General features: G+C 39.3%; 1 protein-coding gene across 1 annotated transcript; it reads right to left on the bottom strand.

The window, feature by feature from the left end:
• Positions 1 to 93043: 93043 nt before the first annotated feature.
• Positions 93044 to 215441, bottom strand: TAFA4 (TAFA chemokine like family member 4). The gene is made up of 5 exons (XM_059940603.1): positions 215428 to 215441; positions 210084 to 210199; positions 114051 to 114206; positions 97734 to 97858; positions 93044 to 93097 (listed from the first exon to the last, which is right to left on the bottom strand). Exons 1-5 carry the CDS (start codon positions 215439 to 215441, stop codon positions 93044 to 93046), a joined length of 465 nt encoding a protein of 154 aa, XP_059796586.1.
• Positions 215442 to 217945: the final 2504 nt, after the last annotated feature.

The raw sequence follows: 217945 nt of genomic DNA on the forward strand, positions 1-217945 counted from the left end.
AAGAAAGGGACGCACTGATGACGTAAGAGGGAGAGAGAGGTGAGTTGCAGGGGTGGTGTTTTCAAGCAGGAGAGCGAGGGCCGGCTCTTGTGCAAGAGGGAAGGTGTTGCCTTTGCAGAGGAGCGTGGCCAGTTTACCTACAGCGGCGAGAAGGAAGACAAGGAAGGTGAGTCAGTGCTGCGGTGGGACTTTGTGGAAGTTCTCTTGTTATTGCTTTAATCTTCTCAAAGAAAGAAGCAGCAAGGTTGTCAGCTAAGAACGATGAGCAGGAGACGTTAGCATTTTGAGAAGGGAGGAGATGTCAGAAGAAGAGTGGGATAGGGATGCGGTGTGGTACTAATGCCAGGAGCGTGGCTTTATACCCAAAGATGGGTCAAGGAATACGAAAGTGATGGAGTCACTTTCTTCTGTGTTGTTGGAAGGAGGGTGGGGACAGGATAACGTCTTCAGCACCGGGCATGGGTTTGAGGAATGCGTTCGGGACACACCGAGTTATTCAGTGAGTCTTAGCAAACTATGGTGGAGAGGGCAAACCCTGGCAGGCAGAATTGGAATTGGGAGGCACGTGAAAAAAATGTCTTGCTGTACTGTTCGGTCTAAGTTTGATATTGGCCTTGGACTAGTTAATCTGCTGGAATATACGTGTTTGCCTTCTTGACCTCACATCACCAGGATTTTCTCAGGGTTGGAGGTGGGGAGAAACTGTGAGAAGGTATTTGAAAGCCGTTGAACCTCTTCAGAGAACAGCTGCTATAAATCACCAGGTAGTGTTCCAGAATTAATACCAGTAGGGCTGGGGAAACACGTCTTTTAAAGTGAGGGTGCTTGTAATCTCGTGGTCACCGTGTGTTGAACAATAGATAGGTGTCTATCCCTTCAGCAAAGAAAATGAGATGAAAATGCTTTTTTCCAAAGTTACGCGTTTTCAGAAGAGGACTGAGCCATCACCCCCTCACCATCCTTGCATAAAGGAAGGCTCAACAGGATCAATTAAGCTCACCTGTTGACTCATCCTATTAAAATGCCTCTAGGCCTCTAGGAAAAACTGAGCCCAAAATGCACCGTCGTCAAAGAGAAAATTGACGGATGTAAATAGACCAGCCAACCAAATTGGGTCTGAGAGGCAAGACTAGAGATTGGAAGGACTTATTTGAAAATTATATAAAACTGATGCTAAAAAGGGACTGACTGCATCTTTCTGTGTGTTCCCTTATGTCCTTTAAAAACAAAAGTGCTTTTCTTACCTCACACCTTATAATGTATGTATCCGAATAAGCTTTGTTTCCTTCATGGTAGTTGCCTTTGAAGCTTAGCATGTATCTATCCTAGTGATGTTCACATGAGATGCTGTCATAACGTATATGGCATCCTTTTGCACCTGCCAGCTTCCCAGTACATCTCCTTCTAGGGGGATTTAATTTCAAGGAGAAGCTACCAGTTGTTCTGAGTCAAAGCTAACAAATAACATGGCTGATCAGATAGAGGATGTGAAATTTTAAAAAGAAGGGGCCTGGGCTTCCCTGGTGGCGCAGTGGTTAAGAATCCGCCTGCCAATGCTGGGGATAGGGGTTTGAGCCCTGGTCGGGGAGGATCCCACATGCCATGGAGCAACTAAGCCCGTGCACCACAACTACTGAGCCTGCGCTCTAGAGCCCACAAGCCACAACTACTGAAGCCCCCGCACCTACAGCCCATGCTCCACAATAAGAGAAGCCACTGCAATGAGAAGCCTGAACACCACAAGGAAGAGTAGCCTCCGCTCGCTGCAACTAGAGAAAGCCTGCGCGCAGCAACAAAGACCCAATGCAGCCAAAAATAAGTAAATAAAATAAATAAATTTTTTAAAAAAGAAGAGGGCTGATTTTCTAATACAGAACGTAAATTAAATCTACAGTTTGCAAAGTTGACTCGAGATGGGAAATCGGCTCTAGAATATAATTGTAGCCTCCTACATCTAGATTTCCCCCTTTATATCATTTCTTCTGCTTATTATTTAAACTTTATACAGAAAACACAGATCAAGTGTAATCTCACTGCCAAGAGGTACCTGTGATTTATAGTTTTGTGTATATCTTTCTAAATTTTTCCTTGTTCCAATAGAGTTCAAAATGAGGAATTTTCTTTTGTAAATGGGATTATTATAATTTATCTTGTCATTTATGTAAAATGAGTGCCATTCTGTGTCAAATGTAGAACTAGACATCATTTTTAATGGCAGCACAGTATTGTGCTGTAGAGCGGATTCGTAATTTACCCAGCCCGCTCCTGATGGGCGCTTAAGTGGTATCCAAAATGTTGCTACTATAAATATTACTAGGAACATTGCTGTCCTTCCTAATTCTGTTATTTACAAAAAGACCTTAACCTGTTCTTCCTCCTCACTAATCCTCCCTCAGGCTTTCTTCTTGAGGTAACATGTTTTTGAAGGATGTCTAACTTACAGGGTTTCCATAGTCATCATTTTTTTTTAAATAGATTTATTTTATTTAATTATTTATTTATTTATTTTTGGCTGTGCTGCGTCTTCGTTGCTGCGCGCAAGCTTTCTCTAGTTGCGGCGAGCAGGGGCTACTCTTCGTTGCGGTGCATGGGCTTCTCATTGTGGTGGCTTCTCTTGTTGCGGAGCACGGGCTCTAGGCACGCAGGCTCAGTAGTTGTGGCACATGGGCTCAGTCGTTGTGGCTCGCGGGCTGTAAAGCGCAGGCTCAGTAGTTGTGGTGCACGGGCTTAGTTGCCCCATGGCATGTGGGATCTTCCCGGACCAGGGCTTGAACCCGTGTCCCCTGCCTTGGCAGACGGATTCTTAACCACTGTGCCACCAGGGAAGCCATAGTCATCATTTTATAATACCAAAGTTCAAATAGAAATGACCTGTTCTGTGGCCAGCCTTGGTGTGGACGCTGGGGATTCTTATCTCAATGTCGTCCTCTTGGCCAGGAGAGGACAAATTCTGTCATCACCTAAGTCACAGTTCTAGCCAGCTGTCCCCATGGGAAGCCCGGGGGACACACTTGAACATGTGTCACTGCGTAATGCTGTGCTCTCTGGGCTCACATGATAGGGTGATACACTTAGTCTGAGAAAAAATAGAGGAACTGCTTACACATCGTCTAATCCATCCTCTGCATTCTGTAAACAAGATGACCAAGTTCCAGGAAGGTGAAGTCATACCACCACGGTGTGTAGCAGTACCTCATTGAACTGGAGATCCAGGTTCACACCTTGATTGGATTCCCTGGAACCCTGGTTAATAGCATTCTGTGAGTGCATTAGTCAAACTCTAAGACTCAGTTTTGGAATATGGAGTTCCAATACTTAACTCATAGGATTATTTCAAGACCATGGACTATAGTGACTTCTCAATAGATTTTTTTCCAGCAATAGTGGGACAGTAGTAGTTGTTGACATCACAGTTGCTGTTGATATTGTTGTTGATATAGAAGTAGCTGCTGTTGGGGTAGAATTTGGGCAGAATTCAGGCTAGATTCCCTATTGAGTATTTCTTTCATTTTACCTGTCTTACTAAAGTTCCCAATTCATTATTTTGAACCCTACATACAAGGCAGAATTCTCTCTGAGATCTGTGTGTGTGCTTCTATGGGGATAGTAATCCTCATTTTTTTCTATGATGGAGGAGAGCAAAATCACACCTACTTATAGTTCAAATCACATCCTTGGTTGTCAGTTTCCCCCAACCCCAGGGAAACTCATGTTTGGTTGAAGCTATTGGAGTGGCCATATGTTTAAAGAAGGAAGTGAAAATTATGTTTAGGACACTAATTTTTTCTATTTCATTTTTCTGTTTGCTTTTCTTGACAACGTGAGTTCCTTTGGCAAAGTGTGTGTGGCTTTAAATTTTTAAAAGGAAGGGAGGAGAAAAAAGTGTCCATAAGCAGGCAATCAATTATAATTCTCACGAATATAACAAGTGGATCACATCTGAGGTTACATTTTCAAGTCTTGTGTATGGATTTATTCATTGACTCCCCACTGACTTAATAAGTATCACACCGATAAATTACAACACATAACATTTTTTTTTAATTAAGGGCTAGACATCCACTAGGGATGCTCAAAATCAAATTATTTTTTTTCTTATGACCATATTCAGATAACCATTCTGAAGGAGAAAATAATTACCTAACCTTATAAGAAGGCTTGCAGAACTACCCTACAACTATTTTCATTTGGAATGTTCGTGTCCGAGCTTCCTCGAATTCATCTGCAGTGATTCAGCATCCAAAATGGTTATAAGCAGTGGCACCAGTGTTTGTTTAATGTTCATTATGTGCTGCACATTGTGCTAGGTTTTCCCTTATGCTCTGCGTCAGTCTGGAACAGTGGTTTTAAGCTGGGCATGATTTGACCCCCAGGAGGTACATGGTGATATTTTTGGTTGTCACAACTGGATTGAGTGCTCCGGCATCTGGTGGGTAGAGGTCAGGGATGCTCCTGAACATTCTATCAACAAAAAATTGCACTCACTTTTTCCCATTTAAAAAAAAATTTTTTTAAGCTTTTAAAATACAATACATCTTTGGCATGTCATATAAACATTTTTAATGATACAATGAAATATAAAAATATATGGAATATTTGAAAATTTAAAAAGAAACTAAATAAACAAATCTATTTGACTTTCATTCCACTGAGCTTCCTAGATGTTATTTTTTAATTAATTTTTTTATTAGAGTATGGTTGATTTACAGTGTTGTGTTAGTTTCTGCTGTACAGCAAAGTGAGTCAGTGAGTCAGTTATACAATATCCACTCATTTTTAGATTCTGTACCCACATAGGTCATTACAGAGTACTGAATAGAGTTCCCTGTGCTATGCAGTAGGTTCTTATTAGTTATCTATTTTATATGTAGTAGTGTGTATATGTCAATCCCAATCTCCCAATTTATCCCTCTCCCGCTTCCCCCTTGGTAACCGTAAGTTTGTTTTCTATATCTGTGACTCAATTTCTGTTTTGTAAATAAGTTCATTTGTACCATTTTTTTTAGATTCCACATATAAGCAATATCATATGATATATGTCTTTGTCTGACTTACTTATATGACAGTCTCTAGGTCCATCCATGTCACTGCAAATGGCATTATTTCATTCTTTCTTATGGCTGAGTAATATTCCATTGTATATATGTACCACATCTTCTTTATCCATTCCTCTGTCAATGGACATTTAGGTTGCTTCCATGACCTGGCTATTGTAAATAGTGCTGCAGTGAACATTGGGGTGCATGTGTCTTTTTGAATTATGGCTTTCTCAGGGTATATGCCCAGTAGTGGGATTGCTGGGTCATATGGTAGTTCTATTTTTAGTTTTTAAAGGAACCTCCATACTGTTCTCTATAGTGACTGTACCAATTTACATTCCCACCAACAGTGTAGGAGGGTTCCTTTTTCTCCACACCCTCTACAGCATTTATTGTTTGTAGATTTTTTGATGATGGCCATTCTAAAAGTGTGAGGTGATACCTCAATGTAGTTTTAATTTGCATTTCTCTAATAATTAGTGATGTTGAGCATCTTTTCATGTGCCTTTTGGCCGTCTGTATGTCTTCTTTGGAAAAATGTCTCTTTAGATCTTCCGCCCCTAGATGTTAAATTATTTAACACACACAACAACCCTTTTGAGGAAATGTTGCTCATATGAATACTAATGTCAGAAAAGCAGCAATGAAATCCAGTTATCTAGGGAACTGCCATCCAGAAAAGCTGAGGAGCTTGCACAGGGTCTCATGGCTAGGAAGTGGCAGAGGCAGGACTCACACAGAGAACTGAGTATTCACACATCCCAATATAAATGTATCCCACCAGATTCCCTTGGCCTCTGCCTTTCTCTCCCTGATCCAGATGTTCACATCTCCTCTCTCTCTCAGCAACAACCCATCCAGAGTTCCCTGCCCAGCCTTGAACCAGCTACCCAAGATGAACAACCCAGAGTCAGAATCTTTATCTGAATAATAGACTTCCAATCCATTTGTTGCAGTTGGAGATAAATTACCATTTCTAACTTTTTGTAGGAGGAGATACTGCTACTATTTACAATTCCTGACTATCTTCTTAGAGGGCATAACTCAAGGAAAGCCTCTGAGCTAGTTCTGAATGTAAGAAAGCACATAAATATCAGAGAGAGTGCCCAAAACTATACTTCTAATACCTTCCCCAGATGATTCTATTACTCACAAAGTTTGAGGCTCACTTTCCAGGAGGAGAGAGGAACATGTATCCTGGTAAATTATGGTGTAACCAGGTAAATTACTGTGTAACCAGCCAAATGTTAAAATAGAGAAAATGCCTATCTAAATTCTATTTAGCTTTCAAAGCTGAATTCCTTGTGCTCTATGAAGGGTTTTTTGGCTGCCCAAAATACACTGACCTCCAAAAATACTCATGTAAACATAATTGCCTCTAACTGTTTCTGAGTATAATGTTTCTCTTTTTCCATCTCGATGGAATCCCTTTGAGGAGCATGATCTTGTATTCCCCAGAGTAAATAGGCTAATCTACTGAAAGCTCAGTCAGCTGAGCTAATAAGCTGAGCTAATCGTGGGCTGAGTGGCTATTGAATGGAATAAGTTGTATTCCTCTGTCAAGGTCCAGGGAGGGGAAATCAAGATAGAACCTAACTGAAAGAAAAATAAAAACTACTTCCTAAACACTGAGATTTGTTTCCATCCAAAATATGAGTTCACCTGGCCCAATCCCCTCAAGGTGATTAGCCCAATCCTAATATTTTTGAAGTTCTTTTACTAGGGTAGATTCTTCTCCTTTTGAGGGTTTGCCAAAGAAAAATTAGCAGAACCAATCACCAACTTCTTGCAGATTTGCTGACATGACAATCAAAATAGAAACTGCTGAGGTGTCATGGGTTCGAGGACAAGGAACGGAGACCATGAGAGAACACATCCATGTCCTGAGATTCTCCATAATCACTTGGAATTTATCAGAGATATTGTAGTAACTACAGGCCCACTTACTAGGACATAAGTCGGGGTAAACACTCCATGTAGGGTCTTTAGGACAGCTAATGCCAAAGCTTGTTTGGATATGTGTGTGTTTATTATTTTAGCAGTCTTCAAGGCCTATCTCACATAGGAGGTAGTGCAGATATCAAGATGATTGTCTGCCATCCTATAGAAAACTCCTCACCAAGAAAAAAACATACCTTGTGTTAAGAGAGAGTTGTGCACGTCCTCGTGGCTACTACCTGTCTGGTTAGATCTCTGACACAGGAGGGAAAAATTGACTTATTTAGAGTTACCACCATGATTTGCACAGAGCAATTTGACCATGATCAAATTTTTTTCTACACTAACACTTCAAATAGGCAGTTAAGCAATTATTCCCTTATCTGATCCATTCAGGGAGATAATCCACTCAGTACAGCCCAAAAATGAATTTTGGAAGGTAGAATATAAATACCAATGATTTTAAAAAAGGACATGTAAGATACTATTTCAGAATAATACAGCATTTTGCTATGTTTTAATTTTTTGCCTATTGCATAAGCAACCCCAAATTAATCTTCAAACCATATTAAAACAATCCTTCCATCACTACCAACCAATCCCACCCCCCAGCCCAGTACACATGTATAAGATTTGAGCACAAAGTATGCAAATTGTATGCACATTTTAAAATTGTGGGTGTGTTACACTTGCGAATAAGGAATCCAACAAGTTACCAATTTGCATTTTGTGAACTGCCTACAGCTACAGTTCCCAGAACTGATGAGATGTTCAGACCCTAATACACTTTTTTTCATAATAAGGAGGTAAAAAATGGGAAAAAATACAAAAGGAAAGCTTTTATTACATATTTCTTTCCAGCAGTTTGGTCAGGTTTAGAAATGTGTTATTGAAAGATAGGCAGCCAGAGTCTGGGATAGAGAAAAGGGTGGATAATTTTTCCAAGGCAAATGTATTCTACTTTTTCCCCTTCTTGTTCACTGTAGCACCCAAATACCAACACTTTTATCAGTATGTGGCTGGTAAATCCAACAGGAATGTCAAATTGAGAAAATTACTCTGTTCAATATTTTGTTATTGGCAGTGATCCTTAGGATCAAATACATGAGTGATGTTAGGAGTAATTCTTTAGTTGGCTGAAATAAATGTTAACTCAGGGCGAACAGTTAGGAGAGAGCATGACCCATCAGGCAAAGCCACAAGAGAGAAGTTGACTTGGACCTTATCTAGGGTCCCTAGACATGACCTCAAAGTAGAGATTTTACTAGAAATGAGATAATACCAAAAAAAAAAAGGTAGTCCTTTTGGGCACACTTCGGGTTTTGCTGACAAATGTTTATTTCAGTTTTCCAAGCACTGCCCAGATGTCTGCGCTGGTATATTGGGTAATATCTGGCTCGAAACTCACAGGCAGACAAATATGTCTTCTTGAGGTTCCTTCTAGGCCAGTGAGAGTTCAGGGTGACATAACCAAGCCACAGGAGAAGGACTTAGTCCTTCCATGCCGAAAGGAGAACTGCACTATTTCTCTCAAGCTTATAAAGAAAAATCCCCTCTCTTCATCTTTGACCTCGTGATGTTCCTCAGTTTTACCGCATTTCCTTATTTGCTGTTTATACTCATGAAATTCCAAGCAGTCACTGAATAGCTGTCCAATAAGAGGAGATAAAACCTTTGAAATTACTATCTAAGGGCTAAAATATAGGAATGGCATTTCTGAACAAACTGTGAGAAACTTGCATACAGGTGGAACATTACTTTTTATGCATGGAGACATCAGGCAAACCAGGATCAAGTGAAAGGAAATGTCTTGAAGTAACAGTGTTTGTGATTTATGCTTATCTCCTGCATTTCAAGCTAATTATCTTTGAGGTGAAAAACTAGAAAGACTTAATCTGTTTTTGAAGTTCAGCCCCATCAAATTAGGCAGAATATATATATGGAGCTTCTTGCTGATGGAACTAGGATCCAGCAATTATTTAAAAATTAATAGCAACTACCTTTGTAATATTTAACTCTTTGGCAAATTTCATTTATTGATTCCTTAGAGGCTTATAATTGTTCTAACTCTCTAGGGAACCAGCTTTGTGTGCCACTGAACTAGCAGCTTCAATTTAAGAGCAGGAAAGGAAAATGGAGACTTTATTTTAATGGTGTCATTTTTAGGTAAAATGTGTAATATATGCAAAAATCTTATATATATAGTTATTAAGGCATTAAATGGTAGTGACTAAAAGTTGAAGTCTGGGATAAGTTAGACATGGAATACAATAGAAGTTCTGGGCTTCTGTTTACTGTTTGAGCAAGTTTCTTATCCCCTCCAGCCTGTATTGTGATCAGTAAAATGGGAATGATACAAACATTCTAATAGGGTTGTTGCAGGTAATAAGTGCCTGGCATACAAATAAGCAAGCATGTATGAGTAATGTTCTCTTATTTCAAGAGTATTTACCTTCCGATAAAGGAGAGGGAGACTAAATTATTGAACACCTAACTCTATGTAACAATAAAATAGGGGTTATGGCCCTCTTTGCAAATAAGAATAACGAAAAGCAAAGAGATCAATTATATGGCTGCCCTTGGTCTCACAGCTACCCTTTGGTCAAATCGGAATTTGAACTAAAGTTGTTGGACACCAAACCCCTGGGCTCTTATCCAGTGCCATGCACTGATGGGTGCTCCGTGGTCCTTTGGGGGGTTTTTGGAAAACAAACAATGACAAGGATTCAGGAAACCAGGGCCCTGAAAGAAAGGCTACTTCACTTTCTCAGGGCCACCCAGTGACAATACCAAAACTGAGACCAACTTTCTGATTCCTGCCCATGGGGCTTTCAAATCTCCCTGGCTAGGTCTCGGAGCTTGCAGTCCCCATAATACAAAACTTTTTAGGTCCTTAAAATCAATGCCCTTTCTCATTTATATAAGCCTACTTATGCACTTAATTGTCATTCCTATAGTTAGGAATGATCTTTATTCTTTAAAGTATAAGCCATGATTTTCTAAGTGATGATCCCATCTATGTGAACTCAACATAACAGCTCTCTGTATTTTTTTAAAAATCTCTCTGAGAAGTTCACATCTCTACAAGAGATAGAAGCTACTTCCCCTCAAACAGCTGTTGCATTGAAAAGCACTAGAATTTGAGGAGGGTTGTCTGAAAATTCATCCTTGGATTTTTTACCTAGCCATTTCAAAAACACCTGCTCTTTGGTCTCAAGAGTCTGAAATAGCAAGCCCCATCTAGACATTCTCTTCATTTATTGCTATTTTAAATTTATTTATTTATTTATTTATTTTTAGCTGTGTTGGGTCTTCGTTTCTGTGCGAGGGCTTTCTCTAGTTGCGGCGAGCGGGGGCCACTCTTCATCACGGTGCGCGGGCCTCTCACCATCGCGGCCGCTCTTGTTACGGAGCACAGGCTCCAGACGCGCAGGCTCAGTAGTTGTGGCTCACGGGCCCAGTTGCTCCGCTGCATGTGGGATCTTCCCAGACCAGGGCTCGAACCCGTGTCCCCTGCATTGGCAGGCAGATTCTCAACCACTGCGCCACCAGGGAAGCCCCATTTATTGCTATTTTAAATGTACAATTCTCTGTGTCATTCTTTTGTAGTTATGAGACACTAGACACACCCTTTATGTGAGTTGACCTCGGAAGAGAAACCAGTATCAGCTAACCAAAGAACACTTTGTCTTCTACTTCTTTTTTCCTATTGGACCTTTCACTGTTAAGGAACCATGATTGAGTATTTAAGATCGTTTCCATCATTTGTGATTGGTGAAAATCCCTGTATTCTCAACTCAATAAGTCTGCTGGAAAAACTATAGTCCAATATACTCTAATTACTAATGGGAGGAGAAATATAAATATTATTCCATTTGGTTAGATTAAATCTATAGTGTAGTCACAGGTGTTTAGAAAGCTTCTGGAAAATGAGTTATTGACTAAAATATAATTGATATACAGTATTATGTTAGTTTCACATGTACAATGTCTAAATACATTATGAAATGATCACCACAATAAGTCTAATAACCATCTGTCCCCATACAAAGTTATTACAGTTTTATTGACCATATTCTTTTTGCTGTATATTATATCCCTATGACTTATTTATTCTATAACTGGAAGCTTGTACCTCTTAATTCCCTTCACCTATTTCACCCATCCTCACCCCACTCCCCTCTGGCAACCGCCCATTTGTTCTCTATATCCATGAGTCTGTTTTCATTTTGTTTTGTCGGTTTGTTTGTTTTGTTTTTTAGATTTCATGTATAAGTGAGGTCATATGATATTTGTCTTTCTCTGACTTATTTCTCTTCGCATAATACCCTTTACATCCATCCATGTTGTTGCAAACGGCAAGATTTCATTCTTTTAAATGGCTGAGTAATATTCCATTATATATATACATGTTATCCATTCATCCATCATTGAACACTTAGGTTGCTTCCATATCTTGGCTCTTCTAAATAATGCTGCAGTGAACATTCTATCTTAAGGCCTAATGTGGGGAGCTTCCCTGGTGGTCTGGTGGTAAAGAATCCACCTTCCAATGCAGGGGACACAGGTTCAATCCCTGGTCAGGGAACTAAGATCCCACATGCCACGGGGCAACTAAGCCCATGCGCCACAACTACTGAGCTCGCGCGCCTCAACTAGAGAAGCTGTGTGCCACAAACTACAGAGCCCATGCGCTCTGGAACCCGCACACACAACTAGAGAAGAGAAAACCCACATGCCACAACCAGAGAGAATCCCGCCCGCTGCAATGAAAGATCCCACGTGCCTCAACGATGATCCCGCATGCCACAACTAAGACCTGACGCAGCCAAAAATAAATAAATAAATAATAAATAAATCTTTAAAAAAAAAAAAAAAGGCCTAATATGAATTCTTCATTCTTCTGCCCTGCCTCCTGACTAATGGTTACTTTTAACATTAAAAAAAAAAAAGAATTAACCTGTTGTTATGAATTTTTCAATATTGAAAATGAAAAAAAAATCTGGCTCTATGTAGATGAGTCCTTAAGCATACTTCTGTATCTTCTCTTTACCTACTGCCTACTAGATTGATTTTTTTTAATATTATAAATTTTCTCTTTCAAGATTTGTTTAACTTTGTGTTGTTTTGTGACCACATTAACATTAGTTGTATAGAATTTCTGTTTTATTTCAGTGCTAATTATTCCTATTATGCCACAAGTAATTCATTTCAAGTTTTCATATATATATGTAAATTTTACATATATATCTAAATTTAAATGTGTATCTATATATATTCTATATATACATACATAATTGTTTTAAGGAAAGATATATGTGTGATACACTTTCTGAGCCATTAAATGTCTAAGACCACCTTGCTGTTGTCTTCAGAGATGAAAAATTATTTAGGCAGAAGTAGATTTCTTGAATTGTGTTTTTCTCAAGTGTTGGTGATTCACTTATTTCCTAGCTTTAGTATTATAGAGTCTACATACAGCTGGAGTTTTGTTCCTTTGTAAGTGACATTTTTCCTGGTAATTTATAAGATGCGTTTTTAAATCTGTAAAATTCAAAAGATGTCATACGATAAGCCTACAATTTTGCTCTTTTCATTAATTTTTCTTTGGGCTTTTTTTTAAAGACAGAAAAATTGCCTGCTGTTGTTTTCTTTGTTATTCATTCTGCTCCATCAATTCTGTTGTCTTTCAGGGATTCCTCATATGTATTTCTTCATGTTTCTAACCTTTTCTCCCATTAATTTTATCTACTTTGCTTGAATTTGGAGTGTATTTTACAAGGTTGCTATTTTCTGCAATAATCGATTTGCTAGGCTATTTTATCATCTTTCACTGCCTTTTTTACTGTTTTATACATTTTATATAAAATAATATTTATGAATGCTACATATTTTATTAAAGAATAATCAGAAAATACAAGAAAAGAAAAAGGAAACAGTACAGTGCCATAAAAATAATTGCTGCTGTTAATATTTATTTTTCCCAACTCCAAATATTTCCTATATTTAAGAAATATCCCCTTTTAGATTTTATATACATATGTAATGTATGTTTCATAAATGTGTTCATACTACTTGTTAACCTGGTTTTTTTTAACTTAGGAACAATTTCCCTGATGATGTATATAGATTTAGTTCAACATTGATAATAACTTCACATAAATCTAATTAGATGAATGCTCTATAATTTAATGATCCATTACCTAATTGATAGACATCTAGGAATTTTACAGATTTTTTTCTTTTTTATTGAAGTATAGTTGCTGTACAATATTATATAAGTTACAGGTGTACAATATAGTGTCACAATTTTTAAAGGTTATTTAGACTTACTATAAAATATTGGCTATGCTCCCCATGTCACACAGTATATCCTTGTAGCTTATTTTATACCTAATAGTCTATACCTCTTAATCCCCTACCCCTAAATACCCTCTCCCCAATTCCTTTTCCCCAGTGGTAACCACTAGTTTGTTCTCTATACCTTTGAGTCTGCTTCTTTTTTTGTTATATTCACTAATTTGTGGTATTTTTTAGATTCCACATATAAGTGACATCATAGAGTATTTGTCTTTACCTGTCTGACTTATTTCACTTAGCATAATGTCCTCCAAGTCCATCCATGTTGCAGCAAATGGCAAAATTTCCTTCTTTTTCATGGCTGAGTGGTGTTTCATTGTATACCACATGTTCTTTATCCATTCTTCTGTTGATCCCTGATGATTAGTGATGTTGAGTATCTTTTCATGTGCCATTTGGCCATCTGCATTTCCTCTTTGGAAAAATGTCTATTTAGTTCTTCTGCCCATTTTTTAATTGAGTTGTTGGTTTCTTTGATGTTGAGTTGTATGAGTCTATTTATATATGTTAGGTATTAACCCCTTATCAGTCATATCATTTACAAATAGTTTGCCCCATTCAGTAGGTTGTCTTTTTGTTTTGTCAGTTGTTTCCTTTGCTGTACAAAAGCTTTTAAGTTTAACTAGGTCCCATTTGTTTATTTTTGCTTTTGTTTCCATTACTCTAGGAAATGGATCCAAAAAGAATATTGCCACAATTGATGTCAAAGAGTGTTCTGCCTATGTTTTCCTCTAAGAGTTTTACTGTATCCAGTCTTACATTAAAGTCTTTAATCCAGTTTGAGTTTATTTTTGTATATGGTGTTAGGGTATGTTCTAATTTCATTCTTTTACATGTAGCTGCTCAGTTTTCCTAGCAGCAGTTATCAAAGAGACTGTCTTCTCTCCATTGTGTATTCTTGCTTCCTTTGTCATATATTAATTGACCATAAGTGTGTGGATTTATTTTTGGACTCTCTATCTTGTTCTATTGATCTATGTATGTTTTTTGTGCCAGTGTCATACTGTTTTGATAACTGTAGCTTTGTAGTATACTCAGAAGGCAGGGAGTGTGATTCCTCCAGCTGTGTTCTTTCTCAAGATTGTTTTGGCTGTTTGGGGTCTTTGTGTTTACATACAAATTTTAAAATTATTTGTTCTAGTTCTGTGAAAAATGCCATTGGTATTTTGATAGAGATTGCATTGAATCTGTAGATTGCCTCAGGTAGTACAGTCATTTTAACAATATTATTCTGCCAATCCAAGAACACAGTATATCTTTCTATCTGCTTGTGTCAGATTTAGTTTGTTCTTCTTTTTCTGGTTCCTTAAGATGTACAGTTAGGTTATTGATTTGAGACAAATGAAAATGAACACACAACATATTAAAACTAATGGAATGCAGCAAAGCAGTGCTAAGAGGGAAATTTATAGCTATAAATATGTTGTGTGTTCATTTTCATTTGTCTGTAAGTATTTTCTGATTTCTCTTGTGATTTCTTCTTTGATCCATTGGTTTTGTAAGAGCTAGGCTTTTTCATGTTGCCCTTTATCAAACTGAAAGAATTAGCTTCAATTGCTGGTTTTCTTAGAGTTTTTATAATAAATGGATGTTGACTTTTTTATTATGAATAGGCATTAAATTTTGTCCAAAACTATTTATGCATATACTGAGATGATCGTGTGTCTTTTCTCCTTTATTCTACTAATACAGTGGATTGCCTTTATGACTTTCAAATGTTAAACTAAACTTGAGTTCCTCTGATAAACCCCACTTGGCCATAATATGTGATTCTTTTTTATGTGTGGCTGTATTTAATTTAATAATGTTGAAGATTTTTGTGTTTTTTCTCTTAAGTGGTATGACTGTAGTTTTCTTTTTTAATGTCTTTGTCTGGTTTGGGTATTAGAATATTCCTGACCTGAAGAAGTTGGGGGGTGTTCAGTACTCCTTTATTTTCTGAGGAAGTCTGTGTAGAGTTGGTTTTATTTCTTCTTTAATTGTTTGATAACACTAACCACTGATACTATCTGGACCTGGAGTATAATTTGTAGAATTCCTTTAATTCCTTTAAGAGACCTATTCCGGTTATCTATTTCTTAAGTGAGCTTTGGTAGTTTGCATCTTTCAAATAACTTCTCCAGGTTTTCTATGTTATCAAATTTATTGAAATGAAGTTATTTATAATACTGCTTTATTATCCCTTTAATAATGTAGGGTTTGTAGCGCTGTCTTTCCTTTCATTCTTGCTATGGGTAATTTGTGCTTTCTCTTTTGAGGGTCATTCTGACAAGAGGTTTGTCAATCTTATTGTTCTATTCAAAGATAGGCCTTTTTTTTTTTTTTTTTAGCTTTCTGAATTCTTGCATGCTTGAACATGACTTAATTCACCCCCAGACGTGATTACGTAATATATGTATAGTTTCTAAGTTGTTTAACATTGCTTTTCTTCAGAAATAGGAAGATTCTGTTGTCTTCTCTCATCCAGTACTGCTGGAAGTTGCATTCCAGTCTGATTCTTGGTAGGTGACATTTTTTTTCTCTGCAAGTAGAGGGAATGGTCAGTATGACAATTCCTTTCTTTGTTGACCAGAAGGTTTCTGAATTGGCATCAATTCCTTTACATTTTATACTCTTAGGTCCTTCAAAATAGAGAGAGAGCATAGAGCAGTGGTTGAGAACACAGTTTATGGAGCCAAACTACCGAGATATGAATACCAGCTCCATCATTTACTTGGTTCTGTGACCTTGGGCAACTTCTGTACCTCAGTTTCCCCAACTTTAAAATGGAAATGATGGTAATAATAGCACCAACTTCATAGAATCACTAGAATGATTTAATATTTATAGATCCTTAGAATTGTAACAAGTATACACTAACATAGGGGTTAGCAAGCTACAACTCTTGGACCAGATCCAGCATTAGGTCTCTTTCTGTACTGCCTGTGAACTGAAAATGGTTATTACATTTTTTATGTTACATATATTTTATTTGTTTTTTTTAATATCTTTATTGGAGTATAATTGCTTTACAATGTTATGTTACTTTCTGCTGTATAACAAAGTGAAGCAGCTATAGGTATACATATATTCCCATATCCCTCCCTCTTGTATCTCCCTCCCACCCTCGCTATCCCACTCCTCTAGGTGGTCACAAAGCACCAAGCTGATCTCCCCATACAATGTAGCTGCTGGGAAGCTAGCTACCTAATTTACATTTGGTAGTGTATATATGTCAATGCTATTCTCTCACTTCATCCCAGCTTACCCTACCCCCTCCCCATGTCCTTCAGTCCATTCTCTACGTCTACGTCTTTATTCCTGTCCTGCCCCTAGGTTCTTCGGAACCATTTTTTATTTTTTAGATTCCATATATGTGTGTTAGCATACGGTATTTGTTTTTCTCTTTCTGACTTACTTCACTCTGTATTACAAACTCTAGGTCCATCCACCTCACTATAAATAACTCAATTTCATTTCTTTTTATGGCTGAGTAATATTGCATTGTATATATGTGCCACATCTTCTTTATCCATTCATCTGTCGATGGACATGTAGGTTGCTTCCATGTCCTGTATTGTAAATAGTGCTGCAGTGAACATTGTGGTACATGACTCTTTTTGAATTATGGCTTTCTCAGGGTATATGACCAGTAGTGGGATTGCTGGCTCATATGGTAGTTCTACTTTTAGTTTTTTAAGGAACCTCCATACTGTTCTCCATAGTGGCTGTATCAATTTACATTCCCACCAACAGTGCAAGCCAGCATTTATTGTTTGTAGATTTTTTGATGATGGCCATTCTGACTGGTGTGAGGTGATACCTCATTGTAGTTTTGATTTGCATTTCTCTAATGCTTAGTGATGTTGAGCATCCTTTCATGTGTTTGTTGGCAATCTGTATATCTTCTTTGGAAAAATGTCTATTTAGATCGTCTGTCCATTTTGGGATTGGGTTGTTTGTTTTTTTGATATGCAGGAGCATGAGCTGCTTGTAAATTTTGGAGATTAATCCTTTGTCAGTTGCTTCATTTGCAAATATTTTCTCCCATTCTGAGGGTTGTCTTTTCGTCTGTTTATGGTTTCCTTTGCTGTGCAAAAGCTTTTAAGTTTCATTAGGTCCCATCTGTTTATTTTTGTTCTTATTTCCATGTCTCTAGGAGGTGGGTCAAAAAGGATCTTGCTGTGATTTATGTCAGAGTGTTCTTCCTATGTTTTCCTCTAAGAATTTTATAGTGTCTGGCCTTACATTTAGGTCTTCAATCCGTTTTGACTTTATTTTTGTGTATGGTGTTAGGGAGTGTTCTAATTTCATTCTTTTACATGTAGCTGTCCAGTTTTCCCAGCACCACTTATTGAAGAGGCTGTCTTTTCTCCATTGTATATTCTTGCCTCCTTTATCAAAAATAAGGTGACCATATGTGCGTGGGTTTATCTAGGGGCTTTCTATCCTGTTCCATTGATCTATATTTCTGTTTTTGTGCCAGTACCATACTGTCTTGATGACTGTAGCTTTGTAGTATAGTCTGAAGTCCGGGAGCCCAATACCTCCAGCTCCGGTTTTCTTTCTCAAGATTGCTTTGATTATTCAGGGTCTTCTGTGTTTCCATACAAAGTGTGAAATTTTTTGTTCTAGTTCTGTGAAAAATGCCATTGGTAGTTTGATAGGGATTGCATTGAATCTGTAGATTGTTTTGGGTAGTATACTCATTTTCATAATGTTGATTCTTCCAATCCAAGAACATGGTATATCTCTCCATCTGTTTGTATCATCTTTAATTTCTTTCATCAGTGTCTTATAATTTTCTGCATACAGGTCTTTTGTCTCCTTAGGTAGGTTTATTCCTAGGTATTTTTTTCCTTATGTTACAATGGTAAATGGGAGTGTTTCCTTAATTTTACTTTCAGATTTTTCATCATTAGTGTACAAGAATGCAAGAGATTTCTGTGCATTAATTTTGTATCCTGCTACTTTACCAAATTCATTGATTAGCTCTAGTAGTTTTCTAGTAGCATCTTTAGGATTTTCTATGTATAATATCATGTCATCTGCAAACAGTGACAGCTTTACTTCTTCTTTTCCGATTTGTATTCCTTTTATTTCTTTTTCTCCTCTGATTCCTGTGGCTAAAACTTCCAAAACTATGTTGAATAATAGCAGTGAGAGTGGGCAACCTTGTCTTGTTCCTGATCTTAGAGGAAGTGGTTTCAGTTTTTCACCATTGAGAACAATGTTAGCTGTGAGTTTGTCATATATGGCCTTTATTATGTTGAGGTAAGTTCCTTCTATGCCTACTTTCTGGAGAGTTTTTATCATGAACTGATGTTGAAATTTGTTGAAAGCTTTTTCTGCATCTATTGAGATGATCACATGGTTTTTATCCTTCAGTTTGTTAATATGGTCTATCACATTGATTGAATTGTGTATATTGAAGAATCCTTGCATTCCTGGGATAAACCCCACTTGATCATGGTGGATGATCCTTTAATGTGCTGTTGGATTCTGTTTGCTAGTATATTGTGGAGGATTTTTGCATCTAAGTTCATCAGTGATATTGGCCTGTAGTTTTCTTTCTTTGTGACATCTTTGTCTGGTTTTGGTATCAGGGTGATGGTGGCCTCTTAGAAGGAGTTTGGGACTGTTCCTCCCTCTGCTCTATTTTGGAAGAGTTTGAGAAGGATAGGTGTTAGCTCTTCTCTAAATGTTTGATAGAATTCGCCTGTGAAGCCATCTGGTCCTGGGCTTTTGTTTGTTGGAAGACTTTTAATCACAGTTTCAAATTCAGTGCTTGTGATTGGTCAGTTGATGTTTTCTATTTCTTCCTGGTTCAGTCTCAGACGGTTGTGCTTTTCTAAGAATTTGTCCATTTCTTCCAGGTTGGCCATTTTATTGGCATCGAGTTGCTTGTAGTAATCTCTCATGATCCTTTGTATTTCTGCAGTGTCAGTTGTTACTTCTCCTTTTTCATTTCTAATTCTGTTGATTTGAGTCTTCTCCCTTTTTTTCTTGATGAGTCTGGCTAGTGGTTTATCAATTTTGTTTATCTTCTCAAAGAACCAGCTTTTAGTTTTATTGATCTTTGCTGTTGTTTCCTTAATTTCTTTATCATTTATTTCTGATCTGATCTTTATGATTTCTTTCCTTCTGCTAACTTTTGGGTTTTTTTGTTCTTCTTTGTCTAATTGCTTTAGGTGTAAGGTTAGGTTGTTATTTGAGATGTTTTTTGTATCTTGAGGTAGGATATTGCTCTAAACTTCCCTCTTAGAACTGCTTTTGCAGCATCCCATAGGCTTTGGGTCATCCTGTTTTCATTGTCGTTTGTTTCTAGGTGTCTTTTTATTTCCTCTGTGATTTCTTCAGTTATCTCTTCGTTATTTAGTAGCGTATGGTTAACCTCCATGTGTTTGTATTTTTTACAGTATTTTTTCCTGTAATTGATATCTAGTTTCATAGCGTTGTGGTCAGAAAAGATATTTGGGGGGAGGAGAGAAGATGGCGGAAGAGTAAGACGCGGAGATCACCTTCCTTCCCACAGATACAGTAGAAATACATCTACACGTGGAACTGCTCCTACAGAACACCCACTGAACGCTGGCAGAAAACGTCAGACCTCCCAAAAGGCAAGAAACTCCCCCCGTACTTGGGTAGGGCAAAAGAAAAAAGAAATAACAGAGACAAAAGAATAGGGACGGCACCTGCACCAGTGGGAGGGAGCTGTGAAGGAGGAAAGATTTCCACGCACTAGGAGCCCCTTCGCGGGCAGAGACTGCGGGTGGCAGAGGGGGGAAGCTTCGGAGCCACGGAGGAGAGCGCAGCCACAGGGGTGTGGAGGGCAAAGCGGAGAGATTCCCGCACTTCCCACACGGAGGCTCGGCGCTGACCAGCACTCACCAGCCCGAGAGGCTTGTCTGCTCAGCCGCCGGGGCGGGCGGGGGCTGGGAGCTGAGGCTCGGGCTTCGGTCGCAGGGAGAGGACTGGGGTTGGCGGCGTGAACACAGCCTGAAGGGGTTAGTGCACCACAGCTAGCCGGGAAGGAGTCCGGGAAAAAGTCTGCAGCTGCCGAAGAGGCGAGAGACTTTTTCTTCCCTGTTTCCTGGTGCGCAAGGAGAGGGGATTCAGAGCGCCGCCTAAACGAACTTCAGAGACAGGCGCGAGCCGCAGCTAACAGCGCGGATCCCACAGCAACAGGGGCGCAGAGGGAAAAACGGAGAGACTCCCGCACAGAGGCTCGGCGCCGAGCAGCGCTCACCAGCCCGAGAGGCTTGTCTGCTCCCCCGCCGGGGCGGGCGGGGCTGGGAGCGGAGGCTCGGGCTTCGGTCGGATCGCAGGGAGAGGACTGGGGTTGGCGGCGTGAACACAGCCTGAAGGGGTTAGCGCACCACAGCTGGCTGGGAGGGAGACCGGGAAAAAGTCTGCAGCTGCCGAAGAGGCAAGAGACTTTTTCTTGCCTCTTTGTTTCGCGGCGCGCAAGGAGAGGGGATTCAGAGCGCCGCCTAAACGAACTCCAGAGACTGGCGCGAGCCGCGGCTATCAGCGCGGACCCCAGAGACGGGCGTGAGACGCTGGGGCTGCTGCTGCCGCCTCCAAGAAGCCTGTGTGCGAGCACAGGTCACTCTCCACACCGCCCCTCCCGGGAGCCCGTGAAGCCCGCCACTGCCAGCCTCCCGTGAGCCGGGGACAACATCCCCCGGGAGAACGCACTGCGCGCCTCAGGCTGCTGCAACGTCACGACGCCTCTGCCGCCGCAGGCTCGCCCCGCCTCCTCTGTACCCCTCCCTCCCCGCGGCCTGAGTGAGCCAGAGTCCCCGAAGCAGCTGCTCCTTTAACCCCGTCCTGTCTGGGCGGAGAACAGACGCCCTCAGGCGACCTACACGCAGAGGCGGGTCCAAATCCAAAGCTGATCCCCAGGAGCTGTGCGAACAGAGAAGAGGAGGGGAAATCTGTCCCAGCAGCCTCAGAAGAAGCGGATTAAAACTCCACAAACAACTTGATGTGCCTGCATCTGTTGAATACCTGAATAGACAACGAATCATCCCAAATTCAGGAGGTGGACTTTGGGAGCAGGATATATTAATTTTTCCCCTTTTCCTTTTTTTTTTGTGAGTGTATATGTATATGCTTCTGGGGGAGATTTTGTCTGTATAGCTTTGCTTTACAATAGCTTTATTTTACTTCACTATATTATAGCTTCTTTCTTTCTTTCCTTTCTTTCTTTCTTTCTTTCTTTCCTTCCTTCCTTCCTTCCTTCCTTCCTCCTTCCTTCCTTCCTTCCTTCCTTTCTTTCTTTCTTTCTATTTTTTCTCCCTTTTACTCTGAGCCATGTGGACGAAAGGCTCTTGGTGCTTCAGCCAGGCATCAGGGCCGTACCTCGGAGGTGGGAGAGCCAACTTCAGGACACTGGTCCACAAGAGACCTCCCAGCTCCACGTAATACCAAACGGCAAAAATCTCTCAGAGATCTCCATCTCAACATCAAGACCCAGCATCACTCAATGACCAGCAAGCTACAGTGCTGAACACCCTATGCCAAACAACTAGCAAGACAGGAACACAGCCTCATCCATTAGCAGAGAGGCTGCCTAAAATCATAATAAGGCCACAGACACCCCAAAATACACCACCAGACGTGGACGTGCCCACCAGAAAGACAAGATCCAGCCTCATCCACCAGAGCTCAGGCACTAGTTCCCTCCACCAGGAAGCCTACACAACCCACTGAACCAACCTTAGCCACTGGGGACAGATACCAAAAACAACGGGAACTACAAACCTGCAACCTGTGATAAGGAGACCCCAAACACAGTAAGATAAGCAAAATGAGACGACAGAAAAACACACAGCAGATGAAGGAGCAGGGTCAAAACACACTAGACTTAACAAATGAAGAGGAAATAGGTAGGCTACCTGAAAAAGAATTCAGAATAATGATAGTAAGGATGATCCAAAATCTTGGAAATAGAATAGACAAAATGCAAGAAGCATTTAACAAGGACGTAGAAGAACTAAAGAGGAATCAAGCAATGATGAAAAACACAATAAATGAAATTAAAAATACTCTAGATGGGATCAATAGCAGAATAACTGAGGCAGAAGAAAGGATAAGTGACCTGGAAGATAAAATGGTGGAAATAACTACTGCAGAGCAGGATAAAGAAAAAAGAATGAAAAGAACTGAGGACAGTCTCAGAGACCTCTGGGACAGCATTAAACGCACCAACATTCGAATTATAGGGGTCCCAGAAGAAGAAGAGAAAAAGAAAGGGACTGAGAAAATATTTGAAGAGATTATAGTTGAAAACTTCCCTAATATGGGAAAGGAAATAGTTAATCAAGTCCTGGAAGCACAGAGAGTCCCATACAGGATAAACCCAAGGAGAAACACGCCAAGACACATATTAATCAAACTGTCAAAAATTAAATATAAGGAAAACATATTAAAGGCAGCAAGGGAAAAAAAACAAATAACACACAAGGGAATCCCCATAAGGTTAACATCTGATCTTTCAGCAGAAACTCTGCAAGCCAGAAGGGAGTGGCAGGATATACTTAAAGTCATGAAGGAGAAGAACCTACAACCAAGACTACTCTACCCAGCAAGGATCTCATTCAAATGTGATGGAGAAATTAAAACCTTTACAGACAAGCAAAAGCTGAGAGAGTTCAGCACTACCAAACCAGCTTTACAACAAATGCTAAAGGAACTTCTCTAGGCAAGAAACACAAGAGAAGGAAAACACCTACAATAACAAACCCAAAACATTTAAGAAAATGGGAATAGGAACATACATATCGATAATTACCTTGAATGTAAATGGATTAAATGCTCCCACCAAAAGACACAGGCTGGCTGAATGGATACAAAAACAAGACCCATATATATGCTGTCTACAAGAGACCCACTTCAGACCTAGAGACACATACAGACTGAAAGTGAGGGGATGGAAAAAGATATTCCATGCAAATGGAAATCAAAAGAAAGCTGGAGTAGCAATTCTCATATCAGACAAAATAGACTTTAAAATAAAGACTATTACAAGAGACAAAGAAGGACACTATATAATGATCAAGGGATCGATCCAAGAGGAAGGTATAACAATTGTAAATATTTATGCACCCAACATAGGAGCACCTCAATACATAAGGCAAGTACTAACAGCCATAAAAGGGGAAATCGACAGCAACACAATCATAGTAGGGGATTTTAACACCCCACTTTCACCAATGGACAGATCATCCAAAATGAAAATAAATAAGGAAACACAAGCTTTAAATGATACATTAAACAAGATGGACTTAATTGATATTTATAGGACATTCCACCCAGAAAAGATATTTGATACGATTTCAGTTTTCTTAAATTTACCAAGGCTTGATTTGTGACCCAAGATATGATCTATCCTGGAGGATGTTCCGTGAGCACTTGAGAAGAAAGCATATTCTGTTGTTTTTGGATGGAATGTCCTATAAATATCAATTAAGTCCATCTTGTTTAATGTGTCATTTAAAGATTGTGTTTCCTTATTTATTTTCATTTTGGAAGATCTGTCCATTGGTGAAAGTGGGGTGTTAAAGTCCCCTACTATGATTGTGTTACTGTCGATTTCCCCTTTTATGACTGTTAGCATTTGCCTTATGTATTGAGGTGCTCCTATGTTGGGTGCATAAATATTTACAGTTGTTATATCTTCTTCTTGGATTGATCCCTTGATCTTTATGTAGTGTCCTTCTTTGTCTCTCATAATAGTCTTTATTTTAAAGTCTATTTTGTCTGATATGAGAATTGCTACTCCAGCTTTCTTTTGATTTCCACGTGCATGGAATATCTTTTTCCATCCCCTCCCTTTCAATCTGTATGTGTCCCTAGGTCTGAAGTGGGTCTCTTGTAGACAGCATATATACGGGTCTTGTTTCTGTATCCAGTCAGCTAGTCTATGTCTTTTGGTTAGAGCATTTAATCCAATTACATTTAAGGTAATTATTGATATTTATGTTTCTTTTACCATTTTCTTGTTTTGGGTTTGTTTTTTATAGGTCTTTTCCTTCTCTTGTGTTTCCTGCCTAGAAACGTTCCTTTAGCATTTGTTGTAAAGCTTGTTTGGTGGTGCTGAATTCTCTTAACTTTTGCTTGTCTGTAAAGGTTTTAATTTCTCTGTCGAATCTGAATGAGATCCTTGCTGGGTAGAGTAATCTTGGTTGTAGGTTTTTGCCTTTCATCACTCTAAATATGTCCTGCCACTCCCTTCTGGCTTGCAGAGTTTCTGCTAAAAGTTCAGCTGCTAACCTTATGGGGATTCCCTTGTATGTTATTTGTTGCTTTTCCCTTGCTGCTTTTAATATTTTTTCTTTGTATTTAATTTTTATAGTTTGAGTAATATGTGTCTGGCCGTTTTTCTCCTTGGATTTATCCTGTATGGGACTCTCTGTGCTTCCTGGACTTGATTGACTATTTCCTTTCTCATATTAGGGAAGTTGTCAACTATAATCTCTTCAAATATTTTCTGAGACCCTTTTGCTCTTCTTCTTCTGGGATCCCTATAATTCGTATGTTGGTGAGTTTAATGTTGTCGCAGAGGCCTCTGAGACTGTCGCCAATTCTTTTCATTCCTTTTTCTTTATTCTGCTCTGCAGTAGTTATTTCTACTATTTTATCTTCCAGGTCACTTATCCGTTCTTCTGCCTCAGTTATTCTGCTATTGATTCCTTCTAGAGAATTTTTAATTTCATTTATTGTTTTGTTCATCATTGTTTGTTTGCTCTTTAGTTCTTCTAGGTCCTTGTTAAATGTTTCTTGTATTTTCTCCATTCTATTTCCAAGATTTTGGATCATCGTTACTATCATTACTCTGAATTCTTTTTCAGGTAGACTGCCTATTTCCTCTTCATTTGTTTGGTCTGGTGGGTTTTTACCTTGCTCCTTCATCTGCTGCATATTTCTCTGTCTTCCCATTTTGCTTAACTTACTATGTTTGAGGTCTCCTTTTAGCAGGCTGCAGGTTCATAGTTCCTGTTGTTTTCAGTGTCTGCCCCCATTGGGTATTGTTGGTTCAGTGGCTTGTGGAAGGGACTGGTGCCTACGTTCTGGTGGGTAGGGCTGGATCTTGTCTTTCTGGTGGGCAGGGCTGCATCCAGTGGTGTGTTTTGGGGTGTCTGTGAACTTCTGATTTTAGGCAGCCTCTCTGCTAATGGGTGGGGTTGTGTTCCTGTCTTGCTAGATTTTTGGCATGGGACATCAAGCACTGCAGCTTGCTGGCCTTTGGGTGGAGCTGGGTCGTAGTATTGAGATGGAGATCTCTGGGAGAGCTCTTGCCGATTGATATTACATGGGGCTGGGAGGTCTTTGGTGGTCCAAAGTCCTGAACTCGGCTCTCCCACCTCAGAGGCTCAGGCCTGACACCAGGTTGGAGCTCCAAGACCCTGTCAGCCACATGGCAGTTGAGTGGTTTATTACCAAGTATATTACAGCACAGGAACCAACAGCCAGATGAAGAGATTCATAGGGTGAGGTCGAGGACAGAGGAACTTCAGTCCTCTTGGAGTTTGGAGCCCAGCATGGTGGCACGTGGAGGCATTCTGCTTCACCAGCTTGGAAGCTCTCTGAAACCCTTCCTTTTGGATTTTAATGGTGGCTCCACTCCAAAGATAGGCTTTTGATTATATTAGTTTTCTCTATTGTTTTTTGGTTTCCTGATCATTTGTTTTTGTTTTTGTTTGGTTGGGTTTTTTTGTTTGTTTTTTGGGGTTTGTTTTTTTTTTGGTTTTTTGTTTTGTTGTGTTTTGGGGGATTTGGGGTTTTTTTCTTAAACATAGTCTTTATTTATTTGTTTGTTTATTTTTTGGCTGATTCATGCGGCTTGTGGGATCTTAGTTCCCTGACCAGGGATCGAACCCCAGGCCCTTGGCAGTGAAAGCGTGGAGTCCTAACCACTGGACCACAAGGGAATTCCCAGTTTCCTGTATCATTGGTGTCTTTTTTTTCTTAATTACCCTCTTCCTTCTACATATTTGAGTATTATTTAATATCCACTTTACCTTTTCCCTGATTGCGCAGCCCTTTAGAGCTGCAGATTATTGTGGAGAGAGTCTCCTGTTAGAATCACCAATTCCTTGGGCTCTGAATTCTCCTGAGAGCTTTTCAAAGTTGAAGGGCATTGTGTCTGTTATCTGCGTAATTCTCTGCCTTCTCAGTTTTCCTTTCAGTTTTTGCCACCTAATTTCTTACTTTTCTGTTTCTCTTTATTGTTTTAAGAAGTTTATTTTATAATTTATCCTGCATTTTTGGTTGTTTTTCATAGTAGGATTTGTCTAGAAAAGCTAGCCTTCTGTTACTAGCAGTTGGATCCCTAGTAATTTTTCCACTTTGGAGGGCCATTGTCTCAAAAGCATTTGTGGCCCTTTCATTCCCATCTTCTCATATTCCATCAGAACCTTGATGATTGTGCTAGTTTCAGGACAATTAGGTTGAATCCAGTCTTCTGTGTCTCACATTTTTATTTTACATTTTTGGGAAAAAGTAATATTTGTATTTCCTGAGAGACCATACATGAAACTGTGTTTTCCTGATTCTAAACATAATAACTCTTGAACATTTTTTAAAAGAATGAAGAGAAAATGTCTATATCTTTTCATCCTAAAGAAAACTGCCATGAATATAATAGTGCGTTTCCTGCCAACAGGTTTTTTAATGTGTTTAGATAGACAGATGCTCTGGCCACTGACTCTGTGTGTATGTGTGGGTTTTTTTTTTAACATCTTTATTGCAGTATAATTGCTTTACAATGCTGTGTTAGTTTCTGCTGTATAACAAAGTAAATCAGCTATATGTATACATATATCCCCATATCCCCTCCCTCTTGTGCCTCCCTCCCACTCTCCCTATCTCACCCCTCTAGGTGGTCACAAGGCATGGAGCTGACCTCCCTGTGCTATGCAGCTGCTCCGCATGTCCTCAAGTCCATTCTCCATATCTCCATCTTTATTCTTGTCCTGCCCCTAGGTTCATCAGAATTTTTTTTTTTTTTAGATTCCATATATATACATTAGTGTATGGTATTTGTTTTTCTCTTTCTGACTTACTTCACTCTGTATGACAGACTCTAGGTCCAACCACCTCACTATAAATAACTCAATTTCATTTCTTTTTATGGCTGAGTAATATTCCATTGTATATATGTGCCACATCTTCTTTATCCATTCATCTGTCGATGGACACTTAGGTTGCTTCCATGTCCTGGCTATTGTAAATAGTGCTGCAGTGAACATTGTGGTACATGTCTCTTTTTGAATTATGGTTTTCTCAGGGTATATACTCAGTCGTGGGATTGCTGGGTCATATGGTAGTTCTATTTTTAGTTTTTTAAGGAACCTCCATACTGTTCTCCATAGTGGCTGTATTAATTTACATTCCGACCAACAGTGCAAGAGAGTTCCCTTTTCTCCACACCCTCTCCAGCATTTACTGTTTGTAGATTTTTTGATGATGGCCATTCTGACTGGTGTGAGACTGACTGTGTTTAATAGGAATCATACTATTGTACCTGCACTACCGAGTAGGTTAGCCACAAGCCTCATGTTGCTGTTGAGCATCTGAAATGTGGATAGTCTTTTCTGAGATGTGCTTTAAGTGGGAGATATACTCCAGATTTGGAAGTTTTATTATAAAGAAAAATGAGAGTGTAAAATATCTCATCTGTAATTTTTATTTTGATCATGTGTTGAAATAGTATTTTGGCTATATGGGTTAAATAAAATAGATTATGAAAGTTAAGTTCTCTCATTTTGTTTCTTTACTCTTTTATTAAGCATGGCTTCCAGGCATTGACAATTATTTATGTGACTCATATCTGTGTCTCTTATAATTCTTTTGGATGGAATTGATATATACTGTTTTATATTCTTTTTCACTCAGCTTTATAGAACAGGAAGTTTTGCATACCATATGAAATTCTTCAAAATTATCATTTTTAATGATAATTCAATATTTTATCATTTAGGGATACTATATTTATAGTGTAGCATAAAGAAACTTTTAAAAATATTTTTAATTTATTTTATTGAAGTATGGTTAATTTACAGTGTTGTATTAATTTCTGCTGTACAACAAAGTGATTCAGTTATATATATATAAAAATATATTTTTTTCATATTCTTTTCCATTATGGTTTATCAAAGGATATTTAATATACTTCCCTGTGCTACACAGTAGGATCTTGTTGTTTATTCATTCTATGTATAATAGTTTGCATCTGCTAATCCCAAACTCCCAATCCATCATCCCTCCCCCACTCCCCCTCCCACTCGGCAACCACAAGGTGGTTTTCTATGTCTGTGAGTCTGTTTCATAAACAAGATCATTTGTGTCATATTTCAGATGCCACATATAAGTGACATCATATGGGATTTGTCTTTCTCTTTCTGACTTACTTCACTTAGTGTAATCTCTATTTGCATCCATGTTGCTGCAAATGGCATTACTTCATTCTTTTTTATGGCTGAGTAGTATTCCATCATATACATGTACCACGTCTTGTTTATCTATTCATCTGTCAATGTACATTTAGGTTGTTTCCATGTCTTGGCTATTGTGAATAGTGCTGCTGTGAACATAGGGGTGCATGTATCTTTTTGAATTATAGTTTTGTTGAGATATATGCCCAGGAGTGGGATTGTGGGATGATATGGCAACTCTATTTTTAGTTTTTTAAGGAGCCTCCATCCTGTTTTACCTAGTAGCTGCACCTATTTATATTCCCACCAGTAGTGTAGGAGGGTTCCCTTTCCTCCACACCCTCTCCAGCATTTATTATTTGTAGACTTTCTGAGGATGGCCATTCTGATTGGTGTGAGGGGATACCTTGCTGTAGTTTTGATTTGCGTTTCTCTAGTAATTAGAGATGTTGAGCATCGTTTCATGTGCCTATTTGGCCATCTGTATGTCTTCTTTGGAGAAACGTCTATTTAGGTCTTCTGCCCTTTTTTTTTTTTTGTAATTTATGTATTTATTTTTGGCTGTGTTGGATCTTCATTTCTGTGCAAGGGCTTTCTCTAGTTGTGGCGAGCAGGGGCCACTCTTCATCGCAGTGCATGGGCCTCTATCGTGGCCTCTCTTGTTGCGGAGCACAGGCTCCAGACGTGCAGGCTCAGTCGTTGTGGCTCACGGGCCCAGTTGCTCCGCGGCATGTGGGATCTTCCCAGACCAGGGCTCAAACCCATGTCCCCTGCATTGGCAGGCAGATTCTCAACCACTGCACCACCAGGGAAGCCCCTGCCCATTTTTTAATTGGGTTGTTGGGGGTTTTTGTTGACTTGTATGAGCTGTTTGTATATTTGGGAAATTAAGTCCTTGTCAGTCACATCATTTGCAATATTTTTTCCAAGTCCATAAGTTGTCTTTCCATTTTGTTTATAGTTTCCTTTGCTGTACAAAAGCTTGTACGTTTGATTAGGTCCCATTTGTTTACTTTTGCTTTTATCTCTATTGCCTTGGGAGAGTGACCTAAGAAAACATTGGTACGATTTATATCAGATAATGTTTTGCCTATGTTCACTTCTAGGAGTTTTATGGTGTCATGTCTTATATTTAAGTCTTTAAGCCATTTTGAGTTTATTTTTCTGCATGGTGTGAGTATGTATTCTAATTTCACTGTTTTGCATGTGGCTGTCCAACTTTCCCAGCACCATTTGCTGAAGAAACTACCTTTTTTCCGTTGTGTATTCTTGCCTCCTTTGTCAAAGATTAATTGACTGTACGTGTGTGGGTTTATTTCTAGGCTCTCTATTCTATTCCATTGATCCTTATGTCTTTTTTTGTTTTTGTTTTTGTTTTTGTTTTGTTGTTTTTGTGCCAATACCACGTTGGGGTTTTTGGAGTTTTTTTGGTTTTTTTTTACACGCTGTTTTGATTACTGTAGCTTTGTAGTATTGTCTGAAGTCTGGGAGGGTTATGCCTCCGGCTTTTTCTTTTTCCTCAGGATTGCTTTGGTAATTCTGTGTCTTTTATGGTTCCATTAAATATTACTTATGACATATTTTTTCTTGCAGTGGAAATTCTGCTCCTGTTACTCAACAAACATTAATGACTCTGTGGTTCCTGGTCACATACTTCTTTCTTCATTCCTTCATTGTATTTCTTTCATTTTCCCTTCTTGTATTCATTTACCAAATATTGTTGAGGGCCCTCATAGGCAGGATAATGTAATGATGAAGCATAATTGCCTCTGGAGCCAGACTGCATGGGTTCAAATCTTAGCCCTGTCACTTAGTGGCTGGATTACTTTAGGCAAGTGACTTAATTTCTCTGGTCCAGGTTTCTCAATAATAACATGAAGCTTATAGTTGTATTTACCTCATATGTTGTTGTATTAAATAGAATATAATTAATTTTAACAACACATTTTGCACACTGCCTAGCAAATTTTAAGTACCATGTAGGTTATAAGTTATTAACATCGATGTCTGCTACCTTGTAACAGTCTAGCAGGGAAGATGGGCACTAGACAAGTTACTAAAATCATGCTCACTCTTAGGAAATCTCTGAGAGATACCCCAATGAATACGATATATTCATTGCTCTCAAGTAGTTGACAGCCTGTTAGGGGAGAAAGACATGAAGATAAATAGTCCTAGTACCATGGGCTAAATGCTAACAGGAGTTGTATTCAAAATGCTACAGGAGGGAGGAAGGATGAGCTCACTTCCTTTGGTGGTTTGTAGAAACAGTATTTTGGAGCTGAGTCTGGAGGGATGCCTTCGGTTTTTAACTCCAGTCATTTGATCATGTGCAAAGACTCATGGAAGACATTAACATCAGTCAGCAAAATAAAATGCATTTTCACAAGCACGTTAGCAGTTGAATTGGACTAGCCAGTTACATTTTTGTAAACAGAGCAAAGTTCACCAGTACCGGTTTCACACACTGGTACTTGGAATGGAGGAAGGGGAGATACTTCAGCAAACAAGGGATGCTCTTTCATAATAAAAGCATAAACAGATAACCAGTGTGTTGCAGGGATTATTTTCTTCTATTGCTGATGCCTGGTTATCAAGCAAAATACCAAATACCTCATCAGGTAAAGTGGGAAGCTTTTCCCTTACAATGAAAAAGAACTAAAGACTTCAAGTGTGAGCACAAGAGAAGTGTTGGGAGTTTAAGAAAAAATTTAACTTAGATAAAAAATGTCCGTGATTTTAGAATGGGCAAGAACAATGTAATGATTGAAATTGATAGAATTGCTACTTACCCAGTTAAATTATCCAATCTCAGTATAATGTCCAGGTGACTTTGTGTGTTTTTCTTTTTCTTTTTTTTAAGTGATAAGAACTATACTTGAATCAACCCTCATTCAAGCCTTGAATCTGCTAAATTAACAGTCAGTTTACTGGGCAAAAACAATTTGACTAAATACTTGTCTTTGTACTGAAGAAAATATATCAGAACTAGAAAGCTTCCTTAAAGTCATATGTCTCTCTTTGTGCTCTTTTCACATCATGTTTATCTACTAAGTTAATTAATAGCAGCCAACTCTTAAACAAATAGAAGGAATGTCTAATATTGAAAGGTATAAAGATTTTGATTGAAAGCTAGTGATACAGTGTGACCTTAACTTTGCTTTGTCATTCAATTACGACTGATGAGGATTTCATTTATTTTTCTTCACCTTTTCATTAGAAAGTCAAGATGTTTATAAATCCAGATTAACGATAACAGTAATTAGCTACACCTGCTCAGAGATCTATTTGTGTTAGTGTATTTTGACAGGTGGAATGTGTTGTAATCTAACTCCCACTGTACGCATTTCTCTTTTCTTTCCAATTTATAACAATCCCAAAAAGAATGCAGTAAGGGACACACTTATTCTATAATATGTTTCTGTGTTTTCATTTATTTTGTAAACTCATTTCCAATTTAGTTACGGTGCCAGCTTTGCCATGATTTATGGTTATAACTTCTTTGTTTTGGTTATATATTTCTATCTGCATGAAAATGCTCTGACTAATGTAGGCTGATAATGCTTCAAAATTAAGATGCTATGTTCTGTGCAAGTATTTAATACATTAAAGACATTTTTAACACAATAGCTGCTTGGGACAGATAGAAATTTCTCTTAAGGCAGTCCTGAGTGATAAAATACAAGGTACATATATATAATTTATGAAACTATCACCAAGGGATCCTGTGTTGATTTGATGTCTCTCTAACTGTTGGGTGACTAAAAGAGAACCATTGATCCGCTTTTTCCCAACAGGGGTGATTTTTCTCCCCCAGGGAACATTTGGAAACATGTGGAGATGCTTGTGGTTATCACAACTAAGGGACGGGTACTACTGGCATCCAGTGGGTAGAGAGGCCAGAGATACTGTTCAATGTTCTACAATGCACCAGCCAGCTCTCACTCTAACAAAGAATTGTTTGTCCAAAACTGCCAGTAGTGCCAAGGATGAGAAACCCTTATCTGGTCTGAAGAATTTAAATCCCTTCATATCCTTTAAGTGTGGTCATCCATATTTCTGTAGCTATTAGTCCTTGTCAGAGCTACCCAAGCAACATCTCAGCTACATATTTGATGGTGCATACCTCTCTGGCTTGATCTAAATTGGCAAGAGTCCTGAGAAATTGAGGTGGCTGACTGAACTGGTCCCATCTGTACCTTCACTGGTAATACACACACACACACACACACACACACACTCACTCTCTCTCTCTCTCTCTCTCTCATCACTCTTTGAACCCAAACATAGAGCCTATCTGTCTCATCTATATCCAGGCAGCCTGAAAGTTGCCACAGTTATTCTGACTTGCTGATAGCATGCCCCTGCCATGTTGGTTCCTTGTGGTTTTTCAATGAACCCAATGAGAGAAACAGTGGGGAATAAAGAGAGTTAGGTGGCACCGCTGTGAGTAGTCGCTTGCTTTCCAAGGTAGCTGTGATTCTTGCCAAGCCTCAGCTCTTGTCAGCCTGGCTTTTGAACACCCTTTCAGTGTGGTTCCTCTGGAGACGAGTGGCTGTGACTTCCCTTTCAAGAGGTCTACTGTGTCCAGCCTGCCATTCCCAAGGGCTTGCAGGACAGAGAAAATAATACTGAGCTATTCAGAATCAGTAATTCTGTGTTCCGGGAACTAATTCTGCAGAATGTGGCAGACGCATCTTTCTTTCCATGTACAGGGTATATATGAGTGTCTTCCTTTGAAAAGTACCAAGGGAGCTGGTAAGGTTTTATATTCTGGGTGTTGAGAGAAAAAATACTAGAGGAAAGGAAGAAATGTCATGTGGCTGCCTCTACTCAAACACCTTACTCTCTGCTCCTGGGTGTCAATCACTCAGCATATAATTACCAAGTATTTACAGCATGCAAAGCATTCCTGTGGAACTGTTCATACAGGGGAGAAAAAAACTTCTATGAATTCCTCTGAAAGTTTGGGGGATAGGTGAAATGATCTTACACAGGAGTGATCTCAAGGCAGGATGGGATTTATAACCAATTAAGTTGATGATAATGGACGGTAAAATTCACAAGAGGGACAGTAATACATGACAGTCTCACCTCCACTCCCCACTCCCATGCTTGAGGCAGACATAACATGTCATAGTACTCTTGCCTGCTGTACCCAGACATGGACTCAGAAATCTTTTTAACGTAGCAGTGCACGTGGCTATAACCACTCAATGGGAGGAGCTGTCTGAGATGCACTCTATTTGCCATCCATGGAGTGTGGACTGAGAAGTCACAGTGGTTTGGAGAGAATAGACTGGTGGGTAGATGGAGTTTGGGTAGCAAGAAGGATATTTCAGGTCTGAGAGTAACACCTTAAAATCATAGTGTACGGAAAGTATTTGGAGAAGATTTCAAAAGCGTCTGAGCAGGAATCTGGGGCTTTATTAAAATAAGTGGAACAGTCAGAGAAGCTGCGAGTCTGGGGAAAACATCAATATGGAGTCTTAGAATTATGGACCTCTGCTTCTTTTTTCTTATTCCCTCCCTACATTCTGGGATTTCTTCTCCATGTCTTCTCACTTTTTCACCTTTTCTACCTTTCCTTTCTTGCCATTTTTCTTGCCCTCTCTTTCTGACATCACCCATCCCTAATGATAAGAGTGTTGAAAAGAGGAGCATAAGAATAAAGTCAGAGGCCTCTCCTTGTTTTCCTGAACTAGTTTTATAATTACCAATTTCAGCATTCTGCTTATGTAATTTTTTATTAGCTTGAGTGATTTCAGGTCTCAGTTTATTGATAACAACTATAATGATGGTAAATACTCAGAGATAACATTTAGCAAGCACATCCCCTGTGCTAGATATACATGCATAAATTCACTTCATCTTCAGAACAACTCTTTGAGGATAGTTACTATTAACATCCCACTTTTGCAAAAGAGACTTAGTTAGATAACTTGCCCAAGATCATCTACCTAGGAAACCATGGAGATGCCTGGCTCTGAAATCCATGCTATTAATAATGATGGTGTTCATCCTAGTAGAGAAAGGTCATTAAAATAAAAGATTTATCATGATGAGAAATACAGATGTATTTAAGGAACAGTGAGAAATTAAAATCTACTGTGTGTGTATGGGGTGGGTGGAAATGTGTAAGAGTGCGTGTTTTCCTCTTCATGTTCTTCTCAGAGTTCTGAAGGAAGGGGAAAAAGCTATAGATCTGCTGGATGAATGAAACACTCAGGTGTCCCCAAATGGATCCATTTGGGAAAAACCTGAGTGACAATCAGATTAACTAACAATTTGGGGGGAGGTGATCTTGTTTAACCGCAGAGCCTATTCTTCATTTGAGTAAAGTTATTGTTTCTGAGTAATTCTTTGTCCCAGACACGATCTACTTGGCACGGGTACCCGGCCACCCATTATGTTTCTTCCAAAACCTTTGAAAAATACATTCATCTATTCTTGCATCATAGTAGTGGCTCATTAAATGCCTTCTCCCGGAGACATATACACACCTTCATTTGCCTCCATGCAAAAATGTGCAGATGAAATCAAGTCTTTCAACACCGTCCCCAGCAATCATGGAGCTGTTGGTAGATATTGCTTGTTGAGCTTTTCTTAGTCACTGCTAATGGACTCACCGGCACAGTCTGAATTACTCTGTGAGTCCTTTGGATGTCTGGAAGTCAGCCACCCTTACTGTTACAAGAGTTTACTCTGTCAACGGGACAGCTACATTACCAAGTCTAATTATACACATAAAAAAGAAGGGAAATGTCCACATGTCAAGCTGGATATAGAAGTCAAAGTTTAACATAAAAGAGAGGCTTTTAATTCAATATGTAGTTATCTTTTGCTGTCAGCTCATAGTTTAATTCGAGCACTCGCATTGTGAAAACACTGGGTCAAGAATCCTACGAAAAGTTCAATTTTGTTATGGTTTTAACAATATGTTATATGCAATAAGTTTTCTGATCAAACAGAATTTCTGAATTATAATGAAAATATAAATAAAAATAATTTCACATGTGTATTTTTCACTTTAGAAATTACTTTAGGTATCATATATAGAGAAAGAGATCCTGTTGTTATGTCTGATTTTTTTTAATTTTATTAAAAAATAACTAAAAAAAAAAAAAGTCCTTCCTCTGGAGTCCTAGGGAATACAATCATTCTTGTCCAGCTCTAGCCAGATTCTGTTTGGAGGCCATTCCCACTGCTTTAATTAGGGGGGAAAATTTAATGTTGTAAATTCATAACGTGTCACTCCTAATTTCCACACAATCCATCACAGTCTGAGCCTGTGTGTGGCAGCTCTTTTTAATAAAGGATTTTGCAGAGCACCTGCTGGGGCTAAAACACTTTATCATCTTTGCTAGCTCCAGGAGTCCTAGCATTATGTCATGCTTGACTCCAAAAAAATATTATTATAAGCCCTGGAATTAGAAACCCAACAATGGAACTAGCTGATTTCAATTGCCCGTGAAGCTATCATATTCTGAGGAATAAAACTTGATAAGTTTTCATTTTAATCAAGACCTATAACAGGACCTGGGGTTCTTGTCTAAAATGAATAGTTTCCATATTTCTGGATGCTATCAGATAATGGCTCTCTCATCCATGAATTAATTATAAAACTAGAAATACTCTAAGAATATCAAATTGTATCCCCCATACTTTCTTTTAATAATAACTTTGTTTCATCCACTCAGAGCTTAAAGGATGGGAGTGAAGAGCCATCAAGAGACAATTTTTAGAACATCTTTTCAGCTGCAATGCCTGGGAAGATCATCAGGGCTTGCCATGTCTCAAGCATCATCCTAGTGTAAATGGGCTTATTGAGGACTCACAAGTTATTGGGGTAACTTTCAGGGAAAACTTTTTTCCTAATAGTAGCCTTCAAGGAACATATGTAAAACTGCCTCTAGTATTTCCCAGCTGAGTAACATCTCCTTTAGTATCTAAGCCCAATTCCACAAGTTTGAGCTATTTTCTACTTATTCCAATGGTCTCTGCAATTTGTGTTGAGGCACAGTCCTGGTTGGGTTTTTTTTTTTTTGGTTGTTTTTTTTAAAATTTATTTATTTATTTAATTTTTTTTTTTGGCTGTGTTGGGTCTTCGTTTCTGTGCGAGGGCTTTCTCCAGTTGCGGAGAGCGGGGGCCACTCTTCATCGCGGTGCACAGGCCTCTCACTGTCGCGGCCTCTCCCGTTGCGGAGCACAGGCTCCAGACGCGCAGGCTCAGTAGTTGTGGCTCACGGGCTTAGTTGCTCCGCGGCATGTGGGATCTTCCCAGATCAGGGCTCGAACCCGTGTCCCCTGCGTTGGCAGGCAGATTCTCAACCACTGCGCCACCAGGGAAGCCCCGTCCTGGTTGTTTTTAAATCTCATTCTCAGCTTTTCTCTCTGTGCCCCAGACCTGAATCTCACCAACGTTAGGAGAGAACCTTCTGTCTCTAACCTGTCCCCGACCTACAAAGAAAGTAGTTCTGTCACTCACAAGCTTTAAAAGTGACTTTCCTGGAGGACTGTCTCTTGACTCCAAAGAGGGAGAGTATCTCCCAACACAGACCCCCTGGTGAGAAGTAGAGGCAATAGCTCTTTTTTGTTTTGTTTTGTTTTTTTGTTGTTGTTTGGTTTTAAGGTTTGCTTTATTTTGCTTTTCTTATTGAAGTATAGTTGGTTTATGATGTTGTGTTAGTTTCAGGTGTGCAGCAAAATGATTCAGTTGTACATACATAGATATCTATTTTTTTCCAGATTCTTTTCTCTTGTAGGTTATTACAAAATATCGAGTATAGTTCTCTGTGCTATACAGGAGGTCTATGTTGGTTATCTATTTTCTATAGAGTAGTATGTATATGCTAATCCCGCACCCCTAATTTATCCCTCCCCCCCCCCCGCACCAATAGCTCTTCTTGCTGTACTTGTCTTATTAAGGGGGTGGAGGTGAGGTAGAGAAAAGGGGCCAGTTCTACAGTGGTGCCCTTAAGCAAGTGCTTCAAGGGAATAGCTGCCCTCTTCACTCTGACTTCAGTATATAGTATACTTCCAGATTCTTCTTCAGCTGTGGGCTTTAGCCACAATTCTGGGATGACAAGGGCAGTCTCCTGGGTACAAAGGAGACTTTATATACGCTCTCCTCAGCAAATTAATACTGACTTTCTGAAGTAGTTTTGTTACCTTCATTAGAAAGATGTCATGGCTTGGAGAGATAACATACTATAGTGTCTATACTCTAACAGTTAAATGGACAAAGCAGTGTCAGACAGGACTTCAAGTTGTAGGCTCAGTAAATTATAACTGCTTAGTAGATCTAGGAGTTAGATGTGGGTTTGGGGTCTACCCCCTCCTCATTTTCTATGCACTGATTCTTACCATTAGTTTCTCTACTTCTCTCCAGGCCTATTTCTTATCTGAAGCTTCCAGACATAAACCCTGCTGCTCCTAAAGATCCTGTTAATTTCCCAGATCCAAGCCTTTGCTTATGGTGATGACTTACCTTAAAAGTTTTCCCTTCCCTCTTCTTCACCCAAAACCGCCAGAAGAAAAGCAATCATGAAATTATTAAGTGTGGACTTACTTAATGACTACATTTATCAGTTAGGATAAGCTGGGTTTTGCTGCAGTAACAAACAAGCCCAAAATATAAATGGTTGATAACAACACAGATTATTTCATACTCATATAACATGTGTATTAGTGTCAGTTGGTGGCTCTGCTCCAAGGCTTCCTCAGTCAGAAACAGTCTTGAGCATGTATAGAAGCTCTGTCCCAATAGATCTCTCTCTGATGAAGGGAATGGTCTATATCTGCACTGCCTAAAATGGTACCCACTAGTCACAGGCGGCAATTGAGTACTTGAAAAGTGGCTAATGTGACTGAGGATCTGAATTTTTACTTTTATTTAATTTTAATTATTTTAATTTCAGTGGCCACAATTAACCAATGGCTACTATCTTCTAGAGTGTAGGTCCAAATCATCATGCATTGCTAGGGGAGAGCGAAACGTGGACACTGACACACTGGTCCTTAAAAGCTTCTACTCAGAAGTAATAATTGCTACACTGTCTGACATTTACTGCACCAAAGCCCCATGTCCACCTATAGATTCCAGGGATGAGATAGAGCTGTCCCGTCTTGTCCTTAGAGGAGGAGAAACAAAAGTATCAGTGATGAGCACTGATGAATTACACACCACTGCTATTCAGTATTCTGGATGTTAAGTGCAAAATGAAAGAGACATGTGCCTGGCCCTCATGGAACATAGGGTCTAATAGGGGAAGGAGGATGAGATGATCATTTGAAATACACTCCCCCTTTAACCAAGCTTTAAATGTGATTAAGAGATTGCGCTCTAGAGGCAGACACACTTGAGTTCAACCCTGCTTCTGTCTTAAGTAAGTAAAATGACATTCAATGAAATTACATGACATTTATAAGCTATTTCATTACAGTTCCAACAATAAGTTATTATTATTGTTAATTCAGACTATATGATTCTGTGTCCATAAATAAAATTTATCTTTATGTAATAAACTGGGGTTTTTTCCCTGAGTGCAAAACAATTAAAAAATCAATAAAAATTAAAATGCACCAACAAATAACATGGTTACATATCTTTGGGACAAAATAGCTGACTTATAAATAAAGGCTTGTAATTTAGCCAGGGAAGTAGGAAAGTATGAAAAAATGATGTGACTGATGAGTATGAAATGGTTCAGAGTGTGGTAAAGAGTGTTTCAGACGAAGGGAAGAGCCAGTGTGAAGGCTCTGGATTTGGAAAGTACCTGGTGGTGCCTTTTAGGAAGTAAAGGAAGGCCTGGGAGGTTGCAGCATAGGCCCAGGGAGGAAATGGCACTGTGAGGTCTGTGTCATACACTCTGTTGTAATCTGTGGTGGGAGTTGAGAGTTGGCTCTCATTAACAGGAGGCCATTAAAGAGTTTTAAGAGAGACATGATCTCCTGTACAATTTTGAAAGGTCATTCTGGCTGCTGCTTGAACAATGGGTTTGAAGAGGCACAAGAGAGAAGGGAGAAAGCCATTTGTGGTGGTTAATTTTATGTGCCAACATGACTGTGCTAAGAGATGCCAAATAGCTGGTAAAATATTATTTCCAGGTGTCCTCTGTGAAGGTGTTTCCAGGACAGATTAGCACTTGAGTCAATAGACTGGATAAAGATGATTGTCACTAATGTGGGTGGGCATCATCCAATCCATTACGGACCTGAACAGAACAAAAAGGTGGAGGAAAGGCAAACTTGCTCTCTGTTTGAGCTGAGACATTTATCTCTTCCTGCCCTGGGATATCAGCCTTCCTGGTTCTTGGGCCTTCAGATTCAGACTACATTGTACCACCATCTTTCCTGGTTCTCCAGCTTGCATACCACAGATTGTAGGACTTTCTCTGGGGAGCCTTGGTTAATACACCCCTCCTCCAGAAAGGTTTTTGTATTCGTTATCTGTTGCTGCAACAAAAAAGATGCAAACATAGTGATTGTAAACAAGCCTCATTTATGATTTCCCAGTTTGAGTGGGTTAGGAGTCCCAGCATGGCTTATCTGAGTCCTCTGCTCAGGGTCTCTCCAAGCTGCAATCCAGGTGTTGGCAGAGGTACATTCTTTTCTGGAGCTCAGGATATTCTTCAGTTGGTTGTTGCCAGAATTCAGTTTCTTGTGGTTGTAGGACTGAGGTCCCTATTCTCTTAATAGATGTCTGCTGGGGTTCATTCTCAGTGCCTGCAGTTCCTTGTTGTGTGGACTTCTCACAACATGCCAGCTTGCTACTTCAAGGCCAGCAGGAGAATCTATCTTTTCAGAACAGGCCAGTGTCTCTTTCAAGGTCTCTTACCTGATTAAGTCAGGCCCACACAGGATAATATCCCTTTGATTAACTCAAAACCAACTGACTTGGGGCCTTAATTACATCTGTAAAAAGTCTTCTGTTTTGACACATAATCTAATCACAGGAATGATATCCCATTATATTCACAGGTCTTTTTCATATGCAAAGGGAAGAAATTATATAGGGTGTGTGTACCAGGGGCAAGAATCTCAGCTGGGGCCTGGAGGGCCATCTCAGAATTCTGCCTACCATGACTTGGTCTTTTGAGCTTACACAGCATTTGGCCTCTGAGAACCTCCCACAGCAGTTATTGTCTGTATTCGAGGGAAAAGAGAACAAAAATTAGGCAGCTCTTGACCCCTAAGAACTATTTCACTCATGTGGGTCATAAGAAGCCACAGTCTACCATTTTTTATCAACTTAATTTACTCATATATTTAGCTCTGAGAGCCTAATGTAGGCTACCCAGGCTCACAAGAGACTGACCAGTAAGCAAGAATGACATCACTATCTTTTTTTTAAATTATTATTATTTTTTAATTTTTGGCTGCCTTGAGTCTTCGTTGCTGTGTGCAGGCTTTCTCTAGTTGTGGTGAGCGGAGGCCACTCTTCGTTGCAGTGCACGGACTTCTCATTGTGGTGGCTTCTCTTGTTGTGGAGCACGGGCTCTAGGTGCACTGGCTTCAGTAGTTGCAGCACATAGGCTCAGAAGTTGCGCTCACAGGCTCTAGAGTGCAGGCTCAGTAGCTGTGGTGCACGGGCTTAGTTGCTCCATGGCATGTGGGATCTTCCCGGACCAGGGCTCAAACCCGTGTCCCCTGCATTGGCAGGTGGATTCTTAACCACTGTGCCACCAGGGAAGTCCCATAATTAATTATTTTTTTGGAGTATACTTGATTTACAATGTTGTGTTAGTTTCTGCTGTACAGCAAAGTGAGTCAGTTATACATACACATATATCCACTCTTTTTAGATGCTCTTCCCATATAGAATATTCAGTACTCTGAGCTCTATTCAATACTCTGGGAGAAGAGAACAAAAAAATAGGCAGCTATTGAATATTGACTAGAGTTTCCTGTGCTATTCAGTAGGTTCTTATTAGTTATCTGTTCTATATATAGTAGTGTGTATATGTCAATCCAAATCTCCCAATTTATCCCTCCCCCCCTTTCCCCCCTGGTAACCACAAGTTTGTTTTCTACAAATGTGACTCAACTTCTGTTTTGTAAATAGGTTCATTTGTACCATTTCTTTAGATTCCATATATAATCGATATCATATGATATTTGTCTTTCTCTGACTTACTTCACTGAGTATGACAATCTCTAGGTCCATCCATGTCGCTGCAAATGACATTATTTTGTTCTTTTTTATGGCTGAGTAATATTCCATTGTATATATGTATCACATCTTCTTTATCCATTTCTCTGTTGATGGACATTTAGCTTACTTCCATGACCTGGCTATTGTAAATAGTGCTGCAATGAACATTGGGGTGCATGTATCCTTTCGAATTATGGTTTTCTCCAGGTATATGCCCAGGAGTGGGATTGCTGGATTACATGGTAGCTCTATTTTTTAGTTTTTTAAGGAATCTCCATACTGTTCTCCATAGTGGCTGTACCAATTTACATTCCCACCAACAGTGTAGGAGAGTTCCCTTTTCTCCACTCTCTCCAGCACTTATTGTTTATAGATTTTTTTGATAATGGCCATTCTGATGAGTGTGAGATTATACCTCATTGTAGTTTTGATTTGCATTTCTCTAATAATTAGTGATGTTGAGCATCTTTTCATGTGCTTTTTAGCCATCTGTATATGTTCTTTAGAGAAATGTCTTTAGATCTTCTGCCCATTTTTTGATTGGGTTTTTTGTTTTATTGACATTGAGCTGCATGAGCCGTTTGTATATTTTGGCAGTTCATCCCTTGTCAGTCGCTTCATTTGCAAATATCTTCTCCAATTCTGTGGGTTTTCTTTTCATTTTGTTGATGGTTTTCTTTGCTGTGCAAAAACTTTTAAGTTTAATTAAGCCCCATTTGTTTATTTTTGTTTTTATTTTCATTACTCTTGGAGGTGGATCAAAAAAGATCTTGCTGCGATTTATGTCAGAGAGCGTTCTGCCTGTGCTTTCCTCTAAGAGATTTATGGTATCCACTGTTACATTTAGGTCTTTAATCCATTTTGAGTTTATTTTTGCGTATGGTGTTGGAGACTGTTCTAATTTCAAGGAACGACATCATTATCTTCTGGCACAAAGTAATACTGCCAGGAAGACCAAAACACTTGTGTTAGCTAAGGAAACTGCAGAAAGTTTTCAAAGAGTTTTGGAATCAGAGAAGAAGGTTCAACATGGTCAAGTCCTTTAACTGTTCATAGCCTCAGTTTCTTCATCTGTAAAGGGGGGGTCGTTTTAATCACTATGCAGCATTATTTATGGGGAAAATATGAGATAACGTATGTCAAACCCTTAACACAGGGCCTGGCACCAGATTTTAAAAAACTGGTAGCTGCTGTTATCCTCCTTATCCTCCTCACCAGGCACAGCCAAAGCCAGATAAATACATGTTGCTGTAACACAGTGGAAGGCAGGCAGCTTGGGAAGCTGCCAGGTTTTGTCCCAGGAGGGGATCCAGAGTTGAAACGAACAAGCTTACCAGTGTGTCACTAAGCCACTCCGGGCCATCATTTCCAAATCTGTCAAACCAAGATAACCTTTCCCTCCACCTCCTTTGGTTGAGGAAGTTTCTGGCAGCAGATCAACATTTGTAGAAGAAATATGTCATGGGATAATCATATAGTGATAAATACCTTGCTTCCATGTCTCTTGTTTCCTCCCAAAGCATAAAGGTATTCTTGCAGCTCTGACTAACATGGCTTGGTAACAGAACCTTCCTGAGCAATCTATCATTCCATTACTTTATAACTAGAATTTGATTATTTATTCATTTGGACTCTGCTACAGACTGCTTCACACCACTGAACAGCAAGTAATCAATTAGCACTCAATTTTCCTGTTGTCACACATGTATGTTGGAATGGGCACAATTTCCCCACCTTGCACCTCTGAAACCTCAGGAGTATTCTTGGAATCTTGAAGGCTCAATACTTGCCAGATATTTTCTAACACATAGTTTTATGCATTCTCAGCTAAATATGATGCGTCTTAGGATGCTCTTTTGTAATTGATTTGCAGGGATTTGTTCAGAAAACAGATGCGACTCATTCAAATCCACACATAAGGATGTTTTGGTTTGAAATGAGAATATTATGTTTTCTCAGATTCATTATATGTCAGATGTCAATATGCAAGTTTCCAGTAATGTAGACATGGCTGGTAACAAAAATGGAAATGTATTTTCACATCCATGTTTTAGAACTGGAGGCATTGTAGAAGGAAGAATTGTTCTTGTAAATAAACTCATCACAAGTTGGTAGATTAGAATCTCTGTAATTCAGCAAAGTTCACAATCAAAATACTTGCTGGAATTATGCAGAGGAAATAGCCCAAAAGAACACAAAGAATGATATTGATAAAAGAACCCAAGTAATAAATCACACTGCCAAAAACCATTTATCTAGACCAGGGGGTAGTAAATATGGTCCAGCTCACTGCCTGTTTTTGTAAATAAAGTTTTGCTGGAACATAGTCACACTTACTTGCTTTCATGTTATCTATAGCTGTTTCGTCGTTACAGCTGTAGAGTTAAGTAGTTGTGACAGAGGCCATATGGCTTGCAGAACCTAAAATATTATTGTGTCCTTTACTGAAAAAGTTTTCAGGCCCCTGATCTAGAACATCGGTTATTAACTTACTTTTGTAAAGACAATTACATACAAAATTCATTTAGAATATTGCTGTATCTACATTTAACTCACAACAGGGTCCATTATGATAGAAAATGTGTCAAGAGGAGACAGGTGCACCTAACAACACAGTCCCAAAATATATGAAGCAAAAACTGAAGGAAGAAATATACCATATTATTCAATAATGATAGTTAGAGATTCAATATTCTACTTTCAATGATGGATAGAACAACTACACAAAAGATGAACAAGGAAACAGAAGACTGGAGGAATAGTATGAACCGAGTAAGCTAAGAGGCATCATTTATAGAACAGTTCCTCTGAGAATGGTTCCTCATTTTTCTCAAGTGCAGATGAAAATTTCTCCAGTCTGGAGTATATGTTTGGCAATAAAATAAGTCTTAAAAAATGTTTTTAAAGAATTGAAACCATACAAAGTATGATCTTCAACCACAATGGAATGAAATTGGAAATCATTAACAGAAGGAAACTTGGGGCTTCATAAATATGTGGGTAGCATACAGCATACTCCTAAATAACCAAGAGGTCAAAGAAGAAATCACAAGGGAAATCAAAAAATACTTTGAGATGAATGAAAACAAAAGCACAGTGTGCCAAAACTCGTGGGATGCAACTAACATAGTGCATGGAGGGAAATTTATAGCTTTAAACACCTATGTTAAAAAAGAAAAATCTACAGTCAATAACCTACCCTTACACATTAAGATATCAGAAAAAGAAGAGAAAATTATGGCCAACACAAACAGAAGGAAGGAAATAATAAAGATAAGAGCCAAAATAATGGAAATAGAGTAAAGAAGAAAACACAGAGGAAATCAGCAAAAGCAGAAGTTGATTCCTAGAAAAGGTCAGTGAAATGGACAATTCCTTAGCTAGACTGGCCAAGAAAAAAAGACTCAAAATAATAAAATCATGAATAAAAGAGGGGCCATTACTATGAACTTTACAGGAGTAAAAAGGATTATAACAGAATACTATAAATAATTATATGCCAATATATTAGATAATCTATGTGAAATGAAAAAATTCCTACAAAGAAACACACTACTGGAACTGACTCAAGAAGAAATAGAAAATAGACCTGAATATACTTGTAAAAAGTAAGGAGATTGAATTAGTATTCAAAAACTTTCCACAATAAAAAGCCAAAGAGAAAATGGCTTCACTGGTGAATTCTATCAAATATTTAAAGAATAATTAACACTGAAACTTCTCAAACTCTTCCCAAAGATAGAAAAGGTGAGAACACTTCCCAACTCATTCCATGAGTCAGAAGTGTCCTGATACCTGATACTCATTGGTCAAACTCTGAAAACTTTTTCCCTAAGATCAGGAACAAGACATGGATGTCTACTCCTTCCACTTCTATTCAACATTGCCCTGGAGGCTCTAGCCAGAGTAAATAGGCAAGAAAATAAAATAAAAAGCATCCAGATTGTAAAGAAAGAAGTAAAACTCTCTCTGTTTGCAGGCAACATGATCTTGAATGATGAAAATCCTAAGGAATCCACACAAAAAGTATTATAGCTAATAACTAGGTTCAGCAAGTTTGCAGGATACAAGAACATTATTCAAAAATCAGTTGTATTTCTGTACATTAGTCATGAACAATAAAAATAAATTTAAAAATTCCACTTAAATGGCATTAAAATGAATAAAGGCTTAGGAATAAATTTAGCAAAAGAAGTATAAGATTTTTAAAATCTTACAAATCATGATCTTAAAATCATTGAAAGAAATTTTAGAAGACCTAAGCAAATGAAAAATGACCCCATGTTTATGAGTTAGAAGATTTAATATTGTCAACATGGTGATGGTCCCCAAATTGATAGATTGCATGCAGTTTGTATAACAAATCCCAGCTGACTGTTTGACAGAAATTTACAAACAGATCCAAAAATTCAGAAGGGAATGCAAGAGACCTAGAATAGCCAAAAAATCTTGAAAAAGAAGAACACAACTGGAAGATCCACAGTTACAAATTTCAATATTTAATACAAATCTAGACAAGTGTGGTACTGATGTAAGAATAGACATAAACATCAATAAAAGAATTGAGGGATCAGAAAAAATAAACATATATTTATGGTCAGCTGATTGTCAACAAGTGTGACAAAACAATTCAATGAGGGAATTAACAGCTTTTTCAAAAAAAAAAAAAACGCTGAGACAACTGGATAGTCACATGTAAAAACAATGAAGTTGTACCCCTACTGTGGTAAGCTGAATAATGATTCCCAAAGGTATTCCAGTCCTGTTTACAGGAACTTGCAAATGTGACTTTGTTTGGAAAAGGGGTATTTGCAGGTGTGATAAAGGATTTTGAAATGTGGGGATTATCGGTTATTAGGGTGGCCCAAAGTGCAATCACGTGTATCGTTATAAAAAGGAGGAAGATGGAGACTTGACACAGTCAAAAGAGTAGAAGGCATGTGACCATGAAGGTAGAGATTGGAGCGATGGAGTCACAAGCAAGAAATGCCAGAGGTGGAGGTGACAAGAATGGTTCTGTCCTTGAGCTTCCAGTGGGCACACAACATGAGGACACCTTGATTCTGGCCCAGTAAAACTGGTTTCAGGCATCTGGCCTCAAGAACTATGAGAGAATAAATTTCTGTTGTTTTAAGCCACCAAATTTGTGATAACTTGTTACAGAAACCATAGGAAACTAAGAGGCCTATCTTGCATCATGTACAAACAATAGCTCAAAATAGATCAAAGACTAAAATGCAAGAGTCCAAACTATATAACAGGTAAAAAAAAACACTGTCATAACTTTTGGTGACCTTTTATTAGGTAATGGTTTCTTAGATAAGACATCTAAAGCACATGCAGCAAAAGAAAAAATAAATTGAACTTCATCACAGTTAAAGATTTTGTGGATCAAAGGACACTTGAAAGTGTGGAAAGACAACCCACAAAATGGAAAAAAAATTTGCAAATCGTATATTTGATAAGGGTCTAATATCCAGAATATATAAAGAACACTTTCATCTCAACAATAAAATGACAAATAACCAAATTTTAAAATGTGTGATTAAAAAATTGGCAGAAGAGCTGAATAGACAATTTTCCAAAGAGGAAATGCAGATGGCCAACAGGCGTATGAAAAGATGCTCAACATCACTAATCATCAGGGAAATGCAAATCAAAACCACAATGAGATATCACCTCACACCTGTCAGATGGCTATCATCAAAAAGACCACAAATAACAAATGTTGATGAGGATATGAAGAAAAGGGAAACTTTTGTTGGGAATATAAATGGGTGCAGCCACTGGGGAAAACAGTATGGAGATCTCTGAAAAACCTAAAAATGGACCTACTGTATGACCCAGCAATCTTCTTCTGGATATATATCCTAAAAAAAACCCACTAATTTGAAAAGATACATGCACCCAGTGTTCATAGCAGCATTATTTACAATCACCAGGTATGGAAGCAGCCTAAGTGTCTATCAACAGATGAATGGATAAAGAGGTGCTACATATAATATATACAATGGAATACTACTCAGCCATAAAAAATTTTTTCCGTCGGCAGCAACATGGATGGACTTGGAGGGTATCACCATAAGTGAAATAAGTCAGACAGAGAAAGACAAATAATGTATGATGTCACTTATATGTGGGATCTAAAAAATACAACAAACTAGTGAATATAACAAAAAAAGAAACAGACTCAGATATAGAGAACAAACTAGTGGTTACCAATGGGGAGAGGGAAGTGGGGGGTGGGGCAAGATAGGGGTAGGGGATTAAGAGGAACAAATTATAATGTATAAAATAAGGTACAGGGATATATTGTACAGCACAGGGAATATAGCCAGTATTTTATAATAACTATAAATGGAGTATAACCTTTAAAAATTGTGAGTCACTATATTGTACACCTGTAACCTATATAATATTGTACAGCAACTATACTTCAATTAAAAAAAATTTTTTTAGGGACTTCCCTGGTGGTCTAGTGGGTGACTCCGCACTCCCAATGCAGGGGGCCTGGGTTCGATCCCTGGTCAGGGAACTAGATGCCACATACATGCCGCAACTAAGAATTTGCATGCCGCAATTAAGAAGCCCACATGACGCAACTAAAGATCCCGCATGCTGCAACTAAACATGCCACAAGGAAGATCCCGCATGCCACAACTAAGACCCGGTGCAGCCTAAATAAATAAATATTTTTAAAAAAAATTTTTTTAAATGGGCAAAGTATTTGAACTGATATTTTTCCAAAGAAAATATGCAAATGGCCAATAAGCACATGAAAAGATATTCCCATCATTAGTCATTACTGGAATGCAAATGAAACTATTAGATGAAAGCACTTCATATTCACTAGTATGGCTATAATTTAAAAAAGAAAAGAAGAAGAAAATGAGAATGTGAAGAAATTGGACGCCTCATACATTGCTGATGGGAATGTGAAACAGTGCAGTCACTTTATAAAACACTTTGCCAATTCCTCAAAAACTTAAAAACAGAAGTACCATATGATCCAACAGTTCCACTACTAAGTGTATACCCATGAGAATTCAAAACGTATGTCCAAACAAAAACTTGGACACAAATGTTCATAGCACCATTATTCATCATAGGTAAAAAGTAGAAACAACCCAAATATCCATCAACTGAGTGAATAAACAAAATCTGGATAAACAGTATCTATACAATGAAATATTAATCAGTCACAAGAAGAATGAAATATTTATATATGCTACAACATAGATGAACCTCAAAAATTATGCTAAGTGAAAGAACCCTGGCATGCATATATGATTCCACATGTGTGAAATGTCCAGAATAGTCAAATCTATAGACAGAAAGTAACTTAGTGAGGGGTATGGGAAGGAAGGAATGTGGAGTGACCATAATGGGTATGGGTTTTCATTCTGCGGTAACAAAAATGTTCTGAATTAGATAGTGGTGGTGGTTATAGAACTCTTTGGATAAACTAAAAACTCACTGAATTACATACTTTAAAATGGTGCATTTTATGGTATATGAATTATATCTCAGTAGAATAAAAACGAAACAAACACAAAGCAGGTGGTGTAGGTTGTTCACCACTGGACCCAAAGCCTCACATCCACTGATGTCTAAGACAGAACAGTTCACTAGAATTTGCCATTTTTTCCCTTTCTCATAAACACATTTCTTCTTGGATTCCCATAAGGTTAAAATCCTGTGGGAAACTTCAACTTCTGGGAAGATGGATTCTATGTACTTTTCCTTATTTGTCCTAATAAGTACAAATAAAAACTCTGGAAAAATATAACAAAATCTAAAAAGTAGAAAGAAGAAGGCAGACTAGCTAGGGAGTTTGGGATTCAGGGAACGTGATAGTGAGTTCCATGGATTTTCTTTCTGCCTCATATATATCTGAGACTGGGTGCTGGAGAAACCAACAACCTCGAAACACCAGTAGGTACAGGCAGAGACATCTCAAGGCGCACATGGTTGCACTAGAGAGAAGTCTACCAAAATTTTAAAGAATTAGTACCAATTTTAAAAAGTCTCTGACAGAAAACAGAAAGGAACACTTCGCAATTCATTTTATGAAACTAGTATTATTCTAAATCCAAACCAGACCAAGGCAATACAAAGAAAAAGGAAAGCTACACACCAACATCCATCAAGGACATAAACACAAAAATCCTTAACAAAATATTTACAAATAGAATTCAAGAATTTATGAAAACAAATATACACCATGGCCAATTGGGGTTTATTCTGGGGATGCAAGGTTGTCAAGATGTTCAGATATCAATTGATATAACTCACTCTATTAACAGATTAAAGAAGAAACATAATAAGATCATATCAGTCAATGCAGGAAAAAGCATTTGACAACATTCAACACCTATTTGTGAATTTAAAAATCTACCAGGAAAATAAGAATAGAGATAAAAGCTGTCAAACTGATAAAGGGGACCTACAAAAAACCCATGGTTAATATTATACTTTATGGTGAAAGACTAAATGGTTGCCCCCCTAAAATTAGAAACAAAGAAAGGATGACTGCTCTCACCACTCTTATTCAACAAGGTACAAGAAGTTTTATCCAGGGTGATAAGGAAAGAAAAGAAAAGGCACCCATATCAAAAAGGAAGAAGTAAAACTGCCCCTTTTTGCAGATGGTGTGATGTTTGAGAAAGATAATCCCCAAGAATCTACCAAAAAAAACCAACAAAAAACAAAACAAAACTCTCCTAGAATTAATGAGTTCAGTGAGGTATCAGGAAACACAAGCAACTTACAAAAATCAATTGTATTTCTATATAGTACCAGTGAACAAATGGAAAACAAAGTTTAAAATACAATACCGGTTACAATTACTCCAAAAACATGAAATAATTAGGTTTAAATCCATCAAAACCTGCATAAAACTTGTATGCTGAAAACTAATACAATGCTACAAAAGAAATCAAACACAATCTAAATAAATGGAGAGATACTCTACGTTCTTGGACTGGAAGAGTCCAATTAGTAAAAACCAATACTCCTAGAATGAATACACAGGTTTAACACAATCATATTTTTTTGGATATAGGCAAGACTACTCTAAAATTTATATAGAAAGGCAACAGGACTACAATAAGTAAAAAAATAATTAGGATTATATAGTAATCTTGACTTATGTTTGATGGAGGGATGAATGCACAGATAAATGGAACTGAATAGAGAATCCAGAAATAGACTCACACAAGTATGGCCAACTGATATTTTTTAATTAAGTTTTTTCTTTTTTTGTCTGCAGCTAGCATTTATTTCATATTTACTCTCTGCTCCATGAAGTCATGCAGGGACTCAAGGTTCCTTCCACAGAGTGGCTCCATCCATGCAGCAGGCCATACGGCCTTTTATTTTATATTGGAGTATAGTTGATTTCCAGTGCTGTGTTAGTTGCAGGTGTACAGCAAGATGATTCATTTATGCATATAAGTATATCCATTCTTTTTCAGATTCTTTCCCATACAGCTTATTACAAAATATTGAGTAGATTTCCCTATGCTATACACTAGGTCCTTGTTGATTGTCTATTTTATATACATTAGTGTATATATGTAAATAACACCCTCCTAATATATCCTACACCCCAAATTTTCCCCTAAGTTTGTTCTCCAAGTCCCTGAGTCTGTTTCAGTTTTGTAAATTAGTTCATTTGTATCCATTTTTAGATTCCACATAGAAGTTGTATCATATGATATTTGTCCTTCTCTGTCTGACTTCCTTCACTTCGTGTGATCATCTGCAGGTCCTTCCATGTTGCTGCAAATGGCAGTATTTCATTCTTTTTGATGGCTGAGTCATATTCTATTGTATATATGTACCACATTTTCTTTATCCATTCATCTGTTGATGGACATTTTGGTTGCTTCCGTGTCTTGGTTATTGTATACAGGGCTGCACTACACGTTGAGGTGCATGTACTTTTTCGAACTATGGTTTTCTCTGGGTATTTGCCCAGAAGTGGGATTACTGGATCATACGGTAGCTCTGTTTTTCGTTATTGAAGGACCCTCCATATTTTTCTCCCCAGTGGCTGTACCAATTTAGATTACCCCAAACAGTGTAGGAGGGTTCCCTCTTCTCCATGCCCTCTCCAGATTTTATTGTTTGAAGACTTTTTGATGGTCATTCTGACTGGTGTGAGATGATACCTTGGTGCAGTTTTGATTTGCATTTCTCTAATAATTAGGGATCTTGAGCATCTTTCCATGGGCTTTTTTGTAAACACTGTGAGTAAAACTGACCTCTTGAAATTGGCTTCTTGTGTGTCTGCCCTGTTTTCAATTCTTTTTTGACTGAATACCTCAGGGCATTTCTTGAGGATAGCTATTATTTATTTCCATCCCCGTAGGTCTTGTGAATATGAAGTGCCCAAAGCATCGGGTTTCAGGTTGTTGTTATGGGAAACAGCCACAAGGCAGAGGATTTCTTCTTGCCACATTTGGTTCCTTGGGCAACCAGAGCCTTAGCGAAAGAAAGTCCTGATCCTGGGTTGTAACTTAGAGTTGGATGTGCCTGAACAAACACCCAAGGGCTTGTGTCTCATTACTTCTTGCCCTTACCCTTCACTCTCCAGACAAATACTCACCCTGCAAAACTACTATGATGATGGTGCCGAGGGTAATCTTGGTGGGGCAGCTCTAAGGCAGGAGGCTGGAGGTGGGAACCTCACCACCGGGAGACATGGAGGCCAGGTGACTTTTGAAAGCTCTTGCAGCCCAGAGGGTCCACCCTCCTTTGGGTGCAGTAGGCTTGGGTTTGGTGTAGGAAGGGCCCCCTGGATCTGGAGATTGCAGTCCCTTCCAGAGTGGACCAGGCACTACAGGTGCAAGAGGGGCTTATTGGCACATTCTTCCCAGCCCCCTCAGCCCCACGACTGTCCAGTCTTGGGACCCAGCCTGCTCAGACTCTAGGGATGGGACACCAACCCAGTTCCAGAAGGCCTCAGGAAATTATGATGGCCTATTTTTTTTCCTTTAATTAAATATGTATTTTATTTAGGAGTATACTTGATTTACCATTTTGTGTTGTAGGTGTACAGGGATGTGATTCTGACATACATATACATACATCGATATTTTTTCGCCTTCAATTTCCATATGGATTCTGACAGTGTTGAGTAGAGTTCCCTGTGCTGTACATTAGTTCCTTTGGATTATCTATTATATATAGGTTCATGTTACATGGTAGTGCCAACCTCCTAATGTATCCCTCCACCCCACCTTACCCTTTGGTAACCCTAAGTTTCTTTTCGAAGTCTGTTGCTGTTTTGTAAATTAGTTCATTTGTTTCAATTTTTAGATTCCACATAGAAGTGATATCATATGATATTTGTTGTTCTCTGTCTGACATACTTCACTTCCTGTGATCATCTGCAGGTCCTTCCATGTTGCTGCAAATGGCAGTATTTCATTCTTTTTTATGGCAGAGTCATATTCCACTGTATATATTTACCACATCTTCTTTAACCATTCATCTGTCCGTGGACATTTTGGTTGCTTTTGTGTCTTGGTTATTGTATACAGGGCTACAATGAACGTTAGTGTGCATGTACCTTTTAAACTATGGTTTTCTCCAGATATTCACCCAGATGTGGGATTACCAGATCAAATAGTAGCTCTGTTTTTCATTATTGAAGGAACCTCCATACTTTTCTCCCCAGTGGCTGTACCAGTTTACATTACCCCCAACATTGTAGGACAGCTCCATTTTCTCCATGCTCTCTCCAGCTTTTATTGTTTGGAGACTCTTTGATGATGGCCATTTTGACGGGTGTGAGATGATACCTTGGTGCACTTTTGATATGCATTTCTCTAATAATTAGTCATCTTGAGTATCTTTCAATGGGCTTCATCGTAAAGAGTGGGAGTGAAATTGGCCTCTTGAAATGGGCTTCTTGAGTGTCTGCCCTGTTTTCTTTTTTTACACACTTTATTGGACTATAGTTGCTTTACAATGTTGTGTTAGTCTGCTGTATAACAAAGTGAATCTTCTATATGTATACATATATCCCCATATCCCCTCCCTCTTGGGTCTCCCTCCCACCCTCCCTATCCCATCCCTCTAGGTGGTCACAAAGCACCAAGCTGATCTCCTTGTGCTATGCAGCTGCTTCAACTAGCTATCTCTTTTACAGCTGGTAGTGTATATATGTCAATGCCACTCTCTCACTTCGTCCCAGCTGACCCTTCCCCCTCCCCATGTCCTCAAGTCCATTCTCTACGTCTGCGTCTTTATTCCTGTCCTGCCCCTAGGTTCATCACAACCTTTTTTTTTTTTTAGATTCCATATATATGTGTTAGCATACTGTATTTGTTTTTCTCTTTCTGACTTACTTCACTCTGTATGACAGACTCTAGGTCCATCCACCTCACTACAAATAGCTCGATTTTGTTTCTTTTTATGGCTGAGTAATATTCCATTGTATATATGTGCCACATGTTCTTTATCCATTCATCTGTTGATGGCCACTTAGGTTGCTTCCATGTCCTGGCTATTGTAAATGGAGCTGCAATGAACATTGCAGTACATGACTTTTTGAATTATGGTTTTCTCAGGGCATATGGCCAGTAGTGGGATTCCTGGGTCATATGGTAGTTCTATTTTTAGTTAGTTTTTTAAGGAACCTCCATACTGTTCTTCATAGTGGCTGTATCAATTTACATTCCCACCAACAGTGCAAGAGGGTTCCCTTTTCTCCACACCCTCTCCAGCATTTATTGTTTGTAGATTTTTTGATGATGGCCATTCTGACCAGTGTGAGGTGATACCTCATTGTAGTTTTGATTTGCATTTCTCTAATGATTAGTGATGTTGAGCATCACTAATGTAAGTTCCCTCTATGCCTACTTTCTGGAGAGTTTTTATCATAAATGGGTGTTGAATTTTGTCAAAAGCTTTTTCTGCATCTACTGAGATGATCATATGGTTTTTACCCTTCAATTTGTTAATATGCTGTATCACATTGATTGATTTGCATATATTGAAGAATCCTTGCATTCCTGAGATAAACCCCACTTGATCATGGTGTATGATCCATTTAATGTGCTGTTGGATTCTGTTTGCTAGTATTTTGTTGAGGATTTTTTCATCTATATTCATCAGTGATATTGGCCTATAGTTTTCTTTCTTTGTGACATCTTTGTCTGGTTTTGGTATCAGGGTGATGGGGGCCTCGTAGAGTGAGTTTGGGAGTGTTCCTCCCTCTGCTCTATTTTGGAAGAGTTTGAGAAGGATAGGTGTTAGCTCTTCTCTAAATGTTTGATAGAATTCGCCTGTGAAGCTATCTGGTCCTGGCTTTTGTTTCTTGGAAGATTTTTAATCACAGTTTCAATTTCAGTACTTGTGATTGGTCTGTTTATATTTTCTATTTCTTCCTGGTCTAGTCTCGGAACGTTGTGCTTTTCTAAGAATTTGTCCATTTCTTCTAGGTTGGCCATTTTACTGGCATATAGTTGCTTGTAGTAATCTTTCATGATCCTTTGTATTTCTGCAGGGTCAGTTGTTACTCCTCCTTTTTCATTTCTAATTCTGTTGACTTGAGTCTTTTCCCTTATTTTCTTGATGTGTCTGGCTAATGGTTTATCAATTTTGTTTATCTTCTCAAAGAACCAGCTTTTAGTTTTATTGATCTTTGCTACTGTTTCCTTCATTTCTTTTTCATTTAATTCTGATTTGATCTTTATGATTTCTTTCCTTCTGCTAACTTTGGGTTTCTTTTCTGTTCTTTCTCTAATTGCTTTAGGTGTAAGATTAGGTTGTTTATTTGAGATTTTTCTTGTTTCTTGAGGTAGGATTGTATTGCTATAAACTTCCCTCTTAGAACTGCTTTTGCTGCATCCCATAGGTTTTGAGTCATTGTGTTTTCATTGTCATTTGTTTCTAGGTATTTTTTAATTTCCTCAGTGATCTCTTGGTTGTTTAGTAGCATATTGTTTAGCCTCCATGTGTCTGTGTTTTTTGCAGTTTTTTCCTGTGATTGATATCTAGTCTCATAGCATTCTGGTTGGAAAAGATACTTGATACGATTTCAATTGTCTTAAATATACCAAGGCTTGATTTGTGACGCAAGATATGATCTATCCTGGAGAATGTTCCATGAGCACTTGAGAAGAAAGTGTATTCTTTTGTTTTTGGATAGAATGTCCTATAAATATCAATTAAGTCCATCTTGTCTAATGTGTCATTTAAAGCTTGTGTTTCCTTATTTATTTTCATTTTGGATGATCTGTCCACTGGTGAAAGTGGAGTGTTAAAGTCCCCTACCATTATTGTGTTACTCTTTTTTTTTTTTTTTTTTTTTTAAATTTACTTATTTATTTATTTTTGGCTGTGTTGGGTCTTCGTTTCTGTGCGAGGGCTTTCTCTAGTTGTGGCAAGCGGGGGCCACTCTTCATCGCAGTGCGCAGGCCTTTCACTATCACGGCCTCTCTTGTTGCAGAGCACAGGCTCCAGACGCGCAGGCTCAGTAGTTGTGGCTCACGGGCCTAGTTGCTCCGCGGCATGTGGGATCTTCCCAGACCAGGGCTCGAACCCGTGTCCCCTGCATTAGCAGGCAGATTCTCAACCACTGCGCCACCAGGGAAGCCCTATTGTGTTACTCTTGATTTCCCCTTTTATGCCTGTTAGCATTTGCCTTATGTATTGAGGTGCTCCTATGTTGGGTGCATAAATATTTACAATTGTTATATCTTCTTCTTAGATGGATCCCTTGATCATTATGTATAGTGTCCTTCTTTGTCTCTTGTAATAGTCTTTATTTTAAAGTCAGTCTTGTCTGATATGAGATTTGCTACTCCAGCTTTCTTTTGATTTCCATTTGCATGGAATATTTTTGTCCATCCCCTCATTTTCAGTCTGTATGTGTCCCTAGGTCTGAGGTGGATCTCTTGTCGACAGCATATAAGTGGGTCTTGTTTTTGTATCCATTCAGCAAGCCTGTGTCTTTTGGTTGGAGCATTTAATCCATTCATGTTTAAGGTCATCATCGATAAGTATGTTCCTATTACCATTTTCTTAATTGTTATGGGTTTGTTTTTGTAGGTCCTTTTCTTTTGTGTGTTTCCTGCCTAGAGAAGTTCCTTTAGCATTTGTTGTAGAGCTGGTTTGGTGGTGCTGAATTCTCTTAGCTTTTGCTTGCCTGTAAAGCTTTTGATTTCTCCGTTGAATCTGAATGAGATCCTTGCAGGGTAGAGTAATCTTGGTTGTAGGTTTTTCCTTTCATCACTTTAAATATGTCCTGCCACTCCCTTCTGGCTTGCAGAGTTTCTGCTGAAAGATCAACTGTTAACCTTATGGGGATTCCCTTGTATGTTATTTATTGCTTTTCCATTGCTGCTTTTAATATTTTTTCTTTGTATTTAATGTTTGATAGTTTGAGTAATATGTGTCTTGGCGTGTTTCTCCTTGGATTTATCCTGTATGGGACGCTCTGCGCTTCCTGGACTTGATTGACTATTTCCTTTCTCATGTTAGGGAAGTTTTCAACTATTATCTCTTCAAATATTTTCACAGATCCTTTCTCTTTCTCTTTTTCTTCTGGGACCCCTATAATTCGTATGTTGGTGAGTTTACTGTTGTCGCAGAGGTCTCTGAGACTGTCCCCAATTCTTTTCATTCTTTTTTCTTTATTCTGCTCTGTGGTAGTTATTTCTACTATTTTATCTTCCAGGTCACTTATCCGTTCTTCTGCCTCAGTTATTCTGCTATTGATTCCTTCTAGAGAATTGTTAATTTCATTTTGTGTTGTTCATCATTGTTTGTTCGCTCTTTAGTTCTTCTAGGTCCTTGTTAAATGTTTCTTGTATTTTCTCCATTCTATTTCCAAGATTTTGGATCATCGTTACTATCATTACTCTGAATTCTTTTTCAGGTAGACTGCCTATTTCTTCTTCATTTGTTTGGTCTGGTGGGTTTTTACCTTGTTCCTTCATCTGTTGCATATTTCTCTGTCTTCTCTTTTTGCTTAACTTACTGCGTTTGGGGTCTCCTTTTTGCAGGCTGCAGGTTCATAGTTCCCCTTGTTTTTGGTGTCTGCCTGCAGTGGGTAAGGTTGGTTCAGTGGCTTGTGTAGGCTTCCTGGTGGAGGGGACTGGTGCCTGTATTCTGGTGGGTGGGGCTGGATCTTGTCTTTCTGGTGGGCAGGGCCACATCTGGTGGTGTGTTTTGGGGTGTCTGTGACCTTATTATGATTTTAGGCAGCCTCTCTGCTAATGGGTGGGGTGATGGGCCTGTCTTGCTAGTTGTTTGGCATGGGGTGTCCAGCACTGGAGCTTGCTGGCCGTTGGGTGGAGCTGGGTCTTAGTGTTGAGACGGAGATATCTGGGAGAGCTCTCGCCAATTGATATTATGTGGGGCTGGGAGGTCTCTGGTGGTCCAATGTCCTGAACTCAGCTCTCCCACCTCAGAGGCTCAGGCCTGACACCAGGCCGGAGCACCTAGACCCTGTCAGCCACAAGGCTCAGAAGAAAAGGGAGAAAAAAAGAAAGAAAATAAACAATAATAAATTTAACAAAAATTTTTTATTATTAACATAAAATAATAATCTTTTAAAAAAGAGAGCAACCAAACCAATAAACAAATCCACCAATGATAACAAGCGCTAAAAACTAAACTAAGATAAGCGTAAATATCAGAAACAAATCATTCACAGACAGCAAACCCCAAGTCTACAGTTGTTCCTAAAGTCCACTGCCTCAATTTTGGGATGATTCATTGTCTATTCAGGTATTCCACAGATGCAGGGTACATCAAGTTGATTGTGGGGATTTAATCCGCTGCTCCTGAGGCTTTTGGGAAGTCTGAGGTCTTCTGCCAGCGTTCAGTAGGTGTTCTGTAGGAGTTGTTCCACATGTAGATGTATTTTTGATGTATTTTTGGGGAGGAAGGTGATCTCCACAACTTACTCCTCTGCCATCTTGATGGTCTCCATTTTCCCCATATTGTAGCTAGGAAGTTCCATGCCAAAACACTCAGGCCAGGAGAGAGGAGACTAAAAGTCAACACTTCACCCAGACAAACTCTGTTCCTCTGTTTTCATTTCTTTTTTGACTACCTACCTTAGGGCATTCCTTGAGGGCAGGTGTTATTTATTTCCAGCCCCCTAGGCCTTGTGAATATGAAGTGCCTGGAAGCATGGGATTTCAGGTTGTTGTTATGAGAAATGGCGACAAGCTGGCAGGATTTCTTCCTGCCCTGTTTGGTTCCTTGGGCAACCAGAGCCTTAGCAAAAGAAAGTCGTGTTCCTGGGCTGTAACTTAGAGCTGCATGTGCCTGAACAAACACCCAAGGGATGTGTCTCATTACTTCTTGCCCGTTACCCTTCACCCCCTAGACAAATCCCCACCCCTGCAAAGCTGCTATCCTGAGGGTCCTGAAAGTAATCTAAGTGGGGCAATTCTAAGGCAGGAGGCTGGAGGTGGGAACCCCACCACCAGGTGATGTGGAGACTAGGTGACTTTTGAAAGCTCTTGTAGCCCAGACATTCCACCCTCATTTGGGTGCAGTAGGCTTGGTTGAGCTGTAGGAGGGCCCACCTAGATCTGAAGATTGTGGTCCCTTCTGGAGTAAACAAGGCACTCCAGGTCTAAGGGCTGCTGATTTGCTGGCAGCTCCTCCCCAGCAACCTTTTCCCCATGACAGTCCCCACTTGGGACCCAGCCTGCTTGGGTTCCAGAATTGTGATACCAGCCTGGGACCCCAAGGCCTGAGGTAATCATAGTACACATTTCTTTCTTTCTTTACTTTTTTTGTCTTTAATTGAACTTTCCTTTTATTTTGGATTATACTTGATTTACTATATAGTGTTTTTTTGTTGTTGTTGTTAAGTAACGTGATTTCTGTTCTACCTACACATATACCTATTCTTTTTCATATTCTTTTCCCATGTAGATTTTGACAGAGTTGACTACAGTTTCCAGGTTCTAGAGTAGGTCCCTGTGGATTATCTGTTGTATACCAGTTTATTTGTGCATGGTAATGCCAACCTCCTGAAGTATCCATCCATCCCACCGTTTCTTGTTTCTTTTCTAAGTTGTGAGTCTGTTTCAGTTTTGTAAATTAGTTCATTTGCGTCAATTTTTAGATTCCACATATAAGTGATATTATTTGGTATTTGTCATTCTTTGGCTGACTTACTTCACTTCGTGTGATCATATGTAGGCCCTTACATGTAGCTGCAAATGGCTGTGTTTCATTGTTTTTTATTGCTGAGTAATATTGAATTGTATATATGTACTACATCTTCTTCATCTGTTCATCTATTGATTGACATTTTGGTTGTTTCCATGTTTTGGCTATTGTGAATATTACTTCTATGAACATAGGGGTGCCATTACCTTTTTTTTTTTTAACATCTTTATTGGAGTATAATTGCTTTACAATGGTGTGTTAGTTTCTGCTTTATAACAAAGTGAATCAGCTATATTTATACATATATCCTCATCTCCCCTCCCTCTTGCGTCTCCCTCCCACCCTACCCCCATCCCATCCCTCTAGGTGGTCACAAAGCACCAAGCTGATCTTCCCACTAGCTATCTATTTTCCATTTGTTAGTATATAAGCCCATGCCACTCTCTCACTTCATCCCAACTTACCCTTCGCCCCTCCCCCTGTCCTCAAGTCCATTCTCAAGTCTGCGTCTGTATTCCTGTCCTGCCCCTAGGTTCTCGGGAACATTTTTTTTTTTTTAGATTCCATATATATGTGTTAGCATACGGTATTTATTTTTCTTTTTCTTACTTCACTCTGTATGACAGTCTCTAGGTCCATCCACCTCACTACGTTTCTTTTTATGGCTGAGTAATATTCCATTGTATATATGTACCACATCTTCTTTATCCATTCATCTGTTGATGGACACTTAGGTTGCTTCCATGCCCTGGCTATTGTAAATGGAGCTGCAATGAACATTGCAGTACATGACTCTTTTTGAATTATGGTTTTCTCAGGGTATATGCCCAGTAGTGGGATTGCTGGGTCATATGGTCGTTCTATTTTTAGTTTTTTAAGGAAGCTCCATACTGTTCTTCATAGTGGCTGTATCAATTTACATTCCCACCAACAGTGCAAGAGGGTTCCCTTTTCTCCACACCCTCTTCAGCATTTATTGTTTGTAGATTTTTTGATGATGGCCATTCTGACCAGTGTGAGGTGATACCTCACTGTAGTTTTGATTTGCATTTCTCTAATGATTAGTGATGTTGAGCATCTTTTCATGTGTTTTTTTGGCAATTTGTATATCTTTGGAGAAATGCCTATTTAGGTCTTCTGCCCATTTTTGGATTGCGTTGTTTGGTTTTTTTGATATTGAGCTGCATGAGCTGCTTGTAAATCTTGGAGATTAATCCTTTGTCAGTTGCTTCATGTGCAAATATTTTCTCCCATTCTGAGGGTTGTCTTTTCGTCTTGTTTATGGTTTCCTTGGCTGTGCAAAAGCTTTTAAGTTTCATTAGGTCCCATTTGCTTATTTTTGTTTTTATTTCCATTTCCCTAGGAGGTGGGTCAAAAAGGATCTTGCTGTGATTTATGTCATAGAGTGTTCTGCCTATGTTTTCCTCTAAGAGTTTGATAGTGTCTGGCCTTACATTTAGGTCTTTAATCCATTTTGAGTTTATTTTTGTGTATGGTGTTAGGGAGTGTTCTAATTTCATTCTTTTACATGTAGCCGTCCAGTTTTCCCAGCACCACTTATTGAAGAGGCTGTCTTTTCTCCATTGTATATTCTTGCGTCCTTTATCAAAAATAAGGCGATCATATGTGCGTGGGCTTACCTATGGGCTTTCTGTCCTGTTCGTTGATCTATATTTCTGTTTTTGTGCCAGTACCATACTGTCTTGATGACTGTAGCTTTGTAGTATAGTCTGAAGTCCGGGAGCCTGATTCCTCCAGCTCCAGTTTTCTTTCTCAGGATTGCTTTGGCACTTTGGGGTCTTTTGTGTTTCCATACAAATTGTGCAATTTTTTGTTCTAGTTCTGTGAAAAATGCCACTGGTAGTTTAATAGGGATTGCACTGAATCTGTAGATTGCTTTGGGTAGTATAGTCATTTTCACAATGTTTATTCTTCCAATCCAAGAACATGGTATATCTCTCCATCTGTTTGTATCATCTTTAATTTCTTTCATCAGTGTCTTATAGTTTTCTGCATGCAGGTCTTTTGCCTCCTTAGGTAGGTTTATTCCTAGGTATTTTTTTCTTTATGTTACAATGGTAAATGGGAGTGTTTCCTTAATTTCTCTTTCAGATTTTTCATCATTAGTGTATAGGAATGCAAGAGATTTCTGTGCATTAACTTTGCATCCTGCTACTTTACCAAATTCATTGATTAGCTCTAGTAGTTTTCTGGTAGCATCTTTAGGATATTCTATGTATAGTATCATGTCATCTGCAAACAGTGACAGTTTTATTTCTTCTTTTCCAATTTGGATTCCTTTTATTTCTTTTTCTTCTCTGATTGCTGTGGCTAAAACTTGCAAAACTATGTTGAATAATAGTGGTGAGAGTGGGCAACCTTGTCTTGTTCCTGATCTTAGAGGAAATGGTTTCAGTTTTTCACCATTGTGAACAATATTGGCTGTGGGTTTGTTGTATATGGCCTTTATTATGTTAAGGTAGGTTCCCTCTATGCCCACTTTCTGTAGAGTTTTTATCATAAATGGGTGTTGAATTTTGTCAGAAGCTTTTTCTACATCTATTGAGATGATCATATGGTTTTTCTTCTTCAATTTGTTAGTATGTTTTATCACATTGGTTGATTTGCCTATATTGAAGAATCCTTGCATTCCTGGGATAAGCCCCACTTGATCATGGTGTATGATCCTTTTCATGTGCCGTTGGATTCTGTTTGCTAGTATATTGTGGAGAATTTTTGCATCTAAGTTCATCAGTGATATTGGCCTGTATTTTTCTTTCTTTGTAATATCTTTGTCTGATTTTGGTATCAGGGTGATGGTGGCCTCATAGAATGAGTTTGGGACTGTTCCTCCCTCTGCTCTATTTTGGAAGAGTTTGAGAAGGATAGGTGTTAGCTCTTCTCTAAATGTTTGATAGAATTTGCCTGTGAAGCCATCTGGTCCTGGGCTTTTGTTTGTTGGAAGGTTTTTAATCACAGTTTCAATTTCAGTACTTGTGATTGGTCTGTTTATATTTTCTATTTCTTCCTGGTTCAGTCTCAGAAGGTTGTGCTTTTCTAAGAATTTGTCCACTTCTTCCAGGTTGTGCATTTTATTGGCATATAGTTGCTTGTAGTAATCTCTCATGATCCTTTGTATTTCTGCAGTGTCAGTTGTTACTTCTCCTTTTTCATTTCTAATTCTATTGATTTGAGTTTTCTCCCTTTTTGTCTTGATGAATCTGGCTAATGGTTATCCTTTTAATTATAGTATTTTCTGGGTATATGTCCCAAAATGTGATTGCTGGATCATTTTGCAGTTCTATTCTTAGTTTTCTTGGCACCCCCATAGTGTTTTTTACAGTGGCTGTGCCAACTTATATTTCCCCCAACTGTGTCGGGAGGGTCCCTTTTCACCAAACCCTCTGCAGAACTTGTTATTTTTAGACTTTTTAATGATTACTGTTCTGACCTGTTTGAGATGGTACCTCATTGCAGTTTTGATTTGCATTTCATTAATAATTATAATAATAAAGATGTTCAGCATCTTTTCATATGCCCACTGGCCATCTGTATTTCTACTTGGGATAAATGTTTGTTTAGGGCTCTGCCCATTTTTCATTTGGGTTGTTTGTTTTGTTGTTTTTGTGTTGTATGAACTGTTTGTATATTTTGGAGATTAAGCTGTTGTCAGTTGCATCATTTGCAGATATTTTCTTCCATTCTGTAGGTTGTCTTTTCGTCTTGTTTATGGTTTCCTTTGCTATGGAAAAGCTTGTAATTTTATTAGGTCCCATTGTTATTTTTGTTTTTATTTGTATTGCCTTGGGAGAGCAACTGAAGACAACATTGGTATGATTTTTTTCACAGAATGTTTTGCCTATGTTCACTTGTAGGAGTTTTATGGAATCATGTCTTATATTTAAGTGTTTAAGCCATTTTGAGTTTATTTTTGTGTATGGTGTGAGTGTGTGTTCTAACTTTATTGACTTACATGTGGTTGTCCAAGTTTCTCAACACCACTTGCTGAAGAGGCTGACTTTGTTCATTGTATATTTTGTCGAAGATTAACTAACCATACGTGTGTGGGTTTATATTTGGGCTCTCTATTCTCTTCCCTTTATCCTTATGTCTGTTTTTGTACCAATACCACACCATTTTGATTACTGTAGCTTTTTAATGTGAAGTCTGGGAGAGTTTTGCCAACTGCTTTGTTTTTTTTTTTCCTTCTGGATTGCTTTGACAATTCTGGGTCTTTCATAATTCCATATAAATTTTCGGATTATTCTGGTTTTGTGAAAAATGTCATAGGTATTTTGATCTGGTTCACATTAAATCTGTAGATTGCTTCGGGTAGTATTATCAGTTTAACAATATCTGTATTTCCAATCCAAGAGCATGCAATATCTTTCCATTTCTGTCAATCCTCTTTAACTTCCTTATTAAAGTTTTATAGTTCTCAGCATATAAGTCTTTCACCTCCTTCATCAGGTTTATTCCTAGGTGGGTTGTTTTCTTTCTTTTTTTTTTTTTTTTTGGTTTTTTGGGGGTTTGTTTTGGTGCGATTTTAAAAGGTTTTTTTGTTTTGTTTTGTTTTTTCCCTTCCTGATATTTCATTGCTAGTGAGAAATGCAACAGAATTCTGAATGTTAATCTTGTGTCCTGTTACTTTGCTGAATTCATTTATTAGATCTAGTAGTTTTTGTGTGGAGTCCTTAGGGTTTTCTATGTTTAGTATCATATCATCTGCATATAATCACCATTTTACCACTTCCCTTCCAATTTAGATACCTTTTGTTTCTTTTTCTTGTCTGATTTCTGTGGCTGGGACTTCCAATATTATGTTGAATAGAAGAGGTGAGAGTGGCCATCCTTGTCTTGTTCCAGATTTTAGTGGGAAGCCTTTTGGTTTTTCACCATTGAGTATTACTTTGTCTGTGGATTTGTCATAAATAACTTTTACTTTTTGAGATATGTTCCCTCTATACACACTTCAGTAAGAATTTTTATCAGGTATGGATGTTGAATTTTGTCAGATGCTTTTTCTGCATCATCTATTGAGATGATCGTGTGGTTTTTGTCTTGTCTTTTGTTTATGTGGTGCCTCACATTGATTTATTTGCAAATGTTGAACCATATTTGTGAACTTGGGATGCATCCCACTTGGTCATGCTGTATGATCTTTTTTATATATTGTTGGATTCAGTTTGCTAATGTTTTGTTGATAAGTCTTGCATCTATATTCATCAAATATATTGACCTGAAATTTTCTTTTTTGGTGGTATCTTCGACTGGTTTTGGTATCAGGGTGATGGCGTCATAGAATGCCTTTGGGAGTGTTCCCTCCTCTTCAATCTTTTGGAAGAGTTTGAGACGAATTTGTTTAAGTTCTTCTTTGTATGTTTGGTAGAATTCACCTGTGAAGCCATCTGGTCCTGGATTTTTGTTTGTAGGGGTTTTTTAATTACAGATTCTATTTTAGTTCTAGTGATTGTTCTGTTCAGATTATCTTTCTTCTTGATTCAATTTTGGTGAGCTGAGTGTTCCCAGAAACTTGTCCATTTCTTCTAGGTTGTCGAATTTGTTGGAATATCATTGTTCATTTTATTCCCCTATGGCTTTTTGTATTTCTGCAGTATCAGCTCTTATATCTCCTTTTTCATTTCTTAGTTTATTTGGGTTCTCTCTCTTTTCTTCTTAGTGAGCCTGGCCAGAGGTTTGTCAGTCTTGTTTATCTGTTCAAAGAACCAGCTCTTGTTATTTAATCTCTCTTTGATTTATTTCCTCTGTGATCTTTATTATTTCCTTCCTTCTGCTGACTTTAGATTTTGTTTGTTCTTCTTTTTCTAATTCTTTTAAGTGGTAGGTAAGCAAGATTTTTTTTTTGTTTGTTTTCTTAAGAAGTCCTGTATTGCTATAAACTTCACTGTAAGAACTGCTTTTGCTGCATCCCATAGATTATGTATGGTTGTGTTTTCATTGTCATTTGTCTCAATGTATTTTTAAAAACAATTTCCTCTTTGATTTCATCATTGACCCATTGGTTTTTTAGTAGCATGTTGTTTAGTGTCCATGTAATCGTTTTGTTCTCATTTCATTTTCTGTGGTTAATTTCTACTTTCATGCCATTGTGGTCAGAAAAGATGCTAGAGATAATTTCTATACTCTTAAATTTATTGAGGTTTGTTTTGTGCCCTAGTATGTGGTCAATCCTAGAGAATGTCCCGTGTGCACTTGAAAAGTATGTGTATTCTGTTTTTTGTTTGTTTGTTTTTGTGGGGAGGGGATGTAATGTCCTGGAAATATCAATTAAGTCTGTTTTATTGTATCATTTAGTATCACTGTTGTGTTATTGATTCTCTGTCTGTAAGATCTGATCATTGGTGTGAGTGTGGTGTTAAAGTCTCCTATTATTATTGTATTCCTGTCAGTTTCTCCCTGTATGTCTGTCAGTATTTGTTTTATATAGTTGGGTGCTCCTATATTAGGTGCATATATGTTGACGAGTGTAAAATCCTCTTCTTGTACTGATCCTTTTATCATTATATAGTGTCCTTCTTTGTCTTTCTTTATAGCCTTTGCTTTAAAGTCTATTTTGGCTGATAAAAGTATTGCAACTCCTGCTTTCTTGTCATTTCTGTTTGCATGAAATATCTTTATTCCATCCCTTCACTTTCAATCAATGTGTGTCCATTGCCCTAAAGTTGGTCTCTTGTAGGCAGCATATTGTAGGCTCTTGTTTTTTATTTTTTTAATAGATCTTTATTGGAGTATAATTGCTTCACAATACCGTGTTAGTTTCTGTTATACACCAAAGTGAATCAGCTATATGCATACATATGTCCCCATATCCCCTCCCTCTTGAGCCTCCCTTCCATCCTCCCTATCCCACCCCATCTAGGTCATTGCAAAGCACCAAGCTGATCTCCCTGTGCTATGCTGCTGCTTCCCACAAATCTGCCACTCTGTGTCCTTTGATTGGAGCATTTAGTCCATTGACATTTTAGGTTATTATTGATAGATATGTATTTATTGCCATTTTAAACCTTGTTTTCCCACTGATGTTATATTTCTCCTTTGTCCCTTTCTTTATCTTTTTCTTTTTCCTTTTCTGGATTGATGATTTTATTTTGTATGACACTTACGTTCTCTTCTTTTTGGTTTTTGTGCATCTGTTGTATGTTTTTGATTTGTGGTTACCCTGTTTTTCAAGTTTGTTAACCCCTTCCTATATCTACTTGCCTTAGGTTGATAGTCATATAGGCTCAAACACATTCTAGAAAAACAAAATTCTACATTTTCTTACTCTCCCTCCCACCCCATATTTTATGATTTTGATGTCCTCTTTTACATCTTCATATTCATCCTTTTGCTGTTCATTGTTTCACAGAAAATTTTTTGATTTTTTTTTAATCTGTGTACTGGCTTTTTTAAGTGATTTATTTTCCAGTTGTGATTTTCTCTTTCCTATAGATTCTTACTTCTTTTCTACTTAGAGAAGACCTTTCAATATTTATTTTAGGATAGATTTAGTATTGCTGTATTCCTCTAGCTTTTGCGTGTCTGAAAAATTCTTTATTTTTCTCTTATTTTAAATGACAATCTTGCTGGGTATAGTATCCTAGGTTGCAATTTTTTTCCTTTCAGGCCTTTGAGTATATCTTGCCCCTCTTTTCTGGCCTGCAACATTTCTGTAGAGAAATCAACTGATAGCCTTATGTGGGTTCCCTTGTAATTAACTCTTTTGTTTTTCTCTCACTGCCTTTAGAATCCTCTCTTTGTCTTTAACTTTTGCCATTTTTATTATAATATGCCTTGCTGTAGGTCTGTTTGGGTTTATCTTGTCTGGGACTCTCTGTGCTTTCTGTACATGGTTATCTGTTTCCTTCTTTAGGTTTGGGAATTTTTCAACCATAATTTTTTCAAATACATTTTCGATCCCCTTTTCTCTTTCTTCCCCTTCTGGAATCCCTATTATGTGTAGGTTAGCAAGCTTTATATCATCCCATAGGTCTCTTACATTGATTTCACTTTTTTAAATTTGGCTTTCTGTCTGCTGTCCTGATTGGGTGATTTCCATTATTCTATCTTCCAGGTCACTTATTCATTCTTCTGCATTATTCATTCTGCTATTCGTTGCCTTTAGCTCAGCTTTTGTCTCTGCAAATGAGTTTTCTCATATTTCTTGGATCCTCTTTATAGTTTCTAGTTCCTTCTTACAGTACTCTGCATTTCTGATGATAACCTTCCTTAATTCCTTCAATATTTTCATTATCTCCTTTTTGAAATCGGTGTCTGTTAGACTGAAGAGGTCTGCTTTATTGTTTGTTCTTTCAGTGGAATGCTCTTGATCTTTTAACTGGAAATGGTTCCTCTGCTTCTTCATTTTATTTATATTTCTCTTACCCTGTGAGTTTAAGAGAAACAATTATGTACTGTGTTCTGGGAGGGCTCTTTACATGTGGAGTCGTCCCTGTGTAGCTTTAGTGGGTTTAATATATTTGGTGCAAGGGCTGTTTTTAGCATGGAAGCCTGTTGCCTCTTTCCTCAGCATGTGCTGGTTGTTATCCCCTTGATAGCGGTGTGCAGATGTGGTGGCTGGTGCCTGGTCTTGGGGATCTTGGCAGCAGCGGGCAGCTCAGGCACACCTCTGGGGCACAGGATGGGAGCAGAGAAGGCTCACAACCACTCCAGGTGTCTGGGAGGGAGGCAGCGAGGGTCCATTACTGCTCCTGGGGTCTGGGCAAGTGGCAGCAGTGGCCCGCAACTGTTCCCAGGGTCTGGGTGGGCAGCAGTGGAGGCTCTCGGCCACCCCTGGAGCCCACGCAGGCGGTGTCCTGCCCTCTGTGAGCTCACGCACAGGGAAAAAGTCTACAATCTGGGTCTCACACCTCCCCTCGTGCACCCCCCCCCAAACAATGGCCACTGGCCTCTAAGGGGACCCAACCTTCCTCCACATACACCTCCAGCCGAGGTCGCACTGGATTCCAACCCCTACCCCAGTCTGTCTCCACACAGCCAACACCAATCCTCTCCCTGGTTCTGATCTTTGAAGCCTGAGTTCAAGCACCCAGCCCCTGCCAGCACCGAGTGGACACATGTGTCAGTCTAGGGAGTGCAGGGCCATGGCACTTACCTTCTGTGCAGTACTCCCTCTGCTCTGGTTTGCTTCTGGCTGCAGCAATCCAGTTGCTGCACTCTCCTCCCAGGCTCTGAAGCTCCCCTTAGGTCCCAGCCAATCTCCCCGCTGGTGAGGGGGCTTCCCAGGGTGCAGGAACCGTTCCTCTTTCACGGTTCCCTCCCAGTGGCACAGGTCCTATTCCGATTCCTTTCTCACTTTCTTTTAATTTCTTTCCTCCTACCCAGTTACATGGAGATTTTCTTGCCCTTTCAGCAGTCTGAGGTCTTTTGCCAGCAGTCAGTAGATAATTCTGTGAGAATCATTGCATGTGTAGATATATTTTTGTTGTAGTTGTGGGGGAGGTGAGCTTAACATCCAACTACTCCACCATCTTGATCACTCCCCTCGGGTTCTATTTTCATTACTCTAGGAGGTAGATCCAAAAAGATATTGCTACAATTTATGTCAAAGAGCGTTCTGCCTCTCTTTTCCTCTAAGAGTTTTATAGTGTCCAGCCTTACATTTACGTCTTTAATCCATTTTGAGTTTATTTTGGTGTTAGGGAGTGTTATAATTTCATTCTTTTACATGTATCTGTCCAGTTTTCCCAGCACCACTTGTTGAAGAGACTGTCTTGTCTCCACTGTATATTCTTGACTCCTTTGTCATAGATTAGGTGGCCATAAGTGCATGGGTTTATTTCTGGGCTTTCTATACGATTCCATGGATCTATATTTCTGTTTATGTGCTAGTACCATACTGTTTTAATGACTGTAGCTTTGTAGTATAGCCGGAAGTCACAGAGTCTGATTCCTCCAGCTCAGTTTTTCTTTCTCAGGATTGCTTTGGCTCTTCGGGGTCTTTTGCCTTTCTGTACAAATTGTAAAATTTTTTGTTCTAATTCCATGAAAAATGCCATTGGTGATTTGATACAGATTGCACCAAATCTGTAAATTGCCTTGGATAGTATAGTCATTTTCACAATATTCACTCTTCCAATCCAAGAACACGGTATATTTTTCCATCTATTTGTGTCATCTTTGATTTCTTTCATTACTGTCTTATAGTTTTCATAGTACAGGTCTTTTGCCTCCATAGGTAGGTTTATTCCTAGGTATTTTATTCTTTTTGATGCAATGGTAAATGGGATTGTTTCCTTCATTTCTCTTTCTGATCTTTTGTTGTTAGTGTATAGGAATGCAAGTGATTTCTGTGTATTAGTTTTGTATCCTGCAACTTTACCGAATTCACTGATGAGCTCTAGTAGTTTTCTGGTGGCATCTTTAGGATTTTCTATGTATAGTATCATGTCATCTGCAAATACTGACGGTTTTACTTCTTCTTTTACAGTTTGGATTCCTTTTACTTCTTTTTCTTCTCTGATTGCTCTGGCTAGGACTTCCATAACTATGTTGAATAAAAGTGGCAAGAGTGGACATCCTTGTCCTGTTCCTGATCTGAGAGGAAACACTCTCGGCTTTTCACTGCTGAGAATGATGTTAGCTATAGGTTTGCCATATCTGGCCTTTATTATGTTGAGGTAGGTTCCCTCTATGCCCACTTTCTGGAGAGGTTTTATCATAAATGGGTGTTGGATTTTGTCAAAAGCTTTTTCTGCATCTATTGAGATAATCATATGGTTTTTCTCCTTCAATTTGTTAATATGGTGTATCACATTGGTTGATTTGCAGATATTGAAGAATCTTTGCATCCCTGGGATAAATCCCACTTGATCATGGTGTATGATCTTTTTAATGTATTGTTGGATTCTGTTTGCTAGTATTTTGTGGAGGATTTTTGCATCTATGTTCATCAGTGATACTGGCCTGTAATTTTCTTTTTTTGTGGTGTCTTTGTCTGGTTATGGTATCAGGGTGATGGTGGCCTCGTAGAATGAGTTGGGAGTGTTCCTTCCCCTGCAAAGTTTTGGAAGAGTTTGAGAAGGATAGGTGTTAACTCTTCTCTAAATGTTTGACAGAATTCTCCTGTGAAGCCATCTGGTTCTGGACTTTTCTTTGTTGGTAGTTTTTTAATCACAGTTTCAATTTCAGTACTTCTGATTGGTCTGCTCATATTTTTGATTTTTTCTTGGTTCACTCTTGGAAGGTTGTACCTTTCTAAGAATTTGTCCATTTCTTCTAGGTTGTCCATTTTATTGGTATATAATAATCTTTTATGACCCTTTGTATTTCTGTGGTGTCTCTTGTAACTTCTCCATTTTCATTTCTAATTTTACTGATTTAAGCCCTCTCCCTTTTTTTCTTGATGAGTCTGGCTAAAGGTTTATCTATTTTGTTTATCTTTTCAAAGAACCAGCTTTTAGTTTCACTGATCTTTTTGATTGTTTTCTTTGTCTCTATTTCATTTATTTCTGCTCTGACCTTTATGATTTCTTTCCTTCTACTAACTGTGGGTTCTGTTTGTTCTTCTTTCTCTAGTTGCTTTAGGTGTTAGGTTAAGTTGTTTATTTGAGATTTTTCTTGTTTCCTGAGGCAAGATTGTATTGCTATAAACTTCCCTCTTAGAATTGCTTTTGCTGTGTTCTGTAGGTTTTGGATTGTTGTGTTTTCATTGTCATTTTTCTCTAGGTATTTTTTGATTTCCTCTTTGATTTCTTCAGTGATCCATTGGTTGCTTAGTAACATATTGTTTAGCCTCCACGTGTTTGTGTGTTTTGCAGGGTTTTTTTTTTTCTTGTGATTGGTTTCTAATCTCTTGGCACTGTGGTCCGAAAAGATGCTTAATATGATTTTGATTTTCTTAAATGTACCAAGGCTTGACTTGTGACCCAGCATGCGATTGAGCCTGGAGAATGTTCCATGTGCACTTGAGAAGAATGTGTATTCTGCTGCTTTTCAATGGAATGTTGTATAAATATCAGTTAAGTCCATCTGGCCTCATGTGTCATTTAAGGCCTGTGCTTCCTTATTGATTTTCTGTCTGGATGATCTGTCCATTGATCAAAGTGGGGTGTTCAAGTCCCCCACTATTATTGTGTTACTGTCAATTTCTCTTTTTATGGCTGTTAGCATTTGCCTTATATAATGAGGTTCTCCTGTGTTGGGTGCATATATACTTATAACTGTTCTGTCTTCTTCTTGAATTGATCCCTCGATCATTATGTAGTGTCCTTCTTTGTCTCTTATAACACTGTTTATTCTAAAGTCTACCTTGTCTTATATGAGTATTGCTACTTCAGCTTTCTTTTGATTTCCATTTGCATGGAATAACTTCTTCCATCTCCTCACTTTCAGTCTGTATGTGACCCTAGATCTGAAGTGGGTCTCTTGTAGACAGTATACATATGGGTCTTGTTTTCATATCCATTCAGCCAGTTTATGTCTTTTGGTTGGAGCATTTACTCCATTTACGTTTTAAGGTAGTTATCAATATGTATGTTCTTATTGCCATCTTGTTTATTGTTTTGGATTTGTTTTTGTAGGTCTTTTTACTTCCCTTCCTCTTTTGTTCTCTTCTCTTGTGATCTGATGACTCTCTTTAGCATTGTGTTAGGATTGCTTTTCCTTTTGTGTGTGTATATCTATTGTAGATTTTTGGTTTCTCGTTCCCAAGAGGTTTTGATATAGCAGTCTGTATATAAACAAGATTGTTTTAAATTGCTGGTCTCTTAATTACAAATACATTTCCAATATCCTGCATTTTTACTCTCCTCTTCTTATGACTGCTGGCTTTGATATCATATTTGTGTGTGGATGATTTCCTTCCTTTACTATATGTTTGCCTTTACTGGTGAGCTTTCCCATTCATAATTTTCTTGTTGCTAATTGTGGCCTTTTCTTTTCCACCTAGAGAAGTTCCTTTAGCGTTTGTTGTAGAGCTGGTTTGGCGGTGCTGAATTCTCTTAGCTTTTGCTTGTCTGTAAAGCTTTTGATTTATCTGTCAAATCTGAATGAGACCCTTGATGGGTAGAGTATTCTTGCTTGTAGGTGTTTCCCTTTTATCACTTTAAATATATCATACCACTCCCTTCTTGGCCAACTGATTTTTGACAGTGGTGCACAAGCAACTCAATGGAGGAAGTGTAGTCTCTTCAGCACATAGTGCTGGAGCAACTGAACATCCATAGGCAAAAAATGAATCTTGACTTAAATCTCATATATTATAGAAAATTTAACTCAAAATGGATTAGATTCAAATGTACAACTATAAAACTTTAGAAGACAACATGAAAGAAAATCTTAAGGACCTACCAGGGCTTGTTGAAATATTGTTAAACATGACACAAAAAGCATGATTACTGAGAAAAATTGATAAACTGGACTTCATCAAAATGTAAAACTTGGGGCTTCCCTGGTGGTGCAGTGGTTGAGAATCTGCCTGCCAATGCAGGGGACACGGGTTCGAGCCCTGGTCTGGGAAGATCCCACATGCCGTGGAGCATCTAGGCCCGTGAGCCACAGCTACTGAGCCTGTGCCTCTGGAGCCTGTGCTCCACAACAAGAGGCCCGCGCACCGCGATGAAGAGTGGCCCCCACTCGCCACAACTAGAGAAAGCCCTCGCACAGAAACGAAGACCCAACACAGCCAAAAATAAATAAATAAATAAATAAATTTATTTTTTGAAAAACTGTAAAACTTTTACTCTGTGAAAGACCCAGTTAAGAAAAGACAAGCTACAGACTAGGAGAAAATATTTGTATACGTTCCTATCAAAGGATTCATATCTCTAATGCATAAAGAACACTTGAACTCACCATGCAAAATGGTGTAGCCACGCTAGAAAAAAAATTACACATACACTTACCATATGACCCAGGAATTGCACTCCGGGGCATTTGTCCCAGAGAAATAAAAACCTAATATCCACCCAAAAACTTACACAAAATTGTTCACAGCAAACTTAATTGTAATAGCCAGAAACTGGAAACAATCAAAACATGCCTTAATAGGTGAATAGGCTAAACAAACTGTGGTTCATCCATACCATGGAATACTACTCAGCAATAAAAATGAATGAACCAGGTCACCTTATCTTTGATAAAGGAGGCAAGAATATACAATGGAGAAAAGACAGCCTCTTCAATAAGTGGTGCTGGGAAAACTGGACAGCTACATGTAAAAGGATGAAATGAGAACACTCCTTAACACCATACACAAAAATAAACTCAAAATGGATTAAAGACCTAAATGTAAGGGCAGACACTATCAAACTCTTAGAGGAAAATATAGGCAGAACACTCTATGACATAAGTCACAGCAAGATCCTTTTTGACCTACCTCCTAGAGAAATGGAAATAAAAACAAAAATAAACAGATGGGACCTAATGAAACTTAAAAGCTTTTGCACAGCAAAGAAAACCATAAACAAGATGAAAAGACAACCCTCAGAATGGGAGAAAATATTTGCAAATGAAGCAACTGACAAAGGATTAATCTCCAAAATTTACAAGCAGCTCATGCAGTTCAATATCAGAAAAACAAACAACCCAATCCAAAAATGGGCAGAAGACCTAAATAGACATTTCTCCAAAGAAGATATACAGATTGCCAACAAACACATGAAAGAATGCTCAACATCATTAATCATTAGACAAATGCAAATCAAAACTACACTGAGATATCACCTCACACCAGTCAGAATGGCCATCATCAAAAAATCTACAAACAATAAATGCTGGAGAGGGTGTGGAGAAAAGGCAACCCTCTTGCACTGTTGGTGGGAATGTAAATTGATACAGCCACTATGGAGAACAGTATGGAGGTTCCTTAAAAAACTAAAAATAGAACTACCATACGACCCAGCAATCCCACTACTGGGGATATACCCTGAGAAAACCATAATTCAAAAAGAGTCATATACCAACATGTTCACTGCAGCTCTATTTACAAAAGCCAGGACATGGAAGCAACCTAAGTGTCCATCGACACTTGATGCTGAATGGATAAAGAAGATGTGGCACATATATACAATGGAATATTACTCAGCCATAAAAAGAAATGAAATTGAGTTATTTGTAGTGAGGTGGATGGACCTAGAGTCTGTCATACAGAGTGAAGTAACAACGACAAAAACAAATACCATATGCTAACACATATATATGGAATCTAAAAAAAAAAAAAAAATGGCCATGAAGAACCTAGGGGCAAGATGGGAATAAAGACACAGACCTACTAGAGAATGGACCTGAGGATACTGGGAGGGGGAAGGGTAAGCTGGGACAAAGTGAGAGAGTGGCATGGACGTATATACACTACCAAACGTAAAATAGATAGCTAGTGGGAAGCAGCCGCATAGCACAGGGTGATCAGCTCGGTGCTTTATGACCACCTAGAGGGGTGGAATAGGGAGGGTGGGAGGGAGGGAGATGCAAGAGGGAAGAGATATGGGAACATATGTATATGTATAACTGATTCACTTTGTTATAAAGCAGAAACTAACACACCATTGTAAAGCAATTATACTCCAATAAAGATGTTTTTTAAAAAAATGAATGAACTGTTGACACATGATGATTTCAAGGGCAGCAGGCTGAATTTTTATAGAGATAGAATTCAAAGTTAGTAGTTATCAAGGGTTAGGAATGGTGGCTGACAGGGGTAGTGTGACAAAAATGGTTGCTATGAGTGAGCTCTACAGTAATTGAATAGTTTTATATCTAACATTGTGCACACACACACAAACATTGAACCAATGTGAAATTCCTGGTTTTGACACTGTGCTAGGATTATGTCAGATGAAACCAGTGGATGATCTGGGTGAAAGGTACAAGGAACCCATTCTCTGCTATCTTTACAACTCCTATAATTATTTCAAAATAAAAAGTTGAAAAATAAACCCAAGGGAAAACCATTCACCCTGGAGGGGCTCAATTTTCAACATACTATTTTCCTAACAACTGTCACCACTATTTAAAGAGTCAAGTTTCCTGAGATTTATCTGCCTACCCTTCAAAACCTTTCAGATTTTAATGGGCAAATTGACTACATGTCTCCTTCAGTATCTTGGTGCTGTCTGGACAACCACAATTCAGATACAATTGGAAGATGAAAACTGCAGGAAAATTGAAGATGAAGTGCTGTAGTATCTTAACCTCCACGAGATGAGCACAGAATTATTCAGAATGATTAAATCCATGTACCTGTTGAATGTATGTCGCATAGAAAGGCATCTCTAGCGATTGATCTGTACCACATCACAGATGTTCCACAGATCAGAAGAAAACAAAAGGAGACTTTTCTTTGTTTAGTGACTCTTCCTGCTTCTTAACTGTGAACCAGACAGTTACTATTGCTTCTCCATGTCCATTGAAATATTAAAACAGAGCTCACACATTACATATGCTCAAATGTTTAATCATATCATTAGGCACTTTTACCTACAAAGGCTTTACCTTGATTCATTAAATCAACCTCCACTAGGGGTTCTCTCTGGAGGTACCATAAAACAGGGCTTTGTTTTGTAATCTGTCCTTTTGAATATCTACATTTGATTTCAAATGCAGTCATTAGAACTGACTTGATATCAGCCATGATAGCACAATACTTACTAACTTTTTGAAGGGAACTTTTCAGATAAAAAGATAAAGGGAATTCTCCTTTGTTAGGGAAAGATTTTGCGAAAGTACAATGAAGATATTTATTGAAAAATAAATATGGCTTCAAGGCTTCATAGGAGATAAAATGAAAATATGCCTCTTTTTCTCCCATGCCTTTATTTTGTTATTGCTTCTCTGGACCAGTGCTTGGAGCAGTGGCCCAGCTTGAGGGGATACCTTTCTCTAACTGGAAGAAATGTTCAACTGACCAAGGAAATCTTATGTTTGATGTTCAGATCACAAAGCAGGTGGTCATCACTTGCATAGCTGCAAAACCAGAAGAGATTTTTCCCCAGGCCCTACCTGATCCTCCTCTTAGCCTGTGAAAAACAACCTCCTTTTAGTTAATTACATCCTGTTAGCTCCGATTTTCTGCTGAGCCAGGGTCTCAGCAGTCGGGATGACGTTCCATTAAACTCAAAGACACGTACTTTCTCATTTCAGCAGTCTTGCTGACTATACCTCACATAATGTCTTTTTACTAAAACCAATTAGTATCTTATCAAATTTTTAGTTAAGTAATTCTCATCTAAATTTATTTACTTTCTAAGAACTCACATTCCCCATTCTGGACAGTCTTATGTAATTACAAAATTAATTATAGCATTAGGCTCCAAGTCTCTCTCCTTTTGACTTCTATTATCACCACCCTGATGTGGCTTTATTTTTACAGTGCCTTCTCTGGGCGGAGGCGGGTTGCTCAAGCTTTAAGGCATTGAGAATGACTTGAGGTTCCTGACATTACTATTTACTAACATTTTCTCGCAAATTGCAAACCTCTAAGAAAGACTAGGTAGAAACATGACAAAAGGTGTGAATCTTAGCTCTGACACTTTCTGTGTCTTCAGGGTGGCTTTTCATTCTTTCTAAGACTCGGTCTTTTCATCTGGAAAATACTGGTGAGCTACAATGTTGCGCCTTACTCATACTGGATGTTCAATAAATGTCAGTTCCCTTTTTCTCTCTAGTGATTTCTGTACCCTGGAACCAAAGAAGTGTTGGGCTTGCGTCAAAATCTAGAATGTGAGGGATCAGATGGAAAGATAACAGATGAACTCTGATGGCTATACAAATCTCTTTCCAAACATTCTGACACATGACATCTCTAGGTTGGTGAGACTTCTGAGAGATCAAGTTGAAAGTGATCATCTTGGAGAGTTTTAACAGTCAAACAGAATGTCATTTCTAGCTACCTGGATTGTCCTCCCTGCAATGGAATAATAACTCAGTTTAAGTTAGAATGACTAGGTAAACCAAGGGAATATCTGAAGGGAGATCAGTTGGAGATTAAATATATTAGTGAACCTGTCTCAAAGAAAGATTGTGTAAAGAAGGAACTTAAAGCCACCCATCCTCCTTCTGCCTAACATTTTATATGTGAGATCCATGCCTGTATTTTAATAAACTGGGATTATACTAGATAGTTCAATATAAATCAATACCATTTTAATGGCTCTATAATACTTATTGCTTGGAGATACCATATTTAGCCACCCCTTCTTTATAATAACCTTTTACTTTGAAATAGTTTAAGAGTCACAGATAGTTACAAAGACAGTAAAGTTTATGTGTACCTCTTAACCAGATTCTTCTAATAATAATATTTTACATAACTATAGTATCATGTCAAAACCAGAAAGGTGATGGTAGTTTAATCAGTCCTTATTATTCATGGATTCTGAATAGTGAGGTTCTCAAATTTGTGAATTTGTCTACTGGCCAATATTTATTTGTAACCCCAAAATCAATACTCTCAGTGCTTTCATAGTCATTTGGACATGTGTCTGCACAGAGCGGTGAAAAATTTTAGTCACCCAAAGCAAATGTTCACAGTGGAGGTTGAGCATGGGGACACTCTGCCTTCTTGTTTCAGCTCTCGTACTGTAAATGAGTGTCCTTTATGCAGTCTATTTAGCACCGCGTTTTCTTGCCTTCTTGTGCTTTCTTGTTGGTGAACTCACTGTTAAAATGGCCTCCTGGCTAGTGCTTCTACACACAAGAAGGCTGCGATGTGCTTTATGGAGGAAATATGTGTGTTAGATAAGCTTCGTTCCAGCACAAGTTATAGTGCTGTTGGCCATGAGTTCAGCGTTCATCAGTCCACATTCACATATTACATAGGGTGTCCTTAAACAGAAAGATACATTGAAAAAGGTAATGTACTGATTCGTTGATGAAAATGTTGTGACTGGAGGCCCATAGGAAGATAGCCCTGTGTTTGCCATAGAAGCAGTGATTCAGCATCCATTCATTGAGTGGTCCTGGTGATGCTGCAGATCATAACTACCGTGAAAAATCAGAATCACCTGTACGAAGCTGGTGAGGATGTAGAGTAACTAGATTTCTCACACAGTGCTGGTGGAAATGTAGGATGGTACCACAACTCTGTAAAAGTTTGGCAACTTACAAAGTTAAACATACATTTACCATGCAACCCAGTAAGTGTACCCCTGGGTATTTATCCCAGAGAAACAAAAACTTACATTCACATACGTACTGTTGAATCTGTAAGTTTATGTCTGTTGTCAAATTTGGGAAGTTTTCAGCCATTTCTAAAGTATTTTTTGAGCTCCATATTCTTTATACTCTCCTTGTGGGTCTCTGAGGACATGAATGTTAGATCTCTTGTTACTGCATCATGAGTCCCTGGGGCTCAGTTTATTTTATTTCAATTTCCTCTCTGTTGTTCAGATTAGATGATTTCTATTAGCCTATCTTCAAGTTCACTGAGTCTTTTCTTATTTCAATTCTGCCATGAAACCCATCCAGTGAGTTTTTTAAACTTTTTATCTACTGTGTTTTTCAATTCTAAAATTTTAATTTGGTTCTTCTTTATGTCATCTATTTTTTTGTTGAGATAGGCTATTTTTAAATTTGCTTCTTGAGTGTTCATAATTGCCTGTTGCAGCATTTTTATGACAGCTGCTTGAAAAACATTAGAAAATTGCAAAATCTGTGTCTTCTCCGTGTTGGCGTCCGTTGATCACATTTTCTAATTTGAGTTGAGATTTTCCTTTTTCTTGGTATGATCAGTAATTGTGGATGGCATCCTAGGCTTTGGAATATTACATTATTAGAATCTGGTTCCTATTTAAATCTTCTAATCAACCTATTAGGCTCTAAAGACATATCCCAGTTCACTCTTGTGGTTCATGGTTCAAATATCAGTTTAGTTTACAAAACCTGTGCAGTGGTTTTATAAACCTGTTCCCCTCACTTGCGTGTTACTTAGATGATAGGAGTCCACCCTATAGTGTCCCCAGTGGTGGCTGGAGGTGGGAAGGGGAGAGACACATATCATTCCTGCAGGATGGGGAAAGAGGACAGAGTCTTATGCTGTGACAGACCTAGGGCAGGAGGGGTCACCTTGTTCCTGAAGAGAAGATTGAATCAAAATTTTGCCCACAGGCTCCACGGGGCCAAAGTCTCCCCTCATTATCACCGTGGTGGCATGAGGGTACAAGTCAGAGTTCTGCCTACAGAAGAGGAAAATTGCCTTATTATTTTCCACTCCATGGTGAAAACAGGCTCAGATTTTTGCCAGCAGGCTCTATGCGGAAGGAGTGCTGTCTGATTACCAAAGGGAATGCAGGAGACAGGGCTCTGCCCATGGTCTACAAAGGAGGGGGGTACACCGCGTTCCCACCACAAGAAAGTGGAGGAAGTGTGAGTTCATCCCTCAGCCCTGCAGGGAAGGGACACGCTCAACACTGGGAGATGGGGATGAAGGACAGAGTTCCACCCACAGATCCCCCAGCTGCAGTACCCATTTGGGGAGGGAGGGGCTACAGAGGGTTTTCATGGTGTTCACTCAAGAACAGGCAGATACAGCTAATGGTTTCTGCTCTTTTGGATTGCCCTTTTCTCAGTCCTTGGCGTGAAAGAAAGGTTTTTTAGGGGGGCTATGTTTTGTCTGCACCCTTTGGCATTTCTGGGTTGCAGGCTTCTCCAGCACCCAGCTGGGTTACACAGAACACAAGAAATTTAAAAAAAACAACTCCAGAACCTCACTCCTGGGTTATTCCTTGTGTCAACTGAAAAAAAAAAAAAAAAGCACAACGTGCGAGTTGTGAGTTATGTTTTATCTGGGGCAAAATGAGGACTATAGCCTGGGAGATGGCCTCTCAGATAGCTCTGAAGAACGGCTCTAGAGAGGTAGGGGGGAGGTAAGTATACGGTGATTTTGGTGAAGGGGGGTACGTGCAGTCAAGCACACAATTTGGCAGAAGGTTACAAGAAGTTTGCTGCTAGTTCAAAGGAGCATATATCTCCATTAATGATTTTACTGCTTTTCTAGATATGAGAAGATGCAAGAATTTGGGCTCATAGAATCTTCTCCTGAAAAATGTCTTACTATCTGAAGTCCTGTTCTGCCAGTTTTTCCCAGAGCACAGAGCGCCTCCTTCCTGATCTCCACCCTGAACTCCTTTAGGGTGTGTTGAAGGTTAGTGGCTGCAGTGGCCAGTGACTTCATTCTTACACAACCAGATGGCAAGTGACAATTTTTAGTTGGCACTTGAGTCCCAAGGTCCCTAGCTAGTCTGCCTGTCATCCATCTTTGACCCTGCCAGGATTTTAATGTGTTTTGTCCAGAGATTTCTGTTGAGATAAGCAGGACTAAAATGGAAGCACTGTGCCCAGAACCAGAAGTACAGCCCTTTTTGATGATGATGTAGGATTTCTGATTGCTTGCCCTTATGAACAATTCTGGGATTCATATTCTTGCTCGTGCCACTTGGCCTCTTAATTTCTTAAGTTCCTGCAAGTAGAAACCTTGAGTCAGGAAGGTTGACTGCTAAGCCTCTTGATGCAATATGTACAGGGTAACATCACACCCCTGCAACTCCTGTTAGATATTCTTTCTTTTTAATATCGGCCAAACTGACTTGAAAGACTGTTCAATCTCAACTACTCATCAAAAATTGCAAACCATTTGGCCTTTTTGTATTTCTTCTTTTGTGAATTATTACACCTTTTGTTTGCTTTTCTATTGAGGTGCTCATCTTTTGCTTACCAGTTTATAAAAGTTTTACATGTATGGATATTAATATTTGTCTGCCTATAGAAGCTCCAAATACTTTTCCCAGTTTGACTTTTAGTTGGGTTTATGTGGTTTGGTCATGCACAAAGTTTTGCTTTGTATGGAGTCAAATCTATCAATTTCTACAAATCTTTTCCTGTTGAGTAGATCTGCCTTCCAGGTCCTACTCTGAGCCTGAAGAGATTTCCCTTCCCCGTTTTGACCCCTTTTTGCATTTGAAATGGCAGGAGGGAGAAGAGAAACTGACACAGCTCTCTTTAAAGCCCAGGAAGATGAATGGAGTAACAAATGGGAAAGACCTTCTACACCAGTCTTCTATCTAATCAGAAGTCAAATAAGAGCCCTCCAAAAGCACACGCAAACCCCTTTCTACTTTACTCTCTCTGACCACAGCCCGAGTGCCTACATCACCAAGGCAGAGCAATCTGTACTGATTTGACACAGGCAAAGTCCCTTCCCCTCGAGAATATCAGACATAGCATCTTTTAAAGATCCCCTCCTCTATTCCCACTCTTCATCTGTGCTCTAGTAGCGAATCAGAAAAGACAGTGATTGACATAGCATATGGCAGCATTAAATACCAATTTTTCTGACTCTGACAGTTTCAAGAGTTGTCACTAACTTTTTCTCCAGCTGAGACTTAGTAGTTTTACTCCCCTTTCTTTACCGTGGCACTAAGGATCCGTTTCAGCCCTCTGTCCGATATATGGAGCTCATAAATATTTAAATGTTCCAAAGTATTGTCCTGATTCCTATTTCAACCCATGCCCCCACTGAGCTGACCTAAGCAGTCCACTCTATTGATTTGTGTGTGAAGAGAGACAGTATGAATTATTTTTTATGTTTTCTTTTCAGTTATTGCAATGCTGAAATAGTAAGGGCATGATTAAATTTTCTGTGACGTCTGTGAAGGGGCTGTAAAACACTCAATGTTGAGCTTAATAGATGTAACAAAGCAAGGATGAAGATGCAATTCAGAAAGAGGGCAGGCAGGTTGAGAGATGCAGACTGAACTCCTGAGAGTAGGATTTCAGATTTGGAAGTAGAGGACCCAAGTTCATTTGCTTGCTTCCATTCCTTGGTTGTTAATTACAGTTATTCAATTAATAATTCAGTGTCCTGAACTATTGTGATAACTTCTCATTAAGAAAATCAAAGCTGATCATTAAGGGACAGGTCACAGACCCTATCCCCAGAGAGCAAAGGTCCAGGTAATACGAAAGAAATACCACTGCACACTCCTCACATGGAAGCAGGCTATGAATATTGATAGCAACAAAGAGGAGAGGAAAAAATCTCAAGCATGAGGTTGCAGTGCCCTGCTTTGTTCACAGCCCCAAATCAATACTACAAAGACTGTCCAATATGCTTCAGTAACTATTCATCAATTATTTAAGGACCTCTTTTGTTCAAAGTTTCTGTTTACAAGATTACTTTGTAACTTGAAATGATCGTTTCCTTTCATGTAGTTGCTGGATGGGGCTTGAGTTTTTTACATGATGAACCTGAAAGAACGGTGTTCATGTGTATGTCCTACATCTGTCACCTCGGGTTGCAGATTTAAATCAGCATCCCTGTGTAGTACATCTTTCTTTGCAGTGGTGCTCTGACATCTACCAGGTAGGTATTACAGGCTCAAGACATTGACGTGTCCATGCAGAAAGCATAAGCGTCTTCAGTTCTCTGCCAAATAGACAGCCAAGGTTAAGGGGAAGCAGTGTTCCTTGAGTTGTTTGCCGAGTTTGTCCTTGCTCTGCTTTCTCAGAGTTTTTACTGACTTGAAAACAGGGAGAGAACACTTTAAGATCTAGTCTTGTCTGGCCCCAAGTTTCTGTCAGTGGTGTCCACTTAAACCTTACACCCCCGTTTTGAGCCCAGGGCCTGCCATTTCCTTCTCTTTTTTTGTGTGAAGTGACTACTTGGATTATGAATTACTCATAGCAGAGGCAGAACTTTATCAAGAGCCTATTATTTGCTCACCACCACACTAAGAGTTTGTTGATAGAAAATTCTTATCAAAAAACTCCTGCGGGGTGTATATATCATTATCCCGATATCCCCATTTTATAAAGGAACTGCAATTGATGGAGTAGAAAGCTTTGAAAGATGAGTAGCAGAGCCCATATTCATACTTCGATTTGTCTGCCTCCAGAGCCTCAAATCTTTGCCATTCTGTTACCAGGTTCCAGTGAACTCATACAACAACATCATGTTCTTCCACTGTATAGAACACAAATTGGCCAACTTTTCTGTAAAAGAGCAAAGACTAAATATTTTAGAATTTGTGGGTCTCGTGGGCTCTATCACAACTAGTCTTCTCTGCTGTTGTAGTGCAAAACCCCAGATGCTACACAAATGAACGGTATGGCTGTGTTCTAACACACCTTTATTAACAAACCCGGGCAGGCTGGATGTGACCGCAGTTTGCCAACCCCTAGTATAGAAGAACCCACAGGCTTTAGGTACAACTCTTAATAATGCTTTGCCTATTTCAGAGAGACCCAAAATGGTGAAGGTAGTTACCAGACTAGCTGTGGATTAATCCTTGGTCAGTGAGTCTCTAATTGCCCATCACTAGGAATTCTGTGCAGAAACATTTTCCAATCTTGGAGAAATTATCTATGACATAGGCATTTTGATGAGGTTGTTTCCACAGGTATTGGCAGGAGTCAATTCCCGACCTTGTGCACCAACAAATTCTTTCCAAAATTCCATAGTATAAGCAAAAATTCAAGTGAGGGGGGCTGGCCAAGTAGTCATGGCATTGGACCGGGGGGTGGGTTGTGCATACCCATCGAAGGGGCTGCCGTCTCCACTTCACCCAATAGCATTGACGTGGAAGAATATGGGCTCAGTGTCACTGCATCTTCAGGAAACCTTCAAAATCCGTGGAACATACACGTGGGATGCATCTTCCCTTATGCAGCTTCTGACTAAAAATTACGTGGAAAAGGGCTGGTGTTCTGCCAGTGTGCACAGTGGTATATGGAACCTTATAGTTGCTTACAGTCTAAGTCATACTAATGAGCAGTTCAATTTTTTTAGTCATTTTATCCCAGGCCAACAGTATTTTTTTAAATTGTTCTTTGTTTTTTATTTAAAATTTTATTGGAGTATAGTTGACTTACAGTGTCGTTAGTTTCAGGTGTACAGCAAAGTGATTCAGTTATATATATATATATATTCATTCTTTTTTTACATTCTTGTCTCAATACAGGTTATTACAGAATACTGAGTAGAGTTCCCTGTGCTATACAGTAGGTCCCTGTTGGTTATCTATCTTAAGTATAGTAGGGTGTACGTGTTCATCCCAAGCTCCTGATTTATCCCTCCCCCCGCCCCATGTTTCCCCTTTGGTAACTGTAAGTTTGTTTCCAATATCTGCAAGTCTGTTTCTCTTTTGTAACTAAGTTCATTTGTATCACTTGTAAAAAATTAGCTTCCACGTATGAGTGATAGCATATAATATTTGTCTGTCTCTGTCTAACTTAATTCCCTTTGTATGATAATCTCTAGGTCCATCCATGTTGCTGCAAATGACATTATTTCCTTCTTTTTTATGGCTGAGTAGTATTCCATCGTATATATGCACCACATCTTCTTTACCCATTCCTCTGTTGATGGATGTTTAGGTTGCTTCCATTGTCTTGGCTATTGTAAATAGTGCTGCAGTGAACATTGGGGTGCATGTATCTTTTCGAATTATGTTTTTTTTCTGGATATATACCCAGGAGTGGGACTGCTGGATCAAATGGTAGCTCTATTTTTAGTTTTTTAAGGAAACTCCATAGTGGCTGTACCAATTTACATTTTCCCCTACAGTGTAGGAGGGTTCCCTTTTCTCCACACCCTCTCCAGCAGTTATTATTTGTAGACTTTTTGATGATGGCCATTCTGATTTGTAGTTTTGATTTGCATTTCTCTAATAATTAGAGACGTTGAGCATCTTTTCATGTGCTTTTTTTAAAAAAATAGTTTGAGTAAAATTTACCACTTGATATTGGCTTCTTGCAAGTCAGCCCTGTTTTGAATTCTTCTTGGATTACCTACCCCAGGGCATTTCTTGAGCGCAGGTGTCCTTTACAGCCCTGCAGGCCTTGTGACTCTGAAGTGTGAAATTGTTGTTATGGAAAATGGCCACAAGGCGGCAGCATTTCTTCATGCCCAACTCTGGTTACTCAGGCAACCAGAGCCTTAGCGTTCCTGGGTTATAACTTAGAGTTGAAGGTGCCAGCACACACACCCAAGGGCTTGTGTCTCATTACTTCTTTCCCCTTGCCTTTCACCACCCACCCTGCCCCGGGCAAAATCCTAACCCTGCATAACCGCTGTGGCAAAGGTGCTGTCCTGTGCAGGTGAGGGGACTCTAAGGAAGGAAGCTGGAGGGTGGGAACCCCTCCACCAGGAGACATGGAGACCTGGGGACATTTCAAAGCTAATGCAACCCAGAGGCTCCACCATCCTTTGCGTGCACTGGGCTTGCTTTAGCTGTAGGAGGGCCCATCTGGATCTGGAGATTGTGGTACCATCCAGAGGGAAGCAGGCACTCCAGGTCCAAGGGGGGCTCATTTGCTGGCACATCCTCCCCAGTTCCCTTAGAACCAGGACAGTCCTTAGACCCCAAGCCTGCTCAGTCTCCAGGGATGTGACGGCCGCCCAGTTTTTTGAGGCCTGAGGGGAATAGGGTAGGCATGTCTTTATTTTTTTTAATTAACTTGGGGGTGAATAGGGTAGGCATGTCTTTATTTTTTTTAATTAACTTGGGGTTGAATAGGGTAGGCATGTCTTTATTTTTTTAATTAACTTGGGGGTGGGTACTACAGATGATTTGTAACGTTGTGTGTGTTTATGGTGTGCAGCAACATGATCCCATTCTATATGTACAGATATCTGTTCTTATTCGGAATCTTTTCCCGTATAGGTTATTACAGAGTGTTGAGTAGAGTTCCCTGTGCTCTACAGTAGGTCCTTCTTCATTATATATTTTGTATATATTAGTGCATATATGTTAATCCCAATCTCCTAATTTACCCCTCCTCCCACCTTTCCCCTTTGGTAACCATAAGTTTGTTTTCTAAGCCTGTGAGCCTGATTCTCTTTTGCAAATTAGTTCATTGGTACCAATTTTTAAAGTCCACCTATAAGTGATATCATATGATATGTCTTTCTCTGTCTGACTTACTTCACTTAGTACGATCATCTCTAGGTCCTTCCATGTTGCTGCAAATGACAGTATTTCATTCTTTTTTATGACTAATATCCCATTGTATATATGTACCATATCTTCTTTATCTGTTCCTCTGTTGATGGACACTTAGGTTGCTTCCATGTCCTGGCTATTGTAAATAGTGCTGCAATGAACATTGTGGTACATGACTCTTTTTGAATTGTGGTTTTCTCAGGGTATATACCCAGTAGGGGGATTGCTGAATCAATTGGCAACTCTATTTTTAGTTTTTTGAGGAACCTCCATACTGTTCTCCATAGTGGCTGTATCAATTTACATTCCCACCAACAGTGCAAGAGGGTTCCCTTTTCTCCACACCCTCTCCAGCATTTATTGTTTGTAGACTTTTTGATGATGGCCATTCTGACTGGTGTGAGGTGATACTTCATTGTAGCTTTGATTTGCATGTCTCTGATAATTAGTGATGTTGAGCATCTTTTCATGTGCTTTTTGGCCATCTGTATGTCTTCTTTGGAGAAATGTCTGTTTAGATCTTCAGCCCCTTTTTTGATTTTTTTTTTTTTTTTTTTTTTTGACATAGAGCTGCATGAGCTGTTTATATATTTTGGAGATTAATCCCTCGTCAGTCGCTATGTTTGCAAATATTTTCCCTGGGTTGTCTTTTTGTTTTTGTTTATGGTTTCCTTTGCTGTGCAAAAGCTTTTAAGTTTCATTAGGTCCCATTTGTTTATTTTTGTTTTTATTTTCATTACTCTAGGAGGTGGATCAAAAAAGATACTGCTGCAATTTATGTCAAAGGCTGTTCCATCTATGTTTTCCTCTAAGAGTTTTGTAGTGTCTGGCCTTACATTTAGGGCTTTGGTCCATTTACTTTTGTGGATGGTGGTAGAGAATGTTCTAATTTCTTTTACATGTAGCTGTCCCATTTTCCCAGCACCACTTATTGAAGAGACTGTCTTTTCTCCATTGCATAGTCTTGCCTCCTTTGTTGTGGATTAATTGACCATAGGTACATGAGTTTATTTCTGGGATTTCTCATCCTGTTCCATTGATCTATATTTCTGTTTTTGTGCTAATACCATAATGTTTTGATGACTATCGCTTTGTAGTATAGTCAGGGAGTCCAATTCCTCCAGCTCCATTGTTCTTTCTCAGGATTGCCTTGGCTTTTTGGGGTCTTTTGTGTTTCCATACAAATTGTGAAAAATTTTTGTTCTAATTCTGTGAAAAATGCCATTGGTAATTTGATAGGGATTGCACTGAATCTGTCAATCGCTTTGAGTAGTATAGCCATTTTCACAGTATTGATTTTTCCACTCCAAGAACATGGAATATCCTTCCATCTGTTTGTGTCATCTCCAATTTCTTTCATCAGTGTCTTATAACTTTCAGACTAGAGGTCTCTTGTCTCCTTAGGTAGGTTTATTCCTAGGTATTTTATTCTTTTTGATGCAATGGTAAATCAGATTGTTTCTTGAATTTCTCTTTCTGATCTTTCGTTGTCAGTGTACAGAAATGCAACAGATTTCTGTGTATTAATTTTGTATTCTGCAACTTTACTGAATTCATTGATGAGCTCTCGTAGTTTTCTGGTAGCATCTTTAGGGTTTTCTATGTATAGTATCATGTCATCTGCAAACAGTGACACTTTTACTTCTTTTCCGATTTGGATTCCTTTTATTTTTTCTTCTCTGAAAAAGAAGGACTTCCAAAACTATGTTGAATAAAAGTGGTGACAGTGGACATCCTTGCCTTTTTCCTGATCTTAGAGGGAATGCTTTCAGTTTTTCACTGCTGGGAATGATGTTAGCTGTGGGTTTCCAATAGTCTTTTTTAATAAATAAAAAAGAATACAGTTATTCTTTTAAACTCAAGTAGAAATTCAATAGTATAGTACACAAAGGGTCAGATAGATACATTTGTGTGTAAAAGGGTGGACAATTTCCCCAACAACTCCAAGCGGTCTTGGGAAGGTTTATTAAGTGCTGTCGAATTTAAAGTGTGAACAGAGTTCCACTTTTCCAAGGGCGTGTGCTAAAAGGGTTTATATGTTTTAGAGCAGCAGATTGGAACCTGAGAGAGTGCTCTAAAATCAAGGAGGTTGCAGGGTCCTTTGGAGAGACCCTGGCTGAGTCCACAGCCTAGCTGGGCAGCTGAAAGTTCTAAGATATAAGAATTGAATGCCTCTCGGGTATTGAGACCACATGTGCCACAATCAGAGGGCCTGAGCCTGACATGACTGATAATCCTCCTTTGGTATCTTTGCTTTAAATTTTGTAAAAATACAGGAAAGTCTCCTATCTACTCCCCTACAGGAAAAGAAAAGGAATGATAACATTAAAATGCTTCTCAAAGAAAGCCCCATTTCAGGGCTAACTTGTGAACTAGGTAAAAAGAACACTTGGAAGCAATAATGGATGAAATGGCAGCCTTGATACCTGCCATTTTCCCAAATGGACTATTTATTCCCTGGTAGTAGTTTATATCCTAGAAACGAACCTCACGGTGAAGCAGTGTCATTTTTACTTGATCTTATTTGGAGTACAAGATCAGATGTGTGGCTGAAAAACTAAGACATTATTTCATGTGCCATAAAATCTTCTCTTTTTTTTAACTCGCTTTCTTACAGTGGAAGGTCTTATACACTAAAGGCAGCAGAATACACGTAGAACATCATGAATGTGCCTCAACTTAATAAAATCTTCCTACATTTTAAATTCTCCTTACTGCTAGATAGGTTTGGGAGAAGAAACTAAGTAGTAATCTATATATAAATGCCAAGTTTGACATATAGTAAACATCCCCAACATGAAACTTTGTGTAAAGTTGTTTTTCACATTTATAATAAAAATTGGCAAGCCTAAGAATGTTAACACCAAGTCTTAAGGCATAAAATAATCACAGAAACGTATATACGCCATACACCATCAGTAAAATGAATGTTTTACTTACTAACATGAGAGTAACAATTCTGGTAAGCGTCTAGTCAGTCAAATTCAAACAGAATGTAGCAAACAAATAGCTCACCTCATCCCATTCCTTCTGCAAGAATAAAATCAAATAGATGTAATTGTTACTGCTACAAACAATATGATAGTATTATTTTCCCCTGTAACTGTGAAAGGACACGGATAATCAACAGCACAGAAAGTATGTTTTTGGCATTTCTTAGTATATAAAATGTATGCCATATTATTATAATGGTATGTGTTTTAATAACATTATGCATTTAAAATCTGGGTCACTTACTTTTCATCTGTAATATGTTTCTGCATGACAGCATCTGCGAGTATGTGGGGACACGTCTGCTGCAAAATCATTAAACCAAGAAAAAAATGACTCAGGTTTTACTTACATTTAAAGAAAGAAGATGAGTAACACATAAGTAGGGAAGGAGCTAGGAATAAATCACAGTCTAAAAATTCTGCATTTAAAGGCTTCTGTCTTGGAGTTAACAAAATACTGTAATATAATTGCCATAAACTGGATCTAAGAAATCACCCTTGATCTAAACAGAAACTGTTTTATATTTTCAATGATTGATTTACCTCTCTGACTACACTGCAGCCATAAAAATCCCAACAGGTTTTCTTTCTGTTGTGGATATGTCATGATGGATAGAGCTTTGGTTATAAAATATTGGAATTGATACCCTTCCTTCATGCTCGGTAAAACGGCGCACAGAAGTTAAAATGGGAGCATTTTATTTCTGCTAACCTGCCAATAGAACCTCTAATGCAAAGATTTTAGATCGTCAAAAGCAATAATACAACTGCACACACAACAACCCCAGTATAAGTCCTTCTATTCTTCCAGGTTTATAAAATAAATTTTCATCACCAGTTAATCAGAGTTCCTTAATCTATATATGCCAAAATGTTCTGCCAAAATGTTTTGTCATTTGGACCCCTTTCAGACTTCCTTCAGCCCTTGCGTTAAAGTAAAGTTCAAGAGAGGAAGAGAATGAGATCCTCGGAAACAGGTCCGTGCTCCTTTGTAAATGTAGAAAGAAACTGAAGACCCGGTATTCCTTCAGAGGTGATCCATTCTGAAACCTCTGGTTTGCTCCTCCAGAGTTTCTTGGAGGTATGTTCCTTAGTAATCCAGATAGGATGTCAGTTGTGTGTGCGGCAGCCCATAGGTATAATTCACTGTAATAAAATCAGGAAGCAGAGAAGGCTGGGACAGTTAAGTAAATGCCACCCTTCAGAGCACAGATATGCAAATGTGATGTGGGTGAAATCCAAGACAATTTCCTGCAAAGAGTCCAGGACAGCAGTCCAAACAAGAGAGCGCTGCATCCTGTCGCTCCTCCAGGGTTGAAGCACACCTCTCTCTTTGCTACCGTGTTACCTAAAATGAATTTTAAAAGTTAGCATTCGACACCCCATACCCACCAAAGATAACCCTGTTACCGGACCCATAAATCCCTGTCTGTGTCACATGCATAGAATTTAATAGTGGGCATCTTTATCTGTAACCAACTTCGCCAAATCAGCTGTTCAAATCAAATTTTTCTTTACTTGTCTTGCTTTTAGGTTGCAAAGAAAAACACACCCAAAGCCTTCTACAACATGGTATTAGCGCCCTAGCTCTGTATCTTGGTGAGTTATAAAAAATCCCATCAGATTAGGTACATTCATTGCCCATCAAGTTAACTCATGCACGCTAAGCATGCTTTGTTAATGGGGCTAAAAATATGTCCAAATGAATGCTGATTTAAATCAGTGTATGTCAAGATCAGAATGTTGCCTTTCTTCGTTTTTTTTTTTAAGGTTGTTAACTTGCATTAACTTTCTTTTTCAAAAATAGGTTATTTTATTAAACTACTGTATTTACTGGAAACATACATCCATTAAAAAGTGTGTTGTTTCTTCCATTTTTAAGCACCCAGGCTCATCATGGCTTAGGATCTAAGGCAACAGGCCTGCGGTTTCTATAGTTTGATTTCATCATGTAAGAAATTGTACAGGTTAGATCATCAATACACCAGCTGGGAATACATAAACAAAAACATAATACTTTAACCTGTCTACACCATCAAAATACTTTTAAATTATATTATTTGATCACGTAGTCATCATGCCTGGGCTTTAGACCCAATCAGGTATTTATTCAAACCTCAGGTATGTTTTAACTGACAGACGGCCTTGATTTATGTATTCTACACTATAATTGCTCTTTTGTTTGTGCTGGGGAAGACTATATAGCAAACAAAATTAAAATCCCTGTCCTCATAGAACTTAGTTAGAACAGGGATTGGTATACTTTTTCTCTAAAAGACCAAACAGTAAAATATTTTCCATTTTGCAGGCCATATAGTCTCTATCACAACTTCTCAGCTCTGCCTTTATACCACGAAAGCAGCCATAGACAATACATAAATTAATGGGCATTGCTTTATCCCAATAATACTTTACTTATGGATGTCGAAATGTGGATTTCATATAATTCTCATGTGTTATAAAATATATTCCTTTTGCTTTTTTTTCCCAACCATTTAAAATGTAAAGCTCCTTCTTCCTCTGTTTTTTGTTGTTGTTGTTAATGGCCTGTGAGCTAAAGGCTGCATCTGGCTTGCAAGACATCGCTTGCCGATTCCTATTCTAGAGGAAAAGGGCTGGACAAATAGGTAAATAGTATGTCAGCAGGTGATACGAGCTATGGAGGAAAGTAAAGCAATACTCTGGAGACCAGTACTGGGGCAGGGAGGGGAGAAGCCTAGTGTTTCATAGAGGGTTGCCAGGGAAGGAGGTATTTATGGAGGTACTTGATGGAAAGGAGCCAGCCCTGACTCTGGGGGAAGAACTTTCCAGGGAGAGGTAAATGCAAGGGCCAATGCAAGGGCCAATGCAAGGACTTCGGCCTTTTTCTGACTGAGGCGGAAAGATGAGACAAGGGAGGCAGGGCCAGGCTATCCACTTAAAGGGATCCCTTTGGCTGAAGTGATAAAAGAGGAAGGCGGCAGGGTTTGTGACAAATAAAGGGTGTAAGAGAAAGAGGAAGCAAGGACAACTCCAAGGTCTTTGGCCTGAGCGACCAGATGATGAAGCTGGTCCTTTTCTGAGCTGGGAGGGACTCTCTCTCCGCCTAAGCTGCTTCTTCATCTGCTAAGTGGAGGACAGTAGCATCGGCCCCCTTCAGCTGTAGTGAAAAGGGAACGGAAAGCACATGAGGTTAGTGCTCAGGAAATGGTGGCTCTTGTCATGTTAGCTCTTTCTGGATCTTTCTTTCATGCATCTATTTAAAACCCAACCATGTTTATAGCCAGCCAACTATCAATCTACATCTAGGATGTAATTCTCAAAAGCATCTTGTTTGAGAGGAAGCTCATTCTCCATGCCCAGCTTGTTCTGGAGCCTCTCTGCACTGAAGGTCGGATGATAAGCCATTGATACTTTCCGACTTAGTTTCTTTTGAAATACTTGTTGTGCTGATTGTATATGGAAGGTTCGTTGTTATTTTGGTGGATAAACAGTTGCTACTGTGTCGCTCTTAGCTCCAGTCTCATGTGACAGGGTACCCTGAGGAGTTCAGGCTCTGGCTCTAGGGATCAGAGAAGATAAGAGTTCAGGATAAAGGAGTCATCTCGGCTAGACCTTGAAAGACAGGTAAAATTTTAGAAGTGGGAGGAGATGAGGAGGAAGGCCATGGGGTATGGAAATACATGGCCTATTTGGTGAGCGGCCGTGAAAGCCCATCCCAAGATGCTTATACTCTATATTTTCTACCAGTTACCAAGGGGGATCCATCGATGGTCTCTCACCAGGGAGGAACCTGGGCGGGGAGTTTAGCCTAGTGGCACAGAAAGCAGAGTATAGGCCACTTAAAGGCAAGAACAGAGAGCAGGTGGGGAGCTCAGAAAACTAGGGAACCCGGCATACTGCTTGCTCGTCAGAATCACCCTAAGAACAATTTCTTCAAAGTATGGTTTTCTAAGCCCCATCCAGAAACATCCTATAACGAGGCTCAAAATAGTTTGTCTTTGACAAGTTCCCATGATGATTTTCCTGTAGCCACTGATACCATTAAGTAATTTAACATTGTGGTAGAGAGGATGACCCGTCGCAGTAGTCCAAGAGACAGACAGAGGAAAAAGGTATCGATTTGAGTCATGTGAGGAAGATACTAGAAGGACGTTGGTCATCTTAGATGTTGAGGGTGAGGGAGGTTTTGAAGAGAAAGCCTGTTGTTTAATTTCTTACCTCCTACCTCTAGGTTTTCCAGTACGAAATATTGGAAACAAAACAACTGGACACGTAATAGAAAGTTTGAAGAACAAAAGGAAGTAAGAAAGAATCAGGTAGGACGCTTACAAACAGCTACTAAAGAAAACGACCCTATTCTAGAAAGCACAGTTTTTCAACCTCAGCACCACTGCCGTGTGGGGCTATGTAACTCTTTGTTGTGGGCACCGTGCTGTGCATTTTAGGGTGTTGAGCAGTATCTCTGGCCTCTACCCACACAAGATGCCCATGGCAAGCCCCCTCCCCGATGTGTGACAACTAAAAATGTCCTCAGACGTTGCCAAATGTCCCCTTGAGGGCACACTTGCCCCTCATTGAGAATTACTGCTCTAAACACATACCACTTCACTCTTAGTAGACGTTTTAAAATCAGGAACATTTAAAAATCTAAAACTTCTCAAATTTCAGTGTGAATTGCTTACATTTGCAAACGACAAAAAGCCCGGGCAAGTCATTGCCTTTGGTGTTAAGAGGACATTGCACACGTGTTAGGAGCCTTAATACAACTCAAATAGGGAGAAATGATTTAGCACATTTAGCAGGGTGGAGGTAATAAAACTCAGGAGTGAATTAAGGAAAATTGAGGCAGGATGACAGAGAGTCAGTTATATTTTCCCACAAAGCAGTAGCTGCCCCCTCTCTGGGGATACTGAAAACTATACCAGCGGAATGAACTCAATGCCAGCCTTCCTGGTTAGGGAACTGTCTCCTCTCGCATTCCTATCATCTTCATCTAAGGCTATTAATTAATATCTCAAGTTGACTGCTAACTTTGTCACATTTGCACTTAAGTGGAATATAAAATTCGGGCCTAGATGGCTTACTGCAGATAATCTGATTTTTTAGGCTTTCTGTGTTTTGATACTGCTGTGCATCAACTGTTAAAGACAATGGAGACTATTTGGTTATATAGTTAATACCCCCCTCGAGGGAGGTAATTGTTCTACCTTTATAGGACTGCTGTCTCACCTGGGGTGTAAGGTCCAGTGTCGATGTTAAGGTACAGCTTCTGTGAGTACCAAGCTCTTCACTGAAGCCAGTCACGGCTCCACAAATGAAGTCACTCTATGTACAGAAGCTCCATAAAAGACGTAAAATGTTTTATATAGTTCAAGTCACACTGACTTGGATTAATAAAGGAAACAAAGTTTTATGACTTAGAGATTATCCTCCAGTGCTGTATCACTTAAAAAAAAAAAAAGTAGCTACGTATCATGAGGGCTGGGGGAACTGTATTATGCTTCTACAACTTTCCCAAGTGCTAAATGAAACGTCACTACCGTTGAGCATGTAGCTTGAGCAAACTTCTAACCCCCAGCACACAGAGCCAAAATGGCCCTCAAGGTTTGCTTCCTGCAACTGCCCTCGCTCTCGGCACATAAATAGAGAGGGAGCTGCTGGAGCAGGGGACCCCTTAGACACATTCATTTCTGGAACACAGCTGGCTGGTGCTCGTGTTCTTATTTTATATTTATATGTAAGAGTCAATACAAGAATAATCTTGCAAAATGTAATTTCCTAGTTGACAAGAAACACGTTGAAGGACATTTTTTTTTTTTTTATCGTTGATTGATTGATGGATTTAAGACCCTGGCTCCTTGGCCACTCCAAGATTTTGATTTAGGAGGGGGTGAGGGAAGAAGGGCTGAAAGGGGCACATTGGGAAAGGATGGTGGAATCATCTTAAGGCGGGATTTGCTTAACAAGCACACTTGGGTTTACACAGATTGTAAGCGTATGGGGAGTTGGTTAGAAGAAGAGCTGATAAAAAGGATGGCAGTGCTAACCTCCTTCCCCCTCCAGCAAGCTCCACGAGCTTCTACTGCCCTGGACATAAAAGCATAGATCAGGTCATTTAACCCTAGTTATCATGCTATCACTAACAAGGACACGTTACTTGATAATTGCAATTAATGTTAAAATGGTCTTGATTTTGAAATTATTTTACCTAGATAATAAGGAACTAATCAAATCACTTACTATATACTACTGGTAATTTGCGGTATGACAAATATCAGCTAAAATCTACATTTAAAATGTGTGATAAAACCTTGTTTTATAAATCGTATGTTGTAGAGGTAATCTTTTATTAATGACATATTTAAATATTTATTTTATAAAAATCTTGTTTATTATAATACCCCACGTACACACATAGGAGGAGAACTCACCTGCTCTTGACCTCAGGGGTTGAAAATGATTGAGAGCGCAAGTAATTCCAAATACTCATAAAGGGGAAACTGTAAGCAAGATGAGAAACGCTTCAAGAGATGTTATACCTCCTCAGGGGCCAAAGCTGACACAGCAACCAGCACTAAACAGTCATCCCATTCCAGTGTGCCTAGCTCATTAGAATCCTAGAATGACCGGTTTTATTAATATCTCCATTCAAGCAATAGTTGCGGAGACATTCAGCTGGCTCCGGGACGATTTGGGTAAGCAAAACAGCGAGGGACCCTGACTTCACAGCTCTCCTCCTAGACAGAAAGCTGTCAGTATGAAGCAAATAAGTGTAGCACTCCCTGTGAAATGTAACTATAGTACCATGCTCAGAGATACAGGGAGCGTGAATCCTATCAGTGAAGGATTCCCTGAAGAAATAACGGTGAACTAGAAAAGAAAGGCGGAAGGCACATTCCTTTGCAACTGTAAAGGCGCCACAGAAAGAAGGACTAACAGAAGGCCGAGACGGTTGGAGCAGAAAGAATGAAGGGAGGTAGGTAGTTTGCCAGGTTATTTATCTAGGGCAGAGGCTAGCTAAGGAACCCAGAGAAGCCACTGAAAAATGCGGAGGTGACTAGCTTAGTAGATCTGCAATTCGCAAAAACGACTAGAGTCATCCTGTGGAGAACAGACTGGGAGGGAATCAAGAGCGGATGTGAGGCCGCAACCTCAATCATCCAGATGAGACACAATGGCGGACCTCACGGGGTATGTAACTATGGGGACACAGAATCGTGGAGGGATTTGGGAGTAACAATCCCAAAGACAAAAATAATAGACTGGACAGGGGGAGATGAGGAAGAAGTTAAATTTCTGGCTCAAGAACTGGGTGGAAAATGGAGTCTTTCAGAGCCAGAAACAGGATGATTTGGGGAGGAAACTATTGACTCACAAGGTTTGAATTAGAGTCTTCAACCATTAAGTCTCCTCTTAGGTAGTAGGTCTTTCTGTTTCAGTAAATCATCTGGAGGTGGATTCCTGCCATACTGTTTTGAAACACGGGACTGTCAACTCTGAAACCTTTACTTGAAATCGGCCCGTGAAGGAGCTGAACTGAATTCAGTAGCCCTGCCTAAAATAGTGTGTTTCCCCACCAAATCACTGCTCTAGAAAATCTGAAACTAAGGGTGATGCTGAGAAATGGGCTTTTCAAAGGGGCAAGGTCATAGAGGGGCCCTGCCCAAGCAGGTTTATCAACATACAAGAAGCCTGTCCTCTTGACGGCAGGATGAAATGAAGGGGGGGGGGAGACCCCGCAGGTAATGATATACTGAGGTTGTAAATTACAGTTGGGTTTTGTCTATACTTGCCTTTGTAGTTTTGACTTTATTGCCACTGCTACAGGACCAACCTGAGTGATCTGGCAGCACTTTGCAATCCTCTCCTTCCAAACAAGGATTCATGTGGCACCACCATTTCTGAATCACAATGGAAGCTGGAAGACAAAGCCAAATAATATTTGGGACATTGTTTCTTCCTCCAAACACAGATAACATAAAGCTCAACATTGATGAGTACACTGGCTTCCAAGATTGCTTATGGTGAAATCTTGTAAGTAAAGAATCAGCCATATATTATACAGAAAAAAATTATTTCTTTTTATGCAGTTGGCTAACCGATGATGATGTAGTTAGTGAGATCTCACACTGTGCAGTACGCCTGCCCAGGTTTGAATTTGGCTGTGCTACCTTTTTTGAAGGACCTTGGACTAGCTTTTTTACCCTCAGCTTCAGTTTCTTCATCTGTACGATGGGAATAAAAACAGAGCCTTGCCAGAAGATGGCAAGAGGATAAAGCCAATCCATGTGAAAGTCTTGGCTGACTTTGGACCAGTCACTATGTTGTCAGAAAATGTTCACTATTATCATGGTCTGCGTCTCTGGTTGCAGGTTATAATGGTGGACGCGGATACTGCAGTTGTGTTTGATACTCTTTGTTTTCAACAGCAGAGACGAAGAACAGTCAACATTTTCAGCACACAGGGTGCCTCATCTCTCCACGCCATTCCAGGAGGTGAGTAACCACTTGAGTCAACTACTAGACGCAAGTTAAGATGGGAGGGGTGGGCCACCCCCTCACATGCCTACATTCTCGACTAGTCAGTTAGCTTCCCTGTGAATTCCCTTTCCTCTTCATCTCACCATCCCCACAGCAGTCTGCCAATAAAATGATTGATGTTTTAAGCCCCTGAATCAGAAACTAGGACCCCAGATCTCTGGGTTTGCAGGCAGATGAAGAGAAGTTAAGAAAAAACCAACACCTTGATGGTTATTCCCATAGATTTCAAAGGACGAAAAAGATTGTGATTGATTGATTTTTAAAGGTGAACCCACCCTGCAGGCTGGTATAGGACAAAGCTCCAAAGCTGGGGATAGTATGTGTGGATTGGGGGTGGAGGTAGTTGAGCCTTGTTTTTTTCTTTTTTTTGGGTCGAAACAGTAACACGTTGACTAAAAAAAAAAATTATACCCCGATGGATTTTACCACTGCCTCAGAAGTCTGAAACTAAAGTTCAAGAAAAAGCAGGCATCCACAGGCCCACCTTGGAGAAATCCAGACCACTACCATAAAGTAAGTGACACCAATTTTATGACTTCCCAGTGCCTAGAAAAGTTAGGTTGACACTACACTGTAGTCTATTAAAGGTGCAATAGCCTTATATCTAAAAAACAAAAAACAAAAAAAAAAAAACCTCGGTGTACCTACTATAATTAAAAAGTATTTTATTGCTCAAAATTGCTAACCATCACCTGAGCATTTAGTGAGTCATATTCTTTTTGCCAGTAGAGGGTTTGAAATACTGCAGGAACTACCAAAATGTGACACAAATACACAAAGTAAGCAAAGGCGGTTGGAAGAATGGCACTGATAGACCACTGCCTCAAACCATCAGTTTGTAAAAACGCAGTATCTGAAGTACAATGAAATGAGGTATGACTGTAAATCCTAAGAGCTACTTTTTCTTGAATGCAGGACACGTGGCCAAATGTCCTGCCTGCATTTGCTAATTTCAAATTCACTACAACTCTGAGGTTCAAAGTGGTTATTTTTTTTTCTGCATTTTACAGAGAGGAGAAAACTGAGGTCTGGTGGTATTAAGTGAGCTGCCCAGAGTCACCCTTTTTCCAAGTATCCAAGCAGCATTTGAACAGAGGCAATCTAACGCTGCTGCCAACACTTAATACGTACCCACTCCCTCACAGCAGAGATCTCTACTAGAGGCAATGACAAAAGTAGGTAACGGAGGAAGCCAGTGCATTCAAAACTCTTGTCCTGTCAGGCAAATGCGATGAGGCAGGATGAGGGCATAGGATTGTTCCATTATTGGCTGAAGTAACCAGATACTGTATTTTCTCCACATGCAGCCACCGTTCCAGATTCTGGCCAAATACTGAGCTAGGTATCCAATGAGTCCCATCCAAACCAATAGTACATGAGTCAGGCAGATTTGTGATCTAGAATAACCAAGTGCTATTTAAATCAGGAAGTGCCAACACTGAGAAAGGCACGTAGCTAAATGGGTTATTTATTTTGTCAGAGACTGACACTGCACTTGAGTGGACGGACACACTGGGGCCATGTCTGACAAAGTTACATTCTTTTCAGCCCCCGACATCACAACGGTTTCACCTTAAAATTGTACGGAGCTGTGTCATTTTTCAAAGCACTTTTATGTACTAATCCCTTGTGATGGTCCCAAGAACCTTCAGAAGCAAGAAGAGGAGGCAGAGGGTTCCAGATGCAAAAACCAGAGCTTTCCACAAAGTGAGTAATACTTGAATCGAGACTCTGTATCCATCAGTCTTTCTACTTATACCACAATTTGCAGTAATAGTTTAGATTAATAAGTGCTACACAAAACTGACCATCTTCATAGGGCCGACCAGTCATTCATTATTTTCTGAGTACCTTAGTTTGGCCCCAAGTAGATATAAAGATAAACAAGAGGTGGTTCCCAGCCCTCAATTTAAAATGCCATCTGCAGGACTGGAAAAGTTATATAAACGTTGACAGAGCTTAGTTATATTTGCACAGAGGTGAAAGTGAAGCTGAGATACTTTTTAAAAAGTCTTTAAAACGGTTCCTTAGACAAACTTTCTTCCACTCAGCAGTGGAAACCTATGTACTCTTGACAGGTATCAGAGCTACATGGATGATTCAAAAGAAGCTTTGACAGATGGCTAGTGATCTGTCCAGTTGAAGGCAGGAGGGGCAGTGAATGGCCACCTGGAAGCCAGGAGACCCACGTGGCTCAAGTGAGGGGTCAGCAGGGAAACAGCGGACGTTCAGCTGAGAAAGGTGGTCTGGGAAACAAACTTTAGGGACTGTCAAGGACAATTCAGGACTTGATTCTCTAAGCAGTGGGAAGCCATGGAAAGTTTCTGAGCAAGGTAGCGCAACAAGCCAGGAAAACCTATGTCCCTAGAAGGGTGAGTCTGGCAGGGACGATGAAAGAATTTAGAACAAAAAGGTGCCTGACAGGGAAGACCAACTGAGGTGTGAGTGAGCGGAGAAATCTGGGAATAAACTCCCCGCAGAGGAAATAGATTGAATTAGATATTATCTCAGCTTCACAGCAGAGAAACGCTGGTACCTGCTCACTGGACTCAGGGGAATCTGAAATAATCCTGATGCCAAATCTAGAAAAGGAGCTTGAGGTGGGGAAAATGATGGATTCAGGCTTTCATCACAGAAAAATATGCCAATTCTCAACTACAGCATTGCCTAGTATTTTGTTTAAGGATTTAAGTGTAATAATTTATTTAAATAAATACAAGAAGGAAGCATACACAATCAAGCCCTTTGGAAACTATTTACCACTGTCCTTTCATTTCGTTGGGAAATACGGAGTGATAAAGACAGATTCACAATAGACTCCTTAAAATAGCAGGCTGCCCTGGAATTTCAAATATTTCTATTTGTAAAAAAGACATCATGTTCATATCTGATAGAATACATTGAGTGAGGAGCCCTATGAGTAGACACTTTATCCGGATAAAGTTTCTTCGTGAGACTTAATCGCAAATGTTCTTTCAGAAAAGAAAGACATGATAAGAGCCATCCCAGTGGCCAAAATACAGGTTTCAAATTCCTTTATGAGTTAAGGATTGACTAAGGAACTCCCAGCTAAGATGAAAACCAACAGAGGGTTTGACCCGACAATGACTACGGTGATTAAACAGCCCGGAAGTTTCAGCTTTGAGTGCATACGGGGTAGGGCTATGAGCTGAGACAAAAGACTCAGAAGTAGGCTTCTATTAAAATAACTCTTGAGAACATCCGCCCACTTAACTGAGTCTTGCCTCCACAGGAAAATAAGTTTGTAGGAGGCATACATGTTTTTTTTCCTGGTGCCAAATACCATAATATACTTTACGTGAGAAAGTGTCTTGTCACTTCTATTTTTTAAAATGAAATTCTTTAAAAAGCCCCCTGCCTTAGGAAAATACAAAATATCCCTATTTATCTGTCTATCTCCAAGCTGCCGAGCCTCTAACGAATTTCTAGCTTTATGCAGAAACGAACTTAAAAAAAGACAGGCAACTAGTACTTTCTATAATGTTGTTTTTTAGGTGAAAATGTAAGGTGACTAAGTAGCTATTGTGCTCCTGGTGCATTTTCTTTACTCTCTGTTGTATGAAATAGATGGAGGTTTTTTGTTTCTAGCCCTTGTCCCAAATAAATACCACTCTATTAAATAAAACACAATATGTATTTATATAGCTATTTAGATAAGCCCGCCTTCGAATAAGACCAACAGGCTCACTTCTCAACAGCAGGCATCTCCTTTGTGGATTTAGTGTGGTTGTATTTACACAGCGTTAAGGCTTTTCGAAAGAAAAGTGTATTTTTACCCTGAAACTACAGACAGAGAGATTAAGAACACATCTTCTGGGAATATATATCATCTAGAAAATGGGAACAGTCACAAGCATAGGTTCTGAGGTTTTAACGTACTGTATCTTTAGCTATTTTGCTCTCACCACTGTTATTTCAAGACACTCACTGTGTTCTTTAAAAATTAAGCCATTTTTTATTAACTTTTAAGATAGATAGGTAGGTAGGTGGAAAGCCCTGCCAATTTATATTTCTGGTTATTCAAAGAAAAGAAGCCATTCCAACCTGACCCAGGTAACATGCATAAAAGCAGTAGTGAGAAGACTATGACTTTTTTAAGGAACCTTTTCCTTGTTCCCACATTTCACAAATGACACAGTATTGTTATCTGCACAGAGTACGGCGGGAGGCTGAGGATGAGGACGTACAGACTACTCTTCCGTGATCCAGGTTTGTCTTCCCAGCTAAATGCCCTCTCACACAAGCACATGCACATTTGGCAGAGACCGCTAAGGCAGGGTCTCTTGACCCACGTTTGGGACCAGATCATTCTTCATTGGGGGTGTCTATCCTGTGCATTCACCATGGCTATTCAGCAGTATCCCTGGCCTCTACCTGCTAGATGCCATTAGCACCCTCTCCCCCAGCATAACAACCAGAAGTGTCACCAGACATGGTCATATGTCCCCCGGGGTGCGGGGAGAAAATCACCCCCGGCTGAGAAACATTGATCTGTGGTTATCTATGGTGATGATTTAGATGTACTCGGCCCAACATGAGAGGCTATGCTAGTTCATCAGACCTCATCAAAGCTTTGGCTGGTGAAAGTAATACTAATTCATGGTAAATATCATCATGCCACCTCTATTCCATGCCTTCCGTCCTCCCTCCACCGTGGGCGATTCCACAAGTCTAACCTTTGTATCTCTCTTTCACACACACAAATCCTGGCTAATCCTGGGCTCACTACGCTGACAGTCTATGTGACCTGTCAGATTCAGAGATCACATTTTTCCTGCTCAGAAACCTCAGGGTATTTTATATGCACTTTGTTCCTAGCACTTCATACCCTTTCTTATCGGCAGAGTCTGCTTCATCCATTCTCCTTGAATACAAATTCCCAGAAGGCAGGCAGTAAGTCCTAAAATTTGATATGCTCTAAGGCCTTTAATATCCCAGGCTCTGTTTACGTCTCCAGCTTTGTCCTCTACCATTTCTGAGCCAGACGAGCTGATTCCGCTTCCCAAGGTTGTCCCCTTCATTCTCAGGTGCTCTACACGCCTGCCCTCCCTAGCTCCTTCCTACCTGGTAAAGTCAGACCGATGGCTTCTCATGGGCACCACTGCTGACCCCTCATCTGCTTTCTCCATGAGCCCTTCATTTACTAGAGTTTAATTACCAATCTTTCCGAGAAAACTCTGGGTTCCTGGAAAGCAGGACCTGAGTCTAATTATTATGCTACCCTCCAGCATCTAGGACATGCCAGGCACAAATGCACTAAATTAAAACTTGATAAATGAACAAACATACGCAAGGGGCATGTCCTTCCAACTTCCAAAGTACTTTTTGTAAAGGATACTTCATTGTCATTTACCTGACCAACACTGAGAAGAACTCAGAAAACTGCTTCGTCTGTCAGGTGGCACAGAGAACATAACTGGTAACAAAACCTTGTGAACTCACAACTTAAAGACAGACCCTGCCTCTCACCACACAATCCCTAAAGCCATGAAAGATGTCTGCAATACACACAGTAACTCTTGTCCTTAAATAAGCGAAATCTGACATCTCAGAAAAGATATTTGGGCATCATCGAAAGGAAAAGAAAAATAGCTTTAAAAAGTTAACTGTCCTCCATTCCTAGGCTTTCGTCGTAAGTTTTTTTAAAACCGATGTTTAGAAAGCATTCACTTTGACAAAATAAACTAAGTTTCATTGTACTACACATTTATCTCATTTTATCCTAAAACGATTCAGCATTCTCTCTTGATAAATGTGTAGAATACAGTTCCTACCACAAAACAGCCTTGTCTATGCCAGTAGACGAGTCAAAAGCAAGAATGCTTAACAGCTAAATAGTTTCTGTTTTAGGATCCAAGTAATCATAGCTTTAATCAAACAATTCCCCATCCCTTCTCCCAAATCCCAAATGTGTATTACAGACAGACAGACACATTTCAATTTCAATAATTCAGGGGGATTTCATAAGTTAATTATAACAAAAAAGCCTGATGGGAGGGGAAAAAAAGCTATTTTTTTCTCCCTTTTTAACTAGTAAAAGCTATGATTTTATGGAAGAGCAACAAAAAACACCAGATAAGTATCTGTGGTGTGGATTAACAGAAATGCATAAAGATAGTCCAGTGTCTATACCAACATCAATAAGTGCCCCCCCCAATGTCTTCTCGCCTTGGTTTTAATTTAAATGTAAATTCAAGTAAATTTTATATTTTAGATCCTCTATTCTTAGTGACAAATAAGATAAAAGGAACATATCAGCAGAGACTAGGACTTCCCACGTGCCAATTAGCAGCATGATACTGCATAATTATTATGGGATAAAGATTAAGCAGGTAAAGCTAAAAAGCCCTAATCAAAACATATTCAGATAAGGAACAGATGATCAGGGAGATATGAAAACAGACATACATCCTAACTAGAGCCTAAACTACAACTTCCTACACCTCCTCCGTGACTTTGAGCCAATAAACATTGACTGAGCACCGACTATTTGCCATGCAATGCTAGTGCAGGGAACACAAATATGAAGACATAATTACAATCCCATCTTTCAGGGTTTTGGTATGCTTTGGCCACCAAATGTTGCACTAAAGTTAAAGATTTACATAAAGCTTCTCCTGCACTGCCCAATATAGAAGCTTCTAGTCACAAGTTCCCATGTAAATTTACACGAGTTACATCTCAAATGCTCAAGGGCCACCTGTGCTTAGCAGCAACCAATCATACTGGACACATATACATCATGCCATATAGATAAGGAGATGATATACAGAAAGAACATTTGCATCACCACAGAAATTCTACTGTACAGACTCTGCTCCGACACCGAATAATTGGTCTCCATCACTTACTGATCCTCTGCACTAGGGCAATCATGGACCCTGTGAGTGTGTTTCCTTTGCCACAGACACAACCAAAATGTCTTTCAGTAGAAGAACAGCTAAATAAATTATAACCTGTCCAATATAATGGGTGCTGTGGAGCGATTAAAAAAACAGGTCAGTAGGTACTAGCCCACAAAGAGCTCCACAGCCTAATATGAATAGGAATAATGCACATTGGATTAAGAAATATCCAGAGTGATAGCCATTTGTGTAAAACACATTTATACTGAAATCTACCACATTTTCTACAGACCTGTCTTACTTAAATACACAAGTATATGGAAAATATATTGACCACATAGGGTACCCATAGGGTAGAGGCCAAAAGGGATTTTTCCCATATAAAAAATTTAAAACTAGCTAGTTTATGATAAGGTATTAGTATTTCCTTTACTAAGAGACAGATGCTAATAGGAATTATTACCCTATCTGTACTTTCCAGGCATCGATAAAAGTGCTTTGAGTATTGTAAAACATTATTTAGATATGTAAGATTTTTATATCCAAATATTCTAAACTAGACAGTATAAATACAGTTTGTTATGATTCGTGAGCTCCTGTAGAAGTTTAAAATATACAGAGGCGATGTTGGTTCTGGATAAAATGGCAGAATAGGAAGATCCTGAGCTTACCTCCTCCCATGGACACACCAAAACTACAAATACCTATAGAACAACTATTTCTGAGCATGACCTAGAGACTAGGAGAACATATTTTCTACAACTGAGGCTATAAAGAAAAGGCCACATCCAAACAGGTACAAAGGGCAGAGATGTGATCTAGTCAGAACCCACACCCCTGGTGCGGGGACCCACAAGCAGGAGGGCTATCACAACCATGAAGCTCCCTGCCGAGGAGCAAAGGGTCCGAGCCCCACATCAACTGCCCCAGCCCAGGGGTCCTGCACCAGGAAGATGAGCCCTTAGAACATCTGGCCTTGAAAACTAATGGAGCTTGCGTCAAGGAGAGCTGGAGGAATGGAGAAAACTGAGACTCCACTCTTGAAGGATTCACATACAAACTCACTTGCTCCAAGTCCCAGTACGCAGGCACCAGCTTGCAAAGTGCCTGTGTCACGCAAGAAGGAAATTCATCGACTAAATTTAGGACACATGCCAGAGGGGCAGGGAGCCGGTGGAACTTTCTCCAGGGACAGAAGTGCTGTCAGGAACCGTTGTTGTTTTTTTAGCGCTCCTTTTACCTAGCTTGCCCAGCACTGATGTGCACCATTTCCGTAACTCTCCATCTACCTAGCTAACACTGTGTGCCCCACTCCAGCATTCCCCTAAGACCCTACCGCGCTGTGATCAGTCCCACCAAAGTAGCTCCTGTCCTACCTGATGGGCCACCTCAGCCATTACCAGTGCCCCTCCAAAATGGTTCTTGCCCCCTACCCCACCCAGCAGCTTGGCTGGCACTGGTGTCCCTCTAAAGCAGCTCCCATTAGGAGAGCTCCGCACACCAGCAGTCCCACAAGAGTCATGATCAGGCCTCACAGCCAGTTGTGCCAGAGGAGAGTTCTACACATCAACGTGCCCCATAACAGTCCTGGCCAACCCATGCAACCAGCCAGCCTGGGGGTCAGCCCTGCCCACCAACCAGTGTGTCTGTAGCAATTAAGACTCAACCATAAAAGGAGGGTGCATACAGCCCATGCCGGTGATACCTCTGGAGCACCTGGCTCTGGTGACCAAGGGTGACTGTGCCACTGGGCCCCACAGGGCACCTTGTACATAAGGCCACTCTTTCAAGACTGGGAGACATAGCTGACATACCTCATATATGTAGTTAGCCAAAATGAGGAGACAAACACCTTCCAAATGGAAATAAACAGTAAAAAAAAAAAAACAGAAAAAGAACTAAATGAAATGGAGGTAACCGATTTACCAGCTAAAGAGTTTAAAGTAATAGTCACAAAGTAATAGTCACAAAGACACTCACTGAACAAAGGAGAAGAATGAATGAACTCAGTGAGAACTTCAAAAAAGGGATAGAACTTCAAAAATAAAATCAACTAAAGAATACAGTAACTTCTACTCGGTACTCTGTAATGGCCTGTATGGGAAAAGAATCTAAAAAAGAGTGGATGTATGTATATGTATAACTGATTCACTTTGCTGTACACCTGAAACTAACACAACATTGTAAATCAACTATACTCTGATTAAAAAAAAAATACAGTAACTTAAATGAAAAATACACTAAAGGGAATCAACAGCAGATGTAGCAATACTTAGAATAGACTCTAACACATAAACTGTAAACAGAGACAAAGAAGGACATTACCTAATGATAAAGGGATCAATCCAACAAGGTATAATGCTCATAAATATCTATGCACCCAACAGAGGAGCACCTAAACACATAAAGTAAATATTAACAGATATAAAGGTAGAACTTGACAGGTATAATAGGAGGACGTGAACACCCCACTTACCTCAATGGACAGATCATCCAGACAAAAAATCAATAATGAAACATTGGCCTTAAGTGACACATTAGATCAGATGACCTTAATAGATACAGTCCACCAAAAAAAAAGCACACAAAAAAAGTAAACTCAAGATGGATTAAAGACCTAAATGTAAAACCAGATACTATAAAACTCTTAGAGGAAAACATAGGCAGAACACTCTTTGACACAGATCACAGTAATATCTTTTTCGATCCGTCTCCAAGAGTAATGGAAATAAAAACAAAAATAAACAAATGGGACCTAATTAAACTCAAAAGCTTTTGCACAGTAAAGGAAACCATAAACAAAATGAAAAGAGAACCCACAGAATGGGAGAAAATGTTTGCAAATGATTCGACCAACAAGGGATTAGTCTCCAAAATTTACAAACAGCTCATGTGACTCAGTATCAAAAAAACAAACAACCCAATCAAAAGATGGGCAGAAGACCTAAATAGACATTTCTCCAAAGAAGACATACAGAAGGCCAAGAGGCACATGAAAAGATGCTCAACATCACTAATTACTAGAGAAATGCAAATCAAAATTATGAGATATCACCTCACACCAGTCAGAATGGCCATCATCAAAATATCTGCAAACAATAAATGCTGTAGAGGGGGTGGAGAAAAGGGAACCCTCCTACACTGTTTGTGGGAATGTAAATTGGTAGAGCCACTATGGAAAACCATATTGAGGTTCCTTACAAATGGAAAAATAGAGCTACCATATGTTCCGGCTCTCCCACTCCTGGGCATATATCCAGAGAAAACCATGGTTCAAAAGGATACGGCACCCAGTGTTCATTGCAGCACTGTAGCCAAGACATGGAAGCAAACCTAAATGTCCATCAACAGATGAATGGATAAAGAAGATGTGGTACATATAGACAATGGAATATTACTCAGCCATTAAAATGAATGAAATAATGCCATTTGCAGCAACATGGATGGACCTAGAGATCATCAATATTAAGTGAAGTAAGTCAGAAAGAGAAAGACAAATATCATATAATATCGTTTATATATGGAATCTAAGAAAACGGATACAAATGAACTTATTTACAAAACAGAAACAGAATCACAGACTTAGAGAAGGAACTTATAGATACTGGGGGGAAGGGTGGGGGGAGGGATAGATTGGAAGTTTAGGCTTGACATGTACACATCTCTATATTTAAAATAGATAACCAACAAGGCTACTGTATAGCAGCAGGGAACTCTGCTCCATACTCTGTAATAAGCCAAATGGGAAAAGAATTTGAAAAAGAGTAGAAACATGTATATATATAACTGAATCACTTTGCTATACACCTGAAACTAACACAACACTGTTAATCAACTGTACTCCAGTATAAAATAAAGTTTCCTATAAAAGCAGAAAAAACACATACATTTCAAGAGCACATGGAACATTCTCCAGGATAGGTCACATTGTTCCATAACACAAGTCTCAATAAATTTAAGACAACTGAAATCAAGCACTTTCAACCACCCACAGAGGTATGAAACAAGAAATCAAATTACAAAAAGAAACCTGGATAAAACACAAATGCGTGGAGACTAAACAATATATTACCAAAAAACCAATTCGTCAATGAAGAAATCAAAGAGGAAATCAGAAAATATCTCGAAACAAATAAAACTAACATACAATTTTCCAGAATCTATAGGACGCAGCGAATGTAGTTCTAAGAGGGAAATTTAGTGATACAGGCCTACCTCAAGAAACAAGAAAAATCTCAAATAAACAACCTAACTTACCATCTAAAGGAATTAGAAGAAGAGGAACAAAGAAAGCCCAAAGTCAGCAGAAGGAAGGAAATAATAAATATTAGAGCAGAAATAAATGAAATAGAGACTAAAAAGAAAATAGACAAGGTCAATGAAACTGAGAGCTTGTTCTTTGAAAATATAAACAAAATTGATTAACGTTTAGCCATACTCATCAAGCAAAAAAAAAGGGCCCAAATAAATAAAATCAGAAATGAAAGAGAAGTTACAACCAACACCACAGAAATACAAAGAATCATAAGAGGTTAGTAGAAATAATTATATACCAACAAACTGAACAACCTCAAAGAAATAGATAAACTCCTAGAAACATACATTCTTCTAAGACAATCAGGAAGAAATAGAAAATCTGAACAAATTGATTACTAGTATTGAAATTGAATCAATAATCCAAAAACTCACAACAGGATACCAAGGGGGAAGGGGGTGTTGGGATGAATTGGGAGATTGGGATTGATAATATATACACTATCAATACCAAGTATAAAATAGATAACTAATGAGACCCTACTATATGGCACAGGGAACTCTACCTTCGTGCTCTGCGGTGGCCTAAATGGGAAGGAAATCCACAAATCAGGGGATATGTGTATACATATGGCTGATTCACTTTGCTGTACAGCAGAAACTGACACAGCAGTGTAAAGCAAGTATACTCCAAAAAACAAAACAAAAAAACCCCTCACAACAAAGTCCAGGACCAGATGTCTTCAGAGATGAATTCTATAAAACATTTAAAGAAGAGTCAATACTTATCCTTTTCAAATTATTCCAAAAAGTTAAAGAGGAAGGAATGCTTCCAAACTCATTATCCTTATACTAAAACTATAGACAAAGACTCTACACCAAAAAAAGAAAAAAGAAAGACAGTTACTGGCCAACATCCCTGATGAAGATAGAAGCAAAAAACCTCAACAAAATATTAGCAAACCTAATTCAACAGTACATTAAAAAGACCATATGCCATGATCAAGTGGGATTTATTCCAGGAATTCAAGGATGGTTCAATATCTGCAAATCAATCAATGTGATGCACCACATTTACAAAATAAAGGAGAAAATCATACAGTCATCTCAATAGATAAAGAAAAAGCACTTGGCAAAATTCAACATCCAGTTATGATTAAAAACTCTCAACAAAGTGAGTATAGAGGGAATGTACCTCAACATAATAAAGGCCATATACAATAAACCCACAGTTAACATCACACTCAATGGTGAAATGCTGAAAGCTTTTCCTCTAAGATAAGGAACAAGACAAGGATCCCTACTATCACGACTTTTACTCAACACAGTGTGGGAAGTCCTAGCCACAACAATCAGACAAGAAAAAGAAATAAAAGTTATCCAAATTAGAAAACAAGAAGTAAAACTGTCACTGTTTGCAGATGACATGATAGTATATATTAAAAAAACCTTAAAGACTCCACCAAAAAACTATTAAAACTGATAAGTGGATTCAGTGAAGTTGCAGGATACAAAAATCAATATACATAAATCTATTGTATTTCCATAAACTAATAACAAACTAAGAAAAATTAAGAAAACAATCACGTGTGGGATAAGCAAACCCTTATACACTGTTGTTGGGAATTTAAATTGGTGCAGCCACTATGGAAGACAGTATGGAGATTCCTCAAAATACTCGGAATAGAACTACCATATGATCCAGCAGCTACCCCACTTCTGGCTATCTACCCAAAGAATACAAAAACACTAACTGGAAAAGAAATATGCACCTCTATGTTCACTGCAGCATTATTTACAATAGCCAATGTATGGAAACAATCTAACTGCCCATCAACAGATGAATGGATAAAGAAGATGTGGTGTATATATATACAATGGAATATTACTCAAATATAAAAAAAGAAGAAAATTCTGTCGTTTGCAACAATGTGAATGTATCTAGAGAGTATTATGCTAAGTGAAATAAGTCAGACAAAGAAAGACAAATAACATATTATTTCACTTATATGTGGAATCTAAAAAACAAACAAACAAAAAGAACAACAAACAAAACCAAACAGAAACAGACTCACAGATGCAGAAAAAAAAAACTGGTGGTCTCCAGAGGGGAGAAGTGTGGGAGGTTGGACAAAATAGGTGAAGAGAATTAAGAGGTACAAACTCCCAGTTATAAAATAAGCCATGGGGATGTAATATACAGCACAGGGAATATAGTCAATAATATTGTAATAATTTTGTATGGCAACAGATGGTTGACTCATCCTGGTGATCAGTATGTAATGTTTATCAATGTCAAACCACTATGTTGTACACCTAAAACTACCATAATATTGTATGTCAACTATACTTCAATAAAAACATTAAAAATCTTTACAACTGTTAATTAAAAATTAAATAAAATCTACAGAGGCAAGCAACCATTGTTGTTACCTTTTGAAATGAATCTGTGCTTAGTGAAGATGAAATCACTCTCTCCTGTGCTAAAACTCATCATGCACCAGCCACTGCGGGGAGATGTAAATAAGAGACCCAGTTCCCATCCTCAAGCAACTTGCAGACTAATGGGAAGCATACATTCGACAAGTTTTTACAACAAAACAAGATGCACGTCATGAACTGGAAGTATGGGGAGATACAAGAACATATAGAAGACTTGAAAGGAGACTAGGCATTAAGTGGACAAATGTGTGTTGGGGGGATGAAGGCAACGATTCAGGCAATGGATATAGACAGGTGAAGTGCAGAGATGAAAGGGAACAGAAAAGACTCCAGTTTGCCTGGGGTACAGTAGTTCAAAGAAAAAAGTAAGACAGAACGAGATTACGCAGGGCTTCATCAGCCAAGCCGTGGTAAGGAATTTGGATTTCATTTTAAAGACGGTGGAAAGTCACTGAAGTGTGGCTTTAAATATGGGAGTGACGTAATGAGTTCTGTTTCTGTAGAAGGATCATTCTGGCTACAGCGTGAAAACTGGAAGACGAAGAGTAGTAGGCTCAGCAAAATGTAATTAGGCCCTTAGACTGTGGAGGTGACAGTGGGGTAGAGAAGAGTGGACTGATTTGAGAGAGAGCAAGGAGACAAAATGAGTATGATCCGGATTCAGTAATGGAGCAAATATATACACTAAACTGTCCCAGCTGGGGAGACAAACTTAGCAATTTTTTTTTGAATGTTAAAGATCCTTACCTTTTTTTTTTATAGGCCTACAATCCTTTATCTTTAAGCCCCAAATCCAAAAAGCTCTGAAAATGGCAAGAATTTCTTTAGAATGGCAGCAATACCTGACTTGAATTAACATGAGGTTCTTCATCTTGCCTTATCCCATCCTGCATGAATATTCATATATTTGACTGTATAAATATTAATATCTGTGATTATGGGGTGCAACTGCAGAAGACATTAGGTCTGTTAGGTAATAGATGGCATATGCACTGTGTTGCCTTAACTAAATCTGACAGAATCGGAATTCAGCAACACATTTGGCCCCCGGGGTTTCTGGTGAGGAATTCGAGATGGGACATTTTCCACGTTCACTTTCCAGTTTGAAAGGTGGCTGATGTCATGCTGATACAAAGCACTGGTACGTATGCAATACATGTACACCATGCAGTCTATAAATGTGTGTCTGTTTGGTAGGGCAGGTGGGATGTGGTTAATTATTGTCGACTGTATGATTCTAGAGATAAGAATGTGTGTGTGTGTTAACTGCTGACCTTTAGAAATGCATCAGATAAGACAGGAAGTGTTCGTTTTCAGGGAGGTTTCACACCACTGCAGAGAAACTGCTACAAGACTTAACCTCATGCATCTGTCCCCCTGGGGACTGATACTTGTTTCCAACTAGGTGTCTGCTGGAAGGAGCCAGGGGGTATCAAAAGGAATCAATCCCAGGCCTCCACCCACAACCATCAACATTGATTCATTTTTTTTCTAAACCACTGGCACCGTATTCTGCTAGGGGATAGGGAAACACCAAATGAATGATATCCCAAACTATTCTCAGGGAACTTGCTCCAAAGATGCTGTATAAATAGTAAACTAGAAATAAAGAGAATATTAGCCTAGAACATCAAAAATGAGGTGAGAAAACCAGGTTGCTGACTTTCTGAATAGAGTTTTAGAGGAGGCAGAAGAGCATGTCTAGGGAAGAAACTGCTCCAGTGGGTGATATTTGGAGAGACAGTTGGGCAAGCAGAAATCAAAGCATATCTTCCTGATTGTCCAGTAACAGAACTCCTCATTGGTACCTCTTGGGAGACATCATTAATACCCTACTCATTAAGAAATCTGTGGGGTTTTATTTATGTTCATTTTTTAAATGACACTGACATAGTTGACGTAGGTGCAGCCCTAGTTTTCTTTGAGTTGCAAAGACAACAAAGTAAGGGGGTTCTTTAGTGTTAGGTCCTTTTGCAACATTAGGGAAACTGACCAGAAAGGTCTTACCTTCAACACAAGAAGGCTGAGCCCGAGTTGTGCCAGCAACCTGTCCTGGGAAGCAAGAACACTTGACCGTTTGTGATCGCTCCTCTATGCGGTTCTTGTTACAGCACCTGTGCACTGCGACCACCTCACAGGTCCCTTGCTTGATTTGGTGGTGACCTGGTGGATAACAGGGGAGCAAAACAGACCCAGTGCTGTTAGGAAGAAATGAAAGTACCAAGGCCGTGAATGATGCCATGACATTTCCCAATTCCATGTATACTATGCTTATGAATCCTTTTTGTTTGTTTTGATGTAAATTTAAACTTATACAAAGGTGGCAAGAATAGTGCAAAAAAACTCCTATAAAACTGAGGTAGACAGAAATTTGGCTTCCAGGAACTTTAGCCCCTGGCATCACACCAGTAGCTATGTTAATGTTACTTACATGGCAAAAGAGATTTTGCGGATGTAATTAAGATTATTAATTGGTTAAATTTAAGAGAGGGAGATTATCCTGGATTATCCCTGTAGAGCTAAGGTGATGAGCCCTTCAAAGCAGAGAGATGAAACAGAAGGCGAATTCAGATTTAAACCATGAGGAGGACTCAAAGCACCATTGCTGGCTTGAAAATGGAGGGGCCAAGAGTCAAGGAAATGGAGACTTCAGTCCTACAACAACAAGAGACTGAATTCTGCCAAAAACCAGGATGTGCTTGGAAGCAGATTCTTCCCCAGGGTCCCCATAAAGGAATGCTCTCCTGCGGATACCTTGATTTTAACCCAGAGAAACCAGCCAAACTGTGCCAGACCTCTCACCTACAGAAACAAGCCGCTAAATTTACGGTAATTTGTCACAGCAACAATAGCAAACTGATATAAGACCTTTTACCTAGATTCCCTAATTGTTAACATGTGACCCCAATTTGCTTTATCATTCACTCTCTTTCATATATTTTTCTGAGCCATTTGAGAGTAAGTTGCAGACATGACACTCCTTCACCCCTAAATACTGTGTATTTCCCAAGAATAAAGACTTTCTCTGACATAATTAACGAATTCAGGACATTTAACATTAATACAGTGCTATTATATAACTGACAATCTACAGTCAAATTTTTCCACTTGTCCCAAAAATGTCCTTTAGAGCCATTTCCCCCCCTGCTCAGGATCCAATGCAGAAGCCTACATTATATTTAGTCCACATTTCTTTAGCCTTCTTTAATCAGGAACTATTCCTCAGCCTTTATCTTTCTTGACCTTGACATTTTTAAAGAACACATGTCAGTTATTTTGTAGAATGTTCCTCAGTTTGGATTTGTCTGATGTCTCCTCCTGATTAGAGTCAGGTAATGCACTTTTAGCAGATTACCGCAGAAGTGACACTATGTTCTTCTCAGTGCATCATATCAGGAGGCACATAATGTCATTTATCCAGCTTTTGGTGCTGTTACTTTTAATCACATGCTTAAGGTGGTGGCTGCCAGATTTCTCCATTTCTAAAGGTACGATTTTGCCCTTTGTAATTAATAAGCATTTTAAGGGGAAATATATTCAAACTATGTAAACACTCCACTCTTCAAACTCTGACCCACTATTTTTAGCATCCATTGATGACTTCCACCAGAACCAATTATTAATATTATGGTTGCAAAACTGATTCTATATTAATATTCAAATTATCTCAGATCTAGACAGGAGGAGCCCCTTCATACCGGCAGCTGTGTCATTTTGACATATCCCCATTATTCTTTGAGATCTTAACTAACTTTCTGGCTCAAAAGATGTGCCAGATTTTCCCTGCCCTCATCATTTTTCTCCAAGCAGCCCTGATTGTTTTTAGTGGGGCTTCAGATTTAGAAACCAGGACCTTGGCACAAAGGTTTATTCATTGCTACCAGGGAGTGATTTGGGGCTGAAAGGGCAGATAGACCTAAGAAGTGTGTGTGTGTGTGTGTGTGTGTGTGTGTGTGTGTGTGTGTGTGTGTACAGCGTAAGTCCACACTGGCATCTCCAATTCCATCCTAGCACCACAGGTTCTCACTGCTCTGTCCACAATTCTATACTTCTATCTCCCATCACCAACAATGATAAAACTGACTTCCATAGTCCTGTAACAAACAGAAAATGGTTTACGTTTAATTTACATTGGAGTTCATTTTATCAGTTAGGACTCTTTTAACAATGGAAAGTGATCTAAGCTCACGTAAGCCAAAGAGAATTTATTGGAAAATTATCACGAGATTGTAAAACCAAGAGAGAACTTAGCTTAACACTAAGTGGACCCATTCTCATGGCTGGACCTGAGGGGATGATTCCACTCCATGAGTCTGTCGTTTCGTTCAAGGTCATGTCAGCTGTGGCAGCCACCATCTAAGATGGCCCCTAATGCTCCCTGCCTCCTACTGTCCACACGTTTGTGCAGTCCCTTCCCACATGGTACCACGGTTGGTCTTTATGACCAATAGCGTGCAGAGGAAATGATATGTCACTTCCAAAATTAGGTGGTCACCCTTTCTGTGCCTTTTGGATCACTCACTCAAAGGAAACCATGGGATAAGTGGCCCTATAAAGGGGCCCTTGTGGCAAGGAACTGAAGTCCCCTGCCAACAACCCTGTAAGTGAGCTTCTAGGTATATTCCCTCCTACACCGCACAAGCATTGGTCTGTGTGCCAGTGCCAATAGCATACATCAGAAGTGATGGTTTATCACTTCCACAGTCAGGTTATAAAAGACAGCAGTGCAGTCCCTTGCTTGCTCATCAGTCACTCTGGAGGAAATCATGCTGTGTGCTGCCATGAGTGAGTTTGGAAGTGGATCCTACAGCCCTAGTGAAGGCTTCAAAGACTACAATCCCAGCCAACAGCTCAACTGCAGTCTAACAACCCTGAGTCTGGACCACCCAGCTAAGCCATTCCCAGATTCCTGCTGCTCAAAGACTGTGTAAAATAATATATAGTTGACCTGTGAACGATGCAGGAGTTAGAAGCGCTGACCCCACACACCCAGTCGAAAACCTGAGTATAACTTATGGTTGGCCCTCCTTACTTGTAGTTATGCATCCATGGATTCAGCCAACCACAGGTCGTATGGTACTATAGTACATATTTATTGGAGAAAATCAGAGTAGAGTGGACCTGCACAGTTCAAACCTATGTTCAAGAGCCAACTGTTTGTTGATTGTTTCAAGCATCTAAGATGGGGGCTAATTTGTTACACAGCAATGGATAACTAATACACCAACTCTGGTTATACCAAGATGGAAAGACTTACCTTTGCTCTGATAAAAAAAAAATTGAAACAAGATTGTAGAGGCAATGTTAGAAATTATTAATGAAAGGCAAGCTTTTCAGGCACCCTTGAGCACCCTCATGATTTTCAGATACACCATTTACATATAAATTGTTCTGTGAATTACAAGAAATCTCATCTACTCATTAAAACAGGTTTCCCCAAGGATTCCCACAGGTTAATGCTTTGCTTGGTTTCTGTTGTTTGGTGTATGTGCTTCGAATAACAAAGCTCCTTTTTAAAATTCTGTATTTCAGATTTTTAATCCATAAAGATAGACCTTCTACAAAGTAACCTCTATATCATGGTGAATTTTTTCTGGCCCTTCCCTGTCATACTGTCTTAAATGGTGGAAGCAAAATCCAATTAATGGTGAGAACAAACACTAAGGCAAAGTTTCATTTGTAAAATACATAAAAGCGGAACCAGTACCCAGAGAGTCAAATCGCCAGCATGAGAGAACGTTTTCAATCCACTACAGAGGAAAACATAAATATGAAAGGAGTAATTAAAACTATAAACCTAATTAAATGTTCGAAAGAAGAGTGTTGATTTCCCACAGGTAGTTGTGTACAGTTGTAAATAAGTAAAAAATAAAGAGTAATTACAATGTCAGTAAAGTAGCATGGGACTTTAGCACCAAGTAAGCAGAAAAGTGAGGATTGGGAAGAGTTCATGGGGAGATCCTTTCTGTAGTTTCCAATTGCAAATAAGCACTTCAGATCAAACAGTCCTGGAGAGGTAATGAGTAGCCACGGAGGGGGAAGAGGGGTGGCCGGGATGAATTCATCCTCAGTCTTCTCTCAGTGACCACCCTCCCTGTTGGCCATTGTCTCAGTTTGCTCAGCTGCCACAACAAACTACCACAAACTGGGTGGCTTCAACAACAGACATTTATTTCTCAGAGTTCTGGAAGCCAGAAATCCAAGATCAAGGTGCTGGCCAATTCAATTCCTGGTGAGAGCTCTTTTCCTGGCTTTAAACAGCCTCCTTCTTACCATGTCCTCACATGGCAGAGAGAGAGAGAGAGCACGTGCTCTGGTGTCTCCTCCTTTTTTTCCTAAGGACACCAGCCCTATTAAATTAGGGCCCACCTTATGACCTCATTTAACCTCTATCACCTCCTCACAGACGCTCTTTCCAGATACAGTCACATTTGGGGGTTAGAGCTTCAACATATGAATTTGGTGGGCGGGGGGGGGGGGGGGCGGTGCACAAACACTCAGTCTATAACAGCCATCATGCCTTAATTAGATTTTTAATGGCCCTAGAGAGTCTATAATGAAAGCAGCTCTAAACCTCATTAAGAAAATAAAAGAAATATGCTTTAGTAACTTCCTAGAATAGTCAAGAAGTGATGTGAACATTCATTAATATTATAGTTTGCTTAGAATTTTGTTGCTATTTAGATAACCATCCACAAATGCAAATAGTTTTTTTCTTCTATTCAATCTTGTCTCTGAATAATCAGCTTGCCTGGTCTAGAATTTTATTCATTTATATAGCACCAACTATGGTACTTCATTGATTTTAAGATACATATTTTAACATGTCAGGATGTGTCACAACTGATAGCATCTTACCATTATAATTGGCATTGCTTTTCTTTCTTTGAAATACACAAAACAGCAGTATATTTCACAACTGACAGCATCTTAGATTTGATAAAATATGGTAGGTGGCAGGCACTCTTCTAAACTTTCTACAAATATTCTATGTAATCTTTTAAACTGCTACAATACAGGCACTATTTTTATTCCTATTTTACATTAATAAAATGTCCAGAAATTTATTTGCCCAAGTTAACACAACTAGAAAATAGAAAGAGATTCAAACCCAGGCAGTGTCTATGCTCTCACAGCAGAAAATGTAGTAGCTATGGTAGCTAATATTTCACCAAGTACAGCCAAAATAGTATCTCTACCTCAGCAAGTCACAAGTTTCCCACATAAACATCTTTTCTACTTGCTAACAATGTTTGTGTGGCTCCATTTAGACAGTCTTTCTAGAAATGTGTGTACTGTTGACATGTGACAGTAATCTTTGAATAAGGATGTGCCTCATTTCTTTGTAATCTTTGTTCCTGGCACAGGAGATGGGTTCTCAGAAACAGGTACTTGAAACTGCTGAAGGAATGATGGCAGAAGATAGGGATCCAGTGTGGGCCGATGCACAGAAATCACTGATTATACATGCTTGAGCAGCTCACGTGTCAACATTGTATTAGTCAGAGTTCTCCAAAGAAAGGGAGCCAACAAGATGTGTCCAAGGGTGGACAGATTCATGATGCAGTAAGAGCTGATGTTTCAGTTTGAGTGCAAAAACAGGAAAAGGTACATCCCAATTCAAAGTCTGGAAGAATTCTCTCTTATTCAAGGGGAAGGTTAGGCTTTTTGCTCTATTCAGGCCTTCAGCTGATTGGATGAGGCCCACCCACGCTAGGGAGGGCAATCTGCTTCACTCAGTCTATAGATTCAAATATTAATCTTATCCAAAACACCCTCACAGAAACACCCAGAATAATGTGTGACTGGGCACCCTGCCAGTCAAGTTGAAATATAAATGTAACCATCGTAAACATCATACAGCTATGTAGTATAGTGTTGCTGGATGAAAAAAAAAAAATGCAAGTAGAAAACAGACAAGAAACTAGTGGCTTAGTTCTCTAAAAACATACAAAAGGGATACCTTGTTCAATAAGCTTAGTACCAGAAAGTGGCCACTTCAGGTAAATTCACTTAAAACAAAGATGCATTTTCTCTCTTAAACAGCAGGGAACATTTCAGTTGGGGATCTGTCTTGAAAACGACAGCTAAATACATATACATAAGACCTGTGCAATAAGTGAGAAGTTGTAGCTGAAATCTTTCATTTCTCTTACTTTAGAGCTTCAAGGTGTGAATTGGAGTATATACGAATGAATTATCCAGAAGTGGAGCCAGGTTCACTGGACAGAAACTGGCCAAAGAGGGGGAAAAAAAAACTGTCCTTTTTTTTGCTGTTAACCTTGTCAGTTTCTGGGCCATTTTCCTTCCAGTTTTGTCTGGGCAGGTAGATGGAAGCATATTTATTTCTATTTATTTACCCAACACTTTCATACAGTACGCTATGTGGCAGACACTATTCTCAGTGTTCTTGAGGACATATTTTATAAGTGGGGAAACTTGAAACTTCCTTGATTCTTTTCCACACTTCTGAACTTGCAATCAGGTTGTATATGTTCTTTTCAAAAAGGTGACTCAAAATTAATATTTGCAGAATTGTAAAATTTAAGATGCCTGGTTCCTCACTCACCTGAATAATTGATGTATATAACATTAAAAGAGTTATGACAATCCTTACCAAAAAAATTGATTGCTTTGGGATTGCTATAGAGGATGGATTAACTTTATCTGCTTAAATACATATCTTTTTTTCTTATTAAATATACTTTTAAACTGAAACCATTTCCACTAAGATCAGGAACAAGACAAGGTTGCCCACTCTCACCACTATCATTCAACATAGTTTTGGAAGTTTTAGCCACAGCAGTCAGAAAAGAAAAAGAAATAAAAGGAATCCAAATCAGAAAAGAAGAAGTAAAACTGTCACTGTTTGCAAATGACATGATACTATACATAGAAAATCCTAAAGATGCTACCAGAAAACTACTAGAGCTAATCAATGAATTTAGTAAAGTAGCAGGATGCAAAGTTAATGCACAGAAATCTCTTGCATTCCTATACATTAATGATGAAAAATCTGAAAGAGAAATTATGGAAACACTCCCATTTACCACTGCAACAAAAAGAATAAAATACCTAGGAATAAACCTACCTAAGGAGACAAAAGACCTGTATGCAGAAAAACTATAAGACACTGATGAAAGAAATTAAAGATGATACAAACAGATGGAGAGATATACCATGTTCTTGGATTGGAAGAATCAACATTGTGAAAATGACTATACTACCCAAAGCAATCTACAGATTCAGTGCAATCCCTATCAAACTACCAATGGCATTTTTCACAGAACTAGAACAAAAAATTGCACAATTTGTATGGAAACACAAAAGACCCCGAATAGCCAAAGCAGTCTTGAGAAAGAAAATCAGAGCTGGAGGAATCAGGCTCCCTGACTTCAGACTATACTACAAAGCTACAGCCATCAAGACAGTATGGTACTGGCACAAAAACAGAAATACAAATCAATGAACAGGATACAAAGCCCAGAGATAAACCCACTCACATACGGTCACCTTATCTTTGATAAAGGAGGCAAAAATATACAATGGAGAAAAGACAGCCTCTTCAATAAGTGGTGCTGGGAAAACTGGACAGCTACATGTAAAAGAATGAAATTACAACACTCCCTAACACCATATACAAAAATAAACTCAAAATGGATTAAAGACCTAAATGTAAGGCCAGACACTATCAAACTCTTAGAGGAAAACACAGGCGGAACACTCTATGACATAAATCACAGCAAGATCCTTTTTGACCCACCTCCTAGAGAAATGGAAATAAAAACAAAAATAAACAAACGGGACCTAATGAAACTTAAAAGCTTTTGCACAGCAAAGGAAACCATAAACAAGATGAAAAGACAACCCTCAGAATGGGAGCAAATATTTGCAAATGAAGCAACTGACAAAGGATTAATCTCCAAAATTTACAAGCAGCTCATGCAGCTCAATATCAAAAAAACCAAACAACCCAATCCATAAATGGGCAGAAGACCTAAATCGACATTTCTCCAAAGAAGATATACAGATTGCCAACAAACACATGAAAGGATGCTCAACATCACTAATCATTAGAGAAATTCAAATCAAAACTACAATGAGGTATCGCCTCACACCAGTCAGAATGGCCGTCATCAAAAAATCTAAAACAATAAATGCTGGAGGGGGTGTGGAGAAAAGGGAACCTTCTTGCACTGTTGGTGGGAATGTAAATTGATACAGCCACTATGGAAAACAGTATGGAGCTTCCTTAAAAAACTAAAGATAGAACTACCATATGACCCAGCAATCCCACTACTGGGCATATACCCTGAGAAAGCCATAATTCAGAAAGAGTCATGTACCACATTGTTCACTGCAGCTCTATTTACAACAGCCAGGACATGGAAGCAACCTAAGTGTCCATCAACAGATGAATGGATAAAGAAGATGTGGCACATATATACAGTGGAATATTACTCAGCCATAAAAAGAAATGAAATTGAGTTATTTGTAGTGAGGTGGATGGACCTAGAGTCTGTCATACAGAGTGAAGTAAGTCAGAAAGAGAAAAACAAATACCGTATGCTAACACATATATATGGAATCTAAAAAAAACAAAAAGGGTTCTGAAGAACCTAGGGGCAGGAGAGGAATAAAGACGCAGACGTAGAGAATGGACTTGAGGACATGGGGAGGGGGAAGGGTAAGTTGGGATGAAGTGAGAGAGTGGCATGGACATATATACACTACCAAACGTAAAATAGATAGCTAGTGGGAAGCAGCCGCATAGCACAGGGAGACCAGCAGGGTGCTTTGTGACCACCTAGAGGGGTGGGATAGGGAGGGTGGGAGGGAGACGCAAGAGGGAGGAGATATGGGGATATATGTATACGTATAGCTGATTGACTTTGTTATACAGCAGAAACTAACACAACAATGTAAAGCAATTATACTCCAATAAAGATGTTTTAAAAAAAATTGTTTTTAATAAATAAATAAATAAATATGCTTTTAAGAAAAGTTGCAAACAGCAGAGTAAATAACTATTTGTCCCAGTGCAGTCAGGGCTTTCCCAGTGTAAAGGAGGTAAAATATAAAACCATATTTGCAATAAAAGTTCTTCGGCTGAAACTACTTGAAAGCTGATGGAGAGACAGAAGGCATCAGATTAGGGTGACTTTTTCTTTATCCTATTACTTCCCTTGAATCCTTTTCCTTTTGTTTAAATCCTTTTTTCCCTTCCTCCTCCAGCCCAGCACAAGAAAATACACCCTCAGAGGGAAGCGTCACACTCCAGTGATCTTAGAAGGCATTTATTTGATTTGAGCAAGGTATTCTCTATGGCATTCTCAGCCTCCCCCCTCCATGGAAGCAGAACAGAGGAAACAAAAGGCTGAAAACAAGATTTCATGAAATGAAAGCAGAGAATGAGGCAGTGGCTAGTCACCTGCCTTTGGGAAACATGCCCAGTATTCCTAGTTGTGCTTCCCTTATAATTCTCAACTTTCTTCCCCTATCCCAGCTCCAACTTGGCTTTTTGTCAAAAAGAGAGACATCACAGAAGTTAAGACTATGGTAGCCATGGGACCATCAGCTGGACAAACATGGTAACTTAGCTGTGCAGACAAATATCCTCTGAGCCCCTACTATGAGCCAGGCCCTCTGCTGGGGTTGAGGACACAGTAGTAAAAAAGAGAGATGCTTCTGGCCTCAACAAGTAGAGATACCAAATGGAAATATCTAACGATTCTCCTAAGGTGGAAATGGAATTCTTCCCTGTTGGTAACCAAGGGGAGAGCCCTGGGCTTGGAGTCAGAATTGCTGAAATGGAATGCCAGCTTCCCCACTTGGGGAATTCAACTGAGTAATTCAGTCTCATTTTTCTGATACACAACTAGTACATTATCTATCACACATGATGGTTATGAAGTTTCAATTAAAGTGCTTAATGAATGAAAAGTGTTTAATTGTGAGCTACTTACACCATAGATGTTGAATAAATGACTTTGGGTTTTTTGTTTACATATTTATTCAATAAATATTCGTTGAGCACTTGCTCTGTGCCAGACACATGGAAATGTAACACTGAATAAAACAGGACAAAAAAACCCTCTTCCTCAAGAATCTTTCGTATTTTTGTGATGAAAGAAACACAAAGCATGAAAAATGGAATTTAAAACAGGGAGGGCCTAAGAAACTAACACGTCAGTGTGAAATTAAAGCAGGTGAGAGACTATTACTTGCAGATACCTGAGGGAAAGAGGCCCTTTACCTGGAGCTATGTGAGAGAAGGGAAGATTAGTAGGAGATGATGTCTGAAAGATAATGCAGGGTGAATGGGCAGGTTACCCAGAGCCTCATGGGTCACCGTGAGGCTCACGACCGGATGGGAAGCCCCTGGGAAGTCTGAACTTAGGATGACCGGATATGACAAATATTTGTAAAGGACCTGCTGTAATGAGCACAGACTAACGAGGAACAAGGATGGAAGAAGGGACACAGCTCCTGTCACCATAACCCAGGGAGAGGTGATGATGGCTTGGTTCAGGTGGTAGCAGTGGAGATGTAAGAAAAGGTGGCATTCTGGATATATTTAGAAGGTAGAGGTGACAGGATGTGTTGATGGGTTAAATGTACGATGTGAGAGGAAGAGAGGAGTCGATGCAGACTCTGAGGTTGTTACCTTCAACAACGAGAAGGGTGGGGCTGACTCTTAAATTAAAGAGGGCAAACCAGGAGCTTGCTTGTTAGGTGTTAGGTTCCTAACTGAAGAACGTCAAATAGGCAGTTAGATTAGACGTTTGAGTCTGGAGTTTAAGAGAGAAGGCTGGTTTCAAGCTAGACATCTGTTCATCATTAGAATATGTGGATGGTATTTAAAGCCAACAGACTGGGTAAAAATCCCCAAGGGAATAGCTGTCACTCGAGAATTTTTTAAAAGGTTCATTTCAGTGCTAAGAGTTTGGGAGAAGAGAAGCAGTGGCCAGTGGCCTAAAAAAAGAACCAAGGAGGAATGTGGGGTGCTCTGCAAGCCCAGGGGACAAAGGTTTCAAGGATAAGGGAGTGATCGTGTTAACTGCTGTTCTGAGTTCAAGTAAGATGAGGACCACTGGACATTGCAGTATTAAGGTCAGGGGTGGCCTTCACAAGAAAAGTATCAGAAAAACAGTGGAGGCAAATCATGATTGGAATGGGTTTCAGAGAAAGCATACAGTGAGAAATTGGAGACAATAATTATAGCTAGAAATTGTGTTGTAAAAGGAAGACGAGAAATGAGACTGTATAGGGTATGCAGGTGTTAGCAATTTTTTTTTTAAGATATGAGAATTTACAGCAAACATGTATGCTGTTGGGAAAAATCTGAGAGAGAGGGAAAGCTGCTAGAGGGATGTCTGAGTAGGTAGGAGGTAATGGGTGGAACCTAAATGAAGAGGCAGGCATTTGATAGGAGCACAGACAGTTCATTTATAACCCTCCTCTTCCCAATTTTCTATGTGCCACCCTTGTGCTGGATGGTCTATATGGAAGCTGTGTTAATTGCTATGTGAGTATTCATTAACGTCATCAGAATAAAAAAATATGCCTAGTCACACATAAAACTAGTCCCCACTCAACACCAGGGACTGTCCTGTCAAGGCTGTCAGCGAGCCTCTCGGCGATGGTCCAAAACATCCTATGATGCAAATGTTACAAAGGATGAAGCATTTCATAAGGTCATTGAAAGTGACATAGTAGAGCTGCTTGAATACCACTCAAAGCCATTCACTGAGACTATGGCAGATTTAGCCTAATAATTAAAGAGGAGAAAGTCACCTGGAAAGACTTCACAAAAGAGAATGGCTGAAGTGGCAAAGGGCTAAAGAGCAGCTCATGGGGAAACTGGGGAAGCTCCCGAATGCTTTTGTAGACATTTATGATCATGCGGCAAAAGGCAATGATAAAATAAAAGATGATCCATTACACTATGTTACAATTTTTCCCTGAAAAGCCATATCTAATCCAGTCTAAGAATTATATCCCAAATACCTTTTCCTTTCCTGCCCAAGACCGTCCACCTACGCTCAAAAAATACAACTTTCCTCCAGAAAAATTTCCCATCTACCTGGAATACTGTCTTTGTGGGGAAAACTATTTTTATCCTATTCTTATAGACATTACAAATACAATTTTTCAATAACTGATTAAAAGTCAAAACAATAATATGTTCTAACATTAACACAACCCAGCCACTTACCTTAGTTTTGAGAATATCTAAAAATCTCCCATACTCAGCATTCCTAATTCATCTTAAGAAAATTTTTCTCCTGACATTATTCGAAATAATACACCTATTCTAGGGACAAAACATTCCCAAACGATGTGACTGACAAGGGATTAATCTCCAAAATTTACAAACAGCTCATGCGACTCAATATCAAAACAACAAACAACCCAATCAAAAAATGGGCAGAAGACCTAAATAGACATTCCTCCAAAGAAGACAGACAAATGGCCAAAAGCACATGAAAAGATGCTCAACATCACTAATTATTAGAGAAATGCAAATCAAAACTACAATGAAATATCACCTCACACCAGTCAGAATGGGTATCATCATAAAGTCTACAAACAATAAATGCTGGAGAGGGTGTGGAGAAAAGGGAACACTCCTACACTGTTGGTGGGAATGAAAATTGGTACAGCCCCTATGGAGAACAGTATGGAGGTTCCTTAGAAAGCAAAAAATAGAGCTACCATATGATCCAGCAATCCCACTCCTGGGCATATATCCGGAGAAAAACATGGTTCAAAAGGACACATGCACCCCAATGTTCACTGCAGCACTGTTCACAATAGCCAAGACATGGAAGCAAACTAAATGTCCCTCGACAGATAAATGGATAAAGAAGATGTGGCACATATATACAATGGAATATTACTCAGCCATTAAAATGAATGAAATAATGCCATTTGCAGCAACATGGATGGACCTAGAGATTATCATACTAAGTGAAGTAAGTCAGACAGAAAAAGACAAATATCATATATCGCTTATAAGTGGAATCTAAAAAAAATGATGCAAATGAACTTATTTACAAGACAGAAACAGACTCACAGACTTAGAGAACGAACTTATGGTTACCAGGGGGAAGGCTGGGGAGAGGGATAGATTGGGAGTTTGGGATTGACACGTACACACTGCTATATTTAAAATAGATAACCAACAAGAACCTATTGTAAAAGAAAGAAATTTTTTTAAAAAACACGTATTCTAAAGACTTGCCCTCCACACTTTTCTTAAGCAAATCTACTATCTCTTTGCCATTCTTTGTCAAGAATACCATCAACTAGAAGACACATATAAGAAGATGATAAGATGATAAGCACCATGGAATAAATGCTCTGAGAGGATCTCATCATTAGATGAATATATATCATATTATTTTTATATATATATATATATATATATATATATATATATAGTCTTTCTGATTATTTATATATATAAACTAGAAATAGTTCCCAGTTTAATTATAATATAAAAGCTGTCTGTAATTAATAACATATACTTTCACATGTTACACTGAGATGCTACTTTTTAGTAGACTTAATCTTCCCGTATTTCAGAAGTATTCCTTCAAAACGTCTGTCATAGACTCAATTATACCCCCTCTCCGCAAAATGTATACGTTGAATCCCTAACCCCCAATGTGACAGTACATGGAGATAGGGCCTTTAGGAAGGTAATTCAGGTTAAATGAGGTCTAAAGGGCAGGTCCCTCACAACAGGACTAGTGTTCTTATAAGAAGAGGAGGAGATACCAGAGAGCCTGCCCTTTCCACACACGCACACAGAACAGGCCACGTGAGGACGCAGTGAGAAGGGGGCTGTCTGCAAGCCAGGAAGAGAGCCCACACCAGAAAATGAATGTGCTGGCACCTTGATCTTGGACTTCTAACTTCAAGAACGGTGAGAAAATAAATTTCTGTTGTTTAAGCCACCCAGCCTGTGGTAATTTGTTACCGCAGCCTGAGATGACTCATACATTGTCACTCACTAATTCTAACTTCACGGACTGAAAAAGGTGACATGCTTCACATCAAGGGGTATCACAGTGAAAACATGACTGGGCAAAATAAATCTTTTGGGATCATTCATGTTTCTGAAAAAGTGTCTGTCTGCGTGTGTGTATGGCAAATGGGATTTTTAAACCCAATTCATTATCTGCCTTAGTTTATGGCCACATGGTTTATTACAGTAGCAAACTGTATTGGAGAATGGTCTTGTTCTTGGGAAATATATGCAGTTTGCCACTTACTTTCAAACAATTCAGAAAAAAGAAAAGAATAGCTGCATAGGCATAGGAGTATGTAGTTGGCAGCTCTAATGCGATAGGATCTCATAAGGGATATAAAGATGTACTTTTCATTCAACCTTTCTTTAGATTTGAGAAGTTTCCAAATAAGAAGCTGGGGTTAGCTAACATTGCGAGAAATAACTTAAAGTCATTACAGTCATTAAAGACACCAGGTGCCTCTGTTTCAATAGCTATCCTGCCATCTCTCTACTTCTGGGAGGTTTTCAACAAGTGACTTCACTTCTCTTTGCCTCAGTTTCCATATCTGCAAAATAATAAGCCTTCAGAGGTCTGATGTGAGGATAAATAGTAATATAGATAAAGTGTCAAGAATGCTGCCTGGTGTATAGTAAGTGCTCAATAAATATTGGTAGTGCTAGATGCAAACTAGTTTATATAGGATGGATAAACAACAAGCTCCTACTGTATAGCACAGGGAACTACATTCAATATCCTGTGATAAGCCAGAATGGAAAATATGAAAAAGAATATATATATATATATGTGTATATATATATATATATTCTTAAAACTGAATCCCTTTGCTGTAAGCAGAAACTAACACAACCTTGTAAATCAACTATACTTCAATAAAAATTTTAAAAAGATTTGTGGTGCTAATAATAATAAGTATGACAGTAAAATTACTGCTATTATTATTATAGACTACTTAAATAACTGTTAAACTGGGAAGATGTAGGAAGAAATGCAAAGAACTGAATTCAATTCATTTTTAAAAAATTATGCTTCTCAGAATAAGGAAAAAGTAAGTGCCTCTAAGAGCAAAACATCCACCTTATAATGGTCCCCTTACCCAATGGATATTTATTGAATTAAAGATTTGAAACAGTCAGCAACCTTTGTTTTAATTTTTCCCCACCTGGTGCATGAATTCCTTATTTCCCGAAAAGTTTTCATTTAATGCCTCCTTAAACCCTTAGCTCTCCCATTAAAAGCCTGTTGCTGCCAAATTTAGGGCATCTCCAACGATGTGAATCATGACTCCCATCTCCACTGCACTGGACTACACTGGGCCCTCCAGTTTCTATCTCTCTGGCCCCCGGTTTCATCATTGCCTAGTACTTTTAAAGGTTTTAAACTCAGCAGGATCACTGGGGCACAGGAAATCAAATAAAGTGGCTCCCCATGTTCAGTTGATCAGACTGAGCCCCTTTTTCTTTTGAAAGGAGAACGTAATTGCAGAAAGATAGGAGAGATTGCAAAAAGCCTCTCCCATAGTGGTAACTGATGAAGTAGAGAACTGACATTACGATTTACTGGCACCTTCCCTCCCAGCCCCAGACATGCTCCCCCCGCCCCTTTCCTAGCACTCCCACAAATCAGGGGGATAGCTAAGTATAAGAAAGAAAGAAAGAAAAAGAAGACAGAAGGAGGAATGAAACTGCTGTGTTCAGTTTCAAAGAGGCTGTTACACAACTAGTGTATATATATGCTAAAGTTAGAATAAAGCCAAATGGAGAGTTAAAAGATAAAAATAAACAAGAGGACTTGTTTTAGTCCCTGCAAGTCCCTTCATGCACAGTTGGATAGATTTCTTAACCGTTCTTCTACTAAATTTATATGCAGAACCATCTCAGTGGACAAAAATAAATAAATCTATGTGCATGTAGAACTTGGTGATAAGCTTCCACTTGTACATTTTAAACATAAAAAGTATATATATATATTTTAACATTTTCCCTCAGAAAATTTTGTTCTATTTTACTTCTAACTAAAACAGACTCCAGCAAAATGCTGCATGTTTTTTTTATCATAACCTAAACAATATTTCAGTTGTTATTTAAACTCTTATAAACATTATTTTTGTTCTCATGTTATACATGTCACTAAGTATCTAAGCCCAGAATTATCAATAAAATAGCATTCTGATATGCTACCCTGACATGTCACCATGAACCTTTCCTTAACGGCAACTTAGCAGAACCAGTTTTCAATAGATGTTTTAATTTTTCAATTCCCAAAAAATGGTAAATCACCCACCTATGTTGATGTTCTCTCCTTCCTAAGACCCAACAAATACTACAGTTAAGGAACACAAAAGATTTGAACTCACAAGAGCAAAGAATAAAAGTGGAGATATCAACAAGTGAGAAACATTTAATAGTGTTTTGGGAGATGGAAAGAAGGTGAATTAGGAGTGACTGATTGAGACAGCAGGAGTGGGGGAATGAGACTGATTCACTTCCAAGGACCTCAATAGGTTCTTCAAGGCATGGGGCTCAAAGCAGAAGGCTTGGCTGACCACCAATATACTCAGAAACAAATTCCACGGGTCACCAAGTCCTACACATATTCAGAGATTCCACTCTTCTATAAGGAGGAACGACACTGAGAGAAAGTCTCCAATGTGAAAAAGACTAAAATAAACAAAATAGAAAAAATAAAACTAGAGGACACAGGGTTAATTCAAGGAACAGACAAAGACCTAAGAGTACGAATAGTAGCAGTATGACTCCAAAAGAAAAGGAGGAGGAGGAGGAAATGATTAACATTTAGGATGTGCCAAATAGCCTGTTTATTAATATTTAATATATAATATATACCTCTACTTGTTTTATATATATTATAATATATATAAAATCTCATAGAACATATACATATGTGTATAGATAGATATATAGATATAGAGATAGAGATATATTCTCATTAACTCTTTGACAATAGGTAAGGGAAGGGAATAAAACAAAACTTTACAAAGCCATCTATCAAGTATTCAAAAAACAACAACGAACCACAGCTCAAATCCAGGTAATCTGATACTGCAAAATGCTATGATAACAAAATCAACCTGATAATGAAAAAGCACTCTTGGGAATTTTTTAATAGATGAAACCAATGAAAATCTCTCATAAAATTCAAAAAATGAAGATAAAGAGATGGAAATCATTAATGCAAACAGTAAATGCTTATAAAAACAATCCAAACGTCCCAATATCCTATTCCAGAGATAGAAAACAACAAAAACGAAAAGTGTAATGAGGATATCATCAAAGCAATACATGTCCAAATCAGAAGGACTTGAATCCAGTTAGTGCCCAGAAACACAGAATGAAGAGCAGACCTATGCCAAGATACATCTGCATGAAATTTTAGACTTCTCAGAATAACAACAACAAAAACAAAACAAAAGGGTAATAGCTTTGAAAAGCCAGGGGGAAAATACTAACATGTGGAAAAAGAATAAAACAATTTTATTAGACTTCCCCAAAACAACACTATATGCTAAAAAGCAATTGAGTTATGCTTTCAAAATTCTAAAGGAAAAGATTGCTAAACCCAACAAAACTATCAATAAATTTTCAGACATTGTCTCAAACGTTTTACTTTCATGAACCCAATTGTTTAGGAATTTACTGAAGGATATGCTGCAGCAAAAAAAAAAACAAAAGCGTAAAGCTCAAAAAGAGAGAGACAAGGGAAAAGAAGGAAATCAATCCAAAAGACAGATGAAACAGAAACAAAGCCAGAGGGTCAGTCTTTCAGCTAGGCACAATGGAAGAAGCAGCCAGAATGGAGATGATCTCTGAAACAAAAAGGAATTTGATATGATGCATAAGCTAAAAACATTTATGCATGCAAATAAACAATAAAACTATCCAAGAAGGGACATGTATTCTTTATCTAGAAGTTTAATACATAAGATCTAAAATTGTTGAATCAATAAATCACAGTATATGCATATTGCTTAGAAATGTGATATTAACAAAATCTAAGATGTAAAAAAAGAAAACAGTATTTGCAGCTGTTTTGTAGCCATATTTCTGGAGAAAACCATAATTCAAAAAGATACATGCACCCCAATGTCCACTGCAGCACTATGTACAATAGCCAGGCCACGGAAGCAAACTAAATGTCCCTCGACAGACAAATGGATAAAGAAGATGTGGTACATATATACAATGGAATATTACTCGGCCATAGAAAAGGATGAAATAATGCCATTTGCAGCAACATGGATGGACCTAGAGATTATCATACTAAGTGAAGTAAGTCAGAGAAAGACAAATATCATATGATATCACTTCTATGTGGAATCTAAAAAGTGATACAAATGAACTTATTTACAAAACAGACTCACAGACATAGAAAACAAACTTATGGTTACCAAAGGGGAAAGGTGGGGGTGGGAGGGATAAATTGGGAATTTGGGATTAATGTGTACACACTACTATATATAAAATACATAATCAACAAGGACCTACTGTATAGAACAGGGAACTCGACTCAATATTCTGTAATAACCTATATGGGAAAGGAATCTGAAAAAGAATGGATATATGTATATGTATAACTGAATCACTTTGCTGTACACCTGAAAGTAACACAACATTGTAAATCAAGTATACTCCAATATAAAATAAAAATTTAAAAATAAAATAAAATCTTAAAAAAAAAAGGAAAACAGCATTTGCAGCTGGAGAATGGGACCAGGGACAGAGAGCTGAGGCTGATGCTTTTTCAAATAGACACCAGTATTACTTTGATAAATTTAATCATGTATTTTGAAATTTTAACCAGCCAGATGATTTCCAAAGCCACAGTATCTTACATTCATAGCTAAGTCCTTACATACATCCATGCATACATACATACACGTACATGTGTGCATACATACATACACATACATTAATTGACTCCTTAGCACTTGATAACTATGTCTAAGTGAGCTTTCTATTTTCAGTAAAGGTTTTCTATAATACTAAAGTTATTTTCAGGTAAAAAAAAAAAAATTTATCTTTATGAGCATTTCTCAGATCTACTTAAGCAGTCACACACCCGTGTGCATACACAATTCCTTACGTGAATACTGACTAAAAATTCTTGTTAAAACTTCCAAGACAAAAGAGAAAATCCCAGTGAGTATAAAATAATACTTAATTGACATTAATTTTTTTTCTGGGCACCATCTCTTAGACTATCAGTTTCATCAGGGCAGGGAACACAGCTCCCTTATTCATGATTGGATCCCTATTGTAAGCAGTAAGTTCTTCTTGAATTAAGGAGCTCATCCTTTCAATTTTCTTTTGCATATATGGCTTACACTAATATTGGAAGATAACTGCTACACAAAGCTTCATCAGTGGCCAACAAACCTGAACCAGTAGTATCTTTATATTGTGAAAACCCACGGAAAAGACTGTGTGCCTGTCCTCTAGGCTCATCATGGATTCAGGCTCATTTTTAAAAATCCAAATATAATTACATTCAAATCCCAAACCTTTTATATCCTGGATTTTAATTTGTTAGTTCATTTGGGATCTTTGTTTTGTTTCATTTGCTTTTAATAAAATTCTAGGTAAAAACACTTTGTCAAAAATGGCTCCCACCTAAAAACATGATGGCTTTACAAATGAAGTTCAAAGAGAGGTAAAAGTAGGGTTAACTTGTGGGGATTATACATTTTAAATGCTGTAAGGGTAGAGAAGTTTGTGACCACTCAGGGCAAGTTGATGCTAACATGTTTTGAAATGGTCAGAAAAAATCTAGTACAGTGAACCACTGCTGATAACAATGATTATCTCTGAGGAATGAGACTGAGGAAGAGAAGTTTTAGAATAGGCCAGGATTCATTCTTATAATTAAAGAAAATAAAATCAATTATAAAAATGGAAATCAATAAAGCCGAAGCTCTCTTAAGCAATGTTCTAAAATAGCAGTTTTCAAATGAGGGTATGTGAACCCTTAAAAATACACAGATTTTCCAAGGGGTACCCCCATATTCAGCTTTAAGGGAGTCAATGTCTAGGCTATACTCCAAACATCTTTTTAACCGAAAAATGTAGGATGTACCCATGATGAAGGTACATGCCTGCTCTCCAGACCCACCTCACCTTCTCTAACTTTACAAAGAAAGAATAACTTCTGGGCAGCCCATATCTCACTATGGGATTAGGAATAAACATTTCTGAATTAACACCCAATAAAAGGAGAGTTTGAAATGTGGTGTTATGGACAGTCCCCTCTCCAATATTCATCTCATGAAGAGATGATATTCCAATAAAATTTTACAAACGAGGAAGAATTTTTAGATGTCAACCTAAAGTATGCAGAAAGGTCCCAAGTTGTTCTAAGTGTGATTACTACACTCCCCAATGACTTTCTAGACTTTTCTGATGAATCGCCACGGCACACTGAATGCTCTCACACAGGGGGAGCAACAGCTGAGCTGCCTACTCATCAAAATTAAGAGTGTATTACCAAACACACTGATACCATTTGTAGTGTAACTGGAATTATGTGACTTAATTGAATATTATGTAAGCTGAAAGAGTTATTTCCTCTCCAAAAAGGAAGACAAATGCTTGGAAAGACTCAAAGGCAAATTGTGAAAATGCAATCAAATAACATGTAGGCAATTGGGATTTCCCTGGCGGTCCAGTGGTTAAGACTCCGTGCTCCCAATGCAGGGGGCACAGGTTCAACCCTTGGTCAGAGAACTAAGATCCCGCATGCCACACAGCTCAGCCAAAAAAAAAAAAAAAAAAAAAAAAAAATTGTAGGCAAGGCAAATGTAAGAGAAGGTAACAGAGATTTTTTTTCTTTAATTTTGTAAGGCTTCACGCATATCTTAGGTCCACACTTCATTTTTACAAAGAACCCAGAATTTGGGGATGACACACAGTAAGTGAGCTTTATGGCAACAAGACCATATGGAATTCAGACATTAGATCTGTGCTCAAAGAAAAGATCTTAATCTAACATCAAATGATTGGTAAATGAATGTATACTTACAGGTATTAAGTTCAAATAAAATATTTAAGCATATTTTACTTTTTTAACAATTCCTTCTCTAAGTGACTTTCTCACTTAGCCAATTATTGGTCTCAATCACCTAGATAAGAAAGCATCTACTAAAATAAAAAGTAAGATTTAACTTCAGCTAGAAGTTGAAGAGTCATTCCCAAAAGAGTACATGGTACCCCCTATAACAAGGAGGAGTCCCTTTAAGACCAGAAACTCAATTTTCACCCCAACTGGGTCATACTGTAATACAATTCTGACACAGTCCCACAGGTTAAGGGCAAAATCCTCTACAAGACTGCCCCCACTTCAGACGCCAGGTCACCTGGCACTCTGGACAACTTGGCTACAAATTTGGGGGCTCCCATGAACCCCTTAGCTTTAATAATTCTCCATAACTACTTGGAGAACTCACGAAGCACTATGCTTATAATTACAGTTTTATTATAAAAAATGCACATTGGGTCAAGTCTGGAAGGGTCCTGGACAAGGAGCTTCCAACACCCTCTCCCCTTGGATTCAGGGCACATCTCCCTCGTGGCACATCAGTATGTTCACCAACCAGGAAGCTCCTCTAAACTTGAGGGTCTGAAGTTTTTATTGAGATTTCATTGCACAATCATGATTGATTAAATCTGACCATATAAGTGAACTCAATCTCCAGTTCTCCTCCTCTACCCAGAGGTCAGGAGGCTCAGTCTTCCAACCTTCTGATCACATGCCTGATCTTTCTGGTGACCAGTCTCCATCCTGAAGTTATCTTGGGACCCACAATGAGGCACCTCATTAGGATAACAAACACAGTCCTATCACTCAGGAAATCCCAAGGGTCTCTGAAGCTCTGTGCCAGGAATCAGGGACAAAGACCAGATATATCCTTCCTTATACTACAACAGGTAAATTAATATTGTGTAATAGAGACAATTTCATTAAAATTTTAATGAAATTTGGGGGAGAGGGCAGACTAAGAGTAGGCGAGCTTAAGAAGAGGTAAGGAGGAGAGGAAGCAAGGAAGACTGAGAACAGTGATGAAGGAACACAGAGCCAGTGAGAGAACTGGACCAAGGAGTCAGTGATGGACTAAGATAGAATAGTATTGTCAACATTTTTGCCAAAAAAATAGTGTTTATACAGAAACGAAGCATCTGGAAGGAGAAACCAAACACAAATAGACCTTGCTTCTTCATCTAGGAGATGAACTAGACTGACCACTCTAGACCTAGGGTAGATGTTGGGAAGGCTAGCGACAACAGTAGGAATCTCCCTGCCAAGCTCCCGTCCTAGAAGAGGTGGCAATACTTGGAAAGGAAGCCTCTGGAAGGAGGAGTTCACTCCTAGAATTACCTGTTATGTTCAGTCAGCAACAAAACACTGGAACTCACAAATGATACCTAACACAGTATATTGTTAGCATTACAGAATTCTTTCGTTCTGTCCCAAGGATTAGGTAGGTGGAAATTACCGCTTACTTCAGTAGGAGACTATGCTTTACTGAGTATTTAATACGTATTATCCCATTTGAAATTGTTCTTGAACTGGAAAGAAAGGAAGATAAAACCGTGAACACAGATGCACTGCTTGTGGAGAGGAAAACTCTCTCCATGCTGTGTACTCTCAAGCAACAACATCAGAAAGTAAATAAAGACTATGTGCTTAAATGGGATACCAGTAAACTTTAAGCATGACCTGAATCCTGCCTTCCACGCCTTAATAGCACATGTGTGAGAAGCAGTAGATCAAAGATGAAATCAACAAATGGTATTAGGTCAACTAGACAGCCACTCAGAAAAAATCAATCTGAATTAATATATAATGCTACACACCAATGCACACTGCAGGTGGATGAAAAAATTGAACATAAAATAATAAAATGTAGATGCACTATTAGAAAACATGAGAGGTTTTTTCTCATTTTGTAGTAAGGACACCCTTTCTAGTCAAAACATAAACCTCAGAGGCCTATGGGAGAAAACTTATATGTTTGCGTAAAAAGGAAATCATGTGGCAAAACCAAAAATAAACAGTTGAACACAGGAGGGGGGCTCTGCTTGTGAAAATGACAAAAGAAAGCCACTCCCACCATAAAAAACAAAAAGCCAGATCACCGACAGAGTCACAAGTTTCCTGAGCCTATCAGAGAGTCACAAAGAACCTGGGTGAACTGAATTCCAAAGGATGGCAAGTACCTCTGAGGACATGAATTGTGCGACTTTTGTCAGAAGAGGGGAAAAAAAAGGTGGCTGTCACAAAAGCAGACGAGGAGAAAACAACTGAAATGTTAATCATTTCTTGAAGGCCCAATGTAAGCGGGGAGCGCCAGGCACAAGGGAAATTTGCACTCACTCTTTTCCAAGGTCCTCCACTGGGTGCTCACGAGCAAGACTAGGGACAGGCTAGGACAGAGAGAAACTCCCAAGGCAGTACAGATGTGAGACTGGTGATCAGCAGTCACTGGGGAACACACAAGACTCATTGTTCTAGAACCTTCTCTCATACTATGCAGAAATTATGTGCAGTCCCAGACAAAGGTTGTGATCACCATCAAGGAGGTTGGAAACCTGAGTGCGCTTGCCCACCCTGCCATCAGACGAAAGCCACTTGCCACTGGGGGGAAAAATAGGAAAACCCACTCGTTGCCAGGATCCTATAAAGATCAAAAGCACTGGTCGGAGCGGGCAGAGGAGAAAGGCAGGCGACCTACTCCCTCCCACATAAACTTCCCCCAAAGATACCAGAGTAAGTTCAGCCACCATGGAGCGAGGAGCAGGAGCAAGGGCTTTGACAAAGCCCCACCCTTGGAGCTCAGGCATGCAGGACCTGCCTAAGACTGAAGCTGGAGTAGAAGAGACAAGAAGCCCTGCCCCCCACAGGACATACCATGAATAATGAGCACCATCAGTCTACCACTGGGGAGGGGACAAGAGCAGGGAGGGAGGCTGCCACATGTCACGGGTGTATGGGACCTGCTGGGGCTGAAGCAGAAACAATGGGGGAAAATGCTCTGATAAAACAGGTCCCCAACTAAGCATAAGGTGGCATCGCTCCACTGCTGAAGGGATGGGAAGGTTTGGAGGCACTGAGGGTAATAAGAGCAACAAGAAAAAACAAATCCAACTCAACTCACAGACTAGACTGACTCGACTTACGACCTGATAGAAGAAGAGAAGGGCCTATTTCTAGTCATAAATAGCGTCTATCTTAGTCTCCTGTTCTATACACACTGTCTCATATTCAGTTAAAAAAAAACCAACAACAACAAAAAAGAAAAAATTTATGAGATTCACACAAGAAATCAAGAAAAAATGACCCAGAAGACAATGTAGCAACATGATTAAAGTACAGAGAGAAAAACTGTCAACCCAGAATTCTGTGTTCAAAATCGAAGGCAAAACACAACAGGAAAATTAAAGTAGAATTCCAAAAAATTATTCAAAAATGACAGGAAGGAGGAAATGGAGGGACAGAAAAAGAGAAGGAGCAAGAAAAAACTAAAAATAAACTGGTATACTCAAACCCAAACAGAGCAATACTTAGAGTAAATGGTAGTGGATTATGGAATTCAGTTAAAAGGCAGAGACTCTCAGAAAGGACAGAATAAAAACAAGGCCCAAATATCTGCTATCTACAAGAGTCACCCCTTAAGGAACAGAAAGGTAGGAAGTAACTGAACTGAAAAAAGATATATCATGAAAAGAGTAAGCATAAAAAGATTCAAATCATTTTATTAATAGTAGATAGATTATATTTCTAAACAATATGCATTGCCATGAATAAAGAGGGACATTCATTATTTTTTTAAAAAGGTAAATTTAACAGAGAGAAATAGAAAACATTAAACTGTATACAATACAGCTTAAAAATACACGAAGCAAAGTCATGGAATAAAAGGAAAAATAGATAAATCTAACCTTCAAAGTGAAAATTTTCACCCCTTCTCTCAACAACTATTAGAACAACAAGATGAAATCAACAAAGGCACAGAAAATCAGAACAGCGCTATCAACCAACTTGACTTAATATTTAACGAACACTCTACTCAACAACAGAAAAAACGTACATATGTGTCCAAAGTAATGTATATCAGAATAGACCATATTGTGTGCCATAATTAAGTCTCAATTAATTTAGAATTATTGAAATCATGAAAAGCATGATAACTGAACACAGTTTACTTAAACTGGAAACAAATAATACTAAGATAACCAGGAAAAACATTTGGATATTAAACAACATACTACTAAATAATTATTGAGTCAAGAAGAAATCATGAAAAAAATTAGAATATGTCTTGACCTGAATAGTAAGAAAAAGAGAAGGCAAAATAAAAACTTTCTCAGACAAATAAAAGCCAAGAGAAATTAATGCCAGCAGATCAGCAAAACAGAATAATAAAAGAGTTTCTTTGGGGAGAAGGAATTTAACACTGGATGGAAATATGGATTCATACAGATAAATAAGGTGTGTTGGAAATGGTAGAAATGTAGTTAAATATGAGAGACATTTTTCTTACTTTTAATCTCTTTAAATTATAACTGACCATCTAAGGCAAAAATAGTAATATATTAAAGGGTTTAAACCATAACACAAAAGATGGATGAAATGAAAGCACACTACTGTAAGGCTCTTACACTGTACATGGATTGGTATATTATGTAAAGCTAGACTATGAGAAATTAAAGTTTTCTATGTTAAATGCCAGAGCAGTACTATGTAAGAAAACATTCTTTGATGATGGAAATGTTTCAAATCTGTCCTATCCAATACAATAGCCACTAGCGACATGTGAATACTGCACACGGGAAATGTGGTTAGTCCACCTAAAGATATGAAATGTTAATTATATTTAACTTTAATTAATTAAAAAATTAAATTTAACTGGCCGTACATGGATAGTGCCTACCAATTTGGATAGTGTAGGCCAGGTGAAGAATAACCACTAAAAAATTGTGTAAGAAAAAGGCATAGATAATTACTAATAATGGAGGGAAAAATACAATCATGAAAAATACTCAATTCAAAACAGGCAAGAAAAGAGAAAAAAAGAAAAACATATGAAAGAAGGAGGAAAAAAAATAATGTAATAGATTTAAAACCAAACATGTATATAAATGTTGAATATAAATCATTAAATATACCAATTAAAAGGGATTGTTAGAATGTATATACAACAAAACCCAACTATATGCTGTCTACTTTAAATATAAAGATATAGACTGCTTAAAAGGAAAAGGATGGAAAAAATATACCATGCAAAAATACACCACTAGTGAAAGAAAAGCTGGAGTAGCTATCTTATTATTAGACCACATGAATTTCAGAAAAAGTAATATTACTAGAAGTAAAAATCGGAACTTTGTGGTCATAGAAAGGTTAATATATATCAAGAGGACATAATAATCCTAAATGTGTATGCATCCAATACCAAAGTTTCAAAATACACAAAGCAAAAACTCATGCAACAAAGAGAATAGAAAAATGCACAATTGTAAGAAGAAGCTTCAAACCTCTACTACTAGTAATGAATAAATCAGTAAAAAAAAAAATTAGCATAACTGACATTTATGGAACAATGTCCAGGAAACATCAAAATACACATTTTTAGGTGCACATGGAACATTCACCAAGATAAATTATATTCTAGGCCATTTTAAAAAATCTCTAAAAACTTAAAATGACAGAAATCATGCAAAGTATGTTCTCTGTCCACAAAGGAATTAAACTAGAAATAAGTAACAGAAAAATATTTGGAAAATATTCCAACTGTTGAAATTAAACTACACATTTTTTAATTGGTCAAATAAATCACAAGAGTAAGTCAAAAACATATTGAATTGAATGAAAATGAAAACACAACATGTCAAAAATTCGTGGGACACAGCTAGCTCAAGTAAACTTATATAACTAGGTGCTTGTATTAAGAAAAAAGAAAAGCCTCAAGTTTAAAGTTTATGATTTCATATGAAGAAACTATAAAAAGAAAAGCAGATTAAACCCAAAGCAAGCAAAAGGAAGACAATAACAAGAGCATACAGTAATGAAAGAGATCACAGAAAAATAATAGAGGATAAAAAGTAAAACAAAAGTTTGCTCTTTGAAAAGGCCAATTAACTTCTTAAATTTCCCCAGAATGATCAAGAACAAAAGAGAAAAAAATACATAATACCAATATCAATAACAGAAGAGGAAACATCACTACAGGTCTTACTGACATTAAAAGGATAAGTGAATATTATGAACAACTTTATGCCGGTAAATTTGATAACTTATCAGAAGAATGCCCTGAAAAACACAAACTTACCAAAGCTCATTCAAAAAGATATAGATAACCTGAGTATCCTTATACCTAATTAAGAGAATGAATTTTTATTTTAAAACCTTCCTGCCAAGAAAACCAGATGTTAGATGATTTTACTGCTGAGTTTCTAGAAACATTTAAGGAAGAATTAATACTTATTCTTCATAAACCCTGCCAGGAAACAGAAGATATGGGAACATTTACTAACTACGTCATTTTATGTGACCAGCATTACCCTGATGCCAAAACCAAACAAAAACACTATAATCAAAGAAAATCACAGACCAATATCTCTCATAAACATAGATGTAAATGTGCATTTAAAATCTAGCAAATCAATAAGAGCTAAAACTTTAAAACTTTTATAAGAAAACATAGGAGTTGTGAGGTGGATGGACCTAGAGTCTGTCATACAGAGTGAAGTAAGTCAGAAAGAGAAAAGCAAATACCGTATGCTAACACATATACATGGAATTAAAAAAAAAAAAATGGTTCTGAAGAACCTAGGGGCACAGGACAGGAATAAAGACGCAGACGTAGAGAACGGACTTGAGGACACGGGGAGGGGGAAGGGTAAGCTGGGACGAAGTGAGAGTGTGGCATGGACATATACACTACCAAATGTAAAACAGATAGCTAGTGAGAAGCAGCTGCACAGCACAGGGAGATCAGCTCGGTGCTCTGTGACGACCTAGATGGGTGGGTTAGGGAGGTGGGAGAGAGACGCAAGAGGGAGGAGATATGGGGATATATGTATACATATAGCTGATTCACTTTGATATAAAGCAGAAACTAACACACCATTGTAAAGCAATTATACTCCAATAAAGATGTTAAAAAAAAAATAAAGAGGGCAAAAAAAAAAAAGAAAACATAGGAGTAAATCTTCACAAGGGTGGATTAGAAATGGATTCTTATGACACCAAAATTATATGCCAGGAACCAAAAACAGATAAAACGGACTCCTTGAGAATTAAAAACTCATCAAAAAACATTTAAAAATTAAATTATAAGACACATATTGGGAAAAATAATTTGGAAAACATATCTAATAAATGGCTTTTATCTAGAATATATAAAGAACTCTTCCAACTCAATAATAAGGCAAAAAAATAAACACATCCTCTCACTGAAAAACAGACGCAACATTAAAGAGACATTTCAACAAAAAATTTTATGAATAGACAATTTAACATATGAAAGTATTCACAACACCAACAGTTATCAGAGGAATGCAAATTACAGCCATGGTAAGATACCACTAGGTATCTACTAGAATGGCTAAAATCATAAAAGTGACAAAACCAACTGCTGTTGAGAATAAGGACCAGCTAGAATTCTCATACATTATTGGTGGGAATGCAAAATGGTATAGGCACTATGGGAAGCAAGATTGCAGTTTATTACAAAGTTAGCCATATGATTACCATACAACCCAGCAATCTAATTCCTCAGTATTCGCCCAAGAGAAATGAAAACATATTTCTATACAAAGACATATATGAATGATTACAGCAGTTTTTTTCATAATAGTCAAAAAGTGTAAACATCCCCTATGTCCATCATCTGGTGAATAGTTAAACTGTGGTATATCCATACAATGGAATACTATTACTGAACAATAAAAATGAATTACTGACACACAACAACATGGACGAATGTTAAGTGCATTATGTGAGTGAAAGAAGCCAGACTCTGAAGTCTACACACTGTATGATTCTATCTATATGTCAATCTAGAAATAGCAAAATTATAAGGACAGAAATCAGAGCTGGGTGTTGGGGGACAGGGTAGATGTCATAAGTGCCCAAGGATAATTTTGGGGGTGATGGAAATTTTCTGTATCTCGATTATGATGATTAAACAAACTATATATATTTATCAAAACTCATCAAACTGTACATTGAAAAGGGTAATTGTGTATATGTAAATTATGTCTTAATAAACCTGACTTTTAAAAAAAAATAACAACAATGCAAGCTGAGAGGCAGAGAGTGATCCTAAAGTCTAATAATTATGTCCCCAATAACAAACCAAAACAAAATCAGACAGTCTCAGAATCAGACAAATATAGACAAAGGAGCTCCATCCAGCTTGGGATCTTCAGCGATGTGAGCAAAGATCAAACAGGGAGAGGCCCATTTACACCCTCCCTAGAGAAACAAGAAAAGGATCCTTACAAGCACTGAGGATCTTCCTTTTTAAAGAAAATGGAAAAAGGGAGGTGATACAAACAAGTTAATGGATCTGCTTCAGAGCTTCCCACCTAGTTTTTTGACACTCCAGGTGGCTCCAGAAACTGCAAGATAAAACAAACTTTGAAACACAGTTATCACACACACTCACACATACCAGAAAAAGACTAGAACTTTCAACAAAAAAACAAATGTGGTCACTAAATGACAGAATTATGGTGACTGCCATTTTCTTCTTTTTGCTTTTCAGATTTTCCCAACTTTAATCTTATAATTGAGACGGGCTGGGACCTGGGACCCTTTGCTGCAGCGCTGCAGTGCTTGCACCTGGACACACCTCTCCTCCAGCAACAAAATACAGAGAAAACCGTATGGGACTAAAAATAACTGTGCGCATGCAGTTGGGGCAAATTCTGGACCCAAAAGATACAAAGAGACCTAAAAACCTAACTGCCACTTTTGAAGAGCCTGGAGCAAAATCAGGGTGTCCAGAGCAAAAGCAGGGTACTGCGCATGCCCCCTGCACACAACACCACCTAAGGGGTGGGCAAAACACTTAAGCCACCCCTCTGGCCCGACCCCTGGACACACCCCTACCCTCACCCCATGTAAGGAACAAGCTCGCCTCCCCTCAGTGAGCAAGCAAGCAAGGCCACCTGTTGTTTGCTCTTGTTCCCTGCTGCTGCAGCAGGGGCCCCAATAAAGCCTTGCCCCTATTTCTTGTCTGGCCTCTAGTCAATTTCTATTGATTGGGGAAGACCAAGAACCCTGGTCGGTATCATAACGACCATGTTTACTCTTATAATAAAAATTGGTTTTTTTTTTTAATGAAAAAAGGTCAAAACACAAATGCTACATTGGGGAAAATACTTGCAACAGGACAGATGTGTTCTTCAACACACAGGGTTCTTAAAGTTATTAAGAGAATAAAAAAAACATAAATAACAGAACAGAGAACTGTAAATGAAATATTGATACAAATTGCTTATAACCATATGAAAAGACGATCAACCTCACTAATTAAAGAAATGCAAATTAAAACAACTCAGACTGTCAATTTAAAAAAGCTTTATGATTTAATGTATTAAACTAGTTGTAAGGGAAGGTGTAATCTTTCACGTATACTGTTATACTGTGTAAATATTGTAGTGAAATAATAGGACACCTTTAGAAATATGCATCAAAATTTTAAATGCATCTACCTGATAGCTCAGCAATTCTACTCCTAGGAATTTGCCTATCTGTCTAGAAACAGGCGTATTTCCAATATATATGCAAAGATCATGTACAAGGCTCTTCAGACCAGTACTCTTGTGTAGTTCTAAAAAACTGTAAACAACCTAAATGTCCACCAATAGGGGCTGGTTAAATAAACTATGCTAAGTCCCCACAATGTAGGAGGGAAAGCTGCAGGACCTGTGATCATATATGTTCAATTTCCACCCACACAATTAAGTAAATAAAGCAAGTTGCAGAACTATGGAGAACATTAACTTCTTTGTTAAGGGAAAAGAGAAAAAAAAACAACTATAGACAAGTTTGAACATGCATGGAAAACTACTGGAAGAAATGCATGAAAATGGTTAACTATGTTTACCTCTAGGTAGGGAAACTCTTGTGTATCCTTAGTACTGTTTCAAATTTTACTATTTACATGTATTAGCTTTTATAACCATTTAAACTTGACCATCAATCTTGCTTTTCTACTTTGTAAAGTGGTAATAATACTTGTCGGGCTCACCTCAGAAGATATTTGTGAATACTAAATGAGAAAATGCAGATGCATTGAAAGTGATTTGTAAGGTTTATATAGTAATGCACAAACCGCATAAAAGTTGGGTATTATCGCTAATGATTTTTTTTTAAGCTATAGGAAATCATTTTATGACCCAGGATTTACAACGGATAGGTATGAAGAAAAGTTAATTTAAGGGAAAAGGATAAATGAGAAATAAAGGCTAAGAACATTGCTACAAAATATATGAGTGGAAAAAGGCTTTTGTCTTGTTTGCCTTTAAGGTCAGAGTAGAAAAAATAAAAAGGGTCAAAAAATATACATACAAGTGCTCATGTGAACTTTAAAAATTCTCTGCTAAATAAAAACTTAATCCTGTAAAACATTTTTAAGGTCCTTAAAAATGAAGATAAAAACCTTATGCGAAGTTCCACAGGAGCCTTATAATTAAAGGAGAGTCAGTTGAGACCAAGGTGATCCAAAGAGAAATATGTTCCCTCCATGCAGAGTGAATTTTAAACAGGTGTTTGCAGATATCAATAAAGCTAATGTTAAAGAGAAACAGAAAAACAAGGAGACCTCAGAGTATTCAGTGGAGAGTGAAATTGCAACAAACTAACCCCCTACACTCACTATTAAAAGCTCATTAACTCCCAGCTGTTCATCCATTAGGCTAAGAAGAAGAAAAAATGCATGCCCTTCCTGTCACATATTTATACCAGAGGTTTTCATCTAATAAAAGGGAGAGCAGGAAAGATGAGAAGATAACAATCATACTTATATCACCAGGCTGTAGAGAAAGCTGTGCTAAGTATAATAAACCTCTCGGCAATAAAGTCAGATGAATGTCCAAAATCTGCCACGTAAGGGGGAAAGAAGGGCGGAGTGGACACCCAGAGGCATCACGGGACTCATCCTTGAACCACTTACAAACCGGAGGCCCAGGACCCACCCCGCCAGGGGGTAAACATCTAATCTACACTACAGACAGCCACACCGGCAAAGAAAACATTTTTCACCTTGACTACAACATTAAACAGAAGAGGGCATAGGAGCGCAAATCAGATTTAAAATAATCTATGCACAAACTACTGTTATCTTTAAAGAGTGGTGGAATGGAGCTGCTTATTGTATGACAAAGCTTCCAGGCCAGCACTTATACAAAGGCAGCCCAATTCTGGCCCATGGGTGTTATGTTTGGCTCAGAGCTCCAAAAAATTTGTAATTTTTCGGTTGTCAGTATTTACAAGTCGAGACAAGTAACTGAATGGTCTATCTCCAGCTTGTTCGGCAAAATTGGAAGATTGCAATGCTAGGCCTACACTTACATATTTCAGTAGAAGACAAGACTAGTCTTAGGTATTTGAGTTTTTTGACCCTTATTATAGCCCAAGAAGAGTGAAGTATTAAAAATAAAATACAGCTTTCCCTACATCAGTCTCATGCTGTGGTGTAACAAATGGTTGGTTTTTCTTAAATCTTTTTCACAGTACCATCTCCATGGCCACATCTTCACTTATCTGGCACTATTCCTGCATACCTCACCACCCTTCTTCCTCACTACCAGGGTCACACTGGCCTCCTTGCTGCTCCTCACACATACCAGTCACCCTCTGTCTCAGGACATCTGCACTTGCTGTTCCCTCACCTGGAACATTCTTCCCCCATATATTATCAGGGCTGGTTCCTTCACCTGATTTGAGTCTTTACGCTCACATTCCCTTCTCAGAGAAGTCATCTTTTTGACCAACCTTTTTAAAAGTCCATCTCTGACCCCTGCTCTATTTTTTCACATAGAACTCATGACATCTGACTCACCATGCTTTATTTGCTTATTTGTTGCCTATCTCCCTCCACACATGATGTAAGCCTCAAGAGAGCAAAGTTATTTTTCTGTTTTGTTCACTGTCTGATGAATATCAGTGCTGGGCACACAAGAGGCATGGAAAAAAGAAATTCCCATTGGACAAATTAACTTTGGTTCTCATCAGGAAACAAAAGAAAAGCACACATTCAACACATACTCACACATATCAATGAAACCATGGTGACCACATACCTCTAAAAGGAGAGTACAATTTGTCAGGACAGATTTTCCCTAAAAGAAAAGCTAAAGGATATTCTTCAGGCTAAAGGGAAATCATATCAGAGGGAAATTTGGAACTTCATCACTAAAGGAAGAGCAACAGGTAAGTGGTAAATATCTGAGTAAATAGTCTATTTCTCTCCTCTTCAATTTTTAAAAATGTGGATGACTGCTGAAAGCAAAAAATATAACATTATCTGGTAGGGTTTTCAATGTACATAGATGTAATATATTACATATGTAATATATAAAGTAATATAATATAAATATAATATAAAGTAATATAAAGAAAGGAGGCTAAATGGACCTATATATGCTTGTAAGCCTTCTACGTTTTGCTCATTGTGTCAAAATATTAACTGTAAAGTGACTGTGAAAGATTAGTAGGTACCTTTTAAGCCTTAGAGCAATCCCTTAAAAAATGCAAAGAGATATAGCCAAAAAGCTGATAGATTAAAATAGAATGTATTAAAAATTATTCAAATGACCCCAAAGAAGGCAAGAGAGGGGAACAAAGAAAAACAGACGTTAAAAACAGAAAACAAAGAATAAAATGGTAGGCCTAAGTCCAAATATATCAATAATTACATTAAATGTAAATGATTGAAACACACTAATTAAAAGACAGAGATTATCAGATTAGCTAAAATGAGAATACTTACAATTTAACCAAAGAAGAACCCTTTCTGTGTTGAAGAACAAGGCTGACTATACTCAGGTGACTTGCATTACACAGTAAATTCTCAGATGGAAAGTCAGAGCCACATTTACATAGATATGGGAATACCCTGAATTAATTGTACAAATGACCTCAAATTAGACATAAGTGGAGCAATCAACCAGGAACTATTACAATGGCACAGTAATAAAGCAAAATGGCTGAAACCATTGTATTCAGAAACTTGGGGTCAAATGGGAGAGGATGAACCAGAATCAGTAAAAATATTTAAAAGAATCTCTCCCACCTTTTGTGTCACCGCAACACTAATGAAGGAAGGAAGAAAGCATCAGGAATCCTACTTGGGTAACTTTTGGCTCTGAGGCATCCATGCCCACTCCCTAACAGCATACTGATTTCCTTTTGAAATATTTATGGCAACCCCTCAATATGTGCAGTGGCTTAATGGGAGGATGAGACAGCTGCGTATAGATAGAGACTCTTATAGAGACATGTGATCGAAACAGTAAAGAATATGGTAAAGAACTAAAACAAAGTCACTGGGCTGGAGTCACTCATGCTGGTTCTGCTCTCTGTTCAATGCAAGTGATGTGTGTTGAATTGTGTCCCCCCAAAAGACATGCTGAAATCCTAACCCTCAGCACCTGTAAATGTGACCTTGTTTGGAAATAAGGTTTCAGCAGATGTAACCAAGTTAATATGAGGTCTAATCTAATATGACTGGTGTCCTTATAAATAAAAAGAGGCAAATGCCATGTGAAGAAAAAGGTGCAGAGAGTGTGATGATGGAGGCAGAGACTGAAGTGCTGCAGCATACACCCAAGGACAACCCTTGGAAGAGGCAAGGAAGGACATGCCCCTGGAGCCTTCAAGGGGAGCATGGCACTGTCAACACCTCAATTTCAGACTTTTAGCCTCCAGAAATGATAGAATAAATTTCTGTTGTTTAAAGCTACCCTGTTTGTGGTACTTTGATATGGCAGCCTTAGGAAACTACTACAGCAAAGGATGATATTCCTCTTTGTTGGAACACACCATCATTTGAAGAGGGTAAAGGAGAAGAAAAAATATAGCTTTGTTTCCATCAGAAGAACCGGACACTCAAGGGAAAAAAAAAAACAAACTATATCCTGCCTCACATGAAGCAACAATCTTAAAGACTATAAAGTAAATGAGAGGAACAGCCATATAACCTAATAGGGCACAGAAACAAATGGGAGCATCTCTTGTCTAGGCACAGTTGTTCATAGAAGTCTCTTATGATCTTTTGTATTTCTGTTGTATCAGTCGTAATGTCTCCTCTTCCATTTCTGATTTTATTTGAGTCCCCTCTCTTTTTCTCTTGGTGAGTCTAGCTAAAGGTTTGTCAGTTTTGTTTATCTTTTCAAGAACCAGCACTTATTTTCATTGATCTTTCCCATTGTCTTTGTAATCTTTATTTCATTTATTTCCACTCTAATCTTTATTATTTCCTTTCTTCTACTAACTTTGGGCTTCATTTGTTCTTTGTCTAGTTCCTTGAAGTGTACAGTTGGGTTGTTTATTTGAGATTTTTCTTGTTTCTTGATGTAGGCATTTATCACTATGAACTTTCCCATTAGAACTGCTTTTGCTGCATCTTTTAAGTTTGGTACACTGTATTTCCATTTTCATTTGTCTTAAGGTATTTTTTGATTTCTCTTTTGATTTCTTCTTTGATCCATTGGTTGTTCAGTAGTATGTGATATAACCTCCAGATACTTTTGAATTTTCCAGTTTTCTTCCTGAAATTGATTTCTAGTTTTATATGACTGTGGTTGGAAAAGATGCTTGATATGATTTCAATCTTAAATTTATTATGATTGTTTGGTGGCCTAACATATGAGCTATCCTAGAGAATGTTCCATGTGCACTAGAGAAGAATATGTATTCTGTTGCTTTTGGATGACACGTTCTATGTATATCTGTTAAAACCACCTAATCTAAGAAGATATGCTAATATTTTGATAGAAACTAGAAATCAGGATTTTGACATGATATTCCCACACTGAAACATTGTGCAGGCTGAAAACAGCACATATTTGGGCCAAACATGTCTCACAAGCCACCAGCTTACAATCCCTCCTGTCAATCACACCCCTGCACCCCAACGCAGAGATTCACATTCTAACAAAACCCTTAGACTAGCAGAAAAATCACGGTACTTTCAAAACTCAACAATCTACCAATGGATTTCATTAGTTGTCTAGAATTTCTGAAGTATTAAGCAATCTTAATTGTTCTTAGGAAAATACCTTCAACATCCATCCTTGCAAGCTCATTTCACTTATTCATAAAATGAAATGCTGGTCTGATACCACATTATTAAATAGTACTTATCAAGTTTAGAGGTTCATAGACAAAAAACCCATAACTCATCATCATTAGTAGAAAGAAAACATCAAATATAACCTTATTTCTATTTTTGGTTGAGAACATTAGCTACAACTACCTATGTAGACTCACCCATTCACAGTCATTTTCTTCTTCAATAAGTCAAAGAAATTTTTTGGAAGAGACAGTAATGAAATTTCAATTTTGGTGGCACATTTTCTGATTTCATGGTCTGGGATATGACCTGAGCATCAGGATTTTTTAAAACTTCCCTGATGATCCTAGCATGCAGCAAACTTTGCAAACGTCTACAACAGACAATGGAATGAAGGGCTTTTTCTAACACTGAGATACCATTCTTTATTTAAAATTCAAAATATGATGCACTCATACCCCAAAGATAATCCCTGCAAAGCTTTCAAAGTTTCAGGAAAAAAAAGCAGATTGATTTATGCTGTCTCTTGCCCTGATTTTGGTTAATGAAAATCTTCTAGGTTCCTAAAATGCTCTAAAGTTGCCCATGTCATTTTATAATCATTGTTCTTCATGCAGCAATAATTTTCATCTAAAATGTTTTCAAATTAACTAGATTAAAAGAAATGCCATTTATAATGAACAAAATGTGTCCTGAAGATACAACTTTGCTTCCATTCCTAATGAAACTCAGACCTTTCATCTTAAATTCGAGCAGAATCTCAGACACTAAAATGAAATGAGTTTGATACTTTCATATTTCTATTAAATTGATGGCCATCTACACACAGGTAAAAAGCCTCTTTGGCCTCTTCATTATCCCTGTACAGCTGTGCTACTACTTCTGTGAGATCAATGGGTTATGCTGTCTCTTAATAGTGGGATTACATTTTTCCTATATTTCTGCTTTTATTATTCTGGACCTCGCAAAGCATCTCAACTTTGGCAAGCAAATACAGGCAGTGAATCGCTCTCTGATGTCAGGGAAGTAGAAGCTGACTTATCCAAAACCTCCACTGGGAGACAGATCTTCGGATGAGATCGTTTGAAAAATTCAGAAAAAAGAAGATAGTCCGTGGGCATGACCCCAACATTTGCTAAACAGAAAAGGAGACTGGACTATTGTTTTTAAATTCCACTAAGCAGATTGCATAATTAAGAGAATATAGGCCCAATAAGTGCACTCAGTTGATCATTGCTCTACTGAAAAACGCCCTCTGTTTTCATTGCTTGCTTGTAATTCGTTTCAGGGTTTGGGTTTGCAGCAAACTGTTTCAGATAAGCAATGCTATTTGGTGGTTCAGAGATTGGCAGCCCAATTCGGAAATCCAACTGCCACTTAGGCAATGATTAGTCATAAAGCTAAATGGCAAAAATGGCATTTTAATTTTGAGCAAGAGAACATTAAAAACATTTAGCATGAACCAATGCTCTCCTGCAACAGTTAGATGAACTTCACGGAGAGTAACAATTACGATCTTTTGCAAAAGGAATGAGTGAGACTTTGAGCCAGTTTTTCTAAAAAGGGAGCTGCCATTTTTATTGCTGTGCCTGAGTTACGGATTTTTAAAACTCCATCTCGTATGCAAGTTTAATTCAGTCTATAACAATGAATCAAATGTAAGCACATAAAGAGGGATTCCAAATCAGATAAAGTGAAATTCAGAAAATGCCATCTTTACCTGCCAATCTACATAATAACTCAAGAGGTAGCCTCACTGTATTTAATGGCGTAATCAAAAAAAAAAAAAAAAAAGTCAAGACACTGGAATGGTGAAGCGGCTCCACTTACACCCTGTCCCCGATGAGTCATTTAAAAGTGGGCAGGGAATTCCCTGGTGGTCCGGTGGTTGGGAGTCAGTGCTTCCACTGCAGGGGGCCTGGGTTCGATCCCTGGTCGGGGAACTAAGATCCCGCAAGCCGCGTGGCGCGACCAAAAAAAAAAAAAAAAACTTTAAAAAATAAATAAAAATGGGCGGGTTGTCCCAATCAATGGGACATAAACACCTCTTATTCCCTGAGATGCTGCTAGGATCCTGACCTGTGCAGCCCATTATTTTTTCAAACTCCTCTCTTTCGAATAAAAGGTGCTCTTGAAAATTCTAGGATCTTTTACCAAACATTGGTAGGCATATGGCAATTGATTTTGCCATTGATGAGAATGAGTCATGACAATGACTTCATGTTATAAGGAGTCACTTGTCCATGAATACAAGCTAAGGAAAGACGGCACCAGTTACTTGGTGTCATTTTTTTCCCCTCGACTTACCCCTTCCTGGAGAACTAATCACTAACACGGGGAGGTCTGTCTTCACCCTGGCTGTTTTCCTTTCTTACCTTGTACTTTGAAAAGCTATAAGGTGTATAAAGATCACTGTATTTGACTCATGTTAAATACATGCTGCATTAGTATAAAGTAACACAGGTAACTTTAAAGACCCTCACTCGCAACTAAATAAAAATAACAGGGAAAGATCTGGCCTTCAGATGACTTTCTCTTCTTCGCCCGATTGACCACTGGTCTGCTCTCCCATCTCCTTACATTTCCACTTCTCCCTGCTTTCCATGGCTCCCTCCTTTCTTCACATTTCTTTCAAAATTCCACATTACGTATTGATCTTAGTGAACGGCTTAGGCCTACCTGAAGTTATAAGGGTAACTGAGAGCCAAGAAGGTGCCTTTGTTAATCATTTGGAATCAAGGGGTGGGGAGATATATATATATATATACACATACATACACTCCACCCCTCAGAAAGCATGCTGTAACCCCTTTATTGAATGTGGCCCAACGATTCTGATTCTTTTTTTTATTATTTTTAATGATCATCCACTTAACCCCACTAAGGCAAAGAGTAGTAGGAACTGACCCCATCAAAGGCAAAGAGAAAAAAAAAAAATACAGCTACTGTAGAACCAAGTGTTGATGCAGATGAAAAAACATAGGCTACCAAGAGTTATACAGCCTAAAGTAAGCCTGTGCTTTTGAATCAGCTTTATGCTTCAATAGGGAAATCACAATTAATTTTGAAAAATTAAATTCAGAGTGCTGTAATTGCTTTACTAGCACTCAAAAACATACTTGGATTTTTATTGTGACTTGGACAAGAACTGAAGTTTACAGAAAGAATAAGCATAAAACAGACTTTTCTGGCAGAAGTGTTTCTCCAGATAGGGAAATTCCTGAGGAATTAGAGTGAGGAGCGAAGGAAGTAGCCTTTGAAAGGAAGCTGGTTTTCTGATGTGCTTCCACATGTCTTGCTTAGAGAAGAAAGTCAGATATATGAGTCCATGAACTACAGAATAAATCCCAAGGGCTCCTTCTTTCAACAAATAGGTATTTGAAGGCCACTGTGTATCCAACACGGTGCGAGCACCAGGGATGCAGCTCTGAGTGGAAGAGATCCCATCCCCATGGAGCACACAAGCTTCTCTACTCCATTCACTGGATAAATATGAGATAACAATGGACATCACAACACTGTATATTGTTAGTAGAATTACAAATCATCTTGACCTACACACGTACACACACAAAGGACCGAGGCCAAAGCGCAAGGTCTTAACATACATGATTATCAAATGCGTCACGGCAGGAAGAACCAGGGTGTGTAGATGTTATTCTTCAGGTAGGACTTTCCGGAACAGGGAAGTTCTGAGCAAGGTTTATTTGTAAGGAAATGAAGAACATGGAGTAAGGGTCCATGTGTAGCAAAACTGTTGCTATGACTTGATCAAACTCAGGCAGGTGACAAAATTGAGAACAGGATGATTTTACTTAATTAGACAGCAAATATGTGCCTAAGAGGTAGAATTCACCGTTCAAGGTGTTGGGCAATAGTTTCTTACACTTTATAATGCTCTCTGTCCTATATGTATATTCTGGTTGGGAGCAGATGACATGAACACACAAGTTAACTAATTGTACCTCACTCTTACTTCTCCCTCACCTTCCACATTCAATCACCAATGTCCTGACAACACTGTCTCCTATCTCGTAAATCCATCGTGGTGGATTGCCAACTTGGCCACAAATTCCTCCCCTCCTTTCATCTGTGCCCTTGCGTTGTGACTTGGTAACTTCTCCCATCAAGAGGTGGAGTCTTTTTCTACACCTGTATCAGGGTTAGACTTGTGATTGCTTTGGCCAATGCGACATCAGCAAACATTGAAAAAGCACTTGCCTGTTAAGACTTGCCTTCTTGCTGCTCTTTTAACTCGCTGCCCTGTAAACAAGCCCTGGATAATTCTGGAAGACAAGAGACACGTGGCCCCCTCACCCCCTCACCCAGCCAGCAGCCACCCAACCTCAGACAAGTAAGTGGAACCATCCTGAGCAGTCAGCCCCCAGCTGACCTTCCAAGTGACCTCAGACACACAAGCAAATGCAATCAAACCAATGGCCTGTCACAAACCGAGAGAACTGTCCAGAAGCAGTGTGAGCTGAATAAATGTTAGTCTTAAGCCGTAAGTTTTGAGGCAAAAGCTTATACATCGACTTACTCATCTCTTTCCTCTGCCATCATAATTTCTCACCTAGACTATTACATCTTCCATCTTGCCCTCGCCAATCCACTCGCCACAATGCAGCCAGATGGATCTTTGAAATTATATACATATGAGTCTACATGTATATATATATATATATATAAAATGTATGTACTATATAAATAATATATTTTTATATATTAAATATATATAGGGACTTCTCTGGGGGAGCAGTGGTTAAGACTCTGTGCTCCCAATGCAGGGGGCCTGGGTTCAATCCCTGGTCAGGGAACTAGATCCCACATGCATGCCTTAACTGGGAGTTCGCATGTCACAACTAAGGAGCCCGAGAGCCACAACTAAGGAGACTAACTGCCACAACTAAGGAGCCCACGTACCACAGCTAAGGAGCCGGAAAGCCACAACTAAGGAGCTGGCGAGCTGCAACTAAGACCCGGTGCAACCAAATAAATACTTTTTTTAAGTGCCATCTTTAAAAATCAATATATATATAATATACATATGTACATATAAATACAAACATAGAAATTTGATGAACACACTCAATGGTGTATGGTAAGTATTTAACAACCCTCTCAAGGGCAGGAAGAGTGACTTGTGGCATTTGCCAATTTCCACAGTGTAAACAGTCCCACCATGGCAGATTTCAAGCTACCAATGGTTTAACCAGTTGCTTGCACAAATTTTGAAAAAGGAACAATCAGCTTTCATGAGCCAGTATCAAGCCCACTCTAGCAAAACACCTTTCTCTCCTTAAAACTTTCAATGGTTTCCCATTAAATTCCGGATAAAATCCAAACCTCACACGCCATATCCTATAAGGTCTGTAGGACCAGACTTTGCTTCTCTTTCCTTCCCAAGTTCTACAATCTAGTCCTGTTAAATTTCTTTCATTTCCTTTAAGGGTGTTTCTCAAAGCATGGGCTTAAAAACGTTGGCAAAAGAATCTCATGGAAGGAACACTGGTTAAAAACCGGGATAACAAAGCTTCATCCCGGCGATCTCAAGTTAGAACTTCTTGGGAGTGGAGTCCAGAGATTACAAGTTTTAACTACCTGAACAGATTCAAGTGCAGCAGAGGTAGCAAACCTAGACAAAGGACCACTTTAGCCCACAGAATTTTATTTTGCCCATACAGTGTTTTTAAAATTTTAATCCATTGCCAATATTTTTGAATTGGCAAATGTGAAATAAAGGGCTTCCCTGGTGGCGCAGTGGTTGAGAGTCTGCCTGCCGGTGCAGGGGACACGGGTTCGAGCCCTGGTCTGGGAGGATCCCACATGCCGCGGAGCAACTAGGCCCGTGAGCCACAACTACTGAGCCTGCACTCTAGAGCCCGCGAGCCACAGCTGCTGAGCCTGCGCGTCTGGAGCCTGTGCTCCGCAACAAGAGAGGCCGCGATGGTGAGAGGCCCGCGCACCGCGATGAAGAGTGGCCCCCGCTTGCCGCGGCTGGAGAAAGCCCTCGCGCAGAAACGAAGACCCAACACAGCCAAAAATAAATAAATAAATAAATAAAAGTCTCATTCTAGGGAAAAAAAAAATTGTGGTAAAATACAAATAACATAAACGCACCATCATAACCATTTAAAAAAAAAAAAAAAGATATACGAGATACATGATGATTGTGAGGTAGATTTTGAAAAAAAAAAAAAAAAGTGAAATAAAAACTCTTCAAAAACAGAAGATCTGGCAACCTGGACTGGAGCGGAGAGAACAAAGCTACTTGAAATAGCCTTTTGACTCACAACCCTGCCAACATGCATTGTCCTAATCCTGGCCTGCTTCTTTCAATTATTCATCCTCCCAGACAGAGAGGAGTTTGAGACTCTTGGTGTATGACAGTTTCTGGGCCTTTCTACTTCCTCCCATCTACAATAATCCATTCCCCTTATCCTCAACTATCCTCATCTGCATCGAGGTAATTTTGGGATTCACGTTAAATAACACCTCCCCACGGAAGCCCTCCCAGATCCCCCAGACTAAACGTTCCTGTTAAATTCTCCCACCCCTTCTCCTGCTGTAACACTCATCATACCTATAATTACCTGTGAAATGCCAGTCACCTCCACTACATAGAAAGTCCCTCAGAGGAAATAATCGGCATTTCTGTGCTCAGCACGCAGGGTCTGAGAGATGAACATACTTTAGATGTTTGTTAAATGAATGGATAGAGTCATAAATAATCAGATAAATTTCAGATCATTTTGTGCTGGGAGTCCTGCAGGAAGGACTCTGAGAAGAGGTAAAGTTTTAGCTAGACATTAAAGAACAGGTGCAGATACTAATAACAGAGAAGGCAGAAAGCATTCTAGATGGGCCAATTCCAACATCTGTTAATTTGGGGCCACTCAGCATCCACTGCCTTCAATGCTAGTAAGAGCCTGTTTTTCCTTCAGTAAAAGGCCTTCCCTATTTTCAATCTCATGATTCAGGCGGGGCCCTACCTTCCAGCTCCAGTTACAGATCCTATGAACCAAACCTAAGATGTCAGTGCCTTGCATTTGCCCCCTGTGTCACAATAATTGGTTTAGTAAACAATAAGGTCTTACTGTATAGCACAGGGAACTATATGCAATATCCTGTGATAAACCATAACGGAAAAGAATATGAAAAAGAATATATATGTGTATAACTGAATCACTTTACTGTACAGCAGAAATTAACACAACATTGTAAATCAACTATACTTCAATAACATTAAAAAAAAACAAAAAAATGAAAACAATAATTGGTTTAGTGATGAGTTCAAGTCTACCCAAGCAGGCCCAGTTCGAGCTAACCCAGTCTTATACCCAACTAACAAGTATATTGCTCCATTCCATGACAGTGAAACTTGAATAGATGTAAGGATTGAGCTACTATCTTGCCACCACATGGACCCTAAAAATAAAAATAAAATCCAGAAGAAAGCACAGGCAAAAAGCAGAGAAAAACTGCATCTTGGAGCTATTGTTTGAAGCTCAATCAAGCTATAAACACAGCAGACTCTGCCTTCACAAGCGTCACCATATGCTCCTTTTGCTCAAGACAAACTGGATGAGTTTCTGCCACTTGGAGAGAGACCTAAATAAAACAAGGAATTATACGAACAAATTTACAAAATCTCCATACCCTAAAGAAACCACATGCTGGTTGCAGATTTATAGGCTGGTGACTAGGGGATGGAGCTGAAAAAAAAATTGGTTTTTTTTTGGCCAAACTATAGAGGAGCAAAGGCCTGATTGTAGGGTGCCAATACCTTACTACTTCCAAAAAGAAAATAGGGGGCTTCCCTGGTGGCGCAGTGGTTGAGAATCTGCCTGCCAATGCAGGGGACACGGGTTCGAGCCCTGGTCTGGGAAGATCCCACGTGCCGCGGAGCAACTAGGCCCCTGAGCCACAACTACTGAGCCTGCGCGTCTGGAGCCTGTGCTCCGCAACAAGAGAGGCCGCGATAGTGAGAGGCCCGCGCACCGCGATGAAGAGTGGCCCCCGCTTGCCGCAACTGGAGAAAGCCCTCGCACAGAAACGAAGACCCAACACAGCCAAAAATAAATAAATAAATAAATAAATAAATAGATTCTCAATACAAATTCCATGAGATTAAAAAAAAAAAGAAAATAGGGGTGCTACTCAGTATTTTTAAAATCTATATACAGAAAGGTGATATTGTGATTTATCATAAGAAATATATATATTTGGTCTTTGTTCCCATTTCCGGCACGGAGCTCTCCAAACCTTTGGAATTTCCTAAGTGCTGAGAGTGATAAAGGTGGCCTCTATTATGCTAATAAGGTGACTTGTGGACTGTACATGGGATGGAACTGGTTGGTAGTGGATCCAACCCTATGATCAGAGGGTCAGAATTTCCAGTCACATCCCCTAACCTCTGAGGAGGGGAGAAGGGCTGGAGATCGAGTTCAATCACCAATGGCCAGTGATTTAATCAATCATGGCTACATAATGAAGCCTCCCCAAAACCCCCAAAGGATGGGGTTCAGAGAGCTTCTTGGTTGGTGAACACGTGGAGGGGCTGGGAGCAGCTGGGAGAGGGCAAGGAAGCACCGACCCTTCCCCATACCTAACCCTAACCCTACACATCTCTTCCGCCTGAATGTTCATCTGCATCCTTTATCATACCCTTTAACAAACTAATAAATGTAGGTAAGTGTTTCTCTGAGTTCTGAGAGCTGCTCTAGCAGATGAATCAAACCCAAGGAGAGAGCTGTTAGAACCTCCAATCTCTTGCCAGTTAGTCAAAATAACCTGGGCTTGCAACTGATGTCTGAGGTGTGCATGGGGGCAGCCAGGGGGCAGTCTTGTGGGGCTGAGCCCTTAACTGGTGAGGTCTCACCATACCTCTGGGAAAATTGTGTCAGAATGGCATTAATTTCATATACACACTACTATATATAAAATAGATAATCAACAAGCACCTACTGCATAGCACAGACAACTCTACTCAACACTCGGTAATAACCTATATGGGAAAAGAATCTGAAAAAGAATAGACATGTGTATATGTATAACTGAATCAGGTTGCTGTACACCCCAAACAAACACAACATTGTAAATCAATTATATTCCAATATAAAATAAGAAGAAAAATTTTAAAAGAAAGTTAGGGAGGGACGGAGGGAAGGAGAGAGGGAGGGAGGAAGGAAGGAAGGAAGGAAGGAAGGGAGGGAGGGAAGAAGGAAGGCCTACAGTATTCCCCTCAGGCCTCAGTGACCTGGGCTGGTGTCACATCCCGAAAGCCTGAGCGGGCTTGGGTTCCAAAGCTGGGCTGTCATGGGGCAGAGGGAGCTGGGGAGGATGTGCCAGCAAATGAGCCCCCCTTGGACCTGGAGTGCCTGGTCCCCTGTGGATGAGACCACAATCTCCAGATCCAGGCAGGCCCTCCTACAGCTAAAGCAAGCCTAGGGCACAGAAAGGATGGTGGACCCTCTGGGCTGGAAGAGCTCTGAAAGGTCCCCTGGTCTCCAAGTCTCCCGGTGGTGGGGTTCCCACGGGCAGCCTCCTTCCTCGGAGTCTCCCCACCTAAGTACGACAGCAAGCTCAGCATAGCGGTTTGGGGAGGGGTTGGGATTTGTCTGCCAGGGTGAAGGGTAAGGGGGAAGAAGTAAGGAGACACGAGCCCTGGGTTGTTTCTTCTGACACATTCCACTCAAATCTACAACCCAAGAACAAGACTTTCTCTAAGGCTCTGGTTGCTGGGGTAACCCTAGTGGGGCATGAGGAAATGCTGCCCCCTTGTGGACATTTCCCGTAACAACAACTTTACAACAGGTGCTTATGGACACTTCATATTCGCAAGGCCTGCGGGGCTGTGAAGGACACCTGCCCTCAAGAAATTTCCTGGGGTAGGTAATCAAAAAAGAATTCAAAACAGGGCGGGCCTTCAAGAAGCCAATTTCAAGAGGTAAATTTAATGCACACTGTTTTTGTTTTTTAAAGCACATGAAAAGCTGCTCCCTAACGTTAATTATTAGAGAACTCCAAATCAAAACTACAACGAGGTATCACCTCTCACCAGTCAGAATGGCCATCATCAAAAAGACTACAAACAATAAATGTGGGAGAAGGCATGGAGAAAAGGAACCCTCCTACGCTGTTTTTGGGAATGTAAATTGGTTACAGCCACGCTGGAGAACAGTAAGGAGTCTCCTTAAAAAACTGAAAATAGAACTACCACATGATCCGTAAATCGCACTCCTCGCGTATACCCAGAAAAAATCATTCACGTGGACCTAGGTGTACACCTGAAACTAACACAACATTGTAAATCAACTATACTCCAATACAAAATAAAATTTAAAGAAAAGAATTGCATTAAATTGTAGGACACCCAGCTGGTGTCACAGAGAATTGCTCGATGTGGGGAAAAAACCTCCACACATTTGGTGACCAGAAGTGTCAGAAGTGAAGCATTCTCTTGAAGGTAAAGGAGACACACAGGAAAGAAAGACATAATTGGGAAGAACTGGGGTTTTCCTTAGATAAAAAGATAGAAAACTGTAAACGTATTCATTTACAAGAATAAAATCATCAACCTCTTTCCAAAAAGGCAGAACTAGTAAAATTAAGTCACACAAAATAAAATAGGACCAAGGAAAATAATAAAATATGCAAATTTAAATTTCCACATGGTTATTGCAATTAAGTTTAAACATGTCACTGAGTTTCCTGATAACCAGTTTTCTTGCAGTCTTTGTTTTATTTTTAAAAGAAAGATGCATCTTGAAAATAGTTTACTCTCTGGGCTACAGGGAACGATCGAAGGGTTTTTGAACAGAGACATGTTAGGAGTATGTGGTGGACAGAACAAAGCCATCCCTCCCCCTGTCCCGCCCAACCCCCCAAGATGTCCGCGTCCTAATTCTCAGAACCTGTGAATACGTTACCTTACCTGGCAAAGGGACTTTGCAAGTGTGACCAAGTTAATGATCTTGAAATGGGGAGATTATTCTGGATTCTTCTGGTAATCACAAGGGTCCTTATAAGAGGGAGGCAGGAGCCTCAGAGTCAGAGACAAGGCAATGTGACAAGGGAAGCAGAGAGAGAAAAGGCAAAATGATGGGAGCACACACACCAAGGAATGAGGACAGCCTCTAGTAGCTGGAAAGGGCAAAGAAATAAATTCTCCCCCACAGCATACAGAAGGAACCAGCCCTGCGGACACCTTGATTTTAGGACTTCTCACCTCTAGAGCTATAAAATGATACACTTGTGTTATTTTAGGCACTTAAGTTTGTGGTATAAAGCTCATTTTCTTAGACACACTCTATGTTAGTGTCACTTACAGAATCAAACTTTTAAACAAATGGAAGCATGGCATGGATTTTGTGAAAATCCAGTTTGGCTTATATGGAAAAAAGTGAGTCGGGGAGCGTCTAAGCAACCAGCCAAGCTCAGAAAGTGTGAGTTCTCGGCCTCCCAGTTCATTCATCTCTGTAACAGGTTTGCTCCACAGGTGCTTTGAGTTCTCCAGGGCCTGGCACCAGAACGCAAAGGCTGCTTTTGAAGAATTTCATTAAGGCATGTTTGAAAGACTTGTCACAGCTTAAAGGGAGAAAGAAAAGCAAGTTCTTCTTCCAGGTGCATCTTCCACAAATTTAATGAGAACTGAAGCATGTGAAGAAATGAGTTGGGATCATTATTAACAAGATGCGGAATTGAAAATAAGGCTAAGGGCAGGACAAAGTCATGAGATCAAAATGATGGGACGTCAGCTTTGTCACCAAAGCCATGAGCGTGTGGCAAGTATTGAGGGGAAGAGAGCAGGTGCCACCCCTTCGATAGTTGCAGAGCTAATAGGGCTTGCAAGGGTCAAATGGTCACAGCTGCCTGGTACGAAAGAGCCCCCCATTAACTTGCATGACCTCAAGACCCCAGAGTCTCACAGCCAGATCTGCTCTGGATTTACGTTCCAGGAAAGGTTACTCCCCTACTTTCCAAGGTCATGAGTTTTACTTTTACGGAGTTAGGAGATTTAATAAATACTGTTTTCAGTTACTGTTGCTGGCATGTAGATTTCTAAGTGAAATTCACACCCATATCCTCACTGGCCAAAATATTAACAAAAATTACCATTTTGCTGATGTATCCCTGTTTCATTCTGTCTTTGCCTAATTGACCATCCCTTGTGGCTCTGAATGAGCCCTAATTCCTGTGGATTTTGTGGCAGACTTTAGGGGGAATATGCAGGTTTAGGTTGAGGACCACTCTCATCTCTTTTCCACTGATAGCTGTTCAGTGGCTTATGTGAAAAGCTGGAATTAAGAACCTTCTTAGTTTATAAAGTTTCTCCACTCACAACACCAACTGCAGTGGTGCTTTGATTACTACAGTTATCTGTTGACAGCAGCATGAATGTGGCCCAGAAAGGCATTTTTTACCTGCTACGTATCCATCATGGCAATGCAATTAGGCAGAGTTTTATCACCACTATCTAGATCAGAGGTTGGCAAACTTTTTCTTAAGAGACCAAACGTAAATATGTTAGGCTTTGAGGGCCAAGAAGCAGAATCAAGGCTATCATATCAATGCCTAAATAATCATGTGAAATATGACCATTTAAATATGTAAAGAGGGCTTCCCTGGTGGCGCAGTGGTTGAGAATCTGCCTGCTAATGCAGGGGACACGGGTTCGAGCCCTGGTCTGGGAGGATCCCACATGCCGCGGAGCAACTGGGCCCGTGAGCCACAACTACTGAGCCTGCGCTCTAGAGCCTGTGCCCCGCAACGGGAGGGGCCGCGATAGTGAGAGGCCCGCGCACCGCGATGAAGAGTGGTCCCTGCACCACGATGAAGAGCGGCCCCCGCTTGCCGCAACTAGAGAAAGCCCTCGCACGAAACGAAGACCAAACACAGCTAAAAAATAAAAAATAAAAAAAAAAAATTAAAAAAAATAAAATAAATTAAAAAAAAAAAATGTAAAGAATATTCTTAGCTCATAGACCATACAGAAAGATGTAGTGGGCCAGAGTTAGTGCAAGGGCCATACTTTGCCAACCTCTAATCTAGATAATTAAGAAAGCCTGTTCCTAGGTGGGGGGGGGGGGGGAACCCTGGAATTTGAATTTTGAAGTGTTCCCTTAATCATTCAGATTCTTTACATAAAATCCATGTAGTTTTTTTTTTTCCTGGAGCCCAGAAATCAATGGTGTGTATAAGATGCAAACCAGCCACTGAGAGCTTCAGGGTTTTTTGCAGGTAAATACAGTTAAGGAATATAGATACACACTTAGGTTCACAAGATTTTGCGAACTAACAGGGTAGGGATTACGTTATATTTTTACTCTACTGCAAAATGATAATAGTGGTATTAAGCAACACGGAAAGCTATTCTAATTGATATCGCCAGTTACCTAACTTTTATATGCAGTTTAGCCTCCTCTAATTGACATTTTATAAATGGTATCTGCTTCTAAGCGTTCCATTTTGATTCACACCAATCTGTTGGCATTACACAGGAAATGGAAGAAAATAGGGAGCCTTCTGTTTCAAGTACCCTCATTTACATGCTAAATCAGAAGGTCAAAATGAATCTTTGTCGTATTTAGAGCCCCGTACGTTGGCCCAGAAATAAAAGGCAGCATGTTGATTTTTTTTTTTCTTTTTTTGGTGGCAGGAAGGATAATTCCCCCCAAAAAAGCAGCAAGTCATAACTCAGTGTGAGTTTAGAACAACAAAATCTAGTACACTGGAAGATGAATACTGTGGAAAGTGTTTTGGCATGATGAGTATGGCTCTGCTGAAGTTGAAAATTCTTCTTCATTCTGATAGTAGTTGAGGAACACATGGCCTGAAGTCATCATAAATATGTGAGCCCTAGAAGTGTTCTGCATTGAATAGCAGCCAAAACACAACAGTGTTGAACTACACAGACCACAGAGAAAACCGTCTGACACCTATAGAAGAATGCGAAGCCTTCCCCCATACAGTATGATTTCTAAGCACAGAAGAACATCTGAGACACCACCTAGCCTTCCCACACAGCAGTAGTGCATAGAGCAGCCCCATTTTTGAAAGGCTCCGTGGTGACGAAGTTAGCCTTTCTTTCAATTAAATTACCACATTTTCACGACATGGAACTTGAAATAGAACTTCAAGTGCTTTCTTCTTTGGAAACTTGCTGTCAAAATCGAAGCTTACTAGTACGATGAAGAGCTGTACATTGCAAAGGAGGACTCTAATAGGATGGTTTGCTTCAGCTTAAGTGTAACTTTCCACCCTTCTCTAGGCGCTGTGATTTTTTTCCCCTTGTTCCTGTCTGCCTAACTGAGTACCTGAAATGCCATCCAAAGAGATCTTTATTGAAAATTCCCTTCACTGATGAATTATGAACGTAGCTCACTTTATATCTATGGCAGCTACAGCCATAATATTTTGTAGTTATCAGGCTTCAATAAATAAAGATCCATCCATTTGTTAATGCCTATTATGTGCTATGCTAGATAATGAGAAATACAGAGATGAATAGTTTACAGAGAGCAATACTCCTCTCCCTGTGTTGCTACAGAATTGGTTTGAAACTACTGCCTTCTCACACTCAGTCCTCCAAATGGGAAAAGGAGGAACTGATTTGACTGGTGAAATAATGAGAATCCAAAATCCCTGGTCCATCATTCGGTCCTGGGCAAGGCTGATTTATTCACAATTGCTCTGCTGACCAAGACCATGGTCCACCACGATGCTGCACGTGGGTTGCTGGATAACTGCCTGTTCTGCCTTAACTGACTACAGTACAGTGTAAACATAACTTTTATATGTGCTGGGAAACCAAAAAATTAGTGTGACTCGCTTTATTTCAATATTTTCTTTATTGCGGTGGTCTGGAATCAAACCTACATTATCCCTGAGGTATGCCCGTATTCTGTTCTAATATGATGATCGCAGTGGATCTGAACATTTTAAAGTACAATCAAAACCCTGAAAGCACAGTGGATCAGTATGAATCACAGCCAGTAGTGTCTCTTTTGGATTGCCTGTTTGTGAACTCAGTTTACCAATGCAATGAAATTCTAGTACAACAAAACAATTTGGACATGGATTTAAAGTTCACTAGGACAGTATGGAGTTTAGAGTTATTTATCTAGAAATATAACTTGTTGCCAACATAATTTGGTTGCTTCTTTTTGGCAGTTCTGAAATATACAATTTTGATATAGTAAGATATGAAATATTATTAAAGTTTCACTATATGTACAAAGTTAACCCTTCACAATTAAACAAAAGGTGAAGAATTTCATTTCAAAGTTGTTCAGCCATGGAAACTGTAAACAGTTTGTGCTACGCCATATGAAGGTGCCAATTTAGCTGGTATGCAGATACAGACTTTGTTAGCATTGTGGAAACCAATTCTGCAAATTATTTTACCAACTTTCATGGCTGTTGTTTTAACAGTTAATACTTACAAATTAAATTTTTTTAATCTATAAGAATGTCATCCATACATTCACTGATGCTGAAGAACGCAGCCAAAAATCAATAGCTTTTGAACCACTGCCAACATATACCATGCTGTTAATTTAAGTACAAATTCTGAGCTATTAGAGATAATACTGAGGAAATAAACACAGTATCAAAGCAACAATAAGATATGATGGCTGTAGATTTACGGACCATGAAGACAACCCCATGTGATTTTTTTTTTTTCCCCAGAAGAAAATCAGTCTCAGATGCATTGTGCATTGTGAATTATGTGAGCTCTTCAGGCATCACTCCTCACAATAAACCCCACTGCCACTCAGTTTTAAACCTTGCCACAAATAGTGAATCCATGAGGGCACATTCCCAATAACTATGCTTCATTGGGGTGTTTTGTCCCTATGTAACTTTTTATCCGAAAGACGAATGAGAAAATATTGACTGTTTAAACCATGGTAAGTAACTAAGAACTCTCTGTCTTCTATTTCAAGACATGGCTGTCAAATCCGTCACTTACAAAGACACTTGCGAGTCCTTCCTCCAGTAAATCTGCAATGGAAACTGCCTGCAGAAAAGCTCTACTGGTATTAATTCTGCAATCCTATTGAGTCTCATGTTAACAAAATAAAAATGTATCATGCTCGCTCCTGTTATATGGCAGGTGTGGACAGCTTTGAAAAGCTACGTGTTTACTTGTGGCTGCCATAGCTTTCTAAATTATCCAGTGAAAACAAATATTGACTTTTCAAAAAATGTCATCCAGGTAGTGAATATGGTGTAAAATGTTCTTGAGTCAAACCAATTTGACAACCATGAGCATGCCTACTATGTGCAAAGCCAGGTGCCATATTTAAGCCCAAAACTCTCACCAAATAAGCTATCTGATATGCTAGCTAATGAGTTCCTCTTAGGAACTCTAGTTGAAGCTCACCTGCAGATACTGCTCAGTGACAATGGTCAGCACAATTTAATGGACCTTCTTACTCATTCTTGGTCAAGAAAATTTTCCTGACCACTGTTATTTAACCAAAATTGCCTCTAAGAAGCAACTACACTGAAATTCTTATAACACTATTCATTCCTTTCATTGTGTTTAATGCTTTGCTAACATGGAATTAATTTCACTCTCACTACCCTATCTTACTGTTTATTTGATAGGTCTTCTCTCCTGGTAAGTTAGCTTTATAAATAATGTTTCAAACCATGAAACCCAAATAACATTCAATTGGGTTTACAAGAATGGCTTTGCCCTTTTCCAAATGAAACAGAGCAGTCATTTCCTTGTCCTAACAGACCTACAGTCCCTTCGATCCTCAAGGATTTACAGAATACACACTGACTCTTGATATAAGTATTAAGATCTCAAAGTTTCACTACACTGCCTTGTGGTCTTTCCAAAATGCCCTTCCCAGGGATTCATACCCCAAGGGGGTCCACAGTCAGAAATGGAGTTGGAAGCCACGGCAACTGAACCAGGATGGGGAAAAATTACATTTTCATTCCATAAGCTCAAACTGAACTCTACCAGTTCCTCCAATGATGAGGCAATGAAATGCAATAGTATCAGCAGTACCTGTGGTTTTATCACCAAAAGATATCATGAATATTTTCATCTCACATTTCAGTTTTTGGAGATGTGTTGAAATATCATTTATGCTCATTACAACTTCTAAAGTACAGTAGATTTAAGGTCTGCCACAAGATCTTTTTTAATGTGTTACTAAGGTTCAAACATCACTTTAATGCAACATTTGGGGTTTTTTTTTAGTATTTGCTAAGTGTAATTCAATATAATAGAATATCTGGGTCATAGTACTGATTTTATTAACTAAAAAGAGAGTTATGAGAACAGTCCATAGACTTTACATAATGCACTGCCGAAGGGGTCCATGGCTCAGAAAAAGAACCGAAATAGGTGCAGTACAGTGACGGTACGTGAGTACCAATGAGAACCTAAAGCTTAGAAATTCTGTGAGCTGCCCTCGTTGCTTGGCTCACTGCCCCTTCCATCTTCACAGCCAGCAGTCACATCACTCCAGCCTCTGCTTCTGTCATCCCAGCTCCTGACTCTGACACTCCCACCTCCCTCTTTCACTCACAAGGACTCTTGTGATTACACTGGGCCACCCAAATCACCCAAGACAATCTCCCCACCCCAAAATCCTTAATTTAATCTCATCTGCAAAGTCCCTTTTCCCATGTAAAATAACATTCACACAGGTTCCAGGGATTAGGATGTGGATCTCTTTGGGGAACTATTATTCTACCTACCACCCTGGCCCTATTTCCTTCCAGCCATGCTTTACATGGCATAACAATCCAATGAGTTTGAAAGTATCATCTTCAGTGTAACAGATGAGAAGTCTGAGATTTTAAGTTCAGAGTTCAAAGTCATACAGCCAGCAAAGGGCAGAAACAAGAACCAGTCCTCTTAGACACCAGACATTTTGGGGTGCATTCTATGTATCAGATGTTTATATCCAGGTTCCCTTATCTTTTACCCTCCAGACTTGCTGTCCCATACTCTCTAGACCAACTCTCATTTACACTTGGATGCAAAGTTTAATGCTTTCTTTCATGGCTCTCGGGGGGCTGGTACTTTCACTGACACGTCCCCCCATCTGTCCCTGAATTTTACTTTTACTCATCCATTATCTTACCGCACATACTTCAGCATCGGGGGGAAGCAAAAAGGAGATGCTCACTTAGCAGTGTCTTTATCCTTTGATGAACTTGGTCCTCATAACTCATAAAATGCAGCCTTTGAAGGGACTGACTTTCAGTATCTGTAAGGCCTTCTACAGGGAGTCTCAGGTCAATTCAATGACCATCTCTGCCCTCTGGTGCAAGACTTTATATTGGATTCTATTAGGGACACAGAAAGGTGTTCACCCCTGCTCACAAACTGTTTATAACATAAGGGATGGGAGAGGGATAAGCAGAAATCAACTCGTGCAAACGTGACTATTTGACAGGGAGAGACACAATCAGTGACCCAGGCTACAGCTCAGCATCATGAAGGGGCTTTTAATAAGAGAATAAATCAAACCAGCAGGACCTTCCTGTGGAACAGGCAGGGAGCTCGGCAGAACAAAGAGGGTTTTGCAAGTGAGTGATGGCTGTTGGGTTGAAATCATGGCATAGCTCAGGGAAGAGTGTTATTTGGGCTGAAGAGAGGAGGTGAGACAGGAACAGACCACTGGACCTGGAATCAGAAGGCTGAGGTTTGAGGAGTCAGCTCTGCCATTACCTGTATAACCACAAATACTTGATTATCTCAAGTTTTCTCATCCATAAAAAGGGATAAGAAGGCTAATTCAGAGGGGTGGTATGATTAAAATGAAATGAAATGAAATAAAATAAATAAAATGTAAAGTAAAGTAAAGTAAAATAAGTGAGCCTGTGTAAATGTTCTTCTGAATTTGAGGGTAGAATCCCAATAGAAGAGCATCACCTGGAAACGAAGGAGAAGAGGAGACACAGTATAGTCTGCAGAGACTCAAGAATAAGGAAAACCCACCTTCCTTCTGAAGACTCAATACTTTTCTACTCCAACCTCTTTCTTACTCAGTAATATCACAGCAAACAGGTGTGAGAATAAATAACAGGTCTTGTATTATTTCAGAAGATTTCTATTTTACAGGAAGTCAGCTCTTCTCAAAAGACCATAGAATAATCACAGAATCAGCAGATGTACGCAGAGACAGAGTCTAGAATTTTCCATGACTGAAATCTGACTTCGTATGAAATATGGCACCCACATTTATAGTACCATGTCTTGAATAAGAAGCCCCAATAACAGTGCCAATGTAATAATTATTTTGAATATCTGAAGCATTCAGGTACTTGGGAATAAAAGTGATAGTAAAAAAATAAATAAATTAATTAAAAATTTTTTTAAATACACACACAAAAAAAAAGTGAGAGTAAAGATTGGTTCAACATGGCGGAGTAGAAGGACATGCGCTCACTCCCTCTTGCAAGAACACTGGAATCAAAATTAACTGCTGAATAGTCGTCGACAGGAAGACACTAGAACTCACCAAAAAAGATACCCCACATCCAAAGACAAAGGAGGAGCCACAAAGAGATGGTAGAAGGGGCACAATCACAATAAAGTCAAATCCCATAAATGCTAGGTGGGTGACTCACAAACTGGAGAACACTTATACCACAGAAATCCACCCACTGGAGTAAAGGTTCTGAGCCCCACATCTGGCTTCCCAACCTGGGGGTGAGGCAATGGGAGGAGGAATTCTTAGAGAATCAGACTTTGAAGGCTAGCAGGATTGGATTGCAGAACTTCGACAGGACTGGGGGAAACAGAGACTCCACTCTTGGAGGGCACACACAAAGTAGTGTGCAAATCGGAACACAGGGGAAGAAGCAGTGACCCCATAGGAGACTGAACCAGACCTACCTGATAGTGTTCGAGGGCCTCCTGCAGATGCGGGGGGTGGCTGTGTCTCACCACAGAGACAAGGACACTGGCAGCAGAAGTTCTGGGAAGTACTACTTGGCGTGAGCCCTCCTAGAGTCTGCCATTAGTCCCACCAAAGAGCCGGGTAGGCTCCAGTTCTGGGTCGCCTCAGGCCAAACAACCAACAGGGAGGGAACCCAGCCCCAGCCATCAGCAGATAAGCGGATTAAAGTTTTACTGAGCTCTGCCCACCAGCCCAACACCCAGCTCTACCCACCACCAGTCCCTCCCATCAGGAAGCTTGCACAAGCCTCTTAAATAGCCTCATCTGTCAGAGGGCAGACAGCAGAAGCAAGAAGAACTACAATCCTGCAGCCTGTAGAACAAAAACCACATTCACAGAAAGACAGACAAAATGAAAAGGCAGAGGACTATGTACCAGATGAAGGAACAAGATAAAACCCCAGAAAAACAACTAAATGAAGTGGAGATGGGCAACCTTCCAGAAAAAGGATTCAGAATAATGATACTGAAGATGATCCAGGACCTTGGAAAAAGAATGGAGGCAAAGATAGAGAAGATGCAAGAAATGTTTAACAAAGACCTAGAAGAATTAAAGAACAAACACCTAGCAGAAGTAAAGAACAAACAAACAGAGATGAACAATACAATAACTGAAATGAAAACTACACTAGAAGGAATCAATAGCAGAATAACTGAGGCAGAAGAAAGGATAAGTGACCTGGAAGACAGAATGGTGGAATTCACCGTTGTGGAATAGAATAAAGAAAAAAGAATGAAAAGAAATGAAGACAGCCTAAGAGACCTCTGGGATAACATTAAATGCAACAACATTTGCATTATAGGGGTCCCAGAAGGAGAAGAGAGAGAGAATGGACCCGAGAAAATATTTGAAGAGGTTATAGTCGAAAACTTCCCTAACAAGAGAAAGGAAATAGCCACCCAAGTCCAGGAAGTGCAGAGAGTCCCATACAGGATAAACCCAAGGAGAAACACACTGAGACACATAGTAATCAAACTAACAAAAATTAAAGACAAAGAAAAATTATTGAAAGCAATAAGGGAAAAATGACAACTAACATACAAGGGAATTCTCACAAGGTTAACAGCTGATTTCTCAGCAGAAACTCTGCAAGCCAGAAGGGTGTGGCAGGACATATTTAAAGTGATGAAATGGAAGAACCAACAACCAAGATTACTCTACCCAGCAAGGATCTCATTCAGATTCAACGGAGAAATCAAAAGCTTTACAGACAAGCAAAACCTAAGAGAATTCAGCACCACCAAACCAGCTTTATAACAAATGCTAAAGAAACTTCTCTAAGTGGGAAAAACAAGAGAAGAAAAGGACCTACAAAAACAAACCCATAACAATTAAGGAAATGGTAATAGGTACATATCGATAATTACCTTAAATGTGAATGGATTAAATGCTCCAACCAAAAGACACAGTATTGCAGAATGGATACAAAAAGAAGAACCATATATATGCTGTCTACAAGAGACCCAATTCAGACACATACAGACTGAAAGTGAGGGAATAGAAAAAGATATTCCATGCAAATGGAAATCAAAAGAAAGCTGGAGTAGCAATACTCATATCAGTTAACATAGACTTTAAAACACAGAATGTTACGAGAGACAAGGAAGGACACTACATAATGATCAAGGGATCAATCCAAGAAGAAGATATAACAATTATAAATATATATGCACCCAACATAGGAGCACCTCAGTACATAAGACAACTGCTAACAGCTATAAAAGAGGAAATCAACAGTAACACACTACTAATGGGGGACTTAAACACCTCACTTACACCAATGGACAGATCATCCAGACAGAAAATTAATAAGGAAACACAAGCTTTAAATGACACAACAGACCAGATAGATTTAATTGATATTTATAGGACATTCCATCCAAAAACAGCAGATTACACTTTCTTCTCAAGTTCACACTGTCATTCTCCAGGATAGATCACATCCTGGGTCACAAATCAAGCATCAGTAAATTTAAGAAAACTGAAATCATATCAAGCATCTTTTCTGACCACAACACTATGAGATTAGAAGTCAATTACAAGGAAAAACATGTAAAAAACACAAACACATGGAGGCTAAACAATATGTTACTAAATAACAATGAGATCACTGAAGAAATCAAAGAGGAAATCAAAAAATACCTAGAGACAAATGAAAATGAAAACAGGACAATCCAAAACCTATGGGATGCAGCAAAAGCAGTTCTAAGAGGGAAGTATATAGCAATACAATCTTACCTCAAGAAACAAGAAAAATCTCAAATAAACATTCTAACATTACACCTAAAGGAACTAGAGAAAGAAGAACAACCAAAACCCAAAGTTAGCAGAAGGAAAGAAATCATAACGATCAGAGCAGAAATAAATGAAATAGAAATAAAGAAAACAATAGCAAAGATCAATAAAACTAAAAGCTGGTTCTTTGAGAAGATAAACAAAATTGATAAACCTTTAGTCAGACTCTTCAAGAAAAAGAGAGACGACTCAAATCAATAAAATTAGAAATCAAGAAGGAGAAGTTACAATGGACACCACAGAAATACAAAGCATCATAAGAGACTACTGCAAGCAACTCTATGACAATAAAATGGACAACCTGGAAGAAATGGACAAATTCTTAGAAAGGTATAACCTTCCAAGACTGAACCAGGAAGAAACAGAAAATATGAACAGACCAATCACAAGTAATGAAATTGAAACTGTGATTAACCATCTTCCAACAAACCAAAGTCCAGGACAGATGGCTTCACAGGTGAATTCTATCAAACATTTAGAGAGGAGCTAACACCCATCCTTCTCAATCTCTTCCAAAAAATTGCAGAGGAAGGAACACTCCCAAACTCATTCTATGAGGCCATCATCACGCTGATACCAAAACCAGACAAAGATACTACAAAAAAAGAAAATTACAGACCAATATCACTGATGAATATAGATGCAAAAATCCTCAACAAAATACTAGCAAACAGAATCCAACAACACATTAAAAGGATCATACACCACGATCAAGTGGGATTTATCCCAGGGATGCAAGGATTCTTCAATATACGCAAATCAATCAATGCGATACACCATATTAACAAATTGAAGAAGAAAAACCATATGATCATCTCAATAGACGCAGAAAAAGCTTTTGACAAAATTCAACACCCATTTATGATAAAAACCCTCCAGAAAGTGGGCATAGAGGGAACCTACCTCAACATAATAAAGGCCATATACAACAAACTCACAGCAAACATCATTCTCAATGGTGATAAACTGAAAGCATTTCCTCTAAGATCAGGGACAAGACAATGATGTCCACTCTCGTCACTATGATTCAACATAGTTTTGGAAGTCCTAACCACAGCAATCAGAGAAGAAAAAGAAATAAAAGGAATACAAATTGGAAACCAAGAAGTAAAACTGTCTCTGTCTGCAGATGACATGATACTATACATAGAGAATCCTAAAGATGCCACCAGAAAATTACTAGAGCTAATCAACAAATTTGGTAAAGTTGCAGGATACAAAATTAATACACAGAAATCTCTTGCATTCCTATACACTAACAACAAAAGATCAGAAAGAGAAATGAAGGAAACAATCCCTTCACCATTGCAACACAAAAAATAAAATACCTAGGAATAAACCTACCTAAGAAGGTCAAAGACCTGTACTCAGAAAACTATAAGACACTGATGAAAGAAATCAAAGATAACACAAACAGATGGAGAGATATACTATGTTCTTGGATTGGAAGAATCAATATTGTGAAAATGACTATACTACCCAAAGCAATCTACAGATTCAATGCAATCCCTATCAAATTACCAATGGCATTTTTTACAGAACTAGAACAAAAATCTTAAAATTTGTATGGAGACACAAAAGACCCCTAATATCCAAAGCAGTCTTGAGGGGAAAAAAACGGAGCTGGAGGAATCAGACTCCCTGACTTCAGACTATACTACAAAGCTACAGGAATCAAGACAATATGGTACTGGTGCAAAAACAGAAATATAGATCAAAGGAATAGGATAGAAAGCCCAGAGATAAACCCATGCACCTATGGTCAACTAATCTATGACAAAGGAGGCAAGGATACACAATGGAGAAAAGACAGTCTCTTCAACAAGTGGTGCTGGGAAAACTGGACAGCTACATGTAAAAGAATGAAATTAGAACACTCCCTAGCGCCACACAAAAAAATAAACTCAAAATGGATTAAAGACCTAAATGTAAGGCCAGACACTATCAAACTCTTAGAGAAAAACATAGGCAGAACACGCTATGACATAAATCACAGGAAGATCCTTTTTGACCCACCTCCTAGAGAAATGGAAATAAAAACAAAAATAAACAAATGGGAATGAAACTTAATGAAACTTAAAAGCTTTTGCACAGCAAAGGAAACCATAAAGAAGACGAAAAGACAACCCTCGGAATGGGAGAAAATATTTGCAAACGAAGCAACTGACAAAGGATTAATCTCCAAAATATACAAGCAGCTCACGCAGCTCAATATCAAAAAAACAAACAACCCAATCCAAAAATGGGCAGAAGACCTAAATCGACATTTCTCCAAAGAAGATATACAGACTGCCAACAAACACATGAAAGGATGCTCAACATCACTAATAATTAGAGAAATGCAAATCAAAACTACAGTGAGGTATCACCTCACACCAGTTAGAATGGGCATCATCAGAAAATCTACAAACAATAAATGCTGGAGAGGGTGTGGAGAAAAGGGAACCCTCTTGCACTGTTGGTGGGGATGTAAATTGATACAGCCACTATGGAAAACACTATGGAGGTTCCTTAAAAAACTAAAAATAGAATTACCATATGACCCAGCAATCCCACTACTGGGCATATACCCAGAGAAAACCATAATTCAAAAAGACACATGCACCCCAATATTCACTGCAGCACTACTTACAATAGCCAGGTCATGGAAGCAACCTAAATGCCCATTGATAGACGAATGGATAAAGAAGATGTGGTATATATATACAATGGAATATTACTCAGCCATAAAAAGAACGAAATTGGATCATTTGTAGAGACCTGGATGGACCTAGAGACTGTCCTACAGAGTGAAGTAAGCCAGAAAGAGAAAAAGAAATATCGTATATTAATGCATATATGTGGAATCTAGAAAAACGGTACAGATGAACCAGTTTGCAGGGCAGTAATAGAGACACAGATGTAGAGAACAAAGTATGGACACCACAGCGGGAAAGTGGCAGGGGCGGTGGTGGTGGTCGGATGAACTGGGAGATTGGGATTGACATATATACACTAATATATATAAAATGAATAACTAATAAGAAAAAAAAGTGAGAGTAAAAAGTTTTGCTAAAAATAAGTCCAATGAGAATGAATAGTCCACAGTCTTTTTTATTTAAATTGCATCTAAATATTTAATGTGGTTGGAAAAACAACTTTTCTAAATTCTTTTGTGACTTTGAATAAAAGTTTCCCTTAACTGGTGTCCACCCTAAACACTCCATCAGCAATAACAAAAACCAACGCTTTCATGTCTATAGTTTAAAAAATAATAATAAAATGCTCTCCCCTTCGCTAGTTCATTTCTTTACAAAACATAGCAGAGGAACTAAAGACAAGTGTCCAATCACACAGAGGTCTTCCCATTGCAAACTATACGATCTTAGGTAAACTTGCATCTTTAAGTGTGAGTTGCCTCATCTATAAAATGGTGATAAAAATGTGGAGATTACTTGAAACAATGAGTGTAGAGAATCTAACATTCAATTAGATGGGTACCGGGGAGATAAGTATTCCCTACTCCTGATGCTCCATTAGCTAGAGTTAGTGCTCACTCTGGCTTCTCTCCCCAAACCTCAGGAGCCCCTCTCTAGAGGAAGAAGAACGACTTATGCATTGACTGCTTGGCAAGTTTAAGGAGAAGGAAGTGACTTTCAAGGTCTGTCTGTGATAAGCGCTCATTTAAGATCTGCTTACCTGAGCAGATGCTAACATTCTGATCTGCTCGGTACATCCATGCAGTAAGGGACCCACCCCTGAAAATGTCCACCTCGACCATGCCTGGTAGAAAAGCCTACCTGACTCAAGAGTAAAATATGGGCAAGTCCACTTTGCCATGGACACGTTCTCTAATCCTGTGGTTATCAGCAATAAAGTTGAAATTTCAATTCTCTAACTGTACAGTTTTTGTTTCAATGTATCACTTGGTTCTGAATGCAGACACATGAAACAGAATGTTCTTTATTGTGTTCATACACTCAGGTAATAGGCACTCAATCTTGACAGCTCTCACTACCATCATCTTCCGAATCCTCCATATGACCTCCACCACCACACATCCACGTGGCTTCCTGACCTCTTCATTTGAGTAGCTCATCAGCATTTCAGCTCAACATGCCCCAAATCAAACTCCTGATGTCCATGTCCACCCCCCACCCCTGTTCCTCCCATACACTCCCTCATCTCAGAAATAGCTTCACCTCCCTTCTGGTTGCTCAAGCCCAAAATATTTGCCTCATCCGTGATCCCTCTCTTTCTCTATCTATATTCCATCTGTCAGCAATCATGTTGGCTCCACTTCACAACATTTTCAGAGTCTACTCAGTCCTTGCCATCTCTAGTGCTACTGCCCTCATCCAAGCCACCCATGTTTCTTGCTAGGAATTATTTCAACAGCCTCCTAACTCGTCTCCCTGCTCCAGCTCTCACCCTTCTACTTATCAACACACCACCAGAGTGATGCTTTTAAAGTGCAAGTCAGATACAGTCCTCTCTGCTCAAAACCCTCCAAAGTCTTGCATCTCATTCAGGGTAGAAGCCAATGTCTTCACAATGGCCTATGAGGCCCAATACTATCTATGTTCCCCTGCAGGGGCAGGAAGGGCAGTATTCACTCCATTGAACTCTCTGTTCCTTTCCTTCCTCCCTCACAGCCTTCAATTTGTCATGCACCCCACCTGGAACACTCACTGCCACTCATCCTCAGGACTTCATCTAAATGGTACCCCAGCAAAACCTTCCCTGATGGCCCTATGTGAAATAGCTACCACCTCCCACATCCACCCTGCTCCCCCCAATCCCTTGAACCTGTGTAATTTTTCTCCTTAGAACTCATAACCATCTGATGTTCACTTTTTTCTGTTTGCTGATTACCTATCTCCACTCACTAGCATCAGAAACTCCTTGAAGGCAAAGACTTTGTTTCCCCGGAATGAGAACACTACCTGATACACAGTCAGCATGCAAATATTTGTGGAACGAATGAATCAAAGAATGAATGAATGAGGTCAACGTACATGATAGAAACAAATGTAAATATTTCTTCCTTGCTAGCTGGCTTCTGCAAGGTCTGATAATAATAAATATCATGAATAAATAAACCCCCAGATTGTAATGTCTCGATTTTTCTATCAAAGGTAGTCTAGTCAAGTTAGCTGCTCAAGTACAGTACAAAGAGAACACTCTTGGACTTCCCTGGTGGCGCAGTGGTTAAGAATCCGCCTGCCAATGCAGGGGATACGGGTTCGAGCCCTGGTCCGGGAAGATCCCACATGCCACGGACCAACTGAGCCCGTGCGCCACAACTACTGAGCCTGCACTCTAGAGCCCGCGAGCCACAACTACTGAGCCCACGTGCCACAACTACTGAAGCCCATGCACCACAACTACTGAAGCCCATGCGCTCTAGGGCCTGTGCTCCGCAACAAGAGAAGCCACCCAATGAGAAGCCCGCACACCGCAACGAAGAGTAGCCCCCCGCTCGCCGCAACTAGAGAAAGGCTGCGCGCAGCAACAAAGACCCAACACAGCCAAAAAAAAAAAAAAAATGAGAGAGAGAGAGAGAACACTCTCGTAAGAAATTTCACTACAAAGCCCAGACATCCGTAGCAGTCTTGCATGGACACAAAGTTGGCTTGCAGGTGACATCATTAGGTCACCTGAGGCAAGAAGGCTTAGAAATGCTAAAGAATTTGATACAACTTCTCAAGTTAGTGTCCTTGTAGCTTTAGCAGCTGCGCCTTTCCTCTTGCTTCCTCAGGATCGAAAGCCCAACTCCCAGCCTTCCAGCAGCATCTCTACTTCAGTAAATTCCACTTTAAGCAGCCATTTTGTCTTCTTCACATACCCTTCTTCAAAAATTATATGTGATGCTTTAAACACACCTGCTAAATTGCCCTTCCCTTTGTGTCAGAAGAACCTTGTACAAATTATAGTGTGTTTTCTAGCAATACACAATATGGTTACCAAGAAACGTATTCCAGCAAGGTCTGTGGATTTCATTTTTAGAATCTTACTAAGTGTCCTAAAATGAGAAACTCCAGAGAACAAAGAAGAAAAGGGTGTATTACCCTTGTCCGGCCCCTTATTTCTTCTGATTGGTGATGTGACAATTGACTATTGATTTTGTTTTGGAGGAACTCCCCATGAGAAGATGATAGGAGTTTTGTCTGGGATCTCTTGCCCCAGGAATAATCCTTGATTCATTCCTCCATTCACCAGGAGGTTTGCCAGAAAACAATTTTATTCCCAATGCTGAGAAGGGAGTGAAGGCTTAAAATTAAGAGGGGGTAGTATCTGTTTGAAGCTACACTGTAATGACTTAGGTCCTTGCAAATTATCTTTATCAAACTTAAGTGCACCGCCGAGCATGAAGGAGCCTGAGCATAGAAAAATCTGCTTCCTAGGACTCGCAATGAGGTTCACTAACTGTATTATGGGTTGCCTTGCTTTACCTCAAAAATCCCTTCCCATAAAACACTATTATTAGAAGTGGGAAATCATGAAATAGCCATTCATTCAATAAATGTTTATTGAGCACCTACTGTGTTCCAAGCCCCCTTCTAGGCAGTGAGCATACCGAGAGAACCAAAGATATAAATTCTTGCCCTCATGAAGTGTACATTCCTCCAGCCCTTCAAAAGAAAAGTTATTTCCAAAGCAAGATTTATTGCTAATGTGGAACCCACAGTGTATAATAGAAAAAACACTCAGATTGTAGTCCAGAGGTCAGGGCTCAAATCTCAGCTCTGCCACCTGGTAGCTGTGCATCCTTGAGAATGTTCCTTAATTAACATTGCAGAAGTAGTTTTGCAGGAAAAAAAATTACTTAAGAGTAGTTCCAGGCAAATAATACACTCCCAGTGAATTTTAGCTATTTTCATTTTCTCAGCTTTTGGATTCATCAGTTCAGCTTTTAAAAACATGAAAAACCTGGAATGACCATAAACTATTGATCTTAAAAATAAGGCACTGTGAATTCATTTAAAGTGCATGCACTCATCCCTAAATTACATCACAAAAATAGACTACTTTAGTAATAAACATATAGATCAATGAAACAAAATAGAGGACCCAAAAATGGGCCCACATAAATAAAATTTTAAAAATTAAAAAAAAAAGAAGTAGTTTTGCATATGCTACCAGGATACAAATGAATGAAACCACCTTCCAAATGACCTGTCACATGAAAGGTGCTCAGTAATTCTGAAGAACAGTAATAATAATTGGTATGATTTTCTAACCCAGAGTTGGCAAAGCATGGCCCTCAGGGCCAAATCTGACTGGCCACCTGTTTTTGTAAATAAAGTTTTATTGGGACATAGCCCATTTATAATATATGTATAATCTATGGCTGCCTTGGCGCTACAATGGCAGAGTTGAGTAGTTGAGACAGAAGCTTTATGACCTGCAAAGCCTAATACTTTTACTCTCTCACCCTTTAGGGAAAAAATTTGACAGCTCCTGCTCTAATCCCCTGTTATGCTAAATGAGGTTCAAAAACAGATGCAGGTACCATCACCTGGCAGCTTATGTGAAATGCAGAATCTGAAGCCCCACTCCAGACCTGCATCAGCATCTATTACATTATAACAAGATCCCCACCTGTGATTTGTATGACATGGAAGCCTGGGAAACACTGGCAGGGAGTCTGCCATGATGATGACAGCATCCTTGCCCTACAATGATATGGTAACTTTCACCCTTCCCCTTCTTCCCAATATCTGAATTCGGAACAATGATTTTTCCACCTTAGTAAACATCAGAATCACATATGCAGCTTGTTAGAAATATAAAGTCCTGGGACGCCCCTCCAGTGATTCTGATTCAGTGTGTCTGAGGTGGAGTCAAAGACTCAAAATATTTTTAAACAAGTACCCCCTGAGGAGATTCAGACACAAGTGACCCTGGGACATCACTCTGGAAACACTGCTTGAAAAGAGTAGACTTTTATATCCTGTAGAGTTGGGGCCAAAATCAAGAAGCATCATTTGTGTTCACCACTATTAATGTTTTTCTTTTGGATACTTAAAATACCACCAGGAGATCTGTCAGCTACAGTTTATTGTAAAGTAATGACTCATGGGGCTTCCGTACCTACCAAGGGGGGTCAAGTGCCGTAACTCTGAGCCACAATAAATATTTTACCACAGTTACTGTTTTCAGTGACAGGAATCCAGTTTTATGTCTTCACAGCCTTGTTCAAGACACTTTACTCAACACCAGATGTTTGTGAGACATCATTCTAGGTAGATGGAGAGTCCAAAATTGAGGGACCCAAGTGACATTCCTTCATTGCACAAATATTTGTTGAGGGTTGGCTCAGCAGCCAGGCACTGTTCTAGGTCAGGGGTCAGCACATGTTTTCTCTAAGGGGTCAGCACATGTTTTCTTTAAAGGGTAGATGGTCAATATTTTAGGCTTTGTGGGCCACACAGAGTCTCTGTTGCATACTATTCCTCCTGGTTGTTTTTTTGTTTATTTTTTTTTTTTTACCCCTTTTACAATCCTATAAAAAAGCAAAAATCATTCTTGGTTCTTAGGCAGTACACAAAGACAAAGGGCCAGATGTGGTCTGTGGGTTGTCGTTTATCGATCCCTAGTCCAGGTGATAGGAATACAGGAGTGAATAAAAGTCCCTGCCCTCAAGGAGATTACAATCTAGCATAAGGACATATATAATAAGCCAACAAATACAGTAAAATGACGGTAGCAATTAAGTTCTATGAAGAAAAATGTTAAAGGAATTATAGAGTGACAGCAGAAGAGGGTAGCCAAGGAAGGTGACATTTAAGCAGAGATTTGAATGAAGTGGGGAAATGTGTACTCCTCTTCCAGATATGGCAACACCTGCTCACGTTAAATTATCATCATGGGGAATAATGTTAACACCACTTGGGAAGAGTGGAAACAATGTCCAAAACAAACAGAAGTCATTCATCATGAAATGGGCTTCAGGCCGCAAACATGAACAGTCAAGGTGGAAGTGAAATGTTTCAAACAGGGCCTGGAAAAGTCGCACCAACCAAGCTTCATTAACAGCCAGATGCAATTGACAACCTTTTCATAGTGAGAAATGTTCCCCTGCTTCTTAAAAAAACATTCTAATCCCTCCTTTCCCTGACAAATGGCCTGTTGCTCTGCTTTCCAACCTCTTGTTAATCCATTAGAAGTGTTAACTTTGAGATCAGTGGATCCTCACCACAGAATTTTGTTGCAAAGGAGCTGCTGAGTCTTGGAAGTTACAGTTAAGGGGAAAAATCTAAAGACAGCAACTCCTTAAGCTAGCTGGAAGTTTCATAGGTCAGATAGACCATCAGCTATAGTCACAGAGGCGCTGGGCTGGGATGGGAGGAAAATGGGAGAGACTTTTGATGGGTCCACCATGAAAATGTAGCACTGGCCACAGATTTAACACACAGTTAGAAAGCTTTCTTAGACTCTCTTCACCTCCCTTGGCTTCCAGGTAGAAGCTGTGATATGACACTGTCTTTCCTCCTCAAAGAAGCTTTTGTTCCCTTAGGCTAAAGTCTCAAGAAAAGATGGAGATTGTGAGACAGAGGACCGCATGGAAAATGTGGGCTGCATCAGTAAACCTTCCCTGGCTAGAAATCACGGTCCTGCCACTTAGTGGTTTTAGAAGTACCATCTGTTGGTACAAATGAACTTATTTAAAAAACAGAAACACTCACAGACTTAGAGAACGAACTTATGGTTACCAGGGGGAAAGAGTGGGAGGGAGATAGACTGGGAGTTCAGAACTGACATGTACACACTACTATATTTAAAATAGATAACCAGCAAGGACCTACTGTATAGCACAGGGAACCAGGCTCAATATTCTGTAATAACCTAAATGGGAAAAGAATTTGAAAAAGAATGGATACTTGTATGGGTATGACTGACTAACACATCATTGTTAACTCCAATATAAAATAAAAATTAAAAACAAAAATAAACTGCCAAAAAAAAAAGAAATACCATTTGTACGTCTAGGTCAGCTGTCTCCCCAAGAAACGCTGGAGAGACACAACACACATGACTTTTAAAAATTAAATTCAAACTCTAAAATTCTGTTTCCTTAAATACCCAAAGACAAAAGCTGAGAAGCTGGCAGATGACATTTATGTGTACCCAATATGGTGATGGAGAAGGGAAAATGGAGGCCTAGCCCTTCGCCATGGGGATAAATTATAGTTCTACAGTTGTTTTAGCAGCAGACTCTCTGCCTGGGTGACGAGCCTTTCATAGTTTGTCCGTAGGTGCCACCATGCCTGCCAAACACCACGCTGGGCGTGTTGCCCCTACTATAGCTAGAATGACTCTTGCTTCAGTGACTGTTACTTCCTGAAATACTGAACTAAGTAGTTTCTTTCTAATGCTGGACTTGCCCTGTCTCACATTCCCTACCTCAGCAGTCAAGACAATAACACTGTAATCGGTGCAAAAACCTAACAACACTCAAAGGCTTTCATCCTTTCTTGACAAGTCTAAATGGAAGGTGATCTTCCAAGGGGGGAAAGTGGTGGTGGGGATGGTGGTGGTGGGATGAACTGGGAGATGGGGATTGACATGTATACACTAATATGTATAAAATAGGTAAATAATAAGAACCTGCTGTATAAAAATAAAGTAAAATAAAATTCAAAAATTCAAGAAAAAAAGAGGGAGGGGATATGGGGATATATGTATATGTATAGCTGATTCACTGTTATAAAGCAGAAACTAACACACCATTCTAAAGCAATTATACTCCAATAAAGATGTTTAAAAAAAATAAAATAAAATAAATTGAAGGTGATCTTAAACACACACACACACACATATGCACAGGCATGCGCGCATGCCAAAAAAAACAAAACAAAACAAAAAAAGAAACCTTTTCATTTTCATTGAGTCTCTGTGGTTCCACAACCGTCTGGCACTGTTCTTGCCTTTCTTCCCTGACAGCACAAGGCCACCAGCCCCTGAGCTAAATCACAAGGCGTGACTATCACCCTACACAATTCATGCAATGTCACCTTCAACTGATTGACTAGAGGGGTTTGAGAGGAACTGAGCTTCTCAAAGGCCACAGGTTCCAAATTAGTAGATTTGAGCACAGTAAGGTATAAAATCACTTGGTCATAAAATTCACATTAATTTCCCAGGTGTACAGCATGTTTTGGAAACATTTACTACCTTTGACTGTACTTCCTGCTTTGCCTTGTCCTCCAAAGTGTAAGTGAAACACATGCAGAATTCACTCATCTAACATTCTGAAGTCCCTACTTTGTGCCAAGAATTAATGCTAGGAATTACTCTAGAAAAGATAAACACCACTACTGCTAATAGCTACCGCTTTCATAGCATTCTGTCCACTTTACATGCAACCATGTAGTTAATCTTCACACCTCTACCAAAAGGTGAATGCTGTTGCTAGCCTCATTTTATAGGTGAGGAAACTAAGGCAAAGAAAGATTAAGTAATTAATCTTAGTGCGTACAGCTATTAAATGGCAGAACCAAGACCTGAACACAAGAAGTCTGGCTTCAGGATCTGTGCCATTAACTCCTCCACTATACCACCTTGTGACATCTGTGGAAATGTGTCTTCTCCATATTTAAGTGGAATACACACAAAATTAAACTGTCCAGCATTTTCTGAGCCTCTACCCTCTATATGACTCCATTTCTAGACATGGGACAAGAGACAAGAGATAGGACAGTATCCTCTCTCTACTCCCAGCCATGTTTGAGCAAATAAAAATAATGGTCTCCACTCATATTTTTTGGTTTTTTTAAGCACATGATCTAACTGGTGTTTCCTATCGCTTATATGCCTTTCCCCTACAAAGCAGGTAGCCTAAATCAATAAGGTAGAGACTTTCAACAGCCTTTTCATCCTACTGTCCAGCCTTTCCACGGACCATGGGTGCTCACTGACTTGGTGGCAATGGTACCATGAACTTAGACGAAAGGTAAAAATGGACATGCATATTTAATTACATCACGTCCCCCATGCCCTTCGAACATCTCCCACACCCAGTGCCCATGGCTCAGACAATCATTTCTTTTGGCACCTCCAGAGGAAACGAAGCCTGCACTACACCACTCTCCTCCCCAAGACCAAGGTCCCTAGCTCCTCTGCCACTTTCTCAGGCATGACTGTTTCAGGATGGGAACACACAGTTCATAGTACATGGAATGTGGCAGACTGTCTCCTTTCCACCTCATTAGCTCACCATACAAAAATCAACTTGATTCACTGGAATGGTTTGCCAAGGAGAGTGCCAACTTACAAAGAAATATACCTAGGAAGGAAAATAAAAACACTCCTCTAAAAGTTCTCTCTGCAATAGATTTCCCACCTTTAGCACAAGTTATCCTTCCAGAGAAATGGAGCAATGAAAACTACAGCTGATGAATATAACGCATATATCATTTTTCTATTAAGTATCTTTCCCTGGCTATTCTAGTAGGATTCTTGCTTTCAAACCCCTACTTCCTTCTTCTCAGATCTCTTAAATTCCTTTTGGCCAACAGATGCATCAAAAAGTGGAGGTAAGTCATTGTGGCAGATGAAAGATGGCCAACAATGCTTTGACGCCCCTCTGAGGGAGAAGTGGGGATCTATGTCCCCTCCTTTGAAGATGATGTGCTCTGTGACCACTCTGAATAACAGAATATGGGAGAAATGACACTGTGCCGGTTTCTGGGCCCAGGCCTTAAAAGACTGGCAGCTCCCAATCCTTGGCTTTTGGAAAGTTTGTTCTTGAGTTCTGAACCACTATTGAGAAGTACTATAACCTCCCCCCCGCACCGGGAAGACCACGTGGAGAGACCCTGAGACTCATGCAAAGGGACCCAGCTGACTGCCGTCTCCCAGCTGTCCACCAATGTGGCATTAACATGAGTGAAGGCACGTGAATCCTTCAAACTAGCCAGATGTCATCTGAATATCAGCGAGCTACCCAGTCCATGTGGAGACCACCCTTACCCAAGTGTCCAGAATTCCTGATCTGCCATCACGACATATGATAAAACACTGTTTTAAGTCACAAGTTATGGAGTTGTATCTCACATTGCATTAAATAACTGGAACACCAGTCCTTCCACAAAACCCCAACTTTCATTCATGTTGCCTCACTCGCCTCCTTCTCCAAAGGGATCCGCTACTGAACAGCTCACTCACTGTGTCATGGCCTTATGGTTGTCCAATGCTGCCAGCAACAGGATAGAGAAGTCCTAATTCCAGGCACAAGCATTAGCAAGCTCCCCTGGCTACAGACATGAAGGCACATTCTCCAACCAGCTTGAACAGTGCCCAAGGCGACGTGCTCATCTCCACTTGCCTGACTCTGTAGCTCTCTCTCAACCAGTTCAACCAGTAACCACCCAGGGGGTGCAAGTTCCCAGGCCTCTCAAAACTTTAAAAGTTTTGAGTTGAACTGACCAAGCTTCAGCTTCTGCATAAAAGTCAATACACATTGGTCATCAATTTCCTTTCAGATTTACTAAGCCTGGATCCTTAGTCATTGAAATTCATTAACCAAGTCCCCAAACACTATTAGTCCACCTTCAACTTAGCCTCGTCATCGACTAAACAGAAAGCAAACTAGCAAGACTGAGCTCCTTGGTTCTTGAAGAGCCGGGGGTGCGGGGTTGGGGAGGTGGAGAAAACAAAACAAAAAACGAAAAAACGACTCCCTCATCTCATATTCATGATCGGACTAGATAATCCTTTTGAATCTAAAAACTCTATGTGTTTCCCAACAGTGTTCTGAAATAATTCCTCCTTAATGAACTCTTCTCCTTTCAAAGGAAAACTGATGATTCTTTTTTTCCCCTTTTTCTATGAGTTTATTTGTTTGCTTCTTTTTATCTAATTTTTAACTTTATATACAGTTTTAAAGGTTACAATCCATTTACAGTTATTAGAAAATATTGGCTTTATTCCCGGTGTTGTACAATACATCCTTGAGCCTACCTGACACCCAGCGGTTTGTACCTCTCACTCTCCCACCCGTATATTGCCCACCCCCCCGACTGGTAACCACTAGTTCATTCTCTATATCTGTGAGTCTGCTTCTTCTTTGTTATATTCACTAGCTTGTTGTACTTTTTAGAATCCACAGAAATGCGAAGGTTCGGGTGTGATTCCCTTGAGTCTTTTGCAAGTACATGGTAAGAACGAACAAAGCAATGTGATTTCTGCATAAGTAAATTATACCTGAATTTACAATGTCAAATAGATATAAAGTTGGAGTGTCACAATGTTTATATATCTATTAGCCTTAATTATTATCATTATCTACTACAGAGTTAAGGGGGAAAAAAATTTTCTCCCTTGCCAGTGTTCTAAAAATAAATCTTCAGGTGTTAATAGATATGACCTCGTTGTGTTTTTAAGACAGGAGAGTGTGACTCCGTAACACCCATCTTCCTTCTATTACCTTTAAGTCTATTTTAAATAATGTTTTAAATGCATGATTTATCATTTTTATTAATTTCCTCTGGAAGGCCCACATTTCCCCCTCTCTTAAAATCCTGGTACGCCCCTTCTCCCCTTTGAGGTGGGGTTGGGGTGAGGGAGGTGTTGGGTCATGACCCTTCCTTTCCCCGGATCATACCTTGGCTAATTCCTACCCTACTTCTAATTTATACAGCACAATTATCACCCCTCTACATGCTTCTTTAGTCTCTTACCATCCATTTTCCATAACATGGCCCTTTATTATTCATTCCAATGCAATAAATATTTATTGAATGCCTACTGTAGGCAAAGACAGTGCAGTAAAGTGGTTAAGGGATCACAGAATGCCCAAGTACAAGGATCCTCCACTTACTACCTGCTTGACTTTGGGCTAGCTGGTCAACCTCTGTGCCTCAGCTTCCTTCTTTGTACAAAGAGAGCTAATAGTCTGACCTACCTCAAAGGTTCTTTAAACAAATTAATACTTGCAAAGCACTTGGAACAGGGCTTGGAGTGTAGCAAGCTTCGGTAAACATTAGCTGTTACTGTTATCACTACTGCTAATCATATTCCTGGGCTCAGGGAGTACAGAAATAAACAGGGCATGGTGCCTTTTCATATTTTAGAACTCATTCACTAATTTAGCAAAGATTTACTGAGCACCTACTATGTGCCAGACACTATTCAGGGGATGTGACTGTGAAAATTCTCTGTCTCAGTGAGAGAGAAAAACAATAACCAGTAGAAAAATAACTGAAGATACAATAGGATGTCAGATAATGATGAGTTCCATAAAGAATTATAAAGCAGAGTAAGGGGAGAGAGAGAGATGTAGCAGGAAAGGGGACACCAGAAGAGATGACATTTAAGCAAAGTCCTCAATGAAATGGGACAGTGAACATGCAAGAAGGGTTCAGGGCAGAGGGAACACAAGCCCAAGATGAGAATGTTATGTGAGGAAGGGCAACGAGGCCAGTGTGGCCGGAAAAAGTGAGTAAGAAAGAGAAAGGCAGGAGATGATGCCAGGGATGTAGCCAGGGCCCAGACCAAACAGGGTCTTGGAGGTCACAGGAAAGACTACAGCTTTATTCTAAGGATCACAGGAAGCTGCTAGAGGGTTACATGCAGGGGAGTGACATCATCTGCCATGTGGAGAATATACTAGAATCACATACATACATTTTCACTAATTGTCAAAATGCTGTATGTTCACTAGTTGCTCTTGTGAGCTCTCTGAGCTACTTATAGGCAGGTACCAAGTCTTAAAATTCTGGGACTCTCATACAGTTCACATGCAGCAAAGAACAGACACATGATAAAAACCTTACTGATTGGAAAAATAATCTTCGCCTCTTGTTTGATGCAGTTTTTTAAAAAAAATCAAGTATTTTCTAATATGTTTGTCTCTCTGTTCTGTTTCTTTGTGGGGTTTGCTATGTTTGCCTCTGTTCCTAACCAACTTTCAAAAAAAGTTGAACAACAATTTTACCTTCACAGAAGTCCATTTTCCAACAACCTCAAGCTTCTGGAACAGTCTTGAAAAACCAAACAAGAAACATTCCACTAAGCTCTCCAAGAATCAATCATAACTTCCTAACACACAATCTCTGTATTTTACTTGTAATCATCTGGATACACTCCCATTCACTCTTAGTTAACATACAATTCTAACACCTCTGGTCCCAAACCCCCAACAGAATAAAAATCTTAACAGAGGATAGTGGAGTTCTTAGGCGCCAGAAAACTGACAATGATAAGTAAAAGATAACTCTGTGAAAGCTAAGTAAGAAAGAAAATCTAAATTACAACAGAACTATGCAGGGTGCTCCCACAAAACTCAAAACTAGTTGTTTCTAAAGTTGCTGACACCAAAGCATTCAATTATGTTCTGTATCTTTTCATTTACAAAAGAAAAAACAAAAAAAAGGAAACAGTAAAATATCACCTAGATGGATTTCTATGCAAAATGGTTAAAATCAGCAAAGTTTTGGTATATGACAGGAACGGCTTGATTTACTCTTGTACTTTAGATGTAATGGGAAGAAAATTTGATTTCTATAATGAGGCCCAATAAATTACTAACATAACAAACTGACAAGTAGGGAAAATAAGTTGCAGAACAATATCTAGAATATACATCATTTATGTGTGTGTGAGAGAGAGATTTTATGCATACTTATACAGGAACATAAATTCATTGAAAAAGAATGAATGGATAAGAGACACTGGTAAAACCAACCCAACATCCCTTTGTCCCATATTCCTTACTATGAGAAACATGATTTTTTTCCCAAGTGGTCATGTGACAACATTCTGCCCAATGAATGTAAACAGATTTCACTGGGCATGGTCTCCAGAAAAGCTACTGTTTTCCTAACAAAAAGGACCAGAATCAGTTGCCATGCACCTATTTCTGTTTGCCCTTTCCTGTTTTTCCTGCTCAAAATGCACAAAGGCTATCCAGAACTAGAGCAGTCACCTTGCCACCAGGAGGACAAAAGTCACAACTAAGGATGGTGAGGCAGAAAGAGAAGAGTCAATCTCTGAACAGTTGTACCACCCTGGAGTACACACCCCTAGATTCCTTGTTAGGAGGCAAAAATAAACCGATTTGTTAAGTTTAGTTGATTACATGCAGAGGAAAACAATCCTAACTGATTCATACACCAAACTAATGAAGAAAACTGGGTTAGGGGTACAGTGGGAGAAGAGGATTGGGAGCTCTAAGACCGCTTTATGTGTTTAAATGTTTTAAAATAACAATACTGTATTATTTATGTCATATTTAATTAAAAAATAGATGACAGATGGTGACTATACTTATCATGGTGATCATTTCACAATGTATAAAAATATCGAAGCACTGTGTTGTACACCGGAAATATAATACTATAATACTATATAATACTTTATAATACTATATAATATATATATAATATATATATATAATATATATATATATAATACTATATAATACTTTATAATACTATAAAGTCTATTATACGTCAATAAAAATAAATAATAATAGAACAGAGGATCATTCTGAGAGTCCATGAATAACATGGCACAAATGAGTACGACAGCCACTACGGCTGCTCTACACAGCATCCCCTCTCCAAAGACTGAGATGGTCTCAAACACCTAACTTGTCTGACTAATCCCTCTTGGAACATTCTTCCAGAGTCTTATGGAAACTTCTCTTGACCTGTGTTTTCAACCCAGTAGGCAGCCTTTTGGGGTAACAAACTTCACAAGCTATGGAGCAGTAAACTTCACGTGATTTTCAAATTAACTCCAAAGAGTGGTACTCAGGCAGGAAGCTTAAGCTGGAAAACAGACCCGGTTCCGCTCTCACCTCTAGCACGCCTCGGTACTGGGAAAGTCACTCACCCCAAGTGGAGTTGTCAGCATTCCTATGGATGGAGTAAACGATAACTCCACCTCACCCATCCTCGGGGAGGTGCAGGTGAGAACACAACACAGAAATAAAAATGTGTCACTGAAAAAAAAAAAAAAAATGTGTCACTGGTGAAGCACTGGGGTGTGGAGGGGAAGGATATGGGCTCTGGAGGGGAACTGGTGCCATTCCAGCCTCAGCCCCACCACTGCTGGCTGTGTGATGTCGGGCCAGTCACTGAACGAGTCTGAGCCTCAGTGCAAATATGAGAGGATAACAACGCAGACCTCCAGGACCTCGAGTAAGTCAAACGGGATGCATATAGGGTAGAGGATTTGGCCCCGCGGCTGTTAATAATATCATGATAGGTATTAGCATTAATTAAACGCATCAGCATGTAAATAACATTCTTCCTGAATTAAACTTAAATTGCTGAGTATCCTTATTATCAGCTTCCACGCACCTGTTATACGTTCCAAGTGTGGCAATCAGATTCCCTTTCCCCATGGCGTTGGACGATGCTCCCACTTGGTGCAAACTGTCAAAATGTAGCCACATAGCCATTTCTGAAAACTCAAAGATATATTGGTGGCACAACTGTTAAGTACCACAGCACAGCTAAAGGACAAAGTCCCTCTTAATAAAGGAACATCGTGGCCTGTTGATTCGCTAAGCACCTTATGCATACACAGAGTGTTGGAAGGACGGAAACACAATGCCTGTACCCTAAGGTATGGAACTTATTTGAAAAGAGGATAAACAGGAAATAACGGTAGATGTTAGCTTATTAGAACCCATGGATGTAAACCTTTCATCACGATACCATTCATCATTATATAATGCTCTTAACTGCCATTAAAACAATTTCAAATCATTGAAATTAAAAATGGCTTTTACATACTATGATTGCTTTACTAATTTATCATTACCTAAAAAATACATTATGTAGAAGAGAAATGTAAATTCATATACATATATGTAGTGTATATATATACACACATATACACATACTATAGTTAAATGTTATTAATTTTCCTTGAGTTTTAGAGCTCCAGAGGAAAAAAACCACTCAGAAATGCACTTAGTTTTAGCGCTAAATAGCTTTGGAAGCCAACATCATCTTTTAAAATAAGGAGGGGGTGGGGAAAAGCCATATTAGCTGAAGAAATACAATGTATTAAGCTCTGATTCTAGTCAAGAGAGGACATAATGACTAAAGCAGGCCAATTTATCTCCATCTCATTCCATCATTCAGTAATTTAAATCTGATTTCTGATTCTCCATCTGCTTATCAAACACCAAACACCACCATGAGATGCTATCTCTGAGAGTGATCCTGCTTTCCTTCCCCTGTGGACTGTCAGATCCTGCACACTTTACCCATCAGCCTGGCATTATCTCCACCTCCTCAGGTGGAGCGTGGAAGCCGTCACTTAAAGCCATCTGATTCACATGTAAGGAACAAGGCTCGCGCTTATGAGCAAAATGCTTTGTGAAAACGCTTTGGCATCCTTTCTACACGTACCAGCCCCTCAAGTCTCACTGCTTGGGAGGACAGCAAGAGCAGGATAAGGTCCATCAGCTTTGACGATTTCTTTTTGTAGTTAAGTTAGAATGGAGTTAAAAACAGTATCGGGCTTCCCTGGTGGCGCAGTGGTTGAGAATCTGCCTGCCAATGCAGGGGACACGGGTTCGAGCCCTGGTCTGGGAAGATCCCACATGCCGCGGAGCAGCTGGGCCCGTGAGCCACAACTACTGAGCCTGCGCGTCTGGAGCCTGTGCTCCGCAACAAGAGAGGCCGCAATAGTGAGAGGCCCGCGCACCATGATTAAGAGTGGCCCCCGCTTGTCGCAACTAGAGAAAGCCCTCGCACAGAAACGAAGACCCAACACAGCCAAAAATAAATAAATAAATAAATAAATTTATCCAAAAAAAAACCAGTATCAACCTAGCATACCTGCAAATTTTAAGAAACATCACATGAAGCCAAAAAATATTACTTTTTGCCTTTTTCAGCTGATGAGAAATGGAAGAGAAATTATTCTTTTATTTACCAATTAAATTTTCTTTTTCAACCAAACTGTCTTTTTAAATATTGATTCTAAATATTTGATGAGTTAGCATGAACAAGGCACTATTCTAAGTGGTATTTGTGTGTATATGTGTGTGTGTTAGTATTTAATGGATACGCAACCACACAGATGCCGATGGAATCCTCACAGCAACCTTAGGAGGCAGATACAATTGCTGTCCAATTTAAATGAGAAAACTAGTGTTCAGAGAGGTTAAGTAGACTTTTTAAGGTCACACAGCTAAACTGGAAGAAACCAGCACTTGTTTCAATGCAATTTTGATTCCAGAGCCCAAACTCTTAACCACTGTGCTATAAAATAACAAAGATGCATGAAACCTGAAAGAAAATCTTCTAGTTATTTTTATCTTCATTTTGAAACATGTGAGTCAAGGCTCTCAAACTCAATTGCTTATATTTCAGGGTCAAGGGGGTCAACATAAATGAAGGAAACAGGTGACAAAGATGAAAAATGCCCCATCTGCTGGGAGCGGCCAGCAGTCAGCTACAGCAAACTGTTACAAAGCAGAAAGAAAAACCCAGTGTTGTCCAAAATCTGGATTTATATGTGAAATTCCGTGATTTTCAAACAATGCAACCAATTTTTAAAACACTTTTTAAACATAATCTGAGCCAAACAAAACAAATCTGTGGGCCTAATTTACCTGTGGGCTGCCACGTTGAGACCTCTGCTTCAGACCATAACTTAATCAAATTTTGGGTGGGAAAAAACATATCAAATCACTGGCAATAAATAACTGGTAACATTCACATTTCATTGCAGGTATCTATTTGGTATCTGTTTGATTCTCTTTATTTCTGAATATCTTGAATCCCTCCCTCCCCCCGAGATGTTTAACTCAACCTGTTTCTTCACTCATGTCTTCCTGCTGCAAAGTTTACCTTTGGTCAGGTAGAAAATGACCTCGCTGGTTCTATTTATTATTTCACAGAACTCAGTCTCAAAATCCTTGTCAGAATCCATAATAAAATAGAGAGAGAGCAAAACTTAATCGGCTATAAATGTACAGTAGTTAGCATTCACTGCAAAATGCCAATAATATTTTTCGAGAATGCCATTTCTCTTCTTGGCCTTTGACCAAGTTGGTTAATGGACTGAGACTTGGGAAATAATGGAAATAATTTAGGCAGAGAACTTCCAAACCATGCATCAACCTCGAATTGCATTGCATCCGAGCAGAGAAAGCTGCACCAAGAGGGCCCATCACACAGCTTTGCCAAGAACTCACCAACCAGCGTGAACACTTGTAACTCTGACAAAAGGAGAATCTAATATTTCATTCTCAAGTGGCCAATACCCACGTTTTAAGTATTCCTAGCACCAAATTTTCTTACAATACTATGAATTTAAAATTGAATGCCTATTATGTATGCAGAATGCTTGAATCCTATGGCTGTAAAGAATAGTTTAAGTCCACAAGCACTTATGTAGTACTTAGGACCCTAACCCAGAATGCTAATCACATATGCTAATCAGTGGGCTATGACCCCTATGAAACTGATCAAGCGAAGCATGGAAATTATTTTCTAAAATCTTTGCCTTCAAATTCTTTCCTTTCAAAGAGGACATCTCACACACAGCTTCTGGGACTGTTAAGGAGAGTGGCCACTGTGGCCGGCCACGTGTTAGTATTTTGTAATGTTAAGTACGCACTCCCTTCCTTGGCAACCCAATAATCTCTCCCACCTATCCGTATATCCCCAAAATTCCTGAACAGGTCCACACAGGGGCATTTACATGGGTTGTCACGAGTGCACTTTTCTTGTTGTTTGGTTTGTTTTTGTTTGGGGATAGTGGAGAGCGGGAGCAATCTAACCGTCTGTTATGAAGAGAACGAAGAAATTCATCTGTGATGGACAGTCACGATGGAATATTCCACAGCAGCCGGAATCTTGGTTTGTTCTTCATTCACTCTCAGGAACTAACTCGCGAAAATCTCTCCCACTTGTATCCTGAAAAGCTGAGATGATAGGCCCTGGGAAATTTTACCTTAGGAGAGAAAATATCCTATGATATTCAATACTGACTCACTCTGTTAATTTTTTTTAATCATATCATGCCAGGTACCTTCAGAAACAAAAATAAGATACCTCTGCTTACCCTGTAGGAACTCTTGCCTTGAAAGGGAGACTGACACAAATCATGCTCACACCCAATGATAAAGGCCACCAAAGATGTGTATACCTATGCAGGGAAAGCGCTGAAGGTGCTGGCTCTACCGCAGGACGCCTGCACAGAGTAGGACACGCTGCTGGAACTTGCCATGAGGAGAGCGCGCCCACCTCCCTGGAGCCCAGCTCCACAGCCTCTGAGAAAATCCCACAGCCCTGGAGATGTTCAAGCACTTACTTGCTCCTCTCTCCACGAAGAGAAAAGGGCACAAGGACTCACCAGAAAACCAAGCCACCTGTGACCTGTCATCTGATTCCCACCTGCTGGAAACGCAGATTGAGACGACAAGTGTCAGGAATGGAGATTCAATACTGGACACCTGATGGGGTGGAAGTCCTACAATGACAACTTTACTGATGGCCCCGAATCAGTCACATATAAGCTCCATGTCCCAACATCACAATATGGTGCAATTTATTCCACTTCTGCCTCCTGCTGTTCCCTTTCCCCACTGGCCTGAGGGGAAGCTCATCTTTGTGGATACCTGATGTCATGATAGAGCAGCTTCCCACGTGACCACCAAATCACTTCCCTGTAGGGAAAGAGTTCTCTGATGAAGCCGTAAGATGCCTCTGTTACCAGCAACCCTTACCAACTCAGGGGACTTGTGAAGGGCAGGTAGGCTAAGATGCAGCTGGAAATGCTCACAGCAATTCCTCATCTTTTTTGTGCCATGGTGAGTCTACAAACTTCCTCTCAGAACAAATATTGTAAATGCATAAAATAAAACTCATAGGATGGCAAAGGAAATCAGTTACATTAAAATACTCTAAGCAATCTGTAAATACCATGTATGATGTGTGTGTGTGTGTGTGTGTAAAGACATGTAACTGTTAGTAAAAATAAGCAGAGAACAACATATAGGTCACATGATGTGTCATTTCACCCTAATTAACCTGTTTTTTAAACGTGTGTGTGTGTGTAAAGACATGTAACTGTTAGTAAAAATAAGCAGAGAACAACATATAGGTCACACGATGTGTCATTTCACCCTAATTAACCTGTTTTTTAAACATGTTCCTGAGGGTTTCCAAGCTAGCACATGTTATAGGATATTCACAGAGAGAGTTTCTAACTCTACCCTTCAGCCCGAGCTATGAATATACTCTAATAATGATATACATCACCATACTTACCACCCATGCCACCTTCTGAGCCATAAGCAATGTGGATGGAGCAGAGAGAGGAACACTGTTAGGGGCCAGTGAGGACAGTCGAGACATTTACTAACCTGGGATTGGAACCATTAGAACAAACTGGCATCTCAGCGATGCTAAAACCCACCAGCCACAAATGCTGATCAACTAGGACCTCACAGCCTCATTACATCTCGAAGCTTGAAAGACTCTCAGTAGAAGATCACTTAGATACAGGTTTTCCCATCTAAAATGAGTAAGACTACATTTTACTAGTAAGAATAAAGTTTGTATTTCCAATCAGACAGTGGTTGCACTGCTGTACTCCTTGATTACAAAAATGTAGACCTGACACAGCATTAATAGTAAGTCAAAGCCCTTTTAAGTCAATTTCTATTTTCTTCATCAAATGCCATCAACACATGCTTGAAAAATGAGCTACCCATAGCTGAGGGACATCTAACCAATCTAGTCAATTATTGGTACCAAGACGAATATAAAGACCCATAATAATCTGCCCACCCCTAGTGGGCAGAGCTGCACACTGTGAACATAAAAACTCATCTAACTTCTGTGTATGACAGCTGTAGAAACTGATGCCAAGAGATTAAACAACTTGTCATGGTCTATACAACTGGTTATTGCCCAAGTCTGAAGGACGAGCTGGTCTCCTGGCTTCCATGTTGATGGTCCTCTCACTGTTCAGAGCTTCAGAAATGTGCTCTGTTTCAAATATTCTTATCTGAAGAGCTGTATTGTTTAAATTATTGCACATCTTTATTTTAACTCACTAATTGACACTAATTAGTGTGGGACTAACAGTCTGGCTCATTAAAATGCCTAAGTTGTTGAAAAATAAATCTATGATTTTATTATTTTTGAGTACTCTCAGCAACTTCACCTAGGTAACAGGGAGAATTTATAATGAGCAGTATTTTCTTACCTACGCAAACTGCATTAAAGTACATCATATAGAGAGGGCAGACAGCAGAAGCAAGAAGAACTACAATCCTGCAGCCTGTGGAACAAAAACCACATTCACAGAAAGATAGACAAGACGAAAAGGCAGAAGGCTATGTACCAGATGAAAGAACAAGATAAAACCCCAGAAAAACAACTAAATGAAGCAGAGATAGGCAACCTTCCAGAAAAAGAATTCAGAATAATGATAGTGAAGATGATCCAGGACTTTGGAAAAAGAATGGAGGCAAAGATTGAGAAGATGCAAGAAATGTTTAACAAAGACCTAGAAGAATTAAAGAACAAACACCTAGCAGAAGTAAAGAACAAACAAACAGAGATGAACAATACAATAACTGAAATGAAAACTACACTAGAAGGAATCAACAGCAGAATAACTGAGGCAGAAGAAAGGATAAGTGAACTGGAAGACAGAATGGTGGAAAGTCAAAGTCCCCACCTCATACCCCAATCTCCCAACTCTTCACTCAAAGGCATTTGCTGTTAAGGGTGATATATATCCTTCTATCCATTGTTTGTATATAGAATTGCTTGAGTGAATGAAAAGACAAAGTCCTAGGAGTGGAATTTTGGAGTGAAAGTTTTGTGTATTTCAAATGTTGAAAGAAAATGCCAACTGTATACTAAGCCTTTTAAATGAACATGATCAATCCATATAAACACAGAGGTAGAGTAAAGTGAGAACTCAGTCTGGCCCCATCTCTCCAACTGCGCTGGGCCAGCTCAAAGATGGTAGACCAGTACTGCCCCGCAGGTGCTTTGGAAATTTGTAGGAGAAAGGGTATTCTGTTGTCACAATGATTGGGAGGGTGAAATAAGGGGCTGGGACATTAGACATGTTGAAGTGCATAGGGCAGTCTCACCGAATGAACAACTGTCCTGTGTTCCATACAATCTACAAATGTTTTGGTGGGCATTCATGTTGGTGAAGAATCTTTATTATCCTGGGCCCAGAGCCTGGCTACATTTTACATATAAATTCATCCACAGTTTTTTGTTGTTTTTTTTTCCTTTGTCATGTTTTTAATATACATTGAATTTTCCAGGAATACAGCCACGATGTAAATAGAGAGTTAAACATTTTGGAAAGTTGCATCACTGTGGCATTTTAAGTCCTAAACCAACATATTTTTATTGGTCTCTATTTATAACTAGTGCGTTCACAGTGATTCTATTTGTAATCTGACTATGCTACCACTATACCCAAGCTTATACATAATGATATATATGTTTATTATATAAACTACTTGCCTTTTGGTTTCTTTAAAAAAAAAAAAAAAGCCTGCCACCAGATGCAGCTGTACAATATAAAAAATAAATTTTAAAAATAAATAAAAATAAATAAAGTACATCATATACACAAATTAACTCAAAATTAATCACAGACCTAAATGTAAAGACTAAAATTAAAACATATCATAGAAAACAAGCTTTGTGACCTTAGGTTAGAGGCAAAAAGACACCAAAAGTATGGTACATAAAAGAACAAACTGGTAAGTGGGACTTCATCAAAAAAAAAAATCTGCTTTACAAAAGACACTGTTATGAGAATGAAGAGACTGGGAGAAAATATTTGCAATTCATTTCTCTGATGAAGAAATTATATTGAGAATATAAAAAGAACACTCAAAATTCAATATTAAGAAAACAATCCAACTTTTTAAAAAATGGGCAAATGATTTGAATAGACACTTCACAGATATACAGATAAGCAAATGGTAAGATGTACAACATCATTAGTCAGTAGGGAAATGCAAATTAAAACCACCATGTGGTATCACTACTCACCTAGTGAAAGGGCTAAAATTAGAAATACAGATCATACCAAGTGCTGACAGGAATGTGAAGGAACTAAGACTCTCCTACTCTGTTGGCGGGAGTGTGAGCTGGTACAACCACATTGGAAAACCGTTTGACAGTTTCTTGAAAAGTCAATCATACATCTACCATATGAACCAGCCATTCTGTTCCCTAGGTACTTCCTTAAGAGAAATGAAAGCATATGTTCATACAAGCACTTGTAAGAAATGTTCATAACACCTCTACTTGTAATAGTCAAAACTGGGAACACCCCCAAACGTCCATCAACAGGTGAATGGATACACAGTGTGTGACACAGCATGGTCTACTATTCAGCAATTAAAAGAAATGAGCTACTGATGCACAGGACACCACGGATAAACCATAAAGCAACTATGCAGAAAGAAATCAAACAAAAAAAGAATACATCCTGTATGATTTTACTTAAACACGATTCCAGAAAATGCAAACTCATCTATAATGGCAAAAAGATCAGTAGTTGCCTGGCAACGGTGGAGGTAGGGGCAAGAGGGACTGATTACAAAGGGGCTCAAGAGAACTTTCAGGGGTGATCGGTATATTCATTATTTTGATCATGGAGATGGTTTTCACGGGTGTGTGTATATATATATACACACACATATACATTATATATGTTAAAACTTACCAAATTGTACACTTATAAATATGCAAAGTTTACTGTATGTCAATTACACCTCAATAAAGCTGTTTAAAAAAAACAAAATCAAAATAATGCATTAAGTTCCCAATGTAATCCCTAACTTTTCCTCTGAACTATTTTATTTAAACCTCACGAAAACACTTTGAGATAGAGGGTGCTGTTATACCCATTTCCAGGAAAAGCAAACTGAGCAAAAGTCTCAGAGAGATTGAATAACTGTTAATCAATAACTCACATAGCTAGGACTTCACAGAGCCAAGGCACAAGCATTTTTATTTCATGTTAAATAAATGCTTCCAAAGCACTTGACAATTTTTTAAGATAACTTCAACAGCTCCCAGGCAAACATATTTACACTATTTATTTGCTTAGCAAATCTCCTTTCGTAGACAGCACATGGGTAAATGTCAACCCTATCATTTCAGGATCATCACAAATTCTAAAATTAATAGGGTTCAACTTAAGGTTTCAGTGACTTAGAGAAACAATCCAGGTTCCAACGTGTCACACACCCAAGAGTCACCAAGTCAGCACATTGGAAAACAAACTCAAGATCAGCACAACATACAGTAGAAGAGACAGGCTAATAACCTTTTTGGTACCACTTGGAGAGATCAGACTCCGTAATTTTTCTTCCGGAGTACACGCGCACACACACACACACACACACACACACACACACACACACACCTGGCAACCAAAATGCTGAGTGTGAATGTTTCAAATTTCTAGATGTCCACTAGCTAGAAAAACATTGTTGATTGTTGCTGTCTTGTTTTACATACAGTCATTATTTCCTATCAAATAAGATTGACCAGCAAAAGCTCAAATACATAGAATATCCCCCATTAAAAGTCGCTGGCCTCCCCTGGTCGACAGTTTGGAAGTCTGCTAATGACTGCAGGACATCTGTGGAGGGGGAAAGGCAGAGAAAACTGCAACAAGTTCACTTCTATGGCTCGAATCCAATCAGACTCTCAATGCTCCTCTTGCAAAAAATGACTTCCACAATGCCTTGCAAACGCTTCCCCAATAGCAAAGCGTACAACTGTGTTTGGTTTGGGGGAAGAAGACACACACCTTAACTCTGTGCCAAGTTCAAGCTGTTCAAGTCCCCCACCCCCTCCCTGGATTGCTGGTATTAACTTGCAGCCCTTTAGCAGGTAGCTGTGCAAAGTCAGTGACAAACTACAGAAAAATGACCTGCTGGTAGATTTATTCATTTATTTCATTTTGTGCCCATATTATTTTTTTTCCTGAAACAAAGTTCTCTCCTGTTTCCCTTTCTGACTCTCCACAACAGATAAGAAACAGGAAAAGAAAGCACAGTCCAAGATGCTCCCACCTTCAGGCCCTCCTAGCCTGTTCAAATTGGTTAAAGTTCTTATCTGATTTCAGACATTCCCTAAAACATATGCACTGATGGCACATGGCATAAGGAGTGGAAAAGTTTTTAACTGTTGAACACACAGTCTTCTCAGAGTGAATTAATCTGCTTTAATGGATTTTTGACTATCCCTTCAATAATATTAATATTAATTAATTAATATTAATATTATTAATAATATTATTTGTGCTATTCTGAGACCACCATATGGGCCAAAATATTTCAAGCATCCAAGCTACACCTAGAAAGACACAAAACCTCTTTTTCCTTCCCGTGCCATCTTTACCCCTCCTGATTCTTCTTACCAAATGATTTTATTTTCCTTATATGGGACAAAAGATTCTTATTTCCTCAGATAATGCTGACAGATGACATACTGACCCCTGGCTTTTGAAACCCCAAATTGTAGGCTTTCTTTAGATAAGTTCAAGTGCATGGCTTGAAAGAAGAAAGAGGAACTTTCTTCTCAAGGGTAAGGAGAATCTTTTTCCTAACCACCCAGAGAACTCTTCCAAGGCCGTGGGTTGCCACTTCTGCCTCAAAGACACAAAAAGGGGCAGGAGAAAAAGCCTGCTCTGCCACATAGGGTGGCTCACAAGTTCATTTAAGGAACTGAAATTCTTTACTCTCCTGTCAGTGAAACAACCCTTCCTCCCCACGAAAAAGAATGTGAAGCACACTCATTTGTCAGCTGTTTTGCAAAGCTGACCTTGACGGTGGCACTGGGACTTGAACTTGCAGGCGAGGAGATGAGAAGTCAAATATTAACACCTCACATAATCTGTTCCTCTCCCTTCTTATGAAACATCGAGAATAAGACGAGCCTATCAAGATGGAACTAGAGAAAAATAATGAAGGATCCAAGGGAGGTCAATGGAATCCCTCACAGTACAAGCTTTTAGCATCCAGGAACAGCCCTGCCAGCGCAAAATGACCAAGCATTTTCACAGTCCTTCCCAAGAGGTGGATACAGAGGTCACCGTTAGAGGGAGAATACACACCTCTGCTCAGCTTGGCAACATGCAGTGAGAATGAAATGGAGACTCGTCACCACCGGAATCAAACTGTAGCTTAACAAGAGCTTGAGTCAAACCTGATTTTTTGTTCTTCTGAATCAGTGGTTCTGATACTCACCAGGCAACTATTAAATAATACAGTTGACTGGGCTCCACCTTGCAAGATTCAAATATAACGTAGATATGGTAGGGCCTCCAAGTTTTTTAGTGGAAAAGCTCCCCAGATAGAAAATCAAGTAAGCATCACCACATAGATGCCCTCTTCACTACCAAACCACAGGCTTTTCTCCTGTTCCAAAATCTTTTTCTTGTTTATAAAATAGAGGTTATTCCTGTGGAGTTGCCTACATAAAAATATACCCATACAGTTAAAGAAGTAACCATTTATTGGGGGCAGGGCAGGAAGATGGAAACAGTTATGGAAGAAACCATATTAAAACTGTATCACTGGATTTCACTCCAGTGGGTAAACGCCGATTATGGGTCAAAGTAAGCTTCCAGGGAGTAACTTTAAGACTTAATGGCTGGGCTTCCCTGGTGGCACAGTGGTTAAGAATCTGCCAATCCAAGGGACACGGGTTCAAGCCCTGGTCCGGGAAGATCCCACATGCCGTGGAGCAACTAAGCCTGTGCGCCACAACTACTGAGCCTGCGTGCCACAACTACTGAAGCCCACACGACTAGAGCCCGTGCTCCTCAACAAGAGAAGCCACCGCAATGGGAAGCCCACACACCGCAACAAAGAGTAGCCCCCGCTCGCCGCAACTAGAGAAAGCCCGCACACAGCAAAGACCCAATGCAGCCAAAAATAAATAAATAAATAAATTTATCCAAAAAAAAAAAAGAAAAGACTTGATGGCTGAAGCCATCACTCACACCAACACACACACATACACTTTCAAATTATCCTGCCACTTCTCTCTCCCTAAAAAATATGCTCTTGCAAAGAATGATCATATGGGCAGTTCATTAGGAAATGGAAACATTTTTGCCACCCTTTATGAGGGCTACAAATCCCACTTACCTGGCACTTTTCCTGAATTTAGATGCAATCATTTAGCAAAAAATTAAAAAGAACTAAAACCAAAAACATGAAAAGAAATTAAGTGAAATAAAGGGAGATAAAACATTGTGCCCTAGGATTGACCCATGAAAATACAAATAAGTCATAATTCTAATCTTTCAGAAAGTAATGTTAAAATCCAATTCATTACCCTGTACTAAACAGGTTACACTGGCCTCTGGCTGCATGTAGCTATTGAGTGCTTAGAACGTGGCTTGGGCCACAGGTTGAAATGATCATATTTGGGTGTATTAGATTAAATAAAATATATTACTAAAATTAACCTCATGTGTTTCTTTTTACTTTTTAAATGTGGTTATAAAACATTTAAAATTACATATGTGGCTCCCCTATTTCTATTAGACAATGGCTGCATCAGGCTAGAGTCCTGCTTCTCGCTATTTAGCTCTTCTAAGCCTTGCCTGCCCCCTAGTGTCAGAACTCTGGCAATGCAGACAAAATATTTTTCAAAACCATCTGTATTGCTTGGAAAGAAATAGAAGTTTCTTCTATTAGGAAGATTAGGGCTAAAATAGTCATTCCAATCAAAATCATCAGCAGCGTTCCTATAAAAATTCAGGCTTTATAGGGGACAGAAATATGAGCCCAAACTTAGGTGCAGTTACTCTTCATACAATTTAACCAAAGTTAAAAACAACACAAGGCACCAAAGCACACAAGCCCAACATTCATATTCTGCATATATCATTTATAACAGAGAAAACAGAAAACCTAAATTTCCATAAATTTAAACATTACAGAATCTCTATAAAACGGGATTCACTCAAAAGGAGAAGGCAGTTCTCAATAAAGATGACTAACATTTATTAAACACTTACTGCGCAAACACGATTCTTAACACTTTCCCGGTATTAACTGACTCCTCATTACAACTCTTTAAGGATGACTTTTATTGTTTATTATCCCCACTTTACAGAAGAAGAGACTGAGCCCCAAAGAGGTTTTGTAACCAGCCCAAGTATGAAAGGAGAATGTAAGCTAACCTAGATGCCTGCTGCTTTGTGTGGAGTGAGAATAAATCCTTCTTCTCTGACCCAGGGATCTCATGTCTTCTGCAAGCATCCAGGAAACTGACATGCTATCCTGTTAGCTTGCAAGAAATCTCAGACCCGTCACAATTTTTGACACCAGCCCCCAGTTAGTGAGGTGCCCCCTCTACAGAAGATCTGGCTGAAGGCCAGCAGGTAAAAGGGCTCTCAGCATCCCTGGGTCACTTTGTTTTCAGTTTTTGAAGCCTTGTGTGTTAGAAATTTCTTTTTTCTTAAGGTTGGGCTGAAACCCCAGTCTTCATAAAGAAATTCTCTTCATTATAGTCAGCTTTTAGGACAATGAAAAACAAGCTTTTTTCTCTTGTACACGATAAAGCTTCAAACCTTAAGCCACTGATCACATCTCCCTACACATACAAAGCCGTCAATCATTCCTTGAAAATTTCCAGACTCCTTTTCATTTTGGATGCCTCTAAATATGAAAATAGCTACCATTTATTGAGTGTTTACTATGTACTAATCCCTTCACCTACTTTCTTAGCTAATCATTCCAATAACCCCATAAGGTAGGCATGTACATCATTCCATTTTTATAGATAATGAAGCAAATTCAGAGAGGTTAAGTGACCTGGATAAGGTCACACAGCTGGGATGTGGCATAACCAGGGTTATGTTTGACTCCAGACCCCCTATGCTTTGCTGCCTCAAACTCAGTTGTGCTCCAGTTTCTTGGGCCCTTAATACTTTAGACAGAATATATTAAGTAAGAGATTTTACACCAAAACAGAGTATATTAAATAGCAGCTAGGCACCATGGCATCTGCTGGAATGAAAACACCCCGAACCAGTCATACTTAAAGCTCTCTGGAGAAATGGAACTATTAAAATGAACTTGTAAACCAGCAGCACCCCAGTTCCCAACTCTCTCAGCTATAACAGAAAAGTAGCTATGCTTCTGTTTTCAAAGGGGAAAATTTTAATTTTTGAAGTGTCCAAATATTCCCAGGGATAAATCTCCAGGATGTAGGGTGTTTTGTGTCCCAAACTCATCATGTAACCAGCCAATTAATTTCAAATGACTCTCAAGTTTCTGAACCTATCTGCATCTTTCCACTGTATTACATTTGCTGCCTTCTTGTGGGGAAATGTTACATACGGGGGTGGGGAGGGGCGAGACAGGGAACAAAAGGACAAATTGCTAATTGAAGAAATAATAGAGTTAACTCTGGCTTCCTTTTAAAAGAAGCTAACCTACCAAATGGCCCTCACACCTTTCCTACAGATTGGGGCTACAGAAGCCCATGTCTCCTACTCAATTATTATGTCAGGTAGAATTTTAAAAGCAACAAAGTGGCCTTTTGTGTTTTCTAATTCCTTAAAAATACTACCTCTGGACTCTTGTGAAAGATTATCAATGCCATTTGCCTTAAAGAAGGATTCCTACCACCAATCCTGTGAAAATTAGGTGTGTTTTTGTTTTTTACACTTGAACTAAAATGAAACTTCGGTCCACACCTAACAATACCCCATCCGATCTGCCCAAATTAGGGGTGGCGTCCCACATTCTTCCCCTCCCTCTCTGTCGTAGAGGTATGGGTGGAGATAGGATTGTAAAATATCTCCTTGTTCATACACAACCATCAACAAGCCACTCTCCTAATCTGAACCATTAAAAGCATCCAAAAAGCTTCCAACTAGGGTTTCCTAGGGACACAGTTCCTTAACTGGCCAGCATGAACCACAAAGCTCTTGGGACGGTGTCAGGGGTCCTTCTGGACACTGCACAGAGGCTTCTTCGGTTAACTCTCTGCAACTTGCTCCCGCTCTCAGGCTGTTTCAGATACACCCAAAAATCTGACCAGAGTTTCTCAGGTCTGACCCTTGACTTTGTCACCAGCTGAGCGCAATTCCGGGAAGAAACTCCACGTGGCCACTGCAAGGTCATCAGAGAAATGTACAACACCTCCCTCCCACCGCCATTTCCCTCTCTGTCCATCTCTCTCTCTCTCTCTCTCTCTCTCTCTCTCTCTCTCTCTCTTTCTCCCCCTCCCTCTCACACACACACACACACACACACACACACACACACACATTCACTCACACAGCCTGCTGGAATACACAGCCTTGCTAGAACGGGAGTAGTGGGCAAAGCAAAAGCAGGAAGAAACAAGGATTGATGGTCAAAGTACTCGGGTGTCCTCAATTTTCAAAGAGCTTTCACAAATCGACAAGTAAACAATCAATAGAGCCAAGACAAAAACGGATAAAGGATAAGATAGTGCAAAGAAGAACAAATACAAATAGTCCCCCAGCACGCTGAGTCCTTAGTCAAAAAGAGTTGCAAGACAAGACAATCCGACAGCAGTTTTCATTACCACATTTGCAAAACAGTAAGACCTGATAGCACCCAGAGTTGATGAGGGTCTGGGAAAACGGGAGTTATCATACTATTACTGCTGGTGTAAGTATAACTAAGTCCAGAAGTTTTGGAGGGCACTTTGCACTATTAAACCCTTAATGCGTTGTGTCAAAGGCTGCAGGATACTCACCAAAAATCATTGTCTCCTCTTTGACGTGGGCCCACAGCTAGGGTATGTTTCCCAGCAGCGCTGGCAGTAAGGCGTGGCCGTGGGCCTCAGCTGCAGCCAATGGCAGGACAATTCAAGGGATGCAGTCAGCATCTAACCCCGTTCATCAACACCTCCCAGGTGTATCCCCCATGCCCATTTCCCTTCCAGCTGGCTGGAATGAAGACCACTCTAGAACAACCTTTAAGGCCATGGGCTGAAAACAGTAGAACTCCAATCCACTGTGGTTCCAAAAAGACCACAGTAGAGGAGAACATCCAGCTGACATATTACCCACCCAGCACTCACGAGCAAGAAATACAATTTCTTTTATTTAAGCCATTATGTATATTTACTTGGTCTATGTGTCACAGAAATTAGCCTACTCCCATACATTTACATGCACTTTAATTCAGCAATTTCAATATTAGGAATTCATCTGAAGTCAGGACATATATATTTGTACAAATATGGTAACAAGCTATATGTCCACCAAAATTGGGAGTGATCAAATAACTTACGGCACATCCATACAATAGATGACTATGCAATGTTACAGAGAGTGATATAGGTCTGCACGCACTCACATGAAAAGACCTCTAAACTTTACTGTTAAATGGGGAAAAAAATCAAGGTACAAAACAGGGTGCACAAAGAGACATCTGTGCATACACACATACTGGTATATACATGCCTTTTTCTAGAAGGATAGGTGTGTGGATACATAAAATCTAAAATAGTATAGAAAATATACAAAATATAGATGACTATATAAAACAATACCCAGAAGGCTATATGAAATTAACAATGTGACTGGGCCAGGGGACACCCAGATATCTGCTTAAACATTATTTCTGTATGTGTCTGTGAAGGTGTTTCTGGAAGAGGTTAGCATTTGAGCTGGGGGCTGAGTGAAGCCAATGGCCCTCCCCATTGTGGGTGAGCCTCATCCAATCCCTTGAGGACCTGAATAGAACAGAAAAGCAGAAGAAGGTTGAATTTGTTCTTTGCCTGATTGTTGAGCTGGGACATTGACCATCTCCTTGTCCTCTGTGCTCCTGGACCTCAGGCCTTCAGACTCAGGCTGGAATCTACACCATTGCCTCTGTGGCTCTCAGGCCTTTGAACCACATCATTGGTTTTCCTGGGTCTCCAGCTTGCAGACTGCAGGTCATGAGACTTCTCAACCTCCATAGCTGTGTGAGCCAATATCTTATATCAATAATAAATTGGTTGTGTTGGTTCTGTTTCTCTGGAGAACCCTAATAGTCAACAAAAAGTTAAAAGCCTATCTTTTCACACCTGCCTATTATTTTCTGGAATTTTTACCACCAGGAGAAAACTACGTAATTGATCACAGGGTGACAAATGGGCAAAATCAGCCTATTAATAAATATTCATTTAGCACCCATTACATTCCAGGCATCAAGGACACAGCTTAAGAAACCCGCGAGGGAATAAGACTTCACAGTAGGATTCAGGAGCCCTCATCTGCGGTTATGCAAAGGGTACAGGCAGGCCTCAGGGATTTTGCCAATTTGATTCCAGACCCGCGCAATAAAGTGAATATCGCAATAAAGCAAGATGTGAATTTTTTGGTTTTCTAGTGCATATAAAAGTTATGTTTATACCATACTGTAGTCAATTAAGTATGCAATAGGATTATGTCTGAAAAAACAATACACATACCTTAATTTTAAAATACTTCATAGCTGTAAATGCTACCCATCATCTGAAACTTCAACGAGCCATAATATTTTTGCAAGGGTCACATCAAAGATCACGGATCACAGATCACCACAACGAATAGAGTAAAAATGGAAAAGTTTGAAATATTGCAAAGATCACCAAAATGTGACACAGAGACATGAAGTGAGCAAACGCTGTTGGAAAAATGGCACCAAAAGACGCTGGATTTGTAAAATATGCAAAGTCTGCAAAGTGTAAGAAAGAAGCTAAGTGCAATAAAATGAGGCATGCCTGTACTTCAATAAAACGAGGCATGTCTGTACTTCTGTACTTCTGTGAAGATGGTTCTTCATGCAGCTTGCAGCCCCAGTGAGAGAACAGAGCCCCTTGTGGGCAGGAACCAGTCCTGATTGCTTTGATGGTTGTTAAGATAAGGGGTGAGAAGGACTTAAATTCCAAAAACGAAAGCAGGAAGAATCCTCTAAAAGTCAAAGAGAAACCAAAAATGGGCTGAGAATCCAAATAAAATCACCTAGAAATTCTAGGATGAAAATTTCATTTCTTGAGCAAAACCTGCCAAGACTTCTCACCCTCCCTGTTGCAGGAGAGTCTTTGCTTATATGGAAGACACTGCATCTCTTGTGTACACAATTCTAATCTTAATTTAGATTTATCCCTACTGTTCCACGTTGTCCAAACGTAAAGGGTTATGGTATGAAATGAGGATTGCCACAAAGATTTAAAAGTGAAGGTTCACATAAAGACTACCAATGTCAGGGGGTGGGGAGCTGGTGGGATAAATTGGGAGATTGGGATTGACATATATACACTAATATATATAAAACAGATAACTAATAAAAAATAGGTAACTAACAATAACCTGCTGTATAGCACAGGGAACTCTACCCAATACTCTGTAATGGCCTGTATGGGAAAAGAATCTAAAAAAAGAATGGATATATGTATATGTATAACAGATTCACTTTGCTGTACACCTGAAACTAACACAACATTGTAAATCAACTATATTCCAATAAAAATTTTTTAAAAAGAAGAAAAAAAAAAAAAGACTACCAGTGTATATACCTTGGGTGTGGAGGGGTGATAAAAATAAGTAATCTAACCTGGAAGAAAAAAAATCAAAGTATAATGCCTTTTAATAAATGAATATTGAAAAGAAAGAAAAACTGAAGGTTCAGTCATGTCCCCTGTTTCCTCCAAGTTTCATCATTTTTCATCATAATCTCTCTGAAATCTGGAAATGTGCTGGTGATAACCCCCCACCCCGAAATGCTTTGCTTCTTTACTAGCCTGACTCTCTACCTGCACCCAAGAAAAGAGATGTGTATCAAACAGATAAGACTGATGACTTCAAATGCTCTATCCTTGAGGGCAAGCTCATCAAAATATACACAGCACAATAACCAAGCAGCCCTGGGCACTTTCACAGCAGCCAAATGGTATTGATTTTATGCTGATTCATTAAAATTTCAATCATTAACTTTCTTGTCTTCTTGAAACTGTTGCTTAAGGACAACTGAGTCATGAGAGAGTTTAAAAACTTAAGCCTAGGACTTCCCTGGTGGTGCAGTGGTTAAGAATCCGCCTGCCATGCAGGTGACACAGGTTCGAGCCCTGGTCCAGGAAGATCCCACATGCCGCAGAGCGACTAAGCCTGTGCGCCACAACTACTGAGCCTGAGCTCTAGAGCCTGCGAGCCACAACTATTGAGCCCACGGGCCACAACTACTGAAGCCCGTGTGTCTAGAGGCCGTGCTCTGCCACAAGAGAAGCCATCGCAATGAAAAGCCCGTGCACCACAACAAAGAGTAGCCCCTGCTCACTGCAACTAGAGAAAGCCCGCACACAGCAACGAACACCCAACACAACCAAAAATAAATAAATTTAATTTAATTTAAAAATTAAAAAAATAATAAAATAAAATGTGGGCTTTGGTGTTTGAAAGGGTTTTATTAATTGATCTCAGTGGCGCGTGACGAGCTTAAAGAGCTTACCTGTGTGTCCCCGGAGGTGCTGGCTGGAGGCAGACATCAGCTTACAGCACACCATTAACACATAGGCCAGAAAGAGCCAATGAGACAGCAAGACCGACCTAGCACAGACTCTCATCCTGGAAAGAAAGCAGGACGCAGTTAGTGAGGGCTGAGTGACACAAGGCTTTTCAGCAAACACCATCCTGAGAAGGTGGGGAAAGCAGTGGAAGATGCTCAACGGTGGACTTCTTCCCCCACAAGGAAACTGAAGGCCAGTCAAACCTTATTTGCACTGTGCATTCACTCAATTTTCAATAAATACCTTTTTTTTTTTTAACATCTTTATTGGAGTATAATTGCTTTACATTGTTGTGTTAGTTTCTGCTGTACAACAAAGTGAATTAGCTATATGCATACGTATATCCCCATATCCCCTCCCTCTTGCGTCTCCCCCCCACCCTTCCTATCCCACCCCTCTAGGTGGTCACAAAGCACTGAGCTGATCTCCCTGTGTAAAAGTTTTCCAAGTCAGCTACATGCCTCGGTGAGAAGTCTATTTATGAATCCCTAGAGTGTAGCCTGAGTGGCCCTGATAGAACATGGGGGTTATATACTATTTTATAGCATGAAATTTAAAAAACGACATACTTAGAGCTGGATTCAAATAGAAGATATGTGGTTTCCTCATCTGAAAGAAACCACAGAAATTTTCACACCAAGCTCGAGAGATTTCCCTTGGTTTCTCTGACTGTTTATTAATGCCCTCTGCCCAGAAGACTGGCTGACTAGTTTATTAATCCAATTTCGAAGTTTGATGGGAATATGAGCAAGTAAGGTGACTATAGAAACAACTTCATATAGATATCAACAGATAAATGGATAAAGAAGATGTGAGATAGATATGATGCAATATTATTCAACAATGAGAAAAAAGGACATCTTGCCATATACAAAATTTTAGATGGACCTTGAGGGCATTATTGCTAAGTGAAATAAGTCAGATAAAGACAAATACTGTATGATCTCACTTACATGTGGAATCTAAAAAAGACAAACTCAGAGAAACAGGTTAAGTAGCATGGTGGTTACCAAGGGTTGAGGGTGAGGGAAATGGGTAGATATTAGTCAAAGGTCAAATATTTCAGTTACATGATTAACAAGTTTGGGGATCTAATGTATAGCATGGTGATTATAGTTAATAATACTATATCATATACTTGAATGTTGCTAAGAAAAATGTTCTCACCACCAAAAAAAAAAAAAAAAAGGTAACTATGTGATAGTAGGAAGGTGGTAGCTGATACTATGCTGAGAATCATTTTGCAATTGACAAACATATTAAATCAACACATTGTACACCTTAAACATACACAGTGTTATGTGTCAATTGCATCTCAATAAACCTGGGAAAATAAACTTCACCTCCTATGAATGGACAATACCCAAACAGTGGCTCAAAGACAATTCAGTTCACAGATATAGTTGTGTGGTCTATTCTAAAACAACCCCTCCCCCCAAAAAAGAGTAAGTAAAAAGAAAATAGCCAGTATGCATTCCACCCCCCTCCCTAACTTTCTGCCCTTCTTGATATTATAGGGAAATTAGATAGCACTTGATTAACCTTTATGTTTGCTTTTTTTTTTTTTTATGAACTTTTTCAAGCAAGAGTCAGAGCTCTTGGCGTTTGAAACTCCAGTGATACTAGATTCTGCCTGGTACATGTCTCATGGTATTTAGGATAAAAGATCCACCAAAGAGGATCAAAGGAACCCCCTTTTCATGTACACAAGATGTATAAACACTCATGGGCAGACGATAAAGACATAGCCCACGGGGATGGATCCCTGTTTGGGTAACACTAGAGGCAAAGCTTGTGAGGAAATCCTGGAAGGAAGGGTCTAGCCACCCCATGGCTGTCAGCTACACAGTGCCTCGACCAGAACCGTGATTCCATGCTCAAGGGAAGGCACAGTCTTGGGGACCTGGTGCCCACATCACACTCTGGGAAGTAGGCTGTGGCCTCTCACAAGTTAAACAAATCCATCTTGTTGAAAGATCTCGTATTGCTCCCTGATTTGAGACTCAATCTGCCTTTGAAGCAACCGCAGTAAGACAAGATTCTAAGACTATCTTTGAAGAGCACGGTGTTAAAAGGGGCTCAAAGCTTGACATCTTTTTGCCCCTTGCCTTGGAAACCCTGAAAATTTTAAACTGACATGGAAGCATAGGGTCTCTTTGCTTTGAAGGGCCTGCACATGCCTTAATTTTACAAAGCATGTCTTCTATCTCCCCCACCTCGGCACACACACATGGTAAGTAGAAACCCTAGGATCAGTTTGAAAGGTGGCAAAGAATATACACGTAAGCCTATGTGAGCTTGAGGTGCTATTATTTAATTATATTTTCACTTCAGGAAATTGATTATTAATTTATTACTAACAGGGAAAGCATGGAGGTTCAGAATTCCATATTTGCTGAATTTTTGAATGAGGTGCTCTATCTCACCGATACTGTTTTAAAATTTCTGTTGTTAACCCCAATATCAGTTATTGATCTAATTGTTACAAAGGCTTATCCCTCTTACTCAAGGATCAAAAATTCAAATATCTCCAAATAAATGTGTAGGCTGGCTGGGTCAAAAGCACTGGTGAGCAGTAGGGAGTGTAGAGACCTGTCTAGAAGCAGCTGCTCCAAGTGATGCCAGGAACGACTTTTAAAGAAAAGCTGTTTTCTGATACGCAGTCTACACACTTTATATGTCAGCAAGTAATTCCATTTTCTTTGTTTTAAAAACACAGTGCAGAGCTTCCCTGGCGGACCAGTGGTTGAGAATCTGCCTGCCAATGCAGGGGACATGGGTTCGAGCCCTGGTCCGGGAAGATCTCACATGCCTTGGAGCAACTAAGCCTGTGCGCCACAGCTACTGAGCCTACGCTCTAGAGTCCACGAGCCACAACTACTGAGCCCGTGTGCCACAACTACTGAAGCCCGCGTGCCTGGAGCCCGCGCTCTGCAACAAGACAAGCCACCACAATGAGAAGCCCACGCACCGCAACGAAGAGTAGCCCCTGCTCGCCGCAACTAGAGAAAGCCCGCGTGCAGCAACGAAGACCCAACTCAGCCAAAAATAAAAATAAATAAATAAATAGATTTTAAAATAAATTAAAAAAAAAAAAACACAGTGCAGACTGAACAAAACACATTTGCAAGCTGGATCAGGTACCCCGGTTTCCAGTTTGTAGCAATTAGTGGCCCAAAAAGCAAAATTTCAAGGAGTCAGATGAATGGAGTACTAGTTTTCTATTGCTGTATAACAAATCTGCCAAGTTTAACAGTTTAAAACAACGGGTCTCCTCCTGGCTTCTTAACTTTTCTATCCTCCACTTTTTCCTGCTTGGTGGGTTGGCTCCCCTCCCTCTAACCACAGGGCCCCCCCAATTTCGAGTCTCTAAATTCAGACTCGGTCTTTCAGGTGAGCTATAATCCCTCCCACCTAAACTATAAGTGAAATTCAGTTTCCATGTGTTTATCAGTCACTGCATCACCTAAACTTGTCTGAATGGAGTTTACCAAATCTGGAGAGTATGTCTGAGATGATCTGAGTCTCAAAGGTTGGTTACCCTGGGAAGCCAACTGTGAGATGGAAATTGATGAGCAGGGGGTTATTTAAAGGATGCCCTAGGGAGAATCACCTGTGGAAGGGGAGGGGCGAGAAGAAGGCAGGACAGAAGGAGGAAACGGCCTCAGATAACCCTATGGAGAGTTCCAAAGCTGAGACACCCCTTCTCCACGGTACCAGGTTGGAGTGAGGGGCCAGGCCTTTATACTTGGACATAAGGGAAAATCTTAAATCTTCAGCAAGGAGGCTCTTTGTTTTGTTTGTTTGTTTGTTTTTGGCCACACCACGTGGCATGTGGGATCTTAGTTCCCTGACCAGGGATCGAACCTGCGCCCCCTGCGTTGGAAGCGTGGAGTCTTAACCACTGGATCGTTGGGCGAGTCCCCCAGCAAGAAGGAGGCTCTGAATTGAGGACAATTCAAAGAAGCTGTAGGCCAGCTTCCGCAACACTTCCAACAGTTGAGGGAATGAATCCTTCATTCCCAAAGGGGGTTCTGGGCAGTGCATCACACTCTACTGCTGTCCATCTTCAGACGGAAGATCCCAGGGCATATGCATAATTTACCTGGTGGGGCTGTGAGAATCGGCCTCAAGAGAAGACTCATCCTCTGAGGTAGAAAAGCCTGTGCCATGCTCATTAAAATGTCATGGGAAGAGGTTTCAAATATAAACTCTATGCCAGCCTGGGCCTGTTTTGCCCTCAGAACCATTCTTTCCCCTTCCCCTGGGTGACACCTATACATTGCATTTCCCAGCCACCTGAATCGCCTGGCTCCTGGCTCGGTTTAACCAGTAGGAGACCCTGGCTGGAGCCTGGAGGGTGGAAGGGAAAGGGCAGGGTATTTCTCCCCCCCCACCACTTCTCTGTCTTGGTAGGTTCTATGGAGTGGCCATTTCTCCTCCACAGTGTCCATTTCCAAGAGAAGGGCCCACTGTGGATCCAACTCCCACTGAAGGTCCCTTCCCCTAAGCACTGGTCAGCAGTACTGCCTTCCTATGTCCCACCAGTCTCAGGATGGCAGAAGCTTCCTGCTGTTGCTGATCTCTGGGCTGCCTCTGTATCTTCTGCTTGACATCTCTGACTCTCCCATCACATGTGTAACCAGCTCCCTGAATTCACTTCCCTCTGTTCCACATTATCAGGATGGTTTCTGTTTTCCTGGTTGGATCCCAACAGCAAACCCCAAATCAAAAGTCTCAAGGGCCACTGTTCCAAACCTCGGGTGATCATTCCTGATCTAACTTCTTCTTCATGGACAATTCTACCTACCGGTGCGGGGTGAATAGTTACAAGTTCCCAGTGCCTAAAACAAGTATTTACTTAACAATAGCTATGATTCCCCAGAGAAATGCCTATGGATAAGGGGGCAGCTATTGAGCAGTGATTCTTTATTTCATTCAATAATCTAGGACCCCCTCCCCCAGTAAAAGGATTTCTCACCTACTACATCTACTGTGATACCTCAATTTCTTCTACATTGAACAATTTTGCCCAAATGTAAAGCAAAATTGGTTTACCTTAAAAATATCACCATTTACCCTGCTGAATAGCTGAAACACTGCTTTACAAACTGAAATAATTTCAAAGATGAGAGCTAAAATTTTTTAAACTCCCCAAATTCCCAAAAATTCAACGTAAAAAGAAAGCTTTTATAAAGGATCATCAACTCTAAGATACTCAGTTTGGCTAAATTCTTTATGCTTCGTAAAGATATCATCTCTAGGTATGTGTTAAAATCATTTTACCTTGGAGACTTCATAAGATTTGGTTCCAGTCAAACACAATTATTCCAGGATGTATTTCAGAGTGACTCCAAATTCCCATTGGTAGCTAGGACCAATTATGCAGTTCCAAAAAATTATCTTAGCTTGGAAGACCTATTTGAAAAAACAAAAAAGACAGGAAGCCATTAGCATGTTAATGTTGAAATGATGCAGATTTCCAGTAGCAAAACTGTGGGTTTTTTACAATGCCGCCTGCATTTTCAGGCAAGCGGTAGACAGCCAAACACATCCACGTTTGTAAAGTGTCCTAATAGACGGAGGGGAGGCGAGGAAGATACAGAATTCCACACTTATTAACTAGCCACATATTAGTTAACATAATATAGTTTTAAAGTAGAAGTTCCCTCCAGAGCAAAGGCATCCCCAAGTTGACAAGAGCGTCTAAATCATTCATGATGCAAAATTTCACTCTCATTTCGTTAACCATGGGATGAAAATGAAATTGGAGGTAATCCAATCCCAAGAGTTCTACAACTTGCCCAACGTCACAGAGCAGTGGAAAAGCCAGCATGAAGATCTGAGTTCCTATGTTTGTGTGATATAAACCTGATGATGCTAAACAATTTGCAAGACACACTACCATGCATAAAATAACCAACAAGGACCTACTGTATAGCACAGGGAACTATGCTCAATATTCTGTAATAACCTGTAGGGGAAAAGAATCTAAAAAAGAATATATATATACAAAAATATATATACATATATAGATATGTATATATGTATAACTGAATCGCTTTGCTATACACCTGAAACTCACATAATATTGTAAATCAACTATACTTCAATTAAAAATTAAAAACAAAAAAACAATTTTCAAGGATGCTTTTTGAAAAATGTTGATGGGAGGCAGAAAGCAAAAATCTTTCCAACATAAAACACCATACCAAAATACAGAAAAACTTGTTAATACCATAGTTGATGCTCAACACCGTCCTTTAATGCACAGACCTGAAAGGACTTTTCTACTCAGTGAAAACATTTTTCAGGAAAGACTCAGATGACTCCAAACCAAAAGACATCTCAAGAAAAAGAAAAAACAAACAAACAAAAAAAACCCACGAGGGCTTCCCTGGTGGCGCAGCGGTTGAGAATCTGCCTGCCAATGCAGGGGACACGGGTTCGAGCCCTGGTCTGGGAGGATCCCACATGCCGCGGAGCAACTAGGCCCGTGAGCCACAATTGCTGAGCCTGCGCGCCTGGAGCCTGTGCTCCGCAACAAGAGAGGCCGCGATAGTGAGAGGCCCGCGCACCGCGATGAAGAGTGGCCCCCGCCTGCCACAACTAGAGAAAGCCCTCACACAGAAACGAAGACCCAACACAGCCATAAATAAATAAATACATAAATAAATTAATTAAAAAAAAAAAAAGAGAGAAACCTTTCATTAAAAAAAAAAAAAAAACCCACGAAACTACCCATTTTTAATGTTGCTAAATTAAACACATCTCTCCCAGGGGTGGAGATCAGATAGAAATAACGATGGGCAACAATAAATATTTAAGTTGCAAATATGACATAAAAATTATCCTTGCAACACAGTCTAATTACTATTGAATCCTGTGGAACCCATTAAAAATCCACCACCAAGCACAACTGAGATTCTTCTCTTCTTTGGATGCCCCGGAATGTAATTACAGATGTTTGTCTAGAGACCACTTTAGGTGATAGACTTGAGATCCATCCTTTCAGGGCTACAGGAGAGACAGAGGAGGCCTTGAGTCATTAGCACTATGAGAGGGAAGTAGCTTTGAATAACTGTATAAATATAAGGTATTTGAAAAAAAAAAAAAAAACACTGGAAAATAGTCATCTCCCAGATGCTCCAACTTTATTAAGTATGTTTGTCCTGATGTCCACCCAAGGGCACAATGTGACCTTCTGTTATCGGAAAGAAGTACACAGCATAATTTATCAGAACCCATCCTAATGAACTCCCCACATACTGGAAACCAAAATGACCTTTCCTAGCTAATATTTACCTTTTTTTCTTCACACAAAGGGAACCACTGGGGATTCTTTTTTCAATTCATTAAAAAAAAAATGTATCCATCCATGAAAAGAAATGTGATCCAATAGTTCGTATGCCAGACAAAAAGCCAAGAGTTTAATTTTAGGCTGAGCAGTAACTCATTCAGTCAGATTTTCCCAGAGTGTACCCTAGGCACTTGCTTAAAAGGATTAACACTTTCTTGTCACTTCCAAACTTCAAACGTTCAAGACCATCAGTAATTTTGTGCATTACGCCAAAAGCATTGACTTCCGGTCACTTTACTTCCCTCTCCGTTGTTTCGCATCAATAGCACAGTCCTTTCTATCATTTGCTTTAAAAGTCATTCATTTATCTATTATATATCTAATGGATAACTAACAAGGTCCTACTGTATAGCACAGAGAAGTATATTCAATATCCTGTGATAAGCCATAATGGAAAAGAATATAAAAAAGAATGTATATATACATATATATACATAAACATGT

Source organism: Balaenoptera ricei, chromosome 11 (genome assembly GCF_028023285.1).
Source record: "Balaenoptera ricei isolate mBalRic1 chromosome 11, mBalRic1.hap2, whole genome shotgun sequence".
Lineage (NCBI taxonomy): Eukaryota > Metazoa > Chordata > Mammalia > Artiodactyla > Balaenopteridae > Balaenoptera > Balaenoptera ricei.

Excerpts from the sequence above, each read along its gene's own strand:
- TAFA4 (XM_059940603.1), bottom strand. Across the intron at positions 114,207-210,083 it reads GCACCTCCGGGGACACACAG|GTCACCACCAAATCAAGCAA; the intron begins GTAAGCTCTTTA and ends GTTATCCACCAG. Across the intron at positions 97,859-114,050 it reads TCAGCCTTCTTGTGTTGAAG|CTTCCATTGTGATTCAGAAA; the intron begins GTAAGACCTTTC and ends TTTGTCTTCCAG.